The 288,358-nt window shown below is 43.5% G+C and overlaps 1 protein-coding gene, 1 non-coding gene and 1 pseudogene across 2 annotated transcripts; 2 read left to right on the top strand and 1 right to left on the bottom strand.

The window, feature by feature from the left end:
• Window positions 1-8,328: 8,328 nt before the first annotated feature.
• Zfand3 (zinc finger AN1-type containing 3) lies at window positions 8,329-228,178 on the bottom strand. The gene is made up of 6 exons (XM_051153393.1): window positions 228,024-228,178; window positions 167,122-167,162; window positions 79,137-79,319; window positions 54,476-54,541; window positions 29,577-29,744; window positions 8,329-9,770 (listed from the first exon to the last, which is right to left on the bottom strand). The coding sequence occupies exons 1-6, from the start codon at window positions 228,092-228,094 to the stop codon at window positions 9,616-9,618; spliced, it is 684 nt and encodes a 227-aa protein (XP_051009350.1). The 5' UTR covers window positions 228,095-228,178; the 3' UTR covers window positions 8,329-9,615.
• LOC127195811 (40S ribosomal protein S11-like) lies at window positions 145,559-145,982 on the top strand (annotated as a pseudogene).
• LOC127196019 (U6 spliceosomal RNA) lies at window positions 221,577-221,679 on the top strand. The gene has a single exon (XR_007831424.1). It is a non-coding gene; the product is annotated as a U6 spliceosomal RNA (small nuclear RNA).
• Window positions 228,179-288,358: the final 60,180 nt, after the last annotated feature.

The raw sequence follows: 288,358 nt of genomic DNA on the forward strand, positions 1-288,358 counted from the left end.
GACACAGCTCAGCCCTGCCCAGGACGGCAGGCCTCCCTCAGCATGTGAACAAAGGTTGGAGCAGAGAACTGTGCCTCCTAGGAGGCTCCTCAGTCAGTTTGCTTTGTTGTGTTACTCCTGTCACCTTGCCTCCTGTGTGGCGAATGGAGCCTTGGAACAGTGCTAAGATGCCCTGCACTAGTTGTTTGGGGCACTGGCCATGCTCTGGTTATTTTGCAGCATCGTTGATTCTGAGTGTTTATCCTGACAGCAGCCTCAGCAGGAGGTGGGTGCTCATTAGTGGCCCTAGGCACTATGGTGCTCTACACCAAGTGGAACACACCATGCTCAGGGTTCTGGGGTCTCCAGCAGGTAGGGGAGCGGCCGAGGGGCCCAGGCATCCCTGGCAGTGGGTGCATGAGAGACCACTAAGGCTGTGTGGGCTGCATGTCACGTCCCTGGAATGCCCCACCCCACCTCCAGTGTCTGTTGCTCCCCATCCTGCCTCTTGTCCCTCATTTTGAAGGGCGCACAGGACTGCTTGTTCCAGAATAAGATATGCAGAGGTCTGGGCAGCGCCTCTCTGGCTGAGCCACTCCTGACTTGGGTCTATGGCGACACGTTCCTCTGCTGTCCTTCCCTTCCCTTCCACCTGCCCCACACCCGATCTCCAGCATCTGCTGCTAAGCCCAGACTGAGTGGGACTTCTGGACAGATAAGTCCACCCCCACTCTCAGCCCCCAGCCAAGGACACAATCACTCCCTTTAATTTATGACTTGTCATTTGCAGCTGGAGTATTTATAGCCTGGGCAGTTAGGTAGATTTGGAGTGGTGGCCGGAGTCACACACTTGTCCCTGTCAATGTCTCTGGCTGCTCAGTCTTCCCAAGGCTAAGAATGTCACTTTGAAAGCCAGTGGCAGTGGCGCATACTACTTCGGAGGTAGCAGAGCAGGGTCCCCAGCCCAGTGAGGGAGAGCACAGTGTAGAGGCCTGCAAGTGAGGTACCTCTCTGAGCCCCAGGAGTTACAGCTGGGGACAAGGTTTGGTTAGAGCTGCGCTGGAGACTGGGCTTCTCCCACAACCTCTGGTGGCTGCTTCAGGCCTGTATGTTCCACCCTCCTATTGTAGCTTGACATGGGCACAGTGCTGGTGACCAGCTGTCACAGCAATAGTCCCTCTAAAATGGGCTCCAGGATATAGTCCTGCAAGCATGGAAGGAAATTCAGGCAGGAACACTGGGGTCTTGGGAACCCACGGCAGCTCTGGGTCTCAGGATGGCCTGAAAGCCAGGAAGCTCCTTGTCAGACTGGCCTGGGACTGATGTCCCCAAGGCCACTTTATACCTCCACACCCATCCCCAGTGCCTGGGAAAGCAAGGTCCTTGGGTTGTGCCTTTGAAGTGAGGGCAGATGACAGCTTCCTGTGGGTGGCAGTGGACAGGGTGGCTATGAACAACTCTGGACAAACATGCAGACTGGCTTTTCCAGAGATGTGTTACTTTCTGTCCATGGCTGCCATATCGGGGCCTGTGAAGACTACGAGTGCCATGCCCATACTCCTGGGGTCTCTTAGGGGTCGACAGTGATGATCATGTTAGCCCTGGGCATGCTGTCTGAGGAAGTTCCCAGGGCAGCGTTTGGAATGTGTTCCTGAGGTGGTGTAGCGTCGTCTAGCAAGCTGTGTTGCAGCCCCAGTTCATGTGTGTGCAGTGTCACTGTGGGCTCACCATAGAAATAAAAGTGACTTCTATACCTGAGTTTGTGCCTTACTTTCTCCATGCCTAGCCCCTGCAGTTCCCCCCAAGGTCCCCAGCCTGTCTCTGCCACAAGACCCTGTTTGCCCCACCCCACTCCCCAAGACACAAGCCGCCTTCTGCTGTCTGTTCAGAACTCATTTCCTGTGTCCTGAGGTCGGGTGGTTTCTACACAAACCACCCCAGCAGCTCTTGTCTAGGGTGCAGTGGCCCTTCCAGCTCTGTGGCCTAGCTGTCACCTTGAAAACAGGTTCATTTCTTTGTCATTTTGAGTGGACTGTGTATCTTTGTGACAAGCCTCAGCTCTCCACACCTGTCACCACTCTTGGGCCCTCTACCTGGGCCTCATCTCCAGCGTGAGTGCTGCTGCCAAGGGCATCCAGGACCCTTGCTGAACTGAAGCATGGTCACAGCAGACCTCGGCGGGATTCAAGTGGATGGGCCCCACTTGGTGTATCCATGGGGAACCTGTGCTCAGGTATTAGAGTTCCTGTTCGCTTCTCTCAGAAGACTGGCCTACAGTGTGAGCTAGGCACACCCAGGTCCAGGCAGATTCCCACAGGTGACACGACCAATGCTCTTGAGGGCTAGAGGTATGCATAGGGAGGCCTTGCCTAGCTGATTCCCAAAGCAGGAACCAGGGGCCATTGTGAAAGGACTAGCCCCCACTACCAGACTGCCCGTGGGTCATGCCTACAGAGGTCACTGTAGGGGACAGGAAGGGGCCACTAGGAGGCTGTGGGTTTTTGGGGGTGTACCCTACATCAGGATTTGTTGCTCGAAGCTCAGAAGGCAGCCTGGAGACCTCTGGAGGAGCCAGACTTGAGGGCACAGCAGGTACTTAAGGAGATCCACAGGGATGTCACAGTGGTCCAATTCCCATTGAGGGGATAAGGATCTCACTGCCTCAGGTTACACCTAACTAGATTGAGGTCACAGCCGCCTCCACGTGCTAGCAGACGGAGAGCTCCAGTTTGCAGGAAATGATTACCGTGCCTTGTCATGTTTCCACTTGGATCCAGTTTTGTTTCTCTGTAGGAGTGCAAACTACAGCTGTGGTCAGTCAGGCAAAGCATCCGTGTTGTTTCTGAAAGTTGACATCACCCTTACAGCTCATCCATACCAGCAGAAGCAAAAAGCAGGTGAGTCGATGTCCCATGTCCCCACTAGTTTTATGATCTCACCAGAGCTGAGGAGAGCCCACCCAAGGTAGGCCAGGCTGGGGATGCCAAGAAGGGATGGATGAGCAGGCAAGAGAGGTGCCCGGGCAGAGCCAAGCCATCATCCATCACCTGAACCATCTCTTGCTATGAGAACGTTCACATACCTCTGAATGGTGCCTTTAGCTGAGTGCCGTGTACCATGCATTGGGACATGGCACTCGCACGTGATTGGCTCCCCCACAGGCTCCTATATTTGAATGTTTGATTCCCAGTTGGTGGACTGTTTAAGGACTAGGAGGTGCGGCCTTATTGAAGGTGTGTCATTGGGGATGCCAGTCTCACCCTCTCTGCCTACGGACTAGGATGTACGCTCTCAGCTCCATGCTTCCCTCCATGGTGGACATGGACCTCTGAAAGTCTTAATTAAGCAAGCTCCCAGCTAAATGCTCTTGTGTAAGTTGCCTTCATTATGGTGTCTGTGCATGGCACACAACAGTAACTACGACGGAGTCTGGAATAGGTTCTAGTGTACTGCCCTGATGGACCCGACCACGCTGTTTTTTTGGACTTCAGGTTAAAAAAGCAGCTGAGTGCTGGTAAGTGGGGCTTAAACGGGACATCCTGGTAGCGTGGAAGACAGTGATGCTGAGAGCAGTGTGCATGGTCGAGGCCCAGTGGAGGGGAACACTATTAGCATCTGGGCTACAGACCATGATACTTTGGCAGAGTGGGGTTGCCTTTTGCCCTTGTCCTAAAAATCTGCTTGAGGCTGCAGTGAAGAATTTTGGACTAATATCACTGGCAGAGGAGATTCAAGACATCCTAGTACTGTGTCATGTGGTTATTAGAAGTTACTCTCAGCCAGGCATGGTGGCGCACGCCTTTAATCCCAGCACTCGGGACACAGAGGCAGGTGGATCTCTGTGAGTTCAAGGCCAGGCTGGTCTACAAAGAGAGTCCAGGACAGCCAGGGTTGTTACACAGAGAAACCCTGTCTTGAAAAACCAAAATAAATTGTAAAAAGTTACTCTCATGTAGATCTACAAAGAAAATGAGCAGGACAAAAGATAAAAATGTATTTTGACAAACATGTCATGACTTTCTGAGGTCACGCAGTGTTTCTCTCTCTCTCTCTCTCTCTCTCTCTCTCTCTCTCTCTCTCTCTCTCTCTCTGCCTGGCTTATTTCACTTAACATTATGTATCCCAGGATCATCCATGCTGCCACAGGGACAGGACTTCAGCCTTTTAAAGGGAGGACTAACACGCCATCATGCATGGAAACATACTCCCTGGGCATTCATCTGTAGATGGGCACTGGTTGGTGTCTGGGCTGTTGTGAGCATGGGCATGCAGGGGTCCTTGCTGGGGGATTGCTCATCACAGGTCAGCCTGCAGTGTGCTTTCTGCTTTCACAATGGCTGTACCAGCTGATGCTCCCTCCAGCTGTTTAAAGCTCCACTCCTGTTAAAACAGCCCTCTAACAGGTGAGCTCGTGCATCATTGTAGTTTTGTTTCCAGCACTTTCTCACCTGTTGGCCCTTCTACAACTTTGAGAACCATATAGTCAGACAGCTTATTTTAATGGACACAAATAAATGGTCCATATCTATGGGGTACATGTGCCGTTGTTCTGAACATGGGTGCACTGGGGCAAACAGCGCTATTCCTATGAGCTGAGCTCCTCATACCTTTCAACAGGCAACTCTGCCAACACCTTGCCGTGCTCTGCAGCTCACCTTAGTGGCTATCCTTTACTACACATGTCCCGCTTGTCAACACCTGCTTCTGTTGACCGTAACTCTGAAATATACCCCTTTTCTTCTGACTTCAGTTCTTCACCGAAGTGAGGGGTAAAAGTCTTGGTCTGTGCCAGTGAAGAGCTAGCTGCATTTCTGTGCACCATCCTTTCTTTGGTGGCAGCATTAGTATCTGAATGTGGTCTGTGCTGAGCAGGACCTCTGAGCCACAGTATCTCCAGCATGCTGGCTTCAGAATGGCCAGACCTGACATCCTCAGAACACTGATCTCAATGTTAAAAGGGACAATCTGGAAGGGCCAGAAGCTAGCCCTTACCCGCATGCAGGAGGCCTGGGCTCCAATCCCAACTCCATATACTGACACTAACCCACTCTTCCTGTGTGTACACTGTTGATGCCTCCCTGTGGCTGCTGACATATGGGGAACATTACACTTTTATTTCTGCCTGGACACCCTCTACATCCCTACACAGGGTTCTAGTTAGCCCACAGCCCTGCAACTTACTTCCCCTTTAAAAAGTAATTGTCTTACCACTATCCTAGCATGTTGAGGCCGCCAACTTCCTGCCTGGGTCTAGGGCGGACGAGGCAGTGGGGGAGCAACCTGGACCATTCCTGCTACTTCTCTGTTCTGTGTTACCCAAGCAAGCCACCTGCCTCTGTGCCCTCCCCCAGCAGCTGGTATCCCAGGTGTGTGCCCACGCCAGCTATGAGGCACTGCTCCTGCCCAGGGCAGGCTGACTCCATCCTCTGAAAGGATGTGTTCTAAAAGCAGGACATCTTCATGACATTTCCTAGCCACCCGCAACAGTGCCAGTCCATGTACCTACTTGAGTCATCCCATTGTATCCTGTGTGGGGTAAGCTGCTAGCAAAGGGGGTTGCCTTTCCTTCACAGCAACCATGCCCCCCACCCCCCACCCCCGCCTTGAGAAGTCCTGTGAAACAAGACCACCTGGGTCCAATAGTTTTTTCTCAGGTATCACAGGGCCTGAGGTTCATCAAACTTAAGTCCTCTTCAGGAAAACAGTAAAGGGGGCTCAAAGGATCAGTGTGTACACAAGACTGGAGTTCAATCCTCAGAATAAAAAAATGAAAAAAAAAAAAAAAAACTATAAAATTAACTGAATTCAAAGGTGAACTGAATGAGGAATGAAGGTGTAACTCACAAATTACAGTGTTTAAACCCTAATATGGAAACAGAAAAACACTGAATCCAGGAAGGTCACATGGGCTTCCATGTGTGTGCAATGCTGCCGTGCCCTCCCCATGACAGTTCTGACTTCTGGTGTGGCCAGGCTCAGCTCAGAAACTAACACTTATGAGCCACTGCTAAGCCATGTGTTCAGACGGCTGAGGGCAGGCTTCTCTTGTCCCCGACCACTCTTTTCAGTGGGACTGTGGAGTGGCAGTCACTGGGCAGCAGGCATCCTGACCAGCGTAGACTCTGCTAAGCCCTGGCTTGTGGCTCTCCTTTCCAAGGCTTGCCTCAGCCCTTTCCTGAGGGCCCCAGGGTCCTGCTTCTGGTTTTGGTCAGAGCTCTTTTGGAAGATGGAGGTGTCAGGAACATTACAATACATACCACCATAAAACAAAAATTCCTGGGGCAGTGGCCACACCAACACCAAAGTCAGTTACCAGTTCCATCTGCACACCAGGGTGACTTAACACCAAGTGGGCAAGTCTCTGTAAAGAGCCAGCTTGTCAGCCCTGCTCATACGGGCCTGAGTTGTGAGGCTGGTGACCCAAATGTCCTGCCATGGGTGGCTGCCACATACCTCGAACTAACCTTTGTATGTACCTAAATGTATAGGGAAAGAAAGGTGGGGGGGGAGGGGGAGCTGGTACCAATATGTGCCAGGAGGGACCTTTAGCTCTTGGTCACACAAGCTGGCCAAGAAGGCAGGAGAGCGCGATGGCTTCCCCACCCCTCCTAGGCCTGGCTTCTTCACTGGGGCTTCTGCTCCACCTCCTGCAGGTCTCCACTGTGCATCTTCTGTATTGCAGAGCATCAGGCGTTTGCTCTCTGAAATCTGGGTATGAGCTGCTGGCTCTGGGCAGAGGCCCTTAAATCGCACCAGAGCACCAGCACCAGCATCTGCCCACAGCAGAGTCACTGCATGGGGCAGTGGGGGAGGAATGAACTTTTCTGGGGTTTTTTTTGTTTTGTTTTGGTTTTGGTTTTTTGATGTTTTTGAGACAGGGTCTCTCTGTGTAGCCTTGGCTGTCCCGGAACTCTCTTTGTAGACCAGGCTGGCCTCGAACTCACAGCAATCCGCCTGCCTCTGCCTCCCAAGTGCTGGGATTAAAGGTGTGCACCATATTTTCCACATATATTTCAGGATCTGAGACCTTCCACAGACCCTTGGACTGGAAGATAAAATAAGTGCCAACCCTTCGCATTCCAGGTCAGGGCTGCAGGACTAGGGCTCCTCTCTGACTGCTCCTCCCCCATGGAGGAACTGCAGAGGGAAGAACCTTTCAGCACTGCAGACTCTGCTGAGCCTGGAGGGGCGGAGGTAGGATGGGTGGGTGGTGGGGAGGTTTCTCCAAGCTCCCCAGGCCTTTCCCTGTGGCTGTCATAGAGCCTCTCTGTCCTGGTTTGGCCACACCCCTGCCTTTGTTGCTGCACACTGGCTTGTTCCCTGCCCTGGGCCAAGCACTCTGTCAACTGTGGCATGGTAGGTAGGTACCATTCCTTTGCCTGACAAAATTTCAGTACTCAGGAAGCTGAGTCAGGAGGATTGCTCAGAAGTTTGAGGGCAGCATAGGCTACATGGTGAGAGCCTGTTTTTGTGTGTTTTTTGTTTTTTAAGAGGAGGAGAAGGTGAGAAATTTTCAAAACCTGTTAAGTGTACCCCGCATGCCAGAGCCACATGCTCATGCCTTGAGGGAGTGGGCAGCACTTGTGCTACCAGCCCTCACCAGTGCTAGATCCCTCACCCAGACACCCAACCCACCCATACCTGGGGTCCTCAGAGGTGGCCCCAGAGACACACCACCCCCTGCCATGCCTGCACTAGAGGCTCCAGACAGGAACAGCTGCTGGGCCTGGATACTTACTGGGCAAATCCCCTAAGTACCAGGTATGCAGAGCACGGGGCCGAGCGTGCTCCTCTCCTGGCCATCGGGGCACTAGGAAAACCGCCGAAATAGACAATCCAAATGTCTGTACGATTGGTTTAATTTTTTTTCAGCAGGAAAAAAAGAATAAAGTTACAAGATTCTTTAATATTTTCACAATGTTAAACTAAAACTGAGCTCTAGGCTATGTGTGTAAGTCAATCTAGGACACAAAGGGTTAAATAAGATTTCCTCTTTAAAGATACAAGAATTTCAGCTTCCCTTACATTTAACAAACTTCACAGAACAGATACTGCAGGGAACAAGCCCTTCCTCCCTGACCCAGCTCTGCAGCAGCACTGAACCTGGCTGCGGTCCCTGGGTGCACGGTCCCAGCACCCCCTCCCAGTGCTGAGGGACCTGAGGGGCTTAAGAAGGGCACGTGGCGCCTCACTGAGGATGGCCAAGTGGTGGCCAGAGGGCTGTGGCTTAATGACAGTGGTAAAGGCTAGGCAGACCTGGCTCCTGTGCCCTGGGGCTGCCCTGGAGTTAGGCGCTGGTCTGGGTCCTGAAGCCAGAATTAAGGCTGGAGATTCTGCACTGGGTCCCATCTGGCAGGGTGGGTGCAGGGAGGGAAGAACATGATTCTTAGTCAGTGTTTTGGATCAAGACACTGTACTTGCAGATCCACTGCTCATCTGGAGAGCAGACCTTGCTTAACTGCACAAAGGAAAGTTGTTGGGCTAAACCATTCATCCGCAGCCAGGCGTGGACAGCCCCATGCCAAGCCATAGGCCGAGACAGATGGCACGTGCGTGGCACTTATACCTGATCCAGGCTTTCAAGGGAATCCTAGAGTCCACTTCGCCTGCCCACCTGACTCCTAACGGTGTCTCACCAGCCCCACATACCTCCTCCACCCAGGCCCAGGCTGAGCGCTGCCTCCCACCACTCACCATTCCCTCCCTGAGCCTACCCTGAGGTGGGTGGCCTGGTTGTCCTCAGACTATGGCTGCATAGAAGCAAATGGAGGCTCCTGCCAGGAAGGGCGGAGGCAGAAGCTTCCCCAGCACACCCACTGATTCTTCTGGCCATAAAACATCTTTTTTAAACTCCAAATACAGAAATCTGGGTGTCAAGGCCTGGGTGCAGGCCTCAGCCGCAGGGCTGCCCTTCGCAGGCTGCAGCCAGAGCCAGTGGGTCACAACCACGGATCCTGTGCAGAAAAGGTGGGGCTCATGCGTGGACTAATCTTGAGTGGATCTAATTTTCAGAGTGAAGTTGTCTCTCTCCTTGTGTGATGAGTTTCCCCGTAACAGGTATAATGCTTCCTCGTTACAATCTGTCCCCCCCCCCCCGACTTCCAGCACTAAGGGAGAGTGAGGCCACCGGCTAGCCCAGCCACATGGCCAGTCTCAGCAGCTTCCCATGGCCAAGGCACGCGTGGCCATCAGGTCCTGCTGGGACCAAGCAAAAGTGAAGAGGTGACAGGCCGAACATGTGAGAGTCTCTGTCAAAGCCGCCCGCACGGGCTGAGGCCTGTGCCGCCTCTACAGACTCATTCTGGTCTGGACACTTTCCGCTTAAGGCTTTTTATAAGTTTGACTCCAGCAGTGACAGGTATGTGTTGTTTTAAATCCACTAGCCATGCTCAAAAAAAATATTCTTCATGTTTTAATTTTATACAATGGCTAGCAGGCACCTTAGTAACCAGCCAGAAATCAATTTCATCCACCATCAACCCCTAAACTACAGTACCAGGATGGCTGGCTAAAGAAAGGAAACGGCCGGCTGTAGTCTGACGCGTGCCCAGTACAAGGTGTCTGGCTGACTTTGTCCTAAATAAGGCTAACATTAGTGAACTAAGAACAGCGTCGTGTGGTGGCCGTGCCTGGCCTTCAGGAGCACCCCTCCCCAATGCGCTGGCAGGAGCGCCCCACTTTCCGGTCCAGTTTCACCATTTTCATGATGGCTTCCTCGCGGCCGCGGCCCATGTGGTCGAATGTACAGTCGTGTTGCTCAGGGAGGCGATGTAACATACAGAACACGTAGCCTGCAGGTGGGGAAGCACAAGAGACAGATCATTGGGGGGAGGGGGTCTCACTGGTACCACAAGAAAGGGGTACACGGCAGGGAACACTTCCTGTACAATGAGATCTGCAGCTCTTCTGCTGGGAAATGTGCAGGCTCTGGCCTTGCCCCAAATCAGCAGATGAGGAGGGGCTCCAGGGTCAGGCGAGCAGTTTGCACCATGCCAGCTCAGAAGCCCTGGAGCCACAAGCGAATGGGGCTCCCTGACAGAACATGGGTACCTTCCAGCCCTGCAAGAGGTGATCCACACAGGGGAGGAAGAACTGCGGGGGGAGATGGACACGGCTGTGATGTCATCTGCTCTAACTCCCCGAGAGGGCAGAGATGAGGGTTGCCTCTCAGGGCTCCCACCTGGGCTGCCTTCCAAGTTGTGGAGGCAGCTGTAGGTCCGAGGCAGACACTGGTCTGGCACATAAGAGGAAGCCCAAAGATGGAGGAGAAGCCTGCAAGCAGGTGGACAGGGATGCTCTGGGGGAAATGAAGAGACTGTAGGGGTCACGACCTCAGCTCGCAGAATAAAGGAGAACTCAGCGTATGAAGGTCACCTGCTCCCTCCCAGCTCCCCAGTGAACCCCTAAAAAGGCTGAGAGGTATGTGCAAAGAGGACCAACTGCTGGAGCCAAGTGCTCCCTCCACCCTCACCTTTACTCATACCTCCCAGACCTGTGGATCCAAATATGTTCCTAACCTGCTGCCCCTGTGTCTGCAGAAACTCACAGTGGCATTCTTGCCAGACTGCTTTCCTTTAAGCTCAGTCCAGAAACAAGCAGATCTCCATTCCTCTGCAGCTAACCAACAACAGAAGCAGAAGACCAACTGGCTGGAGAGGACAAGGCCCTGGAGGTGAGGCAACAGAGGATTCAACAGCCTGAGGTTTCATGATTAACTTCACCCAGATGATGTTGGAGGGAGGTGCATGAGGAGGGGAGGCAGGGTCTTAGAAGACACAGGTGCCATTCACCCTCCCGGCAGCTGCTTGCTTAGGCTGTGTGTTAGAGCATGTGCACATGGCTGGGGGTGGAGGGACACAACCTGGGTCATCCATTGTTCGAGAGTCACATTGTTAACTGCTTCCCAGGGAGAGCAGGGCAATATGTTTGACTCTAAATTGGGACTGGGTTTAAGGAAAAGAACAGAGATGAAATTTTTGTCTCTCGAGAAGCTGAGCTCCCACTTGGTCGAAAAGCAAAGTTAAGGTTAATGAGCTTGTGTGTTACACTGCTGGTGAGTTCATTACTCCCAGATACTGGATACGAGTTGTCTGTCTCCTCAAGAGTTCTGCAGCACAGGCCCATGAGCCTTGGTGCACACCCCCATCTAACAAGCTAAATCATCTTCCAGGAGCAAAGCCCCCACCTGTGGGGCGGAGACGGCTGCCAGGCTGGGGCACCAAGCCCTGGCATCAGTTTTATCCATACAGCACCCACAGAGGATGCTGGGGTGGGGTGGGGTGGGGTGGGGTGGGTGCCTCTCTCCTGGGTTGGTGGAGCTGCTCAGGTTAGCTCAGACCTTAGTCAAAGCAGATTGAGAATTCCCCTGTTACCCTTGACCGCCTCCTACAGGCGGCTCCCTTCCTCCAGCATGGCAGCCCCTGTCCACTAGGATTCTTAGATCTAAGAAACTCCACTCATGGCTCAAGCCCCACACACCTGCCAGATGCAGCCAGATGCCTGGCTCAGCCCTGCAGGATGAAAACTTAACAGCAGCTGCGCCTCAAGCACCACAAAGAAGGCAGCAGGTAACGCACAGGAAGGGCCTGAGAGAGGTGTGGCAACGTCTCCAGGGCCACACTGAGGTTGGGTTATTAGATTTACAGATTACACTCAAGTCCTGTCATGACCCCTCTCAGGTTGTGACTTGTCCCCAGTGCTGAGCAGGCAGCAGGCACAGGCCAGCGACTGAATGCTGGTGTGAGGACTGCATCCTGTGCTGTGGCTAGGCGCTGACAGCGAGTAACTAGCAGGCAGAATTTCATTTTTTAAAACCAAAGAAAATGGAAAGTTTAATACAAAAGGAAGGAAGGAAGGAAGGAAGGAAGGAAGAAAGAAAGAAAGAAAGAAAGAAAGAAAGAAAGAAAGAAAGAAAGAAAGAAAGAAAGAAAGAAAGAACAGAAGATGATGCCCAGGCAGAGCAGCTGGAATAGTAAACCTTTACCTGACCTTCTTGAAAACACAGACCTGTTTCCAGATGCCGCTGCAGGATCGTGAACTCTGCACTACTCTGGAGGTAGACGGTCTTGAGTGACAGGAGGACGTGAGGTCACTGCCTGCTTTTGGCTGGGCCAGCCTCAGCACTTCTCTAAGCCACTCATCAGAAACACAAAACAGGAGGGCAAAACAGTTTTGGATCCTTTCTTGAAAAGGCCCAAGAAAGTGGCACGAGGAAGGGATGGAAACACACGCACAGATCTGCGATGTCACTGCTGCTGCTACTCCCAGGATGCCACAGTTCTTTTCCTCCCAGATTCAGGGAGCTCCACTCTCCTTACATGGCCCCTTGCTCAGCAGCATGCCATTTTGAAAGCAACTTCAATGTGCAGGTTTAGAGTGCTCACCCCACAAAAGAAGAGGGAAGTTCAGACACACATGTACCATCCCTACAACCTTGGATGTGGCTGGATGGTCTCCTGAGGGGGCTGAGAAGACTTCTTCAACTCAGCAGGCAATACTAGGAAGATGCCTGCAACTGTGGGCAGCATGAGAGGAAAGTAAGAATCAGAGACTTGGGACCTATTACAGAAATTTCCATCCAGAAAGATAGTTGCAAGAAGGAGAGAGATAGCAGAAGTCACCAGCTGACTTATCCTGAACACACAAATGGGAGATGAGGGCTGGAGCGATAGCCCAGTGGTTAAAAGCACATTCAATTTTTCCAAAAGGACCTGGATTTGTTTCCCAGCACCAACATGGCAGTTCGCAACTGTCCATAGCCCCAGTTCCAAGGCATCCGATGCCCTCTTCTCACCTCCGTAAGTACCAGGCACACATGTGGTGTGCATATACATGCAAGCAAAATACATACAAAATTTTTTTAAGTGGAAGGAGGAGCCAGTGGAGGCCCAGCGGAGGTCTAACACATCTGGATTCAGACACAGAACACATGGCTCCAATCAGCCACATGCTACAGATGTGAAACCGATGTTCCATTACTGATGGGTAGAAATGCCATCTGGTAGTAAGCTGGCTTCCACTCTCACTCTACGACCTTTAGCGCACACACTTAGTTCAGGTGCTCTCAGCCATAGCTGACGCTCACAGGAGGCCATGTTCTGAGCCTGGACAGTGGGAGCATGCACAGGTGCCACAGTAGGCAAGCAGGCCTTGATGTAAGCAGCAGCACTCCCTGCTTTGCTCCTGCACAAAGGCTGACAACAATCACTGCCCAAGGGGCACTGATGACTGTCACCCAGAGTCAGAACAAGGCAGCCACCCCACAGTTCCCTTCTCTCAATGTCCCTGCCACTGACCACTGGGAAGACCACTACAGGAGGGACAGGGCAGCACCTCTCTCCCGCCCTAGGATCTGAATAGGGGTCAGTGCCTTTTTCTGTGAAATATCGAGGGCAACAAGATGACAGCAAACCTCTTTCTCCTTAGCATTCGCATTTAACCCACGCATGGCAGGTGCTTACTGGCTTCACTGTTGAGTAAAGTGCACCATTTAAAGTTGGCCAAACCAGGCAACTCTGGCCTCTCGGGTTTTAGTGGATTAGACACTTGCTTTCCTGAAGATCTACCGCTTGGAAGGCCCCACATGCTGTTTCATTAAAGACTGAGACAGGACAAGGCTCAGCCCAACTGCTCCGTGTTTCCATCTCACTTTTACACTTCCTGCTCATCTGAATTTCAAACTGTTGATGGTTCAAGCAGTAGAAACACTGACTGACAAGCCTGAGGACTGAGCCAGTGTACAGCAGGAGGCAGAGTCATGCTCACTAGCCCCCGGCCCTGCTGGGTCCGCACTGTGGTCAGGCTCAGTCCAGGTCTGAGTTAGGTCAGCTTTACAAGGGCACCAGCAGGTAGACCCTATGCAGAACCCCTTAAAGCTTCCTGAGGGCCACCTCTAAATCACAGTGCTGTGGGGGGTCAAATATGACATCTAAAGTCATTTTAAATTAACAGGTGAGCTGAGGATGTAGCTCCCACCACCACCCCCTCATAGCATAAAACCAAGCAAGATGGCACATTCCTGTGATTCCGGAAACTAGGAAGCTTTAAGAAGATCAGAAGTTCAAGGTCATCCTTGGCCACAGAGTAAGTAGAAGACACCACCCTGGGCTATATGAGACCTGTCTCAAAACAAAACAAAGTAAATGTCCCTGACTTCTGTATCTAAAATAACCAGGAAGCCCCTTGGAAAAACAAATCCCATTTCTCCAGGAAGGAAGTCTCATTTGTAAGGGCACATTAGGAACAGCAAGTGGTGCAGCGACGCTTGTTGGAAAGCATTAGCCACTTACATTCCCATCGGGAGAAACGCCTAGATTATACACCACATCCACTGACCCCAATGCCCAAGGCAGAATCTGTAGCTGAAATGCATTAAAGGATCTCAATCCATTTACTGCGTCAGACCCTGGCCCCAGAGGGCAGCGGCAGGTGTTGAGGGAACAGACTGCAGCTGCTTTGCATTCCCCTCCATCCCTGGCTTCGCATGGTTGAGGGAAAGTCATTACTCAGGAACCAGAAGTGGAGTCCAGCTCAGTGGGCCAGGCCCGTGCTCTGCTGCAGAAGAAAAGCACTGGGTGGTCAGAGGTCAGCTGCCCCGGGTCCTGCACCAGAGCCGCAGTGGATCACCCAGCAGGCCTCCTTGGTCCATCTTCAGATGGGAAGGTGGAGCTGCAATTTAGAAAAGCTGACAGCTCCTTAGGAAGTCACCTAAGATGCTGAACCAACGAGGAGGCTCTAATGCAGGAGCACTCAACTGCTTTGCTCCAAATCAAACACCGAAACATACAAACACTATGTGGGCAACAAAAAGCAGCTGGAGGAAGAGGTGACAGGAGCCTGAACTGCAAACTGGCGCAGCAGATTCACCTCAGGCTTGACAACAGCGAACAATGAAAATGAAGTGTGTCACAGACCAGCTGGGTTAGCATTCATTTCAAAACGACAAACTCACCCTGCTGGTGGCCTTCACTACTGCTTCTCCACAACCCCAGCCATGCAATGTCCCCACCACTTTTCTGCCCTGTCTCAGCGGTGTTCACTGTCAGCCCTCTGGGAACCCTCACTTTACCTTACCTTCTGTCTCTGCCCATTCACTCTAACCTCCACCAAACACAACCTGCTATCTTGAGGGAGGGGAGCAGAGGCCCACACCATGAAGGATACTGCCGCTTGTGAGGCTGCTCCAAGCAAGCTCTTTAGCCCCCATGCACAGGGAGAAGAGGCTGCTGGGCACAACCATATAGAGTCCAACATTTATTGACAGGAAATGGATCAAAAAAATTTCTGCTACAGGAAGTGACTAGCTGCTCCGAGCCCTTTAGGGACTGAGAGAGTTAACCATTGGAAGCTGGGGAACTTCTTGGGCCACAACCCACAAGGAAGCACCAACATTTCTGGTTGTTTCTTCCTTCGCTGAGGTCTCTATCTGGACCTGCAGTAGAGCAATGTGGGCTGGTAAGAGGTCTGCTTTGGGGTGACCTACCTCTTTTCGGCAGGCCCTGACATCCATGATGGTCTCTTTCTGAATCCCCTTGTGCTTTAAGAGGCAACACTTCTACAAAGCCTGCCCAGAGCTGCAGTGTGGGTGACAGGAACTATGACCCGGCCAGCCCAGACTGAAAAGGAACCATCCTGGGCTCAGAGGTGCTCAGCTGCCAGGCTCCTGCCATGTGGCTCCCCGTGAACTAAGCCCTGACCAGCCATCCCTGGAAGCTCCTTTGCAAGCACAGACCAGCTCGTCCCATAACTGATGTCTGTGTGGCAGTAAAGTCACAGGGCATCAGACTGAAAAGGCCACGCCCTCCTCTCTAGAGCACCTACCTCCAGCTCTCTGCTATCTCCCCACCACAAGCTTGGTCACCTCCCCAATACCAGGACAAGCCCCTTTCCATGAGATCCTGGGTTCTGTCAGGATGACCCATAAGAGTGTATTTTGGGCTCCAGCTGCTGTTCTTGCTACAGTGTGGCTGACACTGTCATGGAACATCTCACAGTGGCGTATGTCCTCTGTCCTCACAGCTGAGGCACAGCTGCCCACATGTCCTCACATCTCTGTGGAGACTCAGTACCCTTCTCCCCAGCCATCAATCTGTCTTCCAGGACTGCTGATGCCTGCTAAGTGACCAGACCAGTAAAGATTCCCAAGGAGAAAATGCAAATCGCAGGGAAGCCTCATTTAAATATGTGATGACTACCCAGGAGACCTGGAAAGCATGGTTAGTGACACCACAGGGACATGAAAACTTTGTAAGGACAACAAGAGCAGCTTCCTGTGCTGTGGGTATCCGTGGACATGGAGCTGAGAATCCTCCAAGTCTCAGGCAGAGTGTAAGGTGCTGGGCTGGAGAAGGACGCAGGGGAGAGAAAGCCATGGCTGCAGTTGCCCTGCAACAGTAGCACCTAAGCTGCACCAGCGTCAGGCATCTGTCCTGTGTGCTGCTTTTAAGGCGAAGTCTCTCTACAGAGTACGTGGATATGAACGCGGATTTAAGTGTTCACAAGTGTGGCTGCACGCCCAAGACTGACTTCACGAGTCTTCCCTGATCATGCTCTGGAAACCTTACTCACTGTTGGGTGTACTCTCGTGGAACACAGGGCACGGGCATGGCTAGTGCAGCCGCACAGCTTGCTCCAGGGACCCTCTTCTGGGTGCTGGATTAAGGCTGCCTGCCACACCTACCTGGCATTTGTGCTGGTTCTAACTGCTAAGCCAGGCCAGCATGCTTTTCTAATTTCTTCATGCTTTCTCCCAGGAACTCAAGAAGTACACCATGAGCTGTGCACAAACAAAATCAAACTTTCCTGTATTTTAACAGGAAGTCTCATGTCTGCTGTCCACTCTTGAAGACTGGGATTTGGGGAGAGAAGCTGGCTTCCTAGCCCATCATGCTTGTTTAGTTTAACAGTTCTCCTGGAAGAAACAAGACTGGGGACACCGGTGCACGTCTAAAGCCAGACACGATAGTTTACCCTGCCCTAGTGAACTGGCAGCACCATTCAGACCTTTTGTATACAAAGAGCTGGGCTCACCTGTGATCCCAGACTCAGGAGGCAGAGGCAGGTGGATCCCTGAAAGTTCGAGGCCAGCTTGATCTACAAAACGAGTGCCAGGACTACACAAAGAAGCCATGTCTCAAACAAACAACAAAACAAAACAAAGAAAAAGTGCTGCCCTCAAAGTCACTCAAGGGACAAAGCTGGGGAGGGCTCACACGCAAGGACACCACACAAAGTGGCTGCAACCTAGATCTGACCAGAGCCTTGCGGACCTCTGACCTGGGCAACACCACATTGACCACACTATAGCCAAGGCTGCCTATGTGAGTCCTTCTAGGTCTCGGGCAGCACCTCAGCTGCTCAGGGCGCAGCTCTCACTAAGCCTCTCCCCAGGTCTAAAACTGCACACGCTGCCAGCTCTGACAGTTCTGTCTGCAGTGCCGCGCCTCTACTCCTATTTGCTGGAGACTCTCCTCCCACTCAGTCTCTAAGTCCCCTTGTCAAGTACAAGTACACTCTCTTCTTCCAGAGCTGTCACCATGGGGAGGCAGTAGCCACGCCCCTCGGCCATGCACTGTCTCTCCAGGAGTCAAACCTCCTCACAGCAGGAAAAGGAAGATGATTCCTGTTTAAGACCTCTGAACTCGCCCAGCAAGCCCTGGTTTCCTGCTGACTGCACTGCACCCTTCCAGGGCAGCCAGGGGTTGCCTCTCACACATCCAGTCCTAGACATAAGTTCCTCCCACATGAACTTTTATTCATTCAGGCCTCAGCTTCAGGGTGTCTTCATCATAAAGAACCCCTAGATTTTCATAGCATGCTTTGATGGCATCTTGGACTACTTGCTACACCTGTAATTTTAAAGCTACTTGTGGGACTTTTTTCATTTCAATGGTCTAGACTTCATGAAGCCAAGGACCAGTTTTATAATTCCAGACATCAGTTGTTTTCAAAGTAACGAGGTGGACAATACGGAGAGGTCACAACCACACTGTGTTCTCTCAACCCAAGGGACCAGCAAAGGCCACCCATGAGCTTGAGGGGATGACTCGTCCTCTCTCTCTCCCCTCAGCAGCTGGCAGCGCCCTGCCCTTGGCATCTGCGCTTGCCCATGCTTTGTGATGTCAACTTCTGACCTTCCAGCCTCACTTAACAGCCCACAGCACGGACCCCTGCATGAAGCCCCACTCAAAACAGGAGCACCTACTGGCACGCAATGCTGAGCCACTTCACTCAAGATATCCTGTATCACACTTTGGACTCCGCAGACAACCCTAGTTGGGCTAGCTGACAGGAAACTCAGACTGTTAATCCTCCTGAGCCAACACTGACCGACCTAACCTGCTTCATAAATGGCAAATATCCACCCCGAGTCACATCAGATCCCAGATTCCTCTCCTCTCCTTCTCCTCCTGAGAGGTTTCTTCAGACAACCTCTAAACCATGCCCCGCACCCGCCCCTTCCTCCACTGCATGCCCCGCACCTGCCCCTTCCTCCACTGCATGCCCCGCACCTGCCCCTTCCTCCACTGCATGCCCTGCACCCGCCCCTTCCTCCACTGCATGCCATGGCAGAACAAGTGGAACACGCTGAAGGTGGGCGACAGTGGGGCTGGGTGCAGACAGGCCAGCAGCTCCACTACAGCTTGCTGAACGCCCTCTGTTACAGCACTTAGAAGGACTTCGGACATACTTTGGGTTGATGTTTAGAACAGCTGGCCTGAGATGTACTTGTTTCACATTGAATTCACTCTTTAAATATAATAATGGAATATACAAATATAATAATAAACTTCAAATGGTATAAAATAACAATGACCAAAAGTCTCTCATCTCATTCTCTGTTACCCTTCCTTAGGGCCAAATCACCATGGTCACCATCCTTTAAGTACTCTTGAAGGCTACACATATCAGCATTTCTGCTTTTCTATCACAGGAGTATTTTAAAAATTTTAAATTACATCACGTCACTCTTGTGCTTAAAGCCTTACAACGCTAGAAAGTAATAAACTTGCCAGGGCTACCAAGCCCCCAGCTAGGTGCTGCCATCCAGACTCTCCTGCAATGGGCTCCAGTCACACCATGGGAGCTGACATCTGTTGGGGGATGGTCTAATGTATTTTGATGCTAATTAATAAAAAGCCATCCCACTGGGGCAGGGCAGATGAGATAGGTGTGGCTAAGCTTCCCTGGGCTTAGATGGAGAGAGGAAGGCCGCCATGGGTTAGATGGAAGAGAAGCACATGGCACAAGTGGATGGAGATTTGGCCCAGATGAAGAACATTAGCAAGTATTTGGGATTATGGATGGGAGGTAGATTGATAGACATTATTAGAAGCAGATGGCACGGGTTGGGGCAGGTATATAATACCTGGCCCACTGTGAGAGGTAGTTTAGAGGATTGATATCTGCCCTGCCCCAGGTTAACTAAGGTTATTTTAAAATATAACAAGTGTCAGTGTCTTGATTGATTGCTAGCCGGGCATACTGATACTACAGGTAATTTAACAATAACACATATCATCTGCTCTCCCATTCCTCCCCCTAGCTGGGCAGCTTTGACTCCTACCCTCATCAGTGTTGCTCTATACTTTTAGTGATGCTTCTGTGATGTGATGGAAGTGCTCTGTGTATCCCGCGTGCTGGGCGCCTCCCTCAAAGAGCACAGAGGTAGAGACTCATTCCAATCTTCCAGAACTCAATGATGACAGACAAAAAATAACTTTAACAGATGACTCGCTAAAGACAGAAAGGAACAATGTCTAACATAAAGAGACACTTGATGTGAGCAAAGGTGCCCTCCCCAGTGGGCGCACTTCTGGCTCCACAAGTGACGAGGGTGCAGCAGGCACCTTTACTGACTGATGTGGACATATGTGCTCGTGAACTAAAAGATTTATTTTTCTGCTGCTGCAGTCAATCCAAACATCTGCTCACAGATTCACACGCAGACATGTAAAGGTGGTGTGAGAGGCTCTTGGGGATCGTAAGCTGATGACAGCAAACACGCAACCTTCTCACAGGCCTCACTGGTGTTCACTTCTCCTTCTCCCTAGTAATCAGTCACTCCAGATTCAAGAGAAAATTAATCCTGGTAGAACAGTTCAGCTCCAGGGAAGAACAATTTAAGTGAAGCAAGAGTATTAACATAAATCTGGTCCCTTAACTTGTAAATCTAGAACCTTCCCTCTCTTCCTGGCTCTATCTGTAACTTGGCAGGGCACAGCACAGAGAAAAGCATCACCCTATGTACTAATGACATGGACTCATGAGCATCCCTGTGCTAACTCAACTCTCAAGGGCCAGGACTGACATAGATCAAGTAGAAAGGAACTTGTCGGGCCTCACAAAACTCCAATGATAGCTTCCAGACTGCCTGTGGGGGTCCATAGGACTTGTCCGTAATTGGAGCATCCTCACCTGCCACCCCGATACAGCCCAGAACCAGCCATTTCCCAGGCAGCAAAAGCAGCATCCTGACAACTAAATACTCAACAGAAACTTTTGGCTTGTAGAGAGCATTCAACACTGGCACAGACTGCTCCCTGCAGCCTTTTAGGACCTTCTTTGAGGATATGTCAGAGTGAGTGAAGCCTCTGAAAGGCTATAAAACACCTGAGATTCCTCACAGGCCAATCTGACCTGTATTCCAGACACTGTAGAGTTTAGCGTGTGCACAGGTGGTGAGGCCTCTGATCAGACACAAAGGGTAACCCTGTCCTGTGTGACAGTAGGGGAGTTTCTGGGAATACAGACTCCAAGAAAGCCAACCCAGGGGTACTGGTAACACTCACACCAACCAGCTACTCTGCACACACTTTTCTGTTTGCAAAGCCCCTGGGAGAAGAGGGAAGAGACTAATGACCTCATAGGGCAGGTGTTGAGAGGCAGCTACAGCTGCCTGGTTATTCTGAGCACTCCAGTGAACCACAAGGCTGACACAATCACTGGGGGGGGGGGGGGGTGTGTGTGGTATCTCTGAACTCTGCTATGTCAAGTCATCTCAGCAGACCTCAGGTGTGGTAAGCCATCCCTCTTCCTCATCAGTCAAGAAGCCTAGCCAAGACCTCTCATGGCCCTTGCAGTCCTGTCCCAGGGACTTGGCTCCCCAGCAGCCTGGCTCTGACTCTCAGACTGAATAGCTGTGACCACCACACACAGCCCATCGTCGTCCACAGGGCTATGACCATCATGGTCCATGGTGCTAAGACCACCATACAATGTAGCAGGGTCCATGACTATGACTACACAGCCCAGGTCCCTGGGAATTTAAGAGTATGGCAGAGGAAATGGGACAGAGAAAGGGAGGCTGATATGAAACCAATACTCAGGACCCATAACTCGCTCAAGCGAAAGGGAATAGAATAGAATTCCCTAGAATTTTGCAGGAAAGAAGGAAAACTGAAAACTCATATCCTGGAAGCAGTCTCCAAGTTCACACATCAGTGGTATTTTAGATGTGAGACCTCTGAAATGCAGGATCACGCTAGGCCATGAGGCAGCCAAGTCAGAACTGATACAAAAGCTTACTTCCTAGATTTCTACTCAGCTGAAATTTCTAGTAATTGCCTTTAAATTACCTTTATGTTTCTTCCCCATGACACAGTGAGTTTATTAGTACAGTGGACTCTGCATGCATCAAGATTGCCTAAGGCAGGGCATCCTCCCCAGGATTGCACCGCTGAGGGAAGCCACAGCTAAGAACATTCCAGGGGCACTAGAGTGTCTAGTGGCAGATATTCAAACTAGCTTTCAACACACACTGAAGGCCCTGGGAAAGATTATCTCTCCTGAAAAACCTTGTGAATACTTATGTCATTAATTTTAAAGAAAAACAAATTTATCTCATTTTTACAAAATACTATTTCATATACCTCCATACATATACAGATGTGTGTGTATCTGATGCATGTGTGTGTGTGTGGAGTAACTGAATGCTGTTTGGTGTATTGTGCTGCAGAGACCCCCTTACAGGGGTCCCAAATCCTAAGCAGAGATTTGGAGTCTGAACTAAATGGAAGTTAAGGAGTCAAAGATAGTGGTTTGGCGGGGAGACCAAAAGGCACAAATAATTCATGAAGACATGTTGGGTCAGATGTGGACAGTATGGCAGGAAGGGGTGACAGGGAGGTGCACTTATTGAGCCTGAAGCCTTCAGCTGAGGGCAAGAAGGGACACTGCCATGAACAGTCAGCAGCCACACCAAGCACACAGTGCATCCAGAAAGTGACCACCTTTCCACATACACAAGTGAACTGTGAGACACGGGGCTTCCTCCGCTAAGTCATGTGTGAATGCTTCCTACACTGTCCTGGACACACTCCTTAAATATGAGCACTAACTATTACTAGGATGAGGACAGCTGAGGGGAATTCACGCTTAAGTTTTACTTGCTGAAAAGACTGAATTTCAGCCTAAGACCACAGAAAGGCAAGGGTGCCTGGAGGTGTAGTCAGTCGGTAAGTGCAGGTGTGTGCTTAGCTTTTAAGCTAACAGCTCCCCTGTGCATCTATTCCAAAAGAGAGAAAGGAAGGAAGGTACAGACAGGGAGAGAGTAGACGCCTGTTCATGGTGACATGTCATACACAGGCAGCGTCTTATGAAATATAGAGCTAGCAGGAAGTCCAGCCAGGCTAGAGATGCGCCAAGAAAACCAACTGTATTTCCTGAGGAAGCAGCAACCTAAAAACAGGCAGTGTGGATTCCAAGCACGATGCCATCAGAAATTCAAAAGACACAGCTTCAACTGGACAAAATGTATATAGTGAAAAATATAAAACATGGCTAAGAAATTTTTTAAAGACCTAAGTAAATGGAGACATCTGCATTTATTAAGACAGCAGCTCTGAGCCGTCATCACCAGACTCAGAAGCAGGAGCTGCTGCAGGGTGGTCCATAGTCTCTTCATCTACCCCACCCCACCCCCGGCCAGGCCAGCCCTGCTGTCAGTTACTTTCTTCTGTAAAATGAGCAATGTTTGAAAGATGAAGTGACACTTCACCAAGATGTCTGCATAGACAAAGCACGCAGAGAAGATGTTCAGTGTGTATAAGATGCTCCCTGGTCCAAGGAGAAGAAAATCAGTTACACTGGGTGAACAGGAGCTTGCTAGGACAACTGGAGAGGACCGACTGAAGTGTACCGAAGGTTGCCAAGGACACGGAGAAGCTAAGACCAACGCAAGGCACTGCTGAACAACTGCGAAGTGGCACAAGACTCGGGGAATGCTGACAGTGCTACCTAGTGTCAGATGCACACCTACACTTGACACTCCACCCTATGTACCTACCCTATAAAAATTAGCTTGTATATCATGTCTGTCCACCTAAAGATTCACAGAGAAATGCTCACTGCAGCTAATAAACATGGGCTACCTCTTCTCAGTGTGACATTCTCAGAGGAAAAATAACAACCAATAGCAACACAGATGACTCTCAAACCATGTCACATGACACAGACCTAAGATTATACGCTGTGAATCCACTGATATTAGAATTCTAGAAAAAGCAAAACAGCCAACAGAAAGCAGGTCCTGGTTGGCTAGGGCAGGACTAGAGAGAGGGGACCAAGTCCTTCTAGAATGGTGGAACTATAAAGCCAAATGGTGAATTTACTAAAAACTTTCTGAATTGCAAAATGGGGGAATTTTATGATATGTAAAATGTTATTTATATTAATTTTTAAAGACTTAAAAAGTCTTTCAAGACAAAGAACCAAAATTATTTATTTTTGTCTATACACAGTCTGGACAGGCTAAACTGTCCAACAGGCTCTAACAAGAGCTGTCATGGCACTATCCCTGTTGCTAAGACTAAGACAGCACAGCTGCATGCTGCCACTGAGGTGGAATCCTTCATGTCATGAGATTGGGTGCCACGGGTAGCAGACATGCTCTGGGCATCCTGTACATCAAGGGCTGAGCCTCTGGTGCTTGTTTTGCGTGGGGGAAGGGCAGTGTCCATGTCTGTGCTGTCTCCACTGTGGTAGGCCAAACACACAAGGCAGGCTGGACTCCTGGAGCGGTGCATCTGCTGTGACAGATGAACAGCACAGGGACTCTAACACATTAAACGGAGGTGGCTGCTTAACATAAGCCGAGTGAGGGTGGGAAGAGCTGTTGCACGTGGCTTCTCTTGTGTGTGTTAACTCCCACCAGAAGATTTCCCCCCTTTTGGAAATGTGGACAAGACACATCTTCCTCTTGAGCCAAGGGTAGCACACACCCCAGCTGCTACCTCAGGAGTATGGGAGAAACTTGAGCTTTCATTACCAGACTCAGAAACAGGAGTTCCTGCAGGGTGGATCTCTTCATCGCACCAGCCAGACCAGTTCTGTCTGTGGTAGAGGACCTCTAGTCTCTAAAAAAAGAGGTCAGGTCATGGCGGCTACATCCCAAACCACTGATGGTGCTTCCTCTGAGCCAAAATCCAACCTTCTCAACCCAGAACTGGAACCCTTCTCTTCCTCTCTACTAGCCCTTGCACCTGATGCCAGTTCAGCCAAGTGCAGACGCCATCACGACAACCAACGCTGCCCAAGTGCTCACCCTGTCCTACATCTCTTCCTTAAAGCTGTAACTGCAGAACCTGCCCAGTCTTCCTGCCTCCACCCTCTTAATGCATCTTGTAACTCGGTAACGACTCTAGAGATAGGCTGTCTGGTGGTAGTTTATTACATACGTGCATTCTTTCCTGTGAGGTCCAGCAACTCACCCATAGGAAAAGCATCCCGCAGGTCCTTTGGGAAGTAGCTGTTGTAGACCAGGGCATCTTGTTATGCCAAGAGTAAGGACTTGATCCTTCTCCTCCCTCACCTTGTCAGTGAGAAGAGGAGCCTGGCTGAAAGAACATCAATTTGTCCAAGTGTGGAGCAATGTGAGTAATGAAAAACATTGTATATAGCACTGACTCATGAGCCTGCAGAAAAGGATGGAGGGAGGGACCCATAGCAGCCATAGGTTAAAAAAAAAAGGCGGGTGGGGGAGGCCCCACTTAGAGAATGCCAGTGTCACATGACAGTGTGGAATCAAATCACTTTCAGCTATCACATGAGACTGGTTCAGGCAAGATTCAAGACTAGGGCTAGAGAGATGGCTCAGTGGTTAAGAGCACTGTGTGTTCTACCAGAGGTCCTGAGTTCAATTCCCAGCAACCTCATGGTGGCTCACAACCATCTGTAATGTGATCTGATTCCCTCTTCTAGCCTACAGGTAGCCTCCAGATAGAGTGTTAATATATATAAAATAAATAAATCTTTAAAAAAAAAATTCATGACTAGATGCCACACCTCAAGGGCATCTTCTGTTTTTTTTCAGACAGGGTCTCCCTATGTAGCCTTGGCTGGCCTTGAATTCTCTATATAGACCAGATTAGCATCAAACTCATAGAGATCTGCCTGCCTCTGTCTTCAGAGTGCAGGGATTAAAGGCATGTGTCATGGTGCCCAGCCTCTCAAGGGCATTTTGATGAAAAGCAAGACATTACATATTGTGAGAATATTTTCCACACATTGCTTATTAGGTGCCCTAAAGAAGGTGGAGGAGAACATGGCTGGGTGTGCAGGTGAGTCAAGTAACATGGCTGGGTGTGCAGGTGACTCAACTAACACAGACTCCAAGAGGCTGATGACACTGAGCCTCAGTACAGTACTAGAGCTGAATGACAAAATGCAACTGAAATCATTAAGAAGCAGAACCCAAACAACGATGCTCTAATTTTAAAACCCATAAAAGTGTGTGTGTGTGTGTGTGTGTGTGCGTGCACACACACTTTAAATGTTGAACTTGTAAAACATGTTTGTAAGAATGTTCTAGATTAAAACAGATGAAAGATACTAAATATGACACCTGTTCCTGCACAAGAGGAGAAGCATGCAGGAAAAAGAGCGTTACTAGATCAACAGACACAAATGGAACATGGGTGGAGACTCAGGAACAGCACTGGCATGAGCTCCTGAAGCTGGTGTGTGCTGCTGTGACAGGCTCACAGAACATCTGTCTGTGTCCCTAGCAAACATGTACAGGAAGGAAAAGCCCTGATGATCACAACGAACTCTCATGTGGCCCAAGGAAAAAAAAATATTTCCAAATGGAGCTGAAAACAAGACCTGGGGGCCTCTGCTATTTTGTTCAGAGGGGCCCAGAGAATCTTTTTTGTGAATAGCTCTCAAGACTGAGGGGTGTCCAGAGTGGTATGAATGGTCACATGGGTGTCAGTCCACTGGACCTCTGGGAGTAGGCCAGCAAGCAGAATTACCACATTGCCCAGCTAGTTCTCATGGGCACATACAGCCCTATGTAAGTAAGTGTCTCTATGTAAGTATAAGAGTCCTATGTCTCTTACTCCCCACAACACTTTAGCAAAATACTTTGAAAGGTCGTTTCAATAAAACTTGCCATTTTGATTTGACACTGAACGACAAGAGGCAAAATGACAATCTCAGCACATGAAGACAACACACTGTAGAGGCCCCAGCCTCAGCACCATGGGGCTCTGACATGAACAGAAAACTTACTCCAAAGACAATCAAGAAAGTGAGATTACCACGAGGTCATAAAAACAGCACTGGGCCAGTGTGAAGCCTGCCAAGTTACCACGTACTAAAGACATGCAAAAATGCACACAAGTCCTTCACTAGCGCACGCGAGGTAATTCTGTGGTTTGAGGAGCAATGTATAGCAATGACAAAGCCAATGTGGGGGGGGGGGGGTCCACACAACACAGCATTCAGGGGCTGTGCATGACCCAGACTCAGTAACAGTGACCAGACTTAGAACATCCTCTAAGTGGCTTAGGAGACAAGACTCTTGCATCAGGAATGATCAATTCTGTCAACCTGTCAAGTAGAAATGCCACAAGCGAACCTATTCTATGTGACTATCTCTCGCCTGAGAAGCTGGGCCGTGGAAGATGCTCTAGGATGCAGGACCACTCCACCCACACCACATGCCTGTTCTAACTGGCGCCTGGAAACATTTCACAGGAAAAGGGTATTCCTTTGGGATTGTTGACATAAAGGTTATCTAGTCACAGTGAGGCAGAGGAGAACTCATCTTCAAAATTCACCTCCTTATTGAAAGCCCAGGGAACGTCCTGGCAATTAACAATTCCTATCACCTACAGCTGTCCTATGTGAGAAGGCTCAGAACTCGCCTTACAAATTGCTCTTTTGAAGATCAAAGGAAAGCTGAATGTGTCTGTGTGTGCTCTCGATGAGACTGTAATTTAATGGAATTTTTAGAGAAGGCTTTGCTGGCAGTGCTTGGATGACAGCCCCAGGGCGGAGGATTCAGGGGAGCTTGGCCACTCTTCCCTTTGGAGCATCTTCTCTGCCTTTAATTGGCACCTCATTAGAAATTAATGAAAATGACATCCTCTGTTCTTCCTGCTCTAGGCACCGAATGCCACAAAAAGGCCCATCACAATTCATAACACATTCAATTTATATAGCAATGGCTCTTAAGCATTATTTATGAGATGTGAACTTCTTGTCAGCAGTTAATAACCTGTACAGAATGGAAGAGGAATGGAAGAAAAGATTGTGAATATATACAGAGAAAGATTTTTCTGCAGTGGAGAAGTGTCCTGTTTTAAGTTCAACTACGTTGAGTCTTCACTTTCAGTAATAAACGTTTCCCTCTAGCACCTTCCAGGGCAGTTAGTATCTTCCCAACACTCCATGTATCCTCAAGGAGAGCCCACCCTTCCCTGGAGGAAGCCAAACAGGCAGGCAGAAGGGAGCAACACAAAGCAGTTTGTTAAAGCCAGCCCCAGAGCGTGGGCTCCCTTGCTTTCCTCACCTTTTTAACAGTGACAGTCATTTTTCTGGGCTTGGTGGTCTAAGACTCTCTAGGAAGGCAGCTTCTGAAGGGACTTTTATCTTAAAACTGGACAAGGAACTACACGTTGTTAAGTAGCTGAGAACGAAGTCAGGTCTATAGTGAACCTGAGGACCTACTTAGAGACTCAGCCTCCTGGTCAGGAGGTGAAGAGCTTGTGGTGTAACTGCAGGTTTGGTGGAACAGCTGGCGATGGTGAGGGGCACAGGGCCACCTATTAATGACTTCTGGACTTTTTTCAGCTGGGTGCTAAGACCTCTGGAAGCTGAGTGGTTTGCATCAAAGCTGCAGGGTAAATGTGGAGACCTGGATCCTCTAAATGTCTCTGCACTCCCCCTTGCCGGCCTGACGAGAGGAAGCGTCAGCCACTGCCAGCTGCAAGGCAGCGAGCACCCCATGGACCAATGGCTTGATCCGTCTCAGCAAACCCTGCATACTACACCAAGGCCCCAGTCACCTCTGGGGAGCAAACAAGAACATTTCTGCCATTCTGAGAAACAACCACTCTGATAAGGGCAAGAGCAGAAGCGGCCGGGGAGGCTGTTCAACACAGCTAAATGAAATGTTGAAAAGCAACACAGCTCACCTGACCACAGATGCAAGAATCTGCAACCTCAGGGACCACACAGACCTTTCACTATTGAGCAAAGTCACCAGACCCCAAAACTTCCTCAGCTACCACAGAAGCCTTACTGGGGCGCACAGGCTTTGTTATAACTGAGCCTAAACCCTGCGGACAGTGTCGGCCCCACCAACCCCCACTCTCTTCTTATACTACTCCATGACAATTCACAGCAGAGCTTAATGCCGCACCCCACTTCCCTGCCCCCACAGAACGTGACAGACACACACAGTTGGGGGTGGTGGGCGGGAACCAGTCCAGAAACAACTGTCCCAATCTAATTTCCAGGAAAAGCCTGCCCCTGCCCCTGCCTGCCCATTTTCACTGCACAGATAACTGAGGCACCAGAAAAGGTCGTCTTTTCAGAAAACAGGCAACAGGCAAACAGGCAAAACAAAAATTCACAAGAATGCAGGGCACTGTGCAGCGCCACCCCCCCACCCCCCCCCCGGTGCCAGCAACTGCAATGTGGGACAGCCACAGCCCAAAGGTGACGAGGGATAAAGCTCACTTCCTGGACTGAAGATGGCGAGCTCTCAGCCTCGAAAGCCAGGCTCAGAGTCGGCCAGGTGACAGCTCTGTTTCACACACCACCTTTCCTCACTGCATGTTCTAAAAATCAGAAAATGAAAATAGGGACAAGAAAACTGTGAGCGAGCCAAAACTAATGCAGCTGCCTTTGTGACATGATATATGTGGCCATGGAGAAAAGTAGGCCTTGCCTACATTTTGTTCCAGTGTGTGCAAAGCACAGTTTAAAAAAAAAAAAAAAAAAAAAAAAAAAAAATCACATCCCCGTGCCGAGTCCTGAGAGGTGGCATAGGGGCAGAGCGCTGGAGAATGAAGAAAGATGATGATGCCCCAGCTGCCTCAAGGTGTTAACTCACTGGGTCAGCGAGGGTTCCAAAAAGGAAAGCTTCTAATCAAACAATAATAGGAAAGGGATGTGGGGAAATATATATTAAGACGCTCATCTAAGACGAACTGTCAGTTCTATGGTGCACGTCCTCCCTGCTAGTTTGCTTAACTTCAAAAGTCTTGAGTGGGAAAGCAGCAGATCAGCGAGTGGGAGGGTGACAGTAGAGGCAGCATGCAGGTCTGAGACAGAGGGGATCAGGAGGGTGCCCTGGTAGGGGTGCTCACCACAGCGACAGGATCCCAGTTCCTGCTGCACCAGCTCCAGCTTAGTCTGGCACTGGAAGCACCGACGCCGACTCTTCTGCTTCGACCGGCTGCTCTCCTCTGGCCGCTCGGTGTCCTCTAGTAGCCGTGGCCGTTTCACAGGTGAAGCCTCGTTCTCAGACTGTGAATCTGACCAAAGCAACACATTTGAGGATCAGGACTAACACCTTGCTGAGCAGACACAACTGCCCAGAGCAGCCCCAAGCCTCTCCAGTTAGTTGCTCATATCGCAGCCAAGCCTCAAACCACGAAAAACCTTCTCAGAGAAGAGGTCTAAGTGCTTACTAAGAACCTGGAAAGGCCCTACAGTGTGCCTGTCTCCAGCCTCTCTTTCCCACGGTGTCTCACTGCTTTCCCCCAGGGCTCCACCTACATTTGCCTCCTGACGATCTTTGACCTTTCTGTTCTCTCTTCACAACACTCAGGGCTCCATGGAGCCTGTTTTAAGTCTTTGTTCCAGTCTTCTTTCCAACTAAGTCTTGTTCCTGGAGTGTCCCACGTGGGTCACTTATTCTCTGAGCACAGTGCAATAGTCCTCTCTTTTCTTGCCTTATATTCCCCTCCTATGAGGATCATGCCCCCACGAGGGTTAAGACATCAGAACAGCACATGCTGGCTTTGTCTGTGAGGCAGCTCTGAGACAGTTCCATCCATTAATGCATTCAAACTGTAAAGAGACTGAATGGGAAGTGCTGGAACTGTGGAAGACACGGCCTGGCTATGGAAGGAGGTCACTGGGGCAAGTCCCTTGGGGGACTATCTTGCCCTGGACGATTCCTGTCTGCCAAGATGTGACATTCACCCTCCCTTCTGCACACCGAAACCGCTGAATGCACAAGCAAACTAACGCTAAGAATCCTGCCTGCTGGGTATCTGTCACAGGGATGAAAACCAAATATCCCTCAACTCTTGAGGGGGTGGAAGGGTGGCGGGGTGCTTGCCTGCTGACTGGCCAACGTGCCTCCCCGTACTACAGTGAGCACTGGATGGGTGAGCCTATCCTGGCAGTCCTTGCTGTCTACTTTTTGAGAAGCTGGAGCATGGAAGGACGTGTTGGCACAGGCTGTCTCTGTGTGGATTGGATGCTTCACCAGACCATGAGGAGGGCAGTGTGTCCACAGCTCTGGCCCCTGCCACCCACTACAGATGCCCTGCACTGTTCATCACCAGTACAAGCTCCGCTGCCCATCTCCTTCAACTCTTCCAGGCCTGTCTGAGATTTGCCCAACACAAGCCAACTAAAGAAGCCCTCCGAAGAAAACACTGACAGCAAGTTCAGCCTATTTCCCAGCTCTGCTGAGCAAAGCTGTCCAGACCCAGTTAGTGCAGTGGTGAAGGCTGCCACACAGGCCGTGCCCACTCCTTCTGCTTACGCAAGAGCAAAAAAGCAACAATCTAAATGTAAATCATTACAAAGCAGCCAGCCAAAAGGAATTCACCTTGCATAAGCCACACTGCTCTCCTGGGGGTCTTTTCCCACAAAAATGGCACTATTTGTGGTAATAACCCTATTTAGATACCTAACAAAAACCTCTACTGCCTATGTCCTGTTTGAAGCATCTTTTTAAGAAATGTCCCTTAACCTGGAATGAGAGGTGTGGTCCATACAAGGAGAAGGCAAGTTGAAGATGCCTTTTTTTTTTTTTTTTTTTTTAAAGCTATTTTGAGGAGGGTGCAGAGGAGAGGAAAGGAGGAAGGGCAGGGGAGGGGAGGAGGGAAGGGAGAAACGGGGTAAGAAAGAGAGGAGAGGAGAGAGTGTGTGTCGCCCACACCACCTATATATGGAAGCCCTCTGAGGCCAGAAGAGGGTACTAGAGCTATAAGTAGTTATAAAACCAGCTGGGAACTGAACTCCAGCTCACGGGAAGAGAAGGAAGAGCACTTTACTTTTGAAGCCCTGCAGCATTCAATGGCATCAGTAAGGAGATGCGAAGAAAAGCATTCAAGTTGCAAGTCACCATGGGTGGGAACCAACTTCCTGTCTGCACGGTCTTACTGACAGGTGTCTTCACTGAGCACCTGCTTCGATGGGGCCCCTCAAAGGTAGGACAGTGCAGGCTGGATCTCTTTTCCTCTTAGTCTCATATAATCAGACTATATGCCAAAGAGTGTCAGTAACGATAGGGAACAAGGCTGCATGGTACCCTGCGGGCTCCCTTTAACCCTGCTACTTTAATGTAAACACTAAGAACTTATATGGTGTTGTAGGCAGCAGAAAGGGAGGCTTCTGATGCTACCAACAGTTCCTGGCTACAATGGGCTGGCCGTCCTAAGGATATACTGGGCTGTAATTGTTCATCTGAGAGCCAGTTTCCTAGCATCTGCATAAGTCTACAACCAAACACATCTGTGTGTCCAGCTGTGCTGTAAGCTGCAGTCTTATGTGACTCTGTACCATGGTTCTCAACCTTTCTCATGCTGCCACCCCTTAATCCAGGTCCTTGTGGTTGTGGTGAGCCCAACAATAAAGTTTTCCTGTTGCCACTTTGTAACTGTAATTTTGCTGCAGTTATGAATTGTAATGAAATTATATGACATGCAAGATATCTGGTATTTGACTCCTGTGAACGGGTTATTTGACCTCCCTCCCTCCCCCCAACAAGGTCATGACCCACAGGTTGAGAGCTACTGCTCTACACCAAGATAAACTACACAGCAGACTGTGTACTCTTGGAACCAAGACACACTTCTGAGACTCTGAGAGATGCACTGACTTTCTCTGCCCTCACCGATGGTCTGCATTAAATGGTAAGAAACCCTACTGCCCTCTGATGTTCTGCAATGTGAGGAAGAATGGATTGAAACTCCTCCAACTGTCTGCTGCATGCTGCCATGGCTCACTGTGTTGTATGTCACCTCTTGGTGAAGTAAGTCACTCTCTGACATCTTCCCACAGGTCAACCTGGTGTTTTAATTAGAAGCTAATGAAATAAACAGAAGTCTATAGACTCAGCATCAATGCTATGGAAGAATTTTATATCTCCTCTACTAATTATTTAATGAAACCTTGTGCCGTGGGGCGAGTTGCCTAAATAAGAGAAACAGATGTCTAGTGCAAGGATTCTAATTACATAATAATGAACTAAATAATTTAACTACTCAATTATAAATTTTGAGTCAGTTAGAAAAAGACTATCAGAAAAGACCCAAACATGAGAAGAGCCATCTACTGTGCATCTGGAATCAAACCTTGATTATTTGCCTTCTGCTTCTAAGTTTCAGTCCCTCTAACTTGAAACACTTTTGGTTTTGGAAACAATGGCAGAAACCATCTAGTTAATCTATTTGCAGATGCTGAACTTGGGCAGTAAGGGTTAAACATGGAGAGCAAGGTGAACAGAAATAACCTCACTCTCAGCTTAACTGTCAGAAGAAACGCTCCTTTCCAGGAGCATGCTCATTAGCAGCAGGAGGAGCTGCAGTGCCAAGCTAGACACGGTTCCCACCCCAGGAGTTAGGAGTGACTTCTAATTAAGGTCCTTCATAAAGAGCCAACAAAGCACATTTCCCCCAGTGCCTCCTCTGGAGAGTTACTGCAGGCTGGGGTGTGCCCACACAGGCTGCAGCACTCCCACGCCGGGCACGCAGCTCTCAGCACTCAGGGCCCTTCTTCTTGCCCAGTGCTCAACAATGATAAAGACACCACATGAGATCTTTAAGAAAAATGTCACCTATTTTACCTGTGGCCGATTCCTTGGTCTGAAGGAAACCACTGATCAACGTGTGACAGAGGAAACAAGTACAGTGTTTTTTAAAAAAAAATGTCTACAGAGAGAAGTTTCTCTAATTGGACTTTGCTAGCCAAGTGCAGACAGTAACTAGCACTGAGTCTTTCAGGAATGCATTTACAACGAAAGCCTGACAGCAACAAACAGGGCTGCTGCTTCTCAAACTGTTTTGTCTCTGACAGAGATCCACGTTTGTTCCTTACTGTCACTGTTCTTGTCTTTATTACTCATGTTCTCTCCTAAAAATTTCCAAATGAATTGTGTCAGGCCTGTCAAAACTGCATCCCATCTCTCTTACTCTCCTGGCAATGTGCAGCTGGCAGCACACGCCCACTCCAGGCTGCTAACACTAGCGGTGGCCTACTGACATCTCAGGCAGGCTCACACCCTCCACTCCAGCTAGTCCTCAACACAGAACCCCAGAGCCAGAGACAACATGCAAAAGAGAAGAAACCCTCCCCCAGCCCCCACCACACCTTCCACACAGCTAAGAAACAGAGGTGCCTGTTTTATCTCAGGCTCTGTGGCAGCTTTTGAGGTTCTCCATCAGTTTTTTTTTTTAGAACCTATCACAGTCTCTTGACAGATTGACATTTATGATCCCAACAGCCTGTGCAAACATCAGTAAGAGCAATAATTAATGAACCCCCACACATCACTGCTGTCTCTCCTTCTACCATTTAAAGGAGCTTAAGCTGCTAAAACCTCTGTCCATGAAAACCACCACCCTCTCCCTGGAAAAACTGGTAAAAGAGACGTGAAAAGGGCCGGGTTTACAGGTTCCTTCTTATGCTTTGCTTCTGGAGCACGTGGAAGGACCAGACTGTCCTTCTCCTGGCATTTTCCTCTGTGCACCACAAAATCTTCAGGACAATGAACTCCCTCATTATCCACTACCAATTATTTTTGCACTTAATTGAGAGATTTTCCTTTCTTTTCTTATTATTTCTAATGACCCTAGGATAATTTCAGAATCACAAGTTTAAAAACAAAACAAATAAAAATAAAAACATTGTATGAACAGAGAATGAGACTCTAGAGGCTGATGACTAAAATCTTGTGAAGAAGGCTTTCATTTGATATGGAGAGGAGTTTGAGCCTAAACACTGCCAGATGCCAGTCCTAGAACATAACTGGCGAGGCAGCCCAAGTTTTAGCCATTACCCTACCCACCTTCCAACCTCATACTCCTTACTCCAGTTTTATTTTTTCTGGCTGTCTCGTATGTTCTTAGACACAGCAGGATGGGCTCGTCCTCGTCCTTTCACACACCCTGTAAACTGAACACAGACCTCTAATTCTTCTCTTTGATGGTAAAAGAAGATGGGGAAACTGAGTGGAGTAGCCTCAGAAGACTCTTGAGAATGTACGGCAAGCTTTGTAGGTCTCTGCTGTCAGGGTGCTCACCAGAAATCTTCTAGGGGTCAAAGGTTCCCTCATCTAACTGTCCTCATGGCAACAATGTGAACGTGCTTCCACAGAAATGTCTTATTATAGTTAACACCACTGAACCAGGCCCGGAAGCATACCAAAAAGTGCTCTATCACCAGGCTGCCCCCCAGCACTATAAAGACTTCCTTAAGAGTAGCAGCACATAGACTTTTAAACATCTTTGTTAGTTTTCGTATGGAATGTGAGGTGCTCTGATTTATTCTATTTATGAATCTACGTATTGATACTGTCATTTAACTTTTAATGAGGGAGATTTTTAACTGCCCACTTCTCCTCCAATACATATTCACAACCAGCACCACACAGATTTCAGCAGGCACCAACAAGCCTACATAGAGCACACAGGGGCAGGCACTCTGTGCTCAGTCCAGGCCTCTGCAGTTGGGAGGGAAGAGTCCTCTACCTTGGCAAGCAGTGGTTAAGAGACTACACTACTGATTACTACCTACTCAGGGTCCCCAGCCTGACTTATCCCTGTGACTAATGCAAATCATACCTCTAAGTATCTCCTTTCGCTTGGCTTGTGGGAAGACTGTCTTTTTACTCCTGGTTGACTATGTGATATTGTTGATAATGGGCATTAAAACATGTATTCATTGTTAAATAGCTCAAGTTGCTTAGTTTTGTTTTTTTGTTTTTTTTTTTTTTTGTTAAAAACGAAGAACGCTCTTATATTAAAGATATAAATAAACAGCACAACAAAATTCATTCTCGACAATAATCACAATCTTATTTAGTGAGATCCCCAGTTTATTTGAACTGTATAGCAGATACAGCCCTCTAGATTAATGAGCATTCTGTTCAGGGCTATGACAAAAGTCAACATCAAGACCTACCTTATGGATGACCTACCTACCTATGACCTAGTAAGTGAATACATGTGAGCACTCTACATATGAGATGAGTGCTAAGAACACAAAAAGTAGAAACCCTACACTTTGAGGGGAGAAAGGGAAGAACAGAAAAGGGTTATCTCCTGTGCTAACCCTTCAGGGTGATCAGGATGGCAGGTGGCTTTGGTTCCCATGAGTCACCCTGGCCATGATGTTATGTCCACCTACTGTACTACATCCACAGTGAGCTGTCAGTCATCTATCTTGTCTTCACCAGAAGATCAGTGGAGCGTTTCACAGAGCGCAAAGGTACCTGGAGACACATCTGAGAGGCTTTACTCATTGGTATGTTTGAAAAGGAAAATAATGGTGTTGATTGTCTTTTCTCTTTAACTGTTGCCACCTAATTTAATCCCACCCCTACCCCACCCCAGGAGGTTCAAGGCATCTCAGTGTCATTGGTCAGCTTGGTTTTCCTTCTGTGATGTTTAATAGACTGATCTGTCCACAGAGGAACAAAATTGGCTTTTACCATGAATTTTTCTCTATCAATAATCTTCTTAGATTTTTTTTACAAATAGCTGTAAAAAAATAATAAAATTCCATGTACTCCTTTATCCCCCAAACAGGTAGCTGGTGTAGAGAGGTATTTTCAAGCCATGCAACGCTTCCATCATCACCAGAATCTGTCATGCTGTGTGTTGTTTTTCTTACACAATCTCTCTGTGTTCTCTAAAATGACTTCAAACTCAAGTGCTGGGCTCGCAGGCAAGCACTACTCCACCTGGCTTACGACTGCCCTTTTAGAAACATGCCTACTTCCAACCCACTTGTCTGTTCTCTTATAATCACTATCTATCCTCCATTTCTATACTTAGGTTATTTCAAGAATGCTTCCAGGGGCTGGAGAGATGTCTTAGCAGTTAAGAGCACTAGCTGTTTTTCCAGAGGACCCCAGGGTTCAATTGCCAGCAACCACATGGCAGTTTATAACTGTAACTCCAGTTCCAGGGGCCTGACACCCTCATAGACATACATGCAGATAAAACACCAATGCACATAACATTTCAAAAAACAGAAAACTTCCAGACAGATACACATGTATGCAGACATATAAATGGAATTCTACAATATGTAACTTTCTGCCCAATGTGATATTTTTGTTTTGTTTGGAGACAGGGTCTTACTGTATAGTCCTAGCTGGCCTGGAATTTACTGTATAGACCAAGCTGTCCTTAAACTTACGGAGATTCTCTCATTCCTGCCTCCTTAGTAGTGCTGGAATTGAAGGTGTGCAGCCCACACATGGCTTATCGAACGTAATTTTTTAAACCATTCATTGAAGTAGGCAGACACATATGACACTTCTGCGATAAAAGCAACCAACTGCTAACATAAAGAACATATTATGAGCATGTATGCTCTAAACATTTCCTATTATGAGCCTGTATGTTCTAAACATTTTCCATATGTGTTAACTCAATTTCTATCTGGCTATGAGGGAGATATTATTTACTGAATATCACAGATGAGGAAACCAAAATATGAGGTAAAGGAACTTTACCAGTTCTCAGCTGGGTTCTGAGCCTATCTGTAATCGTTTTGTGATCCCACATAGTGAAGACTATTTCTGCTCTCCCGTAGAGCACCTTCCAGGAGGATAAGTTTCTCCTATGTTCTATACATACGAAGACCAGTGGTCCATACAACAAGGGAGGGAAACTCTGGCCCTGTTAGTGAGAGGAAGACAAGCTCCTCTCATTGCTTCAGAACCCTGTCCAGAACCATCAACTTCTCTGGGACAGACATCAGCCAAGCACCTTTGCCCACTGCTCTTAGCATATGATTTATATGATGTCTGACTCTGTTCCTCCCTTACCTGCTAGTAACTCTCTGGATTCCTACAATTAAAGTAATTTAATTTATTCAAAATCCACCTTTATTCTTTCTTGATGTGGTAAGTGGTGCTATCTGTCACATCTTGAGTTTAATACTGGACTTCAATCACTGTCATGTTACTGGGGGAAAGAAACCCATGCTCAGTCTTTACTGATTACTTGTAGGATGATACAAACAGCTCAGGACCAAGTTAGGTAACTTCATTTGAAATTATATTTTAATAGTCAGGAAAGGTAATCCAAGTCACCTCAGCTTTCCATGGGCCCCACACATTTAAGTCAAAGGTGCTTCTTCTCAACTCCTTGATCGCCTCTTCTAGCTTATATACCAAATGCCCATATAAAAGCCCTTACAAAGGCCAGCAGCCGTCCTGGTGATGCCCTACTTACTAAGAGGTCATCGCCAAAAGCTAAATCCCAAGAAGAGGTATCTGGTCAACAGTCTGTCAGGTTGGCAATCAATACTGCAGTCCTCCTCTGGGGCCACTTCCTGACTTTGGCAATTTCATAAGCAAAACCTGCCCCAGCCAGTCCAGCCAATTGAGCAATATCCCCGTAGACTTCCCACTTCCTATTTAGACTGCTAAACAGCCCTCAATACATGATTTCTTCTTTTTATTACCTACTTGGGTATCTTAAGAGTTTGACATTATAATGCAGTAATTTTTAACTACCAGCAGAGTAGAGGATAAGGATGAAAAATCAAACACTTACATTCCAAGAAGAATAGTTGCATTTCTGCTCTATTTCTTCAAGTACTACCAAAAAAGTCCGACATATCTTCATGCATTCAAGGAATAGACAGATCCACACATATTTTCATGTAATAATGTGTAGGATGGACGATAATGTTTGCATTTAGTTTCTCAAAATACAAATTTTAAAATGTGGAGTAAATCTATGCTCTAATCCCAGTAAGTCTAGAGGTTTTCATAGTAGATCTTACTGTTTTGTAACTATTTTAAGATAGTGGGTAACACTGATAACTATAGCTATTTCCTGTTATTCCTGCCTAATATTTAAAGAGGGTTAGAGGGACTAGACAGAACCAGGTGTTTTCAAACGCTCTAGTATCGTGGTCTGCAAATCTCTGGAGTGCGCCTAAGCTGTTTTCTTTCTCCCCTCCCCCCCCCCGCCCCGCGCCCTTTTTTAAATCAAGAAGACTAACAGCCTGTCCTTTATACAGAATTGCTGACTATAGGAGTGGGGCAGGGAAATGGATGAAGATAAAGCAGGTACTATTCAAGTTTCATGGGTAATTTTTAAAATCAGAGATAAACACTAAAAGTCCAATACTTTCCTTCACTCTACCCTTCCTTGGAGTGCTGTTTAAATCTTCAACCATCTTACCTATCTGGTTGCAGTGCAAGCTTCCAGGTAAGTTACAGCATCAGGTACACCGAGAGCTACACAGGAGTAATGACGGAAGGGAGGACAAGGAAGGAGTGGAAGAACTGACTTCTGTGAAGGCAAAGGCCTTAGGACAGCAACCTTGCCATGAAAACCGGCATCCAGGGGATGTGTGCTACAGGTTGGTGAAAGGGAAAATGTTGAACATTTTTACTTTGCTGTTTAAAGAAAATCAGCCTGAATACATGACTGAGTGGATGCTAAAATTAAACTGCTGATTTGTTTTTAAACTATTTTTGCTTCCAATTTAGCATTGAGCTTAATTCAGTTCCTCTTTCCAAACTATCACTTAACTTCTTCCACCCAAAATCTAGTCTTCGGCTTATTGCTGTCAGGGCAAATCCTTAAGCCTATAATAATAACCAAGGTGGCACATTTTAACAATGTCTGATTTGAGGTTCCAATGACCCTAACTTCACCCTTCTCACTGTGCGCAGAAAGAACATTGCAGCAGTTTCTCAACCAGAGCAAGAGCATCAGACACTGCATACTTGGGGTTGCATCAATGATGGGCACCTCCAAGGGAGCCAATGGTTTAGGAGAGCTGGAAAAAAATACCTTAACAAAACAAAACCACAACAGTTTGTGAAGGACAGAGAAACAGCCTCATCCATAAAGTAAGCTGCTAGAGAAATAGAGGCAAGGAATTAATAAAATTATTATTTTGAAAATTGTCATATATATTTGAAACATGAGGACCAAGTAACTAACATTTTAATTTCAATTCAACTGATTTTATCTTAACTCTCCTTGACAAAAGATTTATGAAGATGGCCACACGTCACACAGCCATACTAAAGATACTATGTATTACATTAAAGCTAAGTTTAAGTTCTGAAAATTGTATCATGGCAACATAAGACTAATTCTTGTTTTTAAGAATTACACGTTAAAGATTTTGTACAGAAGACTATTGTCTGCAACTTAAATAGTAGGAAATACAGATGCATGTGTAGAGACAAGCATGCAGAGTAAATTCCACATGGCTAACACAGTAACTCTGAAGAGCTATATGGAGGGACCTGAGACAATTTCCTAGCCTTTCTGGTAAGGCTAAAATTATGTTCAGAAAGAAAACCCTACTTGTAATTATATTCCAGAGAGGCTAATCTTGCAGAGGACTGGCAAGACCCTCCTGAACTCCTTCCCAGAAACATCGGCCCCACCCAAGGTCTGATGGGAAAGTTTGTGACAGCCAGTTGGAGCCTATAATCAACAGGGAGGTTGAAGCTCATACCTTTCCAGGTATGTGAAGCCAACTCTTTCTTGTAAGAAGTATTCCTCATGATTTGTCACAGACTTTGACATGTCTCTCCTAGTCTGTATCCCTCCAAACCTAGTAAGGATCCATTTCTAATTGTGCCAATTACTATGACTGTGATTTTAGCAACGAAAGTGACCAAGACTTTAAATGTGATCTTGCTCTTCTACAAATGCATTTATCAACAGTTGTCAGGGGAAATGTGGAGCTGAATCTCGTCAGTTACAAGAAGCGAATGCTGCGGTGGACGCCTACCGCTCAGCTGCTGCTGCATCTCTCTTCGCCATCTTTTACAAGCCGTTTATGTTAGGCATATAATTTAAGCTATGATGTAATTATATTATCTTTCAAGAAGAGCTCAACTTTTTTTCTAGGGGGAAAAAAAAAAAAAGCAGCAGCCACCAGTATACTTTCTACTTAGTGAACATGTGCCCACATCAAGATCGTGTGGGAGCCTCTGCCCTCACTGCAGTAACAGAAAATGGACACACTGAGCTCAATGCCCTACTTGTAGCTTACACATGTCTGCATTTTTAATAAGTTCTGAAAGGGCAGATGAATGTGGGAAATGCATAACAGGTAACTAATTCCCCCACCTGTAGAGCTAATAGAGATGTGGTTTATTTAAAATTCTGAGTTGTGGTTCTGCTGTTGGGAATGGCTTTCTCAAACTCTGTGGGTAGATAGTGGTAATGAAACAGAGAGTTCCAAACGGCAGGGAGCATAAGGGCAAATAAGCTTTTACAGCAGAGTATGTGCACGTACCAAAAATAATTATACAGATATAGTGGGAGGCTGGTTAACGGAGTCCACAGAGGCACTTAGCTGCTCAGATAACTAATCACCAGATGAGGTCCCCCATGATAAAAATGCCTCCAAGGTTAAACATTCTGATTTTTAATCATAAACAACTGAACGTATTGGCTAAAGTGTCACCCGTGTTGTTAGTTTAAACGCCAACAGTCTTCATTTCAAACATGATTTCAGCCTCACAGAACAAGTAACTCTCCATGGGACCTAAATTGTGATGAACCCCACAATAAAAAAGACATATGCAATTTTAAGTTTAAAAAGAGAGGGAGAATTTGATAAATAAAGGATCTCCCCCCAACCCCCACCCCCAAGACAGGGTTTCTCTGTGTAGCCTTGGTTGGTTTGGACTCTCTTTGCAGACCAGGCTGGCCTCGAACTGACAGAGATCCACCTATCTCTGCCTCCCGAGTGCTGGGATTAAAGGCATGTGCCACCATGCCCAGCCCATACGGGATATTTTTAAAGAAGGCAAGTTTGTGAAATCTCTGAAAAGATTGCTTTTCATTAATATATACAGTAAAATTAACTTTTAAAACAAGGACTAGATAAAAAAAAAAAAAAAAAAAGAACAGAACAAAACCTTTCTTAAATAAAAAGTCAGAAAAGAGTTGGGGATATAGCTCAGAGGCAGAGTGACGACACCGACAGCACAGGATGACAACGACAGAGCCTAAGCCTATTTTCTGGTTCATTCTCAGATAGAACTTGGAAATTCATTTTTAAAATGCAGGAAAATGAACCTTTTCAATAAAATAACTGTATGTGTTTAACACATCCAATAGGCAAAGGATTTTTAAAGATTTGGGCGTGCATGCCTGTTGTCTGTGTACAGGTGCTCACACAGCCCAGAAGGGGGGGCTGTGAGCAGATGGGAGCACAGACAAGGTTCTCTGGAAGAACAACAAGTGTTCTTAAACCACTGAGCGATCTCTTCAGCCTTAGCAAAGACATTTTAAACAAATTTCTAAAGATGTTCTCAGTGGATTGTGGAGGGGATTACAGCTGACCTTGGTGGCTACAAGCCGCTGTGAGGAGAAAAAGAAAAAAATCCCAAAGCTGGACTTAGAAAAAGCAGGAACAGCGGAAAAGAGAGAGAGAACCAGGGCCGAACGCCAGGGCCACACAAAGTATATCTGCTGAAGTGCTGAGTGAGTCTGAAAGCTCTGTGCTGGCATGGCAGCCAGCCCACTGTCTGCTGAAACTCTAGCCAGGCCTTCTCTACGAAAGGAGACGAATAGGTTGAACAAACGGTTATGTCCATGGTCTTTCAGACTCACATTCTCTTTAAACATGAACACCTGACAACGGTTTTCAACTTGCTTACAACCAATTTTGCTAGTCAACAACATAGCCACCTGACTTGATCCCATGGATAGCCTCTACTAAAAGTCCCATTCAAGAGACATAGTGGAAGGAAACACCTTCCCCACCCTCTTCAATAATTCAGTCTTCTTTCTTAAGACATCTCAAGAGAAGCAAGCTTAGGTAGGCAAATGATAACCAAATCTTGGAAACCAAGGTAAATAGAGAAACAGCCTCAAGACAGCTCAGCGAAAGAAACAGCCATTACTACTCACAGAAGGTACCAACATGTGATCAATTATGTCATGAACAAGAACATACAAAGAAGCACTTCTTTTTATCACTATAAAGCAGCGTCAGAGAACCGTAAGCTTACCAAGTATGATTAATAGAGCAAAATCCCAAGGGTTGAAAGATAAACAACAGAATTACCCAAACAGTGAAGAAGAAAACCAGCTCAATGAGAACGGAATTAAGAGAAAGGTTATCAGTTAACCATTTCAACATCTAAACTATGAGTCCCAGAAAAAAAAGAAGAAAAGCAGGGCTGAGGACTATCAAACACCTCCTAGAGTAGAACAATGGCACTGGATATTTAAGGTGCCTAGCTCTCAGTATCTTGAATAGAACAAAGACTAGCCAGTAGGCACTTCATTATAAATCCTGTGACATCAAAGATTAAATAAATGCTTGTAGGTATTCTAAAGGTGACAAATTTCCAGGTATGTTACTTGTGAAAGTTAAAAATCAGTGACATCTGACTTCTCAGTAATAACACGAAATGCCAGAAAACAAGGAGGCAACGCATTCATGGGGGAATTCTTACGCAAACCCTCTGGAGTGGCTGCAGGAGAGAGGGCATTTCCCAGTCTTCTTTGCTGCTGAACCTTGGTCGTGTACTTGGGCAAAGGAGGGGGTGAAAGAGGATAAGAGCGAGGAAAGCAGCTCCTGGGTGGCATGCTAGATTTAAAGAACATCTCATCCAGGTAAGAGTCAAAAGACAAGATGCAGATCCAGGGCTCTGAGTTGGCTCTCCCCAATACCTACCCCATCTATGAACTGCTGGAGCAAGTGAAGGAGCTGGCCCTAGGGAACCAAGGCTACAGGATCTCCATGACACAGAGTAACAACAGGATGTCTGAGGAGTCCTGGGGAGGATCCAGTATTGATGGCATAGCAGAAGCTGGAGGCCTCTAACCAACGACTCACTGCAAAGAATATTTGCAAGTAAAGATGTGTGGACAAAAGGGTACACTGTGTGGCATACTGTGACACAATGTAGTTTCTATAGCAAGATGTTTGGTTTTTATTTTTATTTTTAATTTTCTGTTGTTGTTCTTTTTTTTTTTGGTGGGGGCAGGGAGGTTGCAAGGGCAGAGGCAGATATGGCAGGATGGGAATTGAGGCGCATGATACGAAATTCACAAAGAGTCAATAAAAAGTTGTGGTTTTTTTAATGATAAAGAAGTTTTAAAGATGGGTGCTCCAGAAGGAGGGTTTTAGACAAAAGGTATAAACAGATTTAAGAGAAATCTGTGATGGCTTCTGAGGAACTGATGGAGCCTAACAACCGATGAGGTACTAGGTACAACATTTTTTCCCCCTCAAATGTACAGGTACTATGTTATCAGACCTATAGAAAAGGAAACATTACCTAGTATATAACTTAGTGGCTTGGCACGGAATATTCAGGGTCACAACCATTTATATTTTCTATTTAATGGAATTCTTGTTTTATAAACATCCCATGATAATATGAAAGATCTTCTTGTGGTTTTGTGGCTTAGAGCTGAACACGTATAAAACACACACACACACACACACACACACACACACACACACACACACACACTAAATAAACAGTTAAGTGCAGGGAACAGGGCTTCTCTGATCAGAAGCACAAATGGGCTAAAGAAGATGGTGCTCAGTTTGACAATGATGAAACGAGTAAACAGGCAGAAGGCCGAGGACAGGAGTGGTTCACTACAAGCACCAGGACAAGGAACAGCGCGAGTTGAAGGTTCATCCAAGCAGGGCTGCAGGAAGCGCTGCTCTCCATGGTTGTAAGTCCTCGGCATATGAGGTACTAACACACAGGTGTCCAGGAGGAGAGACTGGCTGTTCATGTGGACCGTTGCTCACTCTCCTAAGCCAGCTGTGTCTCATACTGTGAACCTGAATGTTTCTGATTAAGATCACAGAGGCGAGCCAGGCACAATGGCGCACACCTTTAATCCCAGCACTCTGGAGGCAGAGGCAGGCGCGGATCACAAGTTCGAGGCCAGCCTGGTTGACAAAGCGAGTCCAGGACAGCCAAGGCTACACAGAGAAATCTTGTGTTGAAAAATCAAAAACAAAACAAAACTCACGTGCCTCTCTACTCTTTTCTCTGGGAAAAGGCTGCTTCGGTTTTACATACAGTTACACCATTGCATTGCAGACTGGACCAGCTACTACTTCAAGATGATTTCCCCACTTACTCCACCAGTGCTTCCTGTAGGTACTTCCAGCTGATGATGGTTCTGTTTATGTCTCCCCTCCACCCCCAGAGCCGAGAACCGAACCCAGGGCCTTTCGCTTGCTAGGCAAGCGCTCTACCACTGAGCTAAATCCCCAACCCTTCTGTCTATGTCTTTACTCAGAAAAGTATGGCCTTTTACAAGTGTTGGCTTCTCACCACGTCATACAGACTTCTTTCTGTCATCCATGCAGTGTCTGTGAGCCGTAACAACAAGTTCCCCATCTCTTGACTCATGCACCTTTCACAAGCCTGTAGGGAGCCTTTTCCTTCTTCTGTCTTCTTTAACTCACCAACATTCTGTCCTTAGTTCCTTGTTCTTCTGTATTTATTCCCTTAACAATATGCATGGCTTTAACTGTTGTTCTAGATTGGCAATTCCTTGAACAGGCCAATACTTCTAATTTTCTTTAGGACTACCTATAACAGTGGTTCTCAACCTTCCTAACACTGCGACCCCTTAATACAGTTCTTCATGTTGTGATGACACCCAACTATAAAGTATTTTGCTGCCACTTTATAACTGCGATTTTGCTACTACTATGAATCATAACTCTCTGTAGATTAGGCTGGCCTGGAAGTCACAACGATCCGCCTGCCTCTGCATCCCAAGTGCTGGGATGAAAGGCGTGCATCACCACTGTTGAGTCCAATCTTACATTGTATGGAAAGGGAAAAAAATCTACTTATATTTGCCCAATGGCAAAGCATTTACAGACTGAAGGGCCTACCTATAACATTACTTAGTTCATTTGGCTTCTAACAACAGGATTATCATGTATCAGGTATCTTTAAAGTAAACAACCTACTCTGTAGCTTAAGGCATCAAAGAAAAATGACTGATGACAGTATCCCCCTTCAGCCTGAATTTTATATAACAAGATTAAAATCTCTCCAGCAGCAATCATCTCCTGATTGTGACCAAAGGCTAACAACCAGAACACCTGAACTCTGGGATCAAACTGAGATGCCCTCTGAAAAGCACTCCTGTGTGCTGTGTATCAGCTTCGGTGTCAGGGTCTGGTTGCTGAGGACAGTGAGCAGCACTAAACTGTCACTTTCCCAAGCACTAGCTATTTACAGGGAACTCAGAAGCACTGCTGTGCCTTAAGTTTCTATTCACACAAAACACAATCCTGCCATTAGATGCGGACTCCACATTCCAGTATCCCTTTGTAATACCTAATGATTCTGGGGTTCTGAATTCTAAGAATTTCCCAGGGAGGAGTCACCTCATGTATGCTTGCTCTGTGGTTGGCATAATCTTCTCAGTCCTCACTTAAAAACTATCTTATTTAGCCGGGCGTGGTAGCGCATGCCTTTAATCCCAGCACTTGGGAGGCAGAGGCAGGCAGATGGATGGCTGGGAGTTTGAGGCCAGCCTGGTCTACAGATCTAGTTCCAGGACAGCCAGAGCTACACAGAGAAACCCTGTCTCAAAAAACAAAACAAAACAAAAATAAAACTACCTTATTTTATGTGTGTATGTGTGCCTCCACACAAAACCTGAGCAAACATGTCTGCAGGAGAGGAGACTCCAGAGTCCAGAACAGGAGTTAAAGGTCAGTGTGTGCCACCCAAACCCAGGTCCTATGCAAAACCAGTCAGAGCACTTGATCACTGGACCTCTCTCTAGCCTTGGTCTTTGCTTTTTTAAATAAACCTAAATTTTATCTGCTGCTCTCTAAAGCTGGAGTTAGTTGTATTTGTTTCTGTATTTAACCTGTATCTTTGTGGCTGAATTCCCAGGGGCAAGCAATGCATGAATCACTTCTTTTGCATGCAGCTGATTCAGCTACAGGACTCTGTCATGGTGGTTGTTTTAATACAGTGCTGGACTTGGCCAATCCAGCTAGAGTCCTACCTGATCCTACATTCCATTGAAGCGCCCACTTCAAAAGCTGTGCTCTACAACCAGCACAGCAAGCAATAGAGTAAGATTATACTTACTCGCCCATGATTATGAAGTCTTTCCAAAGGCATTCTCTCATGAAAGTGATGCTTTAGAAGCAAATGCAGATATGAGGAGTATGAACCAGCCCACCTGCTGGCAGGAGTGGCAACCTGACTGTCTTCCTTCAGATAGATGAGCAAGCAGGAAAACAGATAACACAACTTGTCTTGAAAGCAAGCAACAAGATGAGGCAGTAAAACCCCATCAGCATAGATCATCCTCTCATGGCCCAGTGTCATCCCAGCCTCTATTAGCCGCTGCCACACCAGTGCAAGTCCCACACACTTTATCCTGTTTGTAATTGCTGATGAGCAGTAATAAGGGCTCTATGCCTCAGCTCCGTCCGTTCCACTTCAGCACCCACCTATTAGGTAATAACTTTTATTTACAGCCTTGCTTGATGTGCTGTTCTATTAGTATAGCCAGGAACCGAGGAGGGGGAAAAAGTCTCCTTAATGGGCAGTATCATTGCCAGGCACTGAAGATTTATACCCCAGTTTTGTGGCTGTTCTATGGTGCTCACTCTGCTAAGACAGCTTTGGGCACAAGGCTCCTATCCCAATGCCTATCCCAAGCACCCACATCTAAGGACAGCAGTGCCTAGATCCAGCCACCAAAGAAACACAAAAGCACCAAAGGAGAAGCAAGGTAGGAACTTTCTCTACATTCTTAAGAGCTGGCTCAGGCATCTTGCCTCAGTGGAGCAATAGAACACTTAATTAATGGGTGTTCAGGCCTCTTTCTCCTTGGTTAAGAGTGCAAGCTATGATAAAATAAATGACCACAGAGTTTTTAAAAAACAAAAATAACAGTTCTAAGTGTGTTCATGAATTTTCTCAAACATGGGGGGGGGGGGGAGTTCAACTCCAAGGACCAAGTGTCCCCTCATCCACCTCACCCCCATACTGCTCTCAAACAGCAACAAGCCCCATCACATATGTGGTCTTTTAAACTGAAAAGTCCAGCATCAATTCATCCACAAATCTATGCCTTAGTTAGTCCCCCATTTCATTCTAACACAAATAACTGAGGCTCTAATAACCAATACAAAATAAAGCATAGGCCATTTCCTTTATCTCAACCACCAAAACCCACACCCTGAGAGAAGTCAGTCACTAGGACACACCATCACAGGCTACAGTGGGAAGTCAGTCACTAGGACACACCATCACAGGCTACAGTGGGAAGTCAGTCACTAGGACACACCATCACAGGCTACCGTGGGAAGTCAGTCACTAGGACACACCATCCCAGACTACAGTGGGAAGTACTTATTTAATTGGGCAGAACATGGGAAGGTAGTACCTTTTCAATTAAAAAATTGCAACTTTGTCAAATATTTTATATTCATTTTTGTCCCCCAATTCCAGGATCAAATGAACCCCCTAAAGACCTAAGATGATGAATGCACAAGGTAAAACATTTTTTAATAACTTTTTCCCTTGCCATGGCAGATTTACTGTTTTGATCTTTCTTCAATGGTTACATTAAATGCAAATAAAAAAGAAAGGTTTATATCTTTCCTAATATTCTACTGACTGGAACTTGCGTATTACAAAAGTAGGTCAAATTTCTAATTTTCTGCCTCAAATGCTGAGCCTGCAGACCTAAGGACTAGCTCTATCTGGAAGACCAACAAGAAAGAAAAAGTGAGTTACAGTTGAACTCACAGCTATAGAGAAAAGAACCAGACACTGCTGTTTAGCAGGGCCACCCAAAGTGAGTAATACTGACCACTACAGCTTGGACCACTGATTCAGCACTTCAGGATTTAATGCTCCAGTTGGAATGTTTTCATGATTCCTGACTCTCTCTCTCTCTCTGGGGTTAGACCCCACATCTGCAGGTACTGTCACAATGAGCAGTCACCTCTGCTGTAACACCACCACGCTTTCGTGTTCCCTTTAACTGGCTCGGAACTCTGATGTGAAAGGCATCCAACACATCAGTCTTCTCTCAGCTCCCAGGTGGAAGGGGCTCCTCCTATCTTTGAAGGAATACACAATAATATCCCCAACAGGCTACCCAAGAGTAGTAAAGAAAAGGATTAAGGAGAAGGAAGAACAACAAAAAACAAAAACAATGAACAATACGAGGCTATTCTAGTTCTTGTCATCCCTCACTGAGCTGAAAGGAAAACAGGTGACCCAGAAGGATAAACATGTGTAGGAAAGGCGGAGGAGAGCCTAGAAGGCAGACACACACTGGTGCTTCTTACAGGGTGCTTTCTGGGAAACATGTTTAAAGGGACAGTTTCTTATTCCACCTGCTCAGGTCTCAGGCCCCACAAATGGTTGTTTTACACACCTTTAATCCCAGCACTCGGGAGGCAGAGGCTGGCGAATCAATATGAGTTTGAGGCCAGCCTGGTCTACAAAGTGAGTCCAGAACAGCCAAGGCTACACAGAGAAACCTTGTCTTGAAAAAACAAACAAAACAACAACAACAACAAAAAGGGAAAGCCTAACAAAAAGCCAAACCTTTCCCACAAAACACTTTAACCACAAAAATAAGTCACGAATTTCTACATGTAAAATATACTGTGTAAGGATGCTGGCTGGAGTTCCAATCACCACGCTGTGCTTGTGGTGGCATGTGGTGATTAGAAAGGATAAAGGACAAAAGCAAGTCCTCTGATGGCTTGTTGCCTAAAACCTAGCATCAGATAGTCTTTCTACCCAGCTTACCAGCAGAACTGACCTTTCATTTGCCACTAGAGCTCTTATTTACACCCTCATCTTACAGCTACTACAGAGCAATATATTAATCGCCTCCCATGCTCTCTCTGTCTCCTCCCTCTCCCTTTCCTCACACTGATTGCTGCAAGTCAAGCCAATTCAAAAACACCACCACCGCAACTGGCCACCCAAGTTATAACATTATCCTCTACCACACCCTAAAAAATATAAACTGAAATATAAACTGAGATGCCCTACCTAGCCATTCATGTCTTTGCTAAGCCAAATAGCCAATGGGTCTAAAGTGGATGTAAACAACAACAAAAATAAAAAATTAATAAAAAACCAAAACCGCATCATTTTTTCACTGTACATTCTTATCTAAAATGTTCATATGCCTTTATAGGCTATTTTTGTGTATGTAGTATATCTGGCTTATAAGCTGTATGTATGAACGGGTGTGTGTAGTGTGTGTGTGTGTGTGTGTGTGTGTGTGTGTGTGTGTGTCTCAGAGAGAGGGGGGGGAGAGAGAGAGAGAGAGAAGAGAAGAGAAGAGAAGAGAAGAGAAGAGAAGAGAAGAGAAGAGAAGAGAGAATGAGAATATGAGAATTTACAAAACAGGAATTTTAAAAGGCTGAGATAAAGTCTTTTCCTAGTGTTCTTCTTCATGCCTCACAAACTACACACATGTCTTTATTCACACTACTGACTTAAATAATTACTGTATTCTTTTTTAAGAGTCTCAAATATATGTATCCCAGACTTGCTTAAAACTTGAGGAGAGCCTCATGACCCACATGCTAAGTGCTGTGTTTTACAGGAGCGGGTACCACATCCAGGAAAGGTGCCTTTTCTAAGGTCATTACAAACTCAACGCTGAGGTCAGTCAGATCTCAGGTCTCAAGTTAGAGGTCCTAAGAAATAGTATTCCTGTAAGGCAAGTGTTTAAGCCCTACATGTGCCTGCATAGCCTGTCTAGGAGATCCTCAGGAGACACACCAAGAGTTCATGTTAGAAGCATGAACCCTATTCTTAAGGACCTAAATATAAAAGGATATTTCTGTCATTTAGCAGTAACTTATAATTCAGAAGCAAAATATCATAACCTCCACCCCAGGCAACACACAATTACAGAACAAAGGGGGGGGGGGGGAGATGGATGGTGTCAACTTGCAGTTTTCAGAGCAAATTATTAATTTAACTCTCAAAATTCAGAAGCCTTGTCCTCCAAAGTCAAGCTGCTCAGATGCGCCTGGCTGACCACAACAGATTTTTGAGGCACAGAATAGACGTCTTTAATGCACAGCAGGGTGAACTTACTTAAAGCCTTTAATGCCCAGGCTAAGAACTCTCAACCTTATGAGATGCTCTGGACATTACATTCATTTCTTTTATCCCGGAAATTCTCAACCATTTTCTAGCTAAGTCATTCCTTCACCTACACAAAGGAGTAGAAATGCCTGAGAACTCAATGCTTCTTTTATCATTCACATACCTAAAAATATTACATCCATTTCCTACTATGACACTGACTGCCCACAAAAAAATGTGGTGGACATAATATAAGGACACTGAATACTGAGAGTTCTACTTAAATATTCCTTCTTAAAATATGGACCTCACCATCTAGTGGGTGTCACAGTGCACATAATCACACTAATGTTACAGTTTCACTATGAAAGGGCCCAAATTGCTCAGGCTCTGATGGTTTGCTCCCAGCTGGAAGCCCTTTTGGGAGTCTGTGAAATCGGAACAAATCACTAGGGCTGAGCTTCTCTGATGGTTACACCTCCAAGCTCCTAATTTCTGCTCCAAACTCTCCGCTTCCTGAGCAGCACCAGCCACACCTCCCCCCCATGGTAGACGGACGCCTCTGTCAGTGGTGAAAGTAAGTGATGGAGAACAAGCAGCTGTGGGACTGTTCTGAGAAGTCAGGTGGAATTTATAGAGTGCAACAAATAGAGTTTAAGGGGCCACTCTGATGGAAGTCGAGACCAAACTGTAAATAGAAAACCTGACAGTCAAGACTGAGCTCATGAGGTTTCAGGTGGGAACCTTGACTCTGCAGGGAACTGGACTAGAAGCTGTTCCTGTTACATTCTGGCAAAGAATCTAGCTAGATCTGGCCTATATCCTAAAGTGAGGCTGATTTAAACAAACAAACAAAAACCAATGGACTAATTTGTTTAGCAGAGACAACGCATGGTCAATGCTCACTACTTGTAGTTGGTTTATAGTGAAAAATCAAAACAAAAGGCAGAAAGATTCGACAAAGGCGCGGCCTGGCAAGAAAAAGACTACAACAGTGTTGAGAACTGGGAACAAAGCTATAAAGATTAACACCATTAGCTGGCAGTGTTGATGCACACCTTTAACCCCAGCACTTACTCTGGAAGCAGAGACAGGCAGATCTATGAGTTCAAGGCCAGCCTAGTCTACAGAATTCCATGGCAGCCAACACTCTAGTGAAACCTTGTTGGGGTGATGTTTTTGTGCACTGTGTATTCAAATGTTGATTTCTGTACCAGGAGATCTAGTCACAGTGATGACTTTGGTATTACCACTATAAAGCATCTCTTGACTCAGTATTTTGTACAACACTATTCTCCATCATCTTCTGATTGATCAAATAAAGAGCTGGATGGGCTGGAGAGGTTGAGTGAAGCTGGGAGGTGCTGCTTCAGCAAGAGATGCTGAGATGCAGGAGCAGGAGATGTCAGTCCAGCAAAGCTGCAGCCACTGAGAGAAGCTTGCTCAAGGAAGAGGCTGCAGAGGGATTGAAAATGGCAGAACTGCCCAGGTCTATTGGAGCTCATAAGATGCCACCACAAGCTCGGAGTGGTGTATACAGACCTAACAGGTTTGGCTTTTTCCCTGCTGGTTTTTGGTCTTGCCCTGGACCACACTTCCCTTGCTATGTTCCCATTCCTCCATTTAGGAAGACGAGTATTTAGTCTGTTCTACTGGATATTAGAAGTATGGAGCTGGGTGTGGTGGCGCATGCCTTTAATCCCAGCACTCAGGAGGCAGAGGCAGGTGGATCACTGTGAGTTCAAGGCCAGCCTGGTCTACAAAGCAAGTTCTAGGACAGCCAGGGCTACCCAGAGACCCTGTCTCAAAAAAAATATGTCCTTTTTTGAGAGGCATTATTTTATAGTCACACTCATATGAGACTAGAGTTTTGAATTGTACTTTGGCTGGCTGCTAAGACTGGAGATTTTTGAAGTTGGACTGAATACACTTTAAATTTTAAGTTGGTTATTTGATTTTTAGGTTGGTCATTTCTCTTTGGGGACTAGAAACAGAATACTATGGCTTTAATGTGAAATGTCACCCAAAAGCTCATGCTTTCAACAGTCTCCAGCATTTGTGCTATTTGAAAGCTGTGGCGGCTTCATTAGACCACGGACTAGTATAGACACCAGTGACAAACCCTGCCCACACCTGGTCCAGCAGGGCTGCCTTCTGCTGCACACTCTGTCAAAGGGCTCTACCTCACACTTCACAGCTCCTTGCTACAGTGGACTGAAACCTTTCTGTCCTCGTCTACTTTGAGCAGGTATTTTGGTGACTACTGAGCACCTGCTGTGTGAGCTACTATAATGCTCTTCTTACATCTGTGAGGGAGCCTTACTATCCCACTTTACAGACAAACAAATTTGAAATATCAGCTTATGCCCATGGTGGCACCTTTAATCCCAGCACTTGGGAGGCAGAGGCAGGTGGATCACTGTGAGTTCAAGGCTAGCCTGGTCTACAAAGCAAGTCCAGGACAGCCAGGGTTACATAGAGAAACCCTGTCTCAAAAAACAAAAAATCAACTTACTTTTAAAAGAAAAAGAAGTAGCTTAAAAAAAAATAAAAAAATCTGAAATTGAATCTTATTTTAGAAATAGCATTTATAAAATACATTACTAAACATCAGTCAAGTCCTGTCCACACTGCTCACTAGGGATCTTACGAAAGAAATCCACTCAGTGTCCTGAGTACCCATCATCATTTTCATCTATGAGAGAAGAATGAGTACCATCTTGCAGATCTGGTCTCACAACCTCCCTATGGCCAATGAAGACAACTGGCCTCACTCTAAGGCAAAAAAAAAAAAAAAAGTTTTACACATCAATCAGGTGGAAACAAGCAGCACTCTACCTGGTACAGCTTGGTCACTGTGCACAGGAGTAACAACAACATCATGCCAGGTCTATCATGTACACCTCGGCCTCAAAGCTAGCCACTGGTGGTGGGTGGTGGGTGGGGCGGAGTAGAATCAAATTTTTTAAGAGTTCTGCACAAAGATAGCTGTCTGCTTAAATGCTCTCAGCAGTTGTATTCACAGGAGCTAAGGCTTTATGCTGCATGTGGAAACTGATTCTGCTGTTTCTGTTTGAGAGTTTAAAAGGACTGAATTAAGTTATGAAGAACATCTCAACTGTGACCTTTAGAAAACAATATAATATGAATACAAACCTTGAGATGTTTTAAACAGCAGGTAGCATTACTAGAAAGGCAAACCATCTAAAATAAACTAAGCTATAGGCTAAGGGAGCAGTGGGCATTATTCATGACTTCATGTTTAATAAAAATGTCACAGATGCGAAGATGTTTGGGGCAAGGGCACCAACCATCTGGTGCCCTCTTCTGACAGGCAGGCACACACGCAGGGAGAACATTGTATGCATAGTACATAAATCTTTAAACAACAAAGAGGACTTAGACAAACTGGACAATACTCTGTATTTCATGCCTGTTTTATATCTTAGCATCCTTGGGATATTAGCAAGTTGGTAAATCTTGATGACCACTTTCTTGCAACTAGCTGCCAGCACGATGCAGTCAACATAACTCCTAGGAACATCACTCTCACTGCTACTCAAAGTCTACCCAAACCCCAAATACAAAATGCATCATTTTGCAATTGATGAAAAAATATAGACAATATCCTGGAGTATGCATACAAAGTTAGAACCAGGGGCCAATTTCTAGGAAGAATTCAGGTAAGGACAAGGTACATACCTGCACCACAGGATCTTTTGGTTGGTGTGATTAGCGAGACATGAGCTGTGTCTGTGCATGGCCCACCTAGAAACAAAAAAGCAGGCATGTCAGTCAGGTACTTTCCACGTGCCCACAGATGCCTCCATGAACAAGAGACACCTACAAAGGACAGGCTCCACCAGCACATATGCTGGGAGTAGCAGCAGGAAGGTCATGACTATGCACAGATTCTTTTAAAGAGCTTATATTTTAGTTTGGCAATTGAGTCCATAAAATTCCAGTCTTTCTGCAGGGTGCACCTTTCATAAGACAGTCTTAAGTCTCACATGATGTTGAGAAGTTTAAAAAAAAATTTAGAATTCAGATCCAGGAGAAAATAAATGACCCAAATTTGGGGGAACTGAGAGTTCTTCCACAAAGCAGCTGGGGAGACATGTGTCCTCTTTTTAATCTCAGTGGTCATTGGATTTGGAATTCACTGTAAAACTTGCCTTAAATAAAGAAGGGCACTCCCTAAGGAACAGAAAAGGGCTTAATCATAAGAAACAAGGATTGTTTATACAAAGAAAACACTGTTGATCAAGGAAAAACATTCAATTTTCTTTTGAGAAGTGTGGCTGATGTGTCTTCATGGGATCTTGGTGGGCTTGGAGATCTGACTCATAGAGTGTGTAAAAAGGATTTAGTTAGGAGGAGGAGGCTTGGAAAGGAGCATTTTCCTTCTGAAGGATAAGGACTATCAACAGAATATGAAGCTGATACTGATTACTCCTCCTCAAACTCCCAGTGACTATCCACCTTTGCTAACAGGAAGCTGCTATACAGACATGAAGGCCGGCAACTTTCCACTTGCTTGGGACAGCAGTATTGGTGACCACAAAGGAACAGAACACGCAGGTGAATGTTACATGTTATTCTGAAAAGGTCTTTCATGTGACTGACTAACAGAGGAAAATGGTTACTTGGCACAGTTTTATGTCAAGTATAATTAGATTTTTTAATTGTTGAAATTACTCAATGAAAAGAAAGATGAAAGAGCACTGAGACTGTCACTGTAAGCAGTACCACTGAAGCCATGAGAAGAGAGACTTGGGGACCCAAACCAGGAATCTGCCACCAAACCATTCTTTCCTTATCAAGGCCACAGCATCAACAACCCTCGCAATGTTTAAGGCACAGAAGGAACATACTTAAGGGAAGAAAGAACCAATTAAGTGTGCTGCTCACTTCCAAAAGCACTTACACACCCATGGTGTAACCACAGGTTAGTCCCACAGTTTGCAATCTTGCTAGAAAGGCAGAATATATGCACATAAGAACACTACACAGGGGGCTGGAGAGACAGCTCAGAGGTTGACAGAGACACACATAAACATGCAGGCAAAACACTCACACACATAATGTGGTTTTAAAAACACAGGCTCCTAGGCACTGGAACTCTTTTACAAACACAAAGGACCTATGCAGGCCGTGCTTTTAATTTTGCAGACAGGCATTCAGGAGCACATATGGATGTCATACTCAGGTAATAGCCACTATCTTTTTTTCTTGTAGGTAATATATAACATTCTTTTTTAAAATATAGTTTATTAATTTATTCATATTACATCTCAATTGCTATCGCATCCCTTGTATCCTCCCATTCCTCCCTCTCTCCCATTTTCCCCCTTCTCCCCTCCCCTATGACTGTGACTGAGGGAGACCTCCTCCCCCTGTATATGCTCATAGGGTATCAAGTCTCTTCTTGGTAACCTGTTGTCCTTCCTCTGAGTGCCACCAGGCCTCCCCATCCAGGGGATGTGGTCAAATATGGGGCACCAGAGTTCATGTGAAAGTCAGACCCCACTCTCCACTCAACTGTGGAGAATGTCCTGTCCATTGGCTAGATCTGGGTAGGAGTTCGAAGTTTACTGCACATATTGTCCTTAGCTGGTTCCATAGTTTGAGCAGGACCCCTGGGCCCAGATCCACCCATCATAATGTTCTTCTTGTAGGTTTCTAGGACCCTCTGGATCCTCCTAATTTCCCATTCTCCCATGCTTCTCTCACCTAGAGTCCCTGTAGATTATCCTCCCCTCTGTCCCACTTTCCTGGTAAGTGAAGACTTTCATGGGACATGCCCCTTGGGCTAGTGTCCAGATATAAGTGAGTATATACCATTTGACTCTTTCTGCTTCCGGGTTAACTCACTCACTACGATCATTTCTAGTTCAATCCATTTGTCCACAAATTTTGGGAATTCCTTGTTTTTAATAGCTGAGTAGTATTCTATAGTGTAAATGTACCACAGTTTCTTTATCCATTCTTCTACTGAGGGACACTTAGGCTGTTTCCATGTTCTGGCTATTATGAATAAGGTTGCTATAAACATGGTTGAGCAAGTGTTCTTCTTGTGTGCGGGAGCATCTTCTGGGTATATTCTGAGGAGTGGAATAGCTGGGTCTTGAGGAAGCCTTATTCCCAGTTTTCTGATAGCGCCAGATAGATTTCCAAAGTGGCTGCACTAGTTTGCATTCCTGCCAGCAATGAAGGAGTGTTTCTCTCTCTCCACATCCTCGCCAGCAGGAGGCGTCATTTGAATTTTTGATCTTAGCCATTCTGATGGGTGCAAGATGGAATCTCAGAGTTGTTTTGATTTGCATTTCCCTGATATCTACGGAGGTTGAGCATTTCTTTAAGTGTTTCTCAGCCATTCGAAATTCCTCTATTGAGAATTCTGTTTAGTTCTGAGCCCCATTTCTCAATTGGGTTATTTGGTTTGGTGGCGTTTAATTTCTTGAGTTCTTTATATATTTGACCTTTATATATCTGACCTTTGTCAGATGTAGGGTTGGTGAAGATCTTTTCCTAGTCTGTAGGCTGTCGCTTTGTTCTCTTGACAGTGTCTTTTGCCTTACAGAAGCTTCTCAGGCTCATGAGGTCCCATTTATTAATTGTTGACATTAAGGCCTGGGCTGTTGGTGTTCTGTTCAGGAAGTTGACTCCTGTGCCAATGTGTTCCAGGCTCTTCCCTACTTTTTCTTCTAACTGACTTAGTGTCTCCGGTTTTATGTTGAGGTCTTTGATCCACTTGGACTTGAGTTCTGTGCATGGTGACAAATATGGGTCCAATTGCATTTTTTTACTCGTAGACATCCAGTTAAACCAGCACTATTTGTTGAAGATACTATCCTTTTCCCATTGAATAGCTTTGGCTTCTTTGTCAAAAATCAAGTGACCATATGTGTGTGGATTCATATCTGGGTCTTTGATTCGATTCCACTGGTCAACCAGCCTATTGCTGTGCCAGTACCATACTGTTTTAATTACTGTTGCTTTATAGTACAGCTTGAGATCAGGTATGGAGATTCCTCCGGAGGATCTTTTACTGTACAAGATTGTTTTAGCTATTCTGAGTTTTTTCTTTTTCCATATGAAGTTGAGAATTGAAATTTTGATGTCTTTAAAAAATTATGTAGGTATTTTGATAGGGATTGCATTGAATCTGTAAACTGCTTTTGGTAAGATGTCCATTTTTACTATGTTAATTCTCCCAATTCACGAGCAAGGAAGATCATTCCATCTTCTCATGTCATCTTCAATCTCTTTCTTCAGAGTTTTGAAATCTTTTTCAAACAAGTCCTTCACTTGTTTGGTTAGAGTAACTCCTAAATATTTTATATTGCTTGTGGTTAACGTGAAGGGTGTAATTTTCCTAATTTCTTCCTCTGCATGATTGTCATTGGTATATATGAAGGCTACTGATTTTTTTGAGTTAATTTTGTATCCAGCCAATGTGCCCAAGGTGTTTATCAGCTGTAGGAGTTTTCTGGTGGAATTTTGGGGTTCACTTACTTACACTATCATATCATCTGCAAATAGGAATAATTTGACTTCCTCCTTTCCCACTTAGATCCCCTTGATCTCTTTTTGTTGTCTTATTGCTCTGGCTAGAACTTTCAGTACTACATTGAAGAGATATAGAGAGAGTACGCAGCCTTGCCTTGTTCCCGATTTTAGAGGAATTTCCGTGAGCATCTCTCCATTTAATTTGGTTTTGGCTATTGGCTTGCTGTATATATCCTTTATTATGTTGAGGTATGTGCCTTGTATCCCTGATCTATCTAAAACTTTAAACATGAATGGGTGTTGGATTTTATCAAATGCTTCCTCTGCATCTAAGGAGATGATCATGGGTTGTTTTTTTTTTTTTTTTTTTTTTCCCAGTTTGTTTATATGGTGGATTACACTGATGGATTCAGTATATTAAACTATCCCTGTATGCCTGGATTGAAGCTTACCTGGTCATGGTGAATTATATCTTTGATGTGTTCTTGTATTCATCTTGCAAGCATTTTATTGAGTACTTTTGCATCAATGTTCATAAGAGAAATTGGTCTGAAATTCTTTCTTTGTTGGGGCTTTTTGAGGTTTAATTATAAATGTGACTATGGCCTCATAGAATAAATTCGGTAATGTTCCATTCATTTCTATCTTTTGGAGTAGCTTGAAGAATATTGGTATTAGCACATCCTTGAAGGTCTGCACTAAAACCATCTGGCTCTGGGCTTCTTTTTTTTTTTTTTTTTGGTTGAGAGACTATCAATGATTGCTCCTATTTCTATAGGGGAAAAGAGACTATTTATCTTGATTATCTGTTCTTCACTCAATTTTTGCAAGTGGAGTTGATAAAGAAAGTTGTCCATTTCCCTTAGAGTTTCAAATTTTGTGGCATATATACCTTTGAAGTAGGATCTTGTGATTCTTTGCACTTCTTCAGTGTCTGTTGTTATGTTTCCCTTTTCATTTCTGATTTTGTTGATTTGGATACTGTCTCTCTGCCTTTTAGTTTGGCTAACGGTTTGTCTATCTTGTTTATTTTCTCAAAGAACAATCTCTTGGTTTTGTTGATTCTTTGGACTGTTTTCTTTGTTTCTAATTTACTAATTTCAGCCCTGAGTTTGATTATTTCTAGATGTCTACTCCTCTTGGGTGTTTCTGCTTCTTTTTATTTTTATCTAGGGCTTCCAGCTCTATTTGTTAAGTTGCTTTTGTGGGATGTTTCCAATTTCTTTTTAAAGGCACTTAGTGCTATGAATTTTCCTCTTAACACTTCTTTCAATGTATCCCATAAATTTGGGTCTGTTGTTCCTCCATTTTCCTTGAATTTCAGGAAGTCTTCAATTTCTTTCTTTATTTCTCCCCTGTCCAGGTGTCATTAAGTACAGAGTTGTTTAGTTTCCATGTATATGTAGGCTTTTTGTTATTTCTGTTCTTGTTGAAGTGCAGCCTAAGACTATGGTGATCTGATAGGATACATGGTATTATTTCAATCCTCTTGTATCTGTTGAGGCTTGCTTTGTGACCTATTTTGTGATCAATTTTGGGGAAGGTTCCATGGATTGCAGAGAAGAAGGTATATTCCTTTTTCTTTGGGTGAAAGGTTCTGTAGATATCTGTTAGATCCATTTGATTCATGGCGCTGGTTAGTGATGTTATTTCTTGGCTTAGTTTCTGTTTCAATGGCCTATCCTTCAGTGAGAGGGGGGTGTTGAAGTCTCCCACTATTATTGTGTGGGGATTGATGTGTGGTTTAAGTTTTGTTAATAGATCTTTTACAAATGTGGGTGCCCTTACATTGGGAGCATAAATGTTCAGAATTGTGATGTCTTCTTGGTTGACTTTACATTTGATGAATATAAAGTGTCCTTCCTCATCCCTTTTGATTAATTTTGGTTGAAAGTCTACTTTGTTAGATATTAAAATGGCTATGCCTACTTGCTTGTGACCGTTTGCTTGGAATATTTTTTTCCAACCTTTTACCCTGAGGTAATGCCTATCTTTATGGGTGGTGAGATGTGTTTCTTGAATGCAGAAGAATGTTGGATCTTGTTTATGCATCCATTCAGTTAGTCTGTGTCTTTTTATTGGAGAATTGAAACCACTGATGTTGAGAGATATTAATGACCAGTGACCGTTTAGAATCTTAATTTTGATGTTGGTTCCAGCAGAGTATTTGTGTGGTTGTGTTTTTGTGATGGTGTAGTTATCTATTTCTGGTGTAGTTTTGGTGGTAGCTTGTCCCTTTTGGGTGGAATTTTCCTTCTAGTATATTATGTAAAACTAGATTTGTGGATAGGCACTGTTTGAATTTGTTTTTGTCATGGAATATTTTGTTTTCTCTATCAATGGTTATTGATAGTTTTGCTGGGTAAAGTAGTCTTGCCTGGCATCTGTGGTCTCTTAGGGTTTGCAGGATCTCTGGTCCAGGCCCTTCTGTGTTTTATGGTCTTTGCTGAGAAGTTGGGTGTAATTCTGAAAGGTCTGCCATTAAATGTTATTTGGCCCTTTTCCCTTGCAGCTTTTAATACTTTTTCTTTGTTCTGTAAATTTTGTGTTTTGATTATTATGTGATGGGAAGTTTTTCTTTTCTAGTCTATTCTATTTGGTATTCTGTAGGCCTCTTGTATGTTTATAGGCATCTCTTTCCTTAGATTGGGGAAGTTTTCTTCTATGATTTGTTGAGAATATTTTCTGGGCCTTGGAGTCTGGCATCTTCTCTTTCTTCAATGCTTATTATCCTCAGATTTCTTCTTTTCATGGTGTCCTTGATTTCTTGGATTTTTTGTGTGAGGATTTTTCCAGATTTAGCATTTTCTTTAATGGTTGCTTCAAGATATGCAACTCTTGATGGAATAGGTCAAGGTAAGCAGGAGACTTATGTCCATTTCTAAGCCAGCTAGATACACTATAGATAGTAACAGAAAGTTACAATAGCTGATAGTTTTCTTTAATTCTAGTTCAGTATCTGTCTAGGATCAAGGATTACCACAACACAGTGAGCTGTGCAGAACTGTCAGTAAGAATGTATCAGAATGCTTGGTTTGTTTGTTTGTTTGTTTGTTTCCAAGACAGGGTCTCTCTGTGTAGCCTTGGTTGTCTTGGATTCGCTTTGTAGACCAGGCTGGCCAGAACTCAACAGCGATCCACCTGCCTCTGCCTCGAGAGTGCTGGGATTAAAGGCGTCAGAATGCTTTCTTAAAGAACATCAATAAGCAATACAGGAGGAAAAATGAGGAGGGAGAAGTTATGGAACCAAAATAATGAAAGAAATGTCTGGAACTCGTGAATGTACACCCCATGCTTGCAAATGCCCAGGTAATTATCAAATAAAAGATATTTTACCTCGCCTGAAGGTTAAGAGTTTACCTCTGTAAAAAATAAAAAAAATAAAATAAAATAAATTCCTAGTCAATAAATCTCTGTAGGCTTTGGCAAAAAAATGCAAATAGCCTTGCAGCTCCAGAGCACAGCTCAACATCCATCACCATGAAAGTGCTCTCCAGAGGGCTCGTTAAAGCAGCAGCCTAACCCCATGTATTCACTCCATTACAGTAAAGCAAAAACACAACCACAGTTGAGCCTCGAAAAAACTGACAACAAGAGTAATTGGCAATGATAATATATCCCAGCTTTGATAATTGGGTAATATTATAAATGGGGAACATGGAATTAACTTTGGTCTGACAGACAGTAATCTAAGAAACACTTTAAAGCACAGATCAAAAGCCTAAAAGCCTGTGAGCACCACATATGCATCTTATGTTAACTATGTGTCATCCAAACCATATACACCATTTTTTTTTTGTTTTGTTTTGTTTTTGTTTGTTTGTTTGTTTTTTAGACAGGGTTTCGTTGTGTAGCTTTGACTGCTTGGCTATCCTGGAACTCTGTAGATAAGACTGGAACTCACAGGGATCTGCCTCTGTCTGCCACCAAAGTACTGGAATCAAAGGTGAATGACACCCCATCCCATCTCACCTCCATCGGCAACCCACACAATTTTGAAGGGGGGAGAGGACTAGCCACTAGAGAGAACAGTATCTGCTCATAAACAATTACAGATCAACTGTTAAAAATGAATGTACATAATTATGAGAAAAGGCTTCTGTCAACAAGAAAAATATTGTATGTCCCATGTGGTTCCAGTAAACAAAATGGTAGTTGATGGCAAGGGTCAAAATGAAAGTGTCTACTCCACCAAAGGACAACCAGTGTTCCTCTCTGAATTCTCTAATGCTGAAGGGGCTGCCACATGTACCTACAGTTCACTGTGAACTCTGCTCCACTACTGGCCATCTTAGCTCTATGAAGCAGGATGAAATAGAGTCAGTACAAGAGTAAGGCAAGAAAGCCACTGCAGGACTGTGGGTTACACAAGTGAGACGGAAGACACAGAAAATAAATACATTTTAAGCAAGGGGCAAATAAAATCATGATTCTGTGACCCATAGAGGCTCAAGACAACTGGTGATACCAAAAAGGCATTAATATTTAGTGCTTAGAATTTCAAGACAAGGAGCCCAGATGCTAGGATAGACCTCAGTGTGTCCCACTGAGCAGTCCAGAGGATCCTCTTACAGTGCCGGGCACAGAGCACCTCTGTTGTAGAAAACTCGCTATGCTGTGCTCTGAAACCAGGAGGTTTGTGGAGTGATTACCTCAGCACAACCTGCAGTTACTGCTATAAACTTTGTGCCACATCTGTAGCCTGTACTACAGAACTTTAGAAAGGTAACTTGAGCACTTATGTTAAAAGTCACAAAGTTTCTTGTTTAATATACTGGGCTCAGTGCTGGCTGACCTTATGTCACCTTGACACACAAACTAGTTATCTGAAAAGAGGGGATTTCAATTTAGAAAATGCTTCCATAAGACCCAGCTGAAAGGAATGTTTTTTTAGCTAGTGATTAATGGGGGAGGGCCCAGCCCATTGTAGGTGGGGCCACCCCTGGGCTGGTGGGCCTGGGTTCTGTAAGAAAGCAGGCTGAGCAAGCCATGAGAAACAAGCTAGTAAGCAGCACCCTCCATGGCCTCTGCATCAGCTCCTCCCTCCAGGGTCCTTCCCTATTTGAGCTCCCATTCTGGCTCTCCTCAGTGATGAAGGATGGAAGTGTAAGCCAAACAAACCCTTTCCTCCCCAACTTGCTTTTTGTGGTCATGGTGTTTCTCTCCACAGTAGAAACCCCGAGTAAGACAGGCTGTCAGGGAAGCTAGCGACTCCTGAGCTGACTGACTTGGCAGCACAGTCTCAACACTTGGAAGAATGAGAAAGGAGGGTCTCAGGTTGGAGATCAGCCTAAGCTACACAACAAGGAAAAAAAAAAAAAAAAAAATCTCACAAAGAATCCTGAACTGCCTTTCAGCCAACCATCATGTATGCTTTTTTATTTCCTCTGCTAAAGTGAATAACCAATTTTCCCAAGATTCATTAGAGGTGCTTAATAACAGACTAGCATAGATGTTATATTCAGAAGACTCTTTTCTAAAATGCCAACTTTCTCAATTTACTTTGTAACTGCAAGTGAATAACGCTTAGGGGAGCCTGTGGTTTGTAATCAGGAAGTCTGCAGGTTCTTTCTTTCCTTCCAAGGCTGTTTCTATGATGGTATTAGGGTGTCACACTTAATGCAGGGCCACATGTGAAATGTCAATACTACTACAAAATGCTATTCTTCAGCTGTATTCCCAACAAACAAACTTTTTTTTTTTAATAGCATATCCAACAGAGCAATGGATTTTCCTGGGAAACTACTGATTTCAGTTCTCTGAGGTTGAAGACACGCAACAAATGTGCATGTTCACACTTCACTGTAACCCAGTAGCTTTCAACCTTCCTAATACTGAGACTCTTTAATACTTTTCCTTATATTGTCGTGACCTCCAACTGTAAAATTACTTTCGTTACTACTTCCTATCTATAATTTTTCTACTGTTCTGAATCGTTGCATAAATATGTGTTTTCTGGTGGTCCTAGGTGACCCCTGTTGGTCAACACCTCATGCCCCCAATTAGGGGTCGTGACTCACAGGTTAAGAGCCACCGTGGTAACCTGGAAAAATAAGGACTACATAAAGGTATGCCATTAACTATCAACATTCACATTTCAAAGGGAAGTAGCAGAATTCTGAAAATGTTCAATGTTTTAGAGTTGTTATGCTTAAAAACAAACAAACAACAAAAACATGCTCAAGACACTTTACAGTACAAACAATTCCACAGACAATCAGGCAATCATGACTAGAGAGGTGAACAGCACTGGCATAGGGGATAGCAACACTTGGACAAGCAATGGTCCCCAGCACTGAAAACCCAAGGCAAAACAAACATGAAAAAAAAAAAAAAAAAAACAGTATTGCTCCTTTACCTTCAAGTAGAGATCAAGAATCTACTTTAAAATGTTTTGCTAAAACAGCTGTCATGGTTGTAATTTATGGCTCCTTGTCCCATCAGCCTTCACTGCCTGTAGTTAAACCATGTGCACATCAGTTAGAAAAAATGTACTGTCAAGGAGTCAGTCAGCTAAAATTGTCAAAAGCCCAATAATCAAATATTCTACTATCATCGCTTCCAAGGTAACTATAAAACATTAATACACAAAAATAGCCACTCCTTGAGCAGATTTATAACACTTCAATTTTCATGCTTAATTAACATGACATTTACATAACAGTATCTAATTAATTCCCAACGAAAGGCACTATAGGCTTTTTATAAATAAATTATCCATTTCTAACCAGCTGGTCAATTTCACTGCATCATAATCCACACACTGTTTACTTTGCAGCAGCTCACTTTTTCAGGCTCACCGTTCTAAAGGTGACCTCAGGCAGATCCAACAGCTACAATTCGCTCCTCTCTAGATTCAGAATTGAGTTTGCTGATGAAGCTTTTCAAAGGTGTGTGTGTGTGTGTGTGTTGCTGAGCAATACAAACATAAACTTGTATTTTGTATCTTGTCATGTTAAAAATAAAAACACAAAAATACTGGAATAATCTACTTCTTGAGTAATAAAGTAGGGTCCCTCTGAAAGCTTTCAACATGTATGTGGTGATTTTAAAATGGCAAAGCACTGACAAAAATAACTACCAGGAGCAGAAGGAACAAGTCACCATTTCAGAAAAGAACCCCTCCTCGCCCCCGATCACCTTACACCTGCAATTCAGGAGATGGTATAATCAGAAGGGACAAGCCTAATCTATCTGCATAAGTGGGAATGAAAAGCTCTATTGATTAAACACAAGTAAACATGAGGATATAATAACTAGGAATCTAAGTTTACCAAAAACCAGGACAGATGATGGCCCTCACATTTTTCCATATGAAACTTCTAAACTGAACTGTTAAAAAGACTTGTTATAGAATGTAAGTGCTGCTCTCTGACAAGCTCTAACCCTAACTTACTGCACGGCCTCTGACAAAGCCCTAATTGGGATCTGAACGGCGTAAGGGTTTCCAAGTGGGCAGGCCTTACTATACATGCACAGCTACCGTGTCCTGCCGTTCTAATAATTACAATACTAGGCAGCTCTGCAAACACTGTGAAAAGAAAATTTGTCATACTAATTGAAGCTGATTTTTTTAAACCACATTTGCTTGTTAATCTAACATGGCAGTTTTTAAATCTTCAGTCCTTAAGTAATCCTTTTATATTTAAAATGACCGAGGATCACAAAGAATTTTGGTTTACATGTACTGTACTGACTAATACCTATCTGAAATTTAAAAACACAAAATATTACTGTTTCATTTAAATTAACAAATTACGTTTTAATAAAAATACTTTTATGAAACACAATTATCTTAAAAACTAGAATCCCAGGCTTAGATGGCATTCAAGTTTTGCAGCTCACCTGCTGCAGTGCTCCTGCAGACGGGATGCGCCTTTACACTGTATAAAGTCAGACGGACTACACAGATCCTGAGACGGGTGCAAGAGGTTCTCAGAGCAGTTTAGAACTTCTGGCATGGGACTCAACAGTGCACCCTTAAGGTTGATAGATTTTTTTCAATTCTCCTACACGCCCTCAAGCCAACACTCTCACATTACTCTTGGCAGAGACTACTCCATTCTAAAAATATGTTAACATGTAAGCAAATAAAGGCAAGTGGCATGAATGTCACAGGCGTCTAAAGACTGCACTGTCTCGAGGAACTCCACTCAGTCAGGGTAAGCAGCTAAACGTGTGCAGTACCAGCTCTTCAGGCTGAGAATGTGACAAAACCTAAGTACAAAAAGCAGTGAACTGAGATGTCATCCTGGGGGGGTCACAACCAGAGCCCCTTTGAGAAAAGTTTTTTTAAAAATTCATTTCTAATTTTAGACACTGCTTTTGTTGCCTCATGACAAAACACATTTAATATGGATATGAAATCAGGGGCTGTCACCCATCTAATTTAGGCTTTGATTCTGACTATTTACAGGCTTAACTAAGGCCCAAATGGGATCTGAATATTTGCATTTCTACCACTGCCACAATCATTATTTTCATATCACTGACAGAGATACTCGGCATTGGGGGAATTTTTCCCTCCCTTCCTCCCCCCATTTGTTTTTCAAGACAGAGTTTCTTTGTGTAGCCTTGGCTGTCCTGGCCTCAAACTCAGATATCCACCTATGTCTGCCTCCCGAGTGCTGGGATTAAAGGTATGCAGCTTTTTTCTTTTAAAAATAAAAACAAAAAACAAAAAACAAAAGCAAAAAAAACCCTAACAGGCTGGAAAGATTGCTTAAAAGTTAAGAGCACTTGCTGTTCTTACAGAAGACCTGGGTTTGGCTCCAGCATCCACATAGTGGTTACTCATAACTGTTTGTTAACTGGAGTAGTAGAGAGATTTGATGCCTTCTTCTGGGCTCCATGGACACTCATGCACACAGTGTGCATGCATGCACGCAGGCAACAGAGTCATAAACAAGTCAAAGGTAGTAAGACCACTCATAGATCTTGTCTACACTGGGAATTGCAAAGAGCTTCCTCAGAAGCTGTGGCTTGTGGGCACTGTTTGTAAGAGCCTGCGGGAAGAATCAAACAAGACAGCCAACCAGACTGCGGGAACTGCCCCAATCAGTGTTATAGGAACCAAGGACACAGGGCCCTCGCTGTATCCCTGCTCAGTCCCTCCAGAGCCCTGTACTGCTGCTGGCAGTGTGTTAAGAGTCTCACTGATTGAAAGACCCTACACGAAATCTACACTGCCAGGTCTTAAGGAATTTCTCCTTGCCAAGGGTGACTGAGAATGTCACAATTTGAATCATGTAGTCAAAGGGTTATACTAATATTTCGAAATTCTAAAACTCCTTTACTAAAGTGGTTTCCCTAGTGATGGAATGAAACATAAAATGACTTATGAAGCAATGGAGAAAATGAATATGAAATATAAAGTTACATGGTTGAGATTTTTTGGGTGGGGAGGGGTCCTGGTAGCTCTGAATTTTCAAAGAATTGGATAAACACAAAATAAACCTCTGCTAAGTTAAAATGACCACTTCTAACACATCTAAGTGGACACCTCTCTCACAACTTTCTAGCCAAACATTTTGCCATAAATAAAGCTTGGGTTTAGTTTAAAGTCATCAGTGTCACCCATTTCCTGTAACTACACTGAACAAAAACATGACAACTGCAAAAGCTAAGTTGGTGCAACACAGACGAATGTGCTTGTTCACTGTGGCCTTTACCTTCAGGCAAGTGCAGTGTTTGATCTAATAAGAATGTCTTTTAGAATCTATTTGCAAAGCACTAGTAAGTGAAAAGAGTGCTTCAAAATCCAGTCAGATCAACAGGAACTGTACAATCTTATAGCTCTTAGGGAAGACTACAGAAACAACCCTTTTAGGTTTCAAGCCTTAGAGATCTTCAACAGTATAAGAACTTCACAAGTCTCCTCTCTTGCATTAACAACAACAACAAAAACAAACAAAAAACAAAACAACAACAACAACAAAGAGTAAAGGGGGAAATTCAGAAGATGAAAGACAGACCCATGAGCTGAAACTTCCTTGATATGAGGCAGGCGGCAACCTACACAGGGTGAGACAGACACACAGAGACATTTATTACATCAAAACTCTGAAAAGAATTATCACAGTGACAAACACCAACTTCAAATTTTTATGCCTTGCGATTACTAGATTCTACCATTATATGTTAAATTTATTATTACTGGTTATTAATAAATTAAATAGGAGCTACTTAAAATTCAACCAATGAGATCTTTAATGTATCAAAGCATATAAAGAATTTCTTCCCCCCCCCCCCACCAAGACAAGATTTCTCTGTAGCTCTGGCTGTCCTGAAACTCACTTTGTAGACCAGTCTGGCCTCAAACTGAAGAGATCCACCAGCCTCTGCCCCCCAATTGCTGGGATTAAAGGCGTGCAGCACCACCACGCCATATACAGTAGTTCTAAAGAGTACAAAACTTAACACTGAAATGCCTCTGCATATTTACAGTTAGAAATTGACTGAGCACTGACTGGACAAGCACCATGGCAGGCGCTCTGAGGTCAAGGAGTGCACTGTAAAAAAACAGAGGCTTTGTTTGTTTGCAGGTTGGACTATAAGCTGTTAGAGAGAGATGAGAGCCCAAGTCTACAGCAGTAAGACAATCTGAGGCTGAGTGTCACAGATAAGCAGTCTAGGAGTTTCTTCATGGAAACACTTGTGGTAAGTGAGATGATGTCGAGCTGGGCCACAGGCAGCGTGAATGGAAGGGCTCTGTGAGTGCAGGTGACTTTTGGGCAAAGGGAAGCACTAGCTCCAGCAGGAGCAGACACGCGAGCCACACTGGGGCTGGCTGTGGAGGACAACCTCTGACTCAAGATTAAGAATCTGAAAGAGGACATGAGACTGGAAGGGCAATGTGCTGGGAGGTGGAGGATTTGGTGGCGACGGTGTGTGAATGAGAAGCAGATATAATCAAACTACACTGCACACATAGATGCAATTTTCAAAGAATAAAAATATTACTTAAAAAAAGAATCTGAGTATCCACACCGGAAGTAGTGAGTCAACAAGAGAATTTCCTTTTCTGACACAACTACCACTGACAAATTCAACTGGTTGTTTTGTACTAGGAAAATACCAGAAGCAAGAAGAAAGATTATAGATATAATCCTATAAAAAACAGAATGGCAACAGCAACTCCCAGTTTATCAACTACATTCAGGATTATAAAGAAAGGCAAATTAGGAACTATAAACAATGCTACAGGTAACTTAAAATTAAAATGTAGGGCTAAATAAAAAGCTGGTTTACTAGGTAAGATACTTGCTGTGTAAACATGTTTACACAGTTTAGATCCCCAGTACCCACTTAAAACTTGGGTTGACATGAGAGTCTGCCTATAGTCCCAGCACTCAGGAGGCAACGAAAGAATCCTGGATCAAGCTGGCAAGCTAGACTGGCAGAAGAGGTGAGCTCTGAATCCATGACTCTCAAGTAACATAACTTTAAACAAGTAAGACAGAGACAATTGAAGAAGATATCCGATGTCAACTTTGGGCCTCTGCAGGCACCCTACCCCACCATGCACCTGCACATATACATTAGCTCACATGTTATGCAAGCACAACAGACGCGTGCACATGCACGCGCACCCGGACACACAGTGTTACTTTTAGTTTGTATACTTGTTGTAATAATATACTTTGAAGTTTAGAATATCTTCAATGGAAGAAATTTTTTAATTAAGAACATGTAATTTTTTCTCAATAATTTAGAAACTTAGATAAAATGAACAATGTTGTAATAGTCCCTCTTATTTGCAGTTCCAAAAGCTACCTGGAACTGCAAATAGTATCAAACTCTGTATCACTATGTTTTTCTTAATGTTTATGATAAAGTTTAATGTATAAATTAGGCTCAGTAAGAGATTAGCATGAATAATAATGGCACAGAAAATATACAGCTGCAATAGAATTGTCAATATAACTGTTATTGGAGTTCTGTAGTTATTAGTAAATACATAAACGTCTACTTTGGCACAAGCACTGCAAAACACAGTAGCCAACCTGATAACTAAGCCTATGGTGTCAACAGGCAGGCAGCACACACCGCATGGTCAAGTAGGCAAAGGAAGGACTCCTTGGAAGGAAAAAGTGGAACAACACAAAATATTAAAATGTGAGAATTGCTCACTTCTATGATTTCCATATTTATAATTAACAAAGACTTATTATCAGAATATGTGAGGCATCCCTACACATAAATAAGGGGGAGAAAGCTAAATAAGAAAACAAAAACAGGCAAATCAGTCATTTCTGTTAACCTGAAATTTGAAAATGCTGTCTTATGTCATGAGACTACTTGAAAGCAGGATTGGAAGTTGAGAAAGAAGGACAAAGAGCAGCAGGTGAGAACTTGAAAATGATATAGTCTTGCTTTAATTGGGCTCTTCTTTTTGACAAAGGTCAAATGACATTGCAGGTACTTGAATAAGATATAGCAGAAATAGTTTATATAAGCAAACACTCAAGTCCTGCACCCAGACAAGAATTAACTTAAAGACCGTCCACAGTGACTCCTGAATGCCAGCTATTTGATTTAATAAAGCCCATAATAGGCATTCCCAAACTGCACCGCAAAGTACCAATCTTTCAGAACAAGGCCCTAATGAAAGCAGCATGTGCTGTAGAACCAGCCTTAGAATTAATAAATAAATGTACTGGAGGGGGAAAAAAAAAACCTTTAAATTAAAATCAAGAGACATTTAAAGTTTGGGCATTCTTTATTACAGGAGAGAATCTTCCACTTTGAGACTATTATATATCAGAAAAGTTCCATCTGTTGTGTAATTATCTCTGATAAACGGCTTGATGCTTCGAGCTTCATTAGAGAACAGGGAAGAGAAAGGCACATACAGAGAAAACAGTAAATAAATCGCCCCTCCATATTTCACTTAAAACCAGCCCAGCAGGAAACCATAAAATATTTTTAATAGGTAATATTTTCCAAACACTTTACTGGAAGCTGCTTGCCTGTTATGTCCAGTATCTGCCCTCCTACAGAAGCCAGGCTAAAAAGTGGCAAACTGGCTCCCTTTACACATTACTACAAATGTAATTGGAAAATCAAATAAAAAGCTTATCTACTTGGTGACAGTGATATTCACTTTGCAGAGAGCAGCTCAAACTTTGCCAGATCCAACAACAGGCTATGAAGGACATGTTAAAAGGCATTACAACATAGGAATAATGATTTACCTCTATAGTTCTAACACTCAGGAAGTGGATGCAGGAGGATTCCAAATATGAAAGAAACCCGGGCTCATTGGTGAGAGTTGTCAACACCCCCTCAACCCCATTTTTTAAATCTCTGGTGAGCTAAGAGATCACCAGAAACCAGTTTCCAAGGAAGCAAAGCATCTTGCTCAACCAAAATAATTTAGGCACAACTCAAGAATGTTCTCATGGCACCATTTTGGGAATTAATGTCATATATTAAAGGAAAATTCAAGGGTTTGATACCAGCCTGGGAAACTTGTCTTAGTTAGGGTTACTATTGCTGTAACAAAACACCATGACCATGGGGAGGAAAGGGTTATTTTGGCTTATACTTCCACATTGTAGTGTATTATTCAAGGAAAGTAGGACAGGACCTCAAGCAGGACAGGAACCTGGAGGCAGGATCTGATGCAGAGGACATGTTGGAGTGCTGCTTACTGGCTTGCTCCCTATGGCTTGCTCAGCCTGCTTTCTTGTAGAAGCCAGCGCGGCCAGCCTACGGATGGCACTAGTTATAATGGGTTCACTACCTACAATGGGCTGGGCCCTACCCTATCAATCACTAGTTAAGAAAATGCCTTACGGTTGGATCTTATGGAGGTACTGTCTCAATTGAGGTCTCCTCTTTTCAGGTAACACCAGCTTGTATCAAGTTGACATAAAACTAGGCAGGACAGCAACACAGTGAGACCCTGTCATACAACAAAGCAAACCCCAAACCCAAATCATAGGAAGACTTAATTAAAACAACCTAACAAGATAACGTAAGGAGCTAGAAAAACAACAAACCAATCAGGAAATTATTAAGGAGAGGAGGACCCAAAGCAGAAACAAACAAAATTAAGACTTGAAAAAGGAAAAAAAAAGAGGGAGGGGGAGGTGATTAGAGTCAAATAAGTAAATGAGAGACAATAAAATGATGATGACACAGAAATACAGAAAAGTCACTAGGAAGTACTGTTAGGATTCAAAGGAGGAGCTTCATAGTGTCACAAAGGTGATGACTAAGATACCTGAAAATCGGGAGAAAAAGACAGAGGCCAGACCCAGGACAAACAGCTCCAGGTCCTCCCAGCACTCCTCGGCCCCTATCTGCTGCAGGACATGGCTGACATACCCTGCCCTCTACCCTGAACTTTCAAAGCAGAGCTTTTCCTTCCCCTTCACTATATAATCTGGTGTTTCTCTCTCCTCTCCTCTCTCCTCTTCCTCCTCTCCTCCTTCTTCCTCTTCTCTCTCTCTCTTCCTCCTTACCCACATTTATATACTTTAACTTACCTTATATGAAAACAATGCAACATCCTCACTTTTTTAACTATAGGAAAAGGGAAGAACATTAGGATTCTGCCCCAGTCTGCCTACCTGTCATGGGGTCATGGCCCTGCCCAGTATATAAAAGAACAGACCCACCTCACCCCTCCTTCTCTCTCCCTCTTACCTCTCTTTCTTGTTTCTCTTCCTCTGACTCTGTCTCTCTTATCTCTCTCTCCATCTCCCCCCCATACCCCTCCCCACCTTTCCTTCTCTCCCCATGCTCATTTAATAAACTTCTCCACATAATATCTGTTGCCTGGCATCTTATTTTCAATCATGAAAACTTCTACAAATAACTATTCACCCACAATCTGGAAATTAACCAACAATGAGGTAGCAAGGCATAGTAACAGGAAAGAATTGGCCAGTATCACTGCTCATTTCAACCAAACTTCTAAAGAAGATAACATCAAACATGCTTAACACACTCCAAAAACTTAAAGGGGAAGGGCTTCTCTTAAATTCATGTCAGATTACCTTGACACCCAAACCAGACAAGGACACACACACAAAAAGAAAATTACTGACTGCTATCTCTGATGAGAACCACCCGCAAACTTTCTTAATACTAGCCACCAACCAAACAGGATACTGAAACTGTAATACACCATGACCAACACCCAGTCCCTAAATACAGAATACAGAATAACTCAAGACTGGCAAGTCAGTGAGTGTGTGTATTACACCAGCAGGGAAAAAAAAGACAGTTAATACAAACCAACAAAGAAAAAAATCCACATTTTCCACAATAAAAGCTCTGGTTAATTGGACATATAGAAAGATTATATAACACAATTAAGGTTGTATGTGCCAAACACACAGTAAACAACATAACTAATGATTTGTCTAATCCATTTTCCTAGGATCTGAAATACAACAAGGAGAATCTCTTTCACCATCTCTACACAGCCCTAGCTAAAGCAATTATGCAAGAGAAGGAAAGGCCATCCAAACAAAAAAGGAGGAAGTAACACTGTCTCTGCCTGTACACAACATGACCTCATAAATAGAAAGACCTCAAGACTTCACCCAAAACAATTAGAATTGGTAAATTCAATAAGTATTTATGACATAGATCAATTAAAAAAATCAGTAGCGTTTCTATACCAGTAAGAAACTTGCTGAGAAAGAAAGCAATCCACTCACAATAGCCACAAAACAAAACAATGGAAGACCTAGAATTTAACCAAGTAAGAGTATAATCTTTACAATGCAATTATAAAACACCCATGAAAGGAACTCAAGAAGGCACAAAGAGAAAAGGAAGAGAAAGGCCCTTCCCCCAGAGAAAGACGTCCCGTACTGGCAGGTTACGAGAACACTGCTCAAATGGCTACACCAACCACGGTGATCTGCAGAGTCCACACACTCTCCACCAACATACTAACATCGTCTGTTTCTTCACAGAAATAGAAAACCAAGCCAGACAATTCATGTGTAATTCTCAACGTGTCCACTAAAGCCAAAGCAACTGTGAGAGAAAAAAAAAACCATACCTGGAGTCACCTACACAAAAACCCATGACACCCAAATCAGCAGGAGACAGAAACAGACCAACAGGACAGATAAACAACTCACAGAATGCCACCTGCAGTCAGGCGACTTGCAGCACAGCAGGAAGAGCGAATACCTATGAAGAGATGTTGTTCAGCAGGGGACACTCACTGCAGTACTACAGACTTAGCTGCTTCTCTCACCTTACATGCAAAGACTACAGAGAAACACCAGGAAGTAACTAAGACACGAGGCCCAGAAGGCAGGAAGTAACAAACAGGATGGCTTCAAACTGAAAATCTTCTACCTGCAAAGGAAGCCATAGGCAAAATTCAGAGATAACCTACCTGTGGGAGGAAATGTTTGCCAAGTATCCATGAGTTAAAACCCAGAAGATAAGGAACTCAACCCAAAAGCACGTAAAACAAGAGACCTTCCCAAAAGAAAATAGAAATCAATAAACATTTAGAAAAAATGATAACCATCATTAAACATCAGAAAAATATCAACCAAACCACAATGAGATGCCAGCACCCTCCGTTGAAAGGACTGTTATCCAACAGACAAGAGGGGGGCGTACGGATGAGAATGTGGAGTGAACTAGTACGTCCCCTCTGGACACACATGGAAGGTGCTCCAGAAGCTAAACTACTATCCACAACTCCATTATGGTCTCTATTCAAAGAGAAACTCACCGTGCGTAAGAGAACCCCTCATCTCCATGGCTCCTGCAGCACCATTCACCATTCACAACAGCAGCCAAGAAGGGATGGGTGCTCCTCCCTACACAAATGGGTGAGTAAACGTAGAACATACACATAATGGGCAATGCTTAGCCATAAAGATGAAGGATGTCCTGTCGCTTGCCTGAAGAGCATTAAGTGAAATCACACGCCCATGCACACACCACTATTTCACATTTAAACAAATGTGGATACTATTTAATTAAAAAAAAAAAAAAATCAAAGGTTGGTCTCACATATACCAAACTCAGAACATTTGTGGAGAAGGCTGGTCAGGGGATAGAGGATAGCTGCATAGTACAAATACCTTCTAATATCCTGCATCACAAGTGGACAACTATGGTTGACAATAATTATTTATTTCAAGAAGAAAAACTGGAGAGATTCTTAAGCTTTCTTAGCACAAAGCAGTGTTGTTCGAAAGGCTGGATGGCTGTGCCAACCACTCTTGTCTATACTATATACTGTAGCAGGTGCTGAGATAACATGCTGTATAGAAACAGGTATATGTAATCATTACAGTCAAATGAGCAGCAGTGAAACAGCAAACATTTTCCAGTCATATTTCACCTCTTTAAGAAAAACCTGGGGAAGTAGGACATAGGCAGCAGCAAAGGCAGAAGACAGCTGCTATCTAGCCTAACTTCCAGCAGTGTCTTTTAGGCCACACCACAATCTAGATCAGCAGCTATGATGTGGAGAGCCAGGCCTCTCCAGCCAGACTGCTCTGTGATCCTGAGTGAGATATGGAACCACCGATGCCTCAGTTTCCACACATAACTTAAGTAAATACAGTAAAAGCACCTATTTTACAGAGAAATACAAAGGTGAAATGGCTCGATCCACGGAACATACTTGGCATAGCACCAGGTACCTGGTGACTTATCTACTGCTCAGCTATGACTAGTTCTTTCAATAGTATCTGAATTTTGCATACAGTGCCTTGCTGAAGACATTTTCAATGATCATGCTCTCTTCTACAATCACACACAGCTGGAGAAGGAGAGCCATGGGTGCCCCAACACATAAATGCCACCTAAGTATTTGTTCAATTTGACCTTTGCTGTGTTGTTTACAAAATATCAGTTCAATCTCTATGTTGTCTTTCTAAACACAGGCAAAGCTGAAGGTAGACTTAAGAGACATCCATTCTCTTGACTAGAAAATTAAATGTAAAACTCCCAATAATTCAAGATCTGTGCAATTAAACAAAGGATATTCAACAAACACCACATGCTATCTGGTGTTTAGCTTTGGAATCACAAGCTCAGCAATTCCATCACCACTGCTCTCTGTTTGAAGCTAGGAAATACAACTATGGTCCTTATCAATATCAACATAGTCTGTTCTTTCCCCTTCCTTACTCCTAGGCAAGTCAGAGGGGGAAAACTTCGAAAGGTGTGGCAGTATCAGTCTGTGAAACCTTTCCGGGGTTTCCATTACTTGGTGATCACTGTTTCACTGTGTGCCTGAGCCCAGACCTAGAACTCATCTCCTCTCTGCAGAACAGTGGCTTTCAACCTGGGACAGCAGAAAAGCCCAGGTGGCAAAGCGTTCACAAATGATGGTAAGCCGCAGCCTCCCTCACATCCTGGTTCCATCTACACGGACCTGTTTTGGTTATAACTTTTGGTTATAACATGGGTTTCACCAGAAGAAAAACACTTGATTTTGCCATCATAAATCTTCTCTGTTATAGGTATATTTTACAGAGTGAATCATCTGACAAAGCAAACAAACAAAAAACAAAACAAAACTCTGAATCTTGGTTCCAGTATCTACTAGTTTTGTGGCCATAGACAAATTATTCAATTTCTTTGTCCAAAATAATATTCACCTCATTGGCTTGTCATGAGCAACAACAACAAAAAAATTTTATTGTGCAAAACATGTCTTGGCCCTGCAAGTCTGCAGGTGACGAACTCACCTCATACGAACTTTGGCAAACTAGTTTGTTGTAGCCTGGTTTTGGTACATGGCAGTATCCTGACCAGCTCCAACCTTCTCCTTAGGGCCTTTACAACTTAAGGCTATAGAGCTTTAAATAAATCGACAAGATGTGGTACAGAACTCCTCTTCCTTGTTAAGCAATGTCCACACTTCCTAATTCCACTGAATAAGTTGTAATATTAAAATCCCTTTCTCTGGAATGCTGTCTTTCAGTATGACCCATCCGTGCTCTCAATACTGTCAGACTGCTCCTTCAGAAGAGCAGTGACCCTCTCACTCTCTCTTCATGAGAATAATAGCTCTTGTTCAAAATCCCAACTGATTGGCTGAACATTCAAGCTTCTTCTGCTTGATCAACATTAACTTTTCCACTTTCATCCTTCATGAATGGCCTAAAGGAGACTAGTCAAAGAAAAACTGCAGGCAGTTTTCCTCACAGCCCATGCTGCATGTGCGAAGTGTCTCTGCACAACACTCTGCTTCCACACCACTTCTGAGTAAACAAGCGCCCTTCCACAGCATTTACCACACAGGCCAGCCTGCTAACGAGTACAAAGCTACGTGTCAGGACTGAGCTGGATCACGTCTAGTGTACAGAGTTGCTCTGTGCAATGGAAGGCATCACCGTACTCTAGGTGGTGCTCCACTGCTCCGAGAGGAAGCGGGGTGACTGCTCCTGCTTGTCATCCTCTGATTTAAAGTGACAAATATATTAAATACCCTGCTAACAATAAATTCATTAAAGATCTTCTTTGTTTTATATTCTCAATAGAACAGAATACATTAACTCATCAAAGATTTAAATAAGTATTTGTTCCCTGCTAACCTTCCCAAAATTAGTAGACTGGACAACTACCACATTTCTTAACATCCATTAAACTTGAAACAGTAAATTCCAACCTTAAGTAAAGCATGAGAAGCAAAAACTACTATGTATAATACCTTTTTAATTTTGAATAGATATTATGAGTTACACTATGTTGCCAAGGAAACAGCTCTAGCATTATAAAAGTTAGCTAGACAGCATTTTTATATATCACATAAAGAAGAGTAACAAGAGGCACAGCTCAATGGATAAAGACACTTATGCATAGGCTCGATTAACTGAGTTCAATGCCCAGACGCCATAGCCTCACAGGACAGTGCATGCCTGCTCGCTCACATCCTCACATTCTACATACACAAACACAGACACACACACCCTAAAATTTTAAATAAGAATAAAACAATCTCCTAGTTTCTTCATAATAGCCTGTGTTTTTATTACCTAAGCTAAACAATCACAGGGTAGTGGTGGCACCAGAGGTGGAGGCAGAGGCAGATGAATCTCTGCGAGTTTGAGGCCAGCTCATCTACAAAATGAGTTCCAGGACAGCCAAGACTATACAGAAAAACCCTGCCTCCAAAATACACCATCACCAACAAAAAAACAAAACAAAAACAAAAACAAACAAACACACCACACACTTAATCAAGGCCAGTTAGCAGAGGCAGGAGTTCAATCTAAGGCCCCTAGATCAGCTTTAAGTTCTCATGGTTGGTAATTCTAAATGTTTGACATGCATTAGAATTCTCTACAGACTTAAAAAGCAGAGTCATAGGGCTCCCTTCTTTTTGGACAAATTAAATCAGGCTCAAGAAAGGCAATAAAAACATGTGTTCTTTAAATCCTTAGCAGAGGGCTGGTGAACTATCCACTGTCCCTAAGCCTGATGACCATCCTTGGAATACACATGGTGGAAGCAGGGGACTGACTCACTCCTGCACGTTGTCCTCCACATGCACCATGGTAAGTGTACCTACACACACAAATATTTTTAAAATGTAGTATTTTTTAAAAATATCTCCAGTAGACTCTAATGTGAAGGCAGAGCTGACAGCCACTGTTCCAGATTGGTTCAAAATCATCATCTCCTTATAAAAGAAATGTTTAAAAAAAAAAAAAAAAAAAAAGGCTATCTCCTAAGAAGACCTCACCTTCTTTGGAATGGCTGGCACTCTCTGACTTGTTGAGCACAGAACTCCATATGAAACCACTTATCTTAAACAGAATCTGAGGTTAAGCACTCATGGCCAAGGCACTCACAATAAAGTTCCTGGGCTGTTCTAGGACTCTCAGGGCTACAGACTTACATTCCTCTGTACTCGGTGAAGTTACATTCAGGTCTGTCGGAAGCGACTGCTGGCTGGGACTAAGAGCTGGCGTGGTTATGGAGGTATTGTTGTTGTCACTGGTGGTCTCTTCAGAAAACAAATCTGATTGGCTGTTACTTGTACTTGGAGCGGAATCATCATCTGGTTGTTTCTTTTGAAAATCTAAAATGAAAATGGTAAGAATGCTGGTTTAATAATAGAGCAATCACTAGGAAATATTTATGTTAGTGTCAAAGTTACATGCAAAAAGCAACAATGGCTAATATGGGCAATATTTTTAAAGCATGAAGTAAATCACTGATTAAAAAACAAAAATATAATCACATGAATGATTTGTAGAGAATGATTTGAGTTAAACTTTAAATTTATATAGTAAGGCCCTTTGTTGTTCAGATGATGGCAGACACTAATTTCAGTACTGAACTTTGAAAAGCCAAAGATGCACTTCAAGAGTAATCAGTAGAAATTAATTAATTAATTAACACCAATAGGTAAGAGGTCAGAAGAAAAATGACAACACAGAAAACATTTAAAATAGCAGGAATCTCAAGTCGTGGTGGTACACGCCTTTAGTCCCAACACTCGGGAAACAGAGGCAGGTGGATCTCTGTGAGTTTGAGGCCAGCCTGGTCTACAAAGCTAGTCTAGAACATCCAGGGCTACACAGAGAAACCCTGTCTCCAAACACCAAAAGAAAAGTTTCCAAATTAGCAGGAATTGGTGAATGCATGTATATTATCAGTAGTGACGATAAATATAAAAGTAATGAACATAACAGCAAAGAAAAAAAAAAAAACAGATGAAGGAAATGGGCTGCATTTAGTTCACAACAGACAATGGCACAAGGAGGGGAGCTTTCTAGTTAGTTGATGATGGATATACTAATGTAATTGCTACAATAGTCTGTATAATTTCATTTAAAAACTGTAATTGTTATATAAATTAAAAATTGCATTTATTAATTTGAAGACATGAAATGATCTTTAAAATCCAACATGGCCTTACCTTGGAAGAACAGCCACCGCTGTCATATGTTTTAGCCTTAGCAACTAAACATCTTAACCTATTCTTAGCTTAACAGCTAGCATCTATGACGCAGTGAGTGGGACTACACAACCATTCACATTAATCCTCAGAGACTTTACAGCATAGTAACACTACTCCAAGTTAACAGCAAGTAGAGAGCAGAGCAATTCAGGTGGACAATACAACTCATGGCCCCAGTCCACAGCACAGGGTGTGGACGAGAAGTGCCAGACCAGTCAAGAAAGAGGCCTCCAGGCCAAGTCCTGCCCATTTCCAGCACTGTTTCTTTTCTGTGTATTTCACCTAGCTACTCTCTTATTCAATGTTTTGACATTTTAAAAAATGATTTATTTATCTCAATATTATTGTATAGCAACCACCAAGGTGCTACATAAATAAAATGTTGCTCTTTATATTGTATAAGATAAAATATAAAAGGTCTTATGCCACCTCATTAGTACTCATGTCAAAATTACTCAGTTTTTTCTATAACTGTGTACCACACAACTAGAAATATAATGAGGCCCCAAAAGAAATAGAATCTAGTAGATATTGCAATGGAATCTTGTATATGTCTCATTTCCTTGAAACAGAGAGATACAAACTTACTCAAACACAAGAAACTGTGGAAATTAAATGACGCTGATGTTCCCTCAGGTCAGTGTAGTCTCTTCCCGCTGTCCCCATTCCTACCTCAGCCCATTGCTCTGCACAGTCAATTCACCCAGCACCTACACTCTGATTAACACTAAGAGAGTCAGTAGGGCTGAAGCAAGGAGACTCAAGGATCCCAGCAGATAATAGGGCAGAGTCAGGCAATGAAGGAAATATCCAGACAAGGCCAAGAGATTGATCTTAGAGCTCTTCCTGGAAGGCAGTGAGGTCTGTGAGGTCAGTGAGGGTGACAGCTGCTTCTTCTGATCAGGGACTAAAAGTTTGGTTCATTTGTTTTCTAAAGTTCTAAAATAAAACGGAAAGCTACACATTTCCAAAGCAAATCCATTCCATACATGAGAAAATAACAAGAATAACTCTCCACACTGTAGTGGTGCTGTTAATGGATTTTCAGCCTAACTAAGCAGGATGAGTTTCTGAAAGGAGATAAACTGGGAAGAAAGAAAAGGCTTGTTTTTAAAGACATGATACATGCTCTCAATCTCTCAGTCCACCACACCCATGTGTAAGAGTCATGGTACGTTTTTGTCATTTACCAACAAGACAGAAATGCTATGCTAAGTGATCGCTAAGAAAACCCAAAGTTTAAAATAAAGCGCTAACCTTGCACACAATGCAAGTTCTGTACAAGCCTTGATGGGAGGATGGGGAGGGAAACTGAACAAACCCTGAAACACAGATATATAACGAAGGAAGTCTCAGCAAAACTGGACACCTGTACCATTTTAAGCCTAGGCCAAAACCATAAATTTTTTAAAAATAACCAGGCGCAGTGGCACACGCCTGTAATCCTAGCACTGAGGGAGGCAGAGGCAGGTGGATCTCTGAGGGTCAAGGCCAGCCTGGTCTACAAAGCCAGTCCAGGACAGCCAGTGTTACATAGAGAAACCCCATCTTGAAAATCCAAAAAGTAAATGTTTTAAAAATAATTTTTATTATATAATTCCTTTAAAAGACAGCTTTTTAAAAAGATGGTCAACTAAATAAACTGAGCTAAATATAACAGCTACAACACACTGCAGGTATTACTTGAAAAAATAAAGAGAGACAAGGCTCAGGGTTTCACTCATCAGTCTGTCATAGCTTACATGTACCAAGACAACACGGGGTTTGAGAAATCTCAACTGTGTTAAGTGGCCAAATGACTGAGATTCCCTCTCTTCTTTTCTCCCTCCCTCCCTATCACTACCCTCCACCTCTCTCTCTCAGAACCCAGGGCTGGAGAAATGAGTGAGCAGTTAAGAGCATTTGTTAAAATTCCAAAGGACCAATTTCAATTCCTATATCTACTTGGTGGCTCACAAATATCTGTAACTCTGGTTCCATGGGATCAACTCCCTCTTCTGGCTTTAGCAGGTACCCCAGGCACACATGTGGTGCACAGATACACATGCTTTCACAAGCCCCGGGTTAGAGTTTAACATACTGGAATTCTGGCGAATACACAAAGTTAAGAATATTAGTTTTCAGGGTGGAGAGATGGCTCAGAGGTTAAGAGTACTAGCTGCTCTTCCAGAGGACCTGGGTTCAAGCCCCCACATGGCAGCTCACAACTGCCGTTACCTCCTGTATCAGAGGATCCAACACCCTCATACAGACATATGTCCTATCAAAACGCCAATGTACATAGAATAAAAATAAATAAATTAAAATAAAAAGTATATTAATTTTCTTAGACATTAATGGATTCTAAATTGCAACAGAATTTATTTATAGGCAGCAAGAATGCTTCTACTCACAGCACAAACTAAGCATCCTGTCAGTGAAGGAAGGAAGGAAAAAAAAGAAAGAAAGAACTCAGAACTGTCTTCCCTCAGATTAGGTAAAACTGGCCCCGACAGGACTCAAAGGTCTCTAAAGCTGCCTCCTGTGTACTCAGATGCAAACGCAGTGCTGCCCAGCTGCACTAGAGAACAGACAGCATTAGCCTGGCCCCCAAAGCCTGCTCTCAAGAACAGCCAACAATGCGTGAAGTTGACAGGGCTTGTTGTTATTGGTAATTAAGCCTATCTTATAATCTGGGTTATCACTGAAATTATACAGGCCAGAAAGTCTTCACACCCAGGCAGAAGACTGCTCAGAGTGTGAACCAGCACAGGTGTCTGTAGGAAAGTTTGATCCTTATATGGCACTTATTGTGCAGACTATACAGTTTCTCATTTACAAGGCATAAATTAACATCTAACATTACAGCAAGTATCTAACAGTCTAGTAGTATTATTATAACATTCACAAGAGACACACCTCTTGGTTTAATATGTACCAATTTTTTTTACATTGAAAATACAAGTTTTAAATGTTAGAACACTTAGTTTCAACAAAATGTGCATTTGATAACACACACACACACACACACACACACACACACACACACACACTCACACACACTCACACACGAGGCCCAAGTGTAGAGTGGAAAAGTTAGTAAAGATGGTAATATAGTCAAGTTAAAATCTAAAAATCTGCTGTTTTAAGACTTTTGTTTGGTACTAAGGATGTGGCTCAGTGTACAGCACTTGCCTCCATGTACAGAGCCCTGGATTCCATCCTCAGGACCAATAACCCCTCCTAAGAAAGTAGTCCTTTGTTTTCATATGGCTGACCCTGGAGCCATTAGAGCTGACCTCCCTAAAGCCCTCAGTGCTTGGTGTCAATCATTAATCACTAAAATGGCACTGGTATAGCACAAACCTAACAGCTGCAGACGTTGGAACCTGAGAGATTGTTTTTGTCAGCCCAAGCCTAAGGATCAAATGTGCCACAAGGTATTCCGCTAAGAGAATTAGAAAGCCCAGAGGTGGGTCGTCTTTCTGCATCACTGTTTTTATAACTGTATACAGTCCTTATGGTACCAACTCTTTATTCTGATCCCAGGTTGGCTCAGAACCCAACACGTAACGTAGTCTAGAACTCAATAGCTCTTGCCTTGCCTTAAACACTGGAATCACAGACACATGCCAACACATCTAGCTTAGCCTTTCATTTGGCCATGAAGAAGTGACAGGAAGAAAAAAAAAGACAAAGTAATTCCCACAGGGACTTCAGAGGGAGGTTGGGAGTAGCAGGTCGAGTCCCAGCACCTCCTCTTTATTCTTCGTCCCTCTCTCGCCAAGGTGGAGTGGAGTTCTTGACCTAAAGATCTTCCAGGTCTCAGCCTCCTCATCCACGCTAGTACCACAAGCACATCCTTAGTAGTCTCCTTCTCGTGCAGGCCAGCCACTGACGACTACACCTGCCTCTCAGAAGTGGGTGGCTTACTTCTGAGATGTACTTTCACTTAAACTTGTGAAAAGTTCAGTACAAATTACTATTAAAACACAACCAGGTATGGTATAACTTAAGAATAGGCTTTTCCCCAGAAATAAATAGGGCATTCTCTGATCTAAACTAAAAGAAATTAGTGACAGTTTTATTTCTTACTGGGTACATAAAGGCATATCTGAGTTTTCTTTTAAAAAGGCTAGCATGATTTTCACACAATCAGGGTCACCAAGGTGGCAGATTCATGATGTCAGAAAGCATCTAATAAAGAATTCCATGATAGTTACAGAGAGACAGCAGCACAAGAGAAAGAAAAGCCTGTGTTTTCTCAGATGAACATTCTTATAGTGGTGGAGAAAACTGGTATACAATTCTCCTACACCCTTCTGCCTTGCGGTGGTATTTAAGATATGGATGGCCAAGCGCAAAGCCTGGTTTCTCCTCTCAGTAGCTGTATGACCTCAGGCAAACCATTGAACCTCTCCTGTTAGGTGTTCTTTCTCTATGAGAATGATCATCTAAGAGTAAATCACTGTGAGGATAAGATGGGCCAGGCTTGAAGCTAGAAAAGCCTTCTAGTTGAAGGAGGGGTATACTATGGACAAGCAGCCAGTGATAAGCTAACCCTTCCCTATGTGCTATTTCTACACTCTGAAGTAACAGTGTGGCAGGAGTGGGACCCTCCATCAGAAATGGCACACCGCACCTAATCCTAGCTTTCCTGTGTCTCTCCTTTCCTCATTCCCTCACCACTCCTAGTCAGTGCTCAGGACCCAGACTGCAGTATGTGGTTTTGAACAGAGTTTAATGACTAATCATGAATACCAAAAAAGGCCTCTAGGTTTTGAGTATCTAAGAACCTCAAAGTTCTTATAGCAGTCAGTCCAAGCTATTGTAACAAATGACTCTAAAACATAAAGGTTTCATAACAACAGGTGGCCATTTATGCTTCTATCACAGATCACTGAGGCCAGGTGAATGAATGAGTGGTTCTGATCAGAACGCTCTGGTCTCAAGGGAAAGGGAGACACACGGGAATACACCTTAGCTCAAAAAGCTTCTGGTCATAAATGTCATGAACTTCTCATTCACATTCTATTGGTTAAAAAAAAAAAAAGTCAAAGCTAGTGAAATGATGGTTCCGAGAAGAGAGTCTACAACCAATAATGTGTTAAACCAGCATAATCCCAAACAACAACCTACAAATGCTTGTCCTCACTCACAGGTAAGTGTGGTCTCCACCCCTCATCAAGGAAACTGCTCTTTGTGACAGACAAGAGACCACTACAGAAAACTACAGCCAATCAATGTGTAGTTGTGGAGTCCAGCCCCAATGGATACACCTACAAAACACTCTCACACCTAAGGCCCAGTGAACACTGGGGAAGAGGGGACAGAAAGGAAGTAAGAGGCAGAGGACCAGGGAGGGCCTCTGCTGTGAGACTGTGTCTCCTAGTCACATCAGCAGGGACTCTGGTAACATGACTACCCAAATGTGAGCTGAACAGCAGGGAAGACAATGAACTTGCCAAACTAGAGGGGGAAACCCATAAAAAGCCTCAACCCTACACAGAGAACTGCAGGCAACTGAATAAGACTGGGAGCAGGAGAGGAGGCCCTCCCCAGGGAGGAACACACAAACTGGTTACCCTGTGCCTGAAAAAAACATAAGTAACATTATACTGACTAAATAGGTTGTATCTGGGAAAACAAATATGTATTTACACATAGATATGTGCATGCAATTAACAACTAATGAAAAAAGAGGTCAGGAATTTGAAATAGAGCAGGGACAGGTACATGGGAAAGTGTGGAGCAGGAAAGGAAGGGAGAGGCGCTGTAATTAAATGGCAGTCTCAGAAATGAGCAGACAACAGCGGGGCACACGCCTAGACCGGAGGATGAAGACCTGGAAAAGGCACGGCACTGAGAACAGGGAGGCACACGCCTAGATCGGAGGGTGAAGGCCTGGAAAGGGCACGGCACTGAGAACAGGGAGGCACACGTCTAGACCGGAGGGTGAAGGCCTGGAAAAGGCACGGCACTGAGAACAGCGACAAATACAAGGGAGCAACGGCCGTAGTGTCCTGTGCACAGGAAGTTCTGCACAGAAGCAGAGTAACTACTGTACACAATATTGTACATACATGCGGGCACATTTTCATCTCAGAGAAAAAATATATATAGCTATTAAAAAAAAAAAAAAAGAGCCTAAAGGAAATCAGTCTGCATTTGGTGTAAGTCAAGTCTTTGTTTGGTAAGTCAAGTCTTATACTACACCATTGCTGGTGATTTTCATCTTGACTCTGGCTATTCTACAATGTGTGAACAGGAAGACAATCTAAACTTTCTATCAGGACCATTAAGTTCTATAATGACATTCTAACATCTGAATATATGAGTGTAGTGACCACACTGAATCAACACTTGCTTACTCACAACAAAGTCTTTGCAACAACAATGGTTTCCAGGAAAGAAAGGGCCCGCTCTTCAGTGCTTATAAAGTACATAACTGACAGTCTGACTGTAACTCTAAACTCTGTTCTTCAGCTTCAGTCATGCTATGTTGGTCTTACTTTGGTTCTGCCTGTCTGCAACTCAAGCTACTAAATGTATGTATTAAACACTTACAGAAAACAAGTCATCAGATGTCTTTAGATACTAAATACCTTAAACCTGGTTACATAATTCAATCTGGTTTATCTAAATTTCACTTAAAGCAAGCAAAATTTGGTTAAACTAATATATTTAAGACTGTTTTATTTTATTTCCAAGTGTAGACAACGCACTTTGAATGGGAGAAGGAAAAGTGGATGCTTGCCCACCTGAAATTATCTTTGAAATACTGGTGCTGTGTAACACAGAAAAGTTTCTCTTGTCAACACAGAATAAGTGACTGTTCTGTACACCCTGAACTCTCAGGATCTCTCACTCATACTCAATGTAGCCCAACAGCCTAAATCTTGCATCAGAGATACAGTGCTAACAGTAATTATGGCTATTGGGAAAAGTAAGGTGCATTTCAGTCCATACCATCAATCCATAGCTTTCATATACAAGGCCCTTGGCTTCTGATGTAGGGTGGGGTATAAACAGCCACGTGAAGCACACCATTTGTTAGCTGTTTCTTTTAAAAAAAAAAAAAAAAAGGCAAAAAACTGTTCACTACTCATCTATCTATTTTATAGCTCATACAATGTTCACATTAAACTGTTTGGTTTTGCTTTAAATGCTGGGAAGCTCACTTGTCAGCCAACACTGATGATTAGACAGATATCTAGGGTATGCATTTCTGAGTAAGAATTTTCTCTTCATCTTACTAATGCGTCTGAATTCTGCCTGTGTATAGATGTCTTCATTTAAAAAGAAAAGTTCACTGTTCTCACTCACATACCAATGAATCACATATAAGTAAAGTCTAATTTTTTTAAAGTTATTTGTTTTAGAAACAGATCATGATAATCAAAATATCAAAATTTCACTTTCAAAAAAGATTTATTTATTTGTTTGTTTGTTTGTTTGTTTATGCATTGCTCTGTCTGCATGACACGAGGACAGATCACAATATAGATGGTTGTAATCTACCATATGGTTGCTGGGAATTGAACTCAGGACATCTGGAAGAGCGGTCAGTGTGATTAACCTATGAGCCATCTCTCTAGCCCCAAAATCTCACTTGTTAATGTGGGTGATTTCAGAAAGCAAAGTATCTAAAATGGCCCATGTTAATAACTGCAACAGTATTTAAGTGGCGGCTACTGACGAACCAAAGACGACTCTGGGATCGGTCTTGGAGCACCTCTACCAGGGGTCAGGGCCACACATTCCACTGTCTCTTCCAGAGCAGAGAACACAAAGAATCATCAACCGAGGTGTTAGAATTTCTAAGGAGAGGCCATAATTATGAAGGACTTTTTCTCACTTTACATTTCCATGCAAATGATATAGGCAGAAGAAGCATTAGCTAAGTAGAACTGAACAGGTTTTAAGTCAAAATGTCTTAGGTTTAAGTGATAGATCCAAAATGCCCTGAAAGTGCTAGACAGATCATAGGCAGCTGAGTGGTGTAATTCCCTGCACACTCCAGCCTTCAACTATCTCAGCACAAATTACAGTCATCTAAAACGATAAGCCCAGAAAAGAAGAATAATCACCTTTGCATCTTCAAATGCTATCAAAAGGAGATCACCCAAACACAACCAGCCCCAAAGCTCCCATCTTGTGGGTGATTCCAAGTTCATTCAGCTGTGGACATGAAAACGCTGCAGTGCGAACTCAAGGGGAAAAGGCTAGCCTGGCAAGAAGGCTGTGGCACAGTCCCCATTTCCTTTCTAATTTGAATTTTATCGATTTGATAAATTCTATTTCTCTTTCTTCATGAGAACTAAAACAAAGAATGACAAGGAAAATTACACCCTCTTCAGCTAAATCCTTGCTCTGTCGTTAAAGAACCAGGAGTGAACCAAGGCTGGAGCACTCAAGCTCTTTTGTGAGACAGTCCAAGGAACAATGCCACTTAATTCAGACAGAAGACATGTCACCCCACAAAGCTAGTGCAAAGTGTTGAACAGTCCTGTTTTCACTCAAATTTGAACTGCAGTAAAAATTTTAATGTAATCAAGAACACCCATGAGGCAACTACCACAAACAGGAGTGTATCACTGTGTAGACAGCATGAGTTCGTAGTAAGCTTACAACAGTGTCCTTAGCTAGCCTGTGAGGCCCTGCAGCCCATTTACTGCACTACAGAAACACACAGGAAGAGAAGCAAACCAGCTTACACTAGCATGAATTGTAACAATAAGGGTCCTTTAAAGACTTTGAAACAGAGTTTTACTGTACTACTTTTTGTTAAGTGGCCAACAACTACCTACACATGAAAACCTACTCTGAGTAGCTGTTTGACACACCAAATGATTTCACAAAATATGTTCAACAGATTCTGAAGCTTCTAGATAACTTCTAGAATTATCTACAACAGTGTCTTAGTTTTGGTTTGGGATTTATTTTTAATCTAAAAACACTCTCAAAGGCACCATCCACCTTTTAAAAAAAAGAGAACAGAAGGAGGTGGAGCTATGTCTTGCTGACTAAGAGTACCTGCCGGGCGTGGTGGCACACTCCTTTAGTCCCAGCACTTGGGAGGTAGAGGCAGGCAAATCTCTTGAGTTCAAGACCACTCTGGTCTACAAAGCAAGTCTAGGACAGCCAGGGCTGTTACACAGAGAAACCTTGTCTCAAAAAACCTAAACAAAAAAGAAACAGAAAGGAAAAAAAAAGTACCTGTTGCTCTTGCAGAGGACCCAAGTTCACATGGTAGTTCACTACCATCAGTAATGCCAGGTCAGGATGAGTGCATGCGTGTGTGCAAGCATGGGAGCATACACACAGAATGATGAACTGGTAAAACAAGTAACTGCTGAGCCTGCAGGAAGGAAAGGTAGGAGGCACCTTGCTGGGTTTTGCTCTTTTGTTGTTTTGGTGTTGTAGGAAACACCTTGAACATCCATTGACAGATAAAATAAAAATTTTACATACATACAATGGAATGCTGAACAGCCCTATAAAGACAAAAAGATTCTGTTGTACACTATAATATGATTGAACTTTAAGAATATTATGTGAAATAACCCCCCCTCACACACACACACACACACACACACACACACACACACTCACTCACTCACTCACACTCACACAGACGAAGGGTGAATGATTCTGTTTACATGTGGTAGAAAAGCTCAGAGGCAGAAAGATAGCCGTGAGGATCCTGGGAGAAGAAAGTGGAGAACTGTTTGATGGGATTTCAGTTTTGCATGGCAAAGTGTTCTGAAACCAAGTCACAACACACTCTATTAAGATGATAAATTCGTCTAAAACAACATTTTCCAGAATTAAAAAATGTTAAAGCACATATACATTTGTTTGGGTTTTGTAAGGATGAATCCTAACAAGAAAGGTCACTTCCACACTCTGTAAGGTTAGAAACCATAATGTTCTGTAGAGGAGGCAAATGTGCATGAGCAGACAATGCCAGCACGAGAAAATGCAGGCGTACAAAGTGCTACCTTGACTACACTACCTCTGCATAAAAATAATTTTTTTTTTTTTTTTTTTAGGTTTTCTTACTAGAATTTGTTTCCACTCTTTTATCAAAAGTCTCAACAGAAATTCACCAGACAAGACTGATAATGTCCAAGTGAGAGTATGAGGAGGAAGTGTTTTCTCTGAAGTTACATAATGATTGGTGAGTTTGTGTTATTTTTTACACATACATGCTCCACAATATATCTGCCATATTTGCACTGCACATGTGCATCATCAGAAAGCTGTGTGTCTCCTCTACAGAACATTTTCTTCCCTGATATGCTATGCTTTCTAACAGTCAGTACCATGACTCTGAACCGTCTCCTCTGTAGGTCATGCACTTATACCTGAACGATCTGTGCACCCTATTTGTCATGTCGACATGTTACAGAAATGGTATTCTCCTGCGTGTTGCATGCCTCTCAGATGAGTATCTCTGGAGACTGTTTCAGGAGACCACTCTTTCAAAGCACCTGGTTTACCTCTGCCATCTGAAAACATCTCAGCTTTACAATTTCTTGGTACATTCTTTTCGGTCCCAATTAAAATGGTACATTTGCTTAAGTTTCAGTTGGAAAGATTCACTTTAAAATTGCCATGTTTCTCCAGTTTGATTGCAATCAAATGACTGCTCTGTTATCATCTCAGCCTTTTGCTGCAAGAAAAAGCAGAATGTGCCACCAACAGGTTAGGAAGAAACAGACAGGCGCTAACAGAGTGTTCCTCTGAGGGTCTTGATAGATCTTCAGGATGGCAATGGGAGGATCATCTGTCTTCAGGAACTTAGAGTATATCATACATAGCTAAATCGACAGTTACACAATTTTTTCTTTTTGCTGTTGTTGTTGTTTTAAGAAAAATATGTTGTGCTTGTTTAACAAGCATTAAAAAGGAACCCCAAAGCACTGATTAATCCCTTTAGAACCCAGCATTCTGTCATGGATGCTCCAGAAACACTACTCTCCTATGTGGACACTTTGCCTTTACTCCCCAACCTTTCTGTTATCCTGCACTTGCAATGTCTCCTGCCCTCCCACACATTCTCTCACAGTTAATACAATTTAGATCCTATGAAGGGAAAATACACTCCCTGTAAGAAAGGATTAAAGATGCATGTGCACACTGCTTTTTATTCATCCAACGGTTGCAGTAAACATTAGAGATCTGAGTGAAGGGCTCTTGTCAGTTATTCACACACACCTTGATTTCGTTTTTGAGACAGGGTCTTAACTATCTAGCACTGGCTAGTCTAAAGCTCTCTCTGTAGATCACTGGCCCTTGAGTGCTGGGATTAAATACAAAAGGCTACCCATAATCCATTTACATAGTCAAACAGCCAGTCTACAGAATGATTCCAAGAAACTACACATCCACCTCCTAAAGAAAAATGACGAGGATGTGATTCCATAATTAAGAAGTGTCAGCAGTAGCCTATGGCCCTTGTGGGAACCCTATCCGGATCCACCCTAATGACAATGCTGCAGTGGTCTGGATATGGGTGCCTCCTTTACCAACACTAAAATTAAGTATCTTTTACTTGTCTACTGTGGTCTTTCAATTGTATTATCAGAACCATCCAACTTCACTGTCAACTTGGACCGTGGAGAAAATTATCAAAAGTTATTCCAAGGGGGCTGGAGAGATGGCTCAGAGGTTGAGAGTACTAGCTACTCTTCCAGAGACCTAGGTTTGAATCCCAGCACCCACCTGGCAGCTCACAACTGTCTATAATTACAGTGCTAGGGGTCTGACACCTTCACACAGACATACACGAATAGAGACATGCAGACAAAACATCTATATTCAATTTTTTCTTTTGTTAATGTTAAGGGCCTGCTCAAGCACTCGCCTTTACAATTATATGGATGGAGCCTATGATGCCTGTTAAACAAGCACAACACAGTCTTCTCAAAACAAAAAAAGATAAAATTGTCTAACTGTGTAGATTTAGCTATGTTTGATATACTCTAAACTCCTGAGGACAAATGAATACAGGGTTTGTTTCTTGTTATTTTAGGGTGAATATGTTTGATACAATCTGTGCACCGAGTAGGGCATAGTGGTGGGGCTGGCCTTTAAGATATGCTCACAGTTTATTCCTGAACTGGGGGGTATGCTCATCCTCTTTAACTGGCTAGAATATACCAAGTGTGCTCACCCTGCTCAGACTGTCACATACTGCAGTTTGAAAAGCACAAGATGAGAGTATGTTTTGTTTAATAGCATTTAGATGATATCTAGTAAGGTGCAGCATACCCACCCCCCAAAACTGATGGGCTTCAGATCTCTAGCTGTGTCAGACACCAGGAAGTTTATAACATGAATACTCCACCAAAAATACTTTTCCTCTCTACCCCTGTTATTTTATGTTGTGTTTTCTTATACCTTAAACCTGACAAACATGTAAGGTAGTAACAGCCATGAGCTACTTATGTTTTCTATTCACTAAAAGACTGAGCACCACACAAGGGGGAGGAGGGAGGTGGGAGGTGCTGGACAGCAGGGTACTACACACTAAAAATGTGGATCCTTCTCCTGAGTTAAGAATACTGTATTTAGCTGGGCACAGTGGCACACACCTGTAATCCCAGCATTCAGGGAGGCAGAGGCAGAAAGATTGCTGTAAGTTCAAGACCAGCCTGGTCTACAAAGCAAGTCCCAGACAGCAAGGGCTACACAGAGAAACCCTCTCGTGAAAAGCCTTTTAAAAGGGCTGGAAAGATGGCTCTGAAGTTAGGAGCACTTAATGTTCTTCCAAAGGCCCTGAGTTCAATTCCCAGCAACCACACAGAGGCTCACAACCATCTATAATGTGATCTAATGCCCTCTTCTGATGTACAGGCATATATGGATGTAGAATACTGTATACAAAATAAATAAGCCTTTTTAAAACTTGTATTTCTAAAAGCTACAAAAGACTTAGTCTGTCATATAATACATACAGATAAATGAAAAGAAAAAGAAACTTGTCTGTCCAAGAGAGAAAAGGTTGTAATCTATTATAAAGAAGATCAATTCTCTTTTTATTGATCCTGGATACCTTATGAGACAGTTTACAAGCTTTGGATTTTAAAGCTTCCATAACATAGTTTCTGGACTCTCTATTTCTATTTGGCTCATTTTAATAATCTTGTTATTGATGTTCTATAGCTCATAAGTCACTGATCAAACGTTATTTTAAATTTACTTATAATGATATCACTTTGAAACATTTAAAATTGACACCTGGTCTAAGTATGGTATATCTACACTGTCTCAAGACTGTTTCTGTTGTCTGCTTTTTCCCTGGTCGGCCCTCCTGGCATAGAGCCTGTGCCTTATGACCACACAGGGGCAGTGGCAACTGGGTGCCTATGTACTTTCAGCCTGTTCACTGTGGGACATAGTGAGATCCCACGTCCAACACCTGAGTAAACAAAGCTCTGTCCTTCTTAGTGAGGAGTCTACACCAGTCTAAAACAGGGCATACAGAGTGCAGAGCTAAAGGCAAGCAATGCTTATGGCCCATCCTCCTGGAGCCAGTGGCACTCCTAGACTCCGAGTTAAACAGGAGAAAGAGTCCAGTGTGCCCATGCATCATCGCCTGGAACAGACCTTCCACACCCTAGAGCTGGTGAGAGGAAGCTTGTTCTCATCAAGATTTTAACAGACTAAGAATTTCTCCATTTGCTCCCAGAGACTTTGTTCTGTTTGGATAAATTTTAGTAAATAGTTGTTTTCACAAGGGAGCATTCCAAAATTTTTCACACTGAACTATGTATTTCAACAAAGTTAAAGCATGAGTCTGTGTCTTTTATACACTTACATAACCATTTATTTTGCCAAACCATTTACACTGTTAAAAAAGAAAATCTGTATACTTTTACAATAAGAGGATTATGTTAACTAGGAATTCACACATATTAATTATATACAACATAAACTTAAAATATTATCTATCTAAGCACAGGTAATGAAAACCAAGAACGTGGGCCTTACCTTGCCCTTTTGTAAAGATTTTTATGGGGTTCTAAGCCAAGCTACACAGTCACTAAAATGCTATATATACATGCCTAACCACGTATCATCTTGGTTGCTTAGAAACCAGGCCTGAATAAGCAGAATTAGAAAGTGGAAGGAAGGAATCTTTGTTAAAAAGAGGTCCAAAGAAAAATGGCTAGACTGTATTATGTGTTTTGAAAATGAGACTGTAAAGTAAACAAACGTAACAGGAGGTTTAAGGCGTCACGTTTGAAAATGTCCTCCAGACCAGCAGTGCTCTAACTCCTACTGCCTTGCAGCTGCCCACTGTGGCTCTCAGTGCATCAAGGAAAAAGGACCTTGATGGGTGTGCACATCTCATGCCTCACTGTCCAAACCCACCAAGGAGCGCCAGCCCATGTTTATCAACTCCAAAAGTTAACATATAAAAACTTAATCTCCATGCTATTCTATTTCATAACATTGATCAAACGTACAGCAACCACTAAATATGTACGGTTAATAGAAATTTTTTATCTGAGTAAAAAAATGTAAAAAACAAAACAAGCTACAAATAATGTAATGCCTTTTGTCACACCTAAAATGATGCCTGGGACTGGTTTTAATCTGTATAATCCATGAATATATTGGATTATATCTAAGCAAAATGTGATCTTTAGCAATGAAAAAATTCAAATTCCCATTTTTTGGCAGTGTCTGAATCAGCCTCTCAGAATATATGTAACCAGGGTCTAAGTGCTCAATCACTGAGAAAAATAAAACTCATGTCAAAAGTAATAAACTGTAAGAATAAGTAGCTAAAACAAGAATTTCTCACCAGTTTCAGCTCTATGCCCTTTTTAAAGGAAAGAAGTAAAATGGTTTTGTTTTGTTTTGTTTTGTTTTTTAAAGGCTAACCATTCCTGTAGAGGATAGAAAATTACTTTAGAAACTAATACGAAGTGATATATAGAACTCAAAAATTTCCAGCCTGGTCTCCCTTTTGAGACTCTTATGGTTCATTTGTTTGTGAGGCACAACCTTGTGAGAAGTCATCGTTTCTCTGGCTCATGCACAGCAAGGGCAGTGCCCTCCATGTGCCATGTGCCTCGGGGCCACTGCACTGCTCTCTTGTTGCTAGTGCATCTACTGCTCCTACTGTTTGATATTCTCTTAAAAGCCATACTGAGCAGCTAAAAATCCCTTCAAACAAAAACAAAAACGACTGTCTCCTTTAAAATAGTCTCTTCTACTTAACATTATTCTAGGAATGGGTACATTTTATTTAGGGTCTAATCTGGCATTCTGTCAAATCACAGCAAACTCCATTGGTAGGAGCTACTCTGCTTAATCTTTATCCTACAGATGACCTCCTCGACACAGAAGCCAGCCAACGCCGTCACCTGAGTCTTCACAACCCTCACAAACTCTCTGCTCTAGCAAATAACCCACTTTCCTTCCACAGACCAAGTTCTTTCCTTATTCCTCACTGTCCCCACTTTTATTTCCTCAGACCCTAGTGATACACTCTTGCTAATTATCTTGCATTCTTTATGTACACTGAGTACAAATGCTTACAGTCCACCATTTGGATCACTGTCATCAGTTCCCACTCCTCTTACAACCCTATATTCTGTACCATGAGCTCTAAAAAGAACTCCTCAAACTGGGATCAATTCTAATAATTGCTTCTAAACTTGGCTTCTCACATCTGTTACCAAGACTTCAATGAGTGGACTATGGCCAACTCAAGCCAATCAGCTCCTCTTCCATCTCCACAGGTTGGCTCTTTACCTTCAGTGTATATAATACACTAAAAGCCTTTCCAATGATACACATGGGGCATTTCTTAGACTCCAATGATCACTTATTCCCTTCTTTTCATTCAAGATTCTGAAGACAAACCTTGCTTGATTTACACTGCAGAACTGCACTCAGTCCTAACAGAGAAAGAGAGCAGTTACACAGCAAGCATTCGCATCACTGAATACCCACCACCAGTTGGCCAGATGGAATGAACCCCCGGAAACCAGCAAGCACAGGCTGAAATGGGCACTATTGGGAAGGAATTCTTTAAAGCTCTTGTAAGGTTCAAAGATGGTTAAACTGTTCTGTGTGAGAAACTCCTCCACAGCACTGGAGGACAAAGGTTAGGAAAGCCTCAGTGTTGGGCTAAGTGCACAGATTTAGCTTAAACAATCTAACAAGTATGTTGTTCTACCAGTGCTCTTAATTTCCTTTAAGAATTCTTCCAGAGATTGTCTCACAAGCAGAGGATCTGAATTCAATCCCTAGAACATACTGTGATGACACACACCTATAATCCAACACTGGGAGCCACAGGCAGGCAAGCTCTTAAGGCTCAGTGACCAGCCAGCCTAGCCCAACCTGTGAGGTCCAGACCAATGAGAGAGCCTGACTTGAGGGAGGTGGGTCAAGGCTCTTGAAATGACACTTTGCCTACACATAGAAAGGGGGTAGGGGGAGATGGACATTCAGAATTGTAATGTGACTTGTTAACCTCTTGTTCCTTATACAGTTTGAACTTCAAATTCATAACATGAATTGAAGCACAATCATTACTATAATTTAAAATGGTTAAAAGCAGTTGTCTTTCTTTAATTAAATATCATAAATGTAAAGTAAGTACCACTTGATGAATAAACTGTAATTCTTGTTCAATTTCATTTGAACATTTCGTTTCATTTTAAAATGTCTAGATCACAGACCAGGAGTGGTGGCACATACCTTTTAATCTCAGCACTAAAAAGGCAAAGGCAGGGGGACTTCTATGAGTTCAAAACCAGATCTACATAACAAATTCCAGGCTAGCCAGGGCTACACAGTAAGATCCTGTATCTAGAGTTTAAAACAAAACAACAACCACCACCAAAAAGAAAAAAGAAAAAAAAAATGTTTTCCTCCTTTTGAGGCCCAAGGGATGACTCAGTTTGGTTCCCAGCACCCACAACAATCTCTAAGTCCATCCCTATGGGATTCAATACACTACACTCCCTTCCTCAGGCACCAGACATATATGGCACACATAGAAACACATAAAAAAAAAATTGTTTTAAAGACAAAAATGGCTCCATCACATTAAGTGCCTAGTGGAGCCACTACATTTTGGAAACCACTCTTTTAGAAGCTGACAGTTTTTCACATAACTTTAAGTTCCCACTTAAGAAGAAGATCAACTGCCACTGGCAACAAATCCTTTAAAAGTTCTTTTTTTCCTGCTGGGCATGGTTGTGCATGTCTGTAATCCTCTGTGAGTTCAAGTGAAGTACAGGACAGCCAAGGCTATACGAGAAACTCTGTCTCGAAAAAAAACCAAACCAAAACACTTTTTTCTTCTAATTTATTTCATAATAGTTTTAAAACTACAATTTAAAAAAAATGTTTTGTTTCTGGGCACTTTTGGCTAAGAACCCTTAAAAATACAGTCTTGTTTTCAAGTTGCTCTTGCCAACATTGAATTATGCCCTCTGGTGGCTTGGCAAAAATTCCCTTGATGCTCCCCTGGATCCATGAAAAAGTAGAAAAAGTATGCTTTTCTAGCCAAAGGGCTACAAAGGGTTGGTTACACCCCGCCCCCCACTGTAAGATACTAATTCAGGGAAGCGACTCAGCTAAAATATGTTAGGCCAGTCATATTAGATCCCCTCCCAAAATCTGGGTTGTTCTTACATATGAGCATCTCACACTTACCCAGAGAAGAGGTTAATAATACCTGTCTAGTAAATAAAAATACTGGAGAGTAATTTGGAACACTGGACTTCCATCAAAAGATAACAACATACAAAACAGCACAGGTAAATTTAAGCATGTAAAAAAAAAAAATAACAACAAATAAGAACTTGGGAGGAAATTCTTGTTTTCCCACAAGTTCAACTTTATATTAATGGTCTTTCAGATCCAAGAGGACAAAGGGCCAGAAAACTGATAAGTAAAGTAGTATTTTCCATTAGAAGCTATTCTTTTAAGTTGTTAAGTCATATACCAAATAATATTCATCTTGAAATAATAAGAAGTACCTTTCTAGACAAAGGTTTTAACTCTGCTTTCTTCAATAGCCAAGCAATAAATTTTAATTATTTTGTCAAATGCCATTAGGAAAATGACACAAAAATTGTGCCCTATGATTAACTGAACCATGTCTGAAAAGCTTCTAGAGAGAACAGAAAACATAACAGGACTTTCCACTCAAGGCATAGTTACTAAATGTAAACAGTTTGATTAGATATAAATATTGCCATAGAAAACAAAATGTGGCATAATTCATTGTAGGAGTATATATTAATAGTTTTAATGAACTTTTCTCATCTGGGCTGATGCTACTTTTAAATATGAAATATAAGCCACACAACAGATATATGGAGAAATTTATTATATGACTATGGGAGAGTCAGAGACAGAGACAGGGGAAGAGGGAAGGAGGGAAGTAGAGACACCAAGAGAGAAAAAAGAGGTAAGGGGGAGAGAGAGGAGGTGGGTTTGTCCTTTTATAGACTCCTGGGCAGGGGCATGCCTAATGGCAGGGAAGTGACATCGTAGGTTGCTAGGCAGACTGGAACAGTATAACAACCACTCCCTCCAAAAGCCGAAGACCACCTACCAAAACTCCGACACGAGAAGCCCTCTTTTGAGTTGCTGGCCAGAGCTGTCTCTAAGAGACTTCCAAAACGCACAGCCTATTGACCTTGGTTACTATTGGGATTTGTGTGGCAGGGCTGTGTGGCAAAATCAAAAATCAAAAATCTTTATGAGAAGTTTTATTAAGAGACGGGGGAGTTATACAGAGACAGGCTCTGGAGACACAAGAGGGGAGAGAGAGTGGAGATGAGAGCAATTCCCTCTATAAACGACCCAGCACATGGGCAGAGAGTGCACAAAAGTGGCTTAAGGAGCCTATAGCCAGCCATCTGGCAATAACATGTTTCCAGGGTGGCTTTGAAGTTGCCTGTTTTTCTCACAGTCTTCAGGGCCCTTGGGGTGGCTGCACTGCTGCCTGATTACTAACAGTTACCCTCTACCAGGGTTGGAAGGTAAGTCCCTATTGCCAAAGACACCACATAATTCAGAAATAAGGCCCAGAGGTCCTGGTCCAGAACGGACCTAAATATCCCTTTCCTGAGGACTAACTCTCATGGTACCAGAAGGTAGTATGCAAGCTTCCAAAAGAGGTAACCAAGGGTCCCATCAAGCTATGACACCTATGACCCATATCAACAACCAGCACGGCACTACAACTCTATGGATGCAACAGTGGCAAACATATCTTGGTAGTAACCAGCAGCTCCCTCGCTGGACTTAGGACCCATTCAAGAAAAAGGACACCAGGGGAATCTAGCTAACTGAGCACTCATCGAGGAGAACCTGGAACCACTAATGTGTTAAACCAGCATAATCCCAAACAACAACCTACAAATGTTTGTCCTCACTCACAGGTAAGTGTGGTCTCCACCGCTCATCAAGGAAACTGCTCTTTGTGACAGACAAGAGACCACTACAGAAAACTACAGCCAATCAATGTGTAGTTGTAGAGTCCAGCCCCAATGGATACACCTACAAAACACTCTCACACCTAAGGCCCAGTGAACACTGGGGAAGAGGGGACAGAAAGGAAGTAAGAGGCAGAGGACCAGGGAGGGCCTCTGCTGTGAGACTGTGTCTCCTAGTCACATCAGCAGGGACTCTGGTAACATGACTACCCAAATGTGAGCTGAACAGCAGGGAAGACAATGAACTTGCCAAACTAGAGGGGGAAACCCATAAAAAGCCTCAACCCTACACAGAGAACTGCAGGCAACTGAATAAGGCTGGGAGCAGGAGAGGAGGCCCTCCCCAGGGAAGAACACATCAATTGGTTGTCCAGCGCTAAACAGTCTGTCCTGAAAACACACACACAAGTAAGATTATACTGACTCAACAGGTTATATCTGGGAAACACACACATGCACACACACATGCACATGCATCTGTGTGTGCATGCATGTATGCATTAAAAACTGATTCTCAAAAAAGAGGCCATGAACTTGAGAAGCATGGAGAGGAGTATATTGGAGGGTTGGGAGGAAGGAAAGGGACAGGACAAAGTAAAAAAATAAAATCTCAAAAGAAAACTAAGTGAGGTCTGGTATGCAACTCAGAATAAACATAGACGTTTGAGTGCATGGAGTGGAAAGATGATCCCAAACAGAGCTGAGTTACCATCCTAACCACTAGCTGTCACAAACATGCTTTTCTACGGACCTAGTTAAAGCACCTATGACCCTCCCCGACGAGCCCCAAGCTACATCTCAGGTAAGGAAAACAATACAATAAATGGAAGCTCTGTTGCCCACATCAGAGAACCAACTCGTATAGGACATCAACTCTAGCTGGAAAACATCTTAGCTTCATTACAGAGAAAGGCAAATGTCAAAGTCCAGGGACATAGAAGTTCTTCTGTGAAGAAACATGGGCTCCTCACTGGGGTCTGCAGATGCCCACGGAGTAACTCAAAGCAGACTGAAAGCTTGGCCTCTCTAATTTTGCTACCTTAAATTGTGGGTCCGATTCCTGCTGAAGCATGCATGCAGACATACATGTTAAGCAGTTGAAGAATCGGAGTGCCTCCTTAAGCAAAAACTGTCTGTCCCCTGTATGCTCCCACCCCACCCCAAAGCAACATGACCTTACAGAAGCAGACTAAGACAATGACCACTCAGGAGTTCAGCTTGTCCAAATTGCTTAGCTCTGTACATTTCTTCCACTCTTACTCCAGTTCTTTTCCTATATAAATCTGAATTCCCTGTTAGGATCCGCAAAGGCAGTGCTTTAAACACTGGTCCCCTGCTTTCCAGTATGTCCAGACAATACCTATCATTGCTTTATTTTGGACTTGAGAGGCCTGATCGCTTGAGATCCCCTGAAGTCAGGTGCCATCAATGGCCGAAGACTCAGCATTTTAAATAATGAAAATTGGCAAAAGTGAATTGAAATTTCCCAGTCTGTCTCTGAATTACATGTGATCATTTCACTATACATGACAGTACTACAGGATGTTTTGTTTCTTTCAAAAGCAAATAAAATAAACCATGCCTGGCTTCCCATATTAGATCTAAATGAACTATTTCAAATGTAGCTCCCAGGAATTTAACTCTTAGCTTCTTAGCTATTACTTACAGCCACTTTGGCTGATGTATTGAAATATTTTAGCTAGCAAGTGGCTCTGTCTTTTTAAAAAAAAAAAAATTCCCATTCTCTTTTTAGCCCCAAAAATAGCCTTTAGGTCAACAAAGTAAAGCAGCCATCTTTGTATCCAAATGTTAGAACAATCAGATTTAGCTGCAGAGTAGCAACATGGGTCCTGTCTAGGACAGTCACAGAATAAAGCCAAGAATTTGCTTTCTAGTGACTAGGTTACTAATCAGTTCTGAATGTTCTACTATCAGTAGGACACTGATTACAAACAAAGGTGTCTGCTTGGTTCCAAATAAAAACAAAGACAGCACCTACTATGGAGTGCGCTTGAGTGAAACCAAGGCACCATTGTCCTCTAGGTTAGAACATTTTCTCAGCTGTTCATAACACAAGCTTTGGAAGAGATGCAGGCAGTTAGCAAGTGTTTCTTTCAAATAAATGAACTAGCTCTCTCAATACACTTTAAAGAAGAGGTGGTTCGGAGTTTTGTTTTGTTTTTTAACTTCTGGGTAATAAAGGTCCATGACTTTCCACAGTTTGCTCTGTCAGTTAAGTCCTTTGTCATCCTATCTCCTTGACTACTGAGCAAAGGCCAAATGGTATTTCTGATACAATATTAGTGTTCCAAGATGCCCTTGGCAGTATGATTTCTATTGAAGAATATTTCAAGCACCTGATACACTCAATGACAAAATGATTAAGTGATAACACATCTGCTTAGCCTATATATTACTGCTCAGCCTATATATTAATACCATTAAGAAGATCTTAAGAGTTAGAGGTGAAACTCAATGATACAGAGCCTGCCTGGTATGCGCGAGGCCCTGGGTCAGATTCCCTGGGCAGGCAGGAAACGCAGGAGCGAGGCTGGGGATCTTTGCGGCTGGATGTATAGCCCCGTAGCACAGAGTCTTTCAATAATATCCCAGGCTGAGAAAAGAAAGGTATGTGTTCCAAGATGGCCTGGGTACACAGTAAATTCTTGTCTCCAAAACCAAAACACATTAAAGAACATCTTCAAAGAAATTATCTTTTCTGTAACCATTATAAGTACAGTTTTTTGTTTTTGTCTTTTTGTTTTTCAAAAGGAGGTTTCTCTGTGTAGCCTTGGCTATCCTGAAACTCACTCTATAAACCAGGATGGCCTAGAACTCACAGAGCTCCACCTGCCTTACCCTCCTGAGTCCTGGGATTGAAGGAGTGCACCACCAATGTGCAGAACAAGCACCCTTTTGAGCACTGCTATAGTATCATACCCTATAGACAGGGTTCCAGTGAGGCAAGTCACACACAACAAGGGAGGTACATTTCTCTGAATGTGCGGTAAAAATCCAAATGAGAACTCAACAATTAAACACCAACATCTGGAGGTTATGATTTGACAGGTTTGCTGGCAGGTCTTCAACTGAAAATAAGAGTGAATATGCTAAAGAGTGTTTGTTTCTAGAAAAGCAAGGTGAAATTTAGGGCTACTAAGATGAAACAGGTTTACTGACGAGCCAGAGAACGTGATGGGAACAGTAACTATGGAAGGTGAGCATCAACTTTCAGAAGTACCAAGTACTAGAAGGTGAGTGTAATCTGTACCAAGTGCAGGTACATACAGATTCATCTAAAATTACTCTTAGGGAACAAACACTGAGATAAACAGAAGCATAAAATATGAATAAATAAAAAACAAATACATACTATGTACTTGAAAACCAGCAACCTGAACTATGGAAAACTTGAACTGAACTTGATCTTGGGATAGCCTTTCCATTAGCTTTATTCCTAAACTCTCACATCCTTAACTGAATTTCTGTTTCAAAGTTATTCCAGGTATTTAGCAAACTCTGTGCTCCTGCACTGTCCTCCGTCCCCTAAATTACTACCATCCATTTTGGTCCTACAGAAGATACTAACATTGTTGTTTTCCATAGTCAATACTCATTTTACAGTTGTTTACCTTTCTTCATTCCCTCTACCAGCTTACCTAGTATTCCCCTGAGTTTCTTGTTTGTCTGGTGGCTGGTTTGGGAAATTTGGTTTGTTGTTTGGTTTTTGTTTTTCTCTGTATAACAGCTCTGGCTGTCCTGGACTTCCTTGGTAGACCAGGCTGACCTTGAACTCACAAAGATCCTCTGCTGGGATTAAAGGCGTGCACCACAATGAATTTATTTTTGTTTCTTTTTAACATGCAGATCTGCAGGTGAAAAGATCCCTCAGGTTTTATTTGCATGAAAATATCTTTTTCTCCTTTCATTATGTTTGGATTTTAATTTGACAATTACTTTAAAGATGACATCTCACTGACTTTTTAGATTTCATCCTCTGTTGAATAATCAGCTATTGATATTATTGTTTCTTTGAATAAAATTTGTCTTTCTCTGAATATTTTGTTTTATTATGACTGTTTTTAAATCGCCTGTGGGGAAAAAATAAAATAAAATAAAAATAAAAATAAATTCCCGCCAGCCCCTGCAGTTAGTTTTCCTATAAGCACTGTTATGTATTTCTGGATTGCTCATATTTTGATGGATGACCTAAAAAATTACTCAAACTAGATCAAAATTAGAAGAAAGAACATGAATAGCAACATTCAAAGACAGCTAGATAAATAGTCTCATATATCTGTAATTATACCAGCAGGAAGACATGAGAAAATGGGGCAGAAATAACATCTGAAGAAACAAAGACCTTCCCAAACTTACTAGCATGACACCAAATCCCTCTCCAAGATTCCCAGACAACATGAACCAAGATGACACACACCTTTACTCCCAGCATTTGGGAGGCAGAGGCAAGCAGATCTTTGTGAGTTCCAGGCCAGCCTGGACTACAAAGCCAGTCCAGAAAAATCTACTACACAAAGAAGCTCTGCCTAGAAAAACAACAACAACAAAAGACAAATAAACACATTCTTAAGTGCATGTGGACACAAATAAAGGTTGAGGTTAGGACAGTGGTCCATATCCTATTTAAAAGCAGAAACTGAAGTTTAAATAAAAACAGTCTGGAAAGAGGCTAGGAGAAAGGCCAAGGGGGTTGGGGGAAGGGACACTGAAGATTAACCTAAAAAGATATCTTTGTTGTAGAGGGAAAACTAAAACAAAGCGGACTATAACAAGAGCCAACAGCATGCTACAAGCCAATGTGAGAAGCTGCAACTTTGCATTCCCTAACTAGCACCTTAACTTTGACACACAGAAGTGTGTGTCAGTGAATGAGTGATTTACTAAAGCACCTTGGTTACCATGAGACGGTACCGTCTGAGCCTAACCACATGTGCTTTGTGCAGAAAAACAAAGACATCTTGCCTAAACAATAAACAAGTGTGAAACAGAAGTAACACAGAATTTTCATGTCATGCTTTGCATACAGACATTTAGTGCCTACAAACCCCGCTCAAAATTTACGGTGAGAGCTAGAATGTGATGCTTTACAACTCACAACTGCCACTGTCTTACACAGTTTGCACACAAAGTGCAAAACAAAGCTGCAGAACAAAGAGGGGTATGGTGGAACCTGCTGAAGATTGATGGTCCCTATAGGATGCTGGCAAGTAGAAAATTCACAGACTTCCCTAATGTAAGAAAAAAAAAAGACAAATTCTAAGCATTCCAGGAGCAACTTGGAGACCTCACATAGTGCCCTAGAAAGCCAGCCTGGACACCTTTAGGTGCAGCCTTGTTGAAAGAAGTCGTTCCTACAAAAGAAACCTGCATGAACAACACAGGAAATGAATGCAATCAAGACTACACGGCAAGGGCACTGTGCTCTCCCAAGCAGAGACTGGCTAGGGGTTCCCTAAGAACTTTTGCTGAGTCAGTATTGTACTCACACTGTCTAGCCCTGCCCCTCCTAAGGCACAAGGGTGGGTTTCAAAGCCTTTGCTGGGAACATCAGCCTTTTTGTACAAACATTAATATTTTATGCGTACCAAAGGCAGATGACCATGAAGAACACTTTTTCTTCAAAATTTTGCTTTGATTCCTTGTTCCTCTCTCAAAGCTCCTGAAAACTATAAAGTTCTGCACACCCCACTGAATATTGTTTTAAGAACTGTCATTAATACTTATAGTCTTAATTCCAAAGCAAACACCAACCCTGTTTATATTTATGGAGTTGTTTGGAAAGGTCATGTAAGTGAAATCATCCACTATATGGTCCTTTGTATCTTCCTTCTCCCATTCTACCCTTTTTATGGCTACATAACATTTTATCTAATGTTATCATTCATCCAATGATACGGGGTGATGTTACCTTAGGTATTATGAGTGGCATTGTCAAGAGAACACACACACACACTCAAGTATCTGTTGGGTGTACATACACTTTAGCAGAACTGCCAAGTTAAGCAATGAGTTTTTGGGAAAATATATAATAATCACAGTGATATTTTCAATTGGTGAAAATCATGCAAACTTTTTCCCTAATAATGGAGTAGTCTACACAGTGACAGCACAGAGATCAAAGACTGGGTAGCAGCTGCAAATGCTTCAACGTAACTACCACTTACTTAAAATGCTAAAACTACATTTTGTCTTGACTGTATTTCTCACAAGTGATGACATTTTTCTTATAGATATATGAAGCTGATCTTACATCTAGGTTTTTTTTCTTTGCCAAAACGTTGTTGCTTATGCCAAAAAGTTGAATTACAGAGCACACATTCTACGTTCTAAAACTTTTGAATTTTCTTTCTGAATATTTTAGATTCAGAAAATTACATATTTTATCACATACAATATGTTGCTTTGAAATAAGTACTATGATGTCTAAATCAAGCTAATTAACATATGTTACTTCATATGCCTCCATTTTTATAACTTTGTCTTACAATCAACCACAGTGACACCTCAGTCAGACTAACTATTCCCAATGAAAAGAGGGATCTCTAACTTGAAGAGAGCTCACACCAAGTGGGGTGACACACACCTTTAGTCCCAGTAGAAGCAGGTAAGAACTTTCTGTGTGTTCAAGGCCAGCCTGGTCTACAGAGCAAGTTCCAGGACAGCCAAGGCTACACAGAGAAAGCCTGTATCAAAAAAACAAAACAGACAACAAAAAAATCCTAAACCCCCAAACAAAAACCTCATACACATGTACAAGTCCCTCACCAGTGAGGTTTTTCTGAATAAAGACAATAAAAAGGAATTCCCCACACCCTGTTCATCATCTAAGCAGCTCATCTGTGAAGCCCTCTTGCTTTACAGACGCTGAGCGAGTATGTGATGGTATAGGTAACATATCTCACAAATTACGTTATGGAGGGTAATACATATCTGCTCTCTGCAGTTACACGGCTACATAAGGGCAGCAGGATAAGAGACGGGAAGCAGCAGCACAGCTGCATAAGGACTCTCATCCCCTGCGAACTCTGGTCTAACTTGACACTACCAAAGCCCGCTGTGCCCAACAGGACCACAGTAATGGTGATTCTAAAGTCAAATACTACAAATTAATGAAAAGTAAATATTCTACATGCCTGCTCTTTGAAAAAAAAAATCTGACTGGCTGGCTAAGGGGAAGAAGTGCACAATAATCAGTCTTTAAGTTCAAACAAACCAAATCTGAATTGGAGCTGTGAACTAAGAAAACCCCCTTAAAGTTCTCTGGGCCTATTTCCCCATTTTTAAAAGAGAGAGGGGGCTACAAACAGCTCAGTTGGTTAAATACTTACCCTGCAAGCATGCAGACCTGCATTCAATCCCCAGAAAACACTTCTAAGGCCAGCACTGTACAGGCAGAGAGGGGAGGATCCTGGGTCTTTCCTATTGGTAAGCTCTAGGCCAAAGACAAATGACATCTCTAAAGAGGTCGGTAGTGATATCTGAGGTTGTACCCTACCTTACATGCACACACTAACAGGAACACAGAAACAGACAAGGAGGATGAGGGGGGTGGAGGAGGAAGAAGATGAGGGAGGGGAGAAGGGGGAGGAGGAGGAGGAAGATAAACAGCATCTCCAGAAAGAAGCAGAAGCAGTCACTAGCCATATAGAACTGCATTGACACTAAGGTCAAAATCAGAAGGCATTTCTATTTTCTTTACAATCATCTTGTTTGTTTTGGACAAAGAAAAAGTAAAAGTAAAGCAGTTGCTAATTTCGGAAAAGCAGGTGTAGCTCATTGCAGAGCTTCTCAAACTATAACACAATTAATTCTACGGCTTCATTAAAAATGGTGGGTCTCCTTATGATTTGTGTGGTAGGTCAATGACAAGGTCTAAACTACATTTCTAACAAGACTCTGGGTGAACAAACTTCGAACAAGAGTTTACAGAATGCTGCACTTTAAAAAATATAACAAAAGAAATAATTTTAATCTTGATAAGGATACTTGACTTCCAAATCCCAAGGCTAGAAAGGCGGGGACACTGTCCTAATCCCACTGTGCTATACAGACTCACTAACTGCTTGCTCACCTAAGCCCATCCTGCTCTGCCAGGTACCACTGTACCCAATGGTGTGGATGCTGTTTTCCTTCCTTCAACAGAGGGTCTCAAAGAACAGAGGAGCTCATAACTGGGTAAGGAAAGCAAGGCTGCCCTTGGCATCTGCGGAGTGAAACCTCAGGTGGCGATGGCATCTGCAACACCATTTAACTTTACCTTCAATGTGTTGTGTGCAATGGGTGAGGTGAAGAAGCGAGGCTTTACCTCTGCTGCTGGGCATGTCTCACCCATGCATCCTCAGTGTCTGTTCCTAAAAGAATGATCACAGAACCACAGCCTAACCGAGGAGGAGAGACAGGAAAAGTACACTGCCGACAGGACAGACATGAGACTCTTCAACGTCATTTAAAAGGCAGCTTCCCATGGGAGAATAGCAAAGTAGAAGGATCCAGAGGGTCCTAGAAACCTATAAGAACAACATTATGATACGCAGATTTGGGCCCAGGGGTCCTGCTCAAACTAAGGCACCAGCCAAGGACAATACAGGCTGTAAACTTTAAACCCCTACCCAGATCTAGCCAATGGACAGAACATTCTCCACAGTTGAGTGGAGAGTGGGATATGACTTTCACATGAACTCTGGTGCCTCATATTTGACCATGTCCCCTGGAGGGGGAGACCTGGTGGCACTCAGAGGAAGGATAATAGGTTACCAAGAAGAGACTTGATACCCTATGAGCATATACAGGGAGAGGAAATCCCCCTCAGGAACAGTCATAGGGGAGGGGAATAAGGGGAAAATGGGAGGGAGGGAAGAATGGGAGGATACAAGGGATGGGATAACCATTGAGATGTAACAAGAATAAATTAATAAAAAAATTTTTAAAAAAATAAGAAATAAAAAAATGATTGAAATTTAGAGCTGCCTTGGTTTTATCACAGCCCCTTTCCCATGATAAAACCAAGGCAGCACATTTACTGTTCACTGGCTTTCATAGACAAATCACTAATCTTCACAGTACTTATCACCACAGCCAGGAATATATTTGCTCTAATCTAACAGATTTTCATTTCAAAAACCAATTGTAAAGCTCAGCAGGGTGCTATATACAACTTTAATGAGAGTTTCCAACCCAAGACTCCTCCAGTATGTGCTGCTCAGAACTGTTGAATATTACTGGTTGGAAGTTGTGGAATGAAGCAGGGGAAAGGTTAACCAAGACAGACCTTAAACAATCCAATTCCTCCCCTATCTTTTCTAGTTATGCAAGGATGAAGTCCTAATAAATCTGGTCCACCTGATGACAGGATCTGCACTTCCTTTCTGTGCCATCTCCGATGGCCTGACCAGTTCCTTCACAGGTCATCTTCCATGGTACCCCATGGCACTGTACGGCAGATCTGCAAACCTGTGACAGCTGTTTAGTGGGAGAGGTGGAAAGGAGTGGACATATCCAGGCAGTGCGCTTAATGGCTACACAAACACCAGTCATCAGCCTCAAGTGCTTCTGGCAGAAAATTAACTTAGAAATACAAAACTCATTTGGTGAGAAGACCTGCAGCAATCTGCACACTATGAGACTATGTAATAGGCAAAGGAGCAAAATGAGAAGAGGTACTTTCTGAATTCCCCTTTAAGAAAGCAGCTGCTTGCAACACCCCACTGTTTCACATGACGTGGTGTGGCTCTCTTACCTTAGGAGCAGTAATCTCTACTCTGGAAAAAAGACGCTGCTGCTCAACTCTAGACATCGTCCATGACACATTGTGCAGATTTCTAAGTTTTACTGAAGTGTCTGCAAGCAGCACACTTCATGAGATAATTTGGAACATGCTTTTATCATCAACCAATTCTACTAAATTGTTTTTCCCATCTCTGCTGGGGTTATAGAAAGAAAAGGAAACTGATAGGTGCTAGATCACAAATTATTATGCCCTGGCTTTAAAAATACAGTCAGCATATGCATCATCTTGCAATTTTCACAGCCCTGGAGGTAAAATCGTCCTCATTCTACAAGCAGGAAAATAAGGAGCCTAGACACATTCACATTTCCACCGCATATTATGGCCTGACTATTTCTCTGTTTTTTATCTAAGTTCTGTGCCACATGGGCCACACCACAATTGAAAAGCACAGGTTTGGGGTCTTTGTATTTCATTCCTGAAGGTACAGCAGAAGCTGGAAATATAAAACCGAGTTTGGGGGGGGGGGGGAAGGAGATAGAGACAGACAGGGAGGGAGAGGATATGAATGTGTGTGAATTATTCAGGAAGCTATACAAAAATGACATTGTCTGATCTACTTCTTTTTTGTTTGTTTTTCAAGACAGGGTTTCTATGTAGGCCTGGCTGTCCTGAACTAATTTTGTAGACCAGGCTGGCCTCAACTCACAGTGATCTGCCTGCCTCTGCTTCCTGAGTGCTGGGATTAAAGGTGTGCACCAATGCCACACCACGCTGCTGGACTTCATTCTGAAAGCCACATTTTACTTTCTAAGATTCTTGTGGTAACAAAGTGGCATCTTGGACAGTAACAGTGCAGTGTTTGAGTTCTCCAACAAGTGTAAACCTGCAAAGTCTACAAAGTACAGATTCTACACACAATGTTTGATCGGGCAGGGGGGACCACTTTAAGGGAAAACACGGTTAAGTGTTTGAAAGGAAAGAACAAAATTCAAAACTAAAGAATCAAAACCCTCCCTGGCAGTGATGGCACACACCTTTAATCCCAGTACTTGGGAGGCAAAGGCAGGTGGATCTCTTAGTTCTAGGCCAACCTGGTCTACAAAGTAAGTTCCAGGACAGCCAGGGCTACACAGAGAAGTCCTGTCTTGAAAAGAAAAATGTAAAAAAAAAAAATTCCAAAAAAATGCTGACTTGGAAATTACGTTCTGTAATTTGAAAAAACATGGCTAATAAATGTTTATATAAAACAATCAAGTCCATATGTTTGGCTGGAAAGTGAAACATAAAGGGGGTTATTAAGCACTGGAAGAGGGAAAAAAAAATGTGCATCTAGAAAAGGCCTGGTTTTCTTTGTTTACGTGAGTAGCTCACTCTCTCCCTTCCCCTCCCTGTAGCAGTACACGTTAAGTACAGAAATTCTAAAGATGTGTGTTTTAAGGACACTGTTTACAGTGTAAAACTCACAAAACAAAAACAGAGTCTCAACTAAAGTGCCATTAAATCTATGCCAACAGTAGTATAGTCAAACTAAGCAAATCAAGCCTTCAGCCTTCACTTTAAAAAACACTGAGCTACCTCTGGAACTCATGGCTCACTGGATACACTAGTAACTAGCTTCAAATCCCAGCGGGTGTCACTGTGGAATGGAAAGGCAGTGTTTCTAACTGAATGCCAAACACGCATGTGAAGACCTGCTTGATCTGGTCCTTCCTCTGTATACAAAAATCCCTTCTATCCCACCCCAACCTACCACTCACCTCTGGCCCTTGGCCTCAAGATACGCGCTACCTTGGGGACAGGTGTTTTCATCGTTCCAGTGACAGGCCCTACCCTCCTCACTCCTACATGAATCTCACGAAAACAAGGTTTCAGAAGGGCACTATGATTGTGTACTGAACATCATCACTAAAAATGCAAGCTCACAGGTCTATTCCCCTCTTCTGCCCATACAACATTTTATTCTTGCACCTACATCGGTTTTATTCAATTTATAGTCGCTACTCAAAGTCTTACTTAGAGTTTTCTATGCTGTAATACAACACTGACCAAAATCAACTTGAAGAAAATAGGGTTTGTTTCAGCTTACAAGTTGTAGTCCATTATCCATAGAAGTCAGGACAGGAAGTCAAAGCAAGAGACCCAGAAGCAGAAACTGATGCCGAGGCCATGGAGAAACACTGTTTACTGGCTTGCTCCCCGTGGCTTGCTCAGCCTGCTTTCATATGGCACTGAGGACCACCAGCTCAGAAACAGCACCACCCATACAGAGCTGAGCTGGATCATCCAACATCAATCATCAACCAGGAAAAGATACCACAGGATCACACACCAGGCAATCTGATGGGAACACTTCCTCAATTGAGGTGTCTTATCCCCCAAGTGACTCCAGCTTATGTCAAGGTGAAATAAACCAGGCCACACACTGGACCAGCCCACTAAAGATGGAGATTTTAGTTGAAGAAGACTGTAAGTAACTGATTGATTGATTGATTGATTGATTGATTAGGTTTTTCGAGACAGGGTTTCTCTATGTAGCCTTGGCTGTCCTGGACTTGCTTTGTAGACCAGGCTGGCCTCGAACTCACAGTGATCGCCTACCACTGTCTCCCGAGTGCTGGGATTACAGGGGTGCGCCACCACGCCCGCTTAACTGATTCATTTCATTTTACTTTACTTTGGTTTTTCGAGACAGGGTAATTGACTTATTTTTAAAGAAGTGTTTCCCCCAAAGGGGGAGGGGGTGTTGCTTAGGAAAGCTCAGTAACTAAGTTAATTAATATCAATGTTGTCTTGCAAGATTTTAATTGTAATTAAATCTGAGTTCGGAACATAACTTTAGTTTGTCCTCTGAGTGAGTATGGGTTCTAGTTTTCTATTTTAGGGGGTTTTTGTTTGTTTGTTTTTTGGTCTGGTTTGGTTTTGGTTTTTCTGAGACAGGGATTCCCTGTTTACCCCCAAACTCACTCTGCACACCAGGCTGGCCTCAAACTCAAGAGATCCACCTGCCTCTGCTTCCCACATGCTGAGATTAAAGTCATGTACCGCCACCACCCACCTAGAAATTTTATGTACTCAGACAGAAAACAAGGTGTGTATGTGCATGTGTGTTAACACACTACCCTTACATTAGCATAGCAATTAGCATCTAGAAATTACAATTACTTAATGCCATCAACCATAGCCTGAGTAATGCTATGGTATATGGAGTGCTCATCACTTTTAGCATACCCTTTTCCCTTTTCAAATCTCCTGACAATGTTAGTAAAATTACTATTTCAAGGATATCTCTCCCAAGGCTCAAAGCTAGTAGCTAGTAAGTGTACAGCTAGGATTTGACTCTAAAACTGACGTTTTGAGCCACTACCTTAAGCTTCACAGTTACCACTCTCGGTTCTATATTCTACTGATGACTGAATTTGTGGCCCCTTACAACATGTATTTATACCTATAATTAATCCATCACTATTTTCTAAAATATGTACAGCAAATAGCATGAAATCTGCACCTACCCTCCAGTTCGGTCTCAGTACTTCACTGTTTGCTTCCAAGTTTCAAAAGGAAAGGAAAACCAGTAGGTCGATCTAAAGTGCTGCGTATGCTCTGCTTTAGTTCTATTCTCTTCTCTTTTCCAGAGGTCAGTACATGCTGGAAATCTGCATCAGACCTGCATGCCAATAGATGCACCTCTTTCTAGTAATAAGCATCCACAGATAGGCAGCCACAAACAGCATGTAATTGCATTTTCTAAGCTATGATGCAATACATATGCATCATTCAGAAACTTTTCAGCCATCTTTCTCAAATGGAGTCCACTTGAACAAGCCATGGTATTCAGTTTATGGATATACAATATATGCACCTGCTGCCAGACAGCTTGCTTCCAGCTTTTCCATTAGTGCAAATCCTACTGCCATGAATGTTCTTACACTGGTCTTGTGTGTATAAGTACTTCTGAGGTATGCACTTAGAAACACTAGGCCAAGCAAAATCAATGTGTCACTACTCGTGGAAGGACTCACAAGCAGCAGAGCCCATGCAGTTCTCACTAACAGATACTTTAACTTCTACCAATATAATAGTTTAAAATTGTCTCAGTTTTGTTTTAATTTGCATTCCCTGATTAGTAATGAGATTGGGCATGTTTTCAAAATTAATTGCTCTATTTTTAAAAAAGAAACTACAAAGCACGGTTGACCAAACACATCAAGAATACGGGTGTAATACTAAATTTTAATATGGAGTTTTCCCACCTTCCTACAGACATCAAATAAAGGTTAAGTTCTTATCAGTCTTGGTCTAGTCATTGTATTGATAAAAAGCAAGAGATTGAATAATGTATGGTACTTGCCAACTAAACAATTCTTAAAACATCCAAGTTCTCCTATGGAAAAAAAATCACATGTTACTATGTTAATGTATGAACAACAACAACAAAGGCAACCAAAGAAACAAACACCATCATCCCTTGTACCCAGATAGAAGCACCATCATCCCTTGTACCCAGATAGAAGCACCATCATCCCTTGTACCCAGATAGAAGCACCACCATCCCTTGTACCCAGATAGAAGCACCATCATCCCTTGTACCCAGATAGAAGCACCACCATCCCTTGTACCCAGATAGAAACACCATCATCCCTTGTACCCAGATAGAAGCACCACCATCCCTTGTACCCAGATAGAAACACCACCATCCCTTGTACCCAGATAGAAGCACCATCATCCCTTGTACCCAGATAGAAGCACCATCATCCCTTGTACCCAGATAGAAGCACCATCATCCCTTGTACCCAGATAGAAACACCATCATCCCTTGTACCCAGATAGAAGCACCATCATCCCTTGTACCCAGATAGAAGCACCATCATCCCTTGTACCCAGATAGAAGCACCATCATCCCTTGTACCCAGATAGAAACACCATCATCCCTTGTACCCAGATAGAAGCACCATCATCCCTTGTACCCAGATAGAAACACCATCATCCCTTGTACCCAGATAGAAGCACCACCATCCCTTGTACCCAGATAGAAACACCATCATCCCTTGTACCCAGATAGAAACACCACCATCCCTTATACCCAGATAGAAGCACCATCATCCCTTGTACCCAGATAGAAGCAAGTGCCTCCTGAGACAGATACACAGTTTCAAGCAAATGCTTCAGGTGCTTTCTATTCTGAGGCAGCTGGATACAAAACAAACAACAAAGGCAGGAAGTAAGCAACACTATAGCAAAAAATAGTAAGTACGGCATTTAAACTGTTTGAGACAGGAACACAGAGCACACATATGCTGAAGGCTCGCTGGAATGATGGACAGTCCACAGCAAAGGGAGCATTTGAGACAGTCATTAAAAGAGAAGGGCTTCGGTGGGCAGACAATCTTTCTCTTGGCCGCAGCAGTGCTGGAGAGTAACTACTACTCCCTGAAAACACCAGCGGGGCTGAATGAAACACAGTACACACAGACTCTTCCTGTAACTCAAAGCTGCATTTTAAGGATTACATCTAACATGGTTAACAGTGACCAGCACATACTGGTCAACACTGTATGTAGCCTGCTTGCATTTCAATCACCCTTTTTATTTCTGTCTCAAGAAAATACAAAGTTTAACTGAATGACATTTAAAAACATGTGAGAGTATAAATGAAATATCATGATCACACTACCAAGAAAACTGATACTGACATTCTAATGACTCTGACCAGTGCTGCTCAAAATATAATTTCATATCCCTCCCAAGTGACAGGTGAAGTGGAATATGGCCACAGCGGCCACTAGAGGGTGACCAAGTGTCTTGCATCCATCACTCCCCTTATTTTGTCTCAAGGATCCTTAATTGACATTGAAGTTAAGATTTTTGGACCCTAAAATTCATTATATAAAGATTAAAATTTACTATTAAAACTAAATAAGAGTTTCCTTCAGGGTAGTAATGTGTACCGGAATGTCAAATTTGGCTGCTCTAAATTTTTTGTTTTTTATTTTTTGTTTTTGTTTTTTCAAGACAGGGTCTCTCTGTGTTAGCCTCGGCTGTCTGGGACTCCCCTTGTAGAACAGGCTGGCCTTGAATTCACAGCGATCCACCTGCCTCTGCCTCCCAGGTGCTGGGATTAAAGGCGTGCGCCACTATGTCTGGCTTTGCTCTAATATTTTACCAAATTTCTCCATCCAAGTCTTGAGGAGAAGACACAACTCCACAGGGATGAGAATGCTTGCACTACAAGCAGCAGCAGCAGGCCACAAGCTCCACTACTGAACCCTTCCCTCTACCCAAATACAATGCAGATACAAATTAGGGTTCCTGAATGTTGGCTACTACAGAGTGCACCCCCAAAGTGCTATACATAATATCAAATATCAAACCTTATGATTTTTTCTTCCACATTTAAAATTTCACATTATACTTTCATCAAAAATTGGAATGAATTATGAAATACAACTATATTTTTTTAACTGAGAAAAACAGGTCAAACTTTTCTTTTGAAAAGAGTGATATTAAGTTCCTAGTCCATATGATCCTGAACAATTATTTAAACTATTGTGCTGGCTTGAATAGGAATGCACCCCATACACTCCTGTGTTTGAATGCTTGGCCCATAGGAAGTGGTGCCATTAAGTGTGGCCTCCTTGGAGGAAATATTTCACTGTGAGGCAGGCTTTGAGGTCTCCTATGCTCAAAATACACCCAGTGTGAGAGTCTCCTTCTGCCTTTGGATCAAGATGTAGAACTCTCAGCTCCATCTCCAGCACCATGTCTGCCTGTACACTGTCACACTTCCCACGATAACAATAACAGACTAAACCTCTGCAACTGTAAGCCAGTCGCAATTAAATGTTTCCCTTTATAAAAGTTGGTCATGGTGTCTCTTCACAGCAATGAAACCCTTAGATAAGTATCTACTTACATATAATAACAGATTTCTAAACATGAGTCAGACTATTAATATAAAAGTGACTGTGTTACTGACTGTGAAATAGGAAATGATGTTCAAAGAACATAAAAATTCATTTAAAAAGCTGGGCGGGGTGGCACGTGCCTTTAATCCCAGCACTCGGGAGGCAGAGGCAGGTGGATCCCTGTGAGTTCGAGGCCAGCCTGGTCTACAATGCGAGTCCAGGACATCCAAAGCTACACAGAGAAACCCTGTCTCGAAAAACATAAACAAAAATACAAAACAAAACAAAACCAAAAGAGAGAGAGAGAGAGAGAGAGAGAGAGAGAGAGAGAGAGAGAGAGAGAGAGAGAGCGCCAGGTGCAGTGGCGCATGCCTACAATCTTTGCACTTAGGGAAGCAGGCATATATCTCTATGAGTTCGAGGCCAGCCTGGTCTACAAAGTGAGTCCAGGACAACCAAGGTTACACACTGTCTCGAAAAAACAAACAAACAAACAAAAAAAGCAAAAAAAAAAAAACTTTACTCACCGTTTATTTTTCCTTTTTTGCTTGTTTTGTGTTTTTAAACAAGGTCTCTATCTACGCAGACCATGCTGACCTTGAATTTACAGAGATCTACCCTGGGATTTAAGGTGTACACCACTTTGCCTGGCTCCTATTGGAATTCTTAACAAAAATGCCCTAAGCACAAGTCTTTCCCTGCATAGAAATCCAGTGGAGTCCTGTCACTATGCCCAAGTCTTCTTGGAGGCCTTGGATATATAAAACAGACCTGCTAAGACCCTCTACCTTAACATGTGACCTTGCGGTTGAGCACTCACCAACTATCTTTATGTTCTAAATACCAAGTCAAATAGACAAATGTTTGCCTAAATTAACAGCCTAAAACAAGCAAGTTAGAACGTTTTACAATCTCTCATCCCTACAGTCCCACTGCAGCCCAGCACAGGCGTAAAAGCCAAAGCTGCAGACTGCAGGAGAAGCACACCCTGAGCCTGCACTGCTGTTGGGTAATACAAACTCAAAGACCTAGAGAAGCCCTGTGCGAGGCTTAGTTGCACTCCCAAGAGCTTCATCCTCGACAGAGACGGCAATCTACATGGTCACTCCTCAGCAGCACCCTTACAATAGTCTTATTTCACCAGGAGCACCAAAGAAGTGATAAGACATGAACTTAAGTTTCCTGATTGCATTCTGTAACTTTAAAGGTAGTGCTAACTTGTCTTGTTTTGTTTTGTCTTTCAAGACAGGGTTTCTCTGTGTACCCCTGGCTGTCCTGGACCTGCTTTGCAGTCCTGCTTGGCCTTGAACGCACAGCGATCTGCCTGCCTCTGCCTGCCTGAGCGTAATGCCTGGTTACATCTGATCTTATGAAAAGTATACAGACCCAAGCCAGGCCAAGTCTCAGCACCAAACACTGACTGTAGAAGAACTAATCTGGTCCAGAGTTTTCTGGGAAAGCCCCCACAAAACAAACTAACCACATTCATTTTCAAAACTAAATCTGGATGGTGATGACGCATGCAGGGTTATGGCAGGATCCAACAACAGTTCAGGATACAGTTTTGGTAAGCTCTTGCAGTCTAGCAAATGCACAACAGAAATTTACATCATTTCTCTCCTCACAGAAGCAGTTTCAGATATTTACACTGTGGGTGGAGGGTGGGAGGTATTTATTTGCTCTTTCATAACCTGGTATCTAGCAGCAGCTTTTGGATATTATTTGCTGCTGAGAGAGGAAAAAAGAAATCAGATGTCAGTGAGAAATGAGGCAAAAAAGCATTTACCCCTTTGCTTAAATGCCACCTAAATTTAGTTATTTTTCTCTCCCTTCCATACAACAGCACCTTAGCAACAGAGACCACACACTCAAAGTCAAAGAGGTTAGAATTTCTTTCTTTAAATATTAACTAGCTATTTATTGGAATTATAATTTATAGGGCTCAAAATTCAAAAATCACAAAAAGGAATCCAATTAAGATTCCCTTCACTCAGGTCCTACAGTGATGCACCTTCCTCCACAGAGGCAGTTCAGATGGCACAGGAGTTCAAGGAAACCAGTTCTAGTATAAAAGTCAAAGCTGGTCTGTGAACATTATGCCTGTAGGCAAATATCACCAGGCTTTTTAATTAATTGCTGAGAGACTAAAACCTCTGAATCTTGGATACAAACTTCCAGAAATGATTATATATTTAAATTCCTATTAGTAGGAATTCCGCTGTGGTTTTTACAAATCTGTATTACATATACCCAACAACTCCAAATCTGTGCCCTTCACTTGGGGATTAAAAGTGAGTCTAAGCACTGCCAAGGCCCACAGCAGCTTAGGACTTGGACCACCCTGAGATGCTTTATTAGTGGTAAACAATATAGGCTGGGGAGAGAGACAAGAGGATGAGAAAGAAGAGCAACGTGAGAATGACAGATCTCTCTCTCATGTTCAAAATCGTCTCTTGCAAACTAAGTTAGTTAATTTGACCCTCCACCCAAGAAGTGACCAACTTTCCTGATTTAAGAGATGTTTCTGTATTTGAAAATTTACCTGGGTTTTCTTGAATATAAAACTCAGTATGTAGAATGCCCTTTCTCCAATCCAAGCCTTATGGATTCATTAGTTTGTTAACTGTTAAAATAACAAACACTACACCAATCATATTCTCAATGATGTAGATCTCAAGGCCTCTCCCCTAATACATCTTTTTTTTTTTTTAAAGACTTGTTTATTTATTATTATGTACACAGTACTCTGCCTGCATGTACACCCACAGACAAGAAGAGGGCATCAGATCACATTACATATGGTTGTGAGCTACTGCGTAGTTGCTGGGAATTGAACTCAGAACTTCTGGAAGAGCAGTTGGTGCCCTTAACATCTGAGCCATCTCTCCAGCCCTCCTACTGCATCTTGACGTTAGTTCCCCCACCACATCACACCACCCCCACTCCGAGACAAAATTTCTGAGTATCCTTGATTGTCCTGGACTCAAATTCATGGAGACCTGCCTGCCTCCGCCTCCATGAGTGCTGGGATTACAGGCGTGCACCACTGCACCCAGCTTCCTTTTAAATTTTTAACTACTTAATACTATGCAAAAGTCTGGCAAGCCCCAAATTCAACTTACTTCACATCTCTGCCTTCTCTGAGAAATGGAGTTCGGACTCTTACTATGACTGGCGAATCTACACAATCGGTGTGAACCTGTGGCCTTTGATATCCTCCTACTCTCCAGGTGTGGCTTAGTTTAGTGTGCACAACAGACACACTGGCTACAACTCACTATGGTCTTATTACACTGACTGTGGATTTAATGGAATCCACAGTTTCTTTTCCTTCCTCTGAACAATCCTCCAGAGCCCAGACCACCAGTCAAAACCTCAGCAGGAACCAGGGTTGGGCAGTTTTGTGTGTTGAGGAAAAACATGTGCGAGTTTAGCTGCCTAAATGATTCACAACACTGAGAAACTGCTTTAGCTGAGTGCATTAATGACCCTCACCAAGTACAAAGGCACTCAGCAGCGTAAGAAGAAAGTCAATTTTATATAGAAAGGACTTTTTAATCAGGCAAATTTCACATATTTTCTCTCTCTCTCTCTCTCTCTCTGTGTGTGTGTGTGTGTGTGTGTGTGTGTGTGTGTGTGTATAAATTATTTAGTGTGAAATAAAACTGGTGTGAAATTTCTCACCACCCTACATTCTATTACAGTAGAAGAACACACACATCTGGTCAGTTAACTCTCATCTGCTGCTACTAAACATGATCTCAAGCCTACTGAACTCCAGGTGTGTGTGTGTGTTGTGTTTGTGCTGTGTGCATTCTGAGATGATCACTTTTCTCTGGGGCATGAGGTCAAATGTTGAAGCTGTCCCTAAAGGAATGTTTGTCTCAGGGTACACCATGCCAGGCGGCAGCAGCAGCTAGCTGGTCTGCCCTCATCTGAGTTCATGCAGCATATCCTGAGAAGACCACTCTGACTCAACAACCTCTCCTCTGATTACATAACAGCATTTCTAAAGGATTTCAAAGAACCAAAACTACAATTTAATAAACTGTCTAATACCTATACCTGTACATGCAGTTAAACAGATTTTAACAATATCCAAATAATCTACTTTTGTTCATATGTGTTTAAGAGCTATTTGAATTCTATTTTTTAGTGTTCTTGAAAGCTAATCAAACTTAAAAACAAAACAAATCTCAACTGTTATAATACTCATCTTTTGGCAAGATGCATTTGATAACCTATGAAGAATGCAGTAACTATAATAATTTTAAAATAATTTTTAAAAACTGTATCACTACAGCTGGAGTTGTGTGAGCACTGTGTCACAAAAGAGTAAATTTAATCAAATTAATGTTCAGCCTATTAAAATGTAGAGTGTGCCAGGCGTGGTGGTGCACACCTGTAACCCAGCACTCAGGAGGCAGAGGCAGGCGGGTCTCTGTTGAGGTCTAGGTCAGCACAAGCTACATAATGGGAACCTGTCTAAATAATAAACTAGTAAATAAGCTCTAGAGTGTACGACTAGACACATGTTCCAACAGTTTTTATGTAAAACATGTATTATCTTGTAAGTGTGCAAGACTGGCCTTTTAATCCTTTCTTTTCCTTCTCTTCCATTCCTTGTTTGTTTCTTCAGACAGGGTTTCTGTAAATCCTGGAACTGCTCTGTAGTGCTGAGATTACAGGTATGCATTGCCATGTCCAGCTCCCACTCCTTTTGTTTTAAGAGAAGGAAGGAAAAAACAAAAAACAAAAAACAAAAACACATGAGTGGTTCTAAGTGCAAAGGTACAAACAGAACCACTGTGGTTTGTACGGATTCAGTAAAGCAGAGCTCAGGAGCCGTCGGTTGGCTGCAGTGCTGAGTACGCAATGTCTAGTTTCGTGAGACTGCTCGGCTTTGCTGACTCTGGTGTAGGAACTGTTCCCATGGTAACTATCCACTAAGTTCTTCCCGTTCCCAATCATAAGGAGCTTATGATAGTATTTTGTGGTCCAAAAAATCCTTACATATTTTCAGGTTTGGTTTTTGGTTTTAGTTTTTTTGACATTTTGTTTTGTTTTGTTTTTCAAGACAGTGTTTCTCTCTGTAGCCCTGGCTGTCCTGGACTTGCTTTGTAGACCAGGCTGGCCTCAAAATCACAGAAATCCACCTGCCTCAGTCTCCCAAGTACTGGGATTACAGGCATGCCAGCTATATTTTCAGTTTCAATATACAACTTATTTTTTATTTCATAGTAGAATCCTATGGTTCAGACATATTATTCCAGAAATAGGCTAACTATCATACACTTAAATGACTTAGCTGAGATTTGAAACGAGAGAGAAATATGGAGCCTCGTGGATGTTGCTTAAGAGCTGCTCCTCCTATGCGATATGATCTGATCTGGGACAGTCAGGTGCTAACTATTACTGTATATTTTTGACAGGAAATTGTTAGTTATTATTGGCAATGCAATAATGAATGCCTAGAGTCATTTTTATATACTGGCACTATAAAGAAATTAAGATCTAATTCCAACGAATTACCCCTAGAAACCATCTGTCAATGTCTGCCATATTTTGATAAAGATATTAGAGCCAATCCTCTTAAAACATGCTTGGATGGTCTACACAGGGAGAGTAGATATATACTGTATGTCCATAATACAACTCAAAACAAAACCAGCCCACACGGAGCTCCTGGGGTTTGAAATGGTACTAAAGAAACTCTGAGCCCATCTGTTGAGCACACTCTCATTTCTGATCTCTCTCATGTAAAAGCTTCCAAGCCATGGCACTTTCAGATGCCGAATCTCTCCCTGGAAGCTGTCGGTCATGACTGTCACAGGGAAGCAGCTCACTGTCCATACACACCTACACAAATTTGTGACATCAAGAAAATCTCCAGCTTAGAGTTGGAAAAGTTCACATCTGTATTTTACAGGCTTAAATAAGCCTTGGATAACTTCTAAGAGAAAATCCTCAAAAGAAATGCCGCTGTCCTTACATCTTTACAAGACTATGATCTGCTGCTCAGCAGGTTTAGTGGAAGAAGCAAATGCTTTGTCTCTGATTAACCACGGAGGGCCTGAAGTGTCTCTGGCTTCACTTTCATACCCTTGCCATTCTGCAACAACATGTTTTAGGCTAAAAATTCTTATTTGACAGTTATTGGCTTATATTTTATACATTCAAATATTCCAAGTTTTAGAGTATAGGTTAAGTAGTACACATGAAAACAACTGTAGTTGACAGAGTATGGTTTGGTACAATCTGAATGAACACCTGGTTCTTGTGCTTTGTCCCATTTCCTCAACTCTGACCAAAAGAGTTCACAACAGAGTTACCCCACAAAGCAGGTACACTGTTCATCTCAAAGCAGTTGACATGCTGTGAGCCACATGCTAGAAACCAGCTTCCTCCATTGCTCAGACTCTTCCAGCTATGTACAGCTGGTCCCCTGGCTCTCAGCTTCAACTCTTATGGTTTCAGTTACTCATAGTCAGTTACAGCACAAAACTATTAAATGGAAAATTCAAAAATAAACAGTTCCTAGGTTTTAAACTGTGTCCCACTCTAAATAGCATGATGCCGTCCTGCTGTCATGAAGCAACATGCCTCTTGTCAGGCATGGTCGTATGGTGCTTGCTCTCCTTCCTCCATACAAATACGCCCAGAAATTCAACCAAATGGATACAAATATATTTTTAAGCTGTCATGTATGGGGGGCTAGAAAGCTGGCTCAGCAGTTAAAAACACAAACTGCTCTTCCAAAGTACCTTTGGTTTCAGTATCCACATGGCTATAAATCCAGCTCCAGGAGATCTACCACACCCTTAGTGCTTCTGAGGACACCTACAGACACACACCCTCACCCACACACAATCTTTTTTTAAAGGCAGTGTCTGTCTGTGCTGAGTATGTACAGTTTTTGCTATTCTTCCTTAACAATATAATACAATAACTACTTATACAGCACTGAAAGGCCAATTAAGTATTGTAAGTAATCAAGAGAGGATTTAAAATACGTACAAGTATATAAGGTATAAGCGAGTACCATGCCTTTTTTTGTTGTTGGTTTGTTTTGGTTTTGTTTGGGTTTCTTTGTGTAGCCCTGGCTGCCCTGGACTCAACTTATAGACCAGGCTGGTCTTGAACTCACAGAAATCTGCCTGCCTCTGACTCCCAAGTGCTGAGATTAAAGGTGGCCACCACCACCTCTGGCTTACTATGCCATTTTAAACAGAAGATGTGAATACAACCAGATCTGGGTATCTGTTGGGGTGCTGTATATTGAGGAATGGCTCCAGGTAACCCTCACCTGGCAGACATCTCACAGACAGCCTCAGATGAGCTAGGCACGTGCTTACACAGAAGCTAATGGTGCAACAGTGCTCATGTCGCAGGCTTCACAGAGCACTGTAGCAGTCTTGTTAATTTCTTGCTGTGCCTGACTTCCAAACTAAGCTTTATCACGGGTATGTACAAACAGGGAAATATAGTGCATGTGTCTTAGAATATATCCACCAAAAATAAAGAGACCCCGTGTTATGTGTTATGAGAAACTAATTTCCTATAATCACCGGGGGGTGGGGGGTGGTGGTGTTTGCAAACCTTTAATCCCAGCACTCGGGAGGCAGAGGCAGGTGGATCCCTGTGAGTTCGAGGCCAGCCTGGTCTACAATGCGAGTCCAGGACAGCCAAGGCTACACTGTCTCGAAAAACCAAAACAAAAAAAAGAAGATAAAAGACTCTCAACAATCATTAATTCCACTTGTAATACAACAGGATGTATTGCTTGCTTACATTATAAAGGTAGTACTATAATTTAAAACAAAGCCATAAGCTTCTACAGATGTCACCTTAACACCTCTAATGTTATCAGAGCATGGCACGTATTTATTGCTGAATTATGCTTATTTTATGTTTGTAATTACATAGCACTATATTTTTCTTAAGGAAGAAAACAATTTCTGAGTATTCTAGAATTCAAGCTTTTACTAAATTGGGCAAAACTTTTGAGGCATACATCTGACGTGCTCACAGCTAATGGTGCTCTACACTAACAGCACATGGTAAAACAATGTGCTAGATCAAGTGCCCCAGAGACTGCAGACTTCCCTAGAAAGGGGAAGCAGAGTTGCCTGCCCCTGGGTGGTCTCTGCGCATCATCTACATGGTACATACCTGTGGATCGCTATGGCAGATAATCTCACTTTCAAGGAGATTATAATCTAGCCAGTCAAACAACTAGCTCCATTAGTATACATCAGCAACTCTCATGTCTGAAATATTCTTGTTTGCTTTATTTTTCAAGCACAGAGAGAGAAATAACAGGTAATAGAATTACAGTGACTTCAAACAAAACGGAACCTAATGTATTCAAAACTCCTTTTGAGCCCTGAAACTTTCAGGGAGTTTTCTATACTTCAAATAATGAGGAAGTTAGAACACCACTCAGAAAGGCAAACAGGAAGGTAACACACGGTTATTAACTCTGCACTCACCTGTTCATCAATATTTAGCCTGAAAGAAAAGGTATAACAAAAACTGTTTTGTATGCTCATAGTTCTGAAACTGATTTCGCTTTCATTAACTGACCTTCCCTAAGAGCCACTGCAGCCATGTGCGTAAGTCTAGTTCACAGTAAACCAGGCCTGTTGCTATACTATCAGCATCATGCAAATTTAGGGTATTTACATATGACCATAGAATGAATTAGTGGCTGAAAAAGAACTAATAATAGCCCTATAGTTTTACAGAGTAAAAGGTGATTGTACTCAATACAATCTAAAGGTCTGGACCACTGGCCATTAGCTTGCTAAAAGATAAAACTCTAATATACTTTACAATGTACAAATTAGGTACATAAGAGCATCAAGATGGAGAGCATGTGATCTGGAACATAAACCATCTCTCCTAAGATGCATTTGCATTCATTTCAGGTTCTGATACCAGAGTGCTGAACTCTCTGTTTCTACAAGACTATGAATATTTCTTAACTTGGAAGGTGGTACTATCTTTTGAGGTGAAGATAGAATGATTTATTTCAGAATGAATAAAAATTAATTCAAACACTTTCCAGTCTAAGGCTTTGTGTTCCTTTGGGACATTTATAGAGCTCTTTGCAAAGGGCATAAAAGCAGAGCTGTGTTTCTGAAGTGTCTGGGTGCCCCAAGTTCCTTTCAAGTAGACTCAGAGCAAACTTTAAGTCTTGCCAAGTACATGAGAGAAAGGTATGCTGTTTATGTTTTCATTTATGTATACTTCTACTGATATATAAAAAGAAAAAAAGCAAAGTGGAAGGTAAACACCAAGCTCACAATGAGCACCTATGTACTTTTCATTCCTTTATAAGACTGTGTGGAGGGCAAAGGAACCATTTCTGTTTCTTAATTTCAAAATTAGAACCCTCAGTGACACACCTTCTTCAACCAGGTCACATCTCCAAACCCTTCACAGTTCTCCCAACTGCAAACCAAGCATTTGAATACGTGAGCCCACGGGAATCATTCTCATTCAAACCACCACAGTATGCTGATTTGCTTTTATTAAAAAGCCTTAAAATTTCACCTGTAGATAAAACTTAAGCAATTATAGCAGTGTAACACTCAGTTTATTCTTTTTAAAATAAGTTTTAAAAATTAAAAGGAAAAACTTTACTTTAAAAACTAGTTGTAGGTTTGCAGAAGAATCTCCAGGCTAAGAGAAGCCCATCACCTAGGACCCCAACCCTGCTGCCACACATTTGTTACACTTAATGAACCAATACTGATAAACTATTAACTAAGGCCACACTTCATTCCAGTCTTCTGTTTGTTTGCTCCTTGTCCTACACAGTGCATTCCACCACCATGCCTCCTGCTGGAATGGCAGCCTTTACAGTCAATAACAGTACTAGTCCACCACCTTAGGTTTTCCTCAGGGTCAGAATGTACTGTACTGTACAGCCTACCAAGAAGACCAGAAAGTTAAAGTGCCCTCATGGCACTCCACATAAGTCATCAATGTTGACGCTAGTCTTCAGTCACTCAGCTGAGGTAACAGCATTACCTAAACATGGTTCCACTACTGGAGAATGGAATTTGAAAGCAATATCTAGGTTTCAGTCGGATCTGCTGCTGTATCATTACCTTAGCCCTCAGCTAACAAAACAAAACAAAAGTTCCGGTGTATGCTAATCTATGAGAAATGTTACTTTTTCTTTCTTTTTTCCCTTTGGTTTTTCGAGACAAGGTCTCTCTGTGTAATCCTGGCTGTCCTGGACTCATTTTGTAGACCAAGCTGGCCTTGAACTTACAGTGATCTGCCTGCCTCTGCCTCCTGAGTGCTGGAATTACTATAGATGGTCCAGAGCTACCACATTGTTGCTAGGAACTGAACTCCAGGACCTCTGAAGAGCAGGCAGTACTTTTAACCACTGAGCCATCTCTCCAGCCCCCACCTTGTAAAAATTTTATGCGAGGGAATTTTAATCTTTTAATTTCCCTCACAGGTGAAGCTTATGCAAAGCTACCTTCATCCTTTCTAAAGGATTTTCTAAAACCTTTTCACCACTTGGGCTATGAGGCACCCTTTTTATAAAAAGAGAGGAAAGGGGAAAGGAAAAAAGAAAAGGGAAAGGAAAAAAGAAAGGGAACAAAAAAGAAAGGAAAGGAAGGAAAAGAAAGAAGAAGAAAGAGGAAGGGAACGAGAAGGGTTACTTGTGCTTTATTCATGCTCCTGGGTACATGTACAGCAGGGTCAGAGTCTATCTCCATGGAAACAATGTTACCAATTACAGCTCAGTCAGAGCCTGCGCGCACTGCCTGTGCCTTTAGCATTACGGGGCTCACTTATTCTAGAGTTACAGCACCCTTTCTTTCCGCCGACCCCATTCTCCTCAGTAAAGTGGCTACATAGAGTAAGCCTAATTTGTTACGTGTTGCATTACATCCCGGACAGCACAATTCCCTAAATGACTTATTTTGTTAATTTATGGACATTAAGGCTTACTCTTTGTACTGCAAAGTTTACATATTGACAAATATCATGTAGTCACCAACGAATGTCATAGGTGTTAGCTTACAGGAGATTCCACTAGGCTCCTCTCAGGGACCTAGCCATGTCATCACCTGCCAATACTGCCAGGCGTGCGCTGCATATAAAAGGACAGACTAACACCCTAGGCCCTCTCTCTGCTCCTGGTGTTCTCTCGTTCCCCCTCCCTGTCCCTCCTCCTTTTCTGTCCTGGGAGCCTCCTTTCTCTCCTCTGCTCCTCCTCCCTTCTCTGCCCTCATGGCTCTGTTCCTGTCTGTCTGTCTACATGTCCATTTGTCTGCCTCTACCCCTTCTTCCAGGTCTTCACTCCTCTCCCTTCCCCCAATAAACCTCCTTAAACCAGATCTGTTGCATGGTGTAATTTCTCAGAGGCATACCTCAAGGGACCACCATAGTAGATCCCCTCGCTGCATGACATTTAATAACAGGTAACAGCGTCATCAACTTAGAAACTCTGCCATGCTTTATGAATGCAGCCTTCTTCTCCCTTGACTCTTAGAAGTCACTGGTTTTTGTGCTAATGCTGTGGTTTTTCATTTTCCACCAATGACATTTTCACCATTTTGCATCAATGACATCACATGAATACAAACTTTCCACATCAGCTTCTTTCACTTGGAAATCTGCATTTAAGATTCATCTATATCTATTTGTGGTTTCATAATTAATATTCCATTGTATGGCTATACTAGAGATTGTGTTATTTTACCACATTTTAATGGCTATTTTGGTTGCTTCTAGGGCTTGGAGATCATAATAAAATTTATCTAAATACTCAAATGCAGATTTGGGTAAGGATCCTAGTTTTCAAAAGGTGTTTCATGAAGCAGTTAGCATAACCTCTGCTTCCTGAACAACCTTCCAATTCTGTTACCCATCCCCTGAAGCCATGGAAGTCTCTCCCCATCAATTTGGTATATCAGTTCAAGAAGCCCCTAGCTAGCTAGTACAATTTTCAAGGCACATCTGCCAACTATTCATTTCAAAGTTCACCTGTTAATTCTATACAATTACTAAGCCTACTGTGTATCAGACACTTCACCAAGATAAACAGAACAAATGAAAATGTGATCCTGTCCTTCAATGAGCAAAATAAAGCAATTCCAATTGGGTTTGCCTAGATAGAGCACAAGACATCTGATGTGACCAAGCTTTTCCAGCAGTCACTCCTCCTGCTCCCTGTAGCTGCTGCCTTAACCTCAAACAAAAGAGGGCTTGGGGTCTTTGAGGGATAAGAGCTGCCTGTGTGTTTTCATTTGAGACTTTCTTCCCCCCCCCCCCCCCCGCCACTATGCATCTAAGCTGACCAAATGCCTGGTTTTCTGGCGGTATGAATGATAAGTCCCCGATCATTCTCACTAAAGTCAGCAGGCGCTCCCGAATGCTCTATCAGGACAATGCTTTTTTTCTTCTACCTAGATTTTCCTGATGAGGGATGGCATCCTGTATCAGCTATCTCCCTAAAAATAAAGAACCTGAGACTATGCCAAAGAATATGGCTGACTACTAAAGGGCTTCTATTTGAGAGCTGCCTCTTATCTCTGCAATTCTTCCTTTTCTCATTGCAAACAGAAAAAAACTATCAAAAATCCAGCTCTTTACTATTAGTTATATGCAAAAGGTCTAAATGGGTTTTCCCCCTACCCATTTTCTTCTCCTTACCTACATTATATAAAAAGGTAGCAAAATCCCATGACAGCAGAGTTTGGGCACAAACTCACAAATAAGTTCTAGAGTCAATGTGACCTACTTCCAGGAATTGGCCCTACAAAAGTAACTGAACAATTGAATATGGAGCCTCTGACCTGTAGCAAAGTCCTCAGGAGGGAGGAGCATGTGGGTCCAGGGTCCTAGGTCCAAGGTCAGCCTGGGCTATGGCCATTTCTCCAAACAAAAAAATTCTGAAAATGTTCATTTGACATTATGTATAATAAAATTTGCATGGGGGGCCCACATAGGGAAGTGATGGGCAAGTGTAGCAAAATGAGGTCAATGGCATGGTAACAGCTACAAATCATCTTAAAACAAAGTATGAAACACGCCAAATATCTGACCCAAGAGACCTCAAGTTCACAATCACAGTTATATACTGTAAGAATTTGTATATATAGAAACAGGATAAAATCCTATTTTTCCTTTAAATTTTTTAATAAAATGAGGGAGGCTTAGTCTGACAAACCACAACTTAAAAACAACAGCAATAGCAACAACAAACAAACAAACAAAACAGAACCTGGCATGGTGGGGTCTTGGGTTGCTGTCTAGCTGAAATCAGGCTCTGTAACTGGGAGACTCCATACTCTTCGCACACAGCACCTGCACACCAACCCTTCCAGCAAGAAAGAGGTAAGCACATGTACCAGAACCAACACTACATGTGTTTACCACATGACAGTGTTCAAAGAAAAAATGCCATGAAGATAGCACATCTTAAAGGAGTGAAGAAGTTATGTTATCTGATATTGGCAAAAACACAATTTTTGAAAATTCATTCTCAAAGAAATGTATCTTTTATATGAGTACTGGTATATTTGATATATATATTTGATATATATTTACTATAACTTTCTGACATTCCAAACACCTTTATTTCTCCTTTTAGTCCCCCAATTATTTTACATTTACTCATTATCAGTTTTTGCAATTAAATTTCACTCAAGGACACCCTGCTTTTTTCATCCTTTTTTTCCCTAGCACCAGGCCAAGGATACACCATACATTCAACAAATATTTTAATAATTGAATCTTTAGTCATTTAATTCCCACCCCAGCTACAGCATGCAAAAATGTGACTAAAAATTATCACTGAACATTAATGTAATTTTCCAAAATTCTTATTTTTTTTCTTCTAGAACATTTCATTAATACAAACATAAAATGGTGTGCATAAGAAACCCACATGGCTTGTATAGCCAGTTACTTCGGAGGCTCAACAGATGTGCTTAAGCCAAGAAACTGGAGATAAGTTTAGCCAACAGAGTTTTCTTTTATCTCAAAAGAAAGAAAGTAGTGAGGGTGGCAGGGGAAGAAAGAAAAGGAAAAAAAAAAATTTATATGTAAAATTATAAAAAACACTGGGCTGTCAAAGGCAGATCAGGCTGAGGACTTATTGGCTGAAAACAGGGTGCTCTCCTAAAATACTTGTCCCTTACAGTTAGAAAGGGGACTGATGAAAAAGAGAAGTTTCCTTTCATAGAAGACAGAGGTTACTAAATTTCTACTCAGGTCACTCAAGAGAGTGGAGATGGTTAAGAAAGCCTGACCAGAAGAGCTGCAGAGATGGCTAAGTGGTTTAAAAGTCCTGGCTGCTCTTCCAAAGGAGCAGAGTTTGGTCCCCAGCACCCACACGGTAGCGCACAACCACCTCTAACTCCAGTTCCAGGGGACCTTGACCTTCATAGTCACCAGGCATGGTGCACATACATACATGCAGGCAGAGCAATCATTTTTATAAAATAATCTTTCAAGAGCGCAATCTGCCCAGGGTCAACAGCTGCATGCTGCATCCACAGAACTAACAGCTTCACACAGGCACGCATCCATCACCTTCCTGTTAGCCTCCCATTGGCTCTCCACTGACTCACCACCACATTCAAAGAGCTGCCCAACAGCTACCAGTCACCACAGACAAGAGCAGTCAGAACCAGAGGATCCACTGGAGACCCATCCTAAATCAGTCACTAGGACTGCCCTCCCCTCTTCTCTGCTGAGATAAGACAGCTACTGGTCATCAGGTGTGTGTGAGCCCTGCTTGACATATAGTCCCTAGAGATGAATGCTCACTAGCCACAAAGCAGCACCTAAGAACATCTGAAGCTGGAGGCTCCTGGTAAATCTCAATTGTTGAAATTACTCTAGGGAGCCACAAGGTACAACAAACTGCTTAATCCATTCTGATTTGTAACTAAACACCTGTGCTTTATTGATGAAAATTGTAAGGTAAGAGTTACAAATCACATATTTACTATTATAAAAGCATCTGCATTGTATTTGATAAATACAGATACCCTGAAGAAGTTTAAAAAAAAAAAAAAAAAAAAAAAACACCCTCCACCCTGCCAAGCACACAATGTCAAAAGAGTGAAGAATGTTAACACTCCAACTCATAATTAGTCATTCTACTGCTGGGGGTTAGTGACAGGCAATTTCTGGAGGGAAAATAATGTCTGAGTTTGGAATAAGTAGCCTCTCTCCATCACAGAAGTGGATACTTAACTGCTTCTGCCTGCTCATAAATATTTTCATTCACACACAAACACAAGGTGGTCTACCTAACACGGTGTGAGTAAAAGCTACTGAAGGGAAAATAAAACTAAGTCCTTGCTCAACCACGGGAACAGACCTCCAAACACAAAGCAGGATTTTTCCCACTCCAGCAACTTTAAATTTCAATTTGGGATCACAACATTCCCAACAAAGCTCCTTTGTATCATAACACTATAAACACCCTCTAACTTTGTTCCCCGACAGAATGAACAAATGAACACACACCAACACACACCATGAACTTGTTTACTGATCAACAAACACTCAATCCTGGTAAATAAAAATACAAAAAGTCAGGAAGTCAAATTGCCTTTCTGACTCTAGGACATGACCACCCTATTTCTTTTCTTTTTAAGGTTTTATTTATTCATTTTATGTATATGAGTGCTCTATCTGCATGCACACCTGTGGGCCAGAAGAAGGCATCAGATCACATTATAGATGGCTGTAAGCCACCATGTGGTTGCTGGAAATTGAACTCAGGACCTCTGGAAATGCTCTTAATGTCTGACCCATCTTTCCAGCCCCCATGACTACTTATTTGAATGGTAGTAAATAATGACATTCAATAGAGGATTTTCAGTTTCTTTGCAATAGTAAAAATATCTCAGGTCAAAAGAACTCAGTTATGTGGTAAGTATATATTTAAATGAGTCATTATTTTGTGAAAATTTTGATCAAATAACTATTTTTAAAACAATTCTTAAATACCTAAGCTCATGCCAATACTTTATTGCTACTGATAAGAGAAAACAACCTAATATCTTGGTGTTATTAGGAATTTAGAAGGACAGCAGAGACGGCTTAGGAGTTAAGAGCACTCACTGTCCTTGCAGAAAACCCAAGTTCAAATCTCAGCACTCAGATGGTAACTCACAGCCATCTATAACTCCAGTTCCAGGGGATCTGTCGCCCTCTTCTGACCTCGGATGGTACTGCACACACGTGTTGCATTTACATGCAGGAAAAACACTCACATACATGTGGAGTTTGAACGAGATGCCACACACACACCCCCGAAGTGGTAGTATATGTTTATATGTCCAAGCACTTGAGAGGTAAGGAAATCACAAGTTCAAAGTGATTAAATGAACCAGAATGTTGAACACTATAAAAAAATTAACCAAAATAGCTTCAAAAACTAACCAGAAAACTGAAACAAACTTAAAAGGAAAAAGGGGGGGAAAAAAAAAAAAAACCCTGCCATGATCACTGAAAATAAAATAAATAGGCATAAGCAAGAACTGAATTTCTGATTGGAGTTTAGATTCAAAATCAAATTTTAACTGAGGTTTAAAAAAACATTTTGGTGGAAATATGAATAGGAACTGGATACTAAGTATTAGCAAAATTACTGACATTGTCTTAGGTGTGATAATGACGTATCATTCCATGAAAAAACACACACCCTTCTTCTCAGGGAGCATGTAGTTAAGAACTTACAGATAAAGCATCGAATATCGACAAGGCAGAAAAGCAGATCTCAGTCAGAAGAAGAGAACTCACGTACACCAGTCTATTAGGAGTGACTGCGGTCTAGGCATTCACTGCTCCAGAGCTTAAAATTTTCTGTAGGCTTAATTTAATCCCATAAGTGGATTCCCCAACCCCCCTCCAAGTTATACCAATAAGCAGTGATTATTTTCTACACAGAAAAGAAATTATTGACTATCTGAAATTAAATTTTAAAATGTGTGTGAACTCCAGAGAACTAAGTTCTGAAGTGGAGAGACAGTCAGTCAAGCTCTATTCTTCTCACCTCTCACTGTTTCTGTTCCAAAGGCCAAAGAACTCATCAATAGCATGAGATGAGAAATTAATGCTGGTGTGTGGTAGGCAGCAGAGATATAAAATCTTTTATAAGCATAGCAAAATGCTGTCTAGAAATACAAATCCAAAAGTCAGCTCTTCAAGGATGAGTGAATGTTGAAGCCTAGACTAAAATAAACAACACAGTTCCTGAACCTTAACAGAGAGGAGCATCAATGCAAAGAAACCCAGGAAGACAGAGGGCTTTAAACTGCTCATCAAACTGTTCATGATAAACGTATAGGAGTTATGTAACATAATGGAGGAGGAGGAGCAAGAAAGTGACACGGCTCATGTTCATCAAACGAGCTGAGAAGAGAAGCTACTTTCTGGGGGAAGCTCATCAAGTTGCTTCCTGTAGCTAAATGCAAAAAAGACTGAGAGCAATTTGCTTAGTCTGAAGTGGGAAAAAAAAAAGCAGTATCATGTGTGTGTGTGTTTGTGTGTGTGTGTGTGTGTTTGTGTGTGTAACATGCATCCCTATGTTACACACACAGTGGTCAGATGACAACTTGCAGGAGTCGGATGTCTCCTTCTATCATGTGCGTCTGTCTCAGGGACTGAATTCAGATGCTTCTCAGCAAGCACCTTTACCCACTAAGCCCTCTACCAGCCCAATATTCAAGATTCTATTGCGAACAAAAAGCTTACACCCTCCAAAGTTGTATTTGATTATATACAGAAATCATTCATTCACCACACTGGGTTAAAAACCATAAAAGTTGATTTTGCCTTGTTTTGGTTTTGCTAGGTTTCAACTTGACTACTAACAATATGCACACCTGGACAGCAGCAAGTTAAGCGTTCCAACCAGAGAGACCACAATAAAAGCGGCAGCTACTCTTATTTACTGCAGGTATAGACCAAATCTCAAACCACCTCTATGACCATCAAACAAATCCTCCCCAAGGAAGCTAATGATCGAAAGGTGGAGAGAAGCCTAGTTACAACTACTGACACCTGCCTAGGTGGAAGAGTGCTGAGGCTCTGCAGGTGCAGCCTAGATGCTCCAATCCTCCCTTCATCAAGCCCATCACCTAGATTAGTGCGTCACTTCACTTAACATCCAGATTACAGATGCAAACACAAAAGAAACCACAGACAAGCAAGACAGTTTTGTTAGTGATGCTAGCAGGATAGAGACCTAAGCACAAAATAAACTATGAAAGTCAGATAAATTCAGTAATATTAAATATCTTTTCCACCTCCCAAAAATAATAAGCTTAAGGAAAAACATTACTGGAAAGATTTAACAAAATGCCCTCTCTACACCATCAAACAAAACAAAAAGGCAGTATAATCTTTGCAACAAATATCAAAGGGCTAGCCCTCGGTTTTTAAAACTGATTCTTGTCAATCAAAAGAAAAAGTATTGCTTGAGGAAAAACCTAAGTAGGCGGGTCATGTAGCAGAATGCAAATACTCAATTTCACGCCAAGTAAACGGTGAGTACCTGATGTCAGTTTGCTAGGACAGGGAAGCTTCTTAAGCAGGAGTCAGGAAGTCCCTGAAACAAACCAGATTCACTAGGCCCCTCCCTGCCAGAGTAAACAAAACTGGAGTCCCTCTCAGAGAGAGGGAGCTAAACTGCACAGAATCTCAAAGACTCAAACAAGCTGAGCTTCAAAAAAGACTGAGACTGCACCAGCTGTCTGTAAGCAGCAGAAACCAGCCAAGCTACCTGGAAGAGGTTGAGGCCAACTGAGGCGCCTGGAAAGAACAGTCTCCAGCCTACTGAGCTGCCTGCGGGCTGTGCAGTGTGCTTCAGGTTTCCCAGCTTTATGAGCTGTCACCCGTGCTGGGTTAGATTCTGATAAAACGGTGGTCTTCAAGTCATTTCTGCTCCTGTAAGTGACCCTTCACCCATATTCCTCTAAGTATCCCCAATGGAACTCACTGGTTCACCAAGTTGGATTTGGGTGATATCCATTCTTTTATCTATCATGGGTTCCCTAACAGGGGTGAATTGAAGAATGTGTTGCGTGTCCTCAGGAAAAGTTTTGTCACAGAACAATAAGAAAATTTAAAAGTATTTCCCTTCCATCACCTATGGCAAACAACTTGAAAGCATCAGGAACGGCCTGTCTAAAGCATAACAAGCACCGCTGCAACATTTCTGCTTAGGCAAAGGTAACTCCAAATAATCAAAGACTTTTAACTAATGTGCACTGATCTAATCACATCTTAAACTCATTATGTGCCAACCCCAACTCTTCATAACTGCTTCTCTCACAGCCAAACATTTTAAAAGTCACCCTGGCTCTTTTTAACATCTCCTCAGCTTGCTGAGTCTACCTTCAAAGTAAAGGCAGGGTGCTAGCCATTCCAGAGCCCTGGCCTACAACATCACAGTGACATTCAATCACTGAAAATGTTCTGAATGTTGTCTCTGCATCCTGTTGCCCCATACTCCGGCCTGAATAATACTTTTTAAATCAAGTATGCACATTATTCCTTTGCTGTGGTCAAACAAACTGTATACTGACTTTACATCTCATCCACAGTAAAAGCAAGGTTTCTTATATTTGGGCTGACAAAGGTCTAAATAATAAAGCTTCTCACTACTACCCGTGGCCCCATCTCCCCCTGCCTCTTGGCTGCTCACACTGCAATGTTATGCTAGTGCACTTCATTGCTGACGTAGAGAGCATCGTGCAACAGTCTCAGCTGCTCCCACCTTCACCTGACGTTCTTTCCACAGAAGGCCGCATGGAGGGTTTCTATTTAATGCAAAGGAATAAACGGTGGTCTCCCTAAGACCTTATGTAATACACAGACTCTGTCCCTGGTGATGATCCTGATAGTAGGATCTTTGGAGTAATTAGATCATGAGGGTGGCACCTCATGAATGGGATTTGTCTACTTGCAGAGATATCTGAGGAAGATATATAGCAGGATGGCATCTGAAAACCAGGAACCAAATTGGCCTCCACCTTGGTCTTGGATGCTTAGCGTTCTGTACTGTAAGAAATGCAGTTCTTGACCAAGCCACACAGTATATGGCATTTTTGTTGAAAAACAAAACAAAACAAACACCTGTATATAAGACACATAAATGCCCTCCTTACATGAAACAGGAAACCCACACATTCACACACCCCTTCACTGGCAGCACTTTCCCTTTAACTATGAATTATTTTTCTCCATAGCTCTCATCACCATCAGACTCACTACAGACTTATGTATCCTGTATTTATTTACCTGTGTATCTGTTCTCCTGAAACAATCTAGAATCTCTGAAGCCAATACCTTGTGCCACTTTCAATTTCTGCTAGCCTCAGTGCCTTAGGTATTCATGTCCAACTAAAGATCTACATAATGAATAAAAACTAGACATCTTAAAAACATGGAAACAGGGACTGAAGAGATGGCTCAGTAGTTAAGAGGCAGCTCTTCTAGAAGACCTGGGTTCAATTCCAGGCACCACATGGTAGCTCACAACCACCTGTGACATTACACACCCCCCTTCTGGCCTGAGTGGCAGCAAAAATAATTTATAAAAGCATGCAGGCAAGTACACAACCCCAAAGAAACTACTTATTAACGCTCAATATGCAGGCCCAAAGAGTCCATGACACAAGAGTAGACATTCAATAAATGTGAGAGAATAGAGAGAAAGAGGGGACCACAATTTAAGTGGATGCCAAATGCTAAATGAGCAAGAAAAATAAGCTGGCAGAACTATGGAAACAAATCAATATTTAGTATTAAATATTTGTTTATCTCTGAAAGAAGGCTGGCTTCAAAAGCACAAGGGGCTGAGAAATATATTTAGAAGGTAGTATATCTTAATTTTTTTTAAAACGCCTATGAACAGAAACTACATTGAGAGAAAAAGAGCAGCTTGAATTACATGGAGAAAATTAATGCAGAATGTCAAAAACAGAGAGACAAAATAAGATGTTTCAGAGCAGTGACATTTCTGGAGGCAGGCAAAAGACAGTAGAGTTTGCAACAGGTGCAGCAAGATGCCATAAGAAGGACAGAGTCAGGCAGGAATAGAAAGCAAAAAGGCCAAAGCAGGAGACACATACTGAGCACACATGTTTACACAGCTTACTGAGAAAGCAGCATTAAAGTTCACGAGTGATACAAAAAGAATCCCATGTGTTCTTACAGTTATCAGGAAAAAGCACTGATCACACAGTCCAGTGTGGTGATGATGCAGCTGTGTTAGGGCAAAGATAATGAATGCTACCACAGAAACTAGATTCTAGAGAAACTAGATTCTAGAGAAACTAGATTCTAGAGAAACTAGATTCTAGAGTTTCTACATTTTGGCAAAACGAATAGTTTCATCTAGTATGACATTTAAATATGACAAAAAATTAACTTATAGTGTATTTTTCTGACTCCAGCCAGTGGTTTTCAAAATATGGTCTGTAAGTCTAATAGTACTCAAGTAATTAGAACAGCTCTGGTCTGGCTGAGAAGCTTGACTTTACTCCATCTATTTAAATTACTAAAACTGTGTTATTCAAGTTTCAAAGGCCCGCTCAACAGTAATAATAATACCTGCTTAAAGGAGGGTCATGGGCAAGATGCCTACATCTTTTTGTCTGTTTCCAGCAGGAGTTCACACTACCCATTGGACAGGCTTATCTGACTCTGGTTCCTCTCCTCTCACCGGTTCTGCAGCACCCACACAGGGCAAAGATTTAGTTCTCTGGGGCAGGACGAAAAGGCATTCAGTTTCCTCAGCTTCTATAGGCAATCTGGAGCTGACTCTTCAAAGGGACAATTGTCCGGTCAGTGCGATTAGTATTTTTTAGTTTTACATTCTCATTACTACATAAGAATATGGTTATATTCTCATCATTATCAGAAGAATGTACGCCAGGATTATTATTCTAAATTTCCTACAAAATGATGAGGCTAGCCCAATTAGTATATATAACACCCCTGGATTTAATCCCCCATACTTCATAAAACAAATATGATAGTGCAAGCCTGAGATCCCAGCACTCAGGATGATCAAAAGTTCAAGGCTACCATCAGCAGCTGCTAGCCAGTCCAAGGCCACCCTGATCCACAAGAGATCTCATTTTTTTTTCTATAAAATGAAATTTTTTTCTAACTTCTCATTGATTATAAATCTTTGAACAGTCACCAACTAAGAAGAATGATGAACACTGCTATTGTACACTTTTTCTGAAACCGAGAAACTCATTCCTCTAAATACACTACGCTCACTCTCTGATTCTTCAGAGCATGCTCAGAGATCTTGAGGTCTCCTCTTTGTCGTGTACCTCCTGCCTTCTAGGTGAATTTAAACTTCACTGTAACTACCACAATCTGATCAAAGTCAAATGCCACTCTAGCCTAAATATTCTTAAATGTTTTCAAGTCACTGACTCTCAAAGCTAATCGCTACCCCACAGTCAGGAAATGTAAATTTTTCAAACTAGTACATTGTAGACCAGATACCTCTTATCTTTATATTCCCTGTGCCCTGAGCATGTAGTAAACACTACGAAATAACCGTTTCATCATCGACACAGCTGTGATTTAGGCTTCTTAAAAGCGGGGGGGGGGGGACACGACACGTTTGTTTTTAACTAAGTGTTATAGAGGAAGAGAGTGATGACAGCAGAGGGAAAATATCCTCCTTGGTAACGGGCAGGTGGCTCAATAATGTGATGCTTCTGCTTGCTTCAGCTATTTTTCCTTTTCTCCAATAGCTAACTTTTCTTGGATGATAAGGACAAATACAGATCTGATGCAGAACTTTCGGCTACCTTTCCAGCACCATGTCCGCCTGCATGTTGCCATGCTTCGTGCAGTGACGACAATGTACTAACCCTCTGAAACTCTAAACCAGCCCCGATTAAACACTTCCTTCTGTAAGAGTCGCTTTGGTCATGCTGTCTCTTCACAACAATAGAACACTGACTATAATTATCATATACTCTAGTACACTGGATCCATTTTATACTTCCACAACACTATAAGGGTTCAGTAATTCTGTTTTTGCTGTATCTTTGAAACACGTCGACATTTTGTGTCATTCTGGCTGCTATTTTATCATTCCATGTCAATTCTACCAACTCTGCTGTTTAAAATATTAGCGTGATAATAAGAAGGAAGTGACAAAACTGCTACATCACACATGAGACAGAAACGAGCCCATCCTGCAGCCTCTGCTGTAATGTCCAAGGCATTCGAATTATCTTTCAAAAGGGGTGAGTAGCCTGCTGACATTGCCTCTGTGGTCAGCTTTTAGCTTCCGAGGAACCTAACTAAAAATACAGAATTTTTAACTATCTGCCCATGATGGCAAACAGGAGAAAATTAACAGAGGAAGACAGTGTGTACTTATTAGACAAGCAAGATGGATGCAAACAGAAAGTAGTACTCTAGTCTCTATGGCTGAAATGTGGTTTGCTCACTCAGTTAAGACATTCATTTACAGAGATCTCATCGTGCAGCCTTTCTCAGTATGGGAAGAGATCACTGGATTCTGGTGAAACTACACAAAGCAGTATTCTTACATCATTCTATGATGCTTGCCTACCAAATTTTACCATATAAAATGTTGCTACATTTACATTCTAAGGAAAATTTCTAAAATTGTTTATTAGTTTTATATGCACATTACTCATCAAAATAATTCATTAAAAATAAGAAAATATACTGTATTCAGATGGTGAACCCACCAGAAGATGCTACACCTGTTTTCCTTCTCTAGCCCCAGCCTGTGCTCCTGAGGGCTGCTATGATCTTACAAAAATGGATTGAAATGGCTAAGTTTTTTTTATTATACAAACCAAGCTTTCTACAAAGAAAAGCCCTAAATAGAAATGTGTTTCCCTACAATATCACCACCCAACATCAACTACTATGCATTCTGGTGTTTTACATAATGTTTATTTTACAAAAACTAAAATACAATAATTTTTTAGTTTGCTGAAATATTTTAAAGTAAATTGTAATTCTTCAAGTATTTAAACTTCTTGCAAACCGTATGGTTCCTCCTAAAGTAACAATTAGTGTTGAGAAAACACTGAACACAACTAGAAAGCAGCAATGAAAGGACACAGAGACTGATACTGGATTCTACAGGGGAAAACTGGTAACAAGAGAAAATTAGAAAAACAATGTTCAGTAGCTGGGGTGAAGCTGGAGAGAGAGCACTCACTCAAAACCTGTAAGACTCTATAAATTTAATCTCCTACAGCACATCCTACCCTACTCACAACAAGAGACACTATTCACAGAAAAAAAAAAATATATCATTTTCAAATAACAGTAATATTCTCTTTTTACCCCAGATTTCTGATTATGGTGCTGCCCTTTATAAAAGTTCACCTGTCTTCTCCTTATTGAGCATCCCAAATTTCTTGGGATACAAGTTACATCTATGAGAAAATTAGAAGGTTCTACATCAGCCCAAATTTTTCTTCCTATAAACCTATCACCCACCAGCACTGCTATCATCTCCCAGGCTCAAGAACCAACTGAAGCTTTGTTCCTCCCTGGCCACTGATTTTATGTCATTTAGGAGATTGTGTACTTAGCCAGGCAAGGTGGCACACACTTCTAATACCAGTACTTGGGAGGCAGAGGCAGGCGGATCTCTGAGTTCAAGGCCAGCCTGGTCTACAAAGCAAGTCTAGGATAGCCAAGGCTACCCAGAGAAACCCTGTCTCAGAAAACCAAAGAGAGGAGAGAGAGACTGTGTACTTTAAATTTAACTCTCTATCCCATATGTACCAACTGTGCATATACAAACATGTGTGTGTGTGTGTGTGTGTGTGTGTGTGAGAGAGAGAGAGTGAGTGAGAGAGAGAGAGAGAGAGAGAGATTCCTATTCTATCTTCTAGGAAGACTACTTCACCAACCCTGGTACTGCTTACCTTACAATTAATTTTAATGTTGCAGCAGGGAATTTTTTCCCTTTATGTTTTAATCTGGGGACAAGAACAAATCCAGTAATAGAATGTCAACATTAATTTGAGGGAAGATGAAAAATGACTTAATAATACTGCAGCAGGATTAATATTGTACAATAGATCATGGCACCATAAAATTTGACAAATTCATTTTTGTATCACTGTATATTCTTGCTAATGGAGCAGGGCATATCTGAAACACTGTTAATACTTTACTGCACAAATGCCGATCAAATTGCACTGCAAGGGGATGTGTTTTGCAGGATGTAAGAAAATAACTGTCTTCACCCACCTGCAGCTTGCATTTCAAAGCAAGATGGAGGAGGATGGGGGCCAAGTGATTTCAAGCAGAAAGCAACACTTGCTAAGAAATCAAGTGGTACAATTCAGAAAATGAGTTGACGGTTACCAAGGAATCTGCTTCCACTTGAAGACCCTTTAGTCCAGGAATTAAAATTGGAAAACAGGAAACATTATGAGAGAGTCTACTTCAAAGAGATCTAAACAAGGTACCAAGCCAACAGGCCTTAAACAGACGTACACTACAAATAAACTGTGCTTCTGTATAAGACGCACAAACATGAACTGGATTTAGCCTTCTGCCTGAGACAGCCAAGTAACTCAGACAAGACACATGAAGCAGCAGGAAGCAATTTCCAGAATTTTGGATATCTAGGAAAAAAAAAAAAAAACAACAACAACAACAACAACACAGTGAGCCCTGAAAGGTGAGACATAGCTCTCAGATAGCTATCTTTGCTCACATCAGTGAAGATAAGTTTCCAGGCCCAGCACAGAGGAAGGAGAGTAAGGTGGAAGTGGCAGCAGGCCTGCTTCACAGACAAGTGAGCTGGCCAAGTATGGCTCATAAGAGGCCAGGTTCCCTGTAATGCTCTGTTATGGCTCTCTTAAAACATTAAACAATTTTTAAACCAAGAGTTCTCGCTTTCACTATACACTGGGACCCTGCAAGGTTATGGCTAGCCCTGCCCAGCAAATGCCCTCAGTTAAAGAGAGGAACTGAAGAGTCCAGTGAAAACAAAGCAGAATTCATAGGACAGAGTTAACAGAGAAACTGGACACACAGATGCACACAGACATATGACAGAAGTCCAAAGATCACTATACATACCTGCCATCACCAACAGAGGCCCAGAAAAGAACCAAAAAGAGGATTGCACAGTGTCTCAGTACTGTCTGTTTCCAGAAGTCTAGAGGTACCAGAGGGGCTGCAATGTTGACCTGCATGCAAGGACTACTGTTGGTAACATCTACTCTCACCTACATAAGAATTTTCTTTTTGTTGTTGTTGGGTTTGTTTTGTTTTGTTTTTTGAGACAGGGTTTCTCTGTGTAATCTTGGCTGTCCTGGACTCACTTTGTAGACCAGGCTGGTCTTGAACTTACAGAGATCCTTCTGCCTCTGCCTCCCGAGTGCTAGGAGTAAAAGCGTGCGCCACCACACCTGGCTACAGTAAGAAATTTTCTTAAAGCACACAATACTTGTGGGTTGAATTTTTTTCATGAGGGAAAAGAGAGGCAAAAGTAATAGGATATAGGAAGTAGCCAAAAGAATTATTTGCTTTTTAAAAAAAAAAAAAAAAAAGGGAGGGGGGGAGGTCAAGTCCAATTTTGAACCCAGTGAAAGCTGATTATTTTCTTGCAGACAGTAGGCTAAAAACTCTCAGGTCACTAAAACTGTCTCCCAGAGACACAGAAAAAAGTCTCACATACCAACAGTATACTGGCCACTATCTGCACATCTAAGCACACAGTATTTTCCAAGAAATGAAAAAGAACATTTCAAAACTTAAGCTAATGTAAAATGAACAAAAGGCAATTGTTACATTATTATGTAGAAAAAGTACCAGTAACCACCAGTGCAATTCTGACTCCAACTAGCACCCTGGCCTTCCACTTCAAGAAAACTAAGGAAAAGTGTATGCAAAGCATCTAGCACAAAGCTTCATAGCACTATATCCTTTCAGAGGCCACAGTTCCATGTAGCTAGTTAAGCCAATTAAGATAAAATTAAATACAAAATCCAGTTCCTCGGGCACACTGGCCACTTCTGAATAAGCAAGCAAGCCTCACAGCATCTGTACTGGTTAGTTTTTGTCTCCTTGACACAACTAGACTCCCCTGGGAAGAGAAATCATCACTTTGTGAATTCCCTTTCTCAGAATGGCCTGGGCTCTGTGTGGTTATCTTTATGATTGCTGGTTGATATGAGAGAGGGCCCAGGCCCAAGCCCACTGTAGGCAGTGCTGCCCTAGGCACATGGTCCTGGGAGGTCTAAGGCAGGCAGATGAACATAAGCCAGAAAACAGCATGGACTCTGCCTCTGTTCCTGCTTGAGCGCCTACCAGGACCTGGAGGTGTACAGCAAGGGAAAATGGACCAGGATGCTTCCATATTGAAAAGCACAAATACAAAGTGCTGTCACAGTACTTTCTGCGGGCTACTCCAGAGTGAAGTGTAGAATAACTCATTCTCCAAGTATTTTCCTAACACCTGTATGAATCCAGTTTTAGAAGCCACAGTGCAAAGAAGCTTCACACACCACTAACCTTCCAGGTGTCTGTTAGTTTAATCTTGTGAATGGTCTCTATTTTGGGTTATTTAATATGTGGCACTTAAAGTTGTTGTGTTCCCATTAGAACATTTGAAAAGTGACAGAGAAGAGCACCAGACTTTTGCCAAAACAGCGTATCAGGACTAAATCAAAGTAGTCAAAGCAAAGAACCACAGGACAAGCAAGCAATGGCTCTGACAAGTAAGCCTAGGGTGAGAAATGCCAATGACACTGAGTGACAACAACATTTCTGACAAGAGTAACCATTCCTTTATTAATAGATTTAACTTTTGCTAAGCTATATAAATTAATTGAAGTTGACTTTCAGTTAAGTGGGAACTTCCCTGAAGTCACATTTTACTGAAGTCGTGGCCCTCCCTTGTCTGTAGCTACTAACAAAACTACTCTAATCCCAGATTACAGGCAACAGAGACAAGCATCACGCTCATCTGCCTTTTTCACTTAAATACTTTCATTCAAAAGGAAATCCTGCCATGGTGACACATGTTGCAAAGAGAAGCATACCACCTAGTCCAAATACCCATCATCATCATCATCCACTATTGGGATTGAGCTAATAACACAATCCTGCTCAATTAAACTACAGCTACTACGACTCTTGAGAGCTGTTCCTGGATATTTCCTACCTTCCAACTCCTACACATTCTCAAAATGAACATTCTTAGTTTCACAGACCTGCAAGGGTCCAACATCTTGAACGGCCACATCTGCCATTCTAACATCGTGTTTAGTGTGCATCAGACAATGGGAGATTATTAATGAAAACGTCTATTACTTCTGAGGGTTTACAAAGTTAAAGATGTTGAATAGCCAACAAAATAGAAATACTAGTTTGTCCAGTTTCTGTACTGCAACACAGCTTTAGGCAGCCCTTTGTATGCAGCCAAACAGAAGCTTCTATCACTACAAATAAAACAAATGAAAAGCAGACATTGCACCTAATGAAACATTCACCTGGGTCCTATCAGACTGCTAAAAGGCATGGAGAGAAGTGGAGGATGACAAAGGAAGTTATGTCACGGGAAGTAGGCACATAACTCAATGCACCACTTAGCTTTTCTTTTTTTTCTTTATGTGTACCCCCCCCAAAAAAAATCAGTGGAGGAAGCAATAAGGAAGATCCAGAAGAATTCAATTAAAATGAAATATGAAACACCCTTGTTTTGCTCTGAAGCCAGAGAGAAAGCACAATATGAAAAACAAGCACTGCTGCCTCAGAAAAACGGATGGATCTGTGAAGTATGGGGTTGCTGACTCTTAGAACACAAGTGAGGAGGTAAATCAACAAGCATCAAAAGAAAAAACACTGAGCCAGGATTCTCTCCCTCACAGGATACACAGAATATCACTTCTTTCATTTACAAATGTGCATGTGTGTGTGTGTCTGTCTGTGTGTGTGTGTGTCTGTGTGTGTAAGAGAGAGCTGTGCATCAGCTAAAGGTAAGGGCTAGGGTACTAGATAACTTAGAAAACACTAAGGTAAGGTCTATTGTATGGTTTCAACAAGAACCATGGAAGCATGTCACCCTTAAAGTCATACTCCAGTGAAAGCTTCAAGATACCTCTAGTGCTACCCACTCAGGCCTCTGAGAACAAACAAATATACGTTAAGAATACAAAACCACACTCTTTTTCTTGAGCTGCCAGGAAGATGGTGGACATTTCAACGGAACGTGTTTATCAAACACAGCATACAAGCTTTCAAAACAAGAAGCATATTTTGCTGAGAGAAACAGGCACGCAAGGAGGCTATTAAGAGCACTTACATAGACAAGAAATGGCCTTTCACTGGTAATGTCTCCATCCGAGGTCAGATCCTACCTGGGGTCATGACCAAGATAAAGATGCAGAGGACCACTGTCATCTGCTGGGACTACATCCATTACATCTGAAGCACAAACGCTTTGAGAAGCACCGCAAGAACATGTCCATGTGCCTGTCCCCACTTCAGGGATGTACAAACTGACAACACTGTCACTGTGGGAGAACGCAGGCCCCCGAGCAAGGCCTCTCAATTCAACGTACTTAAGGTCATCAAGTCTGCTGGCACCAAGAAGCAGTTTCAGAAGTTCTGAGGGGACTTTGACCTACTCCTCAGAACAAAGTTATTTTCCAAATTAACACACACACACACACACACACACACACACACACACACACACACACACACACACACACACACACCCCACATGATCAGTGAGAATATTCTAGGCAGATCATCTTAGGAAGATAGAGAATGAATCAGAGTCCTGAGCCAAAGTATGTTTTGTCTTATTAGTCACCAGGGGCTTCCATTCCATTCCTATTCCAAACAATCTTTAAAATCAAAGCCTTTGGTCTAATAACTTTATTTCTTACTTCTCATGTATTAGGTAATTCTTGCTGCAGAACAAAATCATATCCATCACGAGCACTGAGATGGGCGTTTGGCTGTAGTACACTAGATAGAGGTGGTGCAACAGAACCCTGCAGACAAACGCTCCTGCAACTGGTTAGCTTTCTCATCATTTAAAGCCTTCGAAGCCTACAAGAATCATTCAAGGGATTGCTGTACACCTGAAAAGATTCACCAACCGTTCATATTATGTCATGGAAAATGGGGGGTGGGGGGTTCAGTGTTTTCTCCGCCCCCTCCAAGTACTGGTGACTGAGCACAGAAAATGAGAAGCAAGGTAATGCGCATGGAGTAGCTGATAGGCAACTTGCTCTCAAATGGTCTCAAAAAGTTACTTGTGGATTTTAAGGTGAAAAAAGAAAATCCTGGCAAACTAGGTTCAAAATCAGATTCAGCCACTTATAAACTCTAAGTTCTCAGACAAACTGCTTATCTTTCTAAGCTCTGTTTGCTTGGAGAATAATATGATTCGATCTGTGTTAAGAATTAATATCTGGCCAGGCAGTGGTGGCGCACGCCTTTAATCCCAGCACTTGGGAGGCAGAGGCAGGCGGATTGATGTGAGTTTGAGGCCAGCCTGGTCTACAAAGTGAGTCCAGGATAGTCAAGGCAAAAAAAAAAAAAAAAAAAGACATCCCTAGCACATCAGCAAGTTAGCACTTGGTGCTTTTAAACTAAGTATTACAGTGTCTTTAGTGACAGTGCACTTTCACCACACTTAAAAACCCAACCTTACCACATAGAACATTTTGTAGACTTTCAGCTGTCAGCACAGTAGGGCTGCTAGAACCTACTGTCTGTGATTCTGTACAGACTGATAGTCTGCTATAGCCTCTTCAGGCTAGGCTGCCCTTTCTCCACAGCCCTGTGAAACTCACGAGGTAGCAAGCACTCAGTACCTGACTCTCACATAGCAGAATGCAGCTGCCCCTGACAATGCAAGCTACTGGCCTTCTGGGAGAGCACTTTGTTACTTCTAACTGAAGAACCATGAGAGGAAAAACATAACTTTAGGAAAAGGTAAAGATGTTCTCCAATAAGCAAGGTGTTCTAAGAAGGCCTCAGGTGTCCCTTATACATTGTCAAGAAGTGGCCAGGAAGTGCTGGGACTTCCTAAATCTATTGAGAGTAGGTCTGTTTGTTTCTCTTCAATTACAAACTAGTGCGTATGTATCTGCCTTCTGCAGGATTGCCCAGACACTGAGACAATGCAACTCAAAGCACAGTGGACAACTCTGTGCCAGTATGCAAGCAGTTACTGGTTAATTTCCGCATCATTAAAAGGCTTCAAAATCTACAAGCAGAGAAAATAGAGTAAGAGTTTAAGAAATTTATTCTATAATAACTTACAGAATAACCTGAATAATAAAAATAGGATTTACATTATTGATTTTTAGTCCATTTTATTATACTTACATGAAAGCATTCACTCCTGGCAGGTTGAAATAAGGAACTCTACTTTTACAGTAGTTATGCAACTGTTATGCTAAGATCCTTATATTCTGTGTGTGTAATGTACACATTTACTGAGTAGTCACCACTTGCCAGGTACTGTTTGTTTAATACATCAAGCCTCTTAGGTACATATGTTCAGTTACTACTCTCTCAGACTTGGAGGGAATAAGAAAACAAGACCGGCTGGAGCAATGGCTCAGCAGTTTAAAAGCTTCAGTTCCCAACAGCTACATGGTGGCTCATGACCATCTGTAACTCTTTCCAGCGACCTGAGGCTCCCTTCTGACCTCCCCAGGCACCAGGAATGAATGTGGTACACAGACATACATGTAAGGAAAACACTCATACACAAAAGAATAAAACCATTTTTAAAACAAAAACAAGACAGACTAATGACTAAGCCTCAGGGTCTTCAAAAATACATCTAGTAGAAGAAACGCTGTTAATTTAAAAACGAGAGAAAGGAGTCATGAATGTAGCCAGGCATGGTGGGGAGTCAACCAGTGTTAAGAATTAAATGTTGCCAGGTGTGGGGGCTCACTCCTTTAACCTCAGAATTCTGGAGGCAGAGGCAGGCGGATCTCTGTGAGTTGGAGGCCAGCCTGGTCTACAAAGTAAGTCCAGGACAGCCAGGGCTGTTACACAGAGAAACTTTGTTGAGAGAGAGAGAGAGAGAGAGAGAGAGAGAGAGAGAGAGAGAGAGAGAGAGAGAGAGAGAGAATGAATATTAAATGTTTATGCCTATACCTATAATCCTAGCACATGGGATGCTGAAGCAAGAGGATGTTGAGTTTGAAGCCAGTCTAGGTAACAGAGCAAAAACCCATCTCAGAATAGAAAGGACCTCATAGGGAGATGTTAGAGCTTCTGCCATTCGTTCTATCGTGTCTTCCTGCTTCCAACTACACTTAAGCCAAAGCCAAAGAAGACCTAACCAGGCTTGCGTGTCTAGCTCATTTACATTTCCCTCCGCCTCTCTACTTGTACACCAGAAGCAGCTCTCACCAAGTGCCACAGAGGTTATGGAGACGGTATCTTCTGAGTCAGACATCCTCCCAGTGCAGTAGCAAAGAAGGAAGGGTCCTCCAACTCAGGGACTGACCCAGGAACCATGGGTCAGAGCAGGACTGCACAGCCCAGAGTCCTACTTGACTGGGTTTCCTGCTCTCCTCTCCACAAAGGTGGTGGTAGCCGTATTCCCTGACATCTGCCGTAAGAGTTGGTATGTGTGGGTCTGTGCCTTCACATGCTCAACTCTTGTCATTTGAAGATGTGACATTTTGGTGTTTCAAGGTTCCCCACATACAATAAATGATTTTGCTAAATAGCACAGATGAAGAGCAGCTGTGCACACCTGAGTCACTCACTAAGCTAGTGACCATCCAAAAAACAGCTTAGAGAGCATGTATGACCTTCATTTAAACACAGATGTCAGTTAACTCTCTCAATTTTGGGAAGCAAGACCCTCTCCCATGAGTTTCCAAGGTCCGCTATCGCTCTCTCAATGACTAGCCAGTCTTCCAACTTGTCAAGATTCCATCCATGAGTAAGGACCACACATTTACCTCTCCCCACAGCAGACACTTCAAAAAACTAACTTTGAAGAACTTGACGTTTTCTTATGACACTCTTTCTAAAGCTTAAAGCTCAAGTTTAAGTGTTCTCAAGTTCAAAGTGGAGGTCAAAGAACTGCCTCAGCTTAGTTTCAACTTAATTCTGAATCTGGAAGATGAATGGTGTCCCAATTTATTGAAAAAACAAAAACCTTTCAAAATATGGATAAAAGCACGACACAGTTGTGGACACCATTCAAACATTTTTCATATATGAAGCAAAGATTACAAATATTAGTTCTTTAATTTATTACAGTCCAAGAGTATTCACATTTAGTAAGTGTATTTTATATTTACATAATTGACATTCTATGAAATCATTTGTTTCTACCTATAATATTCGTCCATATTGCTCAAGCTTACTTATTTGAATGGTAAAACACAGGTGAAATACTACTCCAGCTAACAGAAAATACACACTCAACTACAAGTATATTAAGCTCTAATTTTTAAGTAAAACTCATTCTTTAACAGCATACATAACAAAACAGAACAAACTTCCGGAACTTAGGGCCATCTCCATGTTTCCCGAGCTAACATTTTTATTTAATGAGCTGATGCTGAATGTGTTCTCAGGAAACATCACCATGTGAGCACTTCCAGGGCTGACACAGCATTTTCTGTAGCTACACATAAACACCACAGAACTAGAAGGAAGCTGACTTACAGAGGACTGTACTTTGCTGGGCATTTTATATCATGTTGGTTTAAACTGCTGCACAAAAAGAAAACCCCTGTGACCAGCATTTACTAAGTTAACTAGAGCTGGGCGGTGGTAGTGCAGAGACAAACATCACTTGAGTTCGAGGTCAGCCAAGGCTACATAGAGAAAACTTGTCTCAAAAAATAAAAATTAAAAAAAAAAGTGAACTAGATCTGTCACACCTCCCAAATCACGTTTAGATTCTACCTCATATCAAACCTCACCACATCTTTCACTGGAGCAAACAGAAAAACCTAAGTCATTTTTCCAAGGTCACAATAAACAAAGGAGAGCTGAAACTCAATAAAAACAAACAAACAGCAACAAGCAGAACGGTGCTGATCAAGGCGGGCTGAGTGTGAGGACCTCTGTGTCAGGGAGCGCTGTCATCACTCTACTTCTGGCAATAACTATGATCTTCAAGGAGTAGCTGTTCATTTCCCTCACATTTTCCTTCTCCATTCTTTTCTTCTTGAATTTTGCTTTCATATCTGTCACTCTTAATGAAACCACCTTAAAGAGTTCATGACCAGAATGCAAATACCTCCATGAAACTCATGAAAACCGTCAAAAATGAACCCGAAACAATGAACACAAGCGGTTTTTCTTAGAAAAGTTAGGCTTTCATCAGTTTTCAGCACTCCCCCCCCCCAGAATACTCCCTGTCCTCAAAGTTTACAATGAACATATTACTTATTAAATCTGACAGCCATTACTACTCCATTTGATATAATAATATTCCAAGTCTAAAATAATGAAACAACTCCTTTTCAACGCTGTCACTGTTACCTAGCAAATGGTGGTCACTAACCGCTACGGTTTTATCATCTCCATCTCCTCCTCCTCCTCCTCCTCCTCCTCCTCCTCCTCCTCCTCTTCTTCTTCTTCTTCTTCTTCTTCTTCTTATCTCTAAAACATCTGTACACCCTTTTACACTCTCCATCTTTCCATCTTAAACCAATGGCCATCAAAGTATGGTTCCCAGTGCACAACCCGGGCACTTATCAGCAAAGCAAATGAGTCTAAGCCTCACCAGCCCAGATTAAATTAGAAGCTCTTGGGAGCAGAAGCCCAGCAATTTATGTGTGTGTGGTTTATTAGTTATTTACTTAATGTATACCCATATTCTGTCTGCATATATGTCTCTACATCACATGTATACTTGGTCCCCACGGAAGTCAGAGAGCATGTTAGATCCCCTGGGACTAGAGTTAGAAAGGGTTGTAAGCTGGGAGTGAAAATCTGGTCCTCTAAAAGAGCTGTCAGTGTTCATAATGACTGAGATGGCTTCCCAGGCCTCCAGCAGGATGTCTTAACATGCCTTTCATGCATGCTGCATGCCTTTCAAGTACATGCAGGTGTTGGGTACTACTAGCATGTGCACAGGCTTCAATTCCATTGGTCTATTTGGTCATTCAAATATGTAATGAATACCAGCTGTGTGCAATTGTCTCAGCTGTTTAATGTGACAACATCTGAATTGATTTTAGACCTTTTAACATGGTCCCCCTAGAAAATATATGCAGCTCCTTCATAACTGAGTTCAAAACCAAATGCATCAACACCAACTCCAACCCTTGCTACCCGTGACATACTACCAATTTTCTTCTGTCACATTTATTTCTTCCTCTATATATAAATTTTTTTAAAAACAAGGAATCTTATTCCAGGGTGATTTGAATCACCCTTGCTCACCAGTCTATTTCACTGTGATTTAGAATTTTATACTGTCTATTATATTATCTAAATCTGACTGAAAACTTGCCCGAAGACAAATAGCAGAACAGGGAAAGAGCTGAGAACTGAGTACTCATCCATTAAGCTACACTGTCAACTTGGAGCGTATCACCAAAGCAATGACCTCGTTCAACTTTCCACTTCAGATCCTCACCAGCTTAAAACAGCTGTAGTTCACAGCAAAACTACTATTTTGGCATTTGCAACCAAAATAACTATCCCACTGTTCTTCTCACAACCCAACACTGAGCTACCTATGCACTTTGGTACAGTACCTTAAAAAAACAAATATATTACTTAAATTATATTATATTATATTATATTATATTATATTATATTACATTAATTTCTAACTGGCTCCGTGGGAACAAATGGAACACACATCCCTAATAGAAGGGCTAATAAAACTCATAAGGATAAAGTCCATAAAATGCAAATTATCTTCATTTAACTTGAGATTTTTCTATTTCTCAGAATGAAATAGTTTACCTAAGGATGATCTAGATAAGAGCACCTCCACCTCTAGCTAACATGGACAGAGACACTGAGTTATCTTCCAGTGTAAACAACTGTCAAAATATATGAAGCTTTGGGGGTGAGGTGTTCATCCAAGACTTTGGCTGTATTTCTCTAGTGTTCTCCCTATTTTTTGAGACAGTATATCTCACTTAACTGAAACTCAGCACTTTAGCTGGGCAGATGTATCTTGCCTGTAAGCCCCTGGGACCTGCCACTCCCAGGAGTATATCCATACACACTGACCAGCAGCTTTCCACTGAGCAATCTCCGCAGCCTCCACGAACCTATTTTCAAGACATCAAATAACAGACACAAAGGATGATGCCCAAAGAGGCAGGAAACTGGTATGGTGGATGAATTGTAGTAAAAACACCCAGCAAACTCGGGAGTTTAAAGAGCAGAGCACCGCAGAGACAGAAGCAGCTTGAGTTTGCAGAACAAAGCCCTGAAGATGAAAGAATGCATGAGACCAGTGTGGGATCACTTCTGCTACTTAGCTGAGCCCAGACAGGGCATATGTTAGGAAAGAACCTGAAACTAGGAAATACTTTGAAAAACTCAGAGAGAACAATATCTGGTGCTCACAGTCCAGGAAGGGTATTACTGGTTCTCACAAAGAGTTGAAACCTTAAGAGTTAAATAATTGGCTCTATAATGTGATTTGGTGACTTTCCCACTCCCAGAGCACTATATACATAATAATAAATAAATCTTTAAAAGAAAAGTCCCTTCATGAAAATGGTTTTTTAAAAAAACAAACAACAAAAACAAAACAAAACAAACAAACAAACAAAAAACTTCAGGGGCTGAGAAAATTCAGGCAGGAAAGCCAGAACAAATTTCAGCATGGACAGGGAAAGTACTAGCCAGGGAGCCGATGGTAACTGATACCTCTGGGAGTGGGAAAGTCAGTTTCTTTGAGTGCTGTCACTGGGAGGCCGCCCATCACCCAGTGGAAGACCACACATCTATGATATATGGGCAGCACAAATTGGACTTGATGAGTGGAGAAAAATACAGAGAAAACACAAAGTTGGGTGGATCTGGGAGGAGTTGGGGAAAGGGCAAAACTAAATATAGTCAAAATCCACTATAGAAAGTTCTCAAAGGGGACTAGAGAAATAGCTCCGTGGTTAAGAGGATTAGTTGTTCCTCCAGAGGACCTGAGTTCAATTCCCAGCACCCTATGACAGCACACAACTGTCTGCAACTCTAGTTCTAGGTTCCAGGGGATCTGACACCCTCACACCAATAGACATAAAATAAAACCAAACAAAGTATTTTTAAAAACTTCTCAAAGAACCAGCTAAAAATGTATTCCTCTTTATTTTACTTTACAGCTACTGTGAGTGGGATTTCCATTTCCTTTTTAACACACATGTTCATTACTAATATATTTTTTAATGTCACTAATCAATGTTAATTTTTTTCATTCGAACTTTACAGAACTCTGAGTCCTTAGGTTTCTCTATACGAAATCATCTGTCAACAGAAATACCATTGCTCCTTCCATTACTATACACGTCTTCTCATTCCTTTCCTTGATCAACTGCCCTATGACTTGAAAGACTTTGTTGGGTAGGAGTGATACAGGGGGCCACTTTGGTCTTGTTCTAGATCTCAGAGGAAATCCTTCCAGGCAGTCCTGGCGGTGACTCTGGCCTGCTCCTCTAGTGCAGGTGGGAGCAGTAGCTCTCTCTATTCCTGATTCACTGAGATTTTTATCATGAAGGGACGCTGGATCTCACAACTGCCTTTTCTGCCCATTTAGATAGATAGATGATCATTTAGGTTTTTGTCCTTTGTAGTGATGCGAGGTGTCATAATAATGATTTCCTATTCTAGCCATCCTTACATGCCGGAGAGAGATAAATACCTCTTGGTCATGAAGCATGCGCTTTTGATGCACTGTCAGACTCAGCTTGCCAGGGCTTGGCACACATGCTCACCAAGGACCCTGGTCTGCAGTTTTTCTGTTTGTGTTCTTGGCTGGTTTAGTATCAAGAGTAATACTGGTCCCAGACAATGTGTTTTGGACCAGCATTGTGTTTAGTTTTCTGGCATAGTTGAAAATTAGTTTAAATTTTTAAGTTTGGTAGAATCAACAACAAATTCACCTGATATTGGCCTTTTCTTTAATAAGATAATGTTCATTACTGACTAAGTCTTGTTACTTGTTACTGGTATACTGAAGTTTTCTGTCTTGATACAGTTCTGGTAGGTTACATGTCCAGAAATCTATCCTTTTCTTCTAGGCTTCCAATTTCCTGAAAATACAACTGTTTAAATGAGTTCTCAATGATCATTGTATAAATTGAATATTTCCCTTTTTATCTCTTATTTGGGTCTCCTTTTTCTCTTTGATGGTTCAGTTAAAGGTTTGTCAATCTTATTTATTTTCTTAAAAAAGAAAAAGTAGCCAGCCAGTATAGCTACATTCCTTTAATTCTGACACTTATAAGGCAGAGGTAGGAGGATCTCTGTGAATTCAAGGCCAGTGTGGTCTACAGAGTGAGTTCCAGGAGAGCCAAGGCTACATAAAGAAACCCTGTCTCAACAAAACAAAACAAAAACAAGAAAGAAGCAAACAAAAAAAAAACTGTATGGGGATTTACATGGTCATTGCATTTATTTCTGCTCTAGTTTACTTTTTCTTCCTACTGAGGGCTTCTCTGCTCCTTCTTTTCTCGCTGCCCTCATGAGGCCATTAGCACATAGAGACTGTGCTTGTTTGCCTGCATCGTCCCAGTGCAGGCATTCAGGCTGCTGCTACAAGTAAAGACGTACATTTTAAATATTAAAACGCAAATAACAGATTCCAAGTAGATAAAAGATACTCGGGGACTGGGAGTATGTAGTTCACTGGTACTGCACCTATTTAACATGTGTAAAGTCCTGGATACTAATGAAAAGACAGGCAAAGCCTGCCCACAAGTTTTTTTTTTTTAATAAAGGTATTAAGCTTTTTGTTTTGTTTGTTTGTTTGTTTTTTGTTTTTTTAACTTCATTCATTATATTCTGCCCACACACCAGAAGAGGGCACCAGATCTCGTTATAGATGGTTGTGAGCCACCATGTGGTTGCTGGGAATTGAACTCAGGACCTCTGGAAGAGCAGCCAGTGCTCTTAACCTCTGAGCCATCTCTCCAGCTTCCGGAACATTTTCTTAATTGAGGTTCCCTCTTCTAAAATGAGTCTGGTTTGTGTCAAGTTGACATAAAACTAGCTAGCACAGTCTCACTATGTAACCTTGGATGGCCTGGGACTCAGTATGTAAGCCAGGCTGATGAAATCTCTCTGCCTCCGCCCCTCTCCCCTTCTCTGCCTACCCCCCACCCCTGCCCCTCTGGCCCTTGGGCCTTCTGCATCTGTCTCCCAAGTGCTTAAATTAAAGGCTGCACCACCACATCCAGAGTTGTTGTTGTTGTTGTTGTTGTTGTTGTTGTTGTTGTTTACAACATGTGTTTAGTATAATTTTAATACTTTAAAGATGTACTTCATCACTGGGCACAGTGGGACACGCCTATAATCCCAGCACTCAGGGAGGAAGAGGCCCTCAGATCTCTGTGAATGCGAGGTAAGCCTGGTCTACAAGTGAGTATGGGACAGCCAAGGCAACACACGGAAACCTGTCTTGAAAAACAAGAAAACAAAAAACAAAACAATTAATCAATGTCATCTAATTTGATTCACAGTGAGGGACATATAATGGTCACCATGTGACAAATGAAGCTATACACTGACACATCCTTTCATGGCTCCAGAGACTGAGGCGGATGAAGAAATGGCAGATACACAGAAAAGTTGAATGTTGGCTGAGCTTTCTGATGAAGAAACCACAGCACCCAGAAAGCTTAGTGTGTTTATTACACACCGTAGAAGAGAAAGGCAGACTTATTACATACAGATATGCCAAGAGGCAGGGTTATTATACACAGTTGGACAAGGGGACACATTAAGCTATTCTTGATAGACACAGTCTCTCTGCAAGGGAACAGTCTTCATTCCATAAATATCAGGAGGGAAAGCTATGGTGGACGTTTTCTGCACAGACTGTACTTGGATGCCCCAACATAGACTTTGCTATCCTCTGAACCTGATTGTGGATGGGAGAGACAGACTGGGATTTTCCCATGGGTTGGAGGCTACGAGTTCCTGGCAAGCCTGTGCCCATGCCAGCAAAACATGTGCACTCAAGATTTCACTCACTAAGGTTTTCTTCTTTGATTTAATCACATACAGTGGTCAGTCTGCCAACATCTATATAAACCAGGAAAAAACTTTAAAAGTTACTTTCTGTTCTAATTGTTATTTACTTATGAAAGTGTTTTTAAATTTTTTCTACTGAAGATGGCTGTTTGGTAAATGCATAACACTTTCACTTGTGAATAATACATTTTTAACAACTTTTTAAATTTGTAAAAACCAAAATTATATTCAAAATATAAAAGTAAACATTATTTTTAGTCATTTTTATTGAGTTATGTCTAAATCCAAGATAGTAATTTATATTGAAAACTCTTTACCTTCCCAAAATGATACCCCGTATCCACTAGCACTGAATCTCTATTCTCACCATCACCCCCAGCAAATATTCTACTTTATATGTCAAATGAACGGACCAGTCCAGATTCCTTAGGTAAGTCATACACTTGTCCCTCTATGATCGCTTGTTTCACATAGTGTAATGTCCTCCAGGTTCATGTATGTGGTGGCAAGGCACTTTAAAGCTTTTCATGCTGGTCAAAGCAACATCAAGATGAATTCCTTGACAATGCTGTAAGGTATGAAGTGGGATTACTTGAGAAAAAGGAATACATATTTTTTATGCCCTGCTAATCATTATCAACACACAAAAACAAGGAGGAGAGGACATTTTAAAGGAACACGTGTCTCAGAGAATTAAATACTTGATCTTAGGTTAAAATATGTATCTCCAATAAACTTTTCCCGTACTTGAGAAGGTGTTCTTTAAGGAATTGATAATGTAGAACATTGTAAGCATCTTTTAATTGATGCATACGATAAAGTCCCACATAAAATGCAAGCAATGCTAAGAAAACATTACAATTCTAAAACATAGCACATGACTTTAATTCTAACATTTCTGAGGCAGAGGCAGGTGAATTTCTGTCAATCTACAACTCCTTGTAGGTCTTTTTTCTTATCCATAGAGATTTCTAAGATAGAATCTAAAGATTTTTAGGGTTATCTTTAGATCACCAATATAATTTACTCACACAAGACAAAAAGAAACTGATGCTAAAATACGTACACAACAACAAAACAAAATAAAATGAAATTGCCATTTTTTTCAGCATTACCTCAGCTCACTTTCAACCTCCTTCACTCTGAAAACGCCTGGGATGAGCAGGGGTATTTTACCCCTAAAGGCTATAATATAAAATTCCTTTCAGTTAGACAGTACATAGCCGCCATTTACGTCTAAGATTGACAAGGTCACTCCTCTAGAAACAGTACTGGGCAGGAGCAACAAGCTTTCAGCTGCCAGTGTAACTTGGGACCAGTGTTCTAAGAATTCCTGATTACGACTCATTGAAACTAACAGCTTGCTGCACCATGTGCCGCGAATGCAAGGCACACCACTGTTTACCTTCACATAAAGCTGGCAAATCAGAAACTTCTACAAATGTCAAATATTTTTAAGCAAAATCATCTCCCCTAGTCTATTAAACAGCTTAACAATATGCTAATACAATGTTAATCAAAAGAGGGCAGGCTTAAGACTTACTATACATTCATTCACTAAGAAAATTAGTGAGATAATTTATCAACAGTGGCGTCGATACTCACTCAGGAGTGAGTATGCAGCACTGAATGTCCTGCCACCATGACTTGTCAAAGCATCAGTAGGACCTGCAAGACTCTCAGAGGACACAGCTAGAAATATGATGTTTAACTAAGTCCAATCAAATAAACAGCTGCAGCTCGTTTTTCTAGAAACTTTCATACATGGTTATGTTCAGTTGTTCTCAAGCTCTGTTCTCCTTACTCTCTCCCATATAGGCTAACAAACATCAAAATGTTGAATAAGCATCGCCAACTCTTACTCATCTAATTTTTCTCTTGACATTATTATTTCAAAACAACTGATACGAATCTGATTTTTTTTTTTCGTCAAAATAATTCCTGTGCAAAATAAGTATGTACAACACTGCCATTTAACTGGGCCAATCCTGTTTTCTAGAGTATATTTTGATATATCAGCTAAAAGTAATTCTGTTTTAGATACATGCAAATACAATACCAAAATATGGTCTTCCTTGAGGGTGATTTGGTAAATTAGCCTATGATGGTTTATCGAAAACCATCTGAGCTTTTAAATATTTGGTGAAATTTGAAACTAAATTTCCATTCTTAAATTGTATGCCTAATATTTGCCATTATCAGCTAAAGATAATTCTAGGACTTCAAATTAATCATTATAATTTCAAGTATCTCTAGAGACACTGTCTTTATCCACTGAGAACCTCCTTTGCTAGGAAAATAAGATCTAAATGTTACCAGTCTCATAGACCCTCACCCTCCTAAAGAGCAATAGGCAGAACTCACAAACTATAGCAATCGTTGGTTAAATGCTTAGGAATTTGGAGAATTCTGCCAATCCACCTCTCAAATGATCACAAAGAGATTTAAAGTGATAAGGTCACAAGAGGAAACCTACAAGCCACTCTACAGCTGAATCCTTAGCTCCAAAGTACTGATCTTTCCAACAGAGCTTTGTGAGTCAGAGCTAAAAAAAAAAAAAATGTTATATATATATATATATATATATCTTTTAATTCCCAAATGAGTGCCAGTCCCACTCAGGAGTGCCATGTTTTATTTAAAACATGTTCTTTCTCAGTAACCACTTTGTCCTAATTGGCAAGGCAGAGGCAGGTCTCTACAGCACATAGCTCATTACACTCAGTTTGGATTACAAAAGCACACGATGAAACAAACTGCATCAAAATGTACAAATTAACAGCTCAGGAGTATGGGACGGGGTAGTGGAATTAGACCATAATTTGGAACAAAATCCACAGGGAAGCTGGGGAAGAAATCACTAGTGCCCTTATAAGCCATACAAGGTTTCCAAATGAGCAAATACACAGCCAGAGGACGGACTTTTCCATAACTCAACCAAGCTGTTAAATATGGATATGAGAAAGCTAGTTTCTTTAACATGATTATGCACATATGTATGAGAGCAGGAATACCAACAAGGCAGTTTAACAATCAAAACCTACAGTTAACTGTCTAAATACGAAATTCATCTTTGTCTTCCCACTGACAATGCGCCAACAGGCCCACAATTAAGTCAGATTTCAAAACTTTTCTTTTTTAATCTTTTAAGAAGCTAAACACAGGAGACAAAATTAGAAATAAAGCTTTCTTATGCAGCACAGAGAGGAAGGTTAACAAGCTAAGTTATATGAAAAGGAACAAGAAAGACATTAAGAAGTGAAAATCTCACTACCAAAATAGAAAATGCTTTAGACAAAAACATCCCCCCTCTGTCCCTGTCTCTCTCCCTCTCTCATGCACGTGCGCGCGCACACACACACACACAAACGACACACACACTTCCTGTTAGCCAATCCATGAAGCTTCCAGCATGCCTCTCTAATTTTCCCTAGAGATCTAGACACAAATTACAACTGACCTCAAAGAAAAGAGCATGGGAAAAGCAGGAGCTACATGCTAATGCACTGAGATAGCTGTAGCCTGCTATTCAGTTCACTCTAAATCCACTTCTACCCTACATCCTTGTCACACAGCACACAATGGAGATGAGGAGGATTGGAGTCCCAACACCTACCACCAACCTCAAGTCTTCATTCTAAAATCTACTTAATGTTGGGGGTGTGGCAACCCAGATGAGCTGCAGTTTCCTTATCTGTAGAGACATGAGTAACATTATAAGGGTCATAAAAGAGCTGCAGCAATCTTAGTCACCAAGGCAAATAAAATCTTCTGAAAAGCAGAGACGGAAACTGTCCCTATCCTTCCTTTATCTTTTTTTCACAAATAGTTAACTCCTGTTCACATCCAAGTTCTCTCCTCCTTACATTGTTTGAGTGTTTTTATTTTTCTCCAAAAGAAGTCCTGTATTTCTACCGAACCCAACTTTTATTTGGTTGGTTGGTTGGTTTTGATACAGCCTTTCTCTGTGCAGTCCTGTTTGTTTCTTTCTCTGTATAGCCTTGACTGTCCTGGAACTTGTTATGTACGTCAGGCTGGCCTCGAACTCAGAAATCCGCCTGCCTCTGCCTCTCAAGTGCTGGGATTAAAGATGTGCACCACTTCACCTGGCCTCTACTCCAAACTCTTCAAGGTCTTTTTCTTTCTTATATCTAATACTCAGCGTATGAGGAACTCAAGAGAGTTAACACAAGCCTTTGATGAGCGTTCAGACTATACACAGACCTACTTTAGATTCTTAAGAGTCAACAAGCACCCTGGACTTCTTGATATAAAATTTTAAGGTAGTAAAAAAATCAAATTTTAGTTATAAGTTAGTAGCTTAAAGATATTCCTTTTTTTTTTTTTTTTTCACTTATTATCCCTTCAGATAAGAAAAACTAATTTCAAAAGAGTTATAACCAGGGAAACTAGCCAAAACTCTATAAAGTTAACCAGATCAAGAAATACTTTCAGTACCAATAGCAATGGTGAGCCAAAGCCACAGAAGCACACAAGAAACAAAATTCCCATTAAGCTCAATGCCATCCTGAGTCTATCATCAATTGCCTGTTCACATTCCTGTCAGATAAGAGGAAGCCCATACACCCAAAGCCTGCTGATCCCAACACCTCACTAGTTCCCTGAGTACACACAGCACAAGAGACATAAACAGTCGTGTCAAGCTGCTCTTCATAAGAGACCAACTATCTCCAAACCAAGCCGTTCTCAGATCTGGGAGGCCTCTGAATTTCTTTGATAAAGAAGTATAAATTGGAGCACAAGCCCCCTACACGCCCTGTTTGTCTTTGAAGTGGTTACATTTTCCTGCAGCGATCTGAGGGATACAATGTTCCCATCTACACCCTGTGAATATGAACCCTTTTTTTTTCAAGGGGAAAAAAGAACAGGGGTCTTTGTAGTTATAATTATGTTAAATATTCTTCAATAAAAATAATCCTGAATAAGGAATCTCTAACTCCAATGTCACTTATTCTTGAGAGACAGAAAACAGACACATAGCAGACAGAAGGCCAACAACAGAATGACTACTACAAGCCAAGGAACACGAGATACTGGTAAAACATAAGATGGTCTGTTTCTACAGTTCTGCTAGTACCCTGACTTAGGTTTCAGTCTCCAGAATTGAGAAAAGAAACACTGTTGCTTACCACCAAATAAGGGCCAACTGTTATGGCAACACTGTAACACTAATATAGTTAAAATGACACAGATTATAAAAACCAACAGAAATAATTAAAGTAGAAAGAACACTGACAGATGCTTGTTAATGGAAGGGCACTTTAATCCCAGCACTCAGGTGACACAGACAGGGTCTTTGTGAGTTCTAGGCCATCCTGGTCTTGGAAAGTGAGTTGAAGAACAGCCAGGGCTCTGTTACACAAAGAAACCTGGTCTAGAAACCAAACAAATAAACAAAGAAGGGACTTGAGCACCCATGTTTACTTTTAAAAAGAAAAAGAAAAGGCCACACATAGGTGCACAAACTTGTAATCCCAGCACTGTGTAGGCAGAGATAGGAGGATCCCTGAATTGGCAGTTCCAGGGCCCAGTAAGAGACCCTGTATCAAAAACCAAGCTACATCCTGAGGAATGACACCCAAGATTGACTACTGGCCTCTGAACCTACTACTAGCACACATACACAGAAAGGAAAAGGGTGAAACTAATTTTTAAAAAGTGAAATCTCTTTATTATTTTAAAATTTAATAGATGCTTTTGCTGGATTTTAATTGGTCAGTTAACAATTAGTACAATAACTATTAATATTCCTTTTAATTGAATTAGTCCATAAAGGTTAGAAAAAACTGCTTTTTCTGAATAATCATTTCTCCCTTACTTACCCAGTTTTATATGAATTATGAAGTGTGTATGTCTTGTTAGTCTTAAATGGAAAATGTCTAAATTATCATTGTCATTTGATATGAAATTTTTCTTACATACGCATGTGTTTGAACATTTCATCTTTCGCAAATCTGTTTTGTGACACTATGGCACCTTTAAGATATTAGGTCTAGAGCAGCAGTTCTCAAACTGTGAACCATGACCCCTTTGAGGTGGAATGACCCTATCACAGGGGTCATCTAAAGCCACTGGAAAACACCAATATTTATACTACTATTCATAACAGTAGAAGCATTACAGTTATGAAGTAACAATGAAAATAATTTTATGGCTGGGGTTATCACATGCAGAACTGTATTAAAAGTTGCAGGATTAGGAAGGGTAAAAACCACTGGTCTAGATGGAGGAGTGGGTTATGAATAAGGGGTGGACCTCAAGATACAAGCAAATGGCTTCCTACTCCTACCGCTGGTGACAGCAGGCACCACATCATGTCTTCCAAGGTGTCACAGACTTTACTCTCACACTGTAAGCAAAAATAGATATTCTTAATTAAAAACAAATCCCTTCTTTAAGTTATCTCTGTCACATCAGCTTTTTGTTTTGCTTTTTTGTTTGAGTTTTTTGTTTGTTTGTTTGTTTGTTTTTTGTTTTGTTTTGGTTTGGTTGGTTGGTTGGTTTGTTTGTTTGTTTTTTAAGTAACAGTTACATATACTGTTTAAAAGAAACTACCCACTCTTGATTTTTCGGTGAAGAATTTTTCTCTTGGCCAAGAAACAGCACATTAGTAATGCTTTTTTAACTCTGATTTTACCACTTTATGTGTATGAGTATCTTGCATGCCTGTGTGTCTGTGTGTCGCTTGTGTGCATGGTGCCCTCAGAGGCCAGAAGGAGGAGTCTGATCCCCTAGAACTGTTGTTGTTAGCTGCCATGTGGGTGCTAGGAGTCAAATCTGGATCCACTGGAAGAGCTGCAAGTAATCTTGACAGTTGAGCCATCTTTCCAGTCTCCAGCACTGCCTTAAAAAAAAAAATTGCTCAAAAATCTATACATATGGAAGAAGCATAAAGAGCCAAAGTATCAAGTGGTGTTTGATATAGTAGGCAAAGATTACATTTGTCTTCCGATATGCATCTATCCTAATAGCTATTCAATACTTTCTCATCCCCTGAGAGGAATCTGCAAGCTCTTTCCCACAAAGTATAAAATCATCTATAGACTCCAGATGCTTCCTAAGCACCGTACTCTCTGTCCCTGATTACGTCAAAGGTTTTGAACGTTTGTGGGTGGTAGAAAAGGCACTGCCGTACTAGATGGGTTATTCAGTCAAGCCTTTAAAACCTTCTATATCCATGCTCACAATCATCCTGTCTTAGGAGGTCAGCAAAGTCAGTCTGGGAAGGCAGAGGGATCACAAGCTTCATGCCAGTCTTAACTACAGAGTGAGTTCAGGACCAATTTGAGCTACTCACCTAGAACCTGTCAGAAAGGAAAAAGGAAGACGGGCGAAGGACAAAGAAGAGAGAAGCAAGGAGGGCAGCACAGAAAGCAAAGAAGTCTAAAGTGACAGGACACTGGGGAACATGCACATACCATTTAGAAGAACGTTTCATCAGTTAGCCCTGCACTAGCATCCAGCTTTCCTTACCCACAAGTCACCCTCATGAAAGAACTTCAAACATTTTTCCCTCACTTAATTTTATGTAAATATAACAAACTTCTGCTCTGTGGAGGCCAGAAGAGAACATCAAATCCCCTGAACTACAGTTATAGACAATTTTGAACCACCAGACAGGTGCTGGGAAATCAAACGCGGGTCTTATTTCTCCACATTTTAAAAAAAATTTTTTAAACCTTTTTGTATCTTTAAAACTAGGTTACCAGTATATAAGAGCCATTCTTTAAGTGTTTTCTGTCTTTTAAAGTGTATAGCTCATCTTTTTTGTTTTGTTTTGTGACAGGGTTTCCCTATGTGGCTCTAGCTATCCTAAAACTTGCTATGTAGATCAGAGCGGCTTAACTCATAGGTATCCGCCTGCCTCTGCCTTCTGGTTAAAAGCACTCATCAGTATGCCTAGGTTTTAACATGCATTTAAAACTAGAGTAGCTATAGCCAACGCAACCTTCATGCTGTCTTGTACACACTTCATGTCAATAATATACTTCTACAATCTTTTATTTTCATAATATGAATACAACAATACACAAATATTTTTAAAGTTCTATAGTATTTTCCTTTTAAAAGAATACAAGAAGTAGTTACTGGAAGAAGAAAGGGCTTTACAAACTTGAAATTAATCTTCGCTCTCCTCCTCGTCCCGCCCTTCTTGGAGAAGTTTGTGCATTCAAACTGGGTAGGCAGTCAAGGATGAATTTTTACTTCTGATTCTCCTGCCTTCACATCCCAAATGCTACTAAGTACCACCATATCCAGTTTATTTGGCTTCATGCATACTAAACAGGCACTATCAGCAGAGCTCTGCCCTCTCCTAAGACTTTTTTAGAGGAAACCTATTTTTTAAAAAAAGGATGGACACAGAACAGCACCAACAAGTTACTAAACTATAACCAAAGAAAGTAAAACTGAAACAAATCTAAAGAAACATAAAGACAACTGACTCTATTGATAATTTTTTAAAAATATTCACTTATCCAGGAACATTAGACAATTAAGTATTTTATGTGATCTACCTTATTCAAAGGTATCTGGCCTTCCCAAGGGAAGATCATTACACACTCTAATGGAGGGCACTCTGAGGACAGAGCTACAAACCTCTCTAAACTGTAACAACTAGATTCATCTGTCCTACTACAGTTCTCATAGGTGAGGAAACATTTCTTTCTATCTGTAATTATAGCTATCAACAGAATACAGTCCTGCACAGAACCTAGCATAATATGTTTAAAATTGAACAAAGCTCAAATTTACCAATGATTCACTGCTTTAAAAAAAAAAAACACTCAAGCATTTGACAAATTGGTAACTTTGAACGGATGAACGCGTGCTCACAATTTCCACCTGTTCCCTCGTTTAGGTGCAAACTGTCAAGGTTGAAGGGTTGCAGGATGGTTGTTTCTTTGGCCAAAGAGCATAAAGAACTCAAGATAAAAATTAATGACAAAAAACTGATTTGACTGGACTCTTCTGAGCCCCCTTCTTGACTGGGCTTCTCTTCAGCCTATATATCTATACCAGATATATTCTAATATAAAAAGGCTTAAACACTAACCGTCTTCTACATAAAAAGTTTGCATCCTTAGAATTACCCCATGCACAACCCTTCACCGTTGAGTGTGCCTCTGCAAACCTAACAACTACCAAAATAATGCACTGTTCTAGTCAGCATTCAAAGGCATGTCCTGATCGCTTTCAGAGGATTTACTAAAATGAACTTAGAATTATGAATTTTTCTATGTTCCTTTGAGATAAGTACATGTCTCCTCCTACAAACTTGGGAATGTTTTACTCAAGAACTTGAAAACCATGGGTTTTTTGGTGGTTGTTGGGATTTGGGGGTTGTTTTGTTTTGGGGTTGGGTTTTTGTTTTCTTGTGTTTTTGTTTTTGTTTTTAAATGGAAACAGGGTTTTCCTTGGCTGTCCTGGAGCTTGCTCTGTTGACCGGGCCAACCTGGAACTCACAGAGATCCACCTGCCTCTGTTTCCCAGAGTGGTATTAAAGGCATGGACCACCACTGCCCAGCGGAAGCCATGTTTTTAACATGTAATTACCAAGATTATCTCCCAGACTCTGGAGGAAGGCAGAGCCCTAACTTTGTTCATCATCAGCTCACACACAGAGCTGGAATATCAGCATATTTTACTTATTAGTTTTTTAATTTTGTGGTACACTTCATTTCTGTGTCACCTGTCCCACATTCTTGAACTCTCCCTTTGGAGGCCCTGCTGCCACTATGCAATATGCACCTGAATTCAGTTTATGCTATGCCCTGTTGTCTACTCTGACAGTGTATCACTGAAGTCTGTCCGTAACACTCCACAGTGTCCAGCTTTGCTTACCTCTGACAAATTAAGTTAAAAAGAGAAACTAAACATATTTCATCAGTAAAGTGAACTAATTATAGAAGATCATTAGCTATAAACTTCTTTTTAAGAATATAATTCAGGAAGGAGTCATAATTCATGGGGTCAATCAGTATGTGGGATGGTAAAGACCCTGGGCAAGCACCAAGCCCCAATCCTATGTTCACAAATGATGGATCTAAAGTCCAAAAAGATGAAGTGACTTACCCAAGATGATTCAAGAAGGGTTCTGATTAGGAGGGGCTAACTCAGCATGATTCCAGCATAAAAATATTCTTCGGTGGTATGCTCATTGGTATAGCGACATTTACTATTAATCATTTAAATCAAGATCAGAGATTAACACACATGACCCTACTAAACCAGACACATTTTAAAAATTCCTCTGTACCGCAATAGCTGAGCAAATTGTATTTTATGCAAATACACATGAAATTTCATTTTACTCAGAGAGACAAGTTCAGCAATCTTAAGCAAATATATGAAGCACCCAGTGAAGGGAATCTGCTTTCACACACAAAGAAAACAAAGCCCCATGCAAAATCCAAAGAGAAGGGCCAAATAATTTAGATAATCTTAAAATAACCAAAAAGAAAAATAAATAAATAAATAATTCGTTGGAGGTTTTAAAAAAAAAAAAAAAAGAAAGAAAAAGAAAAGAAACAGAAAACACCCAAACCCTTTTCTGCACTTACCAGCAAAGCATTTGGAACAGAGATTCATAGTCTTGCTGGACCTGGGGCAAAAAAAAAAGAAAGAAAGAAAGAAAGAAAAGAAAGAAAGAAGAGCTAAAAATTCTGTATCACTCTAATCAAAACAAAAAAATTAAACGCAGGCAAAGAATTTGCTGGCCAGACAACTGATCTAATAAGCTAATAACAAGCCTGACCAGCTACCTATCCCATCCCAACAAAACAAAAGCAAACAAAACTAAAGTAAAATGCATGGGTTTTTATATTTTACCTTTGCATTAGCCAATACTTTTATTTGCTGCAATTAACAGCTGGGGTAGCAATAAGTTTAGGAGTGCTGTAGTAGCCCAGGAGTCAATTTATCTCACAGGATTCATCGTATTCCCTCTGTGAAGCGTAGACATGCCTGCAAAGGGGTTTTAAGCATTCGCCCATAATCACAGGCATTTGCTCTCTCCATTACTACAAGTTTTATCTCCTCTTTTATCTTCTTGCTCTAGTTGTAGTTCAGATCCTGGTCAGATTATGACCTTGTTGTTTAAAACTCTTCCTTCGGCTGCTCCCAATTTATTTTTCATGTCCTTTCATCTGTTAATAATAGCTATAATTCACTGAATATAACTTGGACGGACAATTTAACATAACATTATCTTACTAATCATCCCAGGCTCCCTAAGATGGGTATTGCCATACTGCTTGCTTCACTTTAAAAAATTCATATTCATGTCTGTATAACCAGGAAACTATAACTGGCTACAAGTAATGAATATTAAGTAAAGAAATGGTCCCCCTCCAACTTATTCTTAAATAAGCCAGCATCCACTCTCATCCCATTTGACCACTTTGAACAGTTTTCCCAGCACACACACCTAGACAACTGTAGATGATTACGTCTCTGACCTGTCTGAGCAAACTAAGGCCATCCTGTCCTCTTCCTTTTCACAACATAGCACCTGGCAGCACACAGACAGCCAGGGACTACAAAGACTGAACCATCTATCACATGTAACTCCCTGCTGCTTACTGGACCCACCATGTTCCAGGAGAACTCATTCTTAGAGCTCCTTCCAAAGACCTCTGAATATACTCCACATCGGGCAAGCTGTCCTATTTGCAGCTTCATTCCTAGGCAACTCTCCTCCCAGCATTTAAGCCTTGGGCCACAGTTGCCCCTACAAATAGAATAAAGCAATATTCTTCCGTCCTTTTTTCCTTAGTTTCACCATTTAAGCCTCAGATCTGGGTGTGGTGATGCATACCAATCACCCACACTTGGGAAGAAGGCGGTTGAGGCAGGAGCATCACAAGTTTGATGCCAGCCTAGACTACATAGCAAGACTCTGTCTCATAACGCCAACAAGCACATTTAAAAAGCAGGGGAGAGGGGAGCCTCCCACAGGAAGCATTTCTTAGTATCTATGCCAAAGATTACAGAACAATAAAAAACGGTTCTCATCCAACTCCAGTGTCTGTTCTTCTCACCAGGAGAAACATGGGCTGCTTCTCTCCACACCAACCAATACCAGCCCAGCACATCAGCAGCTCCAGAGAATGATCCAACAGCTACAGATCTCGTCTGTGGAGGTCAAGTCTGCTCTCTGATAAGACAACAAATCTAGACAGAACTGGACTATCAGCCATTCCTTCCTGTGAACTGAGAGTAAGGCGGTCCTCTAGCAGGTCCCTTCCTGGTGTTTGTTATCTCTTTCTTCATGCAGTACCCAAGAGCCAGCAGCCCGTCGTCTATGGGAAGCCACGGAAAGCCTGCAGAGAGCCACAACGCAGTTCCACCTACATCAGTTTTAAAATCTTGCTCCACAAAACTAAGGAGGAAAAAACCTGGGGGGAGGGGGACAAAGTAGCGTGTCCTCCCCCCCCCCCCCCCCGCAGTTTCCGTAATCTCTCTTCAGACAGTTTACTCACAGTGCCAAATCAGAGCTCTTGCTATGCCACAGTTGGCTGGCCCCTCTTAGCCACCTTTATGAACAGCAACACTTCCTTCCAGTTGCTCAAATGCAAACCTTGGGTGGCAGCGTTAGCCCCCCTTTCCTGCTGTCCCCTGGACGGTGCTCAACAAGACCCCACCACTCCACTCGCAACTGTACTTGTTTCAGACCTCTGTCCCTCAACTCTTCTGGCCACCCCAAACTCTTGCCACTGTAAAAGACCTTTCATTGTCTTCTGCCTCCTTACAACGATTTTCCACTCAGTAGCTAGGGCAATCCCCACTCCCTGCCCCTTTTTTGGTTTTTCAAGACAGGGTTTCTCTGTGTAGCCTTGGCTGTCCTGTACTCACTTTGTAGACCAGGCTGGCCTGGAACTCACAGAGATCCACCTGCCTCTGCCTCCCAAGTGTTGAAATTAAAGGTGTGTGCCACTATGCCTGGCTCATTGTTACTGTTTTGATAAAATTTGGTTAATGTTCTTCCCTGGTTTTACAAATGCATAGTTCTTTATACAAATTTGGGAGGAGGGAGCAAACTTTAAGCAACAATTAAAGACATTCTACCTCAAATGTCATTTTACTAACATATAACATGCTTGCTTGTTTTTATGGGCAGACAGGTATAACTCAGAATTTACTACTTTTAATGGTAAGCCATGGGGTATGCTCACATCACAGGGTCAGACATTCAAATACAACAAATATTTCATAAAGAAACCCATCAAAATTCATTTTTTATTTTACATGTATACATGGGAGGAGTATGTGCATATGTACATGTGTGTGCAGGTACACTGTGTGCTCATATACACATGTAGATATATGTGTGTGTGTGAGCACATGTAGATGCCAGAGGCTGATGGTATCTACCTTCCTCAACCACTCGCCCTGTATTTTACTGAGGTAGGTCTCTCACTGAACCTGGTGCAGGATGATTCTGTTAGTTTAGCCTAAGTTAAGCCTGGGGATTTCGTTTTCTCTGCCTCCTGAGGGCTAGAATTTCAGGCAAGCTGCCCCTTTTATGTGGTTTCTAGGGACCTAAATTCCAGTCTATAAGCTTGCACGGCCAGCACTTTATCCACTGAACCATCTCCCCAGCCCGGGGTGGTAGGTTTAAGAGAATGTTTCTAGTGGTTGCTCTGTGGGAGCATGAGGACCTGACTTCCGCCATAGCACCCACATAAGAGCAGAAGTGCTAGTCCACATGTGTAATTCCAGCACTGAGGTTAGAGGGAGACAAGCTCCAGGGACTCTAGCTGCATCAGTGAGCTCCAAGTTTACTGAGCCCCTGTCTCCTAAGATAAGGGGGCGGGGATGCAGAACTGTTGCTCTCACAGAGGACTTTAGTTCAGGAACTGGTTCCAATACCTTCTTCTGCCCACAGACATCAAACACATACAGGTACAAAGCATAAATGCAGGAAAAACTCTCATACACATAAAAATAAATCTTTAAAAAAAAAAAAAAAGGCTGGCGTGGTGGCACACACCTTTAATCCCAGCACTTGGGAGACAGAGGCTGGCAGATCGCTGTGAATTTGAGGCCAGCCTGGTCTACAAAGTGAGTCCAGGACAGCCAAGGCTACACGGAGAGACCCTGTCTCAGAAAACCAAAAGAAAGAAAGAAAGAAAGAAAGAAAGAAAGAAAGAAAGGAAGGAAGGAAGGAAGGAAGAAAAAGGTAGAAAATACCCAATATTGCCCTTAGCCTCTATACACTCGTGCACAGGTGCAGACACCCAAACAGGAACAATCCAGCAGCTCTGGTCTTGTGGACTGAAGAGGTGGATACAGAAATGTACATTCAACCACCCCAAGCTCACAGGGTGGAGCCAAAGAGCACTGTTTCTAGAGAACGCTCTGTGATGCTTGTGGCCATTTAACAGTGAAGAAAATTTTTATTGGTGGTATTAAAAGAAGACAGAGGAAGAAATCTGAGAGACTACTCTGAAAATTAGGACAAGACTGAAAAGCAAAGTTAAAAAAAGAAAGAAAATGAATGGATGTGCTTTTACTTTTTATGATGATCATGATTCAGCTGAAAAGGTTTTGTTTAGAAATATCACACTATTTTTGTAGTTGTTTATTTGAGAAACAGAGTTTCTCTGTATAGTCCTGGGTTTCCTGGAGCTTGCTCTGTAGACCAGGCTGGCCTCGAACATCAGCCTGCTTCTGACTCCTGAGTGCTGGGATTAAAGACGTGTGTCACCACATCCAACTTATAAATATCACACTATTTATTAACAGGCATAACTGTGGACTGAAAAGGCCAGTCTCAATAAGATGTACAGTCCAGTGGATCACAAAAAGGCCAGAGGAATGGATATGGCAACCTTTTGAGTTGTGAAACTTCATAGGCTGAGGAAGTAAGTTTGACCATGCTAGAAACAGTGATAAAGGGGAGGCTGTCGCGGATGTAATGGACCAGAGAGGTGGTGGTGACATCCACAGCTGTGGTCCTGGTTAAAATGGTAGGGGCAGCCAGTGTGGAGAGCACAGCATGAATGCCAAGGTAGAGGACAGGATCTGGAAGTACAGGAGGAAACGTCTATATGAAGCAGGAAATGTGGGTCCAATCACCGTACTAGTAGAAACATGATCTTGGAAATCAAAATGGGCAAAGCAACCAAATGACAAGCTGTAGGAGGGGTGGGTTTGTTGAAACTGGTAGTTCCTGTAGTGGAGACAGTAGGAAAGGGCTCTGTGTTCTTACTAGGAGCAAACACGGAGAGCTGTCAGCAAAGCTACAGACTACTTTAAGACAGTCTGTCTTTGCCAGTCCTGATGGGGAGCGCCTATAATCCCAGTATTGAGGGGGAGGGAGGGAAGGGGGAAGGGGTATGGGGGGGCATCTTAGGCAGGTGGATCGCTGTGAGTCCAAGACCAGCCTGATCTACAAAATGAGTCCAGGACAGTTGAAGCTGCACAGAGAAACCCTCTCTCGGAAAACCAAAAGACAGACAGTTGTCAGGGGCACATGATAGAAATGATCGCTAGTAAGGGCAGCTGCTGCAGTCTCAATAGGAGCCTTCCTTGCTGAGGACTACCAACAATTTGCAAACGTGCAGCTACTGATTAATGCAGTGAATGCCAACTTGATGACACTTCACAATTCTGTCTGTTGTAGGTTTCTCGTTTCTCCTTTTGCTTTGGCTGCAATGATTATACATCCCTGTAAACTGTGGTATTGGTACCAGGACTGAAAAACTAACAAACTTTTAACCTAAAAAAAGACTTCAAGATAATTCATTGTGGCCAGACAGTGGCAGCATATGCTTTAATCCCAGCACTTGGGAGGCAGAAGCAGGCAGATCTCTGTGAGTTCAAGATCACCCTGGTCTACAGAAAGAGACTTTCAAAATAGCTAGGGCTGCATGGAAAATTCCTGTCTCAAAAATCAAAAAATAATTTTAAAAATTTACTGTGGGAAATTAAAATAACATTTTCCAATTAGTCTGAAATCTAGAAATCTCTAATTTATTTTTTATGAATATTACTATCTCTCTGTGCCCAAAATGCACATACATGCCAATGCCAAACCCTCCAAAAAGTTAGTATAAAAAAAGCAGTAAGTAATCCCATCCCCCTATGCAGTTTCCTTGGCAGCTGTTCTTCCTCTGGTTCATCAGGAAAGGTTAAACCTGGGACACTAGAAAAACTGAGGAATAAAACATGCCAAGATCTTCCAGTATTCTGGTAGTAACTTTTATAGGCTAGAAATGGGCCCAAAACCAGAAATATCTACATTCTACAAAGGGACTTATTTCTGGTTTTGTTTTTGTTTGGTCTGGCTCAATTTGGTTTTGGTTCCTTGAGACAAAACTTACTCTGTAGTCCAAGCTGGCCTCCAATTTGTGGCATTTCTCCTGCCTCAGCCTCAGAGGTGCTGTCATGAACCAACAGGACTAGTGGGCATCTGTTACACGGCAGTGCTGACTAATCACCCTTTAAGGACCAGCAAAAGAATAAGAGCAGGAAGGAGAGAAGAGAGAAGGTGCAGTGGAATGGGTTCACTCTGAAAACAGCTGCTATTACCTCAGATGTGAGAGATAGATGACTAAAGACTAATAACAATCTACCTGCCACCTAAAACAGCACACCACTGTCAGACTAAAGTCCAGCTCACTCCAGGCAAACAAACAAACAACAAAAAACAACAACAAAGGCCAGTTTAAATACATGGCATCCTAGCTGGGGTGACAGAGGAGGAGGCTTTCTGAAGTTGCCAGCCAACAGAACTGTTCCCCATCACTCTAAATCATTCAGATGACTGCAAAGTTTTCTTTTAAAGAAATATCGCATAGGAAATGACAAATTTGCTAATGAGGGACTGGTTCTAAAATGAAGCAATCCTGCTCATTTTCAAAACATTCGAATTAAGCACAGCAAGGTGGCTAAAGAATAAATCATCAAAACTCTAGAAAGATTTTGCACAGCAAAGCAAATGATTGAAAGTAACAAAACAACCAATAAAACGGGTAGAAACATTTTCAAACAACCCATCTATTATGAAGCTAATATTCAAAACATTTGAAGAGCACAAACAGCGAAAGAAACATGATAGGAAACTGGAGAAAGTACTAGAGAAGACATTTCTCAAAATGGCCAGCAGCAAGCCAGGCATGGAGGCACACACCTCCAATCCCAGCACTTGGAAAGCAGATGCAGGAAAATCTCTGCATGTTAGAGGCCAGCAAGGTATACATAGTAAAGCCCTAACTCGAAAAATAAATAAATAAAAATTTTTAAATGGCCAGCAAATACATGGAAAAAAATTAAGTACCAAGCTAATACAAATCCATCTCCTCACATCTCCTAGGTAAGTATTGTTAAAAAGACAAAAGATGACAATAAAAAAATTGGAACCCTGGACACTGTTGGTGGGGATGTAAATAAGCACAGTCAATTGTGGGAAACAATGGTACATGTGTGAAGTAATAACACTGCTAATAATCTTGCGGTGGCCACTTCACAACCTATTATCAAAACATCAAGTTATAAATTTGTCAAATTAAGCCATTTCTAATAAAACTTAAAGAAATTTAAATCAAGAAAGAATGTCTTCAGATTGCTTCACAAATTCTCTTTAGAATCCCGCCCCTATAAGCACCTAAGGGCCTGTCAACAGCACGATTAAATAAGCTAACCACTTTAAGCTAGTATGAAGCTATGCTTTCATAGTTGCTGACTCTTATTACTACCATCTCCATTTTAAAGTGGGAGGTGGGCTGAAGGCACTGTTTGTGGAGGTCTACTTGCAAGTAAGAGGTAGAGACAGTTAAGGCTTCAGCGGATGAGATCTGGTCCAAGCAACCATGTTCCTTCTATACTAACTACGCAGGTGATGAGGTACGTACATGTCCTGTGTAAAAGTAAGTGTGTGGCTCTCAAGTCAGTGACAGACATGTTGAGGAAAGGTCTGAGGCTTCACTGAAAGACAGAAAGATCACATACATTCACATTTATGACAGGGCAGCCAAGTTATATTTAGTATGTTTTCACATGTGTTTTTCAATTACCTATCAGGCTCAACATGAATTTGGATGAAAGACTTCTGCCATGCCTTTTTTTTACCATGCTGAGGTACGCCAATCGACCAAAAACAAGAGCAAAGCAATTAACTCCATATTAATTACAGACATTACTGACAAAACATTCTCTCTTCACAGGTTGAATTTAACAGACCAAGATTCTACCCTTAACTAAGCAGTACTATACTGTGCAGTTTCAGAGATGCAGACGGGGAAAAAAACAGGCAACTTTCTCAGAGCTTTAAAAAACAAATTACAGGCCTGGGGAGATGGCTCAAAGGTTAAGAGCACGGTCTGCTCTTCCAAAGGTCCTGAGTTCAATTCCTAGCAACTACATGGAGGCTCACGCCCATCTGTAATGAGATGTGGTGCCCTCTTCTGGTGTGCAGGCACACATGCAGGCAGAATACTGTACATAATAAATATTTTTTTAAAAAATTACAAACCAAAAGAGGGACACCAATCTGGTTCATCAGATGAATTGATCACTGATAGGAGATTGTTTACTATCAAGACAGCTGATTTTCTGAGTGGATGCCATGGATTTCTCTCCCATTTTGCTGAGCACTAAACTGCATTCAAATGCTACTTTAAAATCAAAAGCAACTTCTAAAATGAATTCCAATGCTCACTTTCACATATGGCTGCCACAGTAACTCCTCTCTGAACTGCTTAAGTGCCAAGAGACAGAACAGCAAGTCAGGGAGTTATCTATGAGAGGGAACCAGAACAGATGGATTGTGGTTGACATTTTTGCTTTCAAAATTATAGCCCTGCCACATTTGTTCTCTCAAGTGGCCTTTGCATTCCCAAGAGGGGAGGCGTGCCTGTCTGGCCATCCTCCCTTTAGCCTATCTATCCCCTTTTCTCCATGACCTGAAGAGGCTTCTTGTGGTCCAGAAAATTCTTTCTCTAATTCCTTCTCTCCTAAAATTCTCAAAGATTAAGTAATATAGAAGGAAATGTGTCCTCTTCCCAAAATGCCACCAGCCACATTCCCTACCCCAGCCATCTACCTCTGAAACATAGCCTTTGTCAGCTGATTTCCTGTTCCAAATATCTGCGTATTTCTACAATTTCTGCCTGAGCCCTCAACTGCTCTATAGAAAGTCCAGAGTTTATTTTCCATAACTTTGATGGCTTTGGCCCTAAGTTTCAAAGTAGCCTCATACAGTTGCAATAATGGGGCATATTTACCAAGAAGTCTAAGGAAGAGAACTCAACATCTTTTCAAGTACTCAGCTTAGGAAGCTATCTTGAAATTACCTCTCTTTGTTGTTTGGTGGGTGAGTGTTTGTAATGTCAGAGGACAACCTGCAGGAGTTGGTTCTCTCTTCCTGTGTGGGCTCTAGGCAACCAAGCCCAGGCTCAGGTTGGGATGCCTGTCAATGAGGTCCAGGAAGCGTCTGTAAGGTATTCTTCACTGCCTCAGTGTGTAATTATTTCAAGCAATGGATACTCAAATTAATTACCATTACTGAAACAGGATACAGTATGGTCAGAAAGTTTTATCCTATACATTATTTACCAAACAAATACAAACCAAAATCCATACCTTCAGAATGCAGCCCTCAACACCTTAGTCACTCATAGTCTACTACTCAAGTGAGAAAACGGCCTGCCACTGTATCCACCCTCACTCAAACTACAAATGAGAAAACGGCCTGCCACTGTATCCACCCTCACTCAAACTACAAATGAGAAAACGGCCTGCCACTGTATCCACCCTCACTCAAACTACAAATGAGAAAACGGCCTGCCACTGTATCCACCCTCACTCAAACTACAAATGAGAAAACGGCCTGCCATTGTATCCACCCTCACTCAAACTACAAATGTTTTTAAATAAAAATAAGGCACTACAACAAAATTTTAGTTATTTTATGTCATACTTTCACTTTTTCAATCACTTAGGTTTTTTATTTTAACTTTATTGTTAAAAAATTGAGACTCACAAAACAAAATTAACCAGGCCCACAGTCTACACATCTTAACGAACTTTCACACAATTAGAATAAACAGTATGAAGCTGTGGAGCGTCTAACTGGATTTTACACTTTCACTATTGGATGTTTATGCATTTATCCACAACCAAAAGCAACAACGAAAATCTACTGACAGTTAAATTTAGAAAGAATTAACATTATATCCAAATATTTAGGGGATATTTCTTGTTCCTTTTTCAATATGTTATACTGTATCCACCTGTAACTGTTTAAATATTACTGGCTAGGTTCAAAATACAGGGGGGGAGAGGACATGTAGTTCTTTTCTTTGAGATTGTGTGACATTGCTTAATATTATATACTCTGTATCTATCCATTTTCATGTAAATTCTGTGACTGCATTTTTCTTTAAAGCTGAACAGTATCTCACTAAATATACACTCAAGCACACAAATATAGGTACACACTCCCAAATTTTCACTATCCACTCATCTGTAGACGGACATCTAGGTTGACTGCAGTTCTTTATACAGTGAGTAAAACAACAAGAAGCATAGCTTTAAATACACTAGATGGAATACTATTATAGTTTTAAGTATTATGTAATTTCACCTTAATACAAAGTATTTTACAAAAAAAGAAAAAAAAAACTGCTTAAAGAGCTCCAGAGAGAGCAAGGGAACAAGTCCAAAGTGAAAGATGACTGGTCAAACCTCAATGACAAAAAAAAAAGTGTCAGGGAACTATGCTACAACGAAAGAAACTAAGCAGTCATTAAAAGACTTCTTGAGGGACAACTGGCCAAATTTCAATACAGACTATCCAAACAGTTAAATTATAAAATCAATGCTCATTTCCTAAGTATGACAAACAATACTCTGGTTATGTGTCCTAGTGCTCAGGATATTTACACCAGTGGAAAAGCATCAGGAGATCTAAAAAGAGGCAAATTTACTTTAAAAGACAAGTGTAGGAGCCAGGTACAGTGGCACATGCCTTTAATCCCAGCACTTGGGAGGCAGAGGCACGCAGATCACTGTGAGTTCGAGGCCAGCCTGGTCTATAAAGCGAGTCTAAGCTAGCCAAGGATACATAGAGAAACCTTGTCTCAAAAACTAAAAACAAAACAAAAAATCAACAAAAAAGACAAATGTGGGTGGTAACTGTTAGTGGATCAGCGAAATACAAGGTCCACAGAATTTCCTTATACAGACTTATCCCAATCTCTCTGTGGTATTGGAGAAGGCTGCACTTCAGAAAACACTCAGTCCATAAATGCACATTATACAGCAGCCTACCCATCAACTGGTAAGTGGACATATAGCATGTTACATCACCAAGAGAAGGAGACAGTGCTGATCACTGAGCAGCAACTCTGGGGGTGTCCACTGTGACATGAATGAACCTCAAAACATTCTTCTCAGAGCAGGCAGTCTCAAAAGACTATGCTGTGTTGCAACTTAATGTGAAACATCCCTTAAAGGCAAATCAACACAACAAATCAAGTAAGAAGCCATGGGGTGTGCGCCAAACAGAAACACAGAATTGTTAGTCAGCAAGCCTGAAGGAATTCTCCAGAGTAGTAAAATGTCCTGAAGTTTTATTAAAGTCATGGGCATGGAACTTTATAAAATTAGTAAAATTCGCTCAGCTGTCCAGTGACAACAAGTAGCTGTTATGGCATGTACATTACATTCAATAAAGCTGTTAATGAACTGGAACTGGAACAAATCTATGGTCTGAAGGAAGAAGCTACAACAATTTGGAAAGTGAGTGAAAAGACCAGTCAGGAAAGCTAACCTATAAAACTAAAATGAGTTACATTTCTACAAAACTAGGTAAAAATCAAAGTTTCAAAACAATTTTATTTAGAAAGCATAAACTACAATAATTTCCACATTTCAAAATCTATTTTATATTCCAAAATAGGCCTCCAAAGAACACCTAATTTTCATTATCAAATGATAAACAAAAAGACAAACAACCCAATTAAATACCGGACAAAGGACTTTGACAAACATTTCTCTAAAGAAGGCACGCACATGACCAAAAGGCAAAGAGCACATACAAGATACCAGATGTTGCCAGGTGGCGGTGCAGGCCTTTAATTCCAGCACTCAAGAGACAGCCTGGTCTGAAGAGTGAGTTCCAAGAAAGCCAAGACTACACAGGGAGACCCGAAGACAGACAGACAGACAGACAGACAGACAGACAGACAGACACACACACACACACACACACACACACACACACACACACACACAGAGCCAGATGTCATTAGCAAGCCATAAGAAAAATACAAACCCAAGTAACAATGAAACAAACTTCATACCCATAATAAGTAAAAAACTGACACACCAAAATAGAAAATAAGTGTTGGCCAGGGTGTGAAGACATTGAAAGCCCTGTACACTGTTACTGGAATCAAATGGTGCAAGCACTGTGGGAACTCCTTAAGCGTTCAAAGTGGGGTCACCTGTGTCTAACCAAAGGAACTGGCAGCACGTGTTCACATTAATGCTGGTATGGGCATGCGAGTGGCAGCACTACTGACACAGCCTGATGGCAACAGAACCCAAATGTCCCAAAAACTGAGAGATAAATAACAAGTCAATACTCATATAAGGCCTGGAGAGATGACGCTCAGGTTAAGAGCATTGGATCCAGAGAGGGCTAGTTCAATCTCTAGAATATATACAGCAGCACACAATCTGCTATCATTCCAGTTCCAGGGATCGGAAGCCTTTCTGACTTCTATGGGCATCAGGCACCCATGTGGTGCACAGACATATATGCAGGCAAAATACTCAGAAAATAAACATTAAATCTATACCCATATGAATAATAAAAACACACAAAAAATGAACAGAGCAATGAAACATATTACAACATAGTAAACCTTAAAAACCACTAAGTGAAGTAAAAAATCATGGGCTGGCTAAGAGTTTGGTAGCAGAGCACTAGGCCTAACACATATACAGCCCTGGGGTTTGATTCCAACAATGCAAACCAACAGTAAATTCACTTCTTATGACTGATTTCATACAACAAATCCATACAGGCACAAGGCAGAGTGGTGGTCCTGGGGAATGAAGAAAGGGACTGAAGAGGGGAAGCAGCAGCTCACTGGAGAGGGGCTTGTTTTATAGAGTGATAAAGACGTAGAACTAAGCGCCACATTTTTTTTTTAAAGATATATTAAACAGCACTGCTGTTTATTTTTAAATGGCTAAAAGAACATATTTTACACTGTGTACTGTATTCCACGTTTTTAAAAAATTATGAGTTTAGAGTATTTTATTCAACTTACACCTAATTATTTTTCTATTTCCTTTGCTTTTTAAAAGAACTATTTGCATAAGTATTTTGGAGGGGTGCCATGCTATACATGTGGGAGGGTGAGGTCAGAAGATGACCTGAAAGAGTCAGTTCTACCAAATGGGTTCTGGGAGTCAAACTCACATTCCCTGGCTTGGCAGCGAGCACTGTTAATTTTCTGAGCCATATCACTAGCCAGTCCTTTGACTTTTCCATCTGCCATAGAATATACTGTGGGTATACTACATCTTTGAGACAACTGAGGACTTGCTACTTTGTTCCAAAAAAAGGTATTCTGTGAACTTTGATTAGTCTTCAAAATTCAGTAAGGTAGGTATGTGTAAGAAACAAAGCCCAGAGAAACAAACAAACTACTTAGAGGCAGAGCAGGGATTCAAACCCTATTATTTTTCAAGATTAACTTAAACATAAAGAGATAAATTAAATAGCGTCTATTAATATTTTTCCAACAATACAACTCTATGAACAAGCTACCTGAAAAAAAAAATCTCACCCTTCCCAGACTGTCCTGGCAGTGACTTTTCAGTGGCACACAGTCAGGAAACAGCAGGCGGCGTTACTTCCTTCCACAAGAACACTACTATAGTTTACTGCTCTGGGTACCTCCTCCCGAGAGTACCTGTCACTACTCATTTCAAAGTCAATCAAAAAGTGGGAGGCGGAGAGGATCTAGCTCTACAGAAGCACACCAGGAAAGGAGTTGTTTGTTGCTTCACTCTCAAATCACAGGCCCCATAAGACATTTGTGAGAACTATGGCTGGTATTTAAGAAATCAAAATAAAACAAGTAAGTGCAATGCAATGAGGATCTGAAACGCAGGAATCCAGTGTTTATAACATAGCTATGGTGTCAGATAATGTACCTCTCAGAGCATGACTGAAACCAAAATATGCTTGAGAATTTGCATTAACTCGTGATATCGTCTATCAAACTGTACGTACCTACTCTGCATTTGAGCAATCTTCTACGAATCAAGACCAGATGCCATGTGTATAAAACACAAGCACACACACATATGATGAACTCTGCAAAACATGTAGGACGGTGCCTGACAAACCAGAATGAAATAGTTTCCCAATAAACAAGCGTACATAAACCCAAAACTCACTAAGACTTGAACTGTGCAGCAGGCTCTGTGAACACAGTGAGAATGAGACCCATGTCACAAGGGCAGGACACCAGCCACTGAGTGGGCTCTACAGAAGGACTCATCTCTTCATCACTGCCCTCATTTTACTGTTAGATATGAACGCTCTGCCTCGCCCTTCTCTGGGGCATTATAGGATTCTCACTTTGTCATATCAATCCCTTTAAATTCCAGTTTTCATTTCACATGGAGAAAATGTACATCTAGGCAGCCTCTAATATTATTTCAAAGCAATTGGAAAATCCCAGAATCCCCATTTCCACTGGGCTGAGACTTTCCAATATGCCTAATAATGATACTTTATGACCTAGAAGTTCCAATGAATTGGTAGTAAGAAAACATTGATCTGCTTCAGTGGCAATGTAATTGGAATGGTGATTAAATGCATCATGTTAAATTTACCCTGGGCCTTTTCCAATGTGGCAAATATAAAATGAGCTCTCAGCATCAGCAGAGCCTAAACTACTCTTTCCTTCTGAACTGATACTCTTGGATGTCAAAAGTGGTCTGTCTGAGTGCCCCCATTAATAATTAGGTGGCATAACATGATAAACTATATAGACGCATACAGACTTCCACAGCATGTACACTGCCCAACATACTATACTGTATTTAGCAACTTGGAACAGCCTTGTGTGTGTCAGAGCAATGCACTTGCACCACTATAGTTAATGGTCTGTCAGCATTTCCATTATAAAGCAATTTTCAAAGGTTTATTGCTCTGCTGAAGAATTTGCTCTGAGCTAAAATTTGGCATTCCAGAAAAGCAAAAACTGTAGCCTGTAGTTGTTTATTCCCTTCCAAGTAGGCCAAGAAGGTTGTTTTGCCTTTTTTTTTTTTTTTTAAGTTAATCTGGTTCTTCATTTTAGATTTCCTCATAGAGTCTTATGGGAATATCTGCAAAACAAAGCCCCACACCTCACAAAGGGGCTATTGTTTGGCAATAGGAGCTTGTAACAACATACAAGGTACAGAGCAGAGAGCCTAAATCATATATAGAAAGCAATTCTTTTAAAGTCAGTCTATTTCTGATGAGCTGCAAATTTTGAAAGGCTCTTATTCCTTTCTATCTAGTAAGGATCAATCATTATTCATGCTGTTGACAGTATCTGGACAGTTTAAAAATCAACAGCTGACTTAAACATCTCAATTACAAAGCTTCCTTCATCTTTCCCACTCAAGAACCATACACTTGGCCTAAGGTTCATGACACCTGCTCAACTCCATCTTTGGCTACTAGTTAAAGGCATTAAAGGTAAATTTGAGGGAACAAGAAAGAGCAGTAAAGGGCCAGGTGTGGAGGTGCATGCCTTTAATCCCAGCACTCGAGAAGCAAAGGCAGGCGGATCAATTTGAGTTCGAGGCCAGCCTGGTGTACAAAGTGAGTCCAGGACAGCCGGTGATACATAGAGAAACTCTGTCTCAAAAAAACCAATAAATAAATAAGAATAAATTAAAAAATGAGAAAGAGCAGTAAAACAGGAGGGGAAGGTCTGAAAAAAAACTGGAATATTTAGAAACCAGATAATGAACCCCTTTATCACAAAGTTCACAGAGAAAAACTGGTAATCTAGGATTTTGGGGCACCTATGTGATAACCTCCTGGGTTTATTCTTTGGAAACCTTCCAGCTAGTCTGAAAGCTTGTTAAACTATCTTATGATCAAAGGGAGAAATACATCACCTATTCCAGTACTTTAGTTTCCAGTTACCAAACAGGAAACATTATTTATGTATTTCAAAATACAGCATTTTCCAGTTACACAGCCAATCCTAATACCACTCAATCTATTGCATAGAAGACGTGTAAACTAAGCAGTTTTGTACAGAGTTGGGGATTTGCTGGGTCTTAGTGCTTGTCCATCAAGCTCAAGGCCCCATATTTGTCCCTTGGCATTTAAAAAGAAACTTTTTAAGCTTTATACATCTCATATACAAAGATCCCCTAAATTTAGGGATTGTTAATCAAAGTAACCTTCTAAAAGCAATCATTTTAATTGGGCATGGTGGCTCATGCCTGTGATTCCAGCTCTAAGCATGAGGCTGAGGCTGAAAATTCATCCAAGGTTCAAGGCAAGTCTGAGCTACAGATTGAGATCCAGGAGAGCCTGAGCTACAATGTCTTAAAAAGGAAAACACAACCAAAATACAAAATAAAATAAAACCATTTTCTGGAGCCCAATAATGATTTATTCTTGAAGCAAATACAGGTTGCTATGCATTGCCAACTTCCCAACTTGTCACTAGCTGAAATTATTCAAGCCTGTCAAACTATTTGCAAAGTTAACAAAAGTAGTAACAACTCAGAACACTGTCTATACAAATTAAATGGGATCCATTTAAAGATGACCATGAATGCACCAGACAGAAAGGAGTTAGCAAAATAGTCACTGGATAAGGCTGGAATGGAGCTCAGTTGGGGGAAAGGGGTTTGCCTAACATGTACCAGGTCCTCGGTTCAATCACCAAACTACATAAATAAGCAAACCAAAAAAATGGAAACATGCCTTATAATCCTTCATATGTTGCTTTAGCAATCTCTTTTCTAATAAATATTTTATAACTAAATTCCAAATTAATCCCACCTTTACCTTTGATGAGCATTAACAACCCTCCAAACTTACAGATGCAAATGCTCAAGTCAAATGCAAATATATTGGCTCTGGAGAGGTGGTTCTGCAGTTAAGAGCAGTGGCTGCTCTCCCAGAGGTGCCAGGTTCAATTTCCAGCACTCTCATGGTGCCTCACAACCATCTGTAACTCAGTCTCAGGGGATCCAACACCCACTGTGGACACCAGACACACACATGTTGCAGAGATGTATACAGAGGTCAAGCACCCATGTACTTGAAAGAAAACAGATTAGTTTTAAAAGCAGGTAAGTGAGAGGACAGCAAACAAAGAATAATCAAGACTGGCCCTCAGCCGCTGTAAGCACTCCTAGTCAATTCGCTTAGCTCATAGGCTCAGAGGTGCAGGTAAAGAACTAAGTCACTTTAAATTCTGTCGAAGGCCCCATTCAGCAGATCCCTCCAGTACTAAGCCGAGATCTGGGAAATCCTTGAGGCTTCTGACAGAGGCCGCAAGTCAGGCTAACCTGACTGCTTCATCCAGCCTTACTTTCATTCAAAAGGCTGTGCTTCTCTAAAAGGCTTACCTGAAGCACACAGGAAGTTAGTTATTGATTGTTTCATTTCTATGTTCAAAAGACAAACAACCTCATTAATGATTAAAGTAACAGCAAAGGTTTTGTAATAGCCTTTCATTTCTCAGCCATTTGTCAATCAAATCTCCTTTACTTTCTCAGGAAGCACTTTTCCAGTAAGTCACTAGTAGCAAACCTTTTAATATCTGCTTTTAAATAAAGAAGGCTCTAGTCACAATGAAAGAAACAGAATAAATCACAAAAAGTTCTCAACTTCACCTCTAGAGAAGACAACAACATATCCTGCAGTAAAACTTACATGATAAAAAAAAAAATTTCAGCGTGTATAAAAGGATATAAATCAAAGGTATGACTCATCCTAACGCTGTCCTTCACTCTCCCCTACAGAAGTGACCATATCGTGTAGCTCCTTCCATGGGACACATTCTGTTAAAGTGCTAATTCTAAAAATCACAGCACTTCCTAATTTTTCTTCTTCATGCCTACTCATCAATTAGCTTGCCAGTAATTTATCTGTAATATTTATGATTAGACAATTATTTTGTTCCTACTACATCCTCACCTGCAACTAAAAGCTTACACACACACACACACACACACACACACACACACACACACACACAAATTAAGAATACTACATTGCTAGAGCACAGAACACTGCCAGAAACAGAACACATCTAAGCCTCGCTATCACAAGCACTAGTAAAGCTGTATTCAAGTTACCTGCTCTCAACAGAGCACTACAGAAACATCACACTCTACTAACAGAGCTAAGTAAGCTTACATGTAGCTATGACCAGGACCATTCGATAGCACCCATTATGTGAAATTATAAATTTTACATTTAATTCCAATATAAAGGGAAGTCGGCTCAAATATCACTTATAAAATTACATTCCCCTGAGGCTTTCTTGTAAATGAGATTTCTCCTACGAATCTACCAAAGACAATAATTTATAAATGGCAATTTATAATCTCAAGAATAAAATTAAAAAGGTAGTTTTCCAGATCAAGGTACAAATAAACCACATAAACCAAAATATTAAGCTACATATGGTGGTCGGGCGTGGTACACATTGTAATACCATCATCCAGAGAAGCAGATGGAGGAGCTATGCAAACCCAAGGCCAGCGGAAGCTAAGTGCCAAGAACCCTGTCCCTGACAAAGAAAGCTCCACATATATGCAGAAAGGTGTGAAAAGGGCCTTCTGTTTCATGTTGTATAACTAAACAGTAGACTACTAAGTGGTGAATCGGTAGCTCCATCGGTAGAGTGCTTGCCTCACATGCAAGAATGGGGTTCTGATCCCTAGACCTAAACAGAACCAGGTACAGGGAAATACACATGAAATCCCAGCCCAAAGATCTGGTGTCCTCTTCTGGTGTGCAGGTGTACATGCAGGCAGGACATTGTATAAATAATAAATAAAATAAATCTTTAAAAAAAAAAAAAGATAAATAGCCACAAAACAAGACTAACAACAATGTAAATAGCCATGAAAAGACTGACATGAACTGAATCCACAAAATATCCATTCAAGGTATCTAATTCTATCTACCATTATATAATTACATCATGCTAGCATGGATAATCTATAAAACGTATCGAGATGTTCAAGAGTATATATAGTACACATCAAAGCACAGATCCATTAATTTTATAATTGTTCATTATAGTATGGTATAGTATTAAGAACAGCTAAGTCTATTTAACACATATTTTTTTAAAATTGAACATTTAGTATCAAATATAAATCTATTATACAACAGAAACAAATGGAAGTAAAGCAAAAAGAAAAGAATGTATTTTTAATTTGTAAAAAACAATGAAAGTTAACACTAACCACATAAAACATTGGTAAATCATATTTTGTTAAAATTAGAGAGTAAATAATAAGCCAAATTTAGGAAAAAGCTATAAATATATATATGATGTGTATGGAATATAGTATTAAATTCCTATAAAACTCTGAGAAGACTGTAACCTCACTTTGAAGGAGGCAGAAACCTTGACCAGGTTCTTCACAATTGTGGACATGTGGAACCTTAAATCATCAGATGTTAGAGAAGGTTAAGTTAAAATCACTGTCAGATTGGGGTTGTCGCTTACTACATACAGAGCACTTGTCTAACATGAGCAAGGCTCTGGGTTCAATCTCTAGCACTGAAAGTAAAGCAACAATCACAACACTATACCTCTACCAAAATGACTGAATTTCAAAGAACTGAAAGCAAATGTTAGCAAAGACATGCAGTGGAGCATCAATGCTCGGCTCTGTGAGAGTGACATGATGCAGCCACTAAGAAGCTAAACACACATAGCCTGTAGCTCGTCAACTTATTCACAAAAACCAATGAACCCAGAGGCAAACAGAGCAACACCCGCTGAAGCGTTATCCCTAACAAAGGCAAAAGCCAACATTCAGCCACAAGAGAGCATGTGGGCTGGCCTGTAGTCACAAAGTACAATAACTAGCACAGCAAGCAGCAATAAAGACAAACTTTATTGAAATAATGCTGAACTAAAGAAACCAAGAGAAACAGTGATGATACAGCGGTTATTTAAGGAGAAGGTCTGAGTACAAAGGGCAAGAAGGCTACATAAGTGACAGAAATATTCTTTCCACTGAATTGATAAATGACCACACTGACACAGATAAAAACAAAAAAAAATTTTTTTTTGATTCGTGACGTTGTAAATTTAACATAGTGCACTTTAGAAATCATACATAAACTTATATAGAGAAGTATAAGCACTATGCCAACAAATTTAAAATGTTCACTTCAGTGATGGCACACACCTTTAATCCCATCACTCAGGAGGCAGAGGCAGGTGGATCTCTGTGAGTTCGAGGCCAGCCTGAGTGAATTCCAGGACAACTAGGGTTAAACAGAGAAACCCTGTTTCCAAAAAAAAAAGAAAAAGAAAAAGAAAAGAAAATGAAAAAATAAAAATGTAAACTTCTAAGATTAAAAAGAAAAGAAAATTAAGACCAGAAAATCTAATCTTATATTGGGAGGAAAAAACATACTTTAAAGCTTCCATGAAAATGAAGAAAAATTCAGGGGACTTGACTGGCAATTTCTACAAATATAGTAAATCAATCAAACACAAATAACAGAAAGGAAGAGACCAGCTTAACCTTGATGCCAAAACGCCACAAGGGCATTACAAGTTTAAAAAGGAAATTTGTAGACTAGTTTTATATATGGACATGGATGAAAAGAAAGAAAAATTTGAAAAACAAGTAACAGTAAAAGCAATAGCCGATGAGGTAGGTCTATTCTGACAATGCCTTCAAGCATTACTATAACGGACCATATAAAACTTAATAAAGGAACAAAAGATTTAAGAATCAGTTAAGCATTACTATATATCCATGATCTTCAAAATCACCAGGCACAGAAAGAATTCCATTATGCAGAAAAAAGGCATTAAAAAATTATGCAATGCTAACAATGAGCAAACTTAGTAACAAAATTGAGAACTATTTTGAACAAAAAACAAACATAGCCATTAGCACGACACCTACACATTTGGATACTCAGAAGGCAACAGAGTCAATGCAAAGAAAGAACAAACCAAGAAGAAAGCACAACTTGAAAGAAATTAAACTAATTCAAAAATTATGTGGCTGTGTAAGTGGAAAACAAACCAAACGCCTGTATAAATTAATAGCATTAAAAAGTGAACTGGAAAACCTGGGAGTCATGAGCATAAGATGTTCCCAGAGGACCCAGGTTCAATTCCCAGCACTTACATAATACCTCAGTCCCACGGAATCTGACATCTTCTTTTGACCTCCAAGAGCACCACACATTTGTGCCATAGTAGATTCACATATTTACAACAAAACATATAAAACAGTATTAGAGAGGGAAAAGTACAAGGCATAAAAGAAAAAACTTCAAATGCCTCAATATATGTGTAAGTGTTGGAGGAGACAAAAAAAAATATTTGAGCATAGCAGGAATATTAGAACTTTGATGAAACTCTCAATGAACCCAAGCACACACTCAAAAAAAAAAAAAATTATATGGCACAAAAATGTATCAGTAATAGCATCACTTAAACTCAGTTATAAACACAGAAACTTTTAAATACATCATATTATACACAGTGCAAAGATGAGAATGGCAGCAGATCTTCCATCAGGAACAGCACAATGCAAGAGTGCTTTCAGCTCACTGAATAAAAAGCTGTTAACCTACAATTCTACACTCAGCAATTCTGTACTCTAATGTTGGGGGAAGGGCTTTTCAGGACATATGAAAGCTGAGGGAATTCCTTCTCAGCAGCAACACAAAAAATAAAAATTTAAGTATCTCAAAATATTCAAGGATTAAGATTACATCAAAGGGAAAAATGGACCTACACAAAGGAGTCAGCCCTGAAGAGATAAATAAAGGAACAATTACCCACCACTTTTTTGAGTAAAACTAGTTAACAATGTCACACTGGCTTTGTTACATACAGAGGCAAAAACTCTTGATAAAACGTACTATCTAAGGAGCTGGAGAGACGGCTCAGTAAATAAGAGCACTGACTGCTCTTACAGAGGTTCAAATCCCAGCACCCAGATGGTAGTTTCTAACTGTGACACCAAGATCTGACACGCTCACATACACATACATGCAGGCAAAACACCAATACACATATAAAATAAAAGCAAATAAAATTTTAAAAGAAGAAGAAATGTAATATCTGAAGAAGGGGGGCAGCTCCTCGGGCCACACAGAGGCACACAGCATCTGACAGCAAAAATGTCATAAAGATTAAAAAGATTAAAGCAGCCACTGAAAATGACATTATACAAAACTACACCTTTCACCAGGCTAAGGAAGTCAGCTTCTACTGGCAGTTTGTGGAGGATTTTTACTCAAGAAATCACACTGAACTTCATCAAGCTTTGTCATCTTTTAAGATCATCATTTTTATTTTTCATCCTGGTGACAAGATGTACTGTACTAATTTACTTCTGGTTGTCAAGCCAACTTTATACTCCTGAAATAATCCAATTTGATCATGACCCTCGACTATTTACTGTTTATTTGATGTGCCAGCATTTTGTTAAGGATTTCTCAGTTGATATCCCTAAGCGACCACAGTAAGATAGCACTGCCTGCCACTCATGCTCTCTACTCCCTCCCCCTCTCCACCCCTCTCCCCTACTCTCCCCCTTCCTTCTCTGTCCCTTGACTTTCAAGTTCTCCCATGTTCTCTCTGTGTATTAAAAGGACTATTAACTTTTCTTTAAACGACTGGTGGAATTCCTGTGATTCCATCAGCAATGCTCTGTGGGCAGCTTTAGGTAACCAGTTCACCTCTTCTCATTGCAGGCCTGTGTGTCCACATCAGTAGTCTAAGAATGTATACAATCCCTTGTTACTTGTTACTATGCAATTTGGTTATAATCTTTTACTGTCCCTTTTAATTGTGTAAAGCTGGCAGTAGCATACCCTCTTTCATTTATAAACCTACTAATTCACATTTTTTTGTGTGCCACATTCAATCCAGGGAAGGATTTGCCAATTTTATTGATATCAAAAAGAGAAACTTTTGCATTCACTGCTTTATTTCTACTGGCTGTTCTGTTAATTCTTTCCCACTCTTTATTCTTCCCTTCCCTGTGTTCACTCTTCTCTTCCAGTGTCTTAAGAGGGCAAGGCAAGAAATGGCTCTAATCTCCTCACTATTACTACAGGGGCTTTCCCATTTGGCATTGCTTTAGATGCACCCCATACATTTTCACAAAGCATTTCCTGCTCTTTTTTTGTTTTTGTTTTTCAAGACACAGTTTCTCTGTGTAGCCTTGGCTGTCCTGGACTCACTTTGTAGACCAGGCTGGCCTAGAACTCACAGCGATCCACCAGCTCTGCCCCTTGAGTGCTGGGATTAAAGGCGTGCACCACCATGCCCGGCTCCCTGCTCTATCGTTTAATCTCTTTCTTTTCTTTTTTATTTTATTTTATTTTATTTTATTTTTCAAGTCAGGGTTTCCACTGCCTGGTTTTAATATCTTCTCCGACTTAGTGGTTGTTCAGGAGTACCTTGTTTAATCGCAATACTGTGAGTTTACCCAATTTCTTCCTATTACTTCCAAACTTCATGTTATATGGTCAAGAGCCATGTGTGTGTTACCTCTATCTCCTTTTGATATTTTAAGGTTTAGTCAATGGTCTCATAAATAGTCTGCCCTAGAAAATGTGCCAACACATCCTCTGTAAAGGTAGGTGCGCTTATGTTGGCTAGATCTAGTTGGTCTGTTACGGTGGTCAAGCCTTCTTCCCTATTTTTTCTGTCTGGTTGCTCTCTCTATTACAAACAGGAAACTAAAGCCTCTTTTACTGTTGAGTCACAATTTTTTGGTACCATATTATGTAAAAAAAAAAAAAGAAAGAAAGAAAGAAAGAAAGATGAAACACTCACTAATGAATAAGTAGATAAACTGTGGTATATCCATATAGTAGAATCACAGCCATTGAACAGGAAGTACACCACAGCAACAATGATGTAAATTTGAAAACATACCAAGTGGGCTGGAGAGATGGCTCAGTGATTAAGAGCATTATCTGCTCTTCCAGAGGTTCTGAGTTCAATTCCCAGTAACCACATGGTGGCTCACAACCATCTATACTAGGATCTGATGGCCTCTCCTGGCATGCAGGGTACACGCAGATAGAACACTCATATACATATAAACAAACAAACCAAGTAAAAGAAGCTATTCAAAAAAGACCATAAAATGTCTCATTCCACTTTTGAGAAATGTCCAAAAACCTTGGAAGACAGAGGTAGCAAGGACTGAGGAGTTGGGTAGGGTAAAGAATAATAGCTAAAGCAAGGAAGGGTGGGTGCTTTTTCCTGATGATGTTTTGTTTACAGTGATGAAAAGGTTCTGAAAAAACTGACTACAACAGTTCCTCTTGTTCTGCTTCTGTGGGAAAATATGTTTGGGACTTGCTGGCTCTGCCATTTGGCTTAAGTCATAACTGAGCTGTTTTTTAAGACATGGCATGTTATCAGAACCTCAGGTCCATAACGCAGTGCTTTTGTTTCCCTGTATTCCAAAAGAAATTAAAACAGAAATTGGTAAAGAAAAGGTAGTTTTAGCCGGGCAGGGTGGCGCACGCCTGTAATCCCAGCACTCAGGAGGCAGAGGCAGGCGAATCGCTGTTGAGTTCCAGGCCAGCCTGGTCTACAAAGTGAGTCCAGGACAGCCAAGGCTAACACTGAGAGACCTTGTCTTGGGGGAGGGGGGAGGGAAGGTAGTTTTATTTGTAGTTGGCCACACTGGGAAGAGAAGTAAATCAATTTCTCTCCACTGCACCTGCTGCCATATTATAACTTGTAGGAAATGGTGGCACAAAACCAGAAGACACAGCGGTTATTGTGAGACAGTTTGTTTCCATGTGTCCTGGAGTGGTGACAACTCTGCAACCATTGCCTTCATTCTCAGCATGGAGTCTGCTGTATTTTTACAAATTATGCTATTAGAGAAACTAGGATAAGCCATCCAAATATTTAATTGAGTTTAGAGTAATTTCTGCTATATTATATATTAATACTCAAACTCCCAGAAAGGTCACACTACCAGAGCAGTCCTTATCTTACAATGAAATAGGCTGATAAAACAACATTGTTTAGTAAATTAACAAAGTACCACCAAGCCTGATAGTGGTAATCTCTTCAGAAGTTTTAGGTACATCAGAGTATATTTACTTCATAAAAGTTACTATTGATGACAAAAATTTATAAAATCTTTGAACTCTACACAAACAGCCCAATGACACAGAATTCTGGTAAGAGACAAAGAGACCTTCTTCATAGCAAAGGAAATCAGCAAGAGAGGAACAGGAAGAGCAGGCTACTTTTACTGGCTCTCAGGCTTTAGCCTTTCTATTCAAATGCAGTCCTCTCTATAGACAGCAAAAGTCCAAATGTGAGCAATCAAAGATCACCATCTAAATATCAAAAGCAGTAACACCACAGGGATTCAAACTAAGGTGCTATTTGTCTACTTTACCGCCAAAAGCAGAGGGGCTTGGGGAGTCATCAGAAGAACTTCCTGCTCTTCCTCAAGCTCAGTTCTTAGCAGCCACATCAAACAGCTCACAACAGCTCTAACTCTCACTCTAGAGAATCCAATGCTTCTTTCTAGCCTCCACAGGCACTGCATGGGCAAGCATATATTCACAGACACAAGAATAGAAAAGCTAAAGAAAGCTGAGAGATAGCGCAGTAGGTAAGAGCCCTCACTGTTCCTGCAGAAGAGTCAGGTTTGATTCCAAGTACCCATATGGTGATGACCACTAACCATTTGTAACTACACTTCCCACGAATCCAGTACCCTCTTCTGACTTCCATAGGCACCAAGGCAGCAAACGCGCACACACAGTATGCATACATACATACAGGCATGCTCACGTATAAAATAAAACTAATATATCTAAGTTTACAGAAAAACAAGTTACAGTCATAACTGTTAACTGAAAAGGAATTTATAAATGTGTATTGTAAAATTCTCAATTATTAATTACAGAATGATTACTGCAAAGCTTGTGCAAGCTTTTGGCTGAGATTTGAATACAGAACAAACTAAAGTGATTCTTGTATCATGAATAGCTAGCTACCTTCTTCTGTGTGGAAAAAAAGAATGAAGGCTAAATACAAGCTGTAACAACCAACTGAGGGACCAACTGTTCAAACTCGTGAACCTACATGGACACTTTACACAGGCCCTGCAGACAGAAAGCCAGTTCAGCAGCGTCGCCGTCCTTCTTTGGCAATAATTCATGTAAATATGGCTGTGGCCCCAGTTCTGAAAAAAGAACTGTTTCTTCTCTTTTAAAATGTAGTTTTTATTATTTTTAATTGCACGCACACACAAGAGTACGAGTGCCAGAGGAATTGCTGAAACTACTGGAGCTAGAGTTATAGATGAATCATCTGACCTGAGTACTGGGTTCTCTGCAAGAGCAAAGAACACTCTTAACCTCTGAGCCATCTCTGCAGCCTCAGAAGAGCGAGAAGTGACTCAACAAGTATTCCCTAGCAATACAAAAACTACAAAGCAAGTCCCCAGCACCACTATCCCCACCTTTCCTTTCTTCTGGCTTCAGAGCTCCTCATTTAAGGGTGGGCATCTTCAACTACACACAGAGAGAACACACTACCGAGACCACTCCGAACCCATCAAATTTTATTAAGTGAAATATGTGAGGTTTAAGCCCATGCTGCTCAAAATAGCAGAAGTAGTAGAAGTCTTGACAGTCTGACAAATGCTCGTCACCTATCAGTGAGGAGTGGAGCAACGAAGAGCAAGCATTTGGAAACCTTGTGCTTCCACACTGCCACCTTATGCTATCACCTGAGTCTACCGTGAATGCAAGTTTGAGAATGCAGCCCTTCACCACATGAATAGGAAAGCATTCACACCACGTATAGTTGGTTATTAACCCATCTGCAGCAGAGACTCAACATATAAGAGAACAGTTTATACAAGCCCTCTTACAACTCCCTCCACCCCATTTTAAAGGTTACCTTTCTATGGATAATTAAAAATGTGGACTAATTTAAACAAAAATAAAAATTAATTTTTCACTGATTAATAGCATTGTGGTCTCCTGTCAAATTACCAATTTCCAAGGACCCTAGTTCAGTGTGGGAGGGAGAAAAAGAGTCTAACAAGTAACCTCATTCATGTATAATCCAAATGGCACAGAAATATTAGGCACTAAAAGAATAAGCCATAAATGGTTGTGCCATTGCATATTCCTATACATTCCTACAGATAATGCCATAATTATGCAACTACAACTCAGATGTTAATTCTCTTAGAATGTAACATCTGACTTCAATGAACTACCTCATAGCTCAGCTGAGATGATCTACTACTTTATCAGAGTCTGAGCTATGTCACATCCAAACAGGCAAGTCTGGTTTTAAGAAAACTTGCACAATAAAACTATTTTTTCATCCCATCTGTTAATATTTTTCTAATTACAATCTCAATAACCTTTAATCATACTTAAAACAAAGAAGTTGAAATGCACATAACATGTACAGCTGTGAACTTGGGTTTCTCATGAAATATAGCACAAGAAAAGGCGAACTTATACTCTGCTTTGCCTATTTATTAAGTCAGAAAAAAACATTTATGTATGTCTTTTTAAAATAGTAAAGTAGTTAAGAGCATGGCTGAAGGTGCTCATTCTACAAGCATGAGAGCCTCAGCTCAGATCCCCAGGATCCACATAAAAAGCTGAGCATGGTGGCACTTGTACATAAACCTAGCAATGGCTGTGTGCATGGGGGTGGGGGGAAACTACAACACAGTAAAACAACTAATCTCGTAAAAACACCAAGGTTCCAGGGTTAGTGAAAGACCATATCTCAAAATATAAGGCGTGAGTTCAAGGTCAATCTGGTCAACATAATGAGTTCCAGGCCTGACAGGATTACACCATGAGACCTTATGAATGTGGGGGCTCAAACGTGGGGCTGGAGAGATGGAACCAGAGCTGGAGACGTGGTGTCGCTGTTAAGAGTAGTTCCAGAAGACTCAGGTTGGACTTCCAAGCACCCACGTGGTGGCTCACAGCCTTAGTGCAGACACACACATATAATAAATACCCGCACATATAATAAATAAATTTTAATAGTAAGGTGGTAAGCAATAGAGAAAAACACCAATGTTGATTTACATTCGCACATGCACGAGTGCACACACAAAGCAGAAACATCAGCACAATAAGAAGTGCAACTGTACTTGAGGCAGCACACCTCTGTAGGTCTGCTGGCCTGGCCACTATTTTCCAAAGGTCTACACATGAATTTCTTAAATAGATAAATAGTCCATACTCCTGAAATATAGGTGGTGTCCAACAAGCGTCTTCAGAGCCCAAATTCTCCTTACTGATTAAGTCTGCTACTACTCTACAGACAGTCAAGCATGGTGGCTCACATCTGTAATCCCACCACTTGGAGAGAGTGACTCAAGACAACGTTCGAGATTCAGGGGCAGCCTGGGCTACAGTGAGATTTTATCAAAAAAACAAACAAACAAACAAACAAACAAAATGCCAGATTTTTCTAAACAACTAAGATGCATTGATCTAGTGCCAAATAGTTATCCACTCTAAGTAAAATCTTATTTTATATTTGTATTGACATTGGTCTTTACAAGGGAATACAATCTCTTCAGATTTTTATTTTGCGGATCATGTATAGAAATACACATCTATGCAGAGGCCAGAGGTCAACAGTGACGGCTCAACTGCTCTCCACTTTATTTTATATCTGTATCTACAGACACATATAGACAGATTATTTTTTTCTAAAGACGGGGTCTCTTGCACACCAGCTGTCCAGCAAGCCTCAAGGATCTTTCTGACTCCACCCCTCATGGTTCCTAAGGGTCTGAACTCAGGTCGTCATGCTTGCATAGCAAGCCCTTTATCAAGCAGGCCATCTCCCCAGCCCCAGGTAACACAACTTAAGACAGGTTATTTTTAACAGTCACTCCTAGTACCGCAAGCTCCAATCTGAGTGTGACTTTTTAGTAGTATACATAAAGTTTAACTCTTGATATCCCTTTTAATAACCCTAACGTAAAGCAAATACTTTGGTTGGCACAATGTCCTACTGATTTTAATTCAAAGTCATGATTACATGCCAAGAGGTGTAGGTGCGCTTCTTTCAAACTGAGAAGTAGCCGATGCTCTTCCAAGAGAGTCACTTCCATTACCGTACCGTGCACGTCGGCTGCTTTCAAACCCAAGAGCAACACTAGAATGGCATTCAAAAGGAAAGCCAAGGGGGCTTTGTTGTGACACTGACAGACTTGTTCCTTAAAATACTCATGATGCATTACGATTCTCACTGGTTGAACGGAAAGTTACCAGACTCAGGAACCACAGTGTGGTCTGGAACCAGCAGCTTTGGTCACGATGCCTGTGGCAGGGAATTCTGACTCTGGCATGTGCAGGGACGCTCATGCCCATGCTCTAAGCCGCTCACATTTTAAAACATTACAGCTTTATATAGAGCACAAGTGTGCAGAGCTCAATGAAGAATCCACCATCTCACTGTAGAAATCACTAATCCTCCCCAAACAACTAGTACTGTTTTAAGATTTAACCATTCAAACCAAAATCAAGTCTAACTTCTAGTGTACAGTCAGGAAAAAAAAGGCACTTAAGTGAGACTTATCTAAAATGACATTATTCATTTAAAAAAAAAAAGTAGATTCCCATCTCAAATGGAACCTGGGAAAATAAAAAGTAAGTCAAAATTCCTTCCCCAAAATCCCAATGTGGACTTAAAAACTACTCTCTGGGAAGAAGCCTGAGTGGTGGCGTATGGCCAGCACGAGCGCGAGGCATCCGTCATCTGTCCTCCCTCTACCAACGGTGTCTCTGAGGGACGTGCTCAGGGTGCCGTCAGGACACACACAGAATGACTCCACAATGACTCGCTTGTTGGCAACCTTGTCCTCCCACTTAAAAACATAGTGTCACTGAAAACCGTCACATGTATATTGGCTTAGAGCCAAAAACCAAATGAAGCTACATTCTAGCAATCTCTCCAGGTACATGCAACGGTCCTCAGTTCTTAAGACATACTTCATTTTCAATCACATGGATGTGGTCAAGCTCCCAACTGAGCTCTATTAAAAAGATATAAATATATAGATATATATGGGAACGCAAAACATCTTTGTTTATAGGCTCTCTTAATGCCCTATCCACAAAGGATGACTGAACTTTGAAAATTCTCCTGAAGAAGGCTGACAATCCTGACAAGTCTCCTAATCTTCAAGTAGTTGGGTGCAGGGAAAGATGAAGAAACAGACATTTCCAACACCTTAGCCATTTTAAACTACCTGAAAACTAAACTCTTTGATAATACGCATACTTTCAATACAGGAGAAACTAGGAAGAACAAAAGAATTCAATGTTAATTGTTTTTTCCTTTTTCTTTTTTTCTTTTTGTTTTGTTTTGTTTTCAAGACAGGATTCCTCTGTTTGCCATGGCTGTCCTGGACTGGCTTTGTAGACCAGGCTGGCCTTGAACTCACAACCTATCCGCCTGCCTCCCAAGTGTTGAGATTAAAGGCATATGCCACCACACCCAACTGATAAGATGTATGGTTAAAGCTAAGGCTTAGTGTTCCTCTGGTGCTTCCATAAGGGGTTGCACCGGAAGGCATTTTTTATATATTAGTTCTGTGAGCAGAGTCATTGGACTTCTCTCCCGAGAGGGAACACAGAGGTAACTCCAGCCTCATTGCTCTACCTGGTTTTCTACTAGCCTACTTTGAGACACAGAAACCCTGTCTCAAAACACCAAGAAAGAAAAGAAAAAGAAAAAACATACATCCTGTCATTGGCAAAGAAAAAAGAAAAATCAAGAAGACTTACTGAATCATGACTCTGCTTTGCCCTCCATCCTCCAACAAACAGCCCTGAGAAGCCTAAGATTTAGCACTTAATCTGGACTGGTTCCTGACTGCTAACACTCCCAGTGTAATCGCACAGTTGAGGAAGATCACAGCTTGTCGTTCCTACTTCGGACAGACTGGACTGCTTAGGCTGCATACAAAGAGCAGAGCTTCGGGAACAGGCTAGGCATTAAGACGCCCCCATCTACCACTCAGCAGCCTGGCCACACAGCTGGCCTGTCACTGAACGCTCCCTCGTGTCACAGTTCTCTTGGCACCAGCCACACTATAGAGAAAGAGAAAAATCCAACACTGACCACTCTGTGGTAACTAATTAAAGTACCCATTGTTCTAAGAGAGAGCAAACTCCCTTGACACAGATCACTTGCTAAGCCCACACCCTAGTCATCTGTGGTCTCCATGTGATTATAGGGAGATTTTGCTTTCTGAACTCACAACTTTTATCTTAATACCAGTTTCTAAGGAATACCTTAAAGAAAAAATGCAAATGTTAAAATTAAAAGCAGTCTTCAACTCTATGTGTATCCCAATCCCCATCTTTGCATTCCTTGCTTTTTCAAAATTGAAACATTTTTGTTTCAATCCCTATGAAGCCAGGAACAAAGATCTCTATGAAAGCCCCAAAGGCTGAAAAATTCTTGTCTTTTAGTGCTCTACTGTTTTATTTAAAAGCCTGTAAGTAGGTTCCTTCTGGCTAAGGCGGTCTAAAGACTATAAAGCCCCAGCAGCCCAGCTACTTTATTTTCTAATTAGAGAAGAGAACCTAAAAAGGATTCACAATTCAGCTTTGCCCAGAGCAAACAGCCTCTCTCCAGCAGCAGCCCTGCCTCATGCTGGCCTAAGTACAAGCACAGGGACGCAATCACGTGTAGCTCTCCCAGCACTAGCAATGACTGGCATTCTGGCCAGACACTCAAATAGCTCTTCCATTTAAAAGTGACACAATCTCAGCCTTCCTTCCATGGCAGACTATATTTCATGAGACACTAACACACAACAGCCAGGGACCTAATAATAAACTTATCAAAGCACATTTGATGAAACAATCATTTATTATCTAGAACTATAAAGCTTTAAAAAACATTTTGTAGTACTAAGTATATCTTCCATGGAAAAAAACCCAACATACAGGACATTCCTAAAATAAGTTATGAATAAATTAATTCCAACAATGTTTTCTCAAAAGTTTTAATACAGGCTTGTTATGTTTTGTTTTGTCTTACATGTTTTTAAAAGTTTAAATGCAGAAAGGTTTCATAGGATCTGTTCCACTCGGTCTTCAGGTTCCAAAAGACTCTGTGTGATCCACACTGGAGCATGTTAAAATTCCCTCCTGAACTTTCTAGCAAGTAGTCATGTTGCCTAAGAGTAGGACATACTTTTTTCCCAGTTCCAGAACAAAGTCTTTTACAATCAAAAACAACTGCTACCGCATCCTTGCCAGTACAATAGGGTGAAGAAGCAGAGAAAAGCCTGGGCTCATGGCTCTGTCTTCTGAAGGGTCTACTGAAGCTGAGATGTAGTTCTGAACTAGGAAGCTTAAGTAACACAGACAGCTACAGAGTGGTTGCTGCTGTATTTTTTAAATTAAATCCTTTAATGGTTTTTTTGGTCCATTTACTGTCCTTTGAAAACTGACAATGGAAAAAACATTTCAACCTAGTAAATGCTTTATTGACCTAGCTCATCTCAACAAAAATAACCTGTATCTCACAACCTCTAAGAGCTTGTAAACTTTTTAAAGCTAAGTACACAAAACATCACACAGAAAGAGTTTGCTTTTAATCTTAGGACACAGAGCAGTGGTCGCCTGGTGGCCTGCCTCCACATTAACAGTTCCCTCAAAAGCTGCAAACCAACATCTCCACGCTTTCTTGACAGTAACAGATTATTTTGTTCTAAAGAATTAAATGTCAAATACATCTGATTCCAAGTGTTGTTTTAGTATTTTATACCCAAACACATGTTCTGAAGGAACTGTAACAGCAAGATAAACTTTCTCCAATAATAAGCTATCACCCATACTGAAAAAACAACACTCGCTCATCCCAACTATTTAATGTACTTTGAAAATATTTACCAATGACAAGCAAAGCGAAAGACTTGGGCACATACTTCTGCACTTTTGATGGAACAATTAATTCATTTTGTTTGGCTCTGGAACATAAATCTACTTATATATATGTTACATACAGAAAGAATGTATTTCAAAGCCACAAAAACTAATTACCCACAGTGCAAGTTATACTGGTATTAAGTCTCTATTCATTTTCTCCACTTTCTAAGACAATCTCCTACTTTCCCCCTTCAAAAGCTTTCTGCATTTGAAACAAAACTTAAGATAAGCTGTGTATGTATGTGTAATAATATAAATGTATATGTAAAAAAGAGAGAAATAATTTTTAAAAAGATTTAAAAAAGAGAGATAAAGCTGAAGACTGTTCTTGCCTGAGCAGAGATGAACTGTCAAGTGTCCTGTCACATACCAAGATAGTCTGAAGTGTCATCTGCCTTCCTCAATCCCCCTCAGCTGTTTGTGTTCGTCTCATATTTACTTCTATTGCATGTACTCATAAAGAACGTAAAGAATGCTGTAATCTCAGCACTTGGGAGGCAGAGGCAGGCAGATCTCTGTGAGTTCGTGGCCAGCCCGGTCTACAAGGTGAGTCCAGGACAGCCAGGGCTACATGCACTGGGAACAGAGAGACTGGACACCTAGCAAGCGCGGGAAGTAAATCCCATGTGCTCCTCTCCTTCCACCCACTGAGTTATCAGGCGCCCCTCCTTCCTTGCCACTCCGAAAAACCTGACCAGCACAAACTGTTTACAGAAAGTGGACAAAATCCAACCTAAGAGCTTAATGTTCTTTCCCTACTCTTTACTTTCCCAGATGCAAGGAAACCACTCCCACAGCAGGAACCTAGAGAAATAATCCATTTCTATGTTAAGCTGAAGCTCCTATTACATATTGCTACAGAATACATAGGAATATTACACTAAAGCTAGGGCTGTGGCTTAGGGATAGAGCATTTGCCTAGCATGCATGATGCCCTAGGTTCTATGGCCAAGACATACAAATATACACTCAGTACTAAAGAACTTCCCCCATGAAACAATGGCCCCAAAAATCACAGCATTACCTGTATATTGTCAGGATAAACAATAAAACCATCACAGATGTAAAATATTTTTTAAAAAATATTCTAAGTGTATGTATATGGTTGTGTGTGTGTGTATGTACGTATTGTACATGTATATAGAATCAGCTTTCCTTGTCTATGCATGGAGTACCTGTATAAATATATAAGACATTAATATCTATGATTTGTTTCTAGAACCTCCCAAAATACTGCTACCAGTTTGAAACCAGGTGTTCAGCATGAGCCCTAAAGACATTTTATATTCAAACGACAACAGTTGCCATTTTCTTCTCCATCTTTCAGATGCTCTTCAGCATCCTCCCTTTCTTCTAATCAGTAGGTCCACAACAGCTACAACAAACCAATTTTCAAAACATCTGTCTATAGACTTAGTAAGTGCAAACCCTTCACTAAGCCACAAGAGATAGAAACTACACAATTCCATCCAAAAACAGGACAGATTGCACTAGCAGCTCTCTCTGCAGTAAACAACTTACCCTAAGAGGACAAAACCACTATGTCAGCAGAACATATATACCTGTAAAAGGTATGAAATGTGTCAAACAACTGTCAATTACAAATCTGAAGTCATGATCACAAATGAATCAAATTCAGTAAGCTCTAGTGAGCAGGCAAACTGATTATGCATAAATTAAGGTTGTTTGCCTTCTATTATCAAAATCTCAATTTACTGACCAAATGCTAGAGACTAGGGCATGGGAAGAATGATAAACTGTATTTGTGTTAACTCTTCAGTTCCAATTTACTGTAGCTAAAAATTTCTAGAGCTTATTTGTTAAAAAAAAAAAAAAAAAATTAAGTGTTACCATTTGGTCAACTGTATGAAAGTATCAAAAAAACATGAAAGAGTATTAGCCTGGCCAGGCATGGTGAGTGGATTGCTGTGAGTTCAAGGCCAGCCTGGTCTACAAAAGCAGATCCAGGATAGCCAGGACTGTTACACAGAGAAACCCTGCCTCTAAAAACCTAAAAAACAAAATTAGTTTTTAATTAAAGAGTATTAGCGTGTGTGTGTGTGTGTGTGTGTGTGTGTGTGTGTGTGTGTGTGTGTGTGTATGTATGTATGTAATTAGCTCCAACTTGGAAATAACCCAAAAACCCCTTCAGTAGCAGAATGGCAAACTATCTAATAGTAAACTCAGGCAATGAAAACGTTGCAGCAGTAAGGATCAAGTATTCAATGGATACAATTCGAATAACTGAAGCCAAACAAAATACAAAGCATATGAATTAAATAGCAAATACACATCATCTATGGCTCTAGAAGGTGGGATAGTGGCTATTCTGGACACACATGAGAACTGTGGCTGGCAAGAGACAAGAGCTATCAAACAGCTTCTGAGAGCTGGTAATATTCTCTCTGTCCTTAAGTCATGTCAACTTGGTCAGACTGCCAAACAACTAGTTGTGATGATGTACTGTATCTGCCTGCACATCCATGACATACCACACACCAATAAACAGGCAAAAATAACTCATGTCTAGAAACTAAATCCTAATAAAATCCTAACAACATCAAACTACAAGTAGCTAGGGTTAAAATGGAAGTGCCAGAAGGCTGAGAGTATAGCTCAAAGGTAGAATGCATGTTTCACATGTGTGAAGCACTCAGCTCAACCTCCAGCGTAACACAGAAAAGGACTATTGTGGAGGCTGCATAACTCTGGGGATATACACTCCAGTGCCACTCAAGGATATGCTACAACCTGACAGAGCATCACTGGGTGATTCCATCATCGTGTGACTATTACAGAGCATATACTTACTCCTTAGGTTTGGATTTGAAATGCCTCTCTCTCTCTAATCCCCACCGGGGAGATGTTTTGGGAAGCTATGGGGCTTTAATGGAAGAGATGAGTCACTGAGGGTAAGCCTTGAAACATTTTAATAGTCCTGCTTTGCTTCCAAATTCTCACCTACTGCTCCACACCTGCTGACATGTGAAAAGGTCCCACCACAAGCTCCTGCCACCATAAACAGGGCCTGTTCCACCACAACTGCCCAGACACAATGGACTGGAATTCTCTAAACCAAGGACCAAAATAAATCTCTCTTAAGTTACTTCTGTCACCATAATGAGGCAAGTAACAAATTCACTTAAACAAACAAAGATGGCACCACCTTTAAATGATGGACTATTAGGGGATTACTGTATGTGGCCCATCATTGCAGTTGTGTGTGATATGACTGTATCAAAAATATGAAAGAAAAAATATGATGTGTGCCGGGTGGTGGTGGTGGTGCTTGCCATTAATCCCAACACTTGTGGCAGAGGCAGGTGGATCTCTGTAAGTTCAAGGCCAGCCTGGTCTACAAAGCAAGCCCAGGACAACCAGGGTTATACAGAGAAATCCTGTCCCAAAAGGAAAAAAGAAAGAAAAAAAAAAGATGTATTTGAAAACTGAGAGATCTATGTATACAAAACTGTATCTCCAGAAAGCTACTCAAACAAAATAGAAGGAAAATATAAAGAAAAATGGCAGGAACAGCTACAATAAGCAGTAAGATCAGACTGTTGGGGGCCACACCTTTATTCCCAGCAATCAAGAGGCAGAAACAAGACGTCTCTAAGTTCCAGGCCAACCAGGACTACATATTAAAGCCCTGTATTTGAAAAGGGAGAATGGCTTTGGCATAATTCTGTAGTAGAACACTTATGTATAAAAAGGTAAGTCTTGACCTTTAATCCCAGCACTTGGGAGGTAAAGGCAGGTAGACCGCTGTGAGTTCAAGGCCAGCCTAGTCTACAAAGCAAGTCCAGGACAGCCAAGGCTATAGAGAGAGGCCTGTCTTGAAAAACAAAAAACAAAAACAAGACAAAAAACAGGTTAAGTCTTGGATTCAATCAAATCAGGTAGAAAAAAGATAAATCCAAGTTTAACTATATCAATAGTTACAGTGGATTAAAAATGTCAATTAAAATCTCAAATTCTTAAAGCAAAGACTATATAGTTTAAGTTCAAAGACTCAAAAAGATTGAAAACTTTGGATAGGCCAATGTGGAAATAAACCTAAGAAAGCTGACATTCATTTCAGAGGAGTTAACTTAGACTCATATAATATCTTAGTCACTGTTCTATTGCTTTGAAGAGACACCATGACCGAGGCAACTATTATTTTTAAAAAGCCAAAGGAAGTCCAGGACAGCCAAGGCTACACAGAGAAACCCCGTCTTGGGGGACAAAAACAAACATACCAAAAAACCTTTAACTGGGGGCTTGGAGGTAGGCACTAAAGCAGCAGCTGAGCGCCAAACAGTATGATCTGAAGGCAGATGAGACTTTGGCATAGTGTGGGCTTTTAAACCTCAAAGCCCACCCCCCTGTGACACACTTCCTCCCACAAAGCCACACCTCCTAATCTTTCTAATCCTTGCAAACAGTTCCATTTCTTGGTGACTACGCATTCAAATATATGAATCCATAGGGTTCATTCTTTTCATTTCTTTCTTTCCTCACCCCCCCCCCCCCAAGACAGGGTTTCTCTTACTGTCCTGGACTAGCTTTGTAGACCTGGCTGGCCTGGAACTCACAGAGAACGGCCTGTGTCTGCCTCTCAAGTGCCGGGATTACAGACGGGCACCACCACATCCAGCCTAGGGTTCTTTTTTTTGTTTTGTTTTGTTTTTGTTTTGTTTTGTTTTTTGGTTTTTTGAGACAGGGTCTCTCTGTGTAGCCTTGGCTGTCCTGTACTCGCTTTGTAGACCAGGCTGGTCTCAAACTCACAGTGATCTGCCTGCCTCTGCCTCCCAACTGCTGGGATTAAAGGCGTGTGCCACCACGCCCGGCAGGGTTCATTCTTAATCAAATCATCACACACAGTATTGCTGAAGAGAAAGAGGGATATTTTATAATGGTAAAAGAACCAATTCCTAACAGTGAAAAAAATAAATGTTAATGAGGCCTCAAATTAAGGCTTCAAAATGAAAATTTTTTTTTCTAGAATTTGTGACAGAAAGATAAATCTCCACAGGTGATAAAAGTAAATCTACAAAAAGCAACCCAATCAGCCTTGAACTAGACAACAATTGTTATGTCAGTATACTCAACTGCAGCCTACGCCACTATGTGCTGAACCAGGGAGAGGCCTCAGTATTTCAGAAGATGAGGTAATTCCAGCGACCCTCTGCTCAAGACATGCTACTCCTGTCTCCCTCCTGTCAGAACACCACGAAGCTCCAACTCAGCCAACTGCACCGGAAGTCCTCCTGATCCTGTCAGCTTTGTTTCACACCTCCTGTCTCTAAAAGTCCCATTGCATCTTGGAATTCAAGACGTTATTGTTTTTTGTTTGTTTGTTTTTTCTATTCAACCACTGTTCTTAAAAGTCACAGCTGGATTTTTCCATCACATTAATAGAAAAAGTTCACTTCAATAATAGTCACTTCAATAAGACAAAGAAATGACAAAAGTCAATACAGAGCTTTGAAAAAAAATGAACAAATTAAGAATTGAGGGAAATACCTTTAAGACAGATAAAAAGAAAAAAATCTAGCCTGGTGTGGTAGTGCATGCCTTTAATCCCAGCACTGGGAGGCAGAGGAGGGTGGATCACTGAAAGTTCAACGCCAGCCTGGTCTACAAAGCGAGTCCAGGACAGCCAAGGTTACAGATAGGAAAAATCCTATCTTAAAAAGCCAAAAATAAAAACAAACCAAACAAAAAAACAAAACTACATTAATAACCCAAAAACCACTGAAGTCAGTACACGTGTTCGACAAGCACATGTGTTTATTTACCCTTCACTAGTTCTCCTCAAGCAGAGGCAGGAAGGGAGCAATGAAGTGCTATCCCCACAGCTCCAAGAGCAACTCTGGTCAGAAATGTGAAGTCACATTCCCAGTTAAGGAAATCAGGCTCTCACCTACAAGTACCTCTCCAGTACAGTGAGCAGCCTCAGCTTCAGGTCCAAGTCCCACTCACAAAGCAAACTGGATTTGGCCCTGTTGTCAGAACAGGATTTCTTGCAAGGTTTCTGGTTTAAATGACTACAGTTAATGCCTACTCGCTCAAGCAGTCATTACTTTTCACTAGTTGATCAAATAATACAGAATAAACTTTAAGCCACGTTAAGAACCCACAAAAGAACTTCAAATCCCCTTCCTCCAAAATAGTCATGCCCAGCTAGAGGTCACCTCAGGGGTTTGCCAGCCAGCCTTCCTTTCCTCTAGTCAGGTGTTGGGCAGACAGACAGCTCCAGGCCTTACCCAAAAGTTTCTAACTCACCACCAATCAGTAAGTGCCTCAACTGAGCAGCTGCCAGCAGGTTAGGACCACAGTTCCTCAGCAGAGAAAATTGGGGACTTCTATGTCCCTGTCTCTGGTCCATATGAGTTTTTCATGCAGGAAAATATGAATGTGTCCTTTTCCCCTCTGTGATACACCACAGCAAGCAAGTTCTCAGTGGGGCTGGGTTTGCCACCTGGCTGCGCAAGGCTTCATTTCAAACCCACAAACCTGGTAATACAATGCCAGGCAGGAAGGCTGCTTCTTCCTTAAGCTAATTACCTATACCTATATTCTCTTATGTTTCCTGAGATGCACATCTGGCTCTGAATCATCATTTGTCTAGGGCAAAATTTAAGCAATATGGCTAAATGCAGCTCCCCACTAAGGAGACATCATCTTCTAAGCATGCCAGATCCTTAGCACAGGACGAATGTTTTAAGGTGACACAGTGCCCTTTTATGACAAGTTCCTAAAAGGCTTGGTGAATTCTGGCTTGACCTCAAAGGCATTTCTTACTGACATTTACAGTGAGCGAAGTAAAAAATGGACCCCTTTTCTCTAAGTGACACAGAAAATTCAAAAATCACTAATAAGCCACTATCAAGTGCAGTGCCCTAGTAACCTCAGCTTTGTCTGCACACAAAACATCTGCTTCCAACAATGAGAACGGCCTGTAATAATCAAACAGTGACTTTGTAGAGGAACTAAAATTTAATTTCAAGCTTCTCTTTAATCCCAAAAAGAATTCATAAATATTCTTTGTTACGTTGACTTCAAGACACAGCCTCACTAAATGTAGCCCCCCAACTAACCTAAAACTCACTACACAGACCACACTGGCGTCTAAACTGGGACAATCCTCCTGCGCCTGCTTCGCACGTGCTTAGATTACAGGTGTGCCATGTATTATCACTTGGCTTTCTAATAATGTCTAAAATCAAAAGGCCATTTTTGGATTTAAATCTTTTCTTACCAACCATCTTCTAAAAAATTGGAGGCCTATCAAGATAATTTGAATCTTCTCAAGCTCCTATTAAATTAAAATGTTGAGCACACCACAGACATATCCAACTTAATTTCACAATACCATCCTCAAACATAATTTCAGGAAGAAACTTTTTTGTGGAGAGGGAACAACAAAGAATCTTGTTATGAACCCCAGACTGGACTCAAATTTGAGTTGCAATCTTCCTGTTCTGCCTCCTAAATGCAGAGATTACAGGCATGTGTCATCAGGCTTGCCTTCTAAACAGTTCTTTTAAATCCCTTCTAGCTGAGCCCTCTGTTCATAAGACTAACGCAGAAGTTTCCATCAAAGACAGCTCTGGGGCACTCAGCCAAGTAGAGTAGCCAAAGATGAGACCGGGATGAAAGCTCCAGTCCAAGTTTCATTGTTGCAGCAAACTAATTTCTATGCTAACCCTCAGATCCCAAACTGCCTACAGAACACATTACTGTAACCTGCTCCTAGTCAACTTGCCCTCCACTCCCAGGAGCACCTCCCTCTCTCTCACTTCCTTAGCACCCAGGAAGGTCTAAGCAAGGCCACTTGGTAAAATAAGAAACTGTCTGTATTTGTGAGTGCAGAAAATAATAATAATAAATAATTATTATTATTATTATTATTATTATTATTATTATTATTATTATTATTATTAAAGTCCAAGCCAAAAGGCTTTTTAATTTAATTTTTAAATTCAGTAGCAAAATGTTTCAGATGTTGCTAACTGGTAAGGACAAGAGCATCAACTGTATAAACTTGCAAAACATTTACTTTTAAATGACTGAGTAGAAAGAAGTGAAGTCTCTGCCCTAGTTCTCAGTAATGAAGAAACTTTCAAAACGCTATTTTTACAGGTTAACTTTACCCAATGTATGAACAGCCTTTGATTTCCAACTGTTCTGAACAAAGAAACTATTTCCTAACAATGACATGAATTCTGAAGGTGCAAACCTAACTCACATTTAAACTTTTACAACAAAAGCTTGCTAAGTCATCAAAACCTCATGTGCTATTCCTAACTTTTTCTGAAAAAAGAAAAGCAGACCATTATCAATCTAGCGAGCAGTTTTATGACCAACAGGCTTGTGAAAAAGATTAAAGTGTTTACATCTAATGAGCTTGTTTATAACTGCACACTGGAAAGAAAGGTGAAATAACAGGATGTTCATTTCAAAGTTTATTGTTTTAGGGATATTTTATACTGGCAAGTTAATCACACCACTCATTAGATCGTTTCCCATCCATTCCACAAATACTTTTTGCATGCCTATTATGTTTCAGACACTGAAAATACAGTACAAAACTAAGCCAAACAGCCCCCACCGCGACTTCCTGCATGTTATCAAGCAGATCCACCCCCACACTTTAGACAGCAATGATGTGACAGGAGAATTTGGCAAGTGGTCCAAACACTGCTTGTTGTCCCATGTTGCTTAGTCTGTTTGCTTCCCTCAGAACAAATGACTGGCTAGCCCTGGCTAGTCAGCTATTATAATCAAAGCAATGATTCCTTGGGTATTTAAAAGTGTTTAATAAATCATCTTAGTTAAGGTAGGATGAGAAAAAAAATTAAACTTTTCAACAATACCAAAATAACACCCAAAATAAGTCATTAAAGTTTAAAAAAAAAAAAAAAATCAAAGCATAACTTCTGTTAGTTTGTTTTGAGACAGAGTGTCTCTGTGTAGCCTTGGCTGTCCTGGACACACTTTGTAGACCAGGCTGGCCTCAAACTCACAGAGATCCGCCTGCACCTTGCAAAAACAATCAAAGTAACGTAAACCAGAGAATAAAATTTAAATTATACAAAATTCTTTATTTATGTACGTGTGTGTGTGTGTGTGTGTGTGTGTGTGTGTGTGTGTGTGTGTGTGTGAGAGATGCCACATGCATGTGGATGCCAAAAAGAGGCCAGAAGACCACATGGGATGCCCTGGAGCTGGAGCTACCAACATTGTGAACCTTCTGGTATGGGTGCTGAGAACTGAACTCAGATCTTCTGTAAGAAGAGCATGTAGCCGGGCGTCATAGCGCACATCTGTAATCCCAACACTCCGGGAGGCAGATCTCTGTGAGTGCGAAGCCAGCCTGGTCTACAGAGTGAGTCCAGGACAGCCAAGGCTACACAGAGAACCCCTGTCTCGAAGAAAAAGAAAAAAACAAGAACACCAAGTACTCAACCACAGAGCCCTATCTCCAGCCCCACACAATGTTCCTGTGTCTCTCTTTAAATGCATTCTTCTTTTTCTTTTCTTTTCTTTTTCTTTTTTCTTTTTTTTTCCCCCTCCTTTTCAAGACAGGCTTTTTCTATGTAGCCCTGGCTGTCCTGGACTCACTTTGTAGACAAGGCTGGCCTCCAACTCACAGTGAGACGCCTGCCTCTGCCTCCCAAGTGCTGGGATTAAAAGTATGCACCACCACACCCAGCTAAATGCATGTTCCAAATAGAACTCCAGGATTTTAGCACAGTAGGAGAACACTTGCCTAACTTGTACAAGTTCTATCCCTAGTGCACCTGCTAGTGTGCACTCTCAACTCTGAGGATTCATCCTACCAATTACACAGTAATACAGGGAGCCACAGAGAAACAGAAAATATACTACATATGTATAATATCTATCTCTATATTAATATTTTAACAAGGTTTAAAGACATTGAATGTTAGAATAAAGCCCCAGTTACCATACCTAATGCTCACAGAGTTGTACTTCTAAATATACACTGAGCATGAAATCCACATATCAAAATGGTATGTCCCACTAACCCTTCCAACAGTCTGTACTTACAGGCAGAAAGGCACAGACTTCCCTCACCTGTAGCCAGACACACACAGAATGAAATCTGCAATGTATCGTATGTAAATGCAAAGCTAACCAAGTTTTAAAGTCACAAGTCTCCTTCTTTATCTGTAGAGTGGAGTCACACGCAGAGGACGATGTGATGGCTGTAATCAAGACACAGCGCTCCTGAAACTGCTTTCCCAGCTCTACAGAAAGTACCTACACTTCCTGCTGACATCTTTGGTCACATTCCCTTCAGCCTGAAATTGAAATGCCTGTCCTTCCTCTTTGAAACCCAACTTACCGCCTATGACTGGTCTGAATCTCAACATTTCAACAGTTCCCAGGCAGAAGAGAAATAACTTCATGGAGTATTATTTCTTCTACGTTCACCCCTACAGCTGCCAACATTTTACAAAAATGCATTCTATAATTAACACATGAATGAGTGATTTTTGTAAAAGGCACAAAAATCACAGGCTATTCTCTTAAGGAAAAAAAGGCTAGGTAGAAAAGGTGGCCCAGAGGGCCCCTTGAATAGAGAAGCTTCTGATGCATGCTACCAACTAAAATCTAGTTTAACTTTAAAATAAAGTCAGTGAAAATCCTCCAGACCACTGCACACAAGCCGCAAACAGAACTACAGAAAGCAATCGATGCCTTCTGCAAAGTGGCATCTCCTACAGCTTTACCCACCTAAACAAAGAATATGAAATGTGATAAATCTGCACAAGACTGTCTTGGAACTTTGCTTCTTTTCTCGAGCATATTTCTAAAGAGGCAGCCAGCAGGGGGAGTGCAAGTTCATTAACACTACAGTCCCATGGTATTTGTGGCTAACAAATTTCTGGAGTAATGTGAGGGGGGAAAAAACTATACTTCTGAATATTGGTCCTGAAAAACAGTGGATCATGAGTCTCTTTAATTATGGTATGCACAATCATTCCTTCTACTTTGTTCAGATACTCCATAAACCTACTGCCTCAAGTCCTTTTGAGATGTGGGTATATTCAAATAAAATATAAAACACATGTCCTCTTTAATCAGAAAAATAAATCAATATTAATAAAAATTCAATTGACAATGTTTTTAAAAGTATGATTTCTAAATATTATCCACATCAACTGAGACACAAGGCAGCCACACTATTCCCACAGTCACTGTCTACTCAGTCCTCACCTGTCACCCACTACAGCCCCTGACTGGCAGCCTGTAGGCATTCAGGACTAATACATGCTTTAAAATGTATTGACAGATTTCCACAGACAAAGATTTAAAAAAATAACATACCCATGAATAAAAGCATAACATGTCCAATATTGACCCTAACTGCAAATTCATTCTATCTCACTTTTCCACTGTAACAAAAAAAAAAAAATATTCAGTTACTAGGGCTTGAGAATATGGCTTGCCTCCTCCTAAACTCATTTAGAGTTAAATCACTATTGTGAGGATTTACAATGGTGGGAAATGTTTTCAGTTCAGCCCTGCGCACGCCTTTAATCCCAGCACTCAGGAGGCAGAGGCAGGCGGATCGCTATGAGTTCGAGGCCAGCCTGGTCTACAAAGTGAGCCCAGGATGGCCAAGGCTACACAGAGAAACCCTGTCTCGAAAAAAAAAAAAAAAAGTTTAGGTAAAGTCATTTGGGTGTAACTGCCATGAGTGCAAATGTGTGCCTTTAGAGAAGAGAGAAGCCAGAGACATACACAGGTCACCATTCTATCATCTCTACCTTTCACACATGCTCCCAACACCGTGATGGTATCTAACCACAGTTTAGGATGTGACAGTGGGGCTGGACAGGCCGAAAGGGCGATCACTAAGGCAATGCATGTGTTCAGTGTCACTGGGGAATGTCATCCGCCCTTCCCATTCCAATCCGCACTTGAAAGGGGCCCTCCAAATCCAGTTAGTTTCTGTAAAGAGAATTTCCCCCCACAAAGAATAACAGAGAAGGCAGGCAAAAAAAGAACCACCAAAATACAGAAAAAGAGGTGTCTGTTTACACACACAACCAATCACAGTTTTACAGGTTCTACTTACTAGGCCTGGCTTCATAAGCAGCATATACTTTGATGGCTTTTTCTAGAATAACTCCCCTGAGAAAACTTCCAGATCCAATCAGGGATAGACATGATATCCCTTATGGCAGAATATTAGAAAAGTGACATGCATAAGAGATGAATTAATAAGAAACAAAATCCCTCAGAGAAACTGACGATGGCCCAGGTTCTCAAAGTATGGTTCCAGAGAACTCCTGCCCCACAGGGAGCTTGTCCAAGAGAGAGAAGATCTAGTCCTTTCTGCTCCCAGAAACCTGTTTCAACAAATGCATTCCAAAGCTTGAGAACCAATCAGGGATAGACAGGTGCCTACTACCAAGGTCTTCAGAGCCTTCCTGAATCCAGACCTGCCTGGCAGACTCAAGCTCCAGCATAAGGCCACACGTGCGAGCTACAGGGTGGCTCTGTGTTGAACTAGTATGCATTGCCCCATATTCTCAGAGTACCTAAAATTTCACATGCTCTATCTTCACTCCAATTTCCAGACCGTTCCTGCTGTAAAACAGTAGGAATGTGCAGCCAGTTTAATTACTCAAACAACAACACATCTGAAAAATAAGCTCAAGACTTCTGTCAGAGTTTGTTTTGTTTTTTGAGACAGGGTTTTTCTAGGTAGCCCTGGCTGTCTTGGAACTTGCTCTGTTGGTCAGGCTAGCCTTGAACTCTGAGATGCACCTGCCTCTGCCTCCCAAGTGCTGAGATTAGGCATGCACCACCAATGCCGAGCAGGGCCAATTTCTTATTTAAATTCCTCCTCTACAAAATATATGTGATGAACCTTATTGTCAGAGACATACCAATTATAGAAGTTCTATACAAACCAGAACTTTAAGGGTATCAGACCTCCTGACATTCTATCTCAGGTGTCTGTAAGGGTCTTCAGTGGTCTTCAGAGTCTAATGTACCAACTACACCTTCAAGACAGCAAACATGCTGTTCTCTAACAAGTCTTTTAAGATGGTCACCTCCCTCTCCAGTTAGTTCTATAGTTAGCTTAAGTTACGACAACTCAAGCAGTTCTACTTCTGAATTTCCTAGTTGAAAACACACACACACACACACACACACACACACACCTAGCAAAGAGTGATTTACAAGGCTACAGAGACAAACAGAATACTCCACATAAGGAAAACCAGCTACAGAGACAAAGGGGATGCTCCACGTAAGGAGAAGAACCAGTTTCTCGATTCAGTATACAGCTCCAGGAATCTAATGACTTCATTTATTCAAAAATGAACATGATAATAAAACTCCCTGATGTTGACAGCAGGTGATTTTTTACTTCACCACTGCCTGACAAGCACCCATAGGCTTTACTTGGCCTCAATCTGTCCAATTAGTAGCTTCTCAAAAGAAATTCCCAATGTAAGCCATCAGAAAAAGTGCTTTCAAAATGCCAAATACAGCAGATCAGTCAAGCTCACCAGGCAAGGACAAAAGCTTGATGTCCAACCTGGGCTGCTGATGTCAAAGCTAACTGACAAGCAAGGAAAGGATCAAACTGTCCAACCAATCCTGGTGTCCATTCTCTTCTGTTACACCAGCAATCCAGCAGGTGTCTCCATCCCAATCCCAGACACTGAGCTGAGGCCGCACAGGAAGAGCACTGACACAGGAAGGTACCCGGAAGACTTCTGTAGACAGCTCAGGCTTTGCGGTATTCACGAGCAGTAAGTAACTGCCTGAGCATGAGCATGTTCTGAAACTAACTTTACAGTCACTGGATCTGAGTTTCATGTGATTTTCATGGAAATATTCTAAAGGAACTTTTCAAAAGCATGCCAGTTTATGAATAATATACGTCAAAATGCTACAAATTAAATTTCAGCTAATATAACATGAAAAATAAATGAGAATGAATAGTCTGAATATACTGTAAGTAACATTATATGGTTCGAGCAGGCTGTATTTAATTTATTTAGGAGTGCGTGTGTGTGTGCATGTGTGTGTGTGCGTGTGCGGGTGTGTGTACACTAGATATGTAACAACTACTAAAGAAAAAAAGACCATGGATTTGAGAGAGCAAAGTATGATATATGAGAAGAACTGAAGGGAAGAAGGGGAAGGGAGAAGTGATAGTTTTATTTTAATTTCAAAAAAAAAAAATTTAAAAATGAAAACAAACCACACAATACAGCCAGTGCAAGCCATGATGGCAGATGGTTTGAAGGTTCACTGGGTACATGACCACTTAGAAAGTGGTGTGCTGAGAACACTCTCGCCACCTTTCTGTAGCTTCTTTTACATAATCCCGACACCAACTATTCCCATTATGATGTGACACTAATTTCAACTCTCTGATGAGACTGCTGTGGCTCCCAATGGCTTTACACATGAATGTCATGGTTCAGATGCAAAAGGGGCAGGAAGGGAAAGATTCTACCATCAAAGACCATCAAAGGACAAGTTGTGGCAACACACACACACAAAGACCCGTGCAAGCTCAAGCCAGATGAAATCCCAGTACACCTATCTAAGGAGTTTTTGAGGAACTGACAGCTGCCAAAAGAGGGAAAGCTGGCCCTGGTAGGCGGACCATGTGGGTGGCCACACAACCAAGAGTTACATAGGCAGCACTAATTGGCCTAGACAGGTTTAAAAAAAAAAAAAAAAAGGACACAAACCTATGTGGGGATGGAAAGGAAATGGATCTGCAAGGAGCTGAGGTATCTGGAGGAAGCAGATGCAGATGAATGGCTCTAAGTTCAAAGCCAGCCTGGTCTACAAAGCAAGTCCAGGACAGCCAGGGATACACAGAGAAACCTTGTCTCAGGGGTAAAATAGATAGATAGATAGATAGATAGATAGATAGATAGATAGATAGATAGATAGCTGGGTAGCCGTGCAGTGGTGGCCCAGCATCTAATCCCAGCACTAAGGAGACAGAGACAGGAGAATCTCTATGTGTTAGAGTCCAGCTAGTCTACAGAGCTGGTTCCAGGACAGTTAGAGCTACACAAAGAAAAAGTCTCAAAAAAAAAAAAAAAAAAAAAACCAAAAACAAAAGGAGGAGGAAGAGGAGAACATCAATAGTGTAAATAAAACTACTCCCAACTTGCCCCCAAATCTTTTTACTTTACCCATAGTCAAGTACACAAAGTGACAAGGAAGACAGACATTACTGGGGCAATAGTTCAGGGGCACCCTATAGGAATACTACTAACTCCTCTTACAAATCAAGGTTTCTAACACTATTAAGCTATGTTCTATCTAGGCCTTGACTTGAAAAGGTATCAAGTAAATTATCTCATAGATCTCATATTCCCAAGAAAATCACTTCACTTCTGAGGGCATGCATCCCCTTTAATCCCAGCACTTGGGAGGCAGAGGCAAGCAGATCGCTGTGGGTTCAAGGCCACCCTGGTCTACAAAGTGAGTCCTGGACAGGAAAGACTAACGCAGAGGGACCCTGTCTCGAAAAAAAAAAAAAGTAAATTTCTCCCTGATCCTGTGGCTACTCAGCAGACACAACAACGCAACTCTAAAGTTACCCGTTCTAGTGAGAGATAGCGTCAGCTGACAACAGTGCCACCTAAGAACACTGAAACAATACTTAAAAGCACCTAACAATCTCCATCTCCATTCCCAACCCCACACCACCCCATGGAAGATATGGTGGCACATGCTTTTTATCCCAGCACTTAGAGGCAGAGACAGGTGGATCTCTAAGTCTGGGCTACTCTTGTATACACAGTGAGTTCCAGGCCAGTCAAGACTGCAGAGCCAGACCTTGTCTCAAAAGTAATCATTATCATCATCACCCTCTTATACTCCAAGAAAATTTTTGTATATGTAGCTCATTGCTTTTTTTATGTATAAGGACTTAAAAGTACTCATTTCAAGTCATTAAAAATATTTTTAATCCTGATTTTTTTTCCAGTTAGGAAAGGTTAATCTGTGGAAACTAATGTTAACTGTGACGCTATTAGGAATTATGAAGAGACACCTAGTTAAAACTTGGGGCTGGAGAGATGGCTCAGTGGTTAAGAGTTAGTACTGTTCTTCCAGAAGGCCCATGCTTGGCTATCAGCACCTTCATCCTGAGGCTCACACAGATGTAGATCTAGCTGCAGGGGATCTCTAGTCTCCACAGGCACATACCCTCACATGCACATATAGACATGCACACATACATACAGATTGAAAAATAAGGAACTACAGGGTTAGCTTAGCAGTTTACGGCCCATTTCTTTTCCAGAGAATCCAAGTTTGGTTCTCATGGCTCATAACCACCCATTGCAGGGATCCAATACCTTCTGATAAACTTCAAAATGTGCAAGCAAAACACTCATAGAGATAAGATAGATATCAAACAAAAATAACAAAATAAAAATATTTTTTAACCCGGGCGTGGTGGTGCACGCCTTTAATCCCAGCACTTGGGAGGCAGAGGCAGGCAGATCACTGTGAGTTCGAGGCCAGCCTAGCCTACAAAGTGAGTCCAGGACAGGCAAGATAACATAGAAAAACCCTGTCTCAAAAAACTCAAAAAAAAAAAAAAAGATTAAATGCTGAGCCGGGTGCAGTGGTGCAGCCTTTAATCCCAGCATTCATGAAGGCAGAAGCAGGTAAATCACTGTAAGTCTGAGACCAGCCTGGTCTACAACGCAAGTCCAGACAGCCAAGGCTACACAGAGAAACCCTGTCTCAAAAACAAAAACGGATGGTGCAGTGGTTAAGAGCACTGTCTGCTCTTCCAAAGGACCCGGGTTCAATTCCTAGCACCCACACGGCTGCTCACAACTGTCTGTAATTCCAGTTCCAAGGGATCTGACACCCTTGCCCCCATGCCAATACACATGAAATAAAATTTAAAAAAAAAAAAAAAAAAAACCTTAAACACTGAATTATCCTCTTTTTCTTGAGGGCAGTGTTAAGAAAATAAATGAGGAAAAGAGTGAATGAGCAGAGTAAACAATGGGGAAAGTACAGTGTACAAAAATAGGCAAATACCTGTATTATTAACTAGACCTAACTCTTAAAAATGACTGCCTGAAGGCTAAGCAGAGAAAACCCTGTCTCGAAAAAAAACAAAACAAAAAGCAAAAAACAAACAAAAAAGGACTGCTTAAAACTAGAAACAAAGGCCATGTTTGGTTTGTTCTGTTTTATTTTTAATTATCTCACACATTTCATCATGTTGAAGAATCGAGCGTCACACTTTCTGAATGCCCCAAACACAACCAGGAAAACAGGGTGGGTAGGTAGGTAAGCGTCCTTACAATGAACACTTCATTGAGATCATGCTGCGGCCTCAGATCTGCCACAATGAAACTGCACGCACAAGCTGTTTTGTGTTTAGGGGCTGTTTGAGGAGATTTATGATCCAGGGATAATTAGTGACATCACTGACATAAGCATGCTGATTACCCAGTGATTCACACTGTGTCCACATCTGAAAGCCCAGGTTAAGACTATTTAAGTGTAACTCCAAGACTAATGAAGCAGGAGTCTAACTCTCTCTCTCTCTCTCTCTCTCTCTCTCTCTCTCTCTCTCTCTCTCTCACACACACACACACGCACGCACGCACACTCATACCACACGCGCGCGCGCGCGCGCGCGCACACACACACACACTATTTTCTATTTAAGCTAACTATCTTTGATTAGTAAAAACAAGAGGAAAAAATATTAGGTTTCAGTCAACTTTCTACTACTGACCACTTCAAAAACAGATTTTTGGCTGAATGTGGCAGCACACACCTTCAAACCTGGCACTCGAAGAGTTTGAGAGTAGACAGAGCTGTAAGAGCCTGTCTCAAAAGGCAAAAAAGTAAATAAAAGAACAGAATGTCTGAGTTTAAACCTGAGTATCTGCCTAACTTCATTTCAAACACAGCCACAACTCATCACATCTATAGTTCATATGCAAAACGCAACAGAGGTACAAACAAAAATGAAACACACTCCACTTCCTTTTCAGGCGCACCTGTGGCCAGCTGTGGTGGTGCACACCTGTAATCCCAGCACTCGGGAGGCAGAGGCAGGCGGATCGCTGTGAGTGTGAGGCCAGCCTGGTCTACAAAGTGAGTCCAGGACAGCCAAGGCTACACAGAGAGACCCTGTCTCAAAAAAATCAAAGATACATAGATAGATAGATAGATAGATAGATAGATAGATAGACAGACAGACAGAAAGAAAAAAAGAAAGAAAGAAAGAACAGCAGAAACTGCAAAAGAAGGTCTGCTTCTCATACACACCAGACCTGGAGGACAAAGGTCAAGGTGGGATGAAAAAGGGGCTAACAGGGAAGGATGCACAACCACCCACACATATCAGAACCCCAAGAACAAGGCGTGGGAGACCACTAGCTCCCAACTCAATCCTTAGCACACAGCACCACATGAAAACCACAAAAACCAGGGGGTGCCAAGATGTCACCTTTTAAAACACAGCACTACGATGGCAGCAATTCATTCTGCATTGTCTTTTTATCTCTTATTTTATTTTCTGTTTTGTTTGTTTTATTTTTTGAGACACAGTTTCTCTGTGTTATAGCCCTGGCTATTCCTAGAACTAACTCTGTAGACCAGGCTAGCCTTGAACTCACAGAGATCCACTGCCTACCTCTGCCTCCCAAGTGCTGAGATTTAAGGTGTGCACTGGTTTGTGTCTCCCCCCCCCCCTTCTGTGTAGCCTTGGCTGTCCTGGACTCACTTTGTAGTCCAGGCTGGCTGGCTTGTGCTTATTACTTATTTTCTATCATTTAATTTCCACTGGTGTACACATGTCTCTGCTTTGTTTTTATGCTCTCAGGTTTTAGGACTCTTGTATGCGCCTCCACCAACTTATTCAAAGGCACTCTTTACGGTTCTCCTCAGCCATACCTCCTATGCTCCTCTCTCATTCCCACATCTTTTCCTTTTACTCTCATCCTTAGCCCCTCTCCCTTTTACTTCTTAATTACAGCCTTCCATACCTCTACCCTAACAGTACCCCAGCTTTCCTTCCTAACTCCCCCATCTTGATTTTTTTCTGTTCAAAGTTCATCTAATACTTAATCCTTATCCCTACTCACCCTACTTCCCTCCTACACTGAGGAACTATTTTCTGAACCATACACTCAACTCTACCATATGCAGATTCTGCAGGAACACTCCAAAATAAAAGAACATTGTTGCTAAATAATAACCATGTAAAGAAGCAATACCAGATGTGTAAACCCCAACACAGTAACATAATAAACACAGCAAAACAACAACATAACACCGTAAAACTACTAATCTCATTGCAATGGCATCTAGACAGAGTGAATTTGATGAAATCCCAGACAGAATTCAAAAGAATGGCACTCCAAGAAAGTAAGCCTACATTGAGAATACAAACAGCTGAGTGAAATAAGGAAGATGATGCAATTATTATGACAGAGGAAGTCAACAGAGACAGAAACACTTTTTTTAAAAATCTGAAAAGCTAGAAACACACATACACACAAACACACACAGTTAGTCCCTGGGTAGTGGTGGCACACACCTTTAATCCCAGCATTTGGAGGCAGAGGCAAGCAGATCCCTGTGAGTTCAAGGCCAGCTTGGTCTACAGAGCAAGTTCCAGGACAGACAAGGTTACACAGAGAAACCCTGCCTCAAAAACCAAACCAACCAAACAAACCAACCCACACAGTCAGTCGCAAGGTTCTGGGTGAAGCCTGACCAATAGAAAGGCTCAAGGAGGGCAAAGAACTCCTAAGCTTGAAGAAAAGGTAAATAAACTGGATCAAACAAGAGCAAAGATGAGATGAGTTATGAGGTACCAGTGGGAATTCTAAGACACAAAACTCTGAAAAGACCAAGCCTAAGATAACAGGTACAAAAGGAGAAGAACCCAGTTCCAAACACAGAAGCGCAGTTAAGAGCACTTCCGCTTCCAAAGCACTCCTGCTTGGCAGCTCTTGTAACTCTCCTGTAACTCAGGTTCCAGGAGATCCCAGACACTCTTCTGGCCTCATATATAAATACACACACATACATATAAATAAAATAAATATTTTAAAAGGCACAAAAAAATTTTTTTTAAATATCGTAATATTTTCCTGAGTTTCAAAAGATACAAGAGACATTAGGGCACTAAATAGACAAAGCTATAAATGAAGCATTCCTCACACTATAATTAAAACACAAAATATAAAACAAAGAATATATACTGAGAGCAGCAGGCGATAAAGACCAAGCCACAAATAAGGTGGTTGCCACTCATAGGAACAGCAGATTATTGAACTGAAACTTAAAGCAAGGAGGACCTGGACAGATATTTCCAGTTCTGAAAGGCAACACTGCCAACTCTACTATACCCAGCAAGCTATCTGTAATAACTGAAGGAAAAACAGAAACATTCCATAATTACTAAGCCAGTTCTACCAAATAAAGGGGAGGGGGACAAAAAAAACAAAAACAAAAAACCACCTTGAGGAATCTTTCAGCATCAAGAGAAAAACAAATCCATCAGGTAAAGAATAACCACACTAGAATTAAGCAATGAAGAGGTTGGAAAACAGTACTCCCCACCCCCCCCCAAAAAAAAAAAAAAATCACCAGAACGACAGGAATCAATATACACTTTCCAATAACAACTCTGAATATTGCCAACTATGTTGGTACACACCTTTAATCCCAACAACTGGGAGGCAGAGACAGGTGGCTCACTGTGAATTCAAGGGCAGTATGGTCTACATCAGTGGTTCTCAACCTTCCTAATACTGCAAGCCTTTAAAACAGTTCCTCATGTTGTGGTGACCCCTAACCACAAAATTATTTTTACTGCTACTTCGTTAACTGTAACTTTGCTAGTGTTCTAAATAGTAATACAGGGCTGGAGAGATGGCTCAGCAGTTAAGAGCCCTGGCTGCTCTTCCAGACAAACCCAGGTTCAATTCCCAGCACCCACATGGCAGCTCACAATTGTCCATAACTCCTGGTCCAGGAGATCCAATTCTCTCACACACGCAGGCAAAACACTAATGTACATAAAATAAAATTTTAAAATTTATTTTTAAAATAAATAAGTAGTAATGTAAATTATGTGTCTTCTGATGGGTCTTAGACAACCCCTATGAAAGGGCTGTTCATAGGATGAGAACAACTGAGCTACAGAGAAGGTTCCAGGCCAGACAGGGCTTACACAGTAAGAATCTCAAAAAAAAAAAAAAAAAAAAAAAAAAAAAGAGAGGGAGGAACTGCTAATGGTCTCAATTTCTCAATCATAAAATACAGACTAGTAGATCATATCAAAAAGCAGAAACCAGGAATGATTGATGACTTAATGGTTAAGAGCACTGACTGCTCTGCCAAGGACCTATGTTTGATCTGCAGCCCCCACATATCAACTTACATCCATCTATGGTTCCATTCCCTCTAAGAGCAATACATGCACATGGTACACAGATACACATACAGGGAAAACATTCAGACACATAAGAATAGTATTTTTTTAAAAGCAGATACCATCTATATGCTGCCTCCAAGAAACATAACTCACCACAAGACAGACATTACCTGAGGGTGAAAAGATTTTTAAAAGGTACTCCAATAGACTTAGGAAACATGCAGGTGTCACCATCTTAATATCTAACACGTTGTCAACCTACCTTCTAAGTATGTTTACACCCATAAACTTCAGAAACTTTCTACAGTGGGCATCGGTTAATAGAGACTCATAACCCGTGTGCTAAGAATGACTGCTGAGTGCTCACTTCAGCAACACAAATACTAAAACTGGAACAATAAAAGATTAGCACGAACCCTGTACATGGGTGACATGCAAATTCTTGAAGCATTCCGTATTTTTAAAAAAGACTGTTGAGCACTCAGTCCAAAATGGGACATCTGTACCACCATCACCCCAAACACACACACACCATACACACACACATACACACACACACACACACACACACACACACACACACAACCAAAGCTCAGAGAACGTGACAAAAGGGGGACAGAAAGAGTGTAAGAGCTGGAGATGGACTGGAGAGATGGCTCAGCAGTTAAGATTAAGCACACTGTCTGCTCTTCCAGAGGTCCTGAGTTCAATTCCCAGCAACCCTATAGTGGCTCACAACCATCTATGGTGTGATCCTATCCCCTCTTCTGGACTGTAGTTGTACATGCAGGCAGAGCACTGCATACATAATAATAAATAAATTTTTTTTTTTTAAAGAGCTGGAAGACAGGGAAGAGTCCTGTGAAATGCCATGACATGGCCACTGCATTCATGAACTCATTGCAGCCATTGTTAAATGCACCAGACATACACACTATGAAGCCAATATCAGTCAACATTCCAGGAGGCAGCAACAACTTGATTCATGGGATTGCCCACCACCCCCCTCCCCGAAAAAAAAAGAAAAGAAAGAAAGGAAGGACAGGACGGTGAGGAGAGCCTGCAAGGAAGAGGTAAGGATGCCCTGGGTTGTGGAAGGGAAGAGCTGGATATGACTAACATACACTGTAACTGTGTATGAAATTGTCAAAGAATAAATAAAACATATTCTTTTTATAAATGACTTTAACTTACTATACTTATTTTATGTATTATGACATGCATGTCATAACACAAATGTAGAAGTCAGATGACAACCTGCAGGAGTTGGTTCTCTCCTTCCATCATGTGGGTCCCAGAAACTGAACTCAGGTCATCAGACTTAAACAGGAAACAGCTTTATACACTAAGCCTTCTCATCAACCTGAGCTTCCTTTGGTTTTGGTTTTTCAAGACAGGGTTTCTCTGTGTAGCCTTGACTGTCCTGGACTCGAACTCACAGTGATCCGCCTGCCTCTGCTTCTGAGTGCTGGGATTACGAGCATGAGTCACTGCGCCAGGCTCCTGAGCTTCATTTCTTTTAATGTTCAAAGTAATCAATAGTTTACCTAGTTAAGCCTCATACTTAAATAACTGTTCCATAAACATCAGACTAAACTTTCATGGTCACTACCCTTCAATGTTTACCTATTGAATAAATAGTACATCTCAAGAGTTTCCATACTATTTCATTGTGACAGAGACTCTATCAAACTATGAAAACAAAATGTCAACAACAGTATACAGAATTTTTTTTAATTATTTTTTTTTATTAATTTATTCTTGTTACATCTCAATGTTTATCCCATCCCTTGTATCCTCCCATTCCTCCCCCCCCCTCATTTTCCCATTATTCCCCTCCCCTATGACTGTTCCTGAGGGGGATTACCTCCCCCTGTATATGCTCACAGGGTATCAACTCTCTTCTTGGCTACCAGCTGTCCTTCCTCTGAGTGCCACCAGGTCTCCCCCTCCAGGGGACATGGTCAAATGTGAGGCGCCATAGTACGTGAGAAAGTCATATCACACTCTCCACTCAACTGTGGAGAATATTCTGACCATTGGCTAGATCTGGGAAGGGGTTTAAAGTTTACCTCCTGTATTGTCCTTGGCTGGTGCCTTAGTTTGAGCAGGACCCCTGGGCCTTTTTTTTTTTTTTTTTGGTTTTTGGTTTTTGGAGACAAGGTTTCTCTGGCTATCCTCAAACTCACAGAGACCCACCTGCCTCTGCCTCCCGAGTGCTGCAATTAAAGGTGTGCACCACCACCCAACGCCCGGATTTTGGTTTTTTGAGACAGGGTTTCTCTCTGTGTAGCTCTGGCTGTCCTGGAACTTGTTCTACAGACCAGGCTGGCCTTGAACTCACAGAGATGTACCTGCCTCTGCCTCCTGAGTGCTGGCTTTACAGTCCTGCACCATTGCACCCGGCTCCAGATTGTTATACTAAGTAAAATTAGAGGAAAAAATACACTGATTAGGATGCATCCTAATTACCCTATTGTCCCAGAATATACACATTATATTCTTGTTTATGTTTGTGTGCATGTGTATAATATACATGTGTTTCTGGTTTGGGTTTGGGGTTGTTGTTTGTTTTTGAGAAGCTCTGGCTGGCCTTTAACTTTACTATGTAAACCAGGCTGGCCATGAACTCACAGAAATCTGTCTACCTTGCTTCCCAAGTGCTGGGATTGAGCACTCGGGAGGCAGCGGCAGACGGATCGCTGTGAGTTTGAGGCCATCCTGCTCTACAAAGTGAGTCCAGGACAGCCAGGGCTACACAGAGAAACGCTGTCTCGAAAACAAAAAAACAAAAAAACAAAAAAAAAACCAAGTGCTAGGATTGAAGGCAGGTGCCATCACACCCAAGCGTTCAACAACTTTCTAAAATATTTATGAAAAAATTGTGCTTCAGTAAATTTTAAGTGTATGAACAATTTTAAATGTATTAAATTAATACTACTTGTATCTAAATAGTTTGAAAGTACTTTCAAGCTAAGCACAGTGGTAAATACCTGTAATCACAGCCCCTAGGGAGTGAAAGCCATGTAGGCAAGCCTGAGCTACAGTGAGTTCCAAGCTAGCCTAAGCTAGATAATAAAATCCAGTCTCAAAGGTGGAGAAAGAGGGGAAGGAGAAAAAGAGGGAAGTATATTCACATTAAAGAAATTGACGATTTTATTTCAAATATGACAATTATTAATAAGTGCTTTTTTTAACCTGATTTAAAAAATGTCAAAAATGAGCCAAAACAATGTTCATACTTCACTAAAACTTTTAAGTCCAAGTTACAGGGAACACACTGTTTTAATCCTAAAAGGCACACTATCTACTATATAAAGAACTTTCAAGTTCTATAAACAGAGCAGACTTCAACAATCTCCAAGGTAGCAAGTTTCCCAGTAAGGAGAAGGTCTCTATAAATTACCCCAATTACCCATCCCAATGACACAGTATAAACCAACAGAGACAGAGCTGGAAACTGCCTGTTCTAAGCACTAACGATGTGAACTGTAGGCCTCTCTTGGCATTCTCCCTTCTATTGTGTGCCCACAAGAAAGCTCGAAGCTCTGGGATTTGCCCTTGTGATAGCTGTCCTCACAGAGCCAATGCTCGGCAGCAGCAAATGCTCAAGTCTGAGTCACTGGAGAAAGCACAATCCTAAAGGAACTCCCTCTACTCTCACGGTGCCAGACCGATTCTGCTGAGAAGTTCCTCTGCAAATGCCTGGGCGTGGGCCCTGGCTAGCTCATTTTAAAGACCTGCAGCTTCCAGAGTGCTGTGCTGCACAAATTTCTTAGGAACATATTTGTTGTTTTCTTGAAGGGAAAAGACAGAGATATTCTTTGATGACTTTCAGTTCATCCACGTTTCTGTATTCTTCCCAGCCATGACAGACATGTTCATGCCACTGGCATGGCTAGCCCACATTACCACCTGTGGCAGGTGCTCTGTACCTCCAGATTTGGCAACACCTCATACACACAAACACCACATTCATCCAAACACACAATCACACCCACACACCTAGCCACTCTCACCATCAGCCAATAACCTTTCATATCAAAGGTCTTCACATCAGTCCAAGCTCAAAGTTCTTTATTGACTCCCCCATTGCACTCAGGATAAAAGTCTAAAGGCCTCAGCACTGCCTGTAGAGCCACTGTCACCACGAGTCTCACCTCCTCAGCCTCACCCGCAGCTGACTCTTCCTCACAATCAATCCCTGGGCCACTCTGTTCCTCAGCCTCTCCCTCACTTCCTGGTGTTCCCTCCACCTGAAGCACTCCTCCTCCTCCTCCCTTTTGCTCTTCTGGCAGATCCTTGCCGAAGGGTCCCTTTCTCCAGGACAGCCCCCTGGACAGTCTATTCTACTGTGTCAGTTACTTCTCTGAGGATGTGGCAAGACTCCCCCTCCATTTTAACAGAGGCACTCAAATATCTGTATTGAATATATTCTATGTTTCCTTGACAAACACAGTATAATTATGGCCCATGCAACAGAGCAAAATGTTTAAAATTATCCAAGACATGATAAAGACAACAATTTGACTATTCCTTGGCATAAATTACAAACTACACAAGTGTCTACACTCACCCTTAGGAAAGGTTTTTAAAAGGTGTGTTAAACGTGTTACCAGATAATGACTAGCTTTGCGGTCACTACTTCTGTCAGGCAAACCAAAGTTCATAAAGGGGCCAGACTGAAAATATCAAACTGAAGGGATCCCAGGTGCTTCAGAAAACTGCCGTCTGCAAGAAATCCTGGGTGCTTCTGCTGTCTGCTACTACAAAAGTGTCTTAGTCTGACTCAAAATCGGCTGGCTAAAGGCAAGTAGCTTTTCCACTTCTCTAGTTTCCAAGCCTCGATGAAAGTAAGGATTCCTTCCACTCTCTTCACACAGAAGCATGGTGCCAGGAAGCAGACCTCTGTTGCACTCTGAGCCCTCACAGAGGTTGTCACTGGGAGCTACTTCAGGCCACATGTCTCACAGTAAGTTACAGTGTAGGGCTTGTGACACTAGATTCTTCCAAAGCGATGTCATAATGTGATGGCACTGAGCACTCTGAAGCACTCACCCACCACACCCTGCACTCCCTACAAGGAGGAGTAAGCTATCCACCCTCTGTCTGCCTCCACTACCCCATCCAGGAACAGATAATCTTGTAAGATTCCGGAGAGTTGGACTGTCCATGCAAACACCACAGCAAGTCGCAGACAACCCAATAATTCTTGCGACTCTAGATGTGAGGTTTTTGGGGCTAGTTAATTTTGGTGTGATTTTTTTGTGTGTGTGATTTTTTTTTTTTTGCAACATTTTTTATAATAAAGTTCAAAATAAAACTTTAAAATGTTTCATATCAAATTAAGTTGAAGACACTACAACTAAAATACTTTTACATCTTTGGAATTTTTGGTAATGCTACAATTTATCTTGACTAATGCTCTTCCTTCCACTGAGAATTTTTTGAAAAGGAGGATTCACTTCAAAACCTCGTGAACTTAAAAACTTCCACCAAAATCTACATTAAAATCCACTTCCTACTGGTCATCTTTACTCTTAAGCATCTCTCTAATCTCTGTATCAACCATTCCTAGAGTAGAGAATAGTCATTTCCTTCATGTATGCCCCAATACACTCTTAAAAATAATTTTAAACGATGATTTAAAAGCAAACAAACAAAAAACCTGAATCACAAAAGTTGCTCTTTAAAATCTCCAGTTCCCTCACATAGTCATAAGGCATGATGACAGCACCTGTTAGGTGACAGTCTATAAAACCCAAAGTGTGCCACTGACAACTTAAACTAACTGGGGGTAGAGGAGATCCCCTGTATCTGCCTGTCTGTCTCCCCACACACACATATACACACCCTAATGCAGTATGGAATTGTACACTTTGTGCTACGAACTTTTTTTTTTTTTTTTTTAGTTTAATAGGGAAAAAGGAATTTGAGAACCAATTAGGAAACGGGCTCTCACATTCCACAAGCCATGCTGGCTTGAGGTTCTGTTGGGAAAATTTCTGTTTTCGGTTCGGTTTAGTTGGGGGGGGGGGTTGTTTGGGGGGGTTTGTTTGTTCTTTTGGCTTTGCTGCTTTTGCTGGTGGTGCTGGGGTTTTTTGGGTCTTGGTTTTGTTTGGGCTTTTTGTTTTTGCTTTAGTTTTTGACAGGGAAATTTTTACAAACTCACTGATAGGTGTTTTAGATAAAACAATCCTATGAACTTTACTCTCCAAGCCCGAATTCTAGACTAAGGGTCTGTGCAAACGTATGACGTGCGAACAGCTTCCTAAAAGCAAATGGGGACTGAGATATAATTTAGGAAGTGATGATGCAAATCTCCCGGGGAACAGCAGGGAGGAGGGGAGGTGAAAAAGTCAGAGGAAATACCCTCCTGATGGCTGGGCACCAACTCATGCCAAGATTGGGGGAGGGCGGACTGGCCTCCACGGGCCAAGGGAAAAGGGGCAGCCCTGCCCCACCGCGAAGTGCCAGCACCGCTGCCTCATCCCTCCCTCCCTCCTGGCCCGCGGCCCCTCACCCAAAGCCGGCCTCGGGCCAGCGAGTCCCACCGAGGGCAGCGCGGCCAGGGCGGGCCGCCTCCCTCCTCCTCCTCCTCCTCCTTCTCTTCCTCAGCCCACCCTCAGCGTCCCCTGCCCGCAACCGTCCTCAGACCGAGGCCGCGGTCCCCGCCCGCTCCCCCGAGGCCCGGCTTCCGCGGCCCAGCTTCCCGGGGCTCCCTCAGGTCCCCCACCCTGACCCCGACCCCCGAGCCCGCGCCCCTGCTCCCCCACCACCACCACCACCACCCCCCAAACACTTACCCCCAGAAGCCGCAGGGACAGCGAGGCGGCAGGCTGGGCGCTTTGCTACGCTCGCTCCCGGCGTCTCCCATGGTGCTCGGCGGCGGCGGAGCTCGGAGGCGACGGCGGTGGCGGCGGCTGGGCCTGGGCCCCGCTCGAAGGAAGCCGAGGCGGCGGCGGCGGCGGCGGCGGGGGGCGCGGGGCGCGGGGCGCGGGGCGGGGGGAGGGGGAGGGAGCGGGCGCGCAGGCGGGCGCGAGTCCGGGGCTCGCAGCCGGGATTCCAGGCCGGTCAGCTGGAGGCGGGCGGCACCACTCGGCCGGGGGAGGTGGGGGGGGGGGCCGCGGCGAGGAGAGGGAGGGGAGCTGGGGAGGAGGAGCTGGGCCGAGCGCGTGAGGGGGGCGGGGGGAGACCCGGCACCCTCGGAGGCTCTTCTCCTCCGCTCCCCGGCCACGGCTGTCCCGTGCGGCGGCGCTGGCGGGCTCGGGACAGGGTGGGGAAGGGCCCGTGGCCCCCGCCGGCTGTGGAGTCGCAGCGGCCGGCTGTGACGCGGCCCCCCCCCCTCGGGCCCCCAGCTCGCTCTGTTGTTCCCTCCCCTCCCCCCCCACCACCACTACTAGGCTGTGCTGACCGGACAATGGCCGCTCCGCCCCCTCCCCTCAGCGGACACCCCTCCCGAGGCGACGCGATGGTCTCGCCCGGGGTGGGGTGGGGGGGGGGGAGCCGCCGCCGCCGGAGCCCCGCAGATCAGCTGGGATCGGGGCGTGCCACTTTGTTCAGCGCCTCGGAGGCTGGGCGGAGCGTACTCAGCCGAGTGCCTCGGGCGAGCGGCTCTCCACCCCCCCCCCCCCCAGCCTCCTCCTTCCCAGAACTTTTTTAGTCGGAAGCTAGCTTACGCTCCTGAGGAAGGGGAGCAGGTGTAGGGTCCTGTGAGGAGCCCTCCCCCCAGTAAAACAAATGGTACACCCCAAGCGGGCCAGGGGCAGGATTAGTTATTTAGGCTAAGTTGGGTCGGTCCCAGAGCGGCGGCGCATGCGCCCTGGAGACCTTGTAGTCCATCCAGAGGAGGGTGAGGCCTTTCCAAGCCCGGAAGTTGTCTGGGTGTCCGGTATTCACTGCTGACCCTCCGGGTGTTCAAGGCCCTCGCTCTTGCTCCTGATCCGATTCCGTGAAAGCGTTTCTCCTCAAGCTGCCAGCCGTCGGAGAATCTCACTTCCCGTTTTACCCGACTCCCAAGCCCACTCTTGCAGTTTCCACCCGGAAAACTAGCCACCTCCTGGCATTAATGAAAAATTCTGGCCGGGCGTGGTGGCCCACGCCTTTAATCCCAGGCACTCAGGAGGCAGAGGCAGGCGGATCACTGTGAGTTCGAGGCCAGCCTGGTCTACAAAGTGAGTCCAGGATGGCCAAGGCTACACACAGAGAAACCCTGTCTCGAAGAAAAGAAAAGAAAAGAAAAATTCTGGGAAATGTATAGCAAGTCGGCGACAGAGGTAACTTGGCCAAGTGTTTCCACCCCCTGATGTCCTCAATGTCAGTGTCCCAACACCACTCCCAGTGTCTTGGTTTGATAAACCTTTCTTCTTGACTTCGTCTATGGAAGTGAATGGAAGTAGCCAAAGAAACTTGAGCCATTGGAAGAATCTCTAAATATTACTTATCTATGATCATGAATTCTTTCTGTTCTCCAGTCAGTGGTAACCAAAATAGTCCACTACCAATCACTAATTTTAACACAAAGGAAACTTCCACCAGAACTCTTGGACAAGTGAACTGGCCCTAAGGGTTTTGGAACCAACTTGAAAGTCTGAAATTTCCAGGAAAGCTAGCATGGGTGTACCCCAAGGGGATCCAATCCCAGAGACTATTTCTTAGATTAACTTTATTATCAAATAGTACTTTTCTTTATATCAGCTTATGCATTCTCTGGATTTGTTAAGACTGAGGGCCATCCTCTAAAACTTCTAAAACCCAGGAATTAGTTTATAATCCTTGGAAGGTGAAGACAAAAAAATATAAGGCATTTAATGCCACACTGTTTAATCCTGATTTTGTGAACTTTCTTATGCCTTCAATAGAACTACTGTCACAAGTGCGTAGGAGCTGAGCATGGGGGTGCATGCCGTTAGTCCTAGCCCTATTGGGGGGGGGGGTGCTAGTGTATTTCTGTGAATTTGGAGCCAGCCTGGTCTACATCATGAGTTCCAGGATAGCCAGCACTCCATAGACAGACCATGACTGGAGGGGAAAAAGGAATAAACATATACAGCATTCTTCATTCTCATTGGATTCATGTTACACTTAAATATTCAGTTAAATTGACATGTAATTGCTACAGAGAGAGAGAGAGAGAGACTTTGAGTTTAACAAAGTGAGATTAAATTCCTCGCATCTCTCTGTATTGGCATCTTGATGATTGTCTTTTTCTGTGTAGAAAAGAGAGCCCAAAGGAAAGCTGCATGTAAACGGTATTTATTTCTTACCTAACAAACTGCTACCTTGTCTGTCTGCTACTAACTCAACAAGCATTTATTGAGTGCCCAGCATGTCCAGTCCCTCTGGAGACTAGAAATGATTTCACAAGGATGTAGCTAACCCACAGGTCCAAGCTCCCTGCGTACAGGAAGTTAGGTTATTTGTGTTTCACCTTCCTCTAAGACTCACTCCACTGACTCCTCTGCATGTGCCCCCTAGAAGTCAGCCAACTGCGCTATGAAATGCAGCTCAGTTGCTCCGACCCTCCTGTCCCCTCTGCCTCAGTGCCCCCCCCCCAACCTCCAGCCCAGAACATTCCTTCATTTACAGGGACCATTACCCCGTTGGTGTCCAACTGTGCCAAAAGAGAGTTGGGTCCTTCCTGTGCCCATTATAGGACAATCCAGCAACTCTCTGTGCTTATCTCTTGTTTTGTTGGTTGGTTGGTTTGGTTTGGTTTTTTCAAGACAGGGTTTCTCTATGTAGCCCTGCCTGTCTTGAATTCCCTCTGTAGGCCAGGCTGGCCTCTTAACTCATAGAGATCTACCTGGCTCTGCCTCCAAAGTGCTGGAATTAAAGGTGTGTGCCACCGCCCCCCCCCCCCCCCCCGCCACCCAGCAATTGTCTCTTTTAAAACTGTCTTCAAAGCCTGGCATGGAAGGCAAAGGCAGGCAGATCTCTGTGAATTTGAGACTAGCCTGGTCCACAAATCAAGTCGGGGGGAGGGGGCGGGGGGACTGTCTTCAAAAGGACCAAGATTGAAGCAAAATTAACCTGTATTTGGTGAATGGAAAAACTAATTTGAGAAAAATACAGTCCTTGCTAAAAAGCCTTGTCTTTGCAAGTAGCAAAATCATACACATTTCTTCATGCAAAATAAACTTCCCTCCCCACTCCTCTCTGTGAGTGTGTGTGTGTGTGTGTGTGTGTGTGTGTGTGTGTGTGTGTGTGTGTATCCAGCCTGAGCCACACAGCAAAACACTATCTCAAAACCTAAATACAGAGCCGAGCGTGGTGGCCCACACCTTTAATCCCAGCACTCAGGAGGCAGAGGCAGGTGGATCCCTATGAATTCCAGGTCAGCCTGGTCTACAAAGTGAGTCCAGGACAACCAAGGCTACACAGAAAGACCCTATCTCGAAAAAAAAAAAAAATCTAAATACAATAATAACATTATCACAAGGGGCCAATCTCACACAAGGACCTTAAATATCAACAGGAAGCCATGTGGCTAGTCCCTCAAATTGTTTCCTCTGTTCACATTTCACATGTTCTTTCATCTTTCTTCCCCCCCCCCCCCCCCCCCCAGAAAGCTGCTTCATTCTCCTTGGACCTGCTTACTAACATTCACATCAAGACGAATATAAAACTCATTAATATTGGTTGATTCTAGCTGGGCAGTGGTGACACGCACCGTTAATCCCAGCACTTGGGAGGCAGAGGCAGGCAGATCTCTTGAGTTTGAGGCCAGCCTGGTCGACAGAACTAGTTCTAGGACAGCCAGGGCTACACAAAGAGAAACCCTGTCTCAAACAAACAAATAAAACCCGTGTGTGTGTGTGTGTGTGTGTCTGTGTGTCTGTGTGTGTCTGTGTTCCAATTACCAAGGGAAAGAAACTGGTCAGGCTACTTTATATCAAGTTGTCACACCTTGGTTCTGTGCCACCTTCTGCCAATGTAACGGTGTAGTCAGGGCTCTCATCCAAGTGTGTCTGCCAAATGCCCATCCTTAGAGGCTGTAGTTCTCAAGAGGGTCAGCTGAGCCAGGCTCGGGGCAGCACACACCTTTAATCCCAGCCCTTTGGAAGAAGATGCAAGAGACCCTCTGTGAGTTTAAAGCCAGCCTAGTTTATATAGGGAACCTCAACCCAGCCAGGGCTACATAGAGACCCTGCCTATAAAATACATACATACACACACACACACACACACACACACACACACACACACACACACATATCACAAGGTTGGCAAGATGAGTCAGTGGTTAAGAGCACTGGCTACTCTTCCAGAGGACCCCAGTTCAATTCTCAGCACCCCCATGGCAGCTCACAACCACCTGTAATTCCAGTTCTAGGGACTCTGGTACCCTCACAATGACATTCATGCAAGCAAAACACCAATGCACATAAAAATAAAATATCCGCCAGGCGTGGTGGCACACGCCTTTAATCCCAGCACTCGGGAGGCAGAGGCAGGCGGATCGCTGTGAGTTCGAGGCCAGCCTGGTCTACAAAGTGAGTCCAGGATGGCCAAGGCTACACAGAGAAACCCTGTCTCAAAAAACCAAAAAAAAAAAAATAATAATAATAATAATAATAAAATAAAATATCCTTTAAAAAGAAACTGTACAAGAAAATATCATTGCAAAGAGAAAAGGATCAGTTGCCTTCTTGGGGAAGGTACCAAAAGGTGTCCAGAAGACACCAAAAGGGAATAAGCTGCAGTGCGAAGTTCGAAAGCATAGAAAACAATGGATAGCATCAAGAATTTTCCAACACTGGCTCCAAGTTAAACTACCCCAGGCCTCCATTTAAGTCACTCAAGGAAACTGTCATTGACACACCCTCATGATATATGATCTTATACAACACTCAGCTCATTGCCCTATAACACCTGTCACGGTTTACAAGAAAACATGAATCTTCTCTACAAACATATTTGTTTTGCTCATATGATTTACCTAAGGCCAAAGGCGCATTTGGTTTTACATTCAGTAAATATTTGTTGAAGGCCTCTACATGGCTGGTTGGGTAAGGACACTTACTGCCCAGCCTGACCATCTGAGTTCAATCCCTGAGACCCACAAGTTAAAGAGAACTTCCAGGAGTTGGTGGCACATGCCTTAGGCAGATCTCAAATTCGAGGCCAGCCTGGTCTACCAAGTGAGTTTCAGGACAGCCAAGGCTACGCAGAGAAACCCTGTCTTGGCGGGGAGGAGGGGGCGCCGGGGGTGGGGGTGGGGACTGACTCCCACAAAATATCCTTTGAGATTTGACGACCACATGCATGATATGGCACACGAGCGCACGCGCGCACACATATTCTCACAATACAAAAATGAGTAGTTAAGTAAAATTAGAGGCAAAATACTTTGTCAGTCTCTGTGAGATCCCCATTAGCCTGATGTTGCACACTTATAATTCCAGCTGCTCTGGAAGCTGAACGGGGTGATCGCGGCTCAGAGATGACCTGAGCTATGAGTGAGTCTAGACAAGTCAGTGAGACCGTGTCCCAAAAGACTAAAAGGGAGGGGCTGAAGGGATGGCTCAGCAGTTAAAAATGATCTTGTAGAGGACCCAGGTCCAGTTTTTAGCACCCACAACCAGTGATTCACAAATACTGTAACTCCAGCTCCAAGTATTGATGTCCTCTTCTGGTTTCCTGTGCACACACACAGTTTAATTGGTTTTGGATTTGTGAGACAGGGTTTCTCTGTGTAGCCTTGACTGTCCCAGACTTATTTTGTAGACCAGGCTAGACTCGAACTCACAACAACCCATCTGCCTCAGCCTCCCAAGTGCTGGGGTTAAAGGCATGTGCTACCATGCTCTGAGTTTTCTTTTTTCTTTTTCTTTTCTTTCTTTTTTTCAAGGCAGGGATTCTCTGTGAAACCCTGGCTGTCCTGGAACTGGTTCTATAGACCAGGCTGGCCTCGAAAACACGGAGATCTAACTGTTTATGTTTCCTAAGTGTTGGGATTAAAGGTATGTGCCACCACTGCCTTGCTTTTTTTTTTTTTTTTTTTTTTTTTTTTTTTTTTTTTTTGAGACAGGGTTTCTCTGTGTAGCTTTGGCTGCCTGGACTCACTTTAAGCTGGCCTCAAACTCAAAGAGACAGATATGCCTGCCCTGCATCCTGAGTGCTGGGATTAAAGGCGTGCGCCACCACGCCCGGCAGGAGTTTGTATCTCAATGCTACAGCACTTGTCCAGAATCCACCAATGAGGAGCTGGGATGGGGATCAGTGGTAGAACACCTGCCTAGTATGCACCAGTGAGGAACTAGAGGTATGCTCAATGGTATCCTTCAAGGCCATTCATAGGTTCAGTCTCTAGTACTACAAAATAAAAACATCAATTAAAAAGGTGAGACTCGTATAGAGACTGGCATTGTGAGCATTGTTCTATGAGGAAGGTCTGACTCAGTCACAATCTAGCCTTTCCCTAGAAGATGGTAAAAGTGCTAGTTTGTGGGGAGCCACACTGGAGTTAGATGAAATAAGACATTCCTAGCCAGCTTAACTCTTAATCCTTGGTTCCCACAATATGGATTCGAAGAGCCCTGATCCATTTCCCACAAAGCGTCCACCTAACCGGATGGAAGCTCTGAGAGGACATAACATTTCAGGGTTTCATCCCGTGAGGGGGCCCAAGTGTGAGGTAATTGGCCGAAGTGCTTTTGTCATAATTGTCTTGACTGTTTTCTTGTACGGATTGCATTCCAGACGGACCTGGGATGTGGCCCTTGGGGGTGCTTTGCTTTCACCATTGGCCCAAAAGGAGCCATCAGACATGCTCAGTAGGAGCTAGGGAAGAATAACATTGCCCTGGCAGCCAGAGCTCCTGAAGTAGCAGCTGAGGTTTTCCGGAACAGGCCTCCTGTGTCTCAAAGGCAGGGCCACTCAAGAGACCTTACTTAACCCTGAAAAGCAACCACAGAGGGACTTTAGGGGCCTGAGAGGAAGTAGATGATCCTCTCCCCCCACCCCCCCCCCCCCCCGATTCCCTACGCCCAACCCCCACCCCCGCATTCTCATCCTAACCCCCACAACTCTCTCTAACCCAGCTTTAAAGCCTTTCACTGCTGTAATTCATTATAACCTGGTATTAGCCTGTGTCCAAACCCTGGCCTGGACCTCAAGCCTAATCCTCGTATTATCTGCCAAACAGAATCCCAGACTTCAGACCTGACGGCAACCCCAATTCCACCAGCTTCACAGAGACTTCTTGCCTTGCCACTGACTAAAGTGTTCCCAGTCCCTCTTTCTGTGACCTCCCACTCATGGGAACAGGGAACCCCAAAATATTCCTAGATCTTTGGGGAGATGAGAAGCCAGTTTTAGTCATCAGAGAAAAAGGCCTTGGCCTGCTAGGAAAGACAGTGTGGGGCATCTCCCTTCTGGGGCAAGACCCAACAACCATATGTCCTGTGTGCTAACTCAGGGGAGCCCTGCAAGTGCAGGAAAGACGCTAGCCGAGTCCACGCATGACTTGGGTCCCAGGGCTACAGCTGGCAGAGGGCAAAAGATCTGAGGCCCCTTCTATAAAACAACAGGATGTGCAGAGGTTCAAGGCCAGGCTGATCTACATAGCAGGCCAGTTAGGGAAACACACAAGGGTGTCATGAGATGCTTTTTTCAAACATGGAGGTGGGGGTCTGCTCTGTTCTTTTGAGTCTGGTTTTCCTGAGTGGGAATATTATTTTTCCATTGAACAAAACCCTGTCTTAGGTCCCTCCAGGCTTTCAAGTTTTCTGGTGTACAGTTCGTTCTTTGAGTCACTTACAGTCCAGTTGGTGTAGATAATCTCTCAGAACCGAGGCGAAAGAAGGGCAGCCAAGCATGCCATCTCCAGCCCTTCTCGGGGAAACTAAAAATAAATGAACTAAAATGAAGACATGGATGGGGAGAGGAGGGAGGAGAGCAGGAGGGACTGCCATTTCACATTCTGTCTTCCTTATGTGATGACATCATCCCTGGTATCCCTGCTGCTCACACCCGGCCTCAGTGAGAAATTTGATTTTTACTGACTTTTCTACTTCTTGACAAGAATAAAAATAGCCATTTCTCTCAGAAATTTTGACCTTTGTAGAAAAAAAAGGCCTCCCTAATACCATCCTCCCCACCCACCCTCAAGAGATACCCTGGGCTAACAAGCTGGTGTATAGCCTGCAGGCTATGTATTTTGTTTGTACATGGTCATATAAATTAGATTATATGCTGGGCGTGGTGGCGCACACCTTTAATCCCAGCACTCGGGAGGCAGAGGCAGGTGGATTACTGTGAGTTCGAGGCCAGGCTGGTCTGCTAAGCAAGTTCAGGACAGCCAAGGCTACACAGAGAAACCCTGTCTCAAAAAACCAAAAAATAAAAATAAAAATTAGATCATACAGGGCATAGTGTGTCCTGAAACTGATGTCATGGCGTCTTGCATATCTCTGTGCACAGGCTTACAGTATAGCCTTTTGTATGCAGGCTTTGGCTACTTTATTGGTTTTTTTTCTACCACCCATCTCCACCCCAATCCCTTCCTTTTCCCCAATATTAAATAGGAGAGAAAGGTTAGAGGGGAAAGGGAGCTACTTCCTGCTGATTACAGGCATTGAGTTCCTTGGAGCAATTTTGATCTTTGCTGTCAGAGTATCTCCAACAGGCAAAGAGCAACAGCAAACAGCAGCAGGGGCAGTGGTAGAGGCAGGAGTAGTGGGGACAACAGCAGCAGGGAGAGCAGCAACCACCGCTCAGAAGAGTCCCCAGAATTTCAAAAGTACATTATCTGCAGCTGGCAAAATCACGCACCTCCTACAGCATGAGACAAAACACAGCCAGCTGCTGTGGACAATCTGAAGCATCCCCATATCCCACACCTGGGATCAAAACAAAAACATATTCACATAACATTTCTATGTTTTTAAAGAAACTAAAATTCTCACTACAGCCTTTCTTCTCCTTCTTCTCCTCTTCCTCCTCCTCCTATTTCTCTTCCTTCTCTTCTTTTTAAAGGCTTTTCAAAACACAGTTTCTCAGTGTAGCCCTGGCTGTCCTAGAACTTGCTCTGCACAACAGGCTGGCCTTGAACTCAAAAATCCATTTGCCTCTGCTTCCTGAGTGCTGAGATTAAAGGCCACGTTCCACCACCTCCAATGAATCTTTTCATTGTTAATAGTGTGTATGTGTCTGTATCTGTGAGTATATGCACGTGAGTGCAAGTCACCTGGCAGGCCAGAGGAGTGTGTCAAATGCCCCTGGAGCTAGGGTTAAAGGTAGTTGTGAGCTGCCCACTGTGGGTGCTAAGAACTGAACTTGGGCCCTGTTTTTTGTTTCATTTTTATTTGATTTAAGATTTATTTATTTATTATTTATACGGTATTCTGTTTCACCCAAAGAGGGTACCAGATCTCATTATAGATGGCTTTGACCTACCATGTGGTTGCTGGGATTTGAACTCAGGACCTTTGGAAGAGCAGTCAGTGCTCTTAACCTCTGAGCTACCCCTTTAGCCCAACTTGGGCCCTCTGCAAAAGCAGTGCATGCCCTTGACCACTGAGCCATCTTTCCATTCCTACAGCATAGTTTTAAAGCTAAAGGCATGAATGCTGGTGTTCCAGAGATACAGGATTGGTTGGGGGTAAGAGGCTGAGAGGGGGAAGGGTGACAGAGAAGAGATCAAAGAGCCTCCTAATGAGCTATCATCTAAAGGCCTACAACCAGCCGAGTCCATGGTGTAAACTTGTAGTACGGGTCTGATGACATCCAAAAGAGCCATGTCCTGACTTATATACCATCAGTCAGAGAATTCTGTCTTATTTCTTTCCTTCTTTTTCTTTTTCTTTGTTTTGTTTTGTTCCATCTATGCCTTTAATAGGTTAGAGAAAGCCTGCCCACCTTGGGAGGGCAACTTGCTTTATTTGATCTACCAATCTGTTTCAGAACATTTAGGCTACTGTAACAAAATACCATAGAGTGGGTAACTTACAAACAACAGAAATGTATTCCTCACATTTCTCTCTACATGAGTGTGTGTGTGTGTGTGTGTGTGTGTGTGTGTGTGTGTGTGTGTGTGTGTTCGTGTGAGTATCCAGAAGAGGGCATCATCAACTCCCCTAGAACCTACTAATAGAAGCAGATTTGACCCTCTAGATGTGGATGCGGGGCACTGAACTCAGGTCCTTCCGCAAGACGAGCATTTGCTCTCCAGCCCTGCTCTCCTCCCAAAGTTTTGAGACAGGGTCTTGTTATGTAACCCAGATCTGGACTGGTAGGTCCAATGTGCAGCCCAGGCTGGTTTGTAACTCACAGTGGCATTCCATTGTCTCAGCTTCCTGCATGCTGGGACTACAGGCATGCACCAGCAAGCCTAGCTTTTTCTCTCCCCATCTCCCTTCTTTCTATCTTTTTAAAGACACTGTGTTTCTCATTATGTTGCTTAGGCTGAAATCAAACCCTTGGCACAATTGATTCCCTGCCTCCACCTCCAAGTAGTGGGAACTGCAGACATACACTACTGTCCCAATTTGGGGGCATACTTCTTAGGAAAATAATTGTAATACTGTTCCACATTCATTCTATGAGGCCAAATGTCCCATCAGAAAGCCAATTTACACTCCCTCCAACAGTGAAATAGGAGGATAGGTTCCCGTTCCTCAGTATCTTCGTGATATCATCAGTCTTAACTGTTTCCAATGTTACAGACAAAAGACAGCACTTTTTTTTTTTCTAGGCAGGGTTTTCTTCATGTAGGGCTGGTTGTCCTGGAACTCATTTTGTAGACTAAGCTAGCCTCAAACTCACAGTGATCTCCCTGCCTCTGCCTCCCGAGTACTGGGATTAAAGGTGTGCACCACCACTGCCCCTGCTGCCACCACCACCTTAAAAGACAGAACTTAATGCCTATTTTAATTTGCTTTTGTGTGTGTGTGTGTGTTTGTTGTTGTTTTGTATAGCATTGTCCATTTAGGTGCCTTTGTCCACTTTTCTACGGGGTGTGGGGAGAATTTTTTTCCTTAAAGTCTCAGTGTTGGCATGAATAATAGCAGCTCTCTTCTACATGCAAGTGACTTCTCTGTTGTCCCCTCTCCTGCCCTTCTCACTTTATTCTGGGGCTTGAACTCACAGCTGCATATATGCTCTGCGAGTACCCTACCAATGACTTGCGTCCCCACTTTTGTATTTTATTTTAAAAATGGAATATCATTACATGAACTTGTGATCTCCTCCCTTGTAAGTCACTGTGACTCCACAGACCTGTGCCACTGGGCCTGGCTTTGTCATGTGTCTCTTGACTGCGTCTAGGCTTTTGATTTCCAAGAGTCCATGGTGTCTATGTGTCGGGGGTGGGGTGTGTGCATTAACCTTGGCTAATTTAGAGTTGCTGATGTGGACATTTTTTTCTAGAACTCTGTTGCCCAAAGATTAAAAACAGAGAACAAGAGACTGAGAAGACAGAACATTCTGAGCGAGAGGAGGCAGGCTGCAGAAAGGAAGTTCCCCCTTAGGCTATCCTTTCCTGCCTCGTGGCAGGCAGTCTGAGGCAAACAGCCAAGTCATCTGTGGGTCATGGCAGTCCCTTGGGCCTGGTGCCCAAGCTCCCCAGGGCAGGCTGTCCAGGACTTGTGCCCCAACCTTCCCGATTTCCTGTCTAGAGGTTTTCAGAAGCAGCCAAAAGCTATGACCTCATAGCTGTGTGAATCCTTAGAGACCTGAAGTTTGCTGTCAAGTCCCTTGCTCAAACTGGCATAGATCATTTCCAGGGCCAAATGGCATCATGGGCGGCTGAGCACACGCTGGGGTGGGGTCTGTTTGGCGCCGAGGATGCCAAACAGAGTAAGGAAGATGGTAGCGAGTGCCTAAGCTTACACAGAGGCCAGGTCTGTGTAACTCCAAGACAGACTAAAGGCATAGAGGGCAGGATGGCCCTGTGGAGGGACACTTACTTGGTACAGGATCCGCACTGCCAGCAACTTCTTCCCACCAGCCTGGGAGCCCAGCTAGGCGGAGGCTGAACAGCTGCCATCTGCTCTCTCTTGGCTCCACTGCCTGGCAACGGCCTGCCTGTGTCTGTTCTCTCTGCGCTGGAAGAGGAGGCAGCGTTCCTCCATAGACCATCAGGCAGGAGTGGCCTAGCCAGCGCCTGGCCACATGATGGATTCGCTGATTATGACTTTCTGATGTGGGGGCTGCTCAGTCCTGTAGCAGGCTCCATTCCATCTGGACCGTGCTTCTTGAAAGCGCTGAGAGAAGGGAAAACTCCACATGCTGGCTGCTCGTGGGGGAAGTGTATCTTTGTGCGGGCAGGTGTGAGTGGGTGTGTACGCACAGGTCCGACTGTATACACTGGTGGGCACCTCCATGGCCCAGAACTACTGCATGTGCTGCAATTGTGTGCATTCACGAGGGTGTGAACATAAACACTAGGAGTCCAACACCACTGTGACCCCATTCCCTCCTTGGACATCACTCAGCAAATAGAGTATTAATAAGTAATAATGCTACCATCTTTTTACGCTGTCCGCTAACGGCAATGGCTGCTTTGCACGCCCTGGTTATGTTTTTGTTGTTATGGTTTTTTGAGATAGGTTCTTATAACCCAGGGTGGCCTCACAGTGGCTCACGTAGCCAAGGATGAGCCTAGAATGCCTGATCATCCTGCCTCCTCTTCCAAGCGTTGGAATGACAGATGTCACTCACTTTGGCTACTGCGGTCTGCATGAGAAACCTTACCTTCTCCGCCGTGCAAACGAGGCCACTAAAATCCTGGGAGCCAGATGAACTGCCCAAAGATTCGATTTGTAAGCAACACAGTCAGAATCTGAGATGGTGTTTCTCGTTTCACAACGCGTGGTATTTCATTTCCTTCCCCTTCCTAAATCTCATCAAATGAGAATAAACAACAAACCGTACTGTACGCAACAGGAATAATTCACGGGGAAACCAATGCCAAGCAAAGGACACCAGGCCCCCAAACAGAACCGCTACTGCATTGTTCTGTTCACGGGCAGGTCAGGAATGGGCAGGACTCATCTAGCCTGGCAAGGGCTAGAAGAATGAGCCGGGCAGGATACCCGCAAACCCAGCAGTAGAAGCAGGAGTTCAAGGTCATCCTCAGCTCTACAGTGAGTTTGAAGCCAGCCTGGGCTTCATGAAACTCTGTCTCAAACAAACGAAACAATTGGGAGAGAATGGGGGCTGGAGGGTGCAGCGCAGAGGTACAGCACTGTCTGATCTGGCACACGGAAAGGCCCTAGCTTCTCTCCTTGGGGGTGGAGGGCAGAGAAGTGGGTAACTCTTTGGGGAAAGGCTTTGAGACAGGGTTTCTCAGTGTAGCCTTGGCTGTCCTGGACTCGCTTTGTAGACCCAGCTGGCCTCGAACTGACAGAGATCCGCCTGCCTCTACCTCCAGAGTGCTGGGATTACAGGCACGTGCCACCACACCCAGCTCACCAATGTCATTCTGAGTGGCTAGTCACTGGCAGTTTTTTACTTATAGATCTGGCTACTGGCTACATGAATGCATTTAATCTACATGAATCCATTGAGCCATGCCTGTGTGATTTATGCATTTTCCTATATGAATGATTATCCTCAATAAAAAGCTGGAAATAAAGGTAAAAATCTTGCCAGGGACTGTGAGAAATACAAAGAAAACTACTACAGAGCCAGCATTTGGGGGCTTCACGAAGATTCCAGGCTTTGAAGTGGGAGAGGCTGTGAGGTTAGTAGACTCCAAACAGAGTCAGTCTAAAGACTTTGATAGAGTGCTTGTGTGGCACGCTTGGGGTCCTGGGTTCCATGCCCAGCACTGCATAAGCCAGGTATGGTGGCGCATACCCAGATCTGGGAGGTGAAGGTTCGAAAGTCAGAAGTTCAAGGTCTCCTATAGCTATATAGGTAGTTTAGGACCAGCTCCACTTCCATGAGACCTGCCTCAAAAATGAACCAATAGGCCCAGCTTGGTAGTACACACTTTTAATCCCAGCACTCAGAGGCAGGTAGGTCTCTGAGTTTGAGGCAAGCCTAATCTACATATCGAGTTATAAGGCAGCCAGTGAGACCTTGTCTCTAAATCACTCACTCCCTGAAGAGACAGACAGACAAACAGCCAGAAAAAAAAAAAGTAAAGAAATGACTGTGGCCACTGTGCATTGACCAAGAGACAGTTGTGCCCTTTGAAGTCCAACAAGTTGACTCTCTAGGTCCATCTCAGGCTAGCTGGGAGATACTGAGAGGGCTGTTGTTGTTTGGTTTTTCGAGACAGGGTTTCATTGTGTAGCCTTGGCTGTCCTGCACTCGCTTTGTAGACCAGGCTGGCCTTGAACTCACAGAGATCCTGCCTTTGCCTCCTGAATACTGGGATTAAAGGCGTGTGCCACCACGCCCAACTGAGAGGGCTATTTAACACCTTAAAACATTAGTTACCTCTGCGATGCAATGGAGATGTCTACACACAACTAAAAATGTAAATGTAAAAAATATATACACATTGTCATATATATATTTAGTCATTCATCCATCAATATATATATACATATATACACACATGCGTATATATATACATATATATATATACATATATGTGTATTGAGCTGATGGGTGAGTGACTGAAGAATGACTTGAGTCATCTAATGGGAGGCTAACCACCAACACACTTCCTTCCCCCAAGGACCCATTTAGAATTTTCCACTTTCTCTTTTATGCCCCTCTAGCCCCCTGGGAACCAGTGCAGGCAGACAGTCTTTCATCGGTTATTCTGCATACAATACAAACTCACTGCCCTCCCCCAAAATAAAACAGTGCCTTAAACACAATGGCCATTTATTTTGGTTTCCTTGAAAGAAGTCCATTAAAATATGTGTATCGGGGCTAGAGAGATGGTTCAGTGGTTAAGAGCACTTGATGCTCTTCCAGAGGTCCTGAGTTTAATTCCCAGAATCCACACTGGATGGTGCACAGCCACCTGTAACTCTGGCTCCGGGGGAGCTCTTCTCACTTCTGCAGGCACCTGCATAAAGGTAGGGACACACACAGACAGGGAGAAACATGCACACGCACATGAAAATAAGTACTGAAGGGCTGGAGAGATGGCTCAGATGTTAAGAACTGACTGCTCTTCCAGAGGTCCTGAGTTCAATTCCCAGCAACCACATGGTGGCTCAAAACCATCTATAATGAAATCCAATGCCCTCTTCTGGTGTGCAGGTGTACATGCAGGCAGAGCACTGTATATATAATAAATAAATAAATCCTTGAAAAAACTTAAGTATGTAAATAAAAATATTTAAAAACCTTACAATGTGTGTTTCAGCAAAAGGCAAAGGAGGGGTACAGTTTGAGAAAGGGGAAAGGGTTGTAGATCCTATGTCTGATAAAGAGCTGGTTTCCAGGGGCTGCAGAGATGGCTCAGGGGTTAAGAGCACTGTCTGCTCTTCCAGAGGTCCTGAGTTCAATTCCCAGCAACCACATAGCAGCCCAAAGCTGTCCGTAAGCTACTGTTCTAGGGGATCTGATACCCTCACACAGACATACATGTAATCAAAACATCAATGTGCATAAAATAAGAATTAATTATTGAGAGTGGCATTCCACCAATAAGGATGCATTATTTTAAAAAAAAAAAAAGCTGGTTTCCAAAACATATAAAGGGCTGATAAAAATCCAAAAAGGCAAAAAAAAAAAAAAAAAAAAATCCAAAAAGGCATACAATACAATTGAAGAGAGATAAAAGATTTGAACAGCCATTTCCCCAAAGATGTATGAATAACTGACAAGCAAGTGAAAGGAGCAGGCCAACAGCATTAGTCATCAGGGAAATGCAGACTGAGACCACAGGGGATATTACCTCAGAACCACCAGAACAAGCATCACCAGGAAGACACATAGGCAACAAGTCTCCAGGAAGATGTGGAAACACCCACACCCTTATTTGGCACTTGAAGGGGTACAGCCACTTTGGAAAATAGCCTGGCAATTTAAAGAGATAAGTTAGATATGACTTCACTGTACAACCCAGCAAGCCTGCTCTTGGGTATCTGTCACGCAGGGAGATAAACAAAGGCCACACAGCTGGTACACAAACGCCCATAGCAGCTTTATTCCCAGCAGCCCCGAAGAGAGAACAACGTATGCACTTTCTAGTGAATGGTCTAACTATATCCTGGAACACTATTCAGCAATAAAAAGTGGGGAGTGCTGGTGTGTGCTGGATCAGTGAGAACAAGGCCTTTACAGCCCCACCCCCATAATCTGTATACAAGGAACATCTAGGGAAATCTAATCTAAAAAGGTGGGAAGTAAGCCTGTGCTTAGCAGGGTGGAGGTGAGGGTGGGGGCCAGAAGGCCTACTGGCATAAAGATTGTGAGGAGAGACTCGAAGCTCAGTAGCATCGGAGCTACTCTTGTTCCTTACTTGCATTCGTTTACCAAGGTGTAACGCAAGTACAGAAATGCACAGGAACCTTAAATGGACAGCTTGATTTATACAAAGACACGCACACACACACACACACACTGCGCACGCGCACATTTGCACATACCCCTGAGAAAACACTACCCACACTAAGATCAGGAGGGCTCCCAGCATACACTGCTGGCCTGCCTTGCTTCCCACAGAGCAGGCTTTCAGCGGGCAGCACTAGCAGTCTATTCTCACAGGGCTCTTCAGTGCCCTGGCTCCTCCGGTGTTGCCCCCTTGCTCTACCATTCTGCCCTGCCCGAGCCGCCACGTGTCGCCAATGGATTTAACCGCAGAGATGGGGTCCAAGGGGAGCAACTCCAGCTCCAGGCACGAAGGAAACAAGCTCCACGGTAGGCACCCTTATCCCAGCACCGCAGTGGCCATCTGCTGTGGCACTGGGTAGGGCTTTCTATCCAAGCCTCTCACCCCAGCGAGGATCACAAAGAGGGAAGTAGCGGACAAGGGGGGCGCTCCAGCCCAGTGTCCCTAATGCTGCAGGGCTTAGGTTAACAAGCACGGTCATTAGGTGTTTGTTCCAGCGTTTCCCCCCTTTCTGTGTCTCTACTCTCCCTCTGGCATTAGCCTGGAGCCAGGCAATTTCCTCTGCTCAGGGCCCTCCAGCCTCCTTTCCTTTTTTTTTTTTTTTTTTTTTTTTTTTTGGTTTTTCGAGACAGGGTTTCTCTGTGTAGCCTTGGCCATCCTGGACTCACTTTGTAGACCAGGCTGGCCTCGAACTCACAGTGATCCGCCTGCCTCTGCCTCCTGAGTGCTGGGATTAAAGGCGTGCGCCACCACGCCCGGCTCCAGCCTCCTTTCCTAACCAAATCCTCCACCATTACTTTCCCTTTAGAGACTGCGAAACTGAGGGACCTTGAGAGGAGAAATTCCTTATCGAGACTCCGCCCACCTGTCTGTCTTTCCTGAGGCTTCTGCCTTAGTCTGTCTCCACCTTAGTTTTGGAGACAGCGTCTCGCTGAACCTGGAGCTCACATACTATGCTGAGTTGGCCAGCAAGTCCAGAAAACCACCCTATCTCCGCTTCCTAGGCTGGGATCGCTTTGTAGACCAGGCTGGCCTCGAACTCACGGAGATCCTCCTGCCTCTGCCTCCTGAGTGCTGGGATAAAAGGCGTGCGCCATCTGCCCTGCGGTCTCTAAACTCTTAACTGCAGACACTGGAAGCTGAGCTGAGTTCCAAGGCCCGCAAAGGGTGGCTTGCTTATCTGGGTATGGTCCAGGCTTCGCAAACCTTTCAGAACCCGTGGTCAACACTCACTACAGGCTGTATTCAGATCTAATTAAAAGATGACTGTGGGTGAGTGGGGGCTTCCTTGGGTTATGGAGAAGAAGTGAAGCAGGAAAAGGAATTTTTGTTTGTTTGTTTGTCTGGGTTTTCGAGACAGGGTTTCTCTGTGTTAGCCTTGCTGTCCTGGACTCACTCTGTAGACCAGGCTGGCCTCGAACTCACAGAGATCCACCTGCCTCTGCCTCCCGAGCGCTGGGAGTGTCTACTTTGAGATGATGATGTCTGCTACCATATCAGAAGGGTGGACATGCCTGGTAGCATCAGTGTTAGGGGCTGGAAGGCTGTACTGTTACCAGTCTCCCTCTATCTCAGACTAACTTTATATAGGCGCCCTCCAAGGACACCCCAAATTACTGCTTATCTTCCTCATCTCTTGAGTATTTAAAACTCTAGCAGGACTGAATACTACTTTCCTCCTTTTTGCCTCCCAAATCAAGAGCACACGGCACAGTAGGCCTGTCTGTGGGAAGCCATGGCCAGCGGCTCCTCACCAGGATGTGATCTGTGCTTCACTTGCCTCCCATCCCTTTCTTCTCTGCCCCTCCCCCCACAGACACCATCTTGCTGGATTAGCTTCCACACAGCTAGCCACAGAATTCTTTGTTGTGAGGGACTGTCCCAGGCACTGCCAAAGGCTCAGCAGTGGACCTGGTCCTGATTCACTAGATGCTAGGACCAGTCCCCCACCTCCCACTTAAGGTCACTGTCTCCAGACCTCACCAAGGGCCACAAGAACCACTTTGAGGAAGGAGGGCAACTGGGAAAGGAGGGAGCTGAGCGCGTCCTGGGGCAGGGGTGCCTGAGACAGAATCCTATAATAGACGCATCCTCCCACTTCCTGTGCCCCAGTTCAGAGCAGTGCTGAGTTTTTTGTTTGTTGTTCTTTATGCTTTGGACAAAGTCTCACTGTGGATCCCTGGATGGCCGGAAACTCACAGAAATCCACTCTGCCTCCTGAGTGTTGGGATTACAGGCATATACTACCTTGTCTGGTCCAATACAGTATCTTAAAATCTACTGACAGCTGGTCAAGGTGGCACACACCTGTAATCCCAGCAATCTGGAAGGCCGAGACAGGTGAACCACTGTGAGTTCGAGGCCAGCCTGGTCTACAAAGTGAGTCCAGGACAGCCTGGGCTACACAGAGAGACCCTTTGGGGGGGGGGGTCTATTGACATTGTTCTACCTTAAATGATAAATGACCAATCAAGCCTTGCGCTGCACACACATCAATAACCCTCAGCTCCTTCTTCCTGTCGACTTGTCCCTTCCATCTCACTCCTGCCGCTCAGGTTACCCATCCCGGTTTCAAGGACTACCCCCAAGAAACCAAACTGTTAGAGTTTACATATAAAAATTACCCCCAATACACACACACACACACACAGAGAGAGAGAGAGAGAGAGAGAGAGAGAGAGGTTCATGTGTTTGAACACTTGGTAGCATTGTTTGCAGGAGGTTATAGAACCTTTAGGTGGTGGTGGGTCTAGTTGGAAGAGCGGGGTTAGACAATTTATGGTTACAGCCCACTGCTTTGGCCTCAGTCTCTCTGTTTCCTGGTCCACGGAGATGTGCACAAGCACCCTCAAGCTCTCACTGCCACATGTGCCGGAAGTTCCCACGGCATGCCTTCCCCACTAGGACGTACTCTACTTCCTAAAGCCCAGGACCAGAATAAACCCTTCCTCCCTCAAATCTCTTCCTTTAGTTTCTTTTCTTAAAAAAAAAAAAAAAAAGTATTTATCTTTATTTTATTTACATTGATGTTCTGATTACATGTATGTCAGAGTCCCTGGAACTGGAATTATAGACAGTTGTCAGCTGCCATGTGAGTGCCAAGAATTGAACCCAGGTCCTTTGGAAAAACAGCCAGTGCTCTTAACTGCTGAGCCATCTCTCCAGCCCCCATTCTTTTAGTTTCTTCTTTTTCTTTTTTCCTTTTTTTTTTTTTGTTGTTGTTGTTTTTGGTTTTTGTTGTTGCTGTTGTTTGCTTGTTTGTTTTGTTTTGTGGGTTTTTTTTTTGTTGTTGTTTTGTTTTTTGTTTTTCTAGACAGGGTTTCTCTCTTGTAGTCCTGGACTCACTTTGTAGACTAGGCTGTGCTCGAACTCACAGAGATCCGCCTGCCTCTGCGTCCTGAGTGCTGGGATTAAAGGCATGTGCCACCACTGCCCGGCCTCTTTTAGTTTCTTAAGACTCATTTTTATTTCTATGTCTCTGTGTGTCTCTGTGTGCATAAATGTACATAGAGGCCAGAAGAGGAGTCTGACTCCCTGGCCCTGCAACGTCAGTGCTGGGATCTAAACCCAGGACCTCTGGGAGAGCAACCCGTGCTCACACCTGCTGAGCCACCTCTCTAGTACACACACACACACACACACACACACACACACACACACACACGTGCATGCACGCAAGTAAGAGACAGACAGACAGACACAGAAAGACAGAGAGATCTTCCCACAGCCCTGTTTTGATGTGATTACATCAAGTGAAGGTCTCAATAGATTGTGACTCTGCCCATGGGACACTGCCCTCTCACCCTGTCTCTCCAAACCCAGGGTCCAGAGAAAGAGACAGACAGGAAGGAAGGAAGGAAGGAAGGAAGGAAGGAAGGAAGGAAGTCCTTAGGATTTCATTGCAGGCGGAGCTGCCTCAGTGAAAGGCATCAGCAAATTATGACTCTCCAGATAGGAAGACAAGTTTGTCCAAGGAGAGAGTCCATAAAGAAAGACATTCCAGAGCAGAGGCAACTGTCCAACAGAAACAGCGTCCACGCCCGGAATTCACCCTGACAAGGGAGGAGAGGCCAGGCCCCAGCCCCCTGGACCCTTTCACCTCTCACTCCATCCCTCTCCATTTTCAGAACAAGCTGTGGGAAAATAATCCTGTGCTTTTTAAACTCTATTTATAAATCTCTTTCTTGCTTTCATGTGGTCCAGAAGAAGGCCTGGCCAGAACATTTCAGATCACAGAGGAAATCAAAGAACATGTTTACAAGCACGGGACGAAGCCTTGGCACAGAGGTCTCCCAGGACACTGGGGGTACGGCTGTGGATCCGATCTGACTGCTCTGAGGCTCTCGGACCCTGGACTCAGTTCGTCCCCACCCACACCAACCACGGCTAATTCTGCCACACCTGGGCATCCTTGGGCAGACCCTGCAGGGACAGATGGATGAGGGCTTCCTGCATCTTCACACCATTTTCCCTTAGCCTGTCAGGGACTTCCTCGTCCGGGCATGTGGAGGGGCTACCTATGGAGGCCACTGTGTGTTACCCTGCTGAAAACAGATGGATGCCCCCAGAGCCTCAGCCTCTTCCTTGTGGAACCCCTCCATGTAAGATTCACAGCAGCGGGGGGGGGGGGGGGGGCGGGCGCACCGGATGCCTGCCTGTTCTCCCCGCTGCAAGGCTAGGCACACAGAGACGCTTCCTGGGCTCTGGGCTTCCCTCCCACATTCCAGCAGTCCCAGGAAGTGGCTGGGAATGAGAGCTGGAGAGCAAGGGACCTAGATGGCTTTCCAGACCCTTCCGTAGAGTTGAAGTTTACATCTTTCATTCCAAAAGTCATTCAGGACAGACAGGATGGAGCAAGACTCTCTCAGCCTGTGGAGCACTCACTGCCCTCTCAGCCTCTCTCTCCAAACCCAGGGGTCCAGGTCCTTCCCTCTCAGGCAGCATCACCACCGTACCCATAACACTGAATCTGGCTGCTCAGCTAGCATCCCTTCTGGTGGGTGAACACACACACACACACACACACACACACACACACACACACACACACATACACACACACCCCAGATGGGAGAAATGAGGCAGACATAAACAGGCTGGAAACGGGAGGCAGAGGGAAAGACACAGATACAAAAGCTCACTAAGGGAACCGGAGAGATGGCTCAGAAGTTAAGATCACTGACTGCTCTTCTAGAAGATTGGAGTTTAATTCTCTGCATCCACATGGTGGTTCACGGCTCATGCCATCTTCTGGCCTCTGAAGGCACCAGGCACACAAGCAGTGCACAGAGATAATGCAGGAAAAACACCCATACACACGAAACTAAAACCAAATAGTAACATCAAGAAGACCAAAGACGCACTGAGACAGGAAGACAGAAAAGGTTTGGGAGGGGGATCAGAATAAAATGAGATTCTCACCAAGACCTGGGAGAGCCAAAAGGGCCCTTTTTAATCATCTCTCCATTACTCAGTTTCCTCATCTAAGACACAGGGGTATTATGAGGAGCAAACAGGTTAATATACCTGAAAGTGTTTAAAGCCATTTAAAGCCATACCTGGATTTTTTTTTTGGGGGGGGGGGGTTCGAGACAGGGTTTTTCTGTGTAGCGTGGCTGTCCTGGACTCGCTTTGTAGACCAGGCTGGCCTCGAACTCACAGCAATCCACCTGCCTCTGCCTCCGGAGTGCTGGGATTAAAGGCATGCGCCACCACGCCCAGCTTATACCTGGATGTTTTAGTCCATTGAACATAAATATTAACTATCACTACCACTATATAGGTGTGAGCTCATGTGTTGTGTACACATGTACGTATAGTTGCATGTAGTTTTTGAGAAAGGGTCTACCACGGAACATATTTGGCTAGACTGGCTGGCCAGCAAGCAACATGGATCCTCCAGTCTCCACCTCGCTGGCTCAGGAATTATGGATCCGTGCTGCTGATCCAGCTTTTTACCTGAATGTCTGACATCCGAACTCTGGTTCTCACGTTTGCAAGCGCTTACTTACTGAGCCATCTCTCCAGCTCTATCTTCACTGTTTCAGGATCGCCGCCGGCATCTCTGGTTCTCAGGTGCAGGTACTTGTCTAAAACTTTCCTGGAGGAAAGAGTCATCTTGGCTTGTGGTTTCAGAACGATTTCAGTTCATGAAGACAGGAACCAGGAGGGCAGAAAACCAGGCAACAGAGAAGACAGGAAGAACTGGCACAGGATATAACCTTCCAAGTTCCGCCCCCTGGGACCCACTTCCTCCAGCCTGGCTCCGCCTTCAAACTAGCGCCCCCAGCTGGAGACCCCGTATCCACAATAGGAACCTGTGGAGGACGTTCTGGGTTGAAAGCGAAACACCAGACTTTGCCGGGGACATGACGCAGCGGGAAGAAAAGACAAGCTTCCTTTGCTCCCACTGTCCCAACTTTCTGGGGTCCGAGTCCTTTCTGTAAACCACACCTGCCGCTAACACTTTGCAGAACCACCCTCTGCTTCTGGAGACACTTCATTCCTGAACATTCCCCAAACTCCCTCTGCCCTCCGTTACCTCACCCATCTGGACGCGGCTCTGAAAGCCATGTCTACAGTAACGAATGGACCCGGGGGTGCATGGAGCAAGAGATAAGGCTGCAGAGAGTTTGAATTTAGCGATAGGAGGCCTTGAATTACGATTTGAGGATGCTGTGTGGGCTTTGTTCCGAAATAAATGGGGAACCACGGATGGTGTCAGAGAAAGAGAACGGTATAGTCTGAGCTAAGCATCTATAAATTGGCTCTCGGGGGCTAGTAAGTGCAGAACAGCATTGTAAGCTCTCCTTGGTCATTTACATGCTGGTGAGAACAAGTCTCAAGTGCTTTCCCAGGAGCAGGTTTGATGGAGGAGATAAGGCATCGGCTTGGAAGGATTTGGCCTGAGGATGTCTGGTTTTGATGTGAGCATGACGAAGGCCCCTCCAGCAGCTGACCGCGCATTTCATGTCCCGCACTTCTCTTGGTGGCTGAGTATCCCTCTTCTGATTGGCCACATGGCAGGTCACTTCCATCGTCTCCAAGCCTTCCCTAGCCTCCCCCCCTTTTTTTTTAAACTGTAGTGGGGTTTGTATTAGGGGTAGCAGCTGCCCTGAGCTATGACAACAAAGGTTTTAGCCAGGAGTTTTCTACTGGGAAGGGAAAGGGAAAGGGAGGGGAGGGGAGGGGAGGGGAGGGGAGGGGAGGGGAGGGGAGGGGAGGGAAGGGAAGGGAAGGGAAGGGAAGGGAAGGGAAGGGAAGGGAAGGGAAGGGAAGGGAAGGGAAGGGAAGGGAAGGGAAGGGAACGGAAGGGAAGGGAACGGAAGGGAAGGGAACGGAAGGGAAGAAGGGGAGGGACACAAAACTGCAAGGAGTCTGAGTCAGACTAGACCTGAGGCTAGTCCTATCTGTAATCTAAACTCATCCGAGGCAAAGATCTTGTCGGCTGGGGCCCAGCTGTGTTGGCAGCTGTGCAAACCACAAGGCAAACTGTTCCTCTGTCTCAAGTATAATAAAGCTCTTGCTGCGGGTGCGGCTCAGAGGCACAGACCTTGCCCAACACGTGCAACAACAGGTGCTATCCCCGGCACTGCAAATAATGAATGAACAGCAGCAGCCAGGTGCGGTGGCACACTCCTTACATCTCAGCATTCGAGAGGCAGAGGCCAGGAGAGTCTGGTCCACACAGAAAGTTCCAGGCCTATACAGTGAGACCTTGTCTTAAATGGATAAATGTGTGGATTTTACCTCTTTCTTTCCTTTTTTTTTTTAATACCTCTTTCTTTCTTGAATTAATTTCTATTGTTTGCAAGCAGGTTACACACACACACACACACACACACACACACACACACACACACACTGTACTGCATGCCTGTGGTCTGATTCATATTCCACTCTAACGTGCACACACAGACATAGACACACAGACACATATACAGCCGTACACAGAGACACGTGCTTCTTGCTTTAGTCACCTGCAACTCACCAAGGGCCGGCATGCACTCCAGGAGCAAGAGAAGCCTTCACCTCTGCAGTGCAATCCTAGCCTCCTCCCCTTGAACCTCAGCCCAGTTGTCCTCCTGAAGTTCATGGAAGCTATGCATGTTCGAGGGTTGAACCTCTTACCCCACAGGCTTCTGGGCTGCCTTTCCCCTGAGCTAACTCTGTCTGCAGATCCGTGACTCCAGTTCCTGTGTCCCCTGCACCACTGCGCGTCACTGGATCCTCCCTCTTCACCTAAGTCTGAATGGAAAGCTCATTTCTGTGCTTTGGGGACATCTCCTTCACATTGTCCACGCAGCTGGCCCTCAGGGCGTGTGGTTGCAGTCAGCTCGGCACACACTCCAGGAACAGTGAAGCAGGGAGCTTGTATTTACTGAGCTGAACTCTTCGTGTCTCTATTGGTCATATACATGTCTATTTATATATGTATGTATCTATCTATCTATGTATGTATGTATCTATCTAATATATATATATATATATATATATATATATATATATATATAAAATTTTCAGTAGACATTATTATCCATTCTTCACCCATTAGGACATGGAGACTTAGGGTATGTATTAGAACAGGTTAGACTCCACCCCCACCCCCAAGAGAAACCTTTATCTCTCACTTCTGTGAAAGGCCAGAGATGAATCATCTGGGATGGGATGGCAGATTTGCTGTGTTAAGTCCTCAGGATTCACTGGTCCAATATCCCTACAGTATGCACTTGCTCTGTGTCCAGGAATAATGGCCAGGGCTCCATCCATCACATATTTGTCCCAGGTGGATAATTGAGGACAGACTCAAAAAGGAGGCACAGGGATGGGGGAGGTGGCTCAGCAGGTAGGATGATGCTGTTGTAAGGACGGACACCTGAACCGGGATCCCTAACACCCACACAGAGGCCAGCCGTGCTGATATGCACCTGTAACCCCAGCGCCAGCCCGTCTGTGAGGTTCAGTGTTCAGTGAAAAACTGTCTTAAAACTAATATGGGGGGTGGGCTGCAGAGATGGCTCAGCAGTTAAGAGCACTGGCTGCTCTTCCAGAGGACCCGGGTTCAATTCCCAGCACCTATGAGGAGCTCAGCACTGCCTGTAACTCCAGTTCCAGGGGATCCGACACTCTCACACGCTTTTAATGACAGCATTCGGGTTGCAAGGAAAGGCATATCTCTGTGTATTTGAAGCCAACCTGGTCTACATAGTGAGTTGCAGGACAGCCAGAGCTGCATAGAGAAACCCTGTCTCGAAAACAAATAAAACCAAAAAGGTGGCTCACACCTTTAGTTCCAGCACTTGAGAGGTAGAGGCAGGTGGATATGAGTTCGACGCCAGCCTGGTCTATAAAGACAGCCAGTGATACACAAAGAAACCCTGTCTAGAGAAAACCAAAACCAAACCAAACAAACAAACAAACGAAAAGCCAAAAATATTCCTCAAACAGTGTGGAAAGCAATAGGGAGAGATACCAGAAGTAGACAGGCGTCTCTCTCTCTCTCTCTCTCTCTCTCTCTCTCTCTCTCTCTCTCTCTCTCTCTCTCTCTGGCCATGTGCTTAGATGAACACAGAAATGCTATTGTTGTAGGAGAGCTGCAACAAGTGAGGTATAGTAGTCCATACTTGCAATCCAAGCACTTGGGGATGCTGAGTCAGGAGGATTGCCACAAGTTGGAGCTCAGCCTAGGCTGCACAGTCATTTAGTCTCAAAAACAAATAAAATTAAAAGAAGACGGACGGCAGTAGCAACCTTTGCCATAGAGAGTCCCAGGAAGCCACTTGAGGTCACATAGCAGAGCAGGCGCCAGAGGTGGGACTTCAACCTATCTCTGCAAAGCATCAGTAGGACTTCTGAGAACCCGAAATCAGGAGGACAAAAATTGCAACTGGGAGACAGGCCGTGGTGGCGCACGCCTTCAATCCCAGCACTCAGGAGGCAGAGGTTGTAGATCCTTGTGAGTTCCAGGCCAGCCCAGTCTACAAAACAAGTCCAGGATAGTCAAGGCTACACAGAGAAATCCTGTCTTGAAAAAACAAAAAAAAAAAAAGGAAAAAAAAAAAAAAGAAGAGGGAAAAAAAAAAAAAAAAAAGCAACAGGTAAGACAGAACCCCCTTGGATCCTCAGATAAGGAAGTCCCAAGGTCAAGTTCAACACAATCTGATTCAGGCCCCACAGGAATGGAGACCCCTGAATGCTCTGAGAGGCTGTCAAACCCAAGGTGTCAGTCACTTCTAAGACTGGGGTTCCTTCTTCTGAGACAGTCTTGGGGAAAGGATATTATAGTCCCAGAAAGGGACCAGGCATGGGGATGGGGTGCAGAGGTAAAGAGAGAAGGAAGAGAGGAGCTGGGGAGGGGGGACCCCCCCCCCAGTAGGGGCAAGTTACACACAGCATCCAGCCATACTCCAGGTGGCGCTCACTGGGCTAGGCGGAGGCCTTAGCGGATACTTGGAGTAAATCCACTGGCCTTGGCTCCTAGAATTAAGCCTCTATCACTTTCAAGCAAAGGCTTGGAGGCTTAAGCCTTTACAATTGGGCATGAGTCTGCTCTCCCCCCGGGGGTCCCCCAGGCAGAAGGAGGGGTGCGCACAGAGCTCAAGGCACTGGTTGTGCTGGAAGGTGGAAGCTGAGGTCTTGCTGGGTATGGAGAAATGGGGAGGCTAGGTTCCCTGGAGCACAAACCATAGTAATCTACCTTTGTGACTTTGGATGCAGGGTTTCTCCGTGTAGCCCTGGCTGTGCAGTCTGGTCTCGAATTCACAGAGATCGACCTGCCTCTGCCTCCCAAGTGCTGGGATGACAGGCATGAGCCACCACACCGGGCCTCATCAAATCAATATCTTTGAGCTTAGGTATCGTTTGCGTATAGCAAAAACACTATTTTGAGGTGTGCCGGAGATTATTGACAACGGTGAAGCACCAGACACTGTGGATGGGGACCAGAGACAGACCAGAGACAGACCAGAGACAGCCTCTGGGCCTGACCTCGTCCCTGTACATGAATATAAGATCCACTGGGCTAGGACAGCTATGACGTGGCACTGGGCTATGTATGATACAGGTGACGGACAGGCCCAAAGCAAGGGCTCTACCTAGCATACCTCAGCACCCCTTAAATCAGGTGCCTGTAATCCCACCACTGAGGAAGTAAAGGTAAGAGGAGGATCACAAGTTCAAGGCCACCCATAGCCACAAAGCCAAAGGAGGCCAGCCTGGGCTACACAGAACCATCTAAACAAAAAAACTGAATAAGGAAATAAATTAAAAGTCTCATATTCGTGTATATATATACATACACACACACACACACACACACACACACACACATACATAATGCGGGGTGTGAGTTTTATTAAGGACAGTAGCATAGGTGGTGTGTACTGAACACCCGGCAGCTTACAGAGTGTCTGGGATAGAAGCCTGTGCTTTGTGCATGCTAAGCAAAGCCTCAACCCCCTGAGCTACAGTCCCCAGCCCCTAGCGGACCTAATCATAAGGGAAGAAGCTGACCTAAGGCTTTCAGGAGATCTATAGTAGATAGACCGAGCAAGAATGCTTTCCTAAGAGAGATTCTAGTCCTGATTTTAGGCAGGACTCCTATTTCGGATATAGGGGAGACGCGGGGCTCCTGGGAGGCCTAAGAAGCATCAGCACAGACACCTCCCCGCCCCCTCCCACTCCCCGCCCCCAAAGCAGACTCTTGGTCCAGTGCTCTTCCCAGCTCAGGATCCTCCAGAAGGTCCGGCCGCTGGGCCTGGCTCCCTCTCGCCCCCCTGTGGTCACAATTGGAACAGTCCAGAGGCCTTGCTGCCAGCACTGGCTATAAACAGATGGATGTGCCCAGGCGGCTGGAGGACACCACAGCTGATGAGTCACCCCCAGGCAGGGGAGAGCTGCAGAAGAAACCCTGTCACCAGGAGCCGGGCAGAAACTCCAGGACTGTTTCCAGGCCTGCCTGCCACACAGTCCCCACAAACTTGGGCTTTCCCAGGAACACAGAGAGGGAGGTGGCAGGAGTCTGAGGTGTCTCCCAGGTGCCCAGTCTAGCTTAACCCATGCATGTGGTACATCCTGGTGACAGCTCTCATCAATATGCTGTTACCCTACCTCCACTCCAGATCTCCTTTAGGTACCTGCCGCTAAGACCAGTTTGTGCTCAAGGCAGCCAGCCACCTCCTCCTTGCTCCCTGATGCCACTCTGTGACCTTGTCTCATCATTTATGGGGCAGAGAACACCCTCTCTGGCCCACATAAGAACTTGCCAGTGGCTCACTGGCATGTTTTTGGCACTGCTGGCTTCTCTGTCGCAGGGAATTGTACTTGGATGTCAGTCTGAGATAAGTTTGGGTTTTTGTTTCTTCACCTTGCACTTATTTGTGTGTGCATGTGTGCATGCGTGTTCTCACACCTGTGCCATGGAAATCATATGGAGGTCAGAGGAGAACTTTGAGTTGGTTCTCTCCTTCCACCATGTGGAGCCTGGATATTGAAGTTGGGTCACGCGGCTTGGCAGCAAGCACCTTTACCCACAGGCCCCTGAAACAGGGTTCCTAAAAGCAGTGCTTGTTGGGAGCCTCTGTGCGTGTCTGTTCTTTCTTGTAGTCACTCACCGAATCCATATTTGTTGTGGGCCAACTGTATATGTTAAGTGCCGGGCTGAGGCGTGGGTATGCAGGGGCACAAAGTCATCATCACAGACCCTAATCTGCCACTAGGTCATGTGTTATTTTCCCTGTACCTTTTCCCTTCAACAACTGCTTCTAGCTGGGTGGTGGTGGCGCATGCCTTTGATCTCAGCACTCAGGAGGCAGAGGCAGGCAGATCGCTGTGAGTTCGAGGCCAGCCTGGTCTACAAAGTGAGTCTAGGACAGCCAAGGCTACACAGAGAAACCCTGTCTCTGGAAATAACAAACAAACAAACAAAACAAACAAACAAACCCTGGCAAAAGCAACTTAAGGGAGAAAGGGTTTGTAGTAGTTTACAATCCTTGCTACAGCCCATCGTGGCGAGCAGGTCCAGACATTGGGAGCTTGAAGCAACTGATCCCATTGCCTTGGCTGCTAGAAGAGAGTGGTGGACACATGTGTGCTAGCGCTCAGCTCTTCTGACTCCCTAAACAGTCCAAGATCCCCTGCGCAGCGAATGGTCCCATTAGCATGTAAGAAGGATCTTCCCACATCAGTTCATGAAATCAAGATAATCCCCCACAGGATGCCCAGAAACCCAACTCGAAGGTGATTTTGGCTGTTTGTTGGGTTTGGGTTTTATTTTTTGTTTGTTTGTTTGTTTGTTTTTTGAGATAGGGTTTCTCTGTGTAGCCTTGACTATCCTAGACTTGCTTTGTAGACCAGGCTGACCTCGAACTCACAGAGATAGGCCTGCCTCTGCCTCCCTAGTGCTGGGAGCACAGGCATGTGCCACCAAGCTGGGCTCAGCCTAACAGTTTTTTAAAAACTTCTTTGCATCCCTCCCTCCCCTCCCCACTCCACCCTGCTCCAGCATCTCCTCTGCTGTGCTAGAAAGGCACAGAGACACAAGACTGTGGTTGGCGGTGTGTAAGATCAGTGCAGGGCAAAGAGGCGAGGCCTGAGGCTCCTCCCTTCTCCCACAGGCAGACCCATGCTATGGAGTAATCTCAGCCCAGCATGGAGCAGTCCAGCCGGAAGAAGTGGAAAGTGGTCTGTTGCTGCGTTTAAAAGTCAAGTGTGTGTCTGAAAATAATGTTAATGGATTCTGCAGATGACAGATACACAGATATTCTCATCAGCTTTGCTAGAAATGGCCAACCCTGGGTGTGGTGCTGCATGCCTGAAATCTCAGCACACGAGAGCTGGAGGATGGATAGCTCGGCCTACATGCTACCCTATCCTCAAAAACAAACAAACAAAAAAGTGAAGGATGTAGCTCAGTGGTAGGGTGCCTGCCATACCATGTAGGAAGCCCTCAGTGCAATTCTCAGCACTGAAAAAAAAAAAATACCAACAACTTCAAACAACATAAATGTCCAACTAGAAGTGGAGCAATTGAGCCAGGCGTGGTGGCACACACTTTTAATCCCAGCACTCGGGAGGCAGAGGCAGGTGGATCACTGTGAGTTCAAGGCCACCCTGGTCTACAAAGCAAATCCAAGGCAGAAACCCTGTCTCAAAAAACCAAAAAAAGAAGTGGAGCAATTAACAATGTAATATACATATTCCGGTCTACTTCTTTGTTTTTTCTTTTCTTTTCTTTTCTTTCTTTCTTTCTTTCTTTTTTTTTTTTTTTTTTTTTTTTTTTTGTGGGACTAGAAACCAAACATGCTAAGCAAGTCATTTACTGTTAAGTTATACCCCCAGCTCACACTTACACACCTTATATTTGTACGATGACATTTTACTCAGTGATGAAAAAAGAATTGCTCTAGGTGTCTACAGCAAGACGGATGCATCTCACAGACACAATGCTGTGTCAAAGGTATCGGACCAAAGAAACCACATGCTGTGTGTGGTATACGTGGCTTCATATTTACATGAAATTCAAGGGCAAACGACAGAATTTAGTAGGAGCTGTGTATAACCGTGGCTGCTTTTGGCAGTGGTGTGTGTTGGGGGGGAGGAGTGTGGATGTGTGTATGTTTATGTATGTAGTGTGGTCTGGGAGAAGGCATGCCTGTTTTGAGGTAGTGGGATGTGCAACTATTTCATATCTTCCTGTTATTGTTTGAGACAGGGTCTCACTATGTAGCTCTAGCTGGTCTGGAACTTGCTCTGTAGACCAGGCTGGCCTCAGACTCACAGAGATCCACCTGCCTCTGCCTCCCGAGTGCTGGGATTAAAGGCGTGCGCCATCCCGCCAGGTGAATACCTTATTCCTTGATCTGGGTGTGGCTGGGTGAGTGTATGGGCATATACACTGGCAAAAGCAACTTAAGGGAGAAAAAGGGCTTACCGTAGCTCACAGTCCTGGTTACAGCCCAACATGGCGGGCAGGTAAGAGGCAAGTGGACACGTGTGTGCCAGCAGCTCACAGTCCTGGTTACAGCCCAACATGGCGGGCAGGTAAGAGGCAAGTGGACACGTGTGTGCCAGCCCTCAGCTTTTCTGAATCGCTGGCCTAAACACTTGAGCTTATGCACACTGATAAGTGCATCTTGCATCTCAGTGAAAAACACAGTGAGGATGGCCCTAAGGGTGTCACACCTGTCTCATTTGGTTTGTCCTAAGCATTTCCCAAGCCATGGGCTTTTCCTAAGGGAAAGGGCTGGTCTACAGAGTGAGTTCCAGGCCAGCCAGTGCTACATAGTGAGACTCTCTCTCAAAAATAAAATAAAATGGAATACATCTAAAAAAATTTTTTTTGAAAGATTTCCTTTTTAAGTGTGCGGATTTGTGTATATGAATCCAGTGCCCATGGAGGCCAGAAGGCAATGGATCCCTTAGAGCTGGAGCTACAGACAGTTTGTAAAGCACTCGAGGTGGGTGCCGGGAAAAGAACGAAGGCGCTCCTAGCCACTGAGCCATCTCCCTAGATATAAGACGTTGTTGTGGTGGTGATGGTGGTAGTGGTGGTGGGATGTGTGTGTGTGTGTGTTTTGGTTTGGTTTGGTTTGGTCTCTTGTAGCTCAGGCTAGCCTCAAGTTTACTAAATACCAGAGGCTGGCCTGATCCTCCTGCCCTGACCTCCTGAATGCTGAGATTACAGGTATGGACCACTGCACCCAGCTTTGGACCACTGCACCCAGCTTGGAAGAGGAGTGCTTTGAGCGAAGGGACAAGCTTGCACCAGACGCCAGTAGCCGACCTTCCGGGTACTTGGTAATTCCGTGTGGGGGGACTGGTGGGGAGCCGGTGGGGCTGGCCCTGTCAACCGTGAAGGACTTTCGCAGTGATCTGTACAGTGGGGAGCATCCAAGAGGCTCAAGCGTGACTGACAGGATCGGGTTTCTGTTTTGCAAAGATCCGGGTGGCTGCTATGCCGAGGAAGATAGATGGGATGAGAGGCCGCAGGAGCAGCGGGGAGGCGGGCTGGGTGCTCCGTCAGTGTCCATCCGCAAGCTCGGTGCTCTCTAGATCAGAGGCCCACTGCCCCCAGGCTAATCACAGCCTGTTCCTTTGCACTCCAAGTGGGGAGACTTGGGGATCAGGAGACCGTGGGAGAAGCCCATCGCAGCCTCCTGCCAGTCACTGGCTCTTGGCCTCTCCTCTCCTGAGTCTCTCCCTCTCGCACTTCTTCCCACCCAGGCATGTTGCTGCAGACTCTCTGCCTCTTCTCCCTCCTCCAGCCTTCCCACATTCAGCCACTCACTCTGCAATACTTGGTTATCCGGCCCCCTATCTCAGTTCCGGCCATGAGTTTTTCTGACATCCAGATACAAGGACCCCCCCCCCATTTGGTATCACCCACACACACCCCAAGAAAGAATTTTTCTCCATCAGACAGGAATTCAGTCCCAAGAGTCGGGGTCTCTCTTCCTTCCAAAGTTCCCAGGCTGTTGGACCCACCTGACCTACCTTGGCAAAGCCCCCCAGAGGACACCTGGTCTCCGCTACAGCCTTGGATGCACTAATTTGGTGGTTTGGGTTTACTTCTGGGAGGCTCTGGCAGACGGGAGGACAGCAGGAGGGAAAGCCAGATGTCTGTCCCACCCCTCTCTCACTCTGCAGGTCACCCACAGCCTTTCCCTCCTGAAGCCCAGCCTCCACCAGAGCTCCTTACACCCGCCATAGGATGGAGCCCTGGGCACACACTCATCCTTCACCTCTGCCTCTCATCTCTTCACTTATACTCCTTCCATTAAGCCGGGGAATGAGCCCTGGGTTTCCTGCGGTGACAGACACTCCTCAGCTGAGCTCTGTCTGCCTCAGGCTCCCCACCCATGCCCTCCACCGCCCCTGCCCTTCAGCCTCGGGTTGCCGACAAGATGCACTCAATTACATGGGAATTGCTGGCTGACTTGATTCCTACCTGATTTCCATGACCAAACATGTGCACCTGAGTCAGAGCCCAGCACAGTGCCTGACAGATTGCAGAGCCAAGGTCAGTCAAGACACCTTCTTCCTCTTTCAGAACCAGGGGTAGTAACCTGGTTCCCAGGATGCCTCCTCATAAGGAAGCCCACTCCTTCCATCCAATTTAAGGATAGGAGCCATATTCTTAGTGACAAATACTGTCTCAAAACATTTGTCTGCGACTGTGTTAACTCAGAGAGTGGCTCTCCACACATCGTTCATCCTAAGTAGATTTAGGGGTGTGTGTGTGTGTGTGTGTGTGTGTGTTTGTGTCTGTGTGTGGGGGTGTGTGTTTGTGTGTGTGTGTGAGGGGTGATGTTTTGCACGCTACCGGAAGCGTCCACTTGCCCTCCCTAAGCCACCACCATCAGCACAGCCTGGTCAAAGGTTGCTCTCACTCCATTAGCCTCCAGGAATCAAAAGAATGATTTCTTTAGTCGAGAATAATTATTTCAACCAGCTTTTCTCCTTTGCTCGCTGCTGCACCAGCTGGGCCACGTGTGCCGGCTGACAAATTAATTTCTACTATTTATATTGGGCTAGCCCAGGGAATGAGAGGCGGGGTGGGGGCGGGGGGGGGGGAGGCGTTGGGAGAAGCGATGGGAAATGGAGATGAAGAAATAGCAACAGGGGAAATGGAGAGAGAAAGGCAGCGAGCGGGGGGCGGGGGGAGAGGATCAGAAATACAAACAGAAGATGGAAAGGAGCAAGGAGGAAGGAAGCAAAGGGAGGGATGCAGGACAATCTCCAGGGGTGGGAGGCTGAGCCAAGGCCTGGGGACAATGGGGAGGCTGGACCGGATGCCTTAGGCCAGCAGACTGCATCCCGGTGAAGATCCTCTGGTGAGCCGGCCTCGGGGTCCTCCCCATCCGAGGCATGCTCTGGCATCTCATTGAGCTCTCAAGGAGGCTGCTCTTCATGATCCATCGAAATGCATAGAAATGACTCCGTCTTCCCCAGCCTCCCAGGCGCCCGTCAGCCCAGGGCCGCCTCCCCGCGGGCCTAGGAAGGCCTCATTAAACGTAGGCAGTCCAATTCAGGACCACTGCAGGCTTGGACGGAATGAGCTCCTGCCACCCACTGTTAGCCCCTCTCTCCACCTGCTTTTCTCTTTGTCCTATGTCCCTTTCCCCTCTTCAGCCAGCACATTCACTTGGGAAGAGGCACTGGGCCACCCAGGGTGCTGACCTAGCCACAGGGTGTGCAGACTCAGGGACCTGTTTGTTTGTTTGTTTTTTCAGAGAATAGCAGGGAAAGTGGGGAAGGTCTACCTCCAAGCCCCACACAACCTGCCGGGTTGTAAAGTCTGTTAACTTGCCGGGTGCCATCTGGACTGCATCTTAAAAGTGTGTGTGTGTGTATGTGTGTGTGTGTGTGTGTGTGTGTGTGTGTGTGTGTGTGTCTGTACATGTATGTGTGTCTCTCTATGTGTGTCTATGTGTATGTGTGTGTGTGGGGGGCCGTGGGTATGAAACCCAGAGGACAATTTTCTATCCTTCCACCATGTGGGTTTCACTGACTGAACTCAGGTACCTGTTGAGCCACCTTGCTGGCCTAGGCTGTGCGTCTCTGAAGAAGATATACATCACAATTAACTACTTTATCTTAAAATATTTTTTTAACATTATTTATTTATTTATTTATGTGTATGTGTGTCAGAGAACGGCCTACAGGGGTAGATTTTCTCAAATCGTCAACCTCGGCGGCGGCGGCGGCGGCGGCGGCGGTTCACCCAGTGAACCGTCTTACCAGCCCTCTTTGCCTAGGCTTTTTGAGAGGAAGCTGTTAAAGGTTTGCTATGATGTCTGCTTGCCGTCTGTGCTGCTGTTTGTAGCCATCACTCCTTTTCTTTGTTCTAAAGTTCTCCCTTAAACTACAGTTCATTAAAGTGCTTTCCTGGTGGTGGATAGCTGGGCTTTTGTTGTTGTTTTTTTTTCTTCTTCTATGAATAAAGCGTCGCGAACATTGTTGTACCTGCTGTCGCTCGGTGCATCAGGGGCAGTGTGACCTTAGACAAAGCACTTAGCTTCGCTGAGCTCCAATTTTATCATTCATAAAGAGGGAGCGAGGGAAGATGTTAACTATTGTGTCTGCTAACCATGAGGTTTAAATGAGCATACACATGAAAAATATCTAACAGGAGAGCTGGAAAACAGTAGGCGCTTAACAGATGCCGCTCCCAGGAGGGAGCCAGGGAAAGAGGTAGGTATATATAAGGTACAGGCTGGGACCCTAGGTCAGCAAGTCACCTCAATAGCAAAATTTTACCCTCATTTCTGCCATCACCCACAGCTGTTTTCTGAGGCCTAAGTCTCTGTCACCTTTCAAGTTTCTTGGCCTGTCAAGTCATAGACAGGAAAATGAGATTTCCCCAGGGCTGGGGAGACAACTGAAGAGGTAAGAGCACTTGCCGCGTAACCCCAAAGACCTGTGTTCAGGTCCTTAGTACCACAGAAGAGGCCTGGTATAGCCGTACATCTGTAAGCCCGTGCTAGGAAGGGGGCAGACAGGAGGATTGCTAGGACTGTGGGTGCCAGTCTAGCCAAAATACACTGAGTCCAGGTCTGATTCAAGACCCTGTCCCAAGAAAATAAGGCAGAGTGCAATAGAGCAAGGCAGCGTGCAATAGAGCAAGGCAGCATGCAATAGAGCAAGGCAGCCAGCCTCACATATGTTTGAAGTACATGTATATTCACATGCATATCACAGACACACACATACACACACACACACAGAGAGAGAGAGAGAGAGAGAGGGAGAGAGAGAGAGAGAGAGAGAGAGAGAGAGAGAGAGAGAGAGAGAGAGAGAGAGAGAGAGAGAGAGAGAGAGATTTTCCTCAAGTCATTTATTGATTGAGACAGGGTTTCACTATGCAACCCTTGAACGTCTCTGAAGTGAACAGGTTGCCAGCCTGTGCCACCATACCTGGCTCACTTAGGCAATCTTATTTGTCTATTTGTTTATATTCTTTAAGACAGGGTTTCTTGAACCCCATGTAACAGCACCAGTTGTCCTGAAACTCACTTGTAGACCAGGTTGGCCTCCTCGAACTCCCATAGAACCACCTGCCTCTGCCTCCTGAGTGCTGGGATGACAGATGGATGTGAGCCGCCATGTGGGTGCTGGGAATTGAACCAGTGCTCTTAACCCCTGCGCCGGCTCTCCAGCCCTCACACATTTTGTCATGGCTCTTACATCGTCGTGCCTGTTGATGGGTTGCAGAGGGTCTGGCTCCCAGCCCAAGCTTTTGTTCATAGAACAGGAAACAGCTACAAGTCGTCTCTGTGCCAAATCCTGCCCCCCCCATCCCCCAAGAAGGACTTTATGGCTACTATTCCCATCCATCACTCTGCCCCCCCGCTTCGGGCATTCACATAACTTCCCCCCAGAAAAAGATTCTTCTTCGCCTTAAACTCCCAGGCAACAGCAATGGTGAACCTTATAGCCAGGCCTGATGTCAGGACACTAAACAGCTCTAGCATCCTTGCTTGACGGGGACCCCCCCCCCCCAGGGAGCTGTCACATATGACCTCTGGCCATAAGAGGGATCAGTCATAACGAGGTCATGGCCTGCCTGCCATCTAAATGTTTTAGAGAAACGATTGCCTTCCCCGGTGCCGCGGGGACACCAAAAGGAGACCTGACACAGGCATCTAGGTGAAGTTCAGCTGGCCTGGGTGGCCTCCCATAAGTCCTGCTCTCTTAAGGTACCCAGACCATCTGCAGCTGAAACACACACTTAGGAAGAAAGGGAGCAGTGGTTTCAGTCCACATCCTGAGGGTTTGGCAAGGGTTTGGGGTGGGCAGGTGCAGGCTGCAGGAGTTCTACCCTTCCCCCCACCCCTTTCTCCCTGCGTTGCCATTTAGAGGAGAGGCCCTTAATTGCAAGGTGGAAGAGACCACTAATGAGTCTGTTAAGGACCTCAGAGACAGTGCCGATGGCCCTAAAGGGCTTCCCTGAGTTTCTGTAAAAGCCCCTGTGGCGGAGAAGCTTCCATTAGCAGGAGAGTTCATCACCAGGCAGTTCACCACCTCCTTGCAAGGTGGCCCCAGCTCCCTCAGCTGCCCTGCTGAGCCCTCAAGTCATAGAGGGTGTGGACTGATTTAGAGACACCCCACCCATGACCTTTCCCACCTGATGCCAAGTGAAAGCTCAGGAGAGGGAGATGGGGCTCTGTGGCCCAGGGAGATGAGGGATACTCAGAGCAGATGCATAGAGCCCTGGAGAGACAAGGGAGGGGCCTCTAGGGAGTGATTGCAGAGAGCCACAGGAGAATGCAAATGATATGCAAAATATGCAAACCATTAGTGATTAGTTGTGGGTCAACAGCTCCGGGGCCCTCTGAGTAATAAGTTGGCAACTCAGAGTGCAGAGCGTCTGATTGGGCCCAGGGGAAGATCCAAGGGCTGGCCTTGGTGGGCCTGGACTAGGACCTCTGACCCTTCAGGTCACCAACCCTCCTCTGTCCCATCCGGTCCCATCCTAGTTATTTTCTCTCCAGCGAGGCTCACAGAAACCCCTGTTCGTGCGCAAACTCTCCCTTCCTGCTTCTGCAGAGCTGAGCGGGGGGCCCTCAGGCCTGAGGTGGCCACACCAGGCTCGCCTGCTCAGTAGGTACTGGCTGGAGTCACTTCTCATCACCTCTCCTTTGTCATCGGCATGTGAATTTCTTTTTTTCCTGCTCCCTTCCTCAGCTCCTCCTCTGCCTCCCACCCCTCGCAGAGCATCTGAGAAACCCAGTCCCTCCTTTCTCCCTCCCCACCTGTTAGTGACACTTTAGTGCCCTTGTGACTCAGGACCAGCCAGCTTTGGAGTGTGGGGGAAAAGAGCCTGTGCTATCATTTCAGATTTTGGAGAAAGCCTGATAGGGGAGCTTCCAATCCTGCTGGTCTCTCATGACCTGGGGGAAGGGACTCGCACGAGCATCTCTGTAGCCCCAGCTTCTCATCGGGTCTTATTGTCCAGGTGGCAAGGTCTTCAGTGCAGACAGAACCCCAAGAAGTTGCTGCCTTCTGAATGCCTGGGCTTGCTCCCAGTACTTCTGTGGAAGAAATGTTTCCTTGGGGCTCTGCCACAGCAGGGGCAAGAGGAGTAAATCCGATCAATAACTGCCAAGTCCTTGCCTGGTGCCCCGCAGCGTTGGAAGGTACCTTAGAGTGCAGAGTGCTGGCGGGAGCAGGTTGGGGGCGGGGTTGGTATGGGCAGAATGGATTCCCAGAAGCCACCTGGGCTGAATCCCACCCTCACCAGTCTCAGACCAGCTTTCCTCTGCCAGGGTGGGCTCACCCTCTCAGGAACAGTCCCTCAGAAGTGACAGTTGCTTGCAAACAAGGCCTCATGGAGATGCAGAGGTGGGGTTGGCAGGAGGCCACTGGCCCCAACCTTCACCCAGGGGAGAGACTGTAGGGATCTTAGACCAGTGACTGGATGCCACGATCTGAACCTCAGTCATGGTGATGTGGGTAACCGTGGCGGGAGTGGGGTGGGGTGGAGCACGGGGGGTGGGGGAGGGCTGGGCTTGGGCTTGGAGAGGGGCTGGCAGTCTGAGCCATGTCGCAGAGGGTTGCTCATGCTGGCTTCTTTCCTAGACTCCAGTCAGCATTCCGGAGTGCTAACTCTTGGGGGTAGGGGGTGGGGGAGAGCTGGGCTTGACACACACCCTGCCCCCACAGTAACACTTGCAGTCAGACAGACAGGGGTAGCAGTCTGGGAGCTTACTCCAAAGTCTTCATCCTCCTGTCCCGTCCTGAGAGGGATAACAAGAGACAAAAGAGAGGAACTGAGGAGCCAGGAGACCGTCTGGCCTAGATGGTAATCAGATATCCCAGAATATAGTTCCCTCACTTGTAAAATGGGAATTATCCCACTCGCCTCCTGGGGCTGAGGTTAAGTTAGAGGAGGAGGAGGAGGGTTAAGAACAGGAAAAGCTCTTCAGCGCACAGGCTCTGAGGATTGCCTGCCAGACTCATGGAGATGCGAAATCCGTCCAGCCTGGCCAACAATATCTAACTCCCATTCTGAGAACTCTGTCTGCACCCTGCCTCCACCTTAAACCCCTTCAGCCCTCCCCTCCCCCAGCCTCTGGGTGGGAGACCCTTCTTTCCCATCCCCAGCAGTCTCCTTGGTGACATTGTCAGAGTGGCTGGGAATCAGACCCCTGCCTCCTGGGGCCTCTCTGAGGGGAGCATAGCAGCCACTTTCTAGAGTCCCTTCCTCCTCCCTGTGATGGCTCGGACACCCGCTGGCTGCGCATGACCTTCAAGCTGTACCAGGATCCCTTTTCAGTTTCCCCAGCCTTCCCCGTGTCTCATCAGTCTGCAAGGCTGCTAACTGCAGCCACTAGGGGAGGATAGAATGTACGTGGGGGGGGCGGGGAATTGGTGTGGGGGGGGGGCTGGCTCCTCTCCCGTGCGCCTGAGAAACAGAATAGACTGAGTAACTTTTCTCATCGTTGCCTGAACCCCCACCTCTCAAACTGAAGCAGAATGGAGGTATGGCTGGGAAATAGCCTGTAGAACTGGCCTGGATTCTGGGTGGTGTGGCCACCCATCCTACCCCCATTGTTTGATGGGGCTGGGATTAAGGGTGGGCCAAGGAAGAGATCCAGGCAGGGCCTACATTAGGGTGCCTTACTGCCCTGGATGGTTTTTATGTCAACTCCACACAAGCTAGAGTCATCTGAAAGTAAGGAAACTCAATTGCGAAACCGCCTCCAGCTGTAAGGCATTTTCTTAATTAGTGATTGATCAGGGAAGGCACAGCCCATTGTGAGTGCTTCTGAGTTCCATAAGGAAGCAGGCTGAGCAAGCCTTGAGGAGCAAGCCAGTAAGCAGCACCCCTCCATGGCCTCTGCATCAGGTCCCGCCTCCAGGCTCCTGCCCTGTTTGAGGGGTTGAGTTCCTGCCTCGACTCCCTTCTTTGTACTGTGACCTGGGATACGTACTCTAAATAAACCCTTTCCTCCCCAAGTTGCTTTTGGCCTTGCCTCTCATCACAGCGATGGAGACCCTAACTAAAGCATTCACGAACCTCAGGAATAAAATTCCAGAGCAGAGTGTGGGGGGGCAGGGGGGAAGGGTCTTCAGTAATTAAGACAAGTTTTGTTTTGTTTTTTAATAAAATACTTAAAAATCTCAGTTAGGGGCTGGGGAGATGGCCTGTTTGACAAAGAGCTTGTCACCTAAGCACGGCCACCTGAATCCAAACTCCAGCACCCACACTAAATACCTAGGGCCCAAGAGCATACACCAGTGACGCAGAGGGAGATTCCCCAGGGCTCACTGGCAGCCACCCTGGGCTACCCTGTGAATCCTGAGCCCATGGGTGACCTGTCTCAAAAAACAAGGCTTCTGAGGAATGACGCCTGAGGTTGACCTGCGCCCCTTACACAAATGTACTCATCTGCACGCAATATACATGCACACACACACACACATCAAACTTGGTTTGGTTTTGGTTTTTGGTTTTTTAGCCCTCTCTGTCCTGGAACTCACTCTGTAGGCCAGGCTGGCCTCGAACTCAGAGATCCACCGGCCTCTGCCTCCCGAGTGAGTGCTGGGATTAAAGGCGTATGCCGCCATCACCCAGTTAAGGATATTCTTTTCTTTTCTTTTAGATCTATTTATTTATTTTATGTATTTGAGTGCTCTATCTGCATGTACACCTGCAGGCCAAAAGAGGGCATCAGATACCAGTATCGATGGTTGTGATGCACCCTATGGTTGCCGGGAACTGAACTCAGGACGTCTTGAAGAGCAGACAGTGCTCTTTAAACAGCTGAGCCATCTCTCCAGCCCCATATCAGACTTAATGCTAAACTAAACCCATGTTTGTGCTGGGCAGAGGGAAGATCTCTTCCCTAAGAGGTTTATAACCTGCCTCCTGTGGTAATGCTGAAGGACTCCGGGCTCATCCACCAGCCTTGACTGGGAGTGGAGCCTGGAGCATCCACATAGATGCCGCCTCATTTGAAAAGCCCTTAAGGAAGAGAGGCTGGAGAGATGCTCAGTGGTTAAGAAGGCTCCTGCAGAGGATCCGGATTCAGTTCCCACACAAGGTGGCTCACAACTGACTGCCTTGTAACTCCAGTCCCAAGGGATCTGCCACCCTCTGCCCCCCCACACCCCCACACCCCACCGTGAGCCATGGCACCAGTATTTACATGTGCACACCTACAATAGACACTTACATGTACATAGAACTTAAAGTATATATTTTTTAAGTCCTTAGAGGAGAAGAGGGAGAAGAAAGAGCCAGGACCAAGGATTGAAGTGCAGTATTGTTCTGACTCAGACTCAGAGCAATGGGATGCATTTGGGGTGCTAAGTTGGTGAGGGGGTTGCTTGGTGAGGAATACTGGCAGCCTCTAGAAGCCAGAAAAGGCTCCCCTGGGCTTCCAGAAAGCAATGAAGTCCTGCTGGCATCTCGGTCTGAGTTCAGTCGGGATTCTGACTTACAGAACTGTAAAATAATAAATTTGTGCTGCTTCAAGGAGCTAAGCTAGCGATCATGTGTAACCGAGGGAACAAGAACGCAACAACGGTGAACGCACATCCTCTATCGGTGCCCGTGAGGGGCTGGTTCTAAGACCCCGTGCAGACAACAAAATCCAAGGATGCGCTCGTCTCTTACTTAGAACGATGTATTTGTGCATAGCCTATGCACACTGTCCAGTATGTGCTAATCCTCTGCAAATAGCAGTTTTACTGTGTCGTTTAGGGAATAATAATAGAGAAGAAAGGTCTGTGTCTGTTTACTTTCATCCTGAGTATTTTGTATTTGCAGCCGGCTAAGTCTGCGGGGCTGCAGAGACTGCAGATACAGAGGGCTGATAAATAGAGATGGAACTGGAGAGTCTAGGCTTTTGGAGGACTCCACTTTGGCTCTCCTGCCCACTCAGCTGGATCTTCAGGGGAGATGGAGAAGGGTAAGGGGACAGGGCAGAACTGGCCAGACCTGAGGGCATCATGGCACTCCTGACATTCACTGGCGGACACACACTTAGATTCAGAATGGGCTGGGGGAGGAAGAGGGACAAAGAGAGGATCGAAGAGCATTAAGGTGCTAGGGCCCCACCCAAAACAGAGATCCCAGGCATTGGGCTGGAAAGAGAAGTTCAAGGTCAGAGATGGCACAGGTTTCTGCTGGCTTAATGTTCGTTGTATGATGTGTATGTGTGTTAATGTTGTTAGCATGTTACTGCTACTGAGACAGGCTCACATGTAACCCAGGCTAGCTTTGAACTTGCTCTGTGCCTGAAGATGACCTTGAACTTCTGTTTATCCAGGCTCCACCTCCCAAGAGGTGAGATTTCAGGGGTGTGCGGCCATGTTGAGCTCTGCAGTGCAGAAGATGGAACTTGGGGCTTTGTACATGCCAAGTGAACCCCAACCCTAAACAAATGCTTCTGAATTAAAAAGATGCATGCTCGGAGTTAAAAAGTTAAACATTACAGCATCTGTAATAAGCCAGGCATCTCCATTCTAGCCTTTAACTGTAGCCTCGCCTCTGAGGCAGACACTTTTAATTATTTTTGTTTTTCTAGGATTTATTTCAGGCAATTTAAAAGGAAAGCCAAATATATTGCTCATTTTTATATTTTACAGTCTGAAGTCTTGACTGTTGGTCTCATGCTACAGAAGATGAAATGCTGCGTTTGATTCACCCATCCTCCACTTTTCTTCAGTTATGATTTTATCAATTTTAAAATTACACTTATTTATATACTCTGTGTGTGTGTGTGTGTGTGTGTGTGTGTGTGTGTGTGTGTGTGTGTGTGAAAGTCAGAAGACAGTCTTTGTGAGTCAGTTATCTCATTCTACTGTGTGAATCCCAGGCTTCACCAGCCCCTTTTATTTATTTATTTATTTATTTATTTTGGTTTTTCGAGACAGGGCCTCTCTGTGTAGCCTTGGCTGTCCTAGACTTGCTTTGTAGACCAGGCTGGCCTTGAGCTCACAGCAATCCACCTGCCTCTGCCTCCCGAGTGGAGTGCTGGGATTAAAGGCGTGCGCCACCATGCCCGGCTTCACCAGCCCAATTTTTACCACTTTTAAATCAATGTTTGATGTTTATTATGGCTTCATAAATATTTAAGGCTGAGCAAAATAATGGGTCTTGGTTGTATTTTTAACTGTATTACTTCTCTCATTGAGTTAATTATTACTTCTATTTTTAAAACAATCGAATTCGTTTTCTCAGTATTTATCAGGCATTCAATTCCAAAAAAGCACATGGGTGTTTTGCCTGCGTGTAGGTCTGTGGCTTCAGGGGGCTTGGGATCCTGGGAAGCTGGCGGTACAGATGGTTGTGAGCCACCATGTGGGTGCTGGGAAACAGAACCTGGGTCCTCTGGAAGAGCAGCCGGTGCTCTTAACCACTGAGCCGTCTCTCCAGCCCCTGGACCCAAATTCTATATCTGTAAAGTAACCAGGCAATCCTGCCATTTGTTCTCCCTTAGTGAAAGTTCTAATTTGCTGGGAAATGGGGCCCGAATTGTGCTACCTAGGCTGCTGAAACTCCTTACTTCAGAGGACCCTCCCACCTCAGCCTCCCAGGCATCCAGGAGGACTCACGCATGCCTCCTCACCAGGCTCTTTGGGTGACGTCTTTCCTGAAAGCTTCTGTTCTCCTGCATTTTGAGCAGATGTTTCTCTAGGACTATTGTCCAGCCCTCGTCCTGAGATTTCACCTGAGAAATGCCTTCGAGCTTCTTCTCTGTGGGAATCCTTCTCCTGAACTATAAAAATTTCCATCTTGATTGGCTCCCTCCTTTTGGTGCAGTACATTTTCCATAGATGTTTGAGGGCGTGTCTACAGGAGACATGCATCTTGGGAACTTGTATATTTGAAAATGTTTTTATTTTGTGTGTGTGTGTGTGTGTGTGTGTGTGTGTGTGTGTTGCAAGCGTATGTGTGTGGGGGTATGGGTGTGTGTGGGTGTGGCTGTGTGTCCCAGGTGATAGTTTTGCTGGGTATACAACTCCACCTTAGAAACTCTGTTTTAAACTAGAATTTGATCTATTGTTTTTAGGTTTATACTCTTAGAACATAATTCTATTTTGATTCCTTTTTTTTTTTTCTTTGTAAATAACCTATCTTGCCTCTGTGAAAGCTTTTAGGCTTCTTTTTAATTATTAATACATTTATTTGTATGCACATGCATATGCTTGCATGTCATGATATGTGTGAAGGCCGGAGGACATCTTCTGGGAGTCAGTTCTTCCCTCCCACTATGTGGCTCCTGGGGGCCAGACTGAGGCCATCAGGCTTAGCAGCAAGTACCTTTGCCCACTGAGCCAACTTGCTAGCCCCCTTTAAAAATTTTCTTTTAATCACTAGTGATTATGAAATTTCATTGACAGAGCTTTGTAAAAAGCACTTTTCTGGTCATTGTTTCAAGTGATTTGAAGCATAACTTTTAGTGCTAGGAAATTTTCTTGTATTGTTTCTTCTATTTTTTTTTTTTTTCCATCGCCATAGTTTTTTTCTCTCTTCCCCTCTCCCTTTCCGTGTCCCTCTTTTTGTCACAGAATCTCACTCTGTAGCACAAGCTAGCCTCAAATTCCTCTAGCCTCAGCCTCCTGTATGCTAGTGTTACAGCATAATTCTTTTGGTTTATAACTGTCCTATAGGTAGGCCATCTGTTGGACCTTCTCAGCTGATCTTTGACTTTTTTTTTTTTTTTTGCTTAATGGGAAGTTTCCACAAATTGACCTTTCTCATATTGAATAATAGCTATCTTTTTGCATATTAATTACCTAATTGGTTAATTTTGTTTTTTGAGACATGGGTTTCTCTGTGAAGCCCTAGCTGTCCTGGAACTGGCTCTAATTTTTTATTTTTTTATTTTTGGTAAACACTGTGTTTCTGAAAGCCTTTATAGATTTTATTTGTTTTGTTGTTTGAAACAGGTTCTTATTATATGTGCCAGGCTCACCTGTAACTCAGGATTCTCCTGCTGCTACCTCCCAAGCGCTGGGCCTACAGGCCTGCGATGTGCAGCCTAGCTCCTTCTTTGACTTTATTTCATAAGTATTGCACACATGCATCTCTCTGGAAATAACTTTTAAGGATTGACTTATTTTATCTCATGTGTATGTAGGAGTGCCTGCATGTGGGCATGTGTACCATGTGTGTGTCTGGAGCCTGTGGGGGCCAGACTCCATCTTGAGATACTCTGGAACCAGAGCTACAGGTGTTTATGAGCTGACATACGGGTGCTGGGAGGAGCCAAACCTGCATTCTATGCAAAAGCAGGAAGTGCTCTTAATTACTGAGCCACCTCACCAGCATCTATTTATAGTTTGTTTGTTTGTTTAGTGTTCGTATACTTGAGCCAGCGTGCACACGCGAGTGCACGTGTGTTTGCCACAATACACATGTGGAAGTCAGAGGACAACCTGAAGGACACCCCTCTCCTGCCACCACATGGGCCTCCAGCACTGAACTTAGTTCATCCGGCTCGTCTGAGCAAGCACGCCTTTACCTGCTGAGTCACCATGGAAATTACCTTCACGTGGCTTTTTAAACCCTGAATGTTTATTTTGTTCCGGATTCCTTAGGAAGAGAGGGCTCTTCGAGGAGGTTTCTGTCTCCTCCCTCACATTCCTCCCCACCCTCTCCTGTTGGGCTGCAGACTTCCTACACACTTGTGGCCACCCTTGCTGTCTGTTCCTATTTGCCAGGCTACCCCTGACAGCTCCATGGGAAGCTGTCACGTGGAAGGTCAGTCAAGTGGGGCCGAGCTGCTTCCTTGACAGAAGCCTCAGGTTAGTATATAGAGACTTTTGCCCAGGCCAGACTGTCTAAGGCGGGGGTCCCCCATCTCCCACCTGGGAGTATAAACCTGCCTGGTGGGGTGTTGGGAAGGGGGAAAGAGCTGCGGCACCCCCACCTCAGTTCAGGGTATAAACTACTACATTATCCCCTTTCCCAGCGAAGTGAGTTGAACAGTGGCTCCCCAACAAATACGCCATGTTGTATACCTGGAGACCACGAGGGCCCTAGTGTGAGCCTATTCAGGATAAAAAGAATCTTGGCAGATATAATTGCAAAGGAAAAAAAAAAATCTTTGCCGATATAATTAGATGAGGCCATCCTGGAATCCCCAGATGTCACAGCCAGTGACAAGTGTCTTATAAGTCGCTTACAGAAAAGATGAGATCATGCGACAATGAAGCCAGAGGCTAGCATTATGCAGCCAGAAGCCAAGGAACCCAGAAGCCACTAGAAACCAGAAGAGATGAAGAAGGACACTTTGATTTCAGGTTTCTGTTTTCAGCCCCGCCCCCACCCTCCACGCCGTGTGTGTGTGTGTGTGTGTGTGTGTGTGTGTGTGTGTGTGTGTGTGTGTTAGCTTGCTCCATCAGCTAACAAACTTATTTAGCACTCTTTCTCCAGCTGGCCAGCTGTTCCTGATAGCAAAGGCTGCGCCCCGTGTGTGTGTGTGTGTGTGTGTGTGTGTGTGTGTGTGTGTGTGTGCACTCTTTCTCCAGCTGGCCAGCTGTTCCTGATAGCAAAGGCTGCGCCCCGTGTGTGTGTGGGTGTGTGTGTGTGTGTGTGTGTGTGTGTGTGTGTGTGTGTGTGTGTGTGTGCACTCTTTCTCCAGCTGGCCAGCTGGCCCTGATAGCAAAGGCTGCGCCCCATGTGTGTGTGTTTGTGTGTGTGTGTGTGCACTCTTTCTCCAGCTGGCCAGCTGTTCCTGATAGCAGAGGCCCTTTGGTTCAGTGTCTCCTGGGAGAAAACCTCCTTCTGCTGGGGTAGAAGAGGATGTTGGCTGCCTGCGGTGTGGGGGATATGAGGGGTCGTCTGTTACTAGTAATTTTACATTTTTAATTAAACATTTTGTTGTTTTGTTTTTTTCAAGACAGTGTTTTTTCTCTGTGTAACCCTGGCTGTCATGGAACTCAGGGTCAGTAGACTAAGCTGGCCTCGAACTCACAGAGGTCTGCCTGCTTCTGCCTCCTGAGTGCTGGGATTAAAGGCGTGCGCCACCACGGCCGGCTTGGTTTCTAGAAATTCATGTATTTGTTTATTGAGAGCAAGAGAGTGAATACCTGAACTGGGGATAGAGTGGAGACAAATGGATCGCATCCCTTGGGCTTGTTTGCCAGCCACTTTTGCCTAATCTATGACTCCTTCCCTCCTCCCCTAGCCCTTTTCCAATGAGACATCTTGTCTCAAAAAACCACAGTGATGACTCTTGAGGAGCAGCACTTGAGGTTCACCTCTGGTCTCCCCCTGCATATACATGTATTCGGTGTGTAATTGTGCGCACATGCACACACATATGCACGTATATACATGCATGAACTTGCACACACAGGTATGCATGCACACACACAAACAGATACTTCAAGAAGAATATAATCAGAGTTTGAAGAATTAGGACAGCAAATATAGTTCACTTAACACACACACACCCACACACCCACACACCCACATACACACACACACACACACACACACACACACACACATGGGGCATGAAGAGTGGAGGCAGGGCTGAAAATGTATATGTATGAATGTTTGCCTGCATGTACACATGCCGTAATGTCTGTGCCTGGTGTCTGTGGAGGCCAGAAAAGGGTGTTGGGTGACCTGGAACTGGGGTTACAGCCATGTGGTGCTGGGGAATAACTTCCATTCTTTTGCAGGACTAGCAAGAGCTTCTAACTGCCGAGCCATCTTCCTTCTTCCTTGTTCTGATTTCTTTGTTGTATAATCCATGGCCGCCCCAGTCCCCACCCCCACCCCGGGCAATAGGCACAATCTTCTACACCCAGTGGAGTGCGGTTGGCATGGTGAGATAAGAAAAAACCTTCCATGAAAGGAAAGCCGGGCACTTGACTCTCTTATCTGTGGCTGTCTTGATCAACGTCCCTTCCTTGGGGGAGGTGCAAATGACATCTACTCCTTTCTCTAACGTCCCCCTGACTACCAACCAAGGACCACCCAAGGTGTGAGTCCACCAAAGCTCAGCCAGAGGAACCAGTGAGTTGACTTAGTGACTAAACCAATGGCTGGCTTACTTGCAGGGCAATGGTGAGGGGTTATGGGGGGCCTAAAACAGCCATGCTGGCCTGGAGCGTCAGCCTGTGTCTGCGCCAGCAGGGATGACAGCTTTCCCACGGCTGAGTCACAGACAGCCCCTTTCCCTGATCCTTCCCCACGTGTACACTCACTCCCCTCCCAGAGATCCTGAGACCACTTGCAGTTAGGGCAGAATTGCAAACCTCTGGTAGCCAGCAAACACCTGCCACTCCAGGGAGCTACTCGGGTGAAAGTCTCAGGACCCTCCCCCACCCTCTCCTTCCAAGAGACATGTCCACAGTCAACAAACCCAGCTTTGATCATCTTTGGTGGGCAGGAGCGGCTGGTGGCAGTTCGTCTTGGAGTATGGTCCCATACAGCAAGGTGGCTTGAATTATTTTGATTGACACAGAGCTCCCTCAATCAGGTATACCTGTTCCTCCCTGCTGGCTTGTGATCTTGATATCAAGCAGACAGTAGTTTGGGACTTCTGCTGTTGGCATTGGTCCTCCCCCCCTGGGAGGCCTGACCACTTCCCTCTGAGCTTGGAAGTCTGACCGATCTGCCTCTAACATCTAGGGCTGTGGGTGCTTTTCAGCTATGGAAGAAACAGGGGCAGGCAGATCTCTGTGAGTTCTAGGCCATCCTGGTCTACAAAGTGAGTCCAGGACAGCCCTGTCTTGAAAAAACAAAACAAGACACCCAAACAAAACAAAAACAAACAAACAACCCAAGGGGAATTAAGAGCAATTCTGGGAGAAGTGAAAGACTGAAGCGGTGAACGACAGTAAACAAGATGACAGAGACTGTTGTTCTAGACTGAACACCTACAACAGGCCCCAATGGACTTGGCCAAACCAAGATGGATTGATGTCACAAATGCTCCGTGCCACAAAACCAAACAGAAACGTTGACAGACAGATCCGCCCCTCCCCCTCCCAAAAGATAAGTTTCTCCTAAAAACAGGAGGTTCTAGTCCACCTGAGTCAGTGAGGTAAGGAAGGACCCTCTGAGTTTTGAAAATTACGTTTCTTTACCTTACAGGTGGGGCGCAGGCATGTCGCAGTAGGCATCTGGAGACCCGAGGATAACTTGTGAGTTTGTCCTCTCTGCTACGTGCATCCAGAGGAAAGACCTCAAATCATCAAGTGGTAAGCACCCTTACTTGCAGAACCATCTTGCTGGCCCAAGACTTTCAGGCTTTTAAAGTTAATTTTATTATTTTGACTTGTGTGTGTGTGTGTGTGTGTGTGAGGGAGTGTCTGATGTCCTTGGAGCTGGAGTTAGAGACAGCTGTGAACCACCCACCCATGTGGGTGCTGGGACTCGAACTCCAGTGTTCTCTCTCTGTCTCTGTCTCTCTGTCTCTGTCTCTCTCTGTGTGTCTCTCTCTGTCTCTCTGTCTCTATCTGTCTCTGTCTCTCTCTGTCTCTCTCTCTCTGTCTCTGTCTCTCTCTCTGTGTCTCTTTCTGTCTCTGTCTCTCTCCTCCTCCTCTCTCCCTCTCTCCTCACTCTCTTTTCTATATGTACTCTTAACTGCTGAGCCATCTCTTAAACTCCAAGACCCTCTGCTTAAACCATTACAAAAAAAGTGACTTGAAGTTGTTTGAGGTCAATCACTCAGTGCTTTTTCCTATTGCTCTGTTTCCTTGATCCCGTCTCACAAACCCACTGTGCTGGCATTGCTGCAGGAGCTCACTCCGTCTGCAGGATGGGGGCTGCCCTGGTTCACCAACCACAAATAAAAGCCGAGCATAGCCAGAACTAAATTGGTTGTAATGCTATGTTTCAACAAACCTAGGGTCTTAGCTCATTGCTCTTTGGCAGAGAACTTTTGAAGGAGGCTTCCAGGGGGCTGAACTTGATGGTTACGTGTGGGAAGGAGAAGGGGGTGGAAGTGGCTACAGTTCCTCAGAGAGGACAAATTATGAACTGGGCAGATCGGGGGCACCTCTCCTTCTGCCCCACAAGGTCCCCGGGACACCAGGCAGGCAGCCTGTGGTGTGAGAGAGTGGTCGGCTGGGGCTAGTGCTTGGACTGAGAGGAGCATTAGATGTATCTGTTATTTGAGGTCTCCCTGTTCTCTCCAAGACCAGTAAGGGTACCCCATAATCCTCACTACCTAAAGGATTGGTACCTGAGAAAGGGGGAGCCTTACACCAGCCATTTCTTCTTTTCACCCTCTCTCCCCTGTCCTTTTTCTCTGCCTTCCCCTAGGAAACAGCAAACACAATCAACAACTTGCTTGTTTTTTTTTTTTTTTTTTTAAATAAAAAGGCACTTTAGGGCTTTTATGCAGGAGGCTGAGGCCCATTAAGACACAAATTAAATCTTTGTGGGAAGAGCCAGAGTGTGGAGGCTCTGTGTGAGGAGGGCCCCTCACTGGTGTGGCAGCCCCCAGCTCCTGCTTCCACTGGCCTTGAGCTCCACCTCCCTCCTCCTCTCCCTCCAGGATTAAAGTGCATTTTAGCTACTGGAAGGAGATTAATCAGAGTTGGTATGGAGGAGGTTATAGAGCAGGGCTGGAGTGGGGCTCAAGAGGAAGAAGCAGGTAGGGGGTGCTGAGGAAGGGAAGGAGGGAGGGAAGGAGGGAGAAAGCAGCTCACTGCCTGTACTCTACTATCTGACCTAACCCCCCTACCATGCAAGGAAGGAAGGACTGTGCTATCCGCCCTTGCACGGATGGGGAAGCAGTAGGGGCCACCCCCAAGAAGTTCTGTGACCACTCACACAATTTCTTTTCTTTCTGTGTCCCCCTCCCCCAAGCATTTCTCTCCAACTGGTTTCAGGAACCTGAAAAATCCTAACCTCACTTCCCAGGCGTCCCTTTTGAGGGTCCCAAAGAAGTGTGTTTTACTGAGCCTAGGGGAACCCCAGAATTTGTATGTGTAGGACAAGGGACCGTGGGCTCATACCCAAAGAAACCTGTTATTGGGCCTGGCGTCATGAGGGGCTGCAAAGTCAGACCTGGGTTCACAGTGCAGGGGGCGGGGTTGTTGCCAGGGGGCCAGCTCCCTGTGTCTTCACACTCAGGGTACAATGGCCACCTGTCACTCATTCCTCTCTTCAACAAATGTTTATTCTGCAGCTGGCAGGGGGTTAAGTACTTCAGTTAGGGAGCAATGAGGATGAGAATAGAGACTAATGCTGGATTTCTTCTTTCTAAGAAACATATTCATCCCCCCCAGCCCCCCGCCCCGCGCCCGTCCCCAGCAATTTGGCTATTTTGAAATCAGGGATCATTTCTCACAAGCCCCGAGTGTTAGAGTGATTTTCTGCAGCGCCTGTAGTATTCTTGGATAGACTGTGTGGGCTGTTCACACCACGGCAGCCTAGAGAATATGAGACTCAGTAACACCGACATTTACTTCTAGGGCAATTAACAAGGTGCCAGGTCCTGCTCTAAGTTCTCTTTGAAAGTTAATTAATTAAATAACTCATGTGCCACGCTGCTGTGGGGGCAAGGAGAGGTCCAAGACAGCTTTCAGGACTGGGTTCTCTCCTTCTACTGAATGGAACCTGGAGATCGAGCTCAGGGCATCAGGCTTGGTGGCAAGACCTTTTGCCTGCTGAGCCATCTCGCTAATGCATAGGCTCTGTTCTAAATGCTTGTCATGTGACTTTTCCTAGGGAGATGTAAAGAAAAGCTCCCAAGCCAGGAGCGGTGGCACACGCCTTTAATCCCAGCACTTGAGAGGCAGAGGCAGGTGGATCACTGTGAGTTGGAAGCCAGCCTTGTCTACAGAGTGAGCCCAGGACAACCAAGGCTACCCAGAAAAACCCTGTCTCAGAAAACCAAAAGGGAAAAGAGAAAGAAAGAAAAGTCTTTTCAACTCAATAGGAAATCAAGGACAGACCAAAGAGGATTCCATTCAAACCCATCTTAGCAATCCAGTGCAGAAGTGATTCAAAAGGCAGCTATGCTGACAAAAAGTACCCTAGCTATGCTCTAGAGCTGTGGGTGTGGCCTAGCACACATGATCACTAGTACCAGATAAAGCAGGGGAGACTGTACAGGTCTATAATCCCAGCACTCAGAAGGTGGAGACAGCAGGATCTGGAGTTCCATCTTATTCTCAGCTGCATTATGAGTCTGAGGCCAGCCTGGGCTACATGAGAGCCTATCTTAAAACAACAAGAGACCAGAGTTCTAATGCCCAGTGGAGTTCCCGTCTCCATATAGCCTTTGGGAGAAGTCGGGCTTTGGGGGGGGGGAGAACCTCATGTGCATTGACCGTTTCCCATGAAAGAGTGTTCCAGGCCTGATCTCACTAGGCTTTCCTGCCTGATACTCACAGTTGCTCTGAGCAGTGGCCATGTCTAAGCCAGAGGAAAGAACTCCATAGCGCTGTCCAACAAGCCTGAGGCGTGGTATCGTGGGGCCCGGGCTACATGCGCTCAGGTGGTGATCGTCAGGTCTCTCATCATGGCGGGAGCAATTCCAAGAGCAGGAATCCAAGCCACCACTGCGTCTTGGGCTATAGCCCAAGTTGGCTTCGAACTCGCTATGTTGCCAAGGGTGACTTCAGCCCTTTGATTCTTTTGTTTCTGGTCCTAAAGCTGGGATTACACTGCGTACCACCATTTCTGGCTTTATGGCGTTTTGTTGTTTGTTTGTTTTTGTAGACAGGGATGTCATGTATCTCAGGCTGGCCTCAAACTCACTATGTGGCTGAGGACAAGTGTGAACAGATCCTCTGACCTTGGCCTCTGGAGTGCTGGGATCACGAGTGTAAGTCACCATGCCTGAGTTATATGGTACCAGAGGTCTCATCAAGAGCTTCCTGCACACTAGCCAAGCTGTTTCCCAACTGAGCCACATTCCTAGGCCCCTTCCCTAACCATTTCTGAATTGAAATTAGTACTGTCCCCATTTGAAAGATGAGGAAACTGGGGCCAAGGAGATGAATTTTCCTTTTCTTTTTTTTCCCCTTGAGACAGGGTTTCTCTGTGTAGTCTTGGCTGTCCTGGACTCTCTTTGTAGACCAGGCTGACCTTGAACTCACGTGACCCACCTGCCTCTGCCTCTGCTGGGATTAAAGGTGTGTGCCACCACAGCCAGCAGGAGATGAACTTTCACCTGGCCCTCAAAGCTCTTGGAACCTCATAAGTTGCCTTGCAAACATCAGTACCAGCCCACTAACAGCAGTAGAGTTGCATGTGGCTGGAGGGTGACGGGGGGGGGGGGGGGGGGGGAATGTATCAAACAGGAGGGTGGAGGAGGGGCTCTGCTTGGACATGGCCCCACAGAGTGGCTATGGGGCTTGGGGACTTTTCCCTCTCTCAGAAGAGCCTTGTTCCACACCCCTTTTTCTCAGTGGGCCCTGGCGGGATTAGTCATAGAAGCACCTGCCAGCGAGCCATTCTTCCCAGGCCAGGGGAGGCATGGGGTGGGCTGGCGAGGGTCTTGGGGAAGAGAGAGAAGCTCAGGGAAGGACCAGTGAAGCAGTCTGGTCCTTCCCAGGCCCTCCCTGAGCAGATGCATCGAACCTTTCTCAGTCGGGTCTGTTTCAGGCTGAGCGGCATGGGCCGGTTCTGAAGAAGGCTTACAATAGGAAGGGAAGAAGTTACTAGAATTCCCTCTTCTCCTTACTAATTATCATCTAATGCAGGCTGAAAGCCAACTTGGGAAGCGAAGACGCTGGGGTGTCACCCATCTCTCCTCCAAACTGTGGCCCTAGAGGCAAATATCTCTGCCTGTTTCTTAGGATAGTAAAATGGATTCTCTGCAAGGAGGCCCTGGGCAGGAGCGTCCTCTCTGTTCTGCTTATGTCCCCTCCCTCCCTGGTTCCCTCTCCTCCCCATTAGTCTCCACCTTTCCCCAGCCCAGCTCTGCCAAGTGCTGGGAAATGAAGACCTCACCTGCCAAGAGGAGCCGGGAGGGGCGCCGAGGGCCCTGCCAGCAGCCTGGAGCTGTCAGGCTGGTGGTAATTAATTAATCAATCCATTCGGGAGGCTCTCAGAGCCAGCAACAGCTTCTCCTGAACACAGCGGCGGAGGTGGGCAGGAACGGCAGCTACTCCAAGGAGGCTGAGGTCACAGAGGACCTGCAACCTTGGCCACATGGCCCTTGGTCCCGTGATCTATGATCGGAGGGGTTTACCCACTCAAGCCCGGTGTGTGTCTCTCTTGTTCATTGATTCTGCAAACACTGTACCTGGCATGCTGTGTGTCTTAGACTTGCTGGAAACAGCTCGAGACAGGGTTCAAGGAACACGTGCGTGCACATGCACACACATACACACACACACACACACACACACACACACACACACACACACACACACTCACTCACCCTTCAGGAATCCCTCAAGTCAGGGTGGAGCAAGGACATGGTCTCAGGGAAATGCTAGTCTTGGCTAAATCCACAGGGCCTGGAGTGTACACACAGTGCACAACTGTCTTGTCCTTTAGGAGAAAGACAGTCTTTTCAGCCTCCTCAGTAGTCTTGGCTATGAGCTCGTTTGTGTGTGAGTGTGTGTGTCTGTGTGTGTCTGTATGCGTGTTTGTGTATGAGTGTGAGTGAATGTGAGTGTATCTGTGTGTGATTGTGTATTAGTGTGAGCGAGTGTGTGTCTGTGTGTGAGTGTGTGTGTGTACCTCAAGGTGCTTTCCATCACCAGAAGGTGAGACTCCAGCAGAGGGGGACCTGGGTGCCCTTAGCAGCAGACTCCGAAGCAGCTGAAGGATGGCTACACCTGGACCTTGAGAAGGTATTTGTCAGTTTTAGGTACTAGAAGGTCTACAGGCATTATGGCCTCTGGACCAGGAACCATCATCACAGCATCATCTGGGAAATAGCCCATTGCCAGCCCCATCCTACATATCCTGAATCCCAAATCCCACTCCAGTGGCATGAGAGGTTTTAAGAAGCCTGCCTGATGGTTCTGCCATCTGCTACCCTAGGACACTGAACTCCTTGGAATGAGTGGGATAAAGCAGTCCTGGTCCCCGGGTTTATGAGGCTGGGGATCTAGTGCTGTTGACTGGTAGGATGCTTAGGAGTCTGCACTCTTCCCATCTGTGCTAGTGGCAGCTGATACAGGTGCTCAGGAGATGCCTAGGGGCATGAGGAACACTTGTCCATGTTGGATAGCTCTCTCTGAATGTCTATACTTATGTGAGACTCTTTGGTCCCTGTTTCAGGCTTTAAGACCATGGAACATGAGTAATAACTTACTTGGGACCTACTTGCTGTGGGGTGTGTATGTGTGTGTGAACACGTGCATGCATGTATATGTGTATGTGCATGTGTGTGTGTGTGTGCCTCATAGGGAATAAGAATATTCCTTTTTAATGAAAACATCATTTGTTGTTGTTGTTGTTATTATTATTATTATTATTATTATTATTATTATTATTATTATTATCATCAGCAGCAGCAGCAGCAGTAGTAGTAGTTTTTCAAGACAGGGTTTCTCTGTGTAGCCTTGGCTGTCCTGGACTCATTACATAGACCAGGCTGGCCTCCAACTCACATAGGTCCACCTGCCTCTGCCTCCCTGAGTGCTGGGATTAAAGATGCGTGTTACCATGTTCAGCTCATTTATTGTTTTTAAAGACTTTTTTTCTTTTCTTTCTTTTTTTTTTTTTTTTTTACATAGGGCCTCACTGTGTACCCCTGGCTGGCCTAGAACTTGTGATTGTAGACCAGACTGACTTTGAATTCATAGAGATCCACCTGCCTCTGCCTCCTGAGTGATGTAATCAAAGGTATGCACCACAACACCACACCCATCCTAAAAGATTTATTTATATTATTTTAGTTATATGTACATGTGGCCGCATGTGCGCGCACACATAAGTGCAGGTGCCCTCAGAATCCAGAAGAGGGCGCTGGCTACACTAGAGCTGGAGTTACACAAGAGATACAGGCTTCTGGACATGGGCTCTGGGAACCAAACTCAGGTCCTCAGAGAGCAGCAAGTGCTCTCAGCCACACCTCTAGCCCCTAGTTGGTTATTTTTTTTTTTATTATGCTTCTATTTATTTAACTTGTGTGCAGGTGACGGGGAGCATGCATGTGTCATAGTGTACACCTGGAGGCCAGCAGACACGCTGTAGGAGTTAGACCCCTCCAAGGCGTCTCTGCAACCTCGGAGTCCTAATGAATGCCATTCTCACCCAAGGATGGCAGGTAACTGCTGGGGTGGAAGGACTGAGAATCATACACACCCACCAAGCTCAGCCGACATGGGTCTCTAGTCAGTGTTCCCTGAGCTGGGTCTCCTCGATGCTCGAGACCACTCCAGCACCTCCAGGTGAGCGCAAGTGTGATGACGGGACAGCAAAGAAGGATGGGACATCAAAACTAGTTATGGCTACAATAGCCGCGCTTGAACACTGGGCACAGGGTCCCTGCATGTGACTGTAACTGTCAAAGCCCCTCTGGACATCCTAAAAAGGAACTGTATAAGCAAGCAGCTTTTGAAACAGAAGCCACATTGTAGACATTGTGAATCCATTGGGTCTGCCTCTGAGTACCCGGGGAACAAAGGAGCTCGGAAGTTCTTGGGGGCACTGCCCATCCTCAGCCTTGGTCCTGTCTCCAGGCTTCTCCTTTGCTGGTCATGTGACACTTGCCTTCCTTAAAACAAGTTCTCTGGATCGGGGAGATGGCACCTGCTGAGCAATGTGCAAGTTTGATCCCCCAAAATTTACATAAAGGTGGAGAGAAAACACATGAACACACACACACACACACACACACACACACACACACACACACACACACACACAAAGAGAGAGAAACACACAGACAGAGACAGAGACAGAGAGACAGAGACAGAATAATAAATAAAATGTAAAAACAGTGTGCTAGCCAGGCATGGTGGTGTATGCCTTCAATACCAGCACTTGGGAGGCAGAGGCAGGCAGAGCTCTGTGAATTTGAGGCTAGCCTGGTCTAGTTCTAGGACAGCCAGGGCTATTACACAGAGAAACCCTGTCTCGAAAAACAAAACAATCCAAAAACCAAGTCTCCTGTTTTTGCTGACTTGGTATCAATATGTTCATATCCCTTTATTTATTTTAGGGTAGGGTTTCCATGTAGCCCAGGCTGGACTCAAATTCACTATGTAGCAAAGGATGACCTTGACTTTTCCGATCCTCCTTGCATCCACCTCCCACTCCCAGTTCACATCCTTCTGGGGGTGGGGGCTGGGCTCTAACCCAGGCCTTGTGCAGGCTGTAGAAACACTCTACCAACACAGCCCCATCCCAATTAATATCTCTTTAGGTGGCCTCAGGACTGAGTGACAGCCTGCTGGTCCCCCACCAGAGCAGGACATACAGACTTTATCAAATGGCCCGGAGGCTAAGGCGTCAGGCTCTGCCATCCTTCATTCTAGATTAATTTGGCAATGCATTCTGGGTGTGTTATTGCCAGAGCCAGACCTTGAGGTAGGCCTCGGGGAGCCACACACCAGGCGGGAGCGTCTCCACGCTTTCTCTGTTCAGTGACACTGCCTTCGCCTCCTCATCACCACCTGGTCTTGTTCCTACAAAGTGCTCTTTTAGCCTCAATTTCAGGGCAGTGCCCACATCCTCCACTCAATTTCATCTCATTACGCTTGCTGTTCTTGACCATCCTGCCAAAATCACTTTGGATCTCGCTTCTTCATGCTCCATCCTCGCTCTCCCTCCTGGCTCTGTGTCACCAGTGAATTCGATAAGCCTGTTACGTCTTCATCCTTGTCCCTGATAACAGCCTCTTCCCTTGCCCAGGCTGAAGACAGAGCCCTGAGGCACTAGAAGTTTCCCCGAGGATAGACAAGGCTTCCTTAATCAGCACCCTTTGGGGACAGCGATTCAATCCACCTCATTACATGGTCACTGGGCCGTGTTGGGCCGTTTCTTCTCAAGGACATTTTAAGAGGCCTTGTCACCATTCTCAGGGAAGACCTGACACAGCACATGTGACACTGTTTTCTTCCGTCATTCTGGTAACTGTGTCAAGGATAGGGGCAGTGACTTTGTTCTCTAGCATCCAGAAGCTTTGTCTCTCCCTCCCTCCCCCTCTCCCTCCCTCCCTCCCTCCCCCTCTCCTTTAAGATAGGAACTCACTCTGTAGACCAGACTGGCCTTGAACTCACAGTGATCCACACGCCTCTGCGACTGAGTGTTGGCATTAAAGGTGTGCACCACCATACCCAACTTTTATTTATTTAAAAATCAAACAAACAGCTGTGCGTGGTGGCACATGCCTTTAATCCCAGCACTTGGGAGGTAGAGGCAGGTGCATTGGCTGTGAGTTCGAGGCCAGCCTGGTCTACAAAGCAAGTTCAGGACAACCAAGATAACACAGAGAAACCCTGTCTCAAAAAACCAAACAACCAACCAAACAAACAATTTTACTGAAACACACATTCAGGAGTTCTCAGATCACAAGCACACAGCTCATCAGATCACACTTTCCACACAGCTCCACTACTTTCCAGAGTGACGTGCATATGATATCACCACTCAGAGCAAGAAGCACAATAGCACCCCACTAATGTCACCCCACTGAAAAGAACCCTTAGGGCTTCTAGCTTCACAGGCTATCTTCCCTCATTTTTGAAATATATATTTGAAATGTGTACACATTATGTATTCTGTTTGCATTTGCTTTTGTTTATTGATTGCTATAATTTTATTATTTTTGGCTATTTATGTTCTTTTTTTTTTTAGATTATAATGTTATTACATTTTTCCCTCCCTTTCCTCCCACTATACCGCTCCCCGCTCTCATTTAAATTCATGCTCTCTTTTTCCACTAATTGTTATTGCATGCATACATACATGTGTATATGTATATACATAGATATTCCTAACTATAGCCTGCTCAGTTTGTATAATGCTACTTGTACGTGTGCTTTCAGGGATGACCCAATTGGTCTGCTCTTCCCTGGGGAGGACTGCCCCTCCCACTCTCAGATTTCCTCAGTTGCCTGCAGCTCTTTGTATAGGGCTAAGGCCTTGTTGGCGTCTCCCTGTCCCGTTTGGCTTGACCATTGATGTCATCCTTGTTTGGCTCGTGTTTGGACTGTCATGGGCCTAGCTTCTGAGGTTACAAGAAAACAGTCTCACAGCAAACTCCCTGATCCTCTGGCTCTTACAGTTTTTCCAGTCCTTCTTATGCACTGTTCCCTGAGCCTTAGGTGAAAACTTTTTTTTTTTTTTTTTAACAGGGTCTCATGTAGTCCAGGCTGGCCTCCTACTCAGAAGGTAGCCAGGAAGGACTTGAACTAATTCCTTCTGCCTCTGACTCCCAAGCACTGGAATTATAGGCATTTCACATTATACACAGCCTCCTGTTTAGTTTTTTTTTTTTTTTTCCTCACAATATATCTGACCTTTATCTGTACTGGGAGTCACTGTAGATGCCCATTCTCATGGATGCATAATATTCCACAATATAAGTGTGGCGTCGTGTATCCATCCATGTCACTGCTGCTGATTGGCCAGCACTGCTTAGCGGTCAGGACTGTGGTTCACGGGCTGCAGGGATGGGACTTTCTGTTTCTTATCATATGACAACACACACACAGACACACATGTAACTTCCCATGCATAGTCAGTCCCTGGGTCATGATGTATGTAATTTGCAGTTTGACCAAATAGTGTCACCCAATACCAAATACTGTGTATTCCCATTAGCACCCTCG

Source organism: Acomys russatus, chromosome 11, assembly GCF_903995435.1.
Source record: "Acomys russatus chromosome 11, mAcoRus1.1, whole genome shotgun sequence".
Taxonomy (NCBI): domain Eukaryota; kingdom Metazoa; phylum Chordata; class Mammalia; order Rodentia; family Muridae; genus Acomys; species Acomys russatus.

What these genes read in the sequence shown, in the direction of transcription:
- Zfand3 (XM_051153393.1), bottom strand. Translation starts at nt 228,094, where the DNA reads ATGGGAGACGCCGGGAGCGAGCGTAGCAAAGCGCCCAGCCTGCCGCCT. An exon ending in TTCACCGAGTACAGAGGAAT is followed by an intron (nt 54,542 to 79,136) that starts GTAAGTCTGTAG and finishes TTTTGTTTCTAG; the next exon opens with GTGGGCCATGCACAGACACA. An exon ending in CAAAAGATCCTGTGGTGCAG is followed by an intron (nt 29,745 to 54,475) that starts GTATGTACCTTG and finishes TGCTTTGGTCAG; the next exon opens with ATTCACAGTCTGAGAACGAG.